This window comes from Corvus cornix, chromosome 2 (genome assembly GCF_000738735.6).
Source record: "Corvus cornix cornix isolate S_Up_H32 chromosome 2, ASM73873v5, whole genome shotgun sequence".
NCBI lineage: Eukaryota > Metazoa > Chordata > Aves > Passeriformes > Corvidae > Corvus > Corvus cornix.
In genome coordinates, this window is record NC_046333.1 from 17,901,423 (window position 1) to 18,161,007 (window position 259,585).

Here is a 259,585-nt window from a genome sequence, read left to right on the forward strand (position 1 = left end):
CAGTCCAGATTTTTATTTCTTAATATGCAGGTGTGCTGTATTAGGCATTGTACTTTTCAATGCCAAATCAAAACCAAAATTCTTTTCAATGAGTAGCAGGGGCAGTGGGGTGTGTGTGTCTGCACATGTGGTATATCACTTGCAGATGCCTTGGAAGAGACCATGCAGGAAGCTGAGCAGGGCACTACATCATTTTGGCACAGTCAATACTAAGCTGGGCAGCTCCCATGAACAGGAGGAATGAGTCTTCACAACAGCTTCTCTCAGAAGCACAGACACCACACTGAGGATGACTTAGATGTGCCTCATTTAAATCAGGATCTTCAGTCCCCATCACTGTCCTGGGATAACCATCTACATGCCCTCTCTTTCATGAACCTGAGCACATCTCATTTGGTTTTCATTCTGCACAGCTGCTGGGCATGATGCCCATTTCTGTGTCATTGCATGGTGGTTACAGCTGTGGAGGAATGAACCTCATCTCAGTTCTTACCTTTGCTTAAGACAGCTTTTCCCCTTGCAGGAGAGCACCTAATTATAAGGATCTTGTTCTAGGTAGGGTACAGTTGCTACATCTTACAGTAGAAGTTTACATGTCTATGCAGTAAACTGTAAGAACATTTCTGGAAGTGGGTACTGGAGACCCAGACTCTTTTTTCCCAAAGGAAAAGCCTAATTGCTACCCCCAAATATTAAGCTGAAGAGGTTGCTCAACTTTTCTGTTTCCGTAGTCTATTAATCCTGCATTCTTTTCTACATGACAGCAGATCTTCAAAAGGGGATGCTTGAGTGCTTAGTGGCCAGAACAGATCCTGCAATGAGGTAGCTGCAGACTGTTTTGTTCATGCTTAGGAAGGCATCAAGCCTGACTCCTTCTGTGTGACTGATCTGCCCAGTGAACTATTACGTAAAAGGAAATATGAGCCCTTCCCCATCTGCTCCTTAAATGAAGGTAGGTGATCAAATCCCTCAGGCATGGCCCAAACCAAATGGTGCGTGCTGGGCGTGTCCTGGGAATATTCACCCAGCTGAGCCTGACAGAAACGTTTAAACGTTTTGTTTTCTGATTCAGTTCTGGAATGAATGTGAGTTGAGCTGCTCTTATCAAGGCTGGAGGAATTCTTCACCAGCCCATGGACACAACCATAGGTCCTGGATTAACATCAAATAAAAAGGTGTGGCATCTCTTGACTTACTTGACAAATAAAGTGCAGCTTTCAAAGCAACAATTTGAGACTGAAGTGTTTATATTCTACCTAGAACTTAATTCTGACATCCACGTGCATTACAATTTTGAAGTGACAGAACTCAAACAGTTCAAAGTTCAAAACTGTGAACGACATAAAACATTTCTGGATCCTACATTTTAGGATCATCAAATTCTGCATTATTCATTGCAGGGTATAGTATTTAGTTTTATTTGTTTAGATTATTATTTTATGTAAAGTGAGCTTATATGTCTAGAAAATTCCCAATTTTTATTTTGAAAAACTGCATTTTGGGGTTTTTTTAATATCAATTTTTATTAGAAACAAAATAAATTGCTTTCTTTTCAAGACCTCCTCAAACACAGTAAGTCATACTTTAACTTTATGGTTCCAATACAAAATAATGAAATTCCAATGTAAGAAAACTATACAAAATGATAGCTAGCAGGAAATTAATTCTTATTTTACTTCAATTTACTGGACTTTCAAAGTTGTGGGTTTCTATACCGAATCATACCTGTCAGTGAGAGCATATGACCTTCCATCAGTCTCCTACCTGCTACATAGCAATGATAAGAAACACATCCTCACCTTTCCCTCAATTCTGCCAGCACATCCTGCATTTTGTTTCCAGAGTTCTTTTTCATTCTGGTGTCTAGAGGACTGCAGAACATAAGGTAAAAATAACAAATGAGCATGGGGCCATATAAGTGAATTTACAACATAAAGATAAAATGTTCCCCTAAGGGCTACCAGGAAATCGTGCTGCATGTCAGAGGAGGAAGGAGAGGGAGTGGTGGGATCATGCTCATGAGCAGTAATGAATACAATGGATACAAATCTCCTCCTCAACCCAAAGCAGTCGAGACAAGTGACTGTGCTTATACAAACATTAAAAAGCTAAAACAACACAGACCCCAATTTTTTAAATCACATTTTTGGTGGGCAGGAAGTAAATGTCTTGTTGTAGGTGCTCTGGTCCTCTGAAATTCAGTTCTCTACAATGTTGCCTGCACTGGCCTAACTGCTGTACAGGACATTTTCTCAGTTTTCCACAGTAAACTCAATTGATAGTGGTGCTCTCTGAAATACTCCAGTACATTCCTGACAGTTTCACCAGGAAGTGTTTACTAGAGTGTTCTAGCCAGTATTTTACCTCTCTTAGAAGCACTGCCACTCTTCAGCAACACCGCGTTACCCAAGGCTGCAAGAAATACAAATTCCCTGTCTAAAACCACTGCCTTCTCGGAGTCCATTTTATCTTCACATCAAAAATAAAGAACTTGAACAGAGATCACAAGCATTAACTTATCAATCATCTGTCTTTCCTGTGCCAGGACAAACAGTATTTACTTTTATCCAGAGTATCCTATCATCTGTAAATATTAACTCTGCCAAGTTCTAAGAAATATAAATGGGATTTTTTTCTACAGAGGCTGAAAGTATACTGTTATTGTAGTTATAATTCTCAGTTCTTGTGTTATTTCACACAAAAATTGTCCAGTTGTTTTTAGGTGACTTGTTATTTCATCAGATGTCACATTTTCCTGCTTTATGGACATGAAATTCCTATAAATGTGCATGGGATTTGAAGGAAAATTAAAAAAAAGAATCTGTGGTATTGGAATTTAAATCTGTTTAATAAGCATTGTAATGTTAGCACACACCAAATATGATTGATTACCAAATTTTAATCTGTAGTTTTGCAGTTTAGTCTTAAAATAGTACAAAAAATTTAACAAAATTTTTAAGCACTGAAGTTAGATACCAAAACCATGTTTTATTAAACCTTTAAGGCAACATACCAGATACGTTTCTTTTTGATAGTTGGATATGAACCCCCTTATGTTTCATAAATACAGCACTGCAAACATATTTAAAATATTTATTTTGGTGAAATTCATCAAGATGATTAAATACGTTTGTATTGATCAGCCTTTGCAGTTCCTTGTTTCATCAAACAGCCTGGTTCAAACATCAGATCTACAACATACTCTTGAGGAGGAAGCAGAAGCCCTTTGGGAGAGTCTTCAACCAATTTAACTTCATTCCAAGCTCTGTTATACTTGCCACGAACTAAACTACAGCCAATGCCCATTCTGTCTGCTATCACCTAAAAAAGAAAGAAAAAGTTGTTAATCACAGTTCATTCATGTAGCTTCTGTGATGTACAGCAAGGCCCAGAGATGCATAAAAACAAAATGAACACCTGAAAGGCCTAGAGCTTTCTTGAAACAGACTTTATAAATGTCTCAGGTGTTACAAACGTCAAATTTTATTGTTGATTTTGCTTAGAAAATGTAGACTTTTAAATGTTATTTCTCACATATCCTGTGCACAACATGCAAAACATTGATTTTAACTCTTTTCAAACACTGATACATTTGTTTATCAGCCAGTCCTTCAGACCTCAAATGAAGTGCAACACCCACAGTACCCAGAAATGTTTTTTTCTATTTGGAAGACTTACTTCTGAATAACATTTTGAAGTCTATTCAAGCAATTAGGTGTAGGCACACTGCACACATATAGCTAGTATGAAATATTAAGCATAAAAATGTAACATTTTTATCAGTCTAAGTTTAGGATTGTTGCTTCACTTGGAAGGACACTCCTTGCTTTTCAGCCCTGGAAATGTGGGAGGCAATGAAATGCGAGGCAAGTGTCTGCTAGATGAAACACCTGCCTTTCCTCTGGGCTGCACTATCACAGACAGACCTATAATGGTTTCCAGCTACCAAACTGCTTTTTCAACATGCATCTGCTGTGAAGGAATGAAATCCAGGAAGATTTTTAACTTGTTACAAATGGACAAGGATATCTATTGCTTAGAGTGCTGTGGCTTTAAGAGAGACGTCCTGTCCCTACAAAAGTTTCTTAGAACAGCGGAGCATAATTAATTCATGCCCTCAGAACGTCATAAAATAAGTTGCAAACTTTCTCTCCCTATGGATACCATAAATTTAGGGTTGTACACTTTCTCCTGTGTACTCTTTCCTAGGTCCTTCCTGCTTAATGTGCTAGGCCCTTGTTTCTCTTTTTCTTTCCATTCAAGAAAGAGAAAAATCCAGCCAAGGAAAAAGGATGGGACAGATAACCAGGCTGCACCATACATCTTCATATGAAGAAAGAAGAAATAAAACTTCCCAGTTTAAGAAACTAGAACACAGAAACTGTTATATACTATCACAGAATACTGGGTAGATACCAAATATAAATTGTCCCAACAAGTTTACATTTGCAGCATGGAAAAAGAAGGAAGCTGCATAATTCAATATTTTACAGTTTACAGAAAATGTAAAATGTTTTGACTCCAAATCAAATCCTTTGGCTTTTTGCCATTTATCAAGTATTCTGCTGATATCACTTAAGACAATTTAATGACAACAAGAATGTTTACAGAAAGAAGCGATGCTGGCTTTCATTCACTGGGAAATCAACTTTGCTGGTGAAAAATTATGAAACTGTATACAAAAGATTTTACATTAATATAAATACTGTATTATACTGATGCAAATATACTTTAGTTTAGAATATCCATTTAACAAAAACATGTTATGTTGCAAAAGAAATTATAATGTACCTTGAAAAGTAAAGCCCTGTGATAGAACGTCCCTCTTTTGATTTTCCCGATAGGTACAATGTTGCACTTCAGCTCAAATTCTATTTCACTTATCTGAAGTTCCCAGCTGAAGTTGTGTAGTTTCTCTATTTCAACAGGGCCACCCATCTTGTCCGCAACAAACCTGTTCCAAATGCATGCCGGGATCAATTACATCTATAATTCCTCTTGTATTTATTGCAAAAATGTAGCACAATGAGAGACTGTAACACTTTTTCTATGTTTGCCTAATTAATTTTTAAAAATTCAGTAACTGGTATTTTAAATATGCTTACTGATAAATACAGATAACCGTAACTCAGGTGATTCATTTGTCACAGACCTAAACCAAGGTGCAAAAGCAGAGAATCTGGAGAGGTGTAGTATAGGCATAAAGTCCTCAGAAAAAGTCATCAATAACAGTTTAATTACTCAGGAAGTAATTACAGAAGCTAGTGTTCATGTTTACAGGCAACAGATTAGGTGAGTTACATATTACAGTCCCCAGACCTATCATTTGTTTGAAATAGTAATAAAGGCATGAGACTATATATGCCAAAAATAAAGCCATAGGTAATGATCCCAGCATAGGAAAGCAGCTGTATTCACTGAAGGTACTTACCTTCTACATGTGTTTTCTTATATTGAAGCCAGTATACTGGGGGTGAGAGGTATTTATCCATTAAAACAAATGGCTCAGAAACAGAAACAGATCAGAACTCACAGTCAGTGCAAGCTCTGCTGAAAGCATGTCTTTTGGGGGACTGTGCACACACAGGACCGAGACCTGGTTTGTAAGCCTCCCCATATACACACACCTTCACCTCCCCTATGCAGGGTCACTGTACGTAAAGATTTTTGTTCCCCTCAGTGTCTCAGCCACAGGCCCAAGGGTTATTGAGGTCTCTCACTCTGGACAAGATGTTGCAAATTAGACATGAAAATCGCAAGCCACTGCTTCAGACAGGGAACTAAAACCTGCATCCCCATCTCTGCAGAAGCAGTGAACATGTTCCTCTGCACAGCACAAGCAAGGCAACCTCTGAGGCCTCACTTTTCAAAACTTACGGCTGAGGAGGCACCGATTGCAATAGCATGACCACAGAGAGCTATCACCAAGCATGTCAGATGTCAGTGTCTTGAAGCTGGGAATTACTGGGTGAAGCTGAGGAAGCGTGGGGCTCGAGGCAGTCCTTTGTGCTGTGTTTGCCCATGGCCAGCCCTCATTAAAGAGAGCAAAGCTGCACGAGCCAACGTGCTCACCACTACACAAAGGTGCGCTGTGTGTTTGTTCCAGAGGAGACATCCAGCACTACTGATGTCCCCTCACCTAGCCTGACCCCCTCCCCAATGAGCACAAGAGGAACTCTGCCCAGGCTGCCAGGCTGCTGAAGGATGGCAGCTGCCTTCTCCCCTGCTCCCTATTCAACACATGCTATTCAGGCAGCTGCCTGAAATGGAACACAAGCAGAAAAATCCCCACAGAAAACATTCTACATAAATTTCCCATGATTGTTTCACTGGGTTGTGTGTCTGCAAGTATTTCACTGGTATGTTAGAAGAGCAGATTTAAAAGAGAATTTTATGGATTCCACCTTGAGGAAGGGAGCATGATTTATACACAGCTAGATAGTTAAGGTTGAATATCTGTCCTGTCAAATTCTGCAATCAATGGAAAATTCATTCCTCATATCACATTAGACCACTTCATTAAAATGAGTTAGTAAAAGTAACAAATTTTGTGAGAGTAAGTGGGATCTGACACCAAACTCTCCAGATTCAGGAGGCAGCCAGGAAACTGCTAAGATATAAAGGTTAAACTATGGAGAAGATGAAAACAGACACACTGCTTGGAGGTGGCAGTGATTGGTGCCCAGGCTGAGAAGTCAGTGTAACTAATGAATCACACATTGATACCAACAGTCTGTACATGCACTATTGCAATTCTGGCACTATTAAATCATCAGGATATTAATTACAAGAGCACTTAAAAGCTATGTTAGAAAACTTGTCTTATGCTTTTGGCTCTATAGAAAACAAAATATAACAGAGTTGCTGTCCCAAGGGGTTCCAAAACTAAGTAGGCAGGAAAGATGGTAGGAGAAAGAACAGACATGATACATGTAACTTTCAACCATCTTGACTATTGGATTTGTGTTCTAAGCATGCTTTTAGGCTTTGCAAAACCTAGGTCTCTGGGGCTCCTTGATGCGTTGCTAATGTGTTCATTGCAAAGAATCAGTACAGATGCATAAACATGAAAAAGAACCTGAAATTGTCTATAACAATATTTTTTAAATGAGAAATTGATACTCTTGTTGCAAGTGATATTTATCTTAAAAAAAATTAAATTAATTGCAACAAAATTAGAAACAAAATACTAAAATCTAAAATTATGTCAACATTCTGGGCCAAAGCTGTTTTGGATTCCACTTAAGCATTGGAAAATAATTATTTTGGAAAAGTTGTCCTTGGATAAGAAAACAGTTATTTTACCAATTCAGCTTATGGAAATACAATTTGGTACTCACTGTGCAAGAGCCACAACCTGTTCCCGGGTAGTAGTTAGTGGTAGAATTGTTTTGGAAGCATCATTAATGTAATCCATTAAAATGAAGTCAGGTGGTGGTAGCCAGTGGGAATGTTCTACATTTATTTCCTCCTGGACTTGAGGTGTAATGTTAATAACTTCTTTTGGTTTTTCCTCTTCTTTTTCCCCCTTCCCTTTTCTTACATTGAAAAAAAATTACACACTTATTTAGAATACTGTAAACTCTAAAGTTCAAATTCAAATACATTAGTTCTCCATCAGGACATTTAGACAAATTGACTGGGGAGAAGTGGAAGGTAGGAAATATCTTTTCTCTTGGTAACAAATATCCAAAATCTACAAAGCTGTAGAGAACGCTTGTGGAACATGCCCTCAGGAGGTGGTTAGGAACAACTGCCACTAACTCCATATTAACAATGTTGTAATTTTATTTTTAGTTAATGGCTCTGATATGCCGTTCCCATACATGGATTATCTAGAGGAGGAGACACTTACTTGCCTACTATATACATATAGGGCATATTTTTAGTTATGGTTTAGTTCTGTATGGATATGAACTAAAAATAATGAACTCCAATGAGTTTTTACTTGATAAAAATCTGGTCTTCAAATAAAAGAAAAAATGGTATCAAAAGCATGGCTGAAATCTTGACAGGATATTCCAAAAGACAGCCTCTGTACTTGCAAGCTCAAGTACTTCAAGCATTATGCAAACTACAGCATGGCTTGTCAGAGAAAGATTTTATAACAAGTCTGTGTTTTTACTGACTTTTTTTCATTGCACATGCTTCATATTTTACTAATGCTCAGGATTTGAAAAAATTACTATGATCCTAAACAGGCATCTTACACCCAGCAGAAGTATAAATGAAATGATTGTTCTGCTTCAATTAAATACTGTGCATTTCACAAGTTATGCAACAACTATAAAATCAGTATCTTACTAGAGGTATTATTAAGGTCTATACAACCAGACAGTTTAGGATCTTTCATTTGTGGGAACACATGAAACTAGTATTTTGTAAGCATTATGTCTTTTTTCAGCATAGATCCTGAACAGTTATACTGTGAAATACAACAAAATTTCTTTCCTCCATTTAACAGTTCTGGCTTATTTTTTAAAAATCTATAGTACTTCTGGTGATCTTGGAAGGAAAAAGAAAAAAAGAAATTAAGGACCACTGGAGTACATGGCTCCAGGACACACTATCATTATTGCATGCTCTTCAAATTATTCTTAAAATTTTTACTGTGAATAGCACTCTTAAGGTGGAAGGCATTGAACAAAGCAAAAGGGCATATACCATTATTAGTAGTTGAATTCAAGCAATTTGTCTTCAGAATACTTTGCAAAATTTTCTTTAACCTATTGAGATTTACCATATTCACAAAAAACCTTTTTCATAGGTGTCACAAAGGACATTATTTTAGAAGGGTAACCAATTAAGATTTAATCTTAAAATTATAGAAAATTCACCACCCTCTTAAATAAACTGTTCTAGTTACTAATTATACTTACACTTGGAAAAAAGCAGACAAACAATTTTCTTTATCTAATTTGACTCTATCTAACTATAGCCAGAGAACTTTATAAAGCTAGATTAAATAGCTATCTACTTACCCATTTAACCATTTATACACTACGGTTAAAAATACAGTTTAAAAAATCCTGGTGCCCAGTTTAGGAGATTTTCAAAAGAACAACTTTTACAAATGCTATAATTCTTGTTTCTTCACCATTTGCTCTTTCCCCACTTCTTCCCTTCTATCCTCCCAGTACTTTGTTTTCTCTATGAGAAGTGCATCATAAAGTTACAGTGCTATAGGAGAATTTGTTCCCTATTCCTATCTATTCAAATAACTCTAGAATCATACTTATTCTCCTCCTTTCCAGTTTTCAGGAACAAAACACCTGAGAGAGACGGGTTTGAACAGTGATTTGTTTGGGTTTTTTGCTGCTGCGTATTTCTCTCAGGTATGATTATGTTCTGTTCCTTGGTGGAATAGGTGATTTAAGGTTGTCTTCCACATTTGTCTCTACCTTACTCCTCAACTCTTCAGTTCATCATATCTGTCTAATTCTTACCTTGTAAGGAACTGTGGAGCTGCTGTCTTACAGCTCAGTGCCGTAAAATAACTGGTAACCACTACAGGAGACTTCTACTGCATTTTTTCCTGCCCTCTTTTTTAAATCCCCATCTTCTTACCAGTGGGAATTGTGACATCAGAAAAAAATCACTCTCATTTCTCAGAGCTGTCTTCCTAGTCATAAGACTACTTGCTGTGAAAGCAGAGGAATATTGCAGAGGAAAGCTCATGGCACTTAACAGTCTCCAAGCTGTTTCTGATTCTTTGCAACTTTAGTACAAGATCCAACAGGTCACCAGAGCATCAGCTGGAGGAAGAAGGCAGCCAATACAGTATTCTACCAAAAAAAGGCAGCCATGACACCTATTTTCTTTCCATTTTGCATAGCTTAAATGCCCTGGTTCTCTTTTGAAAAGGAATAAATGAGCATTGGGAAGTATTTTCTTAAATCCAGTACAGAAACATAGGATGGAATAAATACACATTTATTAGTCTACATTAAATACAATTTTTTAGCCCAGTCAATGTATATCAGATATGAAACTGCCTGATTAAAAATGCTGCTGTCAATGCGAATATATGTCAAACTATCAACTAGGCACTTCCTCTACATCTAATTCAAACATTTCCAGCAGACAATTACAACTGCCCTTTCTCTTGGCTTTCAACTATGGTTTATATAAAGTAGTATCACTTTTTCAAAACAGTGGCTTTAAACAGTATTCAGTAGGACTTTGCAAAATAGTGATGAACAGAAACATATGATCAAAGGAAAAAATATGTAAGAAAATGTCTAAGCATGTTTGAGACTTGGAGTCAGCTACTGACCTTCAAGTAACTCCCATATATCTCACAAATTAATAATAACAATGATATATGAATTATGGATTCAAAATGAATGACAATGGGGTTATAAATCATACAACTTGATCATGACATTCAAAAGCAATTATTTCATAGTTGAAGAAAGGAGTCCTTGTACCCCCACAAGGTTTACTATGGGAAATTGAGGCAGGTATTTATTTTTTCCTAACGGAAATTTTTTGCTTTCTGAAGAGTTATGGTTGCAAACAGAGCAGTCATTTACTCTGTAATTGACATAAATTACATTAATAAGCAACTATCCAAGTGTATCCTCATCACACACTGTAATAAACAAATATATTATCTTGTCAGAACAGGTCTCTCAGCTCCCGAGACTATACAAAATGGCCTGTGACTCTAGAGCATCTTCCGAGGTGAAGGAACCCCCCAGTGGAGCAGAGAAAACATAACTGGGGCTCAGTACCTCCCCTTGCCTCTGCTCCCTTTGACTGAATGGGCACATGCACAGTGGGTCATGGGCAGAAGCACACGGGGCAGCAGGAGGACCTGCAAGGGAGCAGAAGCTGGGACAGGCCTCCTAAGACACTCAAGCTGCCGTACCCACTCTGTCAGTCCTGACACAGGGACCTTCCACAATGCAGTTCATATGATCCATTTCAGGTATTTACTATAAAATTATTTAAACTGGAGTCCAGAAGTGCTTGCAGTCCTAATGACTAGTCAAATGGGAATGCCTTTTAAGTCAATAACTTCTGGATAGACTAGTCTGACAGTCTAGCCTATCTTGGGTTGTGACTTAAGTCAAAACCTGAAATGTTCACAGTCAGTAGTTATTATCTGTCAATAATTTGCATGAATGTTCTAAACAAGTTGATATAATTCAAGCATATTCAAATATTACTCAAAGTATAATACCTTAAGCCTTTTCCTCTAGTGCTGCTTTTGCTGATGTGTCCAGATAACTCCTGCTTTCCCTCTGTTGGAGATACCACTGAACTATTAAGATCAAAAGCACATTTCAGTTTTTTCTTGATTTTCTTACCGCACATTTTGTCTCTCAAGCACAGATACAAACATACACAGAAATATACAAGCAGTGTAAGAAATCAGCCATTATATCTGTCAATAAAACACCTGTACAGACAGCAGGGTATCAGTTCATGAATGAGCTCCAAAATAAAAATTGGAAACAGCACATCAGCTCCTAAAACAGACACACCATTTCTCCTTTTTTTTCAACCCTGCAGCACTTAGCATTCCATTGATGGCAAGGAGGCTCTATTTGGACTGGTTTTGGATTCCCCTGGAATTAGGCATGTACACCTGCCTTCTCCAAAAGGCACTGTTGTGGTCATGATTGTGCTGCTGGTTTACATAAAGGACAGTTGGGAGACCATGGCTCAGTTTTCCTCCACAGGAACAAACTACAGGTTAAGTATTTTATATTAGAAAAGGACTAGAAGCCTGGTCTTGGCAAGAGTAAGGAAGGTTAAGTACCTGAACAGCTGAAGTAGAAAGCCCTGTTCGTTACACCTCATCGTTAGTTATCAGCTACAACAAACCACAAAGAGACTGCTAAGCCCCAAATATCTTGTGGTCAGCTATCTGCAGGTGTGAGGGACAGACTCAAATCCTCTTTCTGTAAAAGAAGGAAATTAATTTTCCACTACAAGAGTAGAGGTTCTGATCTACTTGGTATGAAGAGACAGACTGCAGCACTGCACCTAGTATATCGTATGGATCACAACAACCGCTGCAAGAGCGAATCATTTTTAGGCTAGTTGCCTAAAAATCAGGACATCTTTGAGCACACCCTTCTCAGCTTTTAGTCATCTATGGAACTGCACTGGAAGAGATTTAATCTAGAAATAAGGAGGCATGTAGGCAGTGTAGGAACATTTTAAGGGTCTAGGTTCTAAACTGAGAAAGAACTTCTACTGTAATTTCCCTGTGTCTTGGTTGTCAAATTGTAAAATAACAGCATTTCACTGCTTCCAAAGGCTAATGAAGGAAAGAAAGAGCAAATAAGTGTGAGCTGTTCAAATATAGCATGGGAAGAGAGGACAAATAATCACTAAGGTAGACAAAGGAATATTACTGCAAATAGGAGGTGAAAGAAAGACTACAAAAACATATTTAACATTGTGTTTAGGTCTTTGTACTCCATTCAGAAACTGTCACTATTTTCAGTCAGAATTCTATTTCTACTGTTACAGCAACAGAACATTGAAAACTAGCAAATCTGAAAACCATACCTCGCTTTTTCTCTACTGCTTGTTCCTGAAAGAGATGGTGACACATCTTGTGCCTTCTCTACTACAACACTGAAAAAGAATAAGATATTTTCACACGTTATTTGTAGAGTTAATATTTGCATGTGAAGCTATGAAAATGGAGTTTGGATTTTAAAGGACAGTAAATATATTCCTAGGTGGTATATAAGTGGAAGAAATAATGTAACTACTAATAAACCAGACACTAATTCAGGGATCAAAAACGAAGTATGGAATCACAGAATGACAAAATATGCTGAGTTGGAAGGGACCCATCAAGATCATCATGTCCAACTCCTGGCTCTGCACAGAACCATCCCCAAGAGTCACACCGTGTGCCCGAGAGTATTGCCCAAATCCTTCTTGAACTCTGTCAGGTTTGATGCTGTGACCACTTCCCTGGGGAGCTGTTCCAGTGCTCAACCACCATCTGGGGGAAGAACCTTTTCCTAATATCCAACCTAAACCTACCCTGACACAACCTCAGGCCATTCCCTCAGGTCCTGTCATTGGTCACCACAGAGAAGAGATCAGCGTTTGCCCCTCCTCTTCCTCTCATGAGGAAGTTATAGATTGCCATGAGGTCTCCCCTCAGTCTCCTCTTCTCCAGTCTGAACAGACCAAGTGACCTCAGTCACTCCTCATACAGCTTCCCCTCAAGACCCTTCATCATCCTTGTGGCCCTACTTTAGACACTCTCTAATAGTTTAATATCTTTCTTTTATTGTGGCACCCAGAATTGCCCCCAGCACTTGAGGTGAGGCCGCCCCAGTGCAGAGCGAAGCAGGACAATCCCTCCCTTGCCCAGCTGGTGATGCTGTGCCTGATGCCCCCCAGGACACGCTTGGCCCTCCTGGCTGCCAGGGCACTGCTGCCTCATGTTCAACCTGCCATCAACCAGGACCCCCAGGTCCCTTTCCCTGGCACTGCTCTCCAGCCTCTCATTCCCCAGTCTGCCTGTACATCCAGGGCTGCCCCATTCCAGGTGTAGAATCCAGCAATTTCCCTTGTTGTTTGGTGATTTCCCAGCCCTCTGATTTGTTGAGGTCTCTCTGCAGGGCCTCCCTGCCTTCAAGGGAGTCAACAGCTCCTGCCAATTTTGTATCATCTGTGAACTTGCTTAGTGTCCCTTCCAGTCCTGGGTCCCAGTCATTGATGAAACTGTTGAAGAGCAGAGGGCCAAGGCTGGAGCCCTGTGGAACCCCACTAGTGACAGGCCTCCAGTCTGACGTCACCCCATTCACTGTAACCCTTTGTGCCCAACCCATGAGCCAGTTGCTCACCCCCCACATGATGTGTTTATCCACATGTGAGCTGGACATCTTGTGCAGAAGGACACTGTGAGAGACAGCATGGAAAGCTTTACTGAAATCCAAAAACATCGCATCAAGCGGCTTCCCTTGATCAACCAGTTGGGTTACCTTGTCATAAAAGAAAATCAGTTTCGATAAGCAGAACTTTCCTCTCATAAAGCCGTGCTGGCTGTGACCAGTGACTGTGTTGTCTTTAAGGTGTTTATCAACCTCCCAGAATAATCTTCTTCATAACATTACCAGGTACTGGTGAAGTGAAACTAACAGGCCTGTAGTTTCTGGGGTCCTTCTTCTTGCACTGCTTGAAAATCAGGACATTCACAAATGGACAAAATCAGCTTCTGGTCAGCTGGGACTTCTCTAGATTCCCAAGACTGCTCAAAAATCATCGAGAGAGGTTCTGCGATGACATCATCCAGCTCTTTGACAATTCCTGGATGAATCCCATTAGGCCCTACAGATTTATAGGGATCCACCTGGAGAAGCAGATCCTGCACAATTTCAGGTTTGACTGGGAGTTGATCATTCTCGCAGTCATGGTCCTCCAGCTCAGGGCACCCTTGGTCCTCATCCTTGTTGAAGACAGAGGCAAAGAATGTGTTAAACACCTCTGCCTTGTCTCTGTCCTGGCTTGTGAGGAGATCATCCTCATCCTGTAATGGGACAATGTTGTTTTTACACTGCCTGTTGCCATTAATATATTTGAGAGAACTCTGTTTATTGTCCCCTGCAGTTCTGGCTGGCTTCAACTCCAGCTGAGCTTTGGCCACACGAATTTTCTCCGTACAGTGGCAAGCAGCAGCTCTGTGTTCTTCCCATGTCAACTGATCTTGCTTCCACTGGGCATACACCTTCCTTTTTTGCCTTATTTTTAAGAGGAGATTCCTGTTCAACCAAGACGGCTTTCTGCCTTGTTTCCCTGACTTCTGACATTTGGGAATTGCCTGCTCCTGTGCCCTTAGGAGGTGATGTTTAAAAAGCAACCAACACTAATGGACCCCAGCACTTGCAAAAACATTTTCCATGGGGAAACTCAGTAACTGCCTGAGCAGTCTGAAGTCTGCTCTCCTCAGGTCCAGAGTAGAGGTTTTTGCACTTTTCCTTCTGTTAGCAGAGATTTTAAACTCAATTGCTTCGGGGTCACTGAGGCCAAGACAGCTGCCAATATCCACTTTGCTCACGAGATCCACTCTGTTGACAAGGAGAAGATCAAGGCGGGCATTTTTCCTAGCCTGTTCCATAATGTTGTCATTCAAGTTTTTTAGGAATCTTCTGGCCCGGGTTGTACAGCTGTGTTGTGTTCCCAGTTAATTTCTGGCGAGCTGAAGTCTCCCATAAGGACAAGGTCAGTTGACTTGGAAGAGCCTCTTAGTTCCTCAAAGATTAATTCATCATTGTCCTGGCCAGGAGGTCTATAGACTCCCACGATGGCATCTGCATTATTTGTTTGTTCCTTGATTCTTATCCAGAGGCTCTCAACTGCACCATTGCCAGCTGTGAGCTCCATACATTCTACCCCTTCTGTTACATACAGTGCCACCCCTGCACCTCTCCTGCCGTGCCCGTCCCTCCTGAAGAGCCTGTAAACATCCAACAAGGCACTCCAGGCACAGGACTCATCCCACCAGGTTTCCCTTATGCCTTATGCCAGCAATGTCAAATCTCTGGGACTGGGCCAAAGCCTGGAGTTCCCCTTGTTTGTCCCTCATGCTGGGGGCATTAGTGTGGAAACATTTCAGGTGTGGTACATTGTAGCCAACACCTCCTGAGGCACTTTGGGAGATCCCATTAGTGCCCCTTTCCTCAAGTTTTGACACAGCATCCCATCACTCATCACTGGCCAGCCTGGCTTTGTCCCTTTCTCCCTTCCAGGCTAGTTTAAAGCTCTGCAAACAAGCCCTGATAGCTCCTGTGCTAGAACTCTGTTTTCCTTCTGAGATCAGTGAATATCCAATGATGGACACAAAAGTAACTGGGGAGTTAGACTGCTGCCAAAGTGCAAAAGCAAGAAGCTGTATCAAAGTCAAAGAAAGAAGACCTCATAGTTAAAGACAACTCTAGGGATCGACATAGAGCATGGAAGTCTAATTTGTCATAGATATTCCCAGACATCTTTATGGTGTCATATACAAGCTTAAAAGGGAAGCTAATGATACTGTAAACCAAGTATGTGATGTGTTGACAGAGCAGAAGTTTTTGGACTTGCAAAATATTGGTAGAGCAATCTTTGATCTGTGAGACTGTTTACGGGAAATGGCTCCCAGTTAAACAAGCCCAATACCAACTTCCTGCATTCAAATCTAAGAAGATTTGTTAGGCTGGCTTCAACTTAAACAGAGAAGAAATGGACACAGGTTCTTTATCAAGCCTGAGAGCTTAATGCTTGGCTTTGTTCCACCCCTTGGAATGATGTGCTTAAAATTCCATGCATTTGTCTGTACAAGAGGACCATCAAATCATAGGTTTCATTGTCAAACGTTGACATTTAGCTTAGATGATATAATTATTACAGCAGATGACAAGCTTTTTTATAGCTAATAAAACATTGGGTGTCCCATCATCAGGAATCAAAGAGTGTTAAATGAATGAGTCTTCAAGGCTAAGATAAATAAAGCACCTCAACTGAATAAGCTATTTTCCAAATTCTTCTTTTTTATAAAATACAAATGTTTTGCCTTCTAGGACATAAAAGCACTGTGCTGTGAATAAAACAGATGTCTCTACTTTATATATGTGTGTGGATAGATAGATAGATAGATAGATAGAATGAAGTTTTTACTGGAAACAGTGAAAACCATTAAAAATATGAGCTATTACAACAAATGCTAGTAGATCTAACATGACTCACTTTTCTTGGGGTTTAGCATTAATGAAGATTATTGCCCGACGGTCAGTAAGCCCTTGCTTGCTTAGTTCTTCCAAAGACAAAAATTTCTTTCCATGTTTTATCTACAAGAAAATTAGCATAAAATATAAGGTGTTCTGTTCAGTTAAAGATGCAGAGAAAAAATATATTTAAAAGATACCTAAATAGTAATTTAAAATTCCTAATCGTAAACCAAAGACTGTGTAAGAACTTATAAAGCCATTCAAAATATCTGAAATTATTTTCTTCTTAATTTGCATTTTCTTCATCAATTATTCTTAGAAAAGATTGTTTATAAATATTTTAGCTTGTAGTTTTTGTTTTTAAGCATTCCAAACAGTTCCAGAATAAGGAATGTTCCTGATTCTGAAGGCTTTACAACACAGGATGGAATTTTCAAAAGCAACCAAGTGCTTTAGGAGCAGGTATTTCACTGATTGTTGGTAAGGCCAGTATTTCTACTTCATTTGGGTATTTTGAAAAGTCCTTCTCGGATTTAAACTGAGCATGGCACTAACAAGTGATACTGGAGTCAGTCTTTATATATAAACACTTCTTTTGTGAAAGAAAGAGTCATGACTGAGGTGAAAATATGAACTCTTTGCTTCCTTACGTAAAAATAAACAAACAAAATGTCCATAGGTCATTCAATGTCAAGTTAGCATTAAGTATAGTGCAGGGAAAGAGACCAGAAGAACTAAAGTTTGAGAAAGGATCTGGAAAGGAACTAGGTCTGAAGAGCTTAGATAGGATTGGCAGGATCACAACTAGGGAATAGCATGAAGATGATTTCATCCATGAAGAAAGATAATTGAAAGAGATCTGTAGAACAGCTGTGAAATTTCAGGACAGTAAAACAAAGTATTTTTCTGTAGCCAGATTCTGGCTTTTGCTACAGTACTTTTTCTAAATTAAGAGGAAAATTTTATTCTTTCTAAATAGAGTAATTTTTTCAGAATACCTTACCTGACCACAATCATAGAATCCATTAGTAATAATATTACTTGATGATAAATATCCCATCCGGCTGTACTTTTGGGAAAGATTGTTATCAAGTAGCTTTTCCAGAGCAGCTTCACTAAACTTATTTTTACGCTTTGTTGACAGATTAATTTCTTCTAGGATGTCTAAAGCACTGATAAATAAAATACAAAGGCTAATTAATCATTAAATACTAATTAACTGTTATTATACAGCTCAGAGTTAGTTTCAGCATTACCAAGGCCAAGGTAGATTCACTTCCAAGGGCTGATCCTGTGCCCTCTGGGCCAGCAATGAGCTGGCTAGGATGCACAGAATTCCTTCTCTGTGTGGTGCTCAAAAGCAAAAGCAATTCCTTTAGGTAGTTAAATGCTACCTAAAGAAATGCAGACAGGATGCCACAACCTTTTACCTAGAAGGATGTTATGCACCATAGAGAACTTGGGAAAAAAAAGATGTAAAAGTAATAATGATCAGAGCTGACCATATGATACAGTCCAAGCACCCTCTTTCCCCCCACCTCTGTCTCTCTGTCTTTCTCTCTCTCTTTCCAGCTGCAATGCAATTTGCAGATTCAGTTGTGCATTATGCAATGTGTGAATCCTTCTGGTCTAGGACTGCTACTGTGTTTAGGGGAGCACAGCTGGCAGATATTTGCTTAACATGAACGAGCATGGAAACACAAAGAGTTGTATCAACACCACCAGGATGGCAGGATTTTTGCAGCATGGAGATAGAAACAAATAGTAATGTGGGGACATGGGAGGACAGGAGTTAATTTCTTAAGCTGTTTCTGGTGCTGAAACACACATACTGGTAACATTTGACCTGAAAAACTTAGGAAAAGCTCACTAAGAAGATAAAGGAAACCGAATCAGGAGAACATCATATACTGCAGTTTTGAGACTGTTTAGGAATGAAAAAAAACCACAGGAAAAAAGGATGATATCTTCATGTGTGTGTGTGTGTGCACATATTCAAATTTCTATCTGTGTGTGTGACTATGCACATATGCAGATATTCTTCACGTCCCAAGGGATCAATTTTATATGTACCCTATATATATATACGTATTTCTGTGAACTACACAGGGAGCCTCAGTTGTGGACATCTACAATGTAGACTTCTGGAGGGATGAATTCAGATGAACTCCAGAGAACAAGTTTTTCAGGCGAGGCACATGACAACCTTCTCTTATAGAAGAGAGCAGTGGGAGAAGATAGTGGAAGAGCAGTTCAGGCTGTATGTTTACAGCATATTGCAGATAATCAGCAAGCAACACAGGCAAGAATTTTAAATGGGTAAATGAATAAAGAAAGGCTAGTGTGTACAGCAGGGTCTAAATCAAATGACATTACAGGCACAATGGCACATTGTCCTCATATGGAGGAAAGGTAAGCCAAAACCAGACAAATACAGCTGCACCAAAAATTCCATGAAGAGACAAAAACAAAACAAAAAAAAAAGCCAGGAATCAAACAGAAATGAAAACACTGACACTTCCAACAGAATAGAACAAGTAAGGGAGAAACCCAAAAGATGCACAGGCAAAGTGAGACACAACTATTCAGGGACCAAAACAAAAATAAATGTTTCATATGCTACAAGTCAGAGAGGAAAATGTAGGCCTCTTACTCAATGTGGAAAGAAAACTCATAACAGATGGCACAGAAAAGACTGAAGTGTCTGATGCCTTTTTTGCTTCAGTTTTCATAGAAAGGTTTCAAGCAGATGCCTGGCAGCAATATTAACAAGGAGGTAGAAACAGTAGTCTTGACATGTCTAGAATAAGTTTGAGGAGAAAAGGTTAGCAATCCCTGAGGATACTTACCTCATACACTCTACGAATTTGCAAAAGCAACGTTGGAACTATTTAAAATTGTATTGGAAAATTCTAGGCTAGATGCCTGGTGAGTGGAGAAGGACAAAGATACAATCTAGTTTTGAAAAAACTAAGAACAAGGAAATTACAATAGAGATCATTCAGCCAAATTTCAGTGTCCAAAGAACATTATATCAAATTATTAAACAATCAGTTGGCAAGCAACAAGAGATGAGAAATAGCCATTATGTAAGAATCAATCCTGTAAAGTCAATCTAATCCTTGCTGCAATAGGATAATTGAATTAACATATAGGCAGAAGAAGTAGATGTGTGATATGAGCTGAATTTGAAATATGTTTTGACTTTTGTAAGTCTTTTCACTTATTCCTACTTGGATACTCATGAGCAAGTCAGGGATATATGATCTACATGAAAATAACATGAAGTAGTGCCTGACTAGTTGAAACACTATGCTTAATGTATTATTATCAATAATATGCTGTCAAACTCAAAGGACACATAAATTAGAGTCCTACTTCAGTACCATCACAAAAAGGGATTAAATAAGAACAGTGCCATATGCAAGATACAGAAAATAATTACTGAGCTTTATTTGATGGTGGTATGACCTCACCTGAAGTACCTCATCCAAGCTGGGAGACAGTACTTCAAATGGCATAAAAAATTAGAGAAATTCTGAGATGTGTGATGAAATGATAGAAACAAAACTTGTCTAACTTTTTTATTTTGTCATGAAAAGGAAACAGAGAGGGACATGGAAAATGAGAAAATTTAGTGAGTTAAATGCAAATTGTTATAAAAAGTGGTTATTCAATCTCACTGAAAGCAGGACAACATGATTTGTTTTAAGGGATATTTGAAACTGAGAAAGCCCTTCTAAGTGTAAGGATATTCCAGCACTGGAACAGGTTACCTCAGAAAGTTGTGAAACTCCCTAGGATCAGTATTTACCCAAGCCAAAATATGTCAGTGTACCTTATTCTGTCTTACACTAGGATAGGTGGATAACGTCACCTTTGAGGTCCCCTCTTGATCTGAATTTCTGAGAGTCTCAGAAATCCCCTCATAGATGGATCTAAAGTATCTGTGCAGCCATCAGAGAAGTGCCCAGCAGAGGGAGCAGGGCAATTACATATATTTTAATTTAACAGTAACTTAAAGAGTTGCCCTGTCTGAGGAGTTCTGTGTCGTAATTCTTATAACCTAAACCAGATTCTGTAATTCAGATATTAATATATGGAACTGGGAGTTTCTAAGAAACAGAGCCACTTTCACGTGACACTTCAGCACACCTGCAGTTAACCAGAGCTTGTAAATCAAATCTATCCTATGTGTAATAAGTACAATTTACTGTATATTAAACTTAGTCTGAAACCTTTATTTCAGTTTCAAATGTATGGGGCACTGTAGTCCCTAATATTGATAGATATATGTTATCTTCAGTGTAAAGTCTAATTCAGTCAAAGAAACAATAAATGTTTTATAATTCTAGACAGCTCTCTCTGCAGGCTTATATTTTGTCAGAAGATTCTGTTCCTAAAAATCAATACCATTTCATCTGTAACATCTGTAGTGCAAAAGTAGTTTCAGCTTATCAGAAAGCTTTGTTATTCTGTTATAAATATGTAAAGATTGACTTAAATTAAATTCTCCCATCAAAAATTTTCTTCTGACTTTTGACATTATTTCTACTCACCCTAGGCTGCACAGTTCAAGAGCAGTTAGTTCATCACTTGCACAGATCATAAGAGCCCAAGAGGCATTTCTTCTGACTTCTTCCTTCTTAGAATGCAGCAATTCAATGAGTGGTCCCAGTCCGCCTGCATTTCTTAACTATTAGAAAAGTGAAGACATTGCCACTTATATCTTTCTTCTATCCCAGCAAGAACGGCCTGTGAAATTCACCTCCCAAAACATTCAAGCTTTGTAGACAAGCTATACTGGGCTGAAAAAAAGGTCATTTATGGGGATTTTGTGTTTCTGTGAACTCTGCATAGGCTGGAGCTTCAGAGTGGTACAAGGCAGACATCCCTTCTGGCTCTGCCCTGCTTTTCAGTTATTAGCCTGTGGTGTGGAACCCGAAGAGACTACACAACCCAAGACTGCCACAGAGAGTTTCATGGCTTTTTCTGTGTTCTGGTGCCTCCTAGCAACTAATTTACATCACAATATATTTGAATTTGTATTGTATGTATGACAATCTTATTAACATCCTATTCTCTTGTGTGCTACAATACCTTTCCTATACATGCTGGAGGAAATATTGCTCATTTGGATTTTTGAAGAGAAAGACATTTTAAGGACACTGAAAGAGGTAGATTAATTATCTATGCCCCTTATTCATGTCCTTATTAACAGCCTTGACCCATGGGAAAACCCCAGCTTATGATTTATGAATGCACATAGCATCATTCTTATTTATGAGAAGAAAATACTATGACCAATTCATAAACAGCAAAGAGTTCAACTTGCCGGATGTCACTGATCAAAGGATTAATTATATTTTGAGTTTTGTCTGAAATACATTTACTCCATGCATATCCAATATCTCATTAATCAAGGTCAGACATTGCCATTCAGGCCTTGAAAATGGGCAACAGAACTCTGAGGGAGAGTAAAGAGGACTGAACTTCTCATCTTCAAAGTTCACCTGACAGTTGCAGCTGAAAGAAACCTTGATGTTTAATGCTCCTAAATATACAGATCAAGATATAGCCCTGGTTAAAGCTCATTTGAGCTACTGAAAAGCTGCAAAGCATTAATTTGGTGAAAGCAAACAGTCACAAAAATTCAAGTTAAAGAAAACCCTTTCCAAGATCTCCTGAAAAACTGAGCTAAATTCAGCAGAACAAGTATCTCAAAAATAAGTAACTACCTAGAAAGCTCAGGACTTCTAGGTCAGACACAACAGATTCCTGATTCATGTAACTCCCAACTCAGATCTAGAAACGTTATCAATAACCACAACCTCAAAGAGTAGTTTTACCTCAGTTCGTGCATCAGCATCACAACCAAAGGCAGCCACAGCAAACGCAGCTTTGCTCTGCACTTGGCTGTTGGTTGAGCGCAGTGGCCCTGCTAGGGCACGCATGATACCATGGCTCTGGATACTGACGCGGGATGGCTCTTGCAGGGACAGATTTGTTAGCACTGCAATGGCATTGGCAACGGCTCCATCTCTCTGGGCATTCAAGGTGTTCATTAATGGCTCAATTCCTTCAGCCTCAGCAACAACACTAGCAAAATGAAGGAGGGGAAAAATATTTATCATTTTAGGACCATTTTTTCTTCTTAGTGTGCTTATTTTACCAACTAAACTAGTATTGCAATTCAAGATTTACATATATACATATGTATGTATCTGTACATATATATGTGTGTGTGTGATTTATATATGACTCACAGTGAGAATTCAAGAGGAACAACCTAAGCAGACAAACCAAGACACAAACTTCTGGATTCTTTAACTTACAAGGACATGGATTCTTTCTGAGTGAAATGAACAAGCCAATTAAATCCTGCATCTTTTCAAAGGTGAAGAATGTCTGTATCTTTAGTTCCAGGCAAATGCTTCTGTAGCCTTTTACCACCTTTCCCCATAAACATTCTAGCACGATTTCTAATGAGGATTATAGTGAACAGAAAATCACATTTTTCTTTGTTCTGCCTCTGTAAATGTCTGTGATCAGACACCTGGGTGGTATAAATATAAGCACCAAGTTTCTGTCATTCTTACAGCAAAAGTGTACATGTTCACAAGTGAACATGGTGCAGTTCAGTACAATGCAGGAATTACTGAGCTGGACTTACACAAGCTGAGCTAGAAGGGTAACAGCACACTCATCAGAACAGAGCTTAGGGCTGGCTATGACTATGAGTCCAGATCAACTAGTCTATCAACAGCAGATCCAGTTTACATATTCCCTCTGTTCCCAGATGATTTTACATCCATGGCTGAAGGGTGCTGCCCCTCAGCAGTGCTGGGACAAATGCTGGTGTGGTCAAGTCCTCAGCTAGACTTCAAATAACCTATTTCCAAATAACGTTGGGGAAGATGGCTGGGATTTTTTTTTTCTAAGGATAATTTCATAGATTTAGGTTAGAGAACAGTCAGAGGAAAAAAAACACTGAAGAAGCATTATTAATGAAGTAGGAACTTTGGGAAGGAGACAGCAGAAGGTGCAAGGAGCTGCACTATTAGAGCATATATAATTTTACTTTAAGCTCATCTGTTTGTTAAACAAAAGTTGGTAATATTGTTAGCAATGCACAGATGGCAAGTTGAATTTTCAATGCAACTGCTTTTTATACCCTCTATTAGTACGTTGTCTACATCAAAACCATGAAAAACTCTTCAACAAAAGAGTTTACACTTTTTATAAGTTTTGCTAAATTTCTGTGAACACAGTAAAAAAGAGATCTGTATGTGAACATCTTTTCATGTAACAGTGCCTTACCAAAATCTAGTATTTTGGTAACTTTCACAGTTACAAAATAAACCAAGCTTAGAAGTATCACATATAAAAGAAAACATTATATAACCAACGACTATTGGCACTGATAACAAACAAAAAACCTCATGAGGAATGCTGCCAGTCACACTTTTATGCAAATAGGACAGAAAGTAGAATACATGCCAACCTGTGCCACATAATCCCATTACATGGACAACATGATGTAGGTCTTACTGTGAACTCATCTTAGTGCAACTATGTCCACATTGTCAGAGAGGGGGATACAGATGCTCCTGAGCACACTTGGAATGAATCAGCAGAGCCTAATGGGGTTTGTTACTCTCATCTCTGCCTCAGGTGCAAGGCAGTAGCAGCTCACAAGTAGTGTTGGAGCACGGATCTAACAAAATCTGGCAGGCAGGCAGTAGTTACCTGTTCGGAAAACCAGGGAAAATGCAGCAATCCAGGGACTGAAGGTGAGTGGAATTAGCTTGGGTGCAACATTAAGATACAGGGTCAGTTTGGTGTTGCCTAATTAATCCTCCTGGAGCACCAGTAGCTTTAATGCAAGCACTTCAGTCTCTATTCAGAAGTGAATCTTACATTTTCAGATGTCCCACACTGCAGACATGTCTTCCTTCAAGTAGCTGGATTTCCCTTTGTGTGTCCTCCTTCCCTGTTCCTACTTGACCAGATGACAAAGAGCTGAAAATATTTTATTTGATGGGCGGCTTTCTTTCTCGTGGTTGTTTTGGGTTTTTTACTGAGGTAAGTATGTACTTCTTTGGTTAATACTGTCTTACCTTGCCCATGAAAATTTTATCCAAATTTTCAGCTTCAGGGCTATTGTAGCTCTATCCAGGCTGCTGTATATGAAGAAATTCTGGACATGTTGATTGCACATGTAAGAATGAGCTATACACCACATGTATCACAGGTTTGCTGGAAAACATCACATTCCCAGCATATGTAACAATGCCAGGACGGATCTGCTGGCACAGCTTGGGTGAGATTCGCCATACGCACACACACACACACGGCCATACACAGTAAGGTGTGCTCATGAGCTATCAGATTTACTGCATTATGCAGTGCATACACACACACTTTAACCAGGAAGAAAAAAAAAACCAAAAATAAAACCAAGCAGTTTCTCCTTTACAACAGATATACAGAAATTCCAGGATTTATGGGACAGAGTCACTACTCATAAAATGCATCACTGCATCTGACAGGTGTAGTATATCCAATATTTCTGCAGTAAGTAGAGGACCTACTATTCCTATACTACACCCAAGAATACACATATTCTCCCACAGGAGCTCCTAGTAAACATGTAGTCCCTGACAGAGTGGCTACAGAATGACACATAGCACTGAATGACGTAACCAATCACATTATAAGCAGATTTACTATAATTTCGATAAAACCAGCAAGTACACAAGCACTTAACAAAAGAGCAAGGTGACGGCTCCTTGTGTGTTCAGAGCTGACCTCAGCAAGGTACAGAGCACAGCCAATTTTCTCAAGTGCCACTCAACTTCAAAAAGGTTGAGAACCACTGATTTAGAAGATCATGCATATTTATTTCCATCCTGCATTCTACTTCTGCGCAGACTCATTTTGAATCACAATTTCATGCATATAGTTTAATCAAGTAGTACAAGTGAGCACAAGGCAAAAAGAATTTGTTCAAAGTGACAATGGCAGATAACAAGAGTTGAAGGTAATCAATGCCTTTGATAATAAGTTTTTAAGATGGCATGAACATCTGAGGCCACTGCTGTGTCCTGGTAACAGAGATGCACACAGAAGAAGGAAGAATGGGGAATTCATAGTTCAACTCACTCCTACCCCACAGGCCTCTGGAGAACACAGAAATAGTACTGTCACCCTGGGCCACAGAACCTGACCTCAGAAGGGAGCTGAGAGAATGAACACGTTTAAGTTTAAGGTGCTGAAATACCACACCACTAAGTATGGAGGTCCTTGCTCCCTTCTATCTTGGGCAGAGACATGCAAAGCGTAATCTTTTTGTCATAAGGCAACAAAAGTCAGAGAATGCTTTCACCAGCTCTGTCTCTGACTAATGTAGATTAGCACTAGACTCTCCCTGCCTCCAGAACACTCTCCTTCAGACACATCCTACTGAGACTGTGGAATTTATCAGTGCTTCCACTACAGAACTATATCCTCAAGGAAGAAGTGAGCCTTGGTTTATCTGAAAAAAAAAATACACTTTTTGATCTGGAAAAGGAGTAAATTAAATAAATCCACAAGTTTTTTCCTCCATGTTGTGTATATATTCAAAATACATACTTTCCTAAGGAAGGAGAAAAAAGGTTAGGGAAAAGGAAAGAAGACAATGATGAGAAAAAAAAAAAAGGATGTTGCATTTGCAACATCACCATTCTTTCCTCAAAAGCGGAAGCTGCCTATCTGAACTACAAATACGAAGAAAAAAACACGCAAGACAGATGTAGGAATTGAAGAGCTTAAATTAAAGTTAAAATAATTCACATGTTATGATTTATAAGCACATATTATGATCCTTAGAATGCCTACCCTAACAGGGTTAGGTATTTACCTTAATCAAGGTATACACAGTTCAGGTACCATAAGGACCTTAAGCACGCTCTTTAGTGAAACAGTAAAATTCTGATTACAATTGGATTCAAATGACTGTATTCAAGAAGAACTAAAATATTTTTTTCAACTGTAATTGGGAAGAGAAATATTAAAAGGTCAGATAATAAATATTTAATTAATTTATTTTAAATATACATTGTAACATTAAGACATTTTCTTGAAAATTCTCTAAAAGATAATTCAAGACTCAAAGAATAAATGCTGAGAGACTAAGAAAAACAAACATTTTCTTGACTACTTTTACTGCAAAAATAAATTAAGTTGTCAATAAAATCATAACCAAAAACTTCACAATACAAACTTTTTTTTAACAAACAATTTGGAGAAGTGTATGAATGTCACTGAAGTGAGTATTTTGTTGCTTTAGTTGTCTGGGGTGCAACAGGAAAGCTCAGATATTGGAAGTGTGTTGTAAAAACAATCAGCAATAAAAATTTGATGAAAATTCTGTGGGTTTTTTTTACTTTATTTTTAATAGTATAAGCACTCTGTGACAAGAACCACCTCTTTGTTGGCATCACAGGAGCATAAAAGCTCTGGTCTGTGACCAAGCCTTCTTGCCATGGCAAGAAAAAGAACAGATTATTTACTCAGAGCATCGGGAATTTTCCTCCTGAAGAGAAAGTCTAGCCTAAGGGAGAAAGCAACTAAGAGTGTTCAAAGAGCTGCCAGAAAACACTGAGACTGCCCCTCAAACCCCTAACCTAAACAACCTTCCAGGGAGGGGAGATAGAGGAGAAGAGCAGTGGTACAGCTTGACACCACTGTTTACTCAGGACTGTACTAAATTTACACTAGTGAGATCGACACTTCATAAAAATGGTAAAGTATGTTTGGTTTTGTTTCTTCTTTCATGACTGAACATAAACTGGTTTATATTCAATTTTTTTTTTTCACTTCTATGCTGATTACTCCCCCCCCACTCCTGACTGAAGATTTAACACAATTTCTGCTCAGAAAAAATTCAAATTTTTCCTCCTCACTGGACTTCATTTTTTTCAAATGTTTTTGCAACTGCATGTTTAATTTCTGTGCAAAATTACTGTGATTGTGTGTGAGGTGCTTAGCTAGCCATTTATGCCTGTGCATATCTCATTTTCATACATAATTGCATGTAAATTATGCATAAGAATTATGCATCTAATTACACATATTTTTTAAAATCAACTCTATCTATGTTAAATCGCATGACTTCTTTTTCACACCAGGCATTTGTGATCCAGCTCTCTTATGCAATTTCTGGCTGAAAAAGAATATCATAACCAGAAGTTTGAAAAAGCCTCAAGAAATAGCTTCCTTTTTATTCCTTAAATGTATTAGTATTCTTCATTAGCCTTGTTATGCCATCAGAATAATCACATCCAATAAATGGCTTCTGCACTTACCAAAAATTTCACTTTGTGATTTAATTATTTTCAAAAGCAATTGACTGTTGTAAATAGTCACTCGTATTTTATTCAAAGACTAATATTACTTCCGTTTTCTTCACTATACAAGGGAAATTAATGTCAGTACGTTTATTCTGAGTAAGGGAATCTAGCACAAGAGACTGATCTATAATCTGGGGGCCCTTTGTGCTCCAATAAAAATATTGATGATATCAACAAACCGTATTAATTTTTCATTTCAGGAACTGAGCCCTCTATCCTATTTTCTAATGACAAGTATCTTGTTGAAACTGCAACAAAACCAAAACTCAATAAACCTCACAGTCTGGACGTAATAAAACCTTAAACTGTCTGGGTTAGCAGAGACTGTAATACCTGACTCTCATTTAGCAATTCACAGAGATCTTCTAATGTCTATCATGGAAGTCATCTGACAAAGTTACACAGATCTCAGTTCTAAAATTGTAGTATACCTAAATTAAAATATTACAGGAGTATTGGTAATGAACTATCTGTTCATGATACCTGAGATTTTCAATTATAATACTAACTGCAACCTTTGTAAAGAATTTCTGACATTTCCACTATTACGTGGAAGGCACGAAATTCAACAATAGATACCCTTTTTGCTCCTCAAAGATCCCACGTACCTTCAGCCAGGATAAGCTCATGAAAATGACACAATCCCCCTCTCTCTTTTTTCTGACCCAAGAAGTAGTGCATGCAAAAATCAGTAACTAGGCACAAATATTCAGAGTCTGTAATCCACACTGTTACAAAAGCCAAGTAAGAGGGAACATGCATGTGTTGCCAGAGCAGCCTTCATGGAGGTGTAAGGAAAGGAAAGAAAAAGCCAAATCAGGGTCCTCAAAATTCCTCTGAACACAGAGAGTGAGGAGACCATGGTTCTTCTTCATCTCTGGAAGCACCAGCTGAGGAAGGATAAAAAAGCTGTGCCAAGTCAGTCTCTACACACAGTACTTTGCACTGTGAATTTGAACTTCCACTTCTGGATAACTCTTTTCTGGACAACTGTGAACATATTTTAGAAGGCAGCAGTCTCTTTTGCCTTGCTAAAAGTTCAAGCTCTTACAATGATTTAGAGTGCAGAAATTTATGCTTTTAGCTTTCTCTCTTTAAATTACATCTCTAAGAAAATACACGTAGACCACTATGTTAAGATAAAATTACTAAGGTTGCATGTCAAAATGTTAAGGTTACTTGTGAAAGCTTATTTTTACCAGACGACAGTCCAAGTGGACAACATGCCAGTCAGTGCACAGGTTAAATTCACAGCAGGGCAGAATTAAGTTTGCAAGGTCAGTCATAACCCTGAAATTTCCCTAGAGACAACTTCAAATAAACAACTTCACACTATACTCAAGTAAGTTGAAACAAACATACATACACTTTAATAATTTAATTTAGAAATCTACTACAAAGAAAATGTTCATGCAAAACCACCAATATATTTGTCTGAAATATTTACTCATATGTAAAATAAACCTTGCCACTTTTAATTCAAAAAAAGCATAATTTACCTCTGTGGATATCACTGAATGACATTGCAAGGATACACACTCAAGAGTAATCATGGTACTTGTGCCACCATATAAAAGAAAGTTTTCTCTCCCAGGCTTAGGAGCCTCTATCTGGGAAGAAAAAGTTTTCACCTGATCCCACAGAAATATATAATGGGAAGTTACAGGTGACAACACACATGCTCTGAGTGAAATTCCAGCCTTCCACAGCCAAGATAAACAGTGATCATACTGCAAGGCTTTGAAAGTAGGGGTGTACAAACAGGCCAAAAGATTTTGCTATATCTACAAGGAGCAAAATTTCTATGTAGTTATCATTATCCCAGATCAGAAGTGTTCTGTTTGAAATTATTTCAGACCTACTTAGATTTCCATGCACTTTAGGATGTGGTGACATGAGATCTGTGTTAGATAGAGATAAATGCGCTTATTGGTCTTTGTCTTGAATATAATCTAAAGTTAAAAAACAACAACAAAAAAAAACCAAACCAGGAGAATGCATAACAATTTTTTTATTTTTTTCTTTTTTTTTTCTTTTTTTTGTGAAAGAAGACCTGTACTTGGAAGAAAACACAGTTAGAGTGTCTGAGCCTACAGAAGGAGTTTCCCATGCAGCCACACCTTCCCAATCTAAGTGAAAAATACAACAGCTGGCTGTATGAAAGATTTTTCACTGCCAGCAGGGCACAGACCCATGTCTGTGGGTTGTGTATCAGTCATCTGATGTGATGTTAAGGTCTTAGTGGGAACCCATTTCTGAGTGACATCCCATACAGGATTTAATTCAGGTTTTCTGCCAAGGAAGAAATTTACCATAAAACATTTTGCAGTTTTCAATGGAAGTCAAGATGTAACTTGCAAGGAAAAGCTTATGAGCTTGTAGGTAATGGGCAGTGGCTTTGTAGTCTTTTTTTTTTTTCTTTTTATAAAGTACCTCACATAATACAGATATACAGTAAGAGAAAGGAAAAAGAGGAATCTGTTCATGGCCTGAGATAACTGTAATTTACAGGATGCAGTAGACGTGGATGCTAATGTAAAAAGTAACAGCACAACCCACAAAACTCAAAAAAATCCCTTTACCTTGCAGCGCATTAGCTCAAAAAAATAATTCTGTCACTAGGGGTCAGTATTAAAACACATTACATCTGCACAATACTGCCAGCAGCATTCTATTGTTGATCGCCTCCTTCAGAAAAACAAACTTAGGTCATAAAGAACTATTAAACCATAAAAAGGACACAACCTATAGTGGATTATCACCTATTTATGCTATTAAATGTAGCTCTTGTTCTAGAAATTTGTGTTCCTGTTGTGTTCATAAATTAACACATATATTCATGCAAATGTATTATCTTATGTAATATTGACACTTCAATAGTTATGTGACTTAGGTTCCATCTACAGTCTTGAAAGAGAAAAGCTACTACTAAGTTTTCTATTTTCTAATAGGGAAGATTACTACCTAGTGATATTACTACCTAATGGTAGTAATCACTACTTCCTAATAATAACTATATTTGGAATGTAAGATAAAATGGATGTTCTTCAAATTTATTCCTTGACAGCCATACTCATAAATAATAAAAAGATCTGTTGTGTACTGAAAATCTCAGCTGAAAAAGGTGAGACGATCTCACTACAGGTGAAACAGATTGAGGATGTATTTTGAGTCATTAGATCAGTGCATGAATTTCAGTTTGGAATAACAGATATAATAGATATAATATCCAAAGTCAAGGGAACGACCCACTTTCTCCTCACTGGGCACTGTTCATAACCAACAAGTTCCCAACCTCTCCTCCTATCCCAAACTACCCTCAAATCTTGACAATCTTGATACATTTCAGAAAACATACATTCAGATGCTGCACTAATGCCTGGAACTGCCTATATGGATAAAACCTTTGGGAATTTAAATAGGTTCTCTGATTCCTGTGAAGGATTTAAGAATTAGAAAGCTAAATAACATAAAGCTTGATGACTTTGTAAATTTTGGGATGATACTTTGCTGCCTTGAATCCAGATACAATACAGAAATTTGTCACATGACAGTCACTATAAACCCCAGGAGAAATATTCTGTCATAAGTCTGTCACGTACCACAACTTCCTGCAGCCCTTGGTACAGATAAAGAAAAAACATCCTTTTCCTTCTTCCCCCAGCCCAAATTCTACCTGAATGCTATAAATTTTGCATTTAAAATAAACAATTTAGGGTAAATATTATTGAGGCTGCTAATTAGTTTTCATGTCCAGTACAAAGTTCTAAATTCCAGAGCATATGTTTTTCTTTAGTGGCAAATCCATTAGGTGCTCAGAATTCAGACGCTGCCAGATTTATGAAGGCAGCTATTAGAAATGGCATTTGTGCTACGACAATACTGAAGAAAAGAGCTGGTCAAATTAATATCTGACTAACTGGTATACTTGAGACTTTATTTCTATGTGCTACTTCCAATATTGTATTTATGTTTAACATGATTATCTTATCCTAAATACATGAAAGGCAAAAATAATTGACTATACTTTCAATGAGAAAAAATAGGCAGAGGCTGAGGTAAGCCGTTTGTTCCAGGATTAGATGTGTGGCACAGAATCACTTATTTTCCTGCCCAACAGATGACGCTGCTGTTTCTTTGTTCACTTGTAATTGTTCCATTTGTGCACCACATCCATTACTGAAGTGACTGCACCCACACTGCCCGATGCCTGGACACAGCAAAACCAGAAAGCTTCAGAGATTCTTTAAATGGCATTCTTCTGTCCAAATAACTGTATACAGTTTTCAATAAAGCAACTTACTGCTCTGGATTTAAAAGATGCAATGGAGAAGATGGATGCAAATACCCAGCTGAACATAATTCTCTTTTTTTCCAGAAGCAGACCACAGAAACAAATTCTGACATATATATCAAGGATGACCTCAGAGCAATGCACACTTAACATATAACGTAACATGTTAGAATAAGCACATGGCATTTTAAACTGCAATGCACTTTGCAATTTTATTTTTACTTAGCCTAATTATTAATCAGTTTAAAAAGATTTATCATCAATATTGAGCAGCATTAAAACTCCGTCCTTATGGTAAAATTCTTATAAAAGCATATTCTGGGGGTGTCAGTCTGCAAACTAATGAGGCATTTGACCACTGTATTTTTTTTCTATGTGCTACTGAAGTATGACACAACATCAGCTCTGCAGCAAAAATTTAAATGCTTAAATATTTTAGAAGTTATTTATATTAATTGCTATGTGTTCTGGTAGAGATCCTATTGAAAATCCATTTTTTCCAGTAAACCTGAAAACTCAAACCACTTGTAGGGGACTCATGTCCTCTTCTGCTCTAGATTTTTGGTTAAACTACTATGGGAAGCACAGTAATTCATTAATTTATTTGGTTTTGCCAAATCATGGTTGCTTGAGGACTTGTGTGAAATGACAAGCTGGTCTCTGTCCCGTTCATCATGAACAGGTGCTCTAATTACCAAACCTCCACCATATTTGACACCTTTATTAGCTGTCTCAGCTGAGAAACAAACCATTGATTTGGTAGGGGTACAGAACTAGCTTTTCATTGCTGTGGGGAAGCACCTAAAGGTCAAGGTTAATTTATATTAGTGGGGGGTAGTACTGCCCATTGCCTATGCTGTTCTTGTGCTATTAATCAATGGAAGACTTTATGGGCTACCTATGGCGGGAGTTTTAATTACACACAATTTGTCTTACATCTTATTTTTTTCCATATTATATGGCAGCACTTTTTGATATTCCTAACAAGAGCAACAAATCTCCAGCAAAAATAGCAACATCTTGTACTCACACTTTAGAGCCTCAAATATACACTGTACCAAATAAAAGGGCAAGGTACACATCCTTCAATCAATATAACATAGAAAAATGCTCATTAATTGAAATACAGCAGAATGCATGCATATGAATTCAATAAGGTTAAATATTTGACTGGCCAGTAAAAAGTGAAAGCACTTATGGCAAATAGACTTCCCCATCACTGGACCCATTTTGTTCTTGCCCATAAGGTCCACCTGCGGCTACTACCTTTATGATTTTATATTCTTGGAGGGTTTATAACAAGAATCTAATACATAACTGATAAAAGGGCACTAGTCTCACCAGTTTCATTTAAGAACAGAATGTTGTCAACATAATCAGACAGCAAAGTCACATTATTATAAAACTGTATCAGCATCTTCATTATTTATACACTTATTTTCACTGGGTCTACAGGACATACAAATGAAACATTCTAGAATGAAATATGATTATGGTAACTCAGTCCGGAATGAATTTTCTCCAAATTATTTTTTTTTTCCTATTATGTGAATGCAAAATAAATATGGGCCTGATAGTCAGTCAGTGAGCTGGAACTGTTCCAATTTGTATCAGCTAAGGGTTCAACACTATATATTAATTTTTAGATCCTAGTCACACTCAGACCCTTCTATGACTTATTAATGGTTTTGATTTAGAAATGAAGCTTTGAAGTAATTATATAGTCACATGGAATTCATCCAATATACATATTTAATGTAAATTATTGCTTCCTGATATTCACAGAAGACCTCTGATTAGATTATCTGGTGCTTCCATATTGTACTTGAAGCTGGATTGTGAGGAGACAGAAGTATATGTAAGCCACCTTTACAATTTCCTGACTCTGCCCAGCAAGAAACAAATATGGACTTCATTATAATGCAGAGGAACAGAGACAGCTATTTCCCTGCCTGAGGTCTCAGAGAATTGTTCCAGCAGTTGAGCTAAACAATGTCCTGACTATCTCCTTAGCAAAAGAAATGGAATGAGTTGGCATAAGCTTCTATACCAACTCAAAACTCTCCAGAGATCCCCTTTTCACAATGTGAAACCTCAAAGGGCTGCACTACGAAAACCAGCTGTAGTGGAGCTGAAAGTTTGACCTCTGGACTGCAGCACTGTGCTTGTTTTATGTGTGTGTGACTCCCACTGACACCAACTGAAGAGTCCAGCACATGAGGAGAGCAGAATATCAGACAAAAAAAAATGTACTATGTGAATCTGAGAACAGAGTATTATTCTCTTGTGTCAAATTATGGCTCCATCTGGTAACATTAAGTGAATACTAGTGACTATTAGGGCTGAATCAATAAACTGAAACAAACAGTTTATTTTGTGAGTTATTTTACTTTTTCATGTCAAAGGATGCCTGTGAATTGATTACAACTTCTTTAAGTATGTATATTCCAGGAAACTTTCAAGGATTTTTTTTTTTTGGTTTGTAAGTTTTGTGTGATTGCTCATACACATCACACTGCTCTGTTGCTTTTCCCTAACAGGACTTTTAATAGAGTTGGCATAAAAAACCGCTGCAGCTGACATTAGAATTTAGTTGATACAATTGTTTTCAAACATATAGTGAGCTAACCATTGTTACCTTTGTTAGTAATTTTGGATACTGAAGTTACACTTCTTTTCTTTCAGAGAATGCACTATAAGCATTCCCTATTACTTGGGAAACAATAAAACAAAAGGAAGAGCAAAACAATGCCAACATTCAGAAGATCTATCTCCCTCAAAGAATGCATTTAGATCAGTCAAAAAGGTTGTATGAACCATCAAGTTTTAAAACATTTTGATGATTTTGGATTTAAAAAAATAAACCAACATCAAATGCTTTAGATTAAAAGGCATATTTTGCTCATATGTTCTCTTCAAAACAGATTTATATCTCTGCTTTCATTACATCTGCTTCATACCTTTCCTTGATGAAGCAAACATTAGTAGAGACAGCACAACTCTTGTAACACTGAGGAGAACCAAGCTATTCTAGGTGACTCGTAAGTACCAAAAAGTGCCTTATAGTCAAATTCACACAGACCTGCCTTGTAGGATAAGGACAAGATGAGGCATTCTTTAAAAACAAAAATATTACCACTTCAGATTAGTGTTTTAAATAATAATTTAATTATTGCAGACTCACCTTGCATTTCTAGGACTGGCTGTTGTCAAATTACTTAATGCTGTCACTGCAGCTTCTTTTACCTCTTCATTATTACTGCTTAGCAACTGTACTAGCTGGGGAATCCCTTTGAAAGAAATAATTGTATATATGAGCCTTTAAATAAACCATGGCAGTCTGCAAAATTATAATATTGTCCTTATAAACAGAAAAAACACAAATTCACATTTCATCCTTTCCCACCTTACTTACCCTGGAGTCCAAGGACACTTTTACTGTCTATATTCCCACACATGGCAGAAATAGCTTGGGAAGCAGCAACTTTAACTTCATCATTGTTAGTTTCCAAAAGGTTTAGGAGAAATTTCTCAACCTCTTCCCAATGTAAGATTTTTCGGATTTCAGCTTTAAATGAGAAACAACAATAGCATTAATCTGCATTTGTTTTCCAAATCAGTGAAAGGACATGAATTTGATTTCATTTAGTTGTTGGAAATATTTTGGTAACAGAGGAACCAGCCATCAAGAAATGTGCACAAAGGACCTGAGCCAAATCCATTACAGAACATCCTGAGTCGGAAGGGACCAATAAGGATCATCCAAGTCCAACTCCTGGATTAGGCTTCATCGAGCTCTGAATTAAGGCCAAATAATGACTATTAAACACAGTATAAACATACATAGGCTGACAGAATGCAAAGTTTGTTCTCTGCAAGACTTTAAAACTGCAGAATGCATAAAGGCTTGATGGAAACAGCTTTTCCAATGCAACACATCATGCTTACTCAGGATCGTGCTGAACTTCAGTTTACGCTAATGAAGTTCAGATGCATAACATTTAAGAAGATACCAGTAAATGTACAATTAACTTGGTGAAATACCACTCAATGTATTAAAATAGCCCAAAAAAGGCAAGGAGCATTACAAAGAAAGTTTTAAATTCTGCACAGCTTGTAGTTCTTCATTAATGTCCACTTTGCAGAGAATTTGAATTTTGTAGTTTAGCCTGCTGACACAGAGTTCACTGCTGACCTCCACTGCACTGAGCGGCAGCAGCTGAGGAAGGACAGAGATGCTCCTTCCTCTACACAAGTAACAACACACAGCACCTATGAAGTATCTACAGACAGCTGTATGTAGATACTAACAAACTGATAAACTCCCTCATCCCAAAACTGATGAGATCAGCAACGTAGGTGCTTCTTAGAAACACTCCTGAAAGAAACTTTTTCATGAAGAAAGGCACAGGACAGCATAGAAGCTCCACAACGATGAGAGTCAATAAGCATTTAACCATATGCATAATTTAAACCAGACTAATTACATGTTGGAAGTTATATCTACAGAGTAGAATTTTTGAATGTATTAAAGAATTTCAGGAATTGTGAAGTCAGTGGAACTTCAAAATATTTAGAAATTTTACCAGTGCTTTGCTACTGTTCTGAGGGATCACTCCCTGGTTTGGATTGTTGTCCTCCAAATAAAAAAGTTTTAAAAGGAAAAAAATACATAGTAAGTATTCTTTTAGATAAATCTGTATCTGTAGTGAATAAAAGTAAACAAATACAAGTCCACAAAGTCACTGAGAAGCAAGTTTGATCAAAAATTTAACTGCAGAGCAGAAATGACTCAAAGCACGTAGATGAGAGAGGTGCAGTCACTTTCCCCTCTTCAGCTCAGCTTTAAACTTTTTTAGAATCCTCAGATACACAAATGAAATCACAAAACAAAGATGCAACAAATAAAACAGAGAGGATTTTAAGTGTCAGAAGAACTTTGGCCATAAACTTTATACGTATCAGCCACCTCCCAGAGAAGGCCTTAATTGGGATAAGAGACTTTTTTGACAGGTTATCAAGTATGTTGCCGGCCTGTTCCTCACCAGAGTAGTCCACAATCTCAAATAGTGATCTCTAAAGGTTCTTTATGTCTCAATAATTTTGGTTTTTGTACAGCAAGTTACTTATGTATTTACAGATTTTCTTTAAAATTATTCTTGATTTTAAAGGCAGCTATGATGATGGGTAAGCATTTATTTTAAAGAAAATTTATGCCTATATGAAATAATAATTCATTTGAATGAGTGAAAATAATAATTTAAAATATTTTAAACAGAAAAAGAATTTTATAATAATGTGGAAAAACAGATCTTGAATTTGAACTTATGATAAAGAGTATTCATTTATATTTAGGTAGCTACATCAATGAAAATTATTAATATTTCGATATCCAGGTGAGAATTCTATTAAAGGAATTAACATTTTCTGCCGATCCTCTCTCTGTGCGTATGAGTTGTTTCCTTTGTCCTTTACTACAGACTAGAAAGAATGCACAATTGAAAAGCATCGTTTATACTGAATTACTTCATATGTCAGTGCCAACACCATTTTTACAGTGATTAATTTCTTGACCCCTAAGTAATTTGAATGCATTGATTCAACATGAAGGAGAATCAAGCACACACAACTAAAAGAGTTTGGAGTATCAACTGTTCTGTCCAGTTTTTCATGCATTGACCCCATGGTAGGACAACCTTTATTTTTCAATATATTTTCCTATTTCCCCTTCTTACCCCAAAATCATGATCTGAGTTCTGTCGATTACTATTCAGGTCACTGTCACCACCTTATGGAATTATTTATACCAATTTCAAATGAAAAAAAGTTAACGTTATATAGTATCATGACTTCTCACTGATCTTGAGCTGAGCTAACGCAGATAAACAAGGATCCGTATTGTGAAATGCAAATGTGAATCAGGCTACAGAGCATGTTCAGTGTGCTTCCCTTTGAGCGTGAGATGCATTGAGATACACAGAAAGAACCGGGAGAGCTTCAAACCAGAAGTTTGGCACAGGGAGCATCATCATCCCTTTCTCCATACACACTCCACAGCATTTTGTTGTTGCTGGCATGTCTGGCATTGTCAGGGGAAAATCAGGCCCTCCTTAATCAAAAGTCCAGATAATCCACTCACAGACATTCAATAATTTATAGCATTAGATTATATTTAGCGTTCTGAAATGACTGCATTAATTGGTGGGCAAGGCAGGAATCACAGTATAATTCACCACTATAATTCTGAGCATACAAAACAAAATCATCAATAAATTAATATATTCAATTCAAAATTATGTTACAGAACAAAAAAAATTTCAGGGGCAAAGGCATAATGATTATGTACAGAAATATGATCCATTTTAATGTACTTAAACAGAGCAGCATCCTAAAGATGCTATTTAAAGTTGAATATCAAGTTTATACCATGTAATTTATTCTGATACTGAGAATAAATCTTAAGGGATAAATATATCTTATAACAACAACACCAAGTTACAGGAGTCCCTTTCCAAAGGGTTGAAAGGGACATAAAACAAAACTGCTTGCTATGATCACATCTATCAGGAAAAAAACCAATCCAAAACTAAATTCCATCTGTCAACAATAATAATTTCAAAACCAGATACTGCTGTATACTCAGCTGCCAGGATTAAAAAAACAGCTAGATACATGTTCTGTCATAGCAGAAGTAGGTTTTTCATTCCAATGAAAAGCAGTATTTTTTTTCCCAAGTATACAGGAAATGTTGGTAAATTGCAACCATGATTATCAAACCTGAAGAATGTGGGTATGGCTATTGCAAATTTAATGAAAAAGTCACCACAGAACTAAGACCTGTGTTGTATTATACTGGATTCACATCAAGGCAAGTACTAGTATAGTATACATTAGTGTTGCATTTTGGATAGGCTGTTTAGTATGCTTACAACCAGAATCCAATCAAACAAACAAAACCTGAAAATATTTCTGTTTTCTTTTTGCACTTGGGCTACTTCTTAAAATGGCCTTTTCTTTCCACTCCAAGGCTGACTTTAGACCAGAAGCTCTTTGTATCTGAAAAATTCAGTGCTTTTGGGGGCCACATTGAGCAGCAAGTTTACTGGACTGTGTTTTCCACTGCACCAGGACAAGAAGTTTCCTTTTGTCTAACTGGGTGTCACCAAAATTCTACAGCTTGAAAACAAGTATTTTAAATATTCTTTTGATGTATTTTCCCAGCTTGCTGCATCCATACTAACTGTCATAGGTTGAAGAAGAGAGCAAACCTTTATAATGAAACCTCATTGACTCCATTTGTAAAGAAGCATGACAAGAAGATGCATCTTCACTGACGGTAACATCCCATGATATACGATCATAGGCAGTACTGTAATATATTATGTGTGGTTCTTGCAACCGTGCTTTAAAAATGTGCTCAGACATGTTTCTACTAACAGCTGCTAAAATATTAGGCCACAAAAACTGAAAAAAAAAGTGTGAAAGAGGAAAAGAAGGCTATGCTTATTTGAAAATAAATATGATAAAGGAGTAAGATGCAGTAGAAAGCGGTAGGAGCAAATATAAATCTGCTTAGCATACAACTTACAAGCCTGTCACAGGACTATAAAAATGATACTGACAGTCCTAAGTAGCATAATAAAATAACAACACAGGAAAATACACAAAGAAAATACTGACATAAGAAAGTCCCTTCCTATCTTTGATACCTGAACATTAATGAAAACAATTTTCAGTGACTTGCCAAGCTTCCAACAGATAATGACAAAAGCACAGAAAAAACCCTGGAATACTAGGACACTCTTTCTGTGTATCATCTTCAATCCAAATAATTACAAATATTCAGGATATCAAACTAAGCAAGGTGAGAAAAGAATTGGAAAGATAGCACGGAGAGAGATGAAAGGAGGTCTGAAATATGGCAGCAAGGAGAGATTATTTTATCCATGTATTAAATTAAATGACATATTTTTAAAATACACATAAATTAAAGCCATGATTCAACCACAAGGTGCCAGAAATATGAATGAAATATTTAAATTCTACTGTCATAAAAATCCCTTGACAGAAGTAAAATCTTCTCTAGTCAGAAGTATGGTATTAGTTACATTGCATTTTGTTACACAACACTACTTCACACATGTTGCAACTCAGTAGCCAACGTACAGAAGGAATTTCAAATGTAGTTTGATTAAAAGAGCATCCTTGTGGGCATAAATGATGAGCATGTTCTGCCTAATTCGGAATTCCTTGGTGAATTAAAGAAAAGTATATAAAAAAGAACTATAGGATGAATAATTATGAAAAGATTACAATGAAACTATTTAACTCCCCTGGGAATATTAATCTGCAAGCCATTTGAAAGGTTTCCTTTCATGCCTCTGTTAAAGGAATTTGTATTTGAAATTGCCTGACATTTAGACGAGCAGTTGAATGCAAAAGGAAGTCAGCTTGCCATGAAGCCTTAACAGATAGAAGCGAGAAACAGTGCCAGCAAAGGTGGCTTAAGATGGCAGTCAGCTGGCATCACCAAACAAAAGACAAGGATCATATTTTCAGAACTCTATTTTCCTTTGAGGACAGCATTTTACAAGAATATATTACATTTAAAAATAAATTGAGGCAAAACCTTAACATTTTCATATATATATATATATATATAATCTCCTAGCATCCAATTGCTGCTCTGATCGGCAAGACTCATCACGGTAATTAATTCTTTCCAATGTTTACCTCAGCACAAGTACTACCCTCAACCAGAGAAGATGGCTTCATTCTGGATAAAAATTTACTTCATAAACAATTTCATGTCCATGGATTATTGAAAAGTCACATACCATCAAAAGCTGCCTTGGTAATTGCCTTTGCTGCATTCTTCTGAATACCAGGAACAGTAGAGATTTCTAAAAATGAAAGTAGTTTTTTAATGCCTCCTGTCAGCTGAATCAGTTGCAGAGTATGCACATCTTCGAGGCAATTTCCCAACACAGCAAGAGCTTCGATATGTAGATCACTGAGTTCCTAATTAAAAAAAAAAAACAAAACCAAACAACCTTGAAATCAGGATTAAAATATCTTTGGCATTTAAGTTTGTGGGATAATGGTTGTAACTTTCTTTTGGACAGTTTATTCGTACTGCAAAGTACATACTTACAAATTCATATTTTCATGTAATTTATTTGATGATGCCTTAGGATGCAACACAAAGTATCAAAAATAGTAAAATCCCCCGAAGTTTCTCATTTACATCAAAGTGGGTTAGACAGGTACTCAGAATGGGCCTGTGATCTTAAAGCTTCAAAAACATCACTAATTTCTCTATGCACTATATTTCCCATTGTGACACCTGAACTCAAGAAGTACGAAACTGAGTCTCATAATAACATAAACAATGGTAGAAAATTGTGTTGAAAGCCACTATATAAGGTAAATTCAACTAAAAAATTGAATAATAAACACTTTGGGAAATGTCTTTGCTTCTTTTCTTAGTAAGGTAGATATTCTAGCTTACCCTATTTCTATCATAGTTCACTCCAACTAAGTAACTCTTTCTTCTTATGTCACTCTTCCATAAAATAAGTAATATTTCTCATTAGTCATACAAACATCAGCACCAAGAACAAAAAAACTTTTAAGGCAAGTAAACCGTACATTGTTTTCCAGTATATTCAGAAGGAAATCTAATCCCTTATTTTCTCCCAGTATTATCCTGGTTTCTCTGTCTTTGCTAATTACTTCTAAGGTTTGAAGGGCTAACAACTGAATGACCGGGTATTCAGATTCCAGTAGTCCCAGCAAGGGGGGAATTACATTCAGTTCACGAACTGCAGCACGGTTTTGAAAATCCTGCAGCAAAATATTCCAACAAAGAATGTTAGTGATAGAGAATATAACAGTGCATCAATTCCTCACTTTACAGAAAAACACCAAAAATCTGATTTCAGACATTAAAAATGAGTCAATACTCCAAAGCTTCATTCGGCAGATTGCTTTCTTTTAAGCCAAGAACCAAACTGAACATAATCAAGCCCCACAAACCTTAAATTCTAGGGGTTTTTGCATGACTGAAGTACACACTACAAAATCTAGTCCTGTATAAAGAAGCCTATTCACTCTTGACTTTGCCATGTTTGTCTCAACATAAGAGTTTCTTTGAGAAAGTTTTGTAGATTTAGTTTCACCATTTTTATTTACCTCAGTGGGAGGAAAACAGTTTTTGAACTCTGCTGTGGTTGCCTGGTTATATCTTCTTTTGTTTTAGTAATTATAAAATGACAATTTAAAATTTCAAGTTTAAACAGTGGATGTGCAGCTTAATAAAAAGACAGTAGCTGATTATATTAAAAACCAAAATAAATAAAAAAATTACAATTTGCTTTTAAATAGCTTATTGCACATGTGCAGCATGCAATTATCCTTATCAATATAAGCAAGCACCAGGTGCAGTTATCCAGATATACCCCGCAACAAAGACAGCGAGATAGTAAAAAAAGGAGAAAGAGTAAAATGTGATTCTGAATAGACATGCTCTGATGCCCCAAAAGAGATAGAGTTATAAACTGAATTCATTACTGAATTGATTCACTTAAGCCATGGGAGAGAACTGCCATACAAATGCACCATTCTTTTGCTAAGCAGCATATGGATGACATTAGTACTGAGTGTGAAAGTAGCCAATAACAAATCTATTCCCCCCAGTATGGAAAGTAGCTGTTGACAGCCTTCACCTATCATTAAAAAGATGTTCAAAATTGTGCTATGGACTTGACGGTCAAAACAAGACACAATGCAATTGGTAGTTCTTTAATTTACAGGATTATTCCAACCTTTTAGATAGACAGATTACAACTCTCATTACTAAGATTAGTATTTTTCAACTAAGAAGGCAAATTATTATTTAGTTTTAAAAACCTGAAGCTCATCTTGATTTTACTTTTAGTGCAGTACAGCACAGACAATTGCATTAAGTTCAACAGAATTACAGTAAAACCAGATATATTCATAACTAATTTAACATTCAAGGACTCAGGTGCAAGGACTTAATGTTTCAAATGCATTGATGAACACTGGGGAGTAAAGGAAACAAATCTTTTAAAATTATTAACCCCACACAGAATGTCAGGGGTGCAAATGCTTATCTGCCTCTGTAGTTTAAGACAACAAACAAGAGCAAACTTTACCTGTACCAAAAGGTAGAGACATTCAACTGAATTCTTCTTAACATCAGGATCAGGGCTACCTAGGAGTCTGATAAGTGGCTCTAACCCACCTTGCTCAAATATTTTTACTTTAGTAGTATACTCAACAGCCATATGTGCTAGACAAAGAGTAGCAAACTCATGGACAACTACGTCTTCTGTGGGGGGAAAAAAGAAACATTTTGATCAAGTTTTATTCAGCACAGAGTATGTTCACTAATCCAGTGGTTTAAAACATTATTTGAAGTCAATAAATAATAGCTGTTAACCATACCCAATGTGTCCACAAACATCTTGTTCCATCTTTACAACATAAAACTCTACTCAGTGAGCTACAGAGCTATATAAAAGTATTTACCTATTTAACAGGTAGTAGGAAAAATTGTAAGTTACAGGGAAGATTTTATTAAATTGTCTCATAAAATGACAATCATAAAGTATTTCTGACTGTACTTTTGCGCAAGGAGAAAATAGTGTAAGGTACCTTCTGGCGCTAGCTGTGATATAAGTGAATTTGTGATATCCAGTTCCCTCAGTAACTTCTTGACATCATCTACAATGAAGTAAATACAAATATGAAGTCTTTTGTTTGGCAATGTTGGCTGAGTAAAGAAACAGAATCTGCTCCAAGCAAAATGTACTTATGGTTACTCCCTGAGTGACAAAAAGATCTGACTGGGAAAGACACACAACTAAAGTTAGACCAAGATCATAATGGGACCAGAAAAAACAGCAGAGACTTTCAAGTAGCAGATGACATTCTTTGACATTTGATACATATCAAGTTCCTCTATATTTCAATTTCATTGAAACTTTATTCAAAATACTTGCATCTAGCAGGTTCTGACTAAATATTGCATGATTTTAGTTGCCAAAGAAGTCACACCGCAATTGTCAAAATTATTTGTGGTTAAAATTATCAAAATAAAACTAATCCTTCTGTTACTTAGTTTTCAAGTCACCACTTTGCAATTTTATGCTAACACCAACCCACACAGCAAATGGAAAACATGAATTACACAGGTCCTACTAAAATCACAGTAAAGACTTTCAGATTGCATTTTTATTGTTGTCAATGGCAAACTAGCAAAACCTCAACTCCTGGAGAGAAAAATCAAATAATATTCTTTGGGACAGACTTCATGCGATCCTACAGGGTTGTGTTGTTATTATCAATATATTCAACATGTTGAAATGCAAAAAAGAAAGGTATGAGCTTAATTTACTTTTAAATAAAAAACCAATTAAGCTGTGAATATAAATGGGAGATCTTTGTTCATTCAAATCCATGTTTGTGCAGCAGCATTGACTATATGCTAATGCCAAATTAAAAGTAACCCGAGAGGGCAAGGTCCACTGCAGAATGACAAGCAGGCAGCAGTTGACGAAAAGACTTGAGAGTGGTTGGGATATCCTCATGGAAGACAACTGGGTAAAACATTCGCCAAATTAAGACCTGCTTATTGCATTGATCAGATACAGGTCTATAAAGTACTATAAAAACAACAGCCACTGAAACTCAACCTTACATCACTTACTCTTTATTCTGGGCCATTAATCTAGGATTTTTTCACATGATCAACCTCTTGTTTTGATGATCACACAATGAAAAATAGTAAAAAATTCAGACTCTTACGATTAGAAGCCATGATGCCAAATACCATGACAGCATTTCTGCGTACAATTGGATCTTCGTGTGAGAGGAGTTTATACAGATGTTCCAGTGCTCCAAGACCAAGAAGTGTCAGTTTGTTTTCATCACCTGAAAAGGAATTGGATTAAAAGCGCAAGAAAAATTCCAGCAACCTCACAGTTCTAATGTAACAAGGTAAAACTGCTACCAATCTTTTACTGGACAGTAAACTTTAAAGAACAGAGGCCTGACAGGTCCTTTGGAGATCATCTAATTTACACCCCAAATACATATGTGTCAAATAGTTTCACGATTAGTAGTATCTAAGATTAATTATATTTTTAAAGCAAAGGATGCTACTGTCTATTGAACACTCCACTCATTTGTTGGAGACTGCAGTGGAAGTAGAAAGGAAAGCTTTCTACTTAGCAAAGTATAGGTGAACACCACCAGGTGAACGCATTTTATTTCCTCTTTTCTTGCCTTCCAATTTTATCTTCCTCAAAATAACAGTTCATTAATTCTATGGATCTTTACTATCCCTCAAGGGAAGCAACTACCAGGATTTGTATCATTAATTCCTACATGAGATTTCTACTATCTGAGAATGAAGTGCTTTGTAGCTGAATTGGTGCTGGACACGCAAAGAACAGAGAAGTTTAGTGTGATTACAGCCTTCTGTTCCTGCTCACGCAAAACACACACAAACCCCAAGAAACAAAATCCCAGTCCTACTCTTATTTTCAGTTCCCACAACAGCTTTATAATTCATTTTCTAGTGAACCATGCCTGCCCTTCCAGGCTACAAGTGAGCAATGTGAGAGGAAACTGGAGATCTATGCTCAATCTCAGGACAAGACATTCTTAAAATGGAGGAAGTATTTCTTATTGAGGGATGGGACTTAATTTACTAGCAACAGTCCAAAAAAATAGATTAACTGAAATCAACTCCTGCTCTTGTGCTACCCCACAAAGTTAGTCTATTCTTCTGGAAGATCGCAGGAATATATTAACAATTTAAAGGATTATTCTTTCAGTATAAACATAAAAGACATAAACATCTATCCTCTTGCAGTGTGACGTATTTTACTGTGGACAGGAGGGAAGGAGCCAGCAAGAATTTATGGTTCATAGCTGTCTCCCAACAGTCCACATTCTCTCTTCACATATTCAGAATTTGATCTCATGCCGTCAGCCAAGCTTGCCATATTAAGCAGAACCTGAACATCTTTCAGGACCCAGCGACCCCTAGCCAACCATCAAAGACTTCAGCTCTTCTCTCACAATTTCAGCAGTATTGGTAATTTACATCAGTATAATTATCAGCATATAAATATATAATTTTAAAATAAAACACAAATTAAATTGAAATTAAAATTTAACTCATCAGAGCAAGAACACTACCAGTGTATACCAATTTGAGTGACTAATATCAAATAACATGGAATAAGTAGGAGACAACTTAGGAAATTACGTGCCATAAAAATTTGAGCCTCTGTTACACAGTTGTTTGTCTCCTGAGTACCTTGAAAATGACATTTAGCTATAGACTATATAGGGACCTTTGGAAGATGTGGAATCTTGGAGACTTGTTAGACTCCCAACTCATATACAAATAAGTTTGATAAAGGAGGTTGAGCAATTTCCAATGAATCATCTGCACAGAAATACTGATGCAACAACTTTGTGTAAAAATAACAGAAAAAAACTAAGAAGTCCTTTTCATTGAAAACTGAAGCTCCAAATAACTACACTGGTACAGAAGTTTCCAACTGTAACATACAAAAGAGAATTCTTTCACAACTGCAGATCTGTTGCTCATAAACAGCATATCTATATTATATTTAAAACAAGCTCTGTTAAACAGTGAATATAAAATTCTTCAACAAAATGACAAAAGTTTCCTTCATGCAAACGACAAGACTTCTTTATTACTGCAAGTACAGGTTGGATAGATATTTCAGAAAACCCCCAAAACTTCAACAGACACCTTTGAGAAGAAAGAAAGATTTCAATGCTAAGAAACTAAAGAATTGTGAACTACTATCAAAATCTAAGCAGTGCAAAAGAAAGCTCATTGCAAACAGACTAACCTTTTGATGCAAATTTATATAGAGCATCACATGCTTTGGCCAAAACTTCATTTTCAGGAGAACTAAGCATTAGCACAGCTGTTGCTGGTGTTTTGCTTTCAATCAATAAAGGATCAAACTACAAAAAAGGGGGAAAGAAAAGTTTGATTTATATTGAGTCTTCCTGTGTGCTGCAATAGACTCCCACATTTCACTAAAAATAAAATAAAATCTTGGTTGATATATCTACACTGAATTAGAAATATTAATGAGGTGCTGTTTGCTTGGGAAAATCCAATTTTTTTAAGAACAATTAGAGACATTGTTGAAAAATAAGAAAGAAAACTTGACTTCCAAATAAATATTACAATGATTTCATCGCATACAAAGATTTTAGGAAAACCCTGACGCTTCCCTGCAAATCTAGAAAGTTTTGAAGGTAACACACTATGTAATTGTTACACATGTAAGAGCATTCTGAGGCTTCAGAAAGAGACATGAGAAGTTTCTTTGGAGCAGCTGTACACAGAGCCTGTGAACTCAGGTGGTGTACACAGAAGAGAATTTGGTTACTCTGCGGCAATATCACTTTGTGGTTGCTTAAAAAAATAAAGGAACACTTTCTGTGCCTTTGTCAACTCAGTTCATCAGCTCACCATGATCCTCTACTAGATGAAGTATTTCCAAGATGTAATTCCTGCTCACCCAACTAGAAATGATACAAAGGTTTCATTTCCATTTCTGAGCTCTTCCATGCAGAAAGAAATCTTCCAACAAATCAGACAGTTTTCACCCTCTCAATAGACTCCTTAGGACTAATATCACTTGAGCAAGGGATCTTTTAAAAAAGCCTTTTGTTTCTCAAGAAGACTCAAGGAATTCTGAAAATTCTACTCATTAAAAAGTTTTAAGCTTCCTTGGATTTAAAGCAATTAATTAGTATGAAAAAACTAGTTGTCTTCTATCCTCACACTTCAGGCCTCTACAGTATCTGTGTTACATACAGAAATGACTAGATACTCGAGTCATGCAGTTTCTCAAAAACAATGTATTAATCTTTAAAATATACCAGATTATAAGACATCAATATAAATTAATTAAAATATTATCACAATAAATATACATATATATTTACAAATGTCAATGATTTCTTTTACGTCATTAAAAAAACTTCGAATACCTACATCAAAGGCACATTTTGCTGAACAATCAAGGTATGAAGATACATACAAATCAGTTGTCAAGCAAGGAAATTATGGGGAGCAAACCTTAAAAAACATTATGAGTGTGCTAGAAATAAATGAACACAGAAAAGGGTGTTTTCTTCTCCCTTCTCTGACTTGCTCAAAAATAAGGCAAAATATGATACTAGTACCAAGACCTCTAAATTCATATTTTCGATAGGTTTTTAAATCTAAGTAATTTCAACACCTTCCATGAGACAGATCACACAATTTAGCAGGCAGCAAGCTCATACAAGTTGCATTAAGAGGTGGTCTGCCGAATGTGCTTAACTGGTCTACCTAGCTTCAATCAGGTCCGAAAATCCGAAGACACTGTCCAATTTCATGCTTGCTGTGACAAGCTGGAGGCATGGGCCAAGGCATGGAACAAAGCTCCTTTCTAAAAAAAATATAATCAGCTTACTGTACCATAAGTCATTTTGCCTAATAATGACTCCGCAATGGGAATTAAATCAAATAATACTATAGTGGTGCAAGTTACAAATTAATCTTAACGATGGGCCTAAAATGATGGAATTATTTATTGGAATTTTCTTTTTGGATAGTAAGGAGGCAAAAAATTCAGCTTATCACAGCTCATCCTACCCATGGGAGAATTCAGAGGCGACTGAAAGTCTCTTTATTCTCCTTCATACTTCTCTACTTCTGATCATTTGGGTCTTTGCATGGGACAGAACACAATCCTCCAGGTAAGTGCTATTATTTAAACACAACCATATCTCCTGAGTCTGGTCAAATACTTGGTGATGGGATAAAACTCCAAGTTTTAGAAAAGGCTGTTAGCTCTTCAGAGAAAAATAAACATCAATACTGATCTCAGATGAAGTTCAATAGGGAGTGAAAGATTAAATAAGAGTTTTAAATCTCAGATATTTATACATTAATCTAATACCAAAGTCACGATTGCACTGCCCCATTTTCACTGTTTCCCATGTTTACAATTAATTGTATAAATCACAACTCAATGAAAATTCCTAGGATTTAATGACAAGGTTGGCACATGAACACAGTGAAATTAGTCTAATCTCTACCCATTTGATTAGACGTTAGATTTGCTATTACTCTCCGAAATATTCAATAGGCACTTTCCTATTAAAAGCACTTTTGTGCTGAAAACACAGTAAAAATAGCCACTGAAATCAATGTATGTTTAAGAAGTCAAGACGCCCTAGCAGCTGAGTGATTGAGGAAGAATTTCTTTACTGTGTGGTGACTGTGCATGGGGACAGGTTGCCCAGAGAGGTTGGGGAGTCTCTTTCGTTGGAAATATCCAAGAAAAATCTGGATGCACTCCTGTGCAATGTGCACTAGGATGGTCCTGCTTGAGCAGGAAGGCTGGACCACATGACCACTGTGGTCCCTTCCAACCTTAACCATTCTGTGATTCTGAGATTCGCAGGGAAGTAATGTTGTTCCTCAAAACTATCATAGAACTGGTTATGACTTCTCCTTATCATAATGCCAGTATATGTACTGTTCCACCTTTTTTTTTTTTTTTTACCCAAGCCTTGCATCTAAATCTTCATACATCATTGCAGACTCTTCCTGTAATGGCATATACAGGACATAATGTGCTAGAATAACATACCTGAAGTTACAAACAACCCAATTAAACACAGAATTTAACTAATTTATAAGCAACAACATTTCCAACATTCAGTTTGTATTAAGAAAAAAGCAAGTTAAATGAAAAAGCAAGCTATAAACTCAAATGCTTCTATGTGTCTTTGATCTTGACTTTTGTGTACATTTGACTTCAAAGCCATTAGAAACTGAAGAGTATGTGGGGTTTAGTTTTGGTTTAGTTTTGGTTTTTTGTTTATTGGGTTTCTTTGGTTTTTTTGTTGTTTTTTTGTTGTTGTTGTTTTGTGGGGGGTTTTGTTTGGTTTTTTTTTGCTTCCATCAACTTAATTTAGTTGAAATTGAATGTAATACAAAATATGTTTCCAGTCAGACCAAAGACCCACCTAGCCCAGCATCCTGTCTCTGACAAAGGCCAGGTAACAGGTGTGGGCAAGCAGACTATTAAATTTTACTTATGCTCCCTCTCAGGTACCAGCATTCTGCAACCTAGAGAACTGGAGAGTCTAGTGATTCTTATCTCTGTGTTCGAAAAGTCCAAGAAAAATTTGGTATGTAATTTTTGAAGCCATCTGTATTTTAACACCCTTAATATTCTGAGACATGAGATCAGAGTTAAAGGGTCATAAAATAACTGTGCCTCTTCTATGTTTTAAAAATACCACCTGACAATTTTATTGATCCTCCACAGTTCATTCACTATAAGAAAAAGTGAAATAAATTGCACCCATTTGCCTTCCCTGTATATTCATAATTTTGTAAGTTTCTATGATACTCCTCTTCACAGTGATTCCTTCTGGGAATGAAGAAAACTATTCCCTTTGATCTTTCCTAAAACAGAAGCCACTCTGTCTGTTCTTGTTTCTTTCTTAGCTCATTCTTAGTTCATTCTGTTGTCTTTCTATAGTTCAGCTGTATCTCTTTGAGATGGAAACACCAGAACTGTTAATGGCATTCATGTGCATGTGTAATGCATTTGCTAGTAACATAATGTTTTCTCTTTTATTCCTCGAATTTGAAATTTTGCACTTACTCACTTTTTCCTACTTAGGAACTGGATGCCATTTTCATGAAAATATCCACATTAATTCTGATACACTGGATGACACAGTTGCAGAATAAAACCCCATGACTGACAATTTCTCTCCATTATGAAATCTGAACAATAACTTGTTTTCTCACCTTTGCTTCCTATTTTATAACCAGACATTATTGCTAGGAGAGGAAATTCTTTTTACCTGTTCATGTTTATGTGAGTGAAAAGTCTGGTCTGAAAACTTTTGAAAAAGCTAAGTAACTGTATCAATCAGAACACCATTATCCACTTGCTCACTGACTCCTCCAAATAGATTTCCTCAAATAGATTTCGTAGCTCACACTTTCCTCTACACAAGCACTATGATTTTTCCCCATTGCTGTCATATTTATCCATGGGTTTGGTTTTGTTTTTGTTTTTTTCCAAAACTATTTTTACCAGTTTGCACAGCACAGAAGATAAACCTCCTGTAATTATTGCTGTATTTCCTTTTGAAAATGAAATTTTCTACCTTCCATTCTTCTAGTGTCACATTCTCAGATCTTAGCAATTTTTTCATTTAGCACAAGATCTGGGGAAACAATATTTATTCCTATTTCGGCAATTTTATCACATTTATTTTAGTGATTACCACATTGCTTTGGGTTTTGATACAAAAATAAGTCATTTTCTTTTTCTTTCATGACTGCAATCACCTAACAGTGTCCCTCTAAGAAGCTTCTTGCATCTAGTCAATTTGAAAAAGCTTTACTGCTAGTTTTTGTATCTTTGCTAGTTCTCTTCCAAAATATTTTGATGCAAGGTAACATTGATGACATAGTGCTTTTACTTCTCTTTCGGGAGTGAAAGCATTTTTTTGTTTTCTCATTTGGATGAAAATCCCACCTTTTGAAGGTTGTATTTATCTGCTATTATTCTACTGTTTCATCATGCTGGGTTGTTTTTTTTTCATCCCTTAAATTTGATTTAAGGTCAGTTTTAATCTTGCACCTCTCATAGAATCTTTAGAAGCACTACTGATATCTTTGATATTCTTAACCCCTTTTCCTTTACCTAGAAAAACAGAGTTAGTAGATACCTGGACATGCTAATTATTTCAGTTCTGTGATTGTCTGATCTCCTGTACTAACAATAAAACCGAAGATATTCCACTGAATCACAAACAGTTGATATTAGAAGGCACCTCCAAAGACGATCTGGTCCAACTGCCCTGTTCAGAGCAGGGGGAGCTAGAGCTCAGGCCTAGGGCACAGTCTGATTTTGAGTATCTCCAACAATGGAAACCCCACAAGCTCTCTTGCCATTGTTATGGTAAAAGAGGATTTTTTTGTCATGATTAAATGGAAACCTCCTGCATTTCCATTCGTGCCTACTGCCTGTCATCTTTTCACTGGGCACCACTGAGAAGAGCCTGGCCTGATTTCTTTACTTCTTCCTATCAGCCATTTTTACCCTGACAAGACCCCTCCATGCCTTTTCTCAAGACTGAGAAGTCCCAACTGTCAGTCCCTCCTCCCACGACAAATGCTCCAAGACTTTGTTCCAGTAAGGCCTTGTCCCTCTTGTACCAGACAACTCAGAACACTAGGACACAGCCCTCCAGGTGTGGTCTCACTAACGAACACAGAGCGAAAGACAAGAGTTCTCTCTCTCAAGTTGCAGGCAACACTGCCTAATGCCCAGGGTTTTGTTAGCTTTCTTTGTCCCAAGTTCATATTGCTGGTGCATGTCCACCAGAATCACCAGCTTCTTTCCTGTAAAGCTGCTTTCCAGCTGGTCATCACCCAGTCTGTACCGGATATTCTTCCCCCAGATGCAGGACTTTGCCATTTCCCTTTATTGAACTTAATTAAATTCCCAATTTCCTATTTCTCTAGTTTGTTGAGGTCCCCCTGAATGGCTGCACAACCATCTGGTCTGTCAATCACTCCTCTCAATTTCATGTCTTCTCCAAACTTGCTGGGCATGCACTCTGTCCCATCATTCAGGTCACTGATGAAGAGGTTAAAGAGTATCTGCCCCAGGATCAACCCCTGAAGCACAACACTAGTGCCTGACCTCTGACAGGATCTCATACTGCTGATCACAACCCTCTGAGCCTGTCGGTTCAGCTACTTTTCAGTTCATTTACACTATTTTGTCTGTACTTCCCCAGTTTACCTATGAGGATATTACAAGAGACAGTATTTAAAGCCTCACTAAAGTCAAATTAATATTTAGGCATTAATCAAAATAAGGTGTTTATGTGGAGACAACTTCAGCAGCTGACTGTGCCAATTCACACATTCCACCTTTTAACATCAGTCCTGTGAATGCAGCCATTTTCAAAAATACTCAGGTATCTATAGCTTTAAGTGATAACACTTCAGTATTTTCTCTAGGGATAATCTTAGGCTCCCCTTTCAATGTCCATGACCTAGCTGATGATCAAATAATTGTATTGTCTAGACCAAACCTAATGTAGTTATCATGTGAAAAGTTCCTATCAATCTATGTCAAAGCTGGCATATTTAATCTGCTGGAATTACTGTTTTAGGTCATTCATATAGAGGCTCAAAGCAATGTTTTTCCTGTTGGAGATCAATTCTCAGAACAGAGACTGGTAAAAGACAAATTATGAAAGGCAGTGAAAACAGAGACCTCAGGAATACTTTCTGAAACATACAAGCAGTGGCTAAGCTAAGAGATGTGTTTCCCACCTGTTCCTAGAAATCTATAAAAAATTAGTGGTCATCGGCAGAACCATATATTCTCAGAGTATTCCACATGCACAAAGGCCCTCTTTTATAAGCTCGTCTACATTATCTCAAGGCTTCTTTTCTTGGACTTGACATTTTCATAAACAGATTATCAATCACAAGATAATAGCTAATACATCTTTTATTTTGTCTGCATCTCATTTCCTGCCATCTGAAATACCCAGGCGAAATTTAAAGTTTTCGGATTTGATTTTACACAATAATTATTAACAAAATTCTCATCATGGTAAGATTTTCTTCATTAATAGTTACAATGATCAATTTTCATGTTTAATATGCAACATTCAGGATTTCTTTCTCCTGCTAGGACTGTCAGAATAGATATGCTAGCCTGAAGTACAATAAGGGTAAAAACTAAGCCAAAAGCTGTAGATGCCATCTGGAATTCACTCTTTCCAATTCATTCCTTTTTGATAGTTTTACTGACTTTTTCTGAGTATTCACAGGTTACTGTAGAACCTAGTAGGCGGTACCACACTTTTCTCTAGAAAATCTAATGGTATCTTTTGGATATAAAAATTGTGGTGCTGCATCTGATTTTCTACCTATTTACTGAAAAAGTCAACTTTTATTACTTCAGTTCACATGTATGACTTAAATGTGTCGTCGTGCCTTTCAAACCTTTTCTTAGACTGCAAAGATACTTAGTTCTAATTCTTCAGACCCGTTTTAATTAGACTTATCCACATACACCTTCTTTGTGACTCCTGGGTTTCGAGATTATTTTATACAGATCTAAGTTATGTTGAGGTTTTATGCAATTTTCTTTCATAAGGATTTATTACTGATTGAAGGTTATGAATTACATTGGTAATATTCACCCTTCCACAGAACAGCTGGGTAAACCTGATGTCAACTGCTATGTCTCAAGGACATCATGGCTATTGGATATTACTGTCTTAGTAAAAACTATGCTTATTTAATATTGAAATTGTAATGTAGTTTTTGCTGACTAACTTTTCTGTGATCTTTGAAAAAGCTCTTGCAGTACTACAACTCTTTGGACATAAATCCATTGGTTTTTTTAAAACAGTGTACTGAACTTTGCATTTAGTGGGACTCATTGAGGGAGTGGAACTCCCTCTGTGGGACTTGTTGAGGTCCCCATTTTCATTGATTTGGTTCTTATCTGACACAGAATTTATACTGTACTCTTTTCAATGTTTCTGTATTTCCCCTACTTCTTTCTGAATAAAACAATTAAACTTCAAAAAATAGTTATATTTTGAACAATTACCTTTTTGGGGGATCTCTTTGTACCTTGTTAATTTATAGAAACTCTTGAAAAGTGTGCTACTGTCAGACCCTTAACCTCTACCTTTTGAAAAAAAAGTCACACTATCACCATTATTATATATTTGGCTTCAGCTCTTGTACTTTTCACTGTACTTCCAATGACAACAGAAAAACCTAAACTGCCTCTAAAGACTGTATATATTTGCAAAAGAGCCAGAGCATGTAGTATTATTCAAAATATTTGTCAAATTTAGTATCCAGTAAAAAACTATGCAGATCCATTTAGGCTTTTAACTCTTTCATCCTTAAAGAAAGAGAATGTCTTCACAGTTGAAAGGACAGGCAGATTTCAGGTTGCTCTTCTCCTTTCTCCTTTGATTTTTACAAAGAGAAAGCTAACACTGTTTTTCAAATAAAAAGAAGCCTGGATTGTTTCATACATAACTGTATTCAATGCCTGCCAAAGACAACAATCTCTACAAAGAACTACACATGCCCAGTCACTCTGGTTTGTATGCTGTCCAAGAAAAGCAGAAACAGAGTCATCTTTAAAAGCCATTTTTAGAATAATTAGGGTACACTAGGAAAATAAGGAACTATGTGAAGGATGGTAGAGCTGGGCCTGTAATTGTGTAATGTTTATTTTATAGCACATAGCAGTTTATAAACTTACCACATCCTTGGGTGGAGACTCTGCTTCCTTCTTTACTTTTTTACCCATTCTAAAAACAAACAAACAAAAAAAATAAAAGCAGACAAACAAACTCCCTTCTGTGTTTTAGGAACCAGCTTACCAGTGATTTAGGAAAGCTTGTACGACAGACTTTCTTATTCATTTGACCCACCTAATCAGTCTGAAGATTTCTTTGACATACTAATTTCTATATAGAAAGCAGTCCCTCTTTCTAACATTAGTACACATATAGTAAAATACATCTGCCAACAACATACATAGCTAAAAAGGTCTGAGACATCACAGGCTCAGGCTCTAATGTGGTACAAATATATAGAACATCCCTTTCTGTAAATTAGCTTTATATGCATCTATAAATCATATATGAACTTGAAAGTCCTTTTAGGGTATTTCCCCATGTCTGTCTATACGTTCTATGTCAGCAAACATTCCATACAACTGCAGAATGTACAAATAAGTTCTACCTTGAAAACATGGTTCAAATACAACTCTAATTATTTTTTCCTATTTCACAGGAGACAAAAATCAGGTCCACAGGTTCTGCACAGTATAAATTTCACTGACTTTAAAAAGTTACATTTATTTACACAAAGTTCAGCTTGTCTTTCTTTTTTTTTTTTTTTTTTGTATTAGCACATGTGCATATAACCAAGAAGACCAAGATAGCAGCTTCTGAAGCATATGGATGTAATACCTCATGTGGACCTAATTTCGTGCGGCTTGCAAAACTTCAGCAGAGCCTTCCAGTTAAGGTACCAGCAAAAGTAAAGGGCAACGTGAGCCACTAGCACTAGCTATACATAGAACATAACCCAAGTTATGCCAAACTGAAGTTTAACACCGTGTAAAAGTGAAACGTGCACTGTTAGTATCCCCTGTTAATTCCTCGGTTAGTTCTCAAAGGGAGACCACACATTCACCCTCAGCCAGGGTTTACTGAGAGCCTCCCCCTCGTATAAGAGATTGTTTTCTAGTGCAACATGACTTGTAGCCTGGCTGGTTACAAAAGTCAAGGTTACTGCTTACCGTGTTCAAAAAAAATTTGGAGCTCTTCTTGAATTTTCCAGCTACTGTTCCTCTACCAGCCTCTACAAATGAATTGTAACACATCGGTAATGAAAGCAGTTGATAAGCATATCCTAAAAACAGATCTGAAATTTAAAACTTCACAGGCAGGTCACTAATTACAGTTTGGAGAGGAAGATCCATACAACCAAAGATTTTTCAGCTCCAATCTGCTTTACCCTTGTGCATCTGTACATACACACATTTGAACCACACACATGCGAATTCAGTGTTTCAGAAAGCACAGCTTTGGCCAGAGACAAATTCACTTATATAAGGAAAAGCATAAGGACAAAATACCAACAGTATATTCAACAATTGTGATGGATACACTACCTTCTGATTTATGCAGTCACTGTAGAAAGTAAGAATCATGCATACATACAAGAATCAGATTTAGACAGATATTGAGGAAATCTGGGTCATTTAAACTGCGCTAAATCTTGGTATGGAGATATGGACACTTATTTAGAATCACTCAGATCAGCTCAATTCATTTCAGATATAAATTAAGCTGCAGTCATAAAAGGCAATTTTAATTCTGAGTGAGTTTAATTAAGTTTAAACCAAATAATTTTAAAAGTTAATTGATGTAAAATTATTTATATAATGTTATATAATTAATGTTCTCAGATTCAAATTATGTATCTATTTCAAGACCAAGAATAACTAAGCCTTTTAATGGCAAATATTTCTTCATTCTGTATAAAAGCATCCAACTTCTGAGCATATTTTAAAGAAACTTTTAGGTATTTCTAAGTGTTCAGAAATAGTCGTTCCTTACAAAATTTCATTAAAAAAGCAGTGTAATCTGTAGCAACAAGTAGAGAGAACAGGTCAATTACTTTACTGTGGATTATGCCCCTCAGTCTGTTTCTTTGCTACAATTACTAGTCTAGATTTCAAGGTATTCTGCCATCAAATGTTGGTGTAAGCTTTGTTTCCATAAAGCTCTCTGTATTCAGTGGTCATTCTCTGACTTGAGGGAATGACGGACATGGAATTCTTTGGCTCACTGATAATTAAAAATGTGTTTTCTGCATTGATCTGTAATTATCACTGACAATCAATGTGTACAGGTATTGAAAGGCTACTGACCCATAAAAGAGCTTCTTTATTCAAATCCCTTTCTCTCCAAGATAACTGCATGTTGTCTTTTTCACAGTAGGTTTACAGTATACCTATCTTTGATTCTCAGTTTACCAATCTAAATATTTAGAATTTGGAAAACAATTGTAGTAGGGCTTAAATTTTTATATCTATCAAATGCTGGCTTAATGTCACCTGAAAAACGTATTTTAGAAATGAAAACTATTCACTAGTAATTATGTGTAATTAAATTAATTCCTAGAGAAACTGGCTGCTCATGGCTTGGATGGGTTAACACTTTGCTGGGTACAAAACTGTCAGGAAGCCAGGCCCAGAGGGTGTTGGTGAATGGAGTTACATCCAGCTGGTGCCTGGCCACCAGTGCTGTTCCCCAGGGCTTGGTGCTGGGACCAGTTCTGTTTAATATCTTCATCAGTGATCCAGATGGGGGGATCAAGGGCACCCTCAGTCAGTTTGCAGACACACTGAGCTGGGTGGGAGTGTTCATCTGCTGGAGGGCAGGAAGGCTCTGCACGGGGATCTGGACAGGCTGGATTGATGGAGAGAGGCCAGAGCTCTGAGGTTCAACAAGGCCAAGTGCCTGTGCCTGCCCTTGGGTCACAACAACCCCTGCAGTGCTACAGGCTGGGGACAGAGTGGATGGAAAGATGCAAGCTGGAAAAGGACCTGGGGGTGCTGGTCAACAGCAGCTGAACATGAGCCAGCGAGTGCCCAGGTAGCCGAGAGGCCAATGGCATCCTGGCCTGGATCAGCAACAGTGTGGCCAGCAGGACCAGGGCAGTGATCGTTCCCCTGTACTTGGCACTGGTGAGGCCACACCTCAAATCCTGGGTCCAGTTTTGGGCCCCTCACTATATGAAAGGGGGAGGTGAAGAAATTGAGGTGCTAGAGTGAGTCCAGAGCAGGGCAACAAAGCTGGTGAAGCCTCTGGAGCACGAGTTTGATGAGGAGCAGCTGAGAGGGTTCAGCCTGGAAGAGACTAAGGGGGACCTTACTGCTCTCTGCAACTGCCTGAAAGGAGGATGTACTGAGGTGGGGGTTGGTCTTTTCTTCCACATAACAAGCAATACAGCAAGAGGAAATGGCCTCAAATTGTGCCAGAGGTGGTTTAGATTGGATATTAGGAAATATTTCTTCACCAAAATGGTTGTCAAGCATTGAAACAGTCTGCCCAGGAAAGTGCTTGAGCCACCAGTCCTGGAGGTATTTAAGACATGGTGCTTAGGGACCTGGCTTAGTGGTGGGCTTGGCAGTGTTAGGTTAACAGCTGGACTTGTTGATCTTAAAGGTCTTTTCCAAACTAAACGATTCTATGTTTCTAAATCTTGAAGAGAAAATAATATTCTCATTTAAGTAATATCCTCTACTTCATGTCCTCTACATTCCTAGAATCATAGGAGCATGCCTTTTCTACATATGTTTTTTGAGATTAAAGGCTTGATTGTTTGAAATCATGTAGAGCTAGTGGTAATAAAGTACTTTGACCTAACAGATGTAGCCAATACATAGCCAAGCAATCTATGAAGTTATCATTCTATGCTACTTCCTGTCCTTCACCTGGAATTTATTGCCTCAGTGGTAGACAAACTAGTTTGCTTTACTTTACTCTGACCCAGTTTTAGTGCAGTGGTGCAATCAGGTGTTGTCTCTCAAGCAGCAGGACAGTCATTATGTCTAACTAAATCCTCATTCCAAAACCACAATCCCCAAAGCTCTCCCTCAGCTCTGGCTATTCTTAGTGCCTTAGCTCAGTAGGCACTTTTCTGTTTCACTCTGAACTTCATTAGGACCTCCAGCTTTCCCACAGGACCAAAACCACTCCAGTGTGAGTATCCTAAGTTAAACCCATATCTGGAATCTATGAGTAGTGTCCATTTAACTAAACTAAGCATCAGCACTGAAGTTAATCACTCTGCTTGATAATGGATGGAGATACAGTCAACATATTCAATAGCCCTTAAGGCAGATTCATCCTAAAGGAGGTATCTAAAATGGAATACCACCTTAAAAATAACTACTTTTTCCTTGGACCAAAACCAGAGTCTAGAGTTGTTAGCTCATGTATTTACATTTACATTGACATCTAAGTTTGTGAGCTAAGTTTATTACCCCATTTCTCCACATGAATCCACATGCCAGGATAGGTCTGGCAGACACTATCATAGCAGAGTGAACATTAGCAGAACCGGGCATACAACAAAACACAGCCACCTTGTCTTTTTTGAAATGGCTGCAGGAACAGGAACATCTCCAGTAAAATCTTTAAGACCAGAACATTGTCCCTGTAAGTGGAAAATGATTTTGAGGAAGGTCACAAATGTGGATTTTTTGGTTCAAAGTGGAACTCTCTAACTTCTTGACTATTTTATCAGGAACTGCCATCTCTGCCATGTCAAATAAAATACGGAAAATTTATTTACTTTTTGAAATAGTTGCAGCAGATGCCTGCTTAGAGGAGCAGATTCCAAGTACTAGATCATAAGATAACGATGGCCCTGATCCCTGTACTTATTTATTTTTACTGTCATGCTTTAATGTGAATAGTTTCTTTTCTCAGTGTGAATAGTTTCTTAGATTGCAAATCTGAGATACCCACTTATTTCTAGTCACTGCACTGTTTTTTTTAAAAAAAAACACAAGATGATGGCTAGCAAGTGAGCTTTAACAAAAAAAAGAATCTATAAATCGTACTTTGAAATATGAGGAAAGTCTTCTGATTGTTTTTCTGTTTGAAATACTGAAGTCTTATAAATACTTCCTTTACACTATTAGAGTCCTGTTGAATACTCTTAAAGAACATAGTTATTTTCTGGTTTTATATCAGACAATGCATTTAGAAAACACTACCTGTTCCATCTGCATCTTCTGTTTTCTAAAACTTTAAATAACAGATGCAATAACCTAGGACCCTGCACATACTGCAAGAGCTGAGACAAAGAACAGGAATAAGTCAAAGGCACAGCCAGCTGTGGAACTTACCTCTGAGTCAAGGAATCAAAGGTCTCTTCTGAGAGCAATTACCCCTGTAGAAAACCAGTGCAAAGAGAAGGATTTAGAAATAGCTTCTAACCAGTTGTTTATCACATGATCCACTTTTCAAATTAACAGTGAAATGCTTTAAGGCAGTCTGAATCTGTGTTACTACAACCTAGCCACGATTTTCAGGTTCTTACTGAAAATGATGCACAAGTGAGATTCGTTTTGCCTTACAGGTGAGAATAACATAATGTCAATTTAGCTGAGTAAGTTTAAGTGAAGTCTGGCTGCTCATTTTTGTCTCACAGAAACTATTTTTTTCTTGTGATAACAGTGAAAATTGCCTATAAATCGGTCATTATCATTGATTATTTCAATTGATTTTTGTATGGACATTCTAGTACTGCTGCCTTCCAATGCAATCAAAATATAATCATATCATCAGCAGACAATCTCACTCCTTTCTTGATCCTCCTCATCATTCTCAGATAACTTCATCTTAATTAAGAGGACAATGTGGAATAGTCTTGAAACTCCTTCCCTTCTCCCGAATTCTTCTTTCATCTTTTTTTCTACCCAACTCCTTAAATATGGATCAACAGGATCCCCTTTCCCTGTATTGTAATGACAGGGCAAGCATCAGCACACTGTTAAAAAACTTGGCTTCATATAATAAGAAAGTTAAAAAGAGATAGCAGGTCCAATTTAATATTCAGTTCCTGCAGATATGAATCTATGGGCCACATGAAAATAATACATTATATGAGAGATAATTAAGTCAAGGCCTTTGAATTTGCCCACTGTTTTATCTGTGTCCACGTGTCTATTTGTCAAAAGAATGATGAGGAAGTTCCACCTGAATATGAGGAAGAGCTTTTCCATTCTGCAGGTGACCAAGCACTGGAACAGATTGCCCAGAGAGCTTGTGGAGTCTCCCTCACTGGAAAGATTCAAGAACCATCTGGATGCAATCCTGTGCAATGTGGTCTAGGATGGCCCTCCTTGAGCAGGGAGGTTGGACCAGAGCCACTGTGGCCCCTTCCAACCTGATCCACCCTGTGATTCTGTGCTTCTGTGAATAAGAACAGTCTTCCACATGGCTGAACATTATCCAGCCTCCAGAATGACAACACACAAATGTTTCTGATAAATGCATGAAACTAATCCCAAAAGTCAGATTTCCTCCATCTGTTGCAGGGTTTCTATTTCCCTAAAGTACCAAGGTTTAGATCTCCTAAAGTTTTTATGTTCTTCCTAACAATAGTAGCTATTTTTACTGTCCACATAAATGCCTAATCCTTTTACTCTTCATTCTTAGTCAGACATGCTACAGCACAGGTCCAATTCTCAAGTGTATTGTATAAGGAATTATTCCTTAGATTTAAAAATATGTAAATAGTTTAAATGTGTTATTCAATTCAACACAATAACCCTTCGTTCTTGTATTACAACTTTAGTTAACAGATGCCTTAACTTGATCTTTTTTACCTTCCTTTATAACTCACTGTACATTCTGATTTACCTCCTTTCTAAGCCGTCTTAATTATTTTTTCCATATAGCTTTTCCAGACATGTATGTTTCCTGTCTCAGAGTCCCTCTGTGACTGCTAAATCTTTCTCAGATATGACATACCTAACCAGAAATATCATAATCAATTCTAGAACACTACTGACTTATTTGAGTGACATTGTAACTTTCAGAGTATTTATTTTTACCCAGTTTCCTCAGTGAAGATTTTCATTAAGTTATCCACATATGGTAAACAGTTCATTTTCTCAGTCAATCACAATTAATTTAAATTTACTACTGAAGAGTATATTGTTCCAAGTATTCCTGACAGTATAAATTACATTGCTTTCATCAACAATGAATTTTATTTGTCATGGTGTTACCAGTTCACCCAACTGCAGAAGAGCTCTCAGAAGTTTCTACAAGTCTTCTTTAGTTGTAACAAATTATTTTATCTCACCAGAAAATTTTTATTTCTCTATGTTATTGCTCATTTCCAAATTATAATGAACATATTAAATAACAACAGACCTAGGATCTATCCTTGGAGAATCCAAGCTGTGACAAGCTTAATCGAGGAGATTTTTAGAAATTATGTGTGTGATTCCAAATGTCTGAGAGGCACAGTGAAATCCCTCATCCCATGAGAAAGAAAAATTGACTTAATCTAAACCAAATGAGAGACAGTAGTTACACAACCATTATCTGAGCTATAATAGCAGGACACTTCCATTCAGAAGGCAAAGATGGTCTGACTTAGGAAGAAGTACTAGTAAAAAATTAAAGACACTCCTAATATTTTAGCCAGCTGTGAAAACCTACATGTCTTAAAATGAATGCCTTCTCCTGGCCATTTCACAGGGACATAGGGGGAAAGGGACATTCTGAACGAGTGGACTTGTCCCCCTCCCCATCACAACCATGGCATCATGTTAATCCCACTTATAACACCATCTTAAAAACCTTAGGTTTTTTTCCCACCTCTCACATTAAAAAGTTGTCCCACAAGCCAATTGCTAAGAGCATCAGAGAACTTTTTTTAATTTTTAATTTTCAGTCTACAGTTTACTATATATGTGTCATGTCTGATCATTTGTCAATTACTTTCTTTGCTGGCATGTATGAAAATACTATTTATAGTAACTATTTATACTATACAATATATATTTACTGTATTCTATATATACTATATAGTACGTTATATAAATTCCACATATATTTACATATATAGAATCAGAATACATTTAGAATCATAGAACGGCTTGGTTGGAAGAACCTTTAAAGATTATCTCATTCCAACCCTGCTGCCATGGGCAAGGACACCTTTGACTAGACCAGGTCACTCAAAGCCCTATCCAACCTGGCCTTGAACACTTCCAGTGATGGATCCACAACTTCTCTGGCAACTTATTCAAATGTCTCACCACGCTCTGAGTAACTATCTAACCTAAATCTACCCTCTTAGATTTTAAAGCCATTCCCCTATGTCCTATCACTACATGCCATTGTAAAAAGTTCCTCTCCAGCTCTCCTGTGGGCCTGTTCTAGGTACTAGAAAGTGCTCTAAGGTCTCCACTGAGCCTACTCTCCAGGCTGAAAACCACCAACTCTCTCAACCTGTCTGCATAGGAGAGGTGCTCCAACCCTCTGATCACGCCCTTCCTCTATCTGAAGACAACAAACATATCCCCACTCAGTTTTCATTTTGTTAAAGAATTCTAATTTCCCCCAAAAAATGATTCCTTATTTCCCACATAGACTCATAGAATATGCTGAGTTGGAAGGGACCCATCAGGATCATCGACTCCTGGCCCTGCACAGAACCATCCCCAAGAGTCACACCGTGTGCCCGACAGTGTTGTCCAAATGCTTCATGAACTCTGTCAGGCTTGATGCTGTGACCACTTCCCCCGGGAGCTGTTCCAGTGCCCAACCACCCTCTGGGTGAAGTAACTTTTCCTAATATCCAATCTAAATCTCCCTTGACACACCTTGAGACAATTCCCTTAGGTCCTGTCACTGGTGACCACAGAAAAGAGATCAGTGCCTGACCCTCCACTTCCTCCTGTGAGGAAGCTGTAGACTCCAATGAAGTCTCCTCCTGGTCTCCTTCAGGCTGAACAAGACAAGTGACCTCAGCTGCTCCTCATATGGCTTCCTCTCCAGACCCTTCACCATCCTCATGGTCCTCCTCTGAACACTCTCCAATAGTTTAATATCTTTTCTACATTGTGGCACCCAGAATTGCCCCCAGCACTCGAGGTGAGGCCGCCCCAGTGCAGAGCAGAGCGGGACAATCCCTCCCTTGCCCGGCTGGTGATGCTGTGCCTGATGCACCCCAGGACACAGCTGGCCCTTCTGGCTGCCAGGGCACTGCTGGCTCATGTTCAACCTGACATGGACCAGGACCCCCAGGTCCCTTTCCTAGTCTGCACATACATCCAGGGTTGTCCCATCCCTGACACTTGACCTTGCTAAATTTCACGTCTGGTGATTGCCCAATCCCCTAATTAGTCCCGATCTTTCCACAGGGCCTCTTTTAATTTAAGTAATTACAGAAATATGTATCTAAATTCAACCAGAATGTTTGAAGACTTATCTACATAAAAAGATGTTCAAAAAAGGGGCCTCACAAACTTCCTGAAGACACATGCTGTTGACTGAAGTGTTCAGATTGCTTTAGAAAGAAAAATCATGTCCCAGCAGCACCTTATTCATTGAAAACTTTTTAATAAAAATTGTAAAACATTATAATGATTATATCACACAGTAAAATTTTATGGATTAGTCAGGCTTTTAACAAATAAAAATCCTAAATGGAACCCAAAAAGAATGTTTATCCTCATCTCTATTTTAATTCATAATATTATATATACATATAATTTTAATACATATAATGTTAAAATATATTTTATATATGTAATAGTCTCTGTCTATTGTAAGGATGCAAAACTGCAACCTTAATCAAAGGATTTCTCACACTGCACATACTGAAACCCTACGTTCTTTCCTGCCTCGGTAAAAAAGTTTACCACTGAAAATACGTCGTTTATACATGTACAAGCAAAAGAGCAAGAAGAGACATGGCCATGTGTCACCATCTGGATAACAAAAGTATAGTTGAAGAGTATGAACTGTTTTTCAGAAAATGAAGTTATTTTAAACAGTATAAATAAGTTCTGAAAAATGGCTGTGATGGGACATAATGAAACCAATGAAAGAGTTTCTGCTGTAAGGGGGACTTAACTTTAAAAAAAAAAGACAACAACCACAAAACACATAAACACACACACACACGAATTTTGAGTGAAGAACACCACAACATAAGTAGAACCCCAGGAAATGAGATAAACTCTAAGTTTAGCCCTTACTTTTCCAAGACCTTGTAAGAACACAGGGATATGGAAACTGATTCTATTAATAATTTTCTCTTCAAAGAAATATATTGACTGTTTCCTTTTCTGAATTTTTGCATTAGAAAGATCATCCTCAAAAGTGTTTTTTAAGTCAACCTTTTGAAAACATGGATGACCTCTGCTGAACACCGCATCCCAGATGAAGCCTCTCCTGTCTTGTACAAAATTGTACTCATATTTCTTAGTCGACAAGGGAAATGTCTCAGATGTGTTATTATGTTCATGATTTTTATGGTTGTATCTGCAAGAGTAGCCCTATTGTTTAATTTTAACTGCTCATTTACCAGACTTTATTGTGTTAACAGTAAAAAAAAAAAAAAAAGAAGACATTTGTGGCAGTTTAAGGTAAATATGCAGGTAGCAGGTTTGCAAACATAACTGCAGCAATGGATATATAAGCCCATGTTGGCATCCACTGTGTTAGAGTAATATTAGATAATCAGAAAATGGCAACATGATAAAAATCACAGAAATTAAAGGAAATTTAAAAAGAAAATGTTGCTTCCATCAATAAATGTGAAAGTGATCTTGCCTACTGTCAATGAACAATAGAAAGCAGATGTCTTTACCTTGCATAAGTACCAGACTATCTCATATAGATGATCATTTCAGATAACCAAAGAGATTTTAAAAAAGTTCTGTACAACAGACGATGCTTCTCTACCAGCTGACCCATATTTTGCTTTGAAATTCTCATCTACAAAAGTCCCAAAACCTTTGAAATATTAATAAATGACGTGAGGTTTTCCCCCTAAAAGCCTAATCACCTGTGACTGTTCTTTCAGAGAAAACTTCTGTATGCAATTGGGTTTTTATATTCTTATCTCTGATCTACAGGATTTTAGATTTCATACCTTTCACGTTACTGTCACACAAAAATTCCACGTCTCACCTGAAGTGAACTGGTTTTTTTTCTTTTTCCATATTATCTGTCTAGATTTTTAAATAAAATTATTTTTCCTCTACCATCTAAGTTTCCTTATGGCAGGTCCACTGCAGTTTCTTGGTTCCCAGTTCACATCTAAAAATACTGGTACAGTTATCCTCTATTGAATGTGTCCACCCATACCTTATCCTACCTTTGCTGACACCAGTTCCTAAATCCCCAGTTTCTAGTATAAAATAGTGCCAGGAGCCCTTCAGTGCAGGATATTCTCTGTCTGGGTTTAAATTTTATTTATGTTCCCACTGATACACTTTAGCTGTTATTAAACACCACAATTTTAATATAAATCTTGCAATTGTCACTGCTTTTCTTGAAGGGGTAGATGCCCCTATCATGAAGACAGTAAGTTTTTAGTGGGCTTTTTGGTTGTTGTTAGAGGAAACACCAATGTATGCCTTCTAAAATTATAGAATCTTAGAATAATGGTTGGAAGGTGATCTTGAAGAACATCTAGTTCCAACCCCCCGGGCATGGGCAGGGGACACTTTCAACTAGACCAGGTTGCTCAGAGCCCCATCCAACCTGGCCTTGAACACCTCCAGGGATGAGATACCCACAGCTTCCCTGGACAACCTGTTCCAGTGCCTCCAGCACCCTCACAGTAAAGATTTTTTCCCCAATATCTAGTCTAAACCTACTCTCTCCGAATTTGAACCCATTCCCCCTTGTCCTGTCACTACATGCCCGTGTAAATAGTCTTGCTCCATCCTTTCTGGTACCTGGAATGATACTACCAATTAAAAAAAGAATTTTTTAAAAAATTCTTGGAAAACTTTAACTTACTACGTTGAAGGTCTACAGACACGTGGCCCTCAGTTCACTGACAAGCACTAAGGAGCCAGACCCACCGGCAGCCGGGGCACGGCCCGAGGGCTCGCACCGCTAACGCACCGCCCGCCCGACGGCGCTCCGGCACCGCCGCGACCCGGGAACTGTCCCCGGCGGTTTGTGCCCGCTGCCCCCGGGCCAGCTGCCCTCAGCGCCGCCGCTGCTCCCCGCCCTTGTTCCGCAGCCGGCGGAGCGCAGCGCCCGCGCCCCCACGCCCCCCGCGCCGCCCGGGGGCGATCGCGCAGCGCCGCCCGCGCCGCTGTTTCGCCGTTGCCGGGAGACGGCGGCGGCCGCGCCTGAGGGAGGCCGGGCCTGAGGGAGCCGGGCCCGAGGGAGCCGGGCCCGCCGCCCCCCGCGCCTCCTTCCCTCCCCTCTCCCAGTTGCCCCCGGGCAGCGGCTTCGAGTGTTTAATATGAATTCCCAGAAGTCCTCGGGGAACGGTTTCGCTGTGACACATGCATATAATCCATTTCTTCACAGTTTATCCCGACTCCGAAGTGCTGGTGACACTGCTTGGAGGGAAACTTTTAAGTCTTTAATGCTGATGGGCCCTGAGTAGTAGTGGAAAAAGGAATGAGTTATTTCTGCAGACTAAAGGAAAAGGCTACTTTCTCACCCAAAGACACAATTTCTGAAAATTAACAAACGTGTACAGTCTGTCTAAAAATTAGTAAACTAAAAAAGTTGCTATGTTCATACTTTCCTTTTGTGATTTTTCTCGATCTCGTTTAACTATTTTCAGAGCATTCATGGAAAAAAAAATTAAGTTGAAGCCAACAGTTTTCAGGAGAAATGGATAAAACCTCTCCAGGAGGTAGAGCACGGCGCAGGCAAACCTCTGTCAGAGCCCCGTGGGCAGAACATGAGCACAGAGGCACATCAGGGGCCCGAGGGGCGACCTCCTCTCCTCTCAGCTCTAGGCTGGTGATGGAGGAAGCCGTGCCATGTGGAGAATTGTGCTAGTCTCAGAATAATAATTCATTCCAGTGTTCTCTTCTGCCAGCCAGGGCTATTTTGGAAGGAATCCTAAGCTGAATTCTGAAATCGAATAACATTTTCTACTTCAAATGCAGCATAATTGCTATCAGTGGCTGCAGAAGTAACAGAAAATAGGCAAATATAATCATTTTGGGGCCTCAAAGTCAGGTAGTAATAGGTAAAGAAATTACAGCTGCTATCATCTCTTTCTTGTGATTCCTTTTAATCACAAATATCATTGCTTTCTCCCCAGATTTCTTACAATGTTACACTGCAAGTCTAAATTAGTTCTATTTTTATAAGCCGTATCATTCTGTTGAGATCATGGCAGAAACATGTCCTGGCCTGACACTATGACAAATGTATACTATCATAACAGAAGACCCAGTGGGTCATTTTCAGCCATAGGCAAGCCACATGTGAAGGCATTTCATTCCACTTTTAACATCATAATGCCTATACAAAATTTATGGAGATTTATAGTCATCTTCCTTTGAAAGCAACTGTGTTGACAAGTCAAGAACCGTATATACTGACTGGTACCTCTGGAGACAAAAGAAGTCACACTGAACTTTGTGACTGGCTGAATGACTTTTCATAAAGCTTGGCCAATGGATATCTTGGGTTTACAAGACACTCTGTCTCACCCTACCAGGAAAGGAAGCAAAAAACTTTTGGTAGAGAGAAGTCACCAGCTTCCCAAACTTCTTCATGGATTTTTCTCTAAACAGAGTCAGGCACCACAGTGAGGGGTAGGTGCTTTAAATGAATTTAAAGAGATGAATGTAAATAGTAAAGGCAAAAATTTGGTTTTAACTCTGTGCTGGGTGTGGCTGGGCTGCAGATACTTTTCTTCTTAGCAGCTTGTATGTTGCCGAGTTGTAGATCTGTGACCTAAACAGTGTAGATAATGCTATTGCTAAGCAGTGCTTGCACAATGTCAAGGCCACCTGTGTTTCTCATGCTGTCCTGCCAGGGGATAGGCTGGGGGTGGGCAGGAGTTTGGGAAGAGAACACAGCTGTTAGAGCTGACCCCGACTGACCAAAGGGTTATTTTATGCCGTATCACATCAGGCTCAGCAATAAAGCTGGAGGGTGGTCTTCCCAAGGTAGCTGTTGCCTGGGGACTGGCTGGGCACTTCCTGCTGGTGGAAGGTGCTAAGTGGTTGCCTTTGCAAATCTTTGGGGTTTTTAAAAACTTTAAAAATTTTTTCTTCCTTTATTAATGAGTCTTTATCTTGAACCATTTGTTGCTTTCTCACTTCTCTTTTTCTAATTCTGGCCCGCATCTGTGGGGTGTGGAGATACACTGATCAAGCAGCCCACTGCTGCTTAGTTGCTACTTAGGTTCTACTTATCCCAAACCCAACGATATTCATTACTGGGAAAGCTTGTCTTTTTTTTATCGTCAATAATGATAGTTCTTATTGCTATTTCAGGCATAATTCTGGCCAACTGCTCGTTGGTTAGATATTTTCCTTACTTCATATGAATGATCACATTAAAGATATACGATGATGCAGAATCCATGTAAAAGAAGAGGGACATGGTATTCAGGTGCAGGATCACCCTGTGTTTCAATACACTCACATGGAACAATGGGCTCGGCTCTCCTTGAAGACTAGAGTGTCTCCTACAGAAGGAAATGCACAGGTAGTCTCAAACTCATAGCCAGCACTTTTCACAAATTTTGTGAAGAGTGTGAATCTGTTTTGAGAAACAGGAAGGAAGATGGAGAACAGCAGATGATGAGGAGAAAGTCAAGCCTGCAGAGACAGAATAAAGACTTGGTGGTTTTACTTTCATCTATGTTTGCCATGAGAAGTGGCAATCAAGCACTGTGTGACAAACATATAATTGCAGCATTTTTACATGTGTTTTGGGAAAATTATGCAAATATATCAAGAAAAATATCTTTAAATTTATTTTGTGAAAATATTCTGAAGGTGTCATTAAGTAGAAATGTAGTATCATTAAGTAGGAAGTACTAATAAGGAAGCAAAGGGGGAGAACTAATGAGGAGTACATCTACAAGATGTCATGAAAATTCACAACAAATAGTCACAAATGACAGAATCCACAGAATCACAGAATATTTTGAGTTGGAAGGGGTTCAAAAGGATCGTTGGGCCCAACTCTTGGCCCTGCACACGACAGCCCCAAGAATAACAGCATGGGCCTGAAAGCATTGTCCAAACACTTCTTGAACTCAATATTTTATTGAAATACAATTTATTCTAACACTAAAAAATAAGCAAACCAAAATAATACATATTGTATTAAAGATAGGAGATGTTGGGGTTTTAGGAGTTCTCCTTCTGTTTTCTTTTTCTCTTAAAGAATTTTCCCCATACAGGCTGCCAGGCAGACAAATTACTGGGTGCTTAAGAAAAACAAAAGACCTGGCCACAGAAGGAGGGGTGCATCTGGCTACTTTCTTTCACCTGGGCTTGTGGGCTGTTAGTTCCCGGCGTTTGGACTGAGGGAGAGGCTGGAAGGAATTCATCAGCACTGCAGGCTTCTGCTTTTTCGGCTGCCTTCCTTCTACTGGAGAAACCCCAGGATTCCCAAGCCTGCCTTTCCCTGCCCTGCTGGGAGCTGGACTGTGGCCGCCCTGCCCCTGCCGCTGCTTCAAGCCTTCGCTACTCTGTAGCCCTGCACGCCCTGCCTGCCGAGACCTCCGGGGGTTCCCACTGCTGCTCCAGAGTTCAATACATCTCGTCAGCCACCCGGGATTTGTGCTTGTCCCCGCTGTTCCAGCCTGCTGTTCCCGCCTGCTGTTCCTGAGGGTCCGGCCGGACACTGGGATCAGCTGCCCAGGGGTTTGTGAAGCCTTTGTCCCATCCCTTCCCGGGATCCCAGGGCACCGGTGCCGCGTGCTCGCCGAGCTCGCTCCGGAGCGCCCCCTGCAGCCGTGGGGGAACCATCGCACCTGCCCTGCTCACCGGGAGCCGCCAGCGCCCCTGCCGGCTGCGAGCGGAACTGCACCCGAGGGGAAAGGGCCCGACAGCCGAGAAGGCTGGGACTGGGTTTGTGATTGTTCGCTGTTACTGCCATAGTTATTGCTGTTTGTTTGCCTTGTTATACACATAGAGATATATAATAGTAAAGAACTGTTATTCCTGTTCCTCATATCATTGCCTGAAAGCCCCTTAATTTCAAAATTATAATAATTCAGAGGGAAGGGGGTTGCAATCTTTTTTTCTTCCATTTCAAGGGAGATGCCTGCCTTCCTTGGCAGACACCTGTCTTTCAAACCAAGACAGGAGATTATGAAATTAAAGAACTTTCTAGACACTCAATACCTAATAAAGTGAAAAAGGACTTAATTAACTACAAGAACTTCATTAACTACACATTTTAATGAAATTTCATGACTAAACTTTTGATAAAGCCACTATAGAATTTGTGTGCTGTCCAATGAAGAGACAGGGCAAATCAGTTCGATTAATTTAAAGCTTCTGAAAAAAAAATCAAGTATGGATTAGAAACATATTTGAAAGAATATTGGGGAGCAACATTTTAAAACATTTTAAATATTTAATTTCAAAAGGGATTTAAATTAATAAGCTACTGCCAAATCAAAGTACTTGTTGAATTTAAGTGTTGGAAATTTGCATGTTGAAGTGTTTGAAATTATCTCTCTGTTTTTACTGAAAGTGCCACTGGGGGAGTCATTTCTCATTTCCTAAAACATCAGAAGTAGAATTACTATTTGCTGGATTGCTTGTATGAAATAGTTCTTTTTTTTCCATTAAAAAAAAATTAGTCATAATTTATGCTTTAAGAAATACCTGATGACATAAAGTACAAACAGTCTTGTCATATAACTTGTTTTATATCAGTCTCAAAAGACACTTAAAAGGAACTTTCCTTTTCTGACAAGAAGCAGCTGACTTAAGGAGTGATGAATTTATAACACATCATCTTGGCATTTCAGTTTTCTGTATTACTTCACACATTAAATTACTCAATATCAATGTAAATTGACCTCTTTCTCTAGGGAAAAAAAAAAAGGGAAATCAAAATGGAGAACAAGCCTTTCCTTCTTCTGACTTGCAAGTGAGATTTGTAAGTCTTCATTTTTCATAGGCACCCTGCCTGAACCAAGTGTATGCTGTCGGCATACTGAAAAATGCTCCCCCAATGTAGTAGCATTCTTTTCTATAAAACAAAAAAATTAAGTTCATGAATTAGAACTTTTAGCAAATAGCATAGCACTATCATTTAGAAACTGATGACTTGCAGCCACAGCTTGTACCTAGACCTCAGTGCTGCTCATGGTATGTCACATCAGTGGATGTGTATGTATGTACTTAAGAGCTTCAGAGACTCTCAGAAGAGGACAGGTGGTTCAGCAGTGAAAGCTTTAAGCCAAGATTTGAGACCACAAAACTTTCTGTATAATCCTGAATAAACTGCATAAAATGAAACCAATTTAGTTGTTTAACAGAAATTACCAAATACTTTAGTATTTCTATAGTTGAATTTCTGCCTGTGAAACTGGGAGCTTCTGAAGTTCTCATCGTACACAGTGTTTTGAGATGAAATTCATTAAGGTTCTCAAAAATTGTTGCTGGATCACATAAGCATTACAAAATCAGGAAGGGAATGCTTAAGCGGTACCTGGGAAATCAATAGGTGGCACACTTGTTTCTTAGGGCATATGTATCCCAAGAAAATGAGATCATGTTTTACATCACCGTGACTATCACCTTCTTTGTTTTTAAAAAAGAGTAGGTTAGGAGTGACCACTGTCAGCTAACATAAATGAATATATACAAGTGGGTTTTTATCTAAAGTGGTATTTGAAAACTGTAGATGTTATCAGAGATGTTAAAGAATGACTGCAAGGAATGACTGAAGGAAGGGAAGTAAGTGGAGAAATTTTTGACCTTACATCTAATACAGATCAGATAATTCTGCCTAAATATTTTCACATCTCTTAGCAAATATATTTTAATCCTTGTTTTCCCAAGACATAGGTTCTTTTAAAGGCTAAACTGAATCACTTCTCAGGGATACTGTTAAGTGTCATCCTGGACAGATTGTTCGATATCGGGTGTTCTCAGAGGCCACAATCTCCTGTGCTGATGAAGATTGTACTTAAAAAACCTAAGACTTCTCTTGCCCAAATTTCAATGTACAGCTTCATTCTTCAAAGACTGAATATTCTGTAGTGTCCTCAGGACAAATCATGCTGCATTGTTTCCATTCTTGTAGCAGCACCGATCCTCTGAAGCCTTGCCAAAGGCTGTGTTTCTGCAAGGAATGACAACTCTGTTCTTGCATTTGAAGGCTAGACTCACAAAATATAGAAGACAGTTTAATGAATATTTTTCATTTGATTCAATACTGCAGCATTCAAAATGAGAATCATTCTTTATCAAAGTCTTTGCTCTTTTAATTATAGAGTTGTGATTCTCAGAATTTGAGAGTTTGGTCCCTTTCTTTTTCTTCCTATGTTTCTTTCAGATTCATAGGGGAAATTGAGCAATTTTTTCACTTTTCTTCAGTTCCTCTTCATTGATCTATTCTGTAATTTACATAACTCAAAAAACAGTACGGAGTACACAATTACAGTTGTATTTTCCTGTTTCTCACTGTACAGCTTTTAAAAACTTAAGGCAAAATATCCCTGCAGCTGAGAGAAAAGAAATCGCTATGTAGAGATTTTTTTTAAATTTGGAAAACAGAAAAGAAACAAACATTTTAAAGCTTGAGGTTATGCACATGAGTCAAATGAATCAATTTTCCTGAGAAAGATACCAGTTTGGATGAAAGTCCCATTAGTGTTGTTCGGGGTTTTTTTAACTGGAAATTCCCTTTGTGTCTAGAAAATGGGTTCAGAAATGAGAAATTTTATCTCTTTATTTAAAATATTTTAAGCTGTCAGTCTATATATCACTTTTAATTATTATTCATTGCATTCTTTGCTTTTAACTCTCAGTTGTCCTTTCTGATGTTGTGAGAATATTTCAATAGCTTGTTACTATTGCAAAAAGTCAGATACATGTATTTAAGGATATCTACGTATTTTCAAGCTGCTTTCTTCCCTTTTCCCATCACAGGGGAATTTTTGTAAAATTCAGAGCTTCTATGTGTTCCCACACCCTACAAATGCTTGTTTTGGAGTGTTTTTGCCAGACTCACACCAGACGTGAGAATCCAGCATCTTGCTGGCCAACTCCTTAATGAGCCCATGAAACTTGGAAGGACCCAGCAGTGCTGTCTCTGAAGCCTGGTTGCAGTGCCAGGCCTTACTGTTAGAATAGTGTAATTCACATTTTCAATTAGATGTAGATACAGTTCTAGATCTATCAGCCAAGCCAAGATCTTATATTTTTGCTCCTAAAAATGCTAGACAAAGTAGAAGAGGAGCAGAAAAAGCAAGATAAGCTATGCTTTAGTCTGTGACCTTGAATTGCATGGAAACTTGTTCTTACTTGAAACTTTTGTTTTTGCTTGAAACTCTTGTTTTTACTTGAAGTTATTTTGAATTTCACATATTTCCCAGGCTGATTACTATCCACTTCTTGGTTTGACATTATTTGTGTTGAAAATTACCTTGGCATATTGTCAGCCTACCAAAATGCTACCTATTTCTGGATGTTCGGAAATTGGTCATCAGCCCAGTCATTTTAGGTGTTTGTCAGGGTGTGTTCAGGAGTTTTGGTAGGATTTCTGCACAGAATTGTTTGAGAGCTGTCTTTAGTTTAGGATATTGAATAAGATGCTAACTAACATTTCCTGCAACACAGCCGTCCTTTGTCTTCTGCTTTTCCTGTGTTCATTTAGGTGTCATTGGATCTTGCACTCCCTTTGAGGAGAATTCTAGAAGAATTGCAGTTTTTGTACTTGCCCACTCCTAATTTCTGAGTAGATATGTACTAATGCACCTTTTGCTATGCTTAACTCAGAATAGGAGTAAATGCTGGGTGGTTTTGCAAAATCACTGTTGTCCAGAACAGCAATAATTTGAGGTCAGTTGCCTTACATGGTTCATTTATAGAGCAGAGCAGAAACTTTTCAAGGACCTTGGGAAGTCCAGACTTGAGGATATAGTTTCCAATGCAGAGAGTAATGGCATTGCAAAAGGCTTTAGAGTTTATAACTGTGTTTTGTTACCTTCCTTATCATTAGTGAGATACACAAATGACTGTACATAGATGGAACAAGGTCTGTCTTTGTGGTACCCGAGGATCTTGTTCTTTTCACCATTCAGATTCAGGACCTGTCTTGCAGAATTAAAGCAGGAGCAAGAAGGGGAAGGATGCAAGCTAAAGAGTTCATGAGTTTTAGTTCCTGACGCAAGACACATGAAGCTGAGCACGCTCAAACCAGGGTGCACAGAAGCATCCCCTTTTTTTGAGCTCTTTTTACAAAGATGACTGATTTGAAGATGTGCTGTAATTATGATTATTTATTTTCTAAACTTTTAAATCCGTACACTAGCACTGCTTTTCATTGTTTGCTGGTTTATTGTGGTAGTTAAACCTGAAGAAGTAGGAAAGAAGCTTGCTTTCTTGCAAAGGGAAATCAGATTTTAAAAGCATTTACAAAATGATGGTTTGGTGTCTGCTTGCAGACTTTCTGGTATATTTTATATTTGGCCTTCATAAAATTCTATTGGATGTCTTTTAGTCTACTGATACCAACATGTGTATTTAATAGCTCACATAAAATTAGACAAAGATTAATGTGATCTTTTTTCTTGTTCAGCCCAACTTTTGAGACATTTTTGGTTGCAATAGCAGGTCATGCAGCCCATGCAGTTAAGCAATGAGTTAACTGTTTCCTTCTGACAGTTCCTCAGTTGCTACAGATTAGCAGAGCTGACTTCAGCAGAACCAGATCTATTTCCAGCAGCTCAGGATATGGTCTCTTGAGCTATATTACAATTAAACAAACTTGTTCAATTAGCAACAATTACTTTTGACAGTGAAAGGATAATAGAGGATTTTGCTTACAGGTGTCTCCCTTTGATCTTAGTCCATTGAACCATTTAATGATTCTGTTTGGTTTGGTGCTGCAAGCTATCAACTAGACAAAAAAAAATTAGTTCTATCATTTTCAAAGGCTTTTGCCTTTAAATGTTCATGCCTAAATCTATTTGTGTGTGACTCAAGAGACAGTAGCAGCAAGAAGAGCTGCAGTGAAAAACAGCAAAATGAGAAGAGATGTGAGGTGCGCAGAGGAGGCTGAAATAGATTGCTTGATGACAACAAAGCTCAGAGAAATAAATCAAAGAATGGTTTTGCTTGTTCTGTTGGATTTTCCTATATTTGTGCAGGGGGCAGGGAAAATATGCTTAGGATTACAGCTAATGTGCCTTTCAAACAAAAAAAGTCTTTCTCTGGGGTTTTTATTTTCTGGTTTCAGAACTTGTGAATTCAATGTTGAAGTAATTAGCAATTTACGGGAAAAGATAAATCTCCCCTCAGGTCCCCCTGACTGGACCTAAAGAATCTAGATGCAATATTTCCCCAAATGACAGCTTGATGCCAATCCTTATCTCTAGCTACCTCAGCCTGGTTGCATACTATATTTTAAAAAATGCTGAGAGTAACATAGTTACTGAGGACCAACACAGACATACTGACATTCTTTAGAACAAGTATTTAATGTTTGGCAGACCTATAGATAGCTACAACTTTTTTTCATTTTCAGTAATACTTCATGCCCATGTCTGTTGTCTTGCTTCACTGTCATGAATAGTAAATCTGTGCACAGCAAGTCATAATGAATCATGCTTATTAGCAATTAGTATCTGATAAAATTTCAAGTTTATTAGAAAATTGAAACCACTAGTAAGGATTTATATATTCATATAAATTACATTTAGTATTATTCATAATATTCAGTTCTGTCTTTCTCAGAATAATATGGAAACCCTATCACAATGATTAACTATACATGTTTCTTTATTATTCTGACAGGTTTATCAGAACAGCGTATTTCAGATTTCTGTAAATTATAATAAGATATGACAGGCAGGCTAGATAAGAAAGGATAAACATCTTCAAGAGGGAAAATTGGAATAGTTATATATTATATTTGGTAAGACAGAGATCTCATTGGAAAGAAAGATGAGGAAAAAAATATAACAATTTCAAGGCCATAGACAATTTTAACTACAGATTATTCTTCTTTTTCCACTTGGCAACCATTATATTAGATATGGCATAGGGAGATCAAATATAAATAGAAAACAGGAAGCTCTTTCACATTGCAGGCGACTGTAATGGGTATTGCAAACAAAACCTAGTCATTTTTATTTGTCCCTTTCATTGTGCTAATGAGACTCTCTTGGTTATAAAAGGGTTTCACTTGGCTATTGAGCTTTCTGCCAGTTTAGAAATTGGCTAGTACTATATAGTTGCATTGTATATTTTAACACCTGTTGTTATGGTCATTACTCAGGGATAGTGACAATTGCCCTTTGGTCTTTTGTACATGTTGTTCTTTCCAGCCTCTCTATGGCTTATTGTTTTTTGGGCTCTGAACCTGTCATCTTCCCAGCCTGAATAATTTTCTCACTGTAGGACAGTTAGTGTCTCATCAGTCAAATACTTCACTCTGGAAGTGATTTATTCAAAGCTGTGGGGCTTTACAAAACTATCAAGATCACTTTCCTGAATGACACAAATGATACCATTACTAAATATAATACAGAGGGATTTATTGCACTGTCTGCTTCATAATAAACTGCAAGTTCTGTGCATTGCATTGTATCAGATATCGGTGCTTTCAGTCCTATTTATTTCAGTACCTGTGAGAATGCTGTGTGAGGCCAAGGGACAGAGGGAGCACTGAGTGATGGGCTAACATGCAGCTGGTAAATTGGGCTGCATCCAGAGAGCACCATCCCCTAGCAGGACCTCTGTGAGCAGAAGGCTCCATTAAGATGGCATGGGCTTGCGACAGCTTCATTCCTGCTCCATGATCTCATGCACCAAATCAAAGGATCTGTGTAAGTGCTGAATACATGTGTGTATTGGATCCCCAGCTGCAAGAGAAGGCCAGGCAGGAGCCAACTGTGGGAGCCCTGCAAGCAGTGTGAAATACTTGGCAGGTCTGAGTCTAAATTCAGTTATGTAATGGGTGTGATTGCCACAGACTAGCATCTTGTACATTCACTCACATCTTTTGGGTAAAAAAGAGAGAAGGCTGTAACCACGTTGTGCTTATTATTCCAGAAGCAACATACAGCAAGAAAATTAACACCATCAGATACTTTCAATTTCTCTGCTAAGGAAGAAGAGAATATGGTAATAATATCCCAAAAAAAAAGATAGAGATTGTTATAACAAGTCACCTAAATCCAGAAAAGAATCCTTTACTATAAGTAAAATGAGGGGTTACACTTCATGTCAGAATGCTTTTATGAAACTGGTCATAGCTGTCAAGTTCAATCTGTAATTAATATATTGTGCTGAATAATGATTATGTGGATGCATTTGGGGATATTTTGGTGAATTCAATATGCAAATATTTTGATCAATGTAGACAGTATTATTAAAGATTTTTCCTGTAGTTATATTCACAGAGTTATGCAGTTATTTATGGTCTAGGATCTTGGAGTTGTCTGGTGGACAAGCCTGTCTATAGTTTTGATGAACACTCTCTTCATTTTTTCAAAACAATAAGTTTTTCGTCCTCCTCCTCTATGTTATTTTGAACTTTCCAGTGAAGAGTTTCAAGCAAAAAGATGACCAAAAATATAGGAAGTTAGCAATGCTCCCCTCCTTTGCAAAGAGAATCAAATCTACATCTCAGTTCCAGTCAGTGGGTTTGAGCTCTGTTGACTGTGTATTTTGAGGTCCAGCCACAAATGTTTCTAACTTCCCATTAGGCAGAGAGTTCAGTAAAATCCTAATTTATTAGTTCCATTACTAATCTTCCCTTACTGAAGCTGTTGTTTGTCAGACCACTTTAAGAATGATTTTGTTTTTCTGTGTTGATGTATCTGTCCTGAATTTATTTCTTCTCTTTTTATATGGAATAATATAAACCAAATATCAGTTTTTAGACAGCTGATTGTCAGTCCAAAATGGGCAGAGGCAGTACAAAAGGAGATATAATTATTTGTGGTTTTCATCCTAAGGATATGAAGCATACAGGGTCGTTGTCTAGTAAGTAGTTCCACTTTCTCTAACAACATTGTAGCCAGATAGTTGGAGACAAGTATTCCGTAACTTGCAGCTTGATATCCAGCTTTACTGATAGAATTCTTTAAAATCACGGTCTAAACACACTCCAAAAGAATGGAAAGAGTGTGAGAAACAATCAAAATGTAGATCTTTCCAGGAAAATATAACCCATATTTGTATCACATGTATCTATGGGTTATAACTGATTACCAGGTTTGGCTGTTAGTTGGCAGAGCAGGTGATATGTGCTCAAGGACAAAACTTGTAGGATTATAGGTTGTGCCAATGATGGCAGGGACTAGATTCACCAGCACTGAAAGCACTTTCCATTCCAGTGTGCCAAGAACTGATATACCCAACATTTGAAACTGAATACCTGATGGCGATTTTTTTGTTGTTGTTGTTCCGTTGGATTTCTTACAATTTTTTTTTTTTTAATAATTTCAGTGTATTTTGTAGAATTGTTTCCTTTGTTATTTTATTATTTTACAAGTTACATACAAACTAGGGGCTAGGGCCTCCGATTTAGTTGCCTCTATTTGAAGGTGCTCCATATCTTTTCAGACATCCCAGAGGATCTCAGGAATCCTCAGGTAGCTGCCAAATGTAGTGTATGATTAGTTCTCTCTCTGTAGTGCCAAGACAGAGGCCATGGCAGGTTTGCAAGAAACTAGAACATTTCAAAGAGATCACCAGGTGCCTATGTACAAGTATGTGAATCAAACCTTTGTGATGGACTTTATTTTGCAGAATTGTGTATTTGTATAGAGCACAACATCCTACAGTCTTCCCCAAAAACATAATTATCAAAATGCCTAAAGACCTCTGGACAGAAAACGAACTTAGATTAAGAGCCTTCACAGCATTTTTATTGTTGTTACCTAGACTCTTGTCAAACATGTCCCATATCTGTGAGAACTCCTATACTTTGAAAACTGCTTTAATTATTTATTTTGTTATCTAGACTTATGTAATTATTTAATTGAATTTAATTGCTGACATACCATATTCTGCGTATTCCCTAATGTTCTAATCTGTATCACATCATTTTAAAGAAAGATACTGACAAACACCATGACCCTTCCAGCTATGCATCATCTGGCAGCTTCTTCAAAAAATCACAATAATTGAACTCTGTGCAAAAGAATATGGAAGGCTGGAAGGCATTTGTGCACCAGTTCAGAAGGACTGGTCACGGCCTACGATTTGCCATGCAGATCTGCCAGCACAGGCTGATTCCAGTGGCAGAATCTGACAAATGGACAAGCGAATCTCCTGTGCTGTGGGGGGAGATAAGAAATGCTGTGATGAGACACAAAAATGCAAGAATTGTGTTCAGGGAATATCATAACCACTGTATCTTGTATATACTCAATGGGGGAGGGCAGGAAGGAATATGTATAACAGATGGCCTGAAAGCAACAGTTTTGAATTAATCAGGATGCAGGATTATGAGGATCTGGATGACAGATTTAGTGTATAGATGCAGATGTAGAAGCTAGATATGAGAGGTATTACTGTGGTAGGAGTAGCAACCCATGCACATAGGCTTAGAATTTAGTTGGAAAGGACTATTGGAGGTCACCACATAAAGCCCCTTGCTCAAAGCAGAATCGGCTTTCAAGTTGCAGTGGGTAGGCCTGCCGAAATCTGAGTCTCTTTAAAGATGGATTCCTGCTCTTTCTGGGCAACCTGTTCCTGTCCTTAAGTACTCTCACAGAGGAATTTTTTCTGTATCAACTCAGAATTCCCTTTATTGCAACCTGACTGTCGTCTTTTCCTTGTGCAGCTCTGAGAAGAGTCTGGTTTTATCTTTCTTGTAAACCCAGTTAGGCAGTTCAAAGCAGAAACTGGATTCCCACTTAGTCGTCTCTCCTCCTGAGATACCTCAGCTCCTTCTTGTGTATTGTGTTTCTGGTCCCTTAAACATCCTAATGTCTGTCTGCAGGGCTTGGTCCAGCATGCCCATGTTGTTCTTATTCTGGGGTTGCCAAAACTGGACATGAGTGTCGAATAGAGGGGCCCAACCCCTTCTGTCAGCCAGACAGTCATGCTGCTGCACTGACAGCTAGAGGCAGGAAACAGGGAAGCTGCAGAGAAGTGGTCTTTGTAACTCTAGTTTCTGAGAACCATTAAAAAAAACCAGATCCCATTAGGGCCCTTTTATATCTATCATGATGTTGGATAACTCATTTAAAAAGACAACTGACCATGACAGTCCTAGCATGGGTGAGTTTCCTAAATTGTATAAAGGAAACTGTAACTGCAGTGCTCAAGGATAATATGTGGTGGTTCATCAATTGTTTTTTTGCTAAAAAACCCTGAAGTTAGTGAATTCACCAAGGCATACAATGCAAGGACATTGTGAAATCTGAATAATAAGAGAAAAGTTACACAAACCCAACAAAAAAAGTGAATTTCATATCTAGTGAATAAATAAAAAGCTGTATGTATTTTAAATCCGGTTTGTCTGAAGTCTAGTGTATGAAAATTTAGTAGGTCCATCCATGACTAAAAATAAACAAATATTTTGTTTTTATAAAGTTCTCCATAAAATTGTATAACAGAAATTTATCTGTAAATATTATAACTGAAGATTACTCTTTGTAACTTACAGGATATGTATATAAAATATGTGAGTTGCACAGTATAACCAATGGTGTTTATTTTTATGGGATTCAGGCAAGAATCATATATATTAGGCTTGTTTTCCATTTACAGTGCTATCGTGAAGTTATTGAATGTCTCTTGAAAGACGCTGAGGACCCTCAGTTTCCACTTTTGGACTTCGTCTTTAATTTCAAGATATACTTTAAAGGACTATGTGAGCTCTTAAGATGCTTAGTATATTGAAATAAACGTCCCTTAAAATATTATTCTTTTTCAATACAAAACAGATGGTGCAGATCCCTGATGTAACTTAATCTAAAGCAGCCTTGGTCTTTGTCTGTAGTTCTGTCATAATTTATTTTCTTTTGTACGTTGATTCTATTGCAGACTGAAATGACATGGCAGAAGTCAGCGGTGTGTGGAAACCTTCATTTCCACTTTTTAAATCCTGACCAGTAATAGTTGGTTGAATCTTTCCTGTTCCCTTTTGACAAGGACTGTGGAGGATCTCTCCTGGGCTTTGCATCAGATTAATTTTAGGCTCCGTCATGATTTTCTCCTTAGTTTAGTATTTGCAATCTACAACAGCAGAAGTTGCTGTGCTGCTAGATGACAACCTTCTGATTCTGTGATGTGTACTAGTACCAGCTCTGGAAGTATATGGCTTTGATTTTTTTTTCTGTTGTTTTAGTTCTGATTAATGCTAGCATGAAATCAGAATCAGACCAGCAGAATTATGGTGGATTTGAGTTCACTTATGTATTTATTTCAGTGACTCTACTTTTAATTCTAGGTGATATACAGAGATTAAAAAAAAGCATGCAAAAATTAATCTGATATACAGTGCATTGATAAAATAAAACTGCATTTGCAGGATTTAAATAAACTGTCAGTAAAAGCTGCATGATGGAATTTTAGTCTTAAGTAAGCAGAGCTATGAAAACCAACAGTCATCAACCTATTTCAGGGTTTCTATGATGACCGGTCTCCCACCTCTCCCTACTTGCAACCTTATTGTCAGTAGTGCCATAGAGTTAAAGCAACAGAGAGATGAGCATAAGTGTTCAGGTGTAAAAATTGTGATAAAACTGCATATATTTTTTCACACATCTAAAATACCTGTCCTCTGTTTGGCATGATTTAGCATCAGAGGCTACTGTCTAATGGCAAAGAGCTCTCTGCTACATCCATATTAGCAAGTAATTTGGTGCAATAAAAGGAACAGTTATTGAGTTGAATGGTTCTGAGGCCTGTACGTCTATATTATGTGCAGTCCAGAGGTTTTACTCTGCAGCAGCTTTAAGTTGGACTCCCAAACCCCCACAATCATCAAGACCACACATGTGGTCTGAAACTCTCTGAGGCTGTGTTTAAGTTAGCAGATAGTGTGCTGCAGGAAGAGCAGGCCTGCAGGGGGAAGTAGCTGGTGCTGAGGACCACACTCTGTGTGTTTCAGAGGGTGTATTTCAAATTGGATCTCATCTGATCTTATACACTGAATGTCCACTAGTAGCTGCAGTGCCCTAGATGAAACTGAAGTACATTTTCTAGTTTAGTTTCACCTACAAGGAGTCCAGTTTAGGCTCTCTGAGACCCCTCTGCAGTGCAAATCAAAGAGTGGGGCAGTCAGGAGATCTGCTTCAAACACACTCTTGTGATGGAACTGACTCACTGCAACGAGTCGTGCTCTGGAGCAGCAACCACTGTTACAGGCTCATGTGTCCCCAGCAGGGCTGAAGTGAAACTGGTGGCCATATGGAGCACCACCATCAGGTCAGACATCCCTGAAAAGAAGCCCAGTTAGTGTAAACACTGTTCTGTAGACTGCACCAGTGTGCAGTAATTGCATTGCCTCAAAACACAGCACAAATAGAGATGCAGTTGTAGCCTGGATTTTGTGGCAGAACATTCAGTTCTTCTTGGCATCTAAAATGGAACCGAAACAGACCAAGCCTCTGCACTGGGACTTGGGAGGCAAGAATGGGAAAGATTTCTGGAGATGGGTTTGGAAATTAATCTGTGTGCAGACGTGACAATCCAGTGCCCTGACACAGCCCTAGGCATTTAATGAGACTGTACACCATGAATTTTTCCCTCTGGAGAATAACACTGGTGGAAGAAATTCCTGGGTTTCTGAGCCCCTTCTAGCCTGAAAGAACAGGGGCAGTGCCTCCTGGAAGCGAGGCAGTGCTTCATTCCAGAATTTTGGGTATAGGGTTTTTTTTTCTTGTTTGGTTGCTTGGTTGCTTTTGTTGTTATTGTTACTTTTTGTTTTGGGGTTGTTTCCTTTCTACAACACAGTTGCCATTAGGTACAGATTCAAAAAGTTCTTCAGCTGATGGAGGGTGAAGGTCACAGATGTGTAATGGCCTACAGCTGAAGTCTAAACATGTGGCTTTGAGTTTAAGGACTATTAAGCTGTTATTAAGAAGACAGAAGTCTTTAATTATAAATTCTTTTTCTTAGATAGCCTGAAAAAGTCTTATTATAAACCAAACTCACTCTGGCTTTTTTTTTAAGTATTCGTCTGTCATTCTTTACACATTCTAGTTTGTTCCAACAAAATATAACTGGTCCCAGGAACAATTATAAGTGAATAAGCAGAGTATTCACCTCACAAGCAGAATAAAGACTTTTTAATGTATCTAGACCAAATATTAAAATTTAATGCATTATCCTTTTTAGCTAAGGAATGTCATAGGTAAATTAGAATGTGCTCATGTTCTAGGCCTTGTATGAGACATCAGGACAATCCAGTAAAAACTATTTATAATTATAGCAAGCAATAGGCAGAGACAACTGTTGTAGGGTCAGTAATGATTAGTAAGTCATTCTGATTATATCTAATTGCATTTTCTTGATTTCCAGATAGTTTTTTGAAGTTTAATCTTAAGAAAATCATTCATCAGATCATATTCCCAGTGATTCCACTGAAACCAATCCAGACAAACATACTTTTATCTAACTTTGAAAATGTCTGAAGGCTATTTCCACACTAAATTAGCAGTCATTAAGAAACGTTTTAAAAATACATTGATTTTTGATCCATGCAGCTATTCAGGAACTCTTTATTTTACAAACTTGCACAGCAAAACCTGAGAATGGTTTTCAAAAATGGTGTAGCTCAAACAAGATTTTTTTAATAGTTAATGCTATCTCTTGAAGTATTTTGTTTTGTTTGATATGAATCTGCACAACTGCCCTAATGTTTGCTATGTAATAATTCTGTTTTCTTCTTTAGTAGCATAGACATGACCCATTAAACTAAAGTCATTAGGCCTCCTTCACTCTATTAGAAGTGGAGCAAATAATTTGTGAACAAGTATTAATTTGAGACGAGAGTATGCATAGAAGTCCTAAAGCCAGAAGCTAAAGTTCTTCAAAACCATAATCATATAGACACCTGATTTGCTTACATACTGTGCTTTATAAAATGTTTTTAATAGAGATCCTGGTGTATTTCCTGTGTAAATTAATGGCAACCTATCTGTTGATTTATGGAATTTCAGGATCAGAGCTAAGTACTAAGGTAATTATAACAAAAACATGTAGGCTTACAGGAAAACAAAGAAAATTCTAATCTGTTGATTGATACATTGTGGCAAGTGTTTAACCAGCTTGCTTATTAATGGCTGTCAGCTAATAAACACCACTTTAATTAGTTTAATCAAGTACCTTATTCAGAGTAGTGATAGCTGAAATTGTAAAGTGCTGTGCAAGCTGAATATGACAGAGCTCTCCTGGACACCCAGAGTGTGAGTGAAGTCAGGCCAAGCAAATCTCTGAAGTATAAGGTATATTGTTATTTATTTATTTACTTGTTACCCCTCTTGATCCTCTCAGAGAATTGACCCTGGCACAGCTTACTTGCAAACTTGTCCATTAACTTCTTAATAGAAAAAATGTCCTACATCTGTATAGACACTGTCTTTTTGGAGAGGCAGATGTGCTTCATGTACCAGAGTGCTAAGGAATGATCAGCTTTTGTACTTGGAAGCGGCTTTTGTACGATAGAAATGGTGCTTACGTGCATACTCAGCAGTGTGCAGTATGTAGGTAGGGCAGATATTTGCAGGGGGGCTACAGGAGAGATGGAAGTGCATGTGCTGCACATGCTGGCCCAATGGTGCAAGGAAGCAAGGAAGGAGGGATAATCTGCACTTAAAACAATGTGACAGAGACAAAAGAGAACAACATTTGGGATCACTAGAGTAGGATGAATTTCAGAAGCTTTTCTCTTTGATGAAATGTTGCTTTAATTGTTTCTCTTTGAAATGTGTCTCATTTCTGATGGCTGTTTGTGTGGAGTGGTAGCAATGTTCAGCACTTAATGCATTGGATGGAGAGATCTGGGATTTATCTCTCTATGATTCCCTGTGTGACCTCCAGCTAATCGTTTCCTCTCCCTGTCTCAGTTTCCTTATCTGTAAAGTGGAGTTAATAATCCTTTCTATCACCCAGTGCGTAGTGAAGTTGGACAATTCAATTAATAATTGTAAAACTAATTTAGCTGCTGGGGCAGAAAGTGATAAAAAACTGTAAGGAATTATTCATAAATGTGGTAAGCTATCACTGTCCAAATCTGAGGAGCAAATGTTCTGCTTCATATTTTTCCTAAATTCTGCTAACTTATTTGCATCACCATTTGTCTTTCTCTTTACTTAACATATTTGTATTAATGTAAGAAAAATCTTTTCATATGGAGTATTATATTAGCTAACTAATATTAAACAAGATTAAAGATATGGGCCATATTCTCCCTCAGTAGAATACCAGTGATTTTAAGTTTGAAGTTGAGACCCACTGAGTTATTGGGTGAATTTGGCTTAGTCTTTGGTGTGGTTTTATTTATGTTTTTCAGCCAAATAAAATATTATCAGACTGTGGACTACAGTGTTTCACACTGGCACTAATTTAGTATATTTTGATTTTCAATTGTAATAACCATACATCCTGAAGACTGTCAGAGATATTCATATAGTTTAAAGCTTTCTGTTTACTAGCTAGCTGTACAGGCTTCCATCGAAGTAGACAAAAGTCCATTGTGTCCTTAGATGGTTGTTTCTCTACATGCAATTGTGTGTATAGGAGGAAGGCTAAAAGCAAGTACAGTATTCTGTTAGCTGTCTGGCTTTGATATGCAGGTTGCAATAAAGAGTAATAAGGGGTATACTGGTGGAAATCCTGTTGAAATCATAAGGTTTTACAAAAAGATTAAGATATTGCAGGGATGTGAGGGCTGAGAACATAGAATCATAGAATCACAGAATCATAGAATGTGCTGAGGTGGAAGAGACCCATTAGGATCACCGAGTCCAACTCCCGGCCCTGCACAGGGCACTCCAAGAATCACACCACGTGCCTGACAGCATTGTCCAAAGACTTCTTGAACTGTGTCAGGCTTGGTGGTGTGACCACTTCCCTAGTGCTCGACCACCCTCTGGGTGAAAAACTTTTCCTGATATTCAACCTAAACCTGTCCTGACTCAGCTTCAGGCCATTCCCTCGGGTCCTGTCACTGGTCACAAGAGTGAAGAGATCAGTGTCTGCCGTTCCTCTTCTCCTTGAGAGGATGTTGGACCAAAATGAGGTCTCCTCTCAGTCTCCTCCAGGCTGAACAGACCAAGTGACCTCAGTCACTCCTCATAAGGTTTCCCCTACAGACCCTTCACCATGGCCCTTCTTTAGACACTCTCTAATAGCTTTATATTGTGGTGCCCAAAACTGCACATGCTAGAAAAAGCTCTTCAAAATGCTGGGAGAACAGATTGCAAAATTTGTGATGAAAACCATTATTGAAACTCCCCCCCTCCGCCCCAACCAAAAAATGTATCAGTTAATATCTGTGATACTTTTCCCAAATATGCTGCTTCATGACATCAGCATAAACACTAGCATTCCCTGTCTGTGTCTGGTCTACATTGGCAGTACATGAAGTGTCTCCTGATGGAGATAAGGCTTGCTGGATCTACTCTTCCTTGGTTTCAAGGCTGATTTCATATTAGCTCCAGGCTCAGCAGATGATACTTTGTAGGACTACAGAGTTTGGTCTACCCTCTCATGCATGAAACATCAACTGAAGTGGCCAGGATATGAAACTGCTATGACCAGATCTATGACTCGAGTGCGCCTCCCATGTTACAAGCTGAGGGATGAGCTTGGGGCAAGATCATGAAGTCCCCAGTGAACAAGACTTGCGTCATTCTTGAGCTTTGAGTGACTAGGGCAGAAAGAGCAGAGATCATGGGGATGGCAGGGAAAGTCAAGCTGTTTCATACATCCAACACTTACAGTGTTAAGAGCAGGAAGTAGGGTAATATGCGTTCCTAGTAGGGTGGTACAATGTTGGTTTTGTCTGTAGCAAATGGGTAAACAATGTTTCAAATACCTAATTCATTGTGCTATGGGTGTTGAGCCCTGTAGGCCTGCAGATGACTGTGAGGCAGGGCAGAGAGCAGCATAGTTGTCACAGTCAGCTGATACTTTCTGTTACAGATTTTTTTCCCCCCTGTTACTTGTACCTCTGCACATCCCCAGTAATTTGGGCTAAAAAGGTCCATCTTACACAGAAAAATAATATTCAGACAGTCAATTTTCCCTTCTTGTAAGATTTTTAATTCTTATAAAATCACAGATTGCTCATGCTCAGTAGAGAAATTTGCATTTGGAAAATAAAAAATGTGCAAATTCCACTTTCCTTAGGGTACTCACGTGTCTGACGGCTCCCAGGATTGCCAAGACTTCACAAGAATATCTTTGCAACGTGAGAACTCAGGGACAAAGCTGAACTTTCTTTATGATGAGCTGTACTTTGGAAGAGGTGAAGCTGAACTTGAAGCTGATCCTGTCCTATGTGAAATCCATTGACACACAATAAATAACAAAAACACACATAATTCTGGGTTAAGAAGTACTGAGAGCTGAGAGTATTCTACTAGGGAACTTGTAGAGTGACTGCAAGCTTGCCCTGTGCTTGTACAGTTTCCCAGGCATGTATCCCATCAGTGGACAAAGATAATGAGCCAGAAAAGCACAGTAGAATAGGAAAGTATGAACCAAAAAAAACCCAACAGAACAACCAAGAGACGAGTGGGAGACTGGCAGTCTAAACCATTACAAATATGGTGCAAATATACCTGCAAATGTTTTTTCTTTAATTAAATAAATATTTCATGGCAAAATAGTATCTTCAGAAAATCCCCACTCAGTCCTATAAATAACATTCCAAGTCAGGAGGACTTCTGAACATATTTTCTCTACTCAAGGACTTCTTTCTCTCCGGTTATATCTGTTGGTTGAGGCAGCTACTGCACCTTTGAGACAGACTTAGATACAAGAAGAATGAGGGTGGCTACATAAAAGCAGCTGCATTCCAGTATAATCATGCAAATTGGGTTGGGTTTATGCCCTAAAAGTTCTGTACCAATATAGACTATTCCATACAATGCCTATATGACCCATAATACCAACTAAACTATAAGTTTTCCAAAATGCTGTGAGGTTTGGGGGATTTTCACCCTTGAAAAAAACACTCTATATAACACTCTAGTTACCCATCTAGAGAGGCGTGTGATCACCCACTGAAGTATAAAAATAAAGTGCACATTTTCAAAGTCATAAAATGGAAGCATTTGGAACAGAAGTAATTAAAAGGACAGCCAGTACACTTCCTGTGAGGAAATTAATTTCTCTTGGTTGTATCATTGACCTGTCCTCACTGTTCCCTGTAATAGGAACCAAAAGCCAGATGCCTAATAGTGTTACTCTTGCTAGGTTGCCTCATCAGAAACAAATCTTTCCCCACGTATTGTTTGGTTTGGTTTGGTTTTTTTAAGCAGGCTGGTCTTTCTTCACAGCCAGAACTGACAGTTCCCAGTGGCTCTTTTATAGCTGATATACAGGTGGAGCTCTGGGAGAGCTTCACCTCTAACTTTGGATGGCAAGAGCAAGAGGTGTCTGCCAGACCAAGTCATCCTAACCTCCTTTCCTAATTCACTGAGAGGAAATAGAAACTTTCCAAGCATGGTCCAACTGTCCTGCTATAGCGATCATTGGATCTTTAGTGCTTAGAAAGGAGTCCAGATGACTAGCTCAGATGAAATCTTCTGAGTTGAAAAGAACACCCTCTTTTAAAATTAAAATCTCCCTGTCCTTTGCTATTCTGTAGTTTTTAGTATCAATGTGCTTCTAAGCATAAAAGCAAAGCTTTTAGAGAGCTACAACCTCTCAAACTGAAAAGGAAAGGAGAGGGGAAGGGAGGGGAGAGGAAATGGGAAGGGGAAGGAAAATGGGGAGGGGAGGGGAAATATGGAGGGGGGAAGGGAAGGGAAGGGAAGGGAAGGGAAGGGAAGGGAAGGGAAGGGAAGGGAAGGGAAGGGAAGGGAAGGGAAGGGAAGGGAAGGGAAGGAAGGGAAGGGAAGGGAAGGGAAGGGAAGGGAAGGGAAGGGAAGGGAAGGGAAGGGAAGGGAAGGGAAGGGAAGGGAAGGGAAGGGAAGGGAAGGGAAGGGAAGGGAAGGGAAGGGAAGGGAAGGGAAGGGAAGGGAAGGGGAGATAGCAAGTTTCTTTGACATTAAAAGCAACTGCATTTCTTTAGAAAATTATAATAGTAAGGAATATATTTAGCTTCCAACACTTCCAAATGAAAAAAGAAAATAGATACATCTGAATAAACATATTTAAGAGAATAGATGTAATCTCTTGCAATGTTGATATTAGCTATGCTATAACAAGAGAAAGGAGTGACAGCAACTCATTATGGTGACATACCTTAATTTTCCAGATCCAGACATTCTTAAAATAATACTTGCAGAGTAAGTACTAGATGAACTCAGAAAATATATATGAAATTATACATTTCATTATATGAAATATAAAGTATTATATGCTTCCCTGAACATTTATTTTCTATATCCAAAAAAAGGTAATAATGCAGGATGGAAACTCTGAAATTGCTTCAAAAATTCATTAAATGAGTGCCTAAATAATTGCTTTGACAACTAAAGAAAAAAGTTAAACTTACTTTTTTGGTATTTCTCTTTGGTACAGTTACCTTTTCCATTTCAACCAATGTCTTGAAAGTGGCAATTCACGGCAATAATCTAGTATCAAGAAAGCACAATTTAATCTGGGAGCAGAAAAACTACTGAGCTTTATTATAAGCTATTAAAAAAATGTCAGTGATATGAAGAATAAGATATTCTGTTTTGTAAGAAACTAATGGTGAGCCCAGGTGAACAAATTTAACAACGATTTGGGATGAATTTTCCTTTACATTTTTTGCTTTTGTGATACTCATTATCCAACCAAGATTTAGAGAGACCACAAAAATATTTAGAATCATCAAAATTTCATCGCAATTTTTAAAATAAATGTAAGTTGAAGATGTGCTTCAGATGCTTGCGTTTTATCTCAGCTATCATCGCTTGATTATTCAGGTTCATTAGTTAGTCAAATTACAGAAATGTCATTGAAGTCACCTTGTAAATGTCAAGCTGAATGTCAGCTGACAGCTGAAATGGTGACATTACTGAAATGCTTCATATGAGGGTACTTTTTGTCACAATAAAAATGTTTTCTGTCCACTGAGACAGCTGTGACTCAATGGTACCTAATTTTACATTTCTGTACAGAAATACAGAAAGGATGGTTTCTGCTTTCGAAGGCTGCAGGGGAAACAATTTCATGAATCTCAGTATGAAAATCTATTGTAGAACCTCTTCAACATCTCAAGTTGCACACTTCAAAATAATTAATTCGTGTGTTATTTAATATTACGTTGGTGACTTTCAATGAAATTAAATCAATAAGTTTATGTTCCAACCTCAATGTTTCTTTTTATATATCAGTACAACCCCTAATTTGGGGATGAGGGGGTTAATTCCACCCTATTTATCTAATTGTCTACCCATGCTGAAACAAGCAGAGCAGCAGCACTGCACTTGACTGTAAAGTGGTGGAGTTCTTGATTCTGCTGGCACACTGGAAGGCTTTTGGGCCATTGTGCAAATTACAGTATAATGCAATACCCTAGAAGAAATAATTATACCCAGCCTCTGTGAGCCAGGAATCACCCACAAAAAATTTGAGCCTTTTAATTTGGTTACATATAATGTATGAAATGCAGTTCTTCCAAAGCTAGTGGAAGCAGGGGGAGCATTATGATTATGACTCTCTTAATACATTTTTCCATTTAAAAACTCAGATCAGACCTGAACAGAACAAAAGGACGAAGTACGATTTGAATGGTAGAGACTGTGTGCAGGATAATGTGAAGGGAAAACCACAGTTAGCATGTGAGTAACTGCTCAGTGCCTCTGCATGTCCTGAGTATCTGCTCCGTAAGCTGCCCTTTCAATAGCAGTTTATACATTACGAGTATGACAGGGAATACTGAATCATTCTCTGGTTTTTTTCCAAATCTTTAGAAAGGGTAAGAAATAAGGTTACTCTCTGTGTAGTGGGGGAAGGAGGTCTTTGTGGTTCTTTTTACTATCTCTTTAAAATAAAATGTGAAAAAGCTACTTTGCTTTGTTATGGCTAAGTCAGATTCTGATTAGTTATATACCAATATGGTTCTCATGTCTCTTGAGTATCTTTTTTTTGACAAGTTTGTAGCCAGCACTGTAGCAGGTTCCTATATTGCAAAAGATGAAGGATATATTCTCATTAATTAAGTGGTATTGAGTTGCACCTTATTTAGCCATTAGCGTTCTTTGAATTTAAAAGCAATATTTGGAGAATGAGGTGTCCCAATTTGTCCGTTTGCAAGGGAAGAATGCATCCAAGCCTCTGAAAGTGCAAAAAAGCAGCAGTGTTTCAAAGAGTACAAATGGGACACAGAGGCAGTGTGCCACACTGGCCTCTGAAACCAAAACTGCACTATCATCATGGTGTGCATGATGTGTGTGAGATGCCAGTAATCTCAAAAGGCTGAAACTTCCACACAATAACAACATTTTAATTACACGTGATTCTCAAAATTAGTGAAATTACAGTGAAATATGTCTAAATTTCTATTCCTAAGACAAAAGAGTGGAAGAAACAGAACTTTGCACATCACAGGAAGGGCGCTCTCAAGCAAATTTCAGGTTATTCCATTTCACTTTCACAGATGTTGAGCAATTAATCCACACCTTTAATTACAGTATAATCAAAGAGATACAGAGAGAGAGAAATACAGTGTCTGTAGAGAAACAGAAGGGTCTCAAAAAAAAAATTGTTGACTCTCTCTGCATATCCAGTGGCAAACAGAAAACCTCCACATTGAATATACGTTTACTGGAAGGGAACATACTCCTAAAGATGGTGTTTTAGAGGTGTAGTGCTGATGAGATGGCTCCTGGCTATTGTGGCCAAAACTTGCCTCGGAGCATGCCTAAGGCTGTGATTCACTGATAAATTAACCCTGCCTGCCTCCTTGCCTCTCTCTTATGCGGGTGTTGGTGCTCCTCTGATCCACAGTTAACCAGTTCAGGGACTTAAACATAGTGCTGGTTTTGTGAACTGGATCTCCTCAGTTTGAACCATGCAGCAGTGGTAGCACAGGGGAGGGAAGGGGGACAAGTGTGGGAGGGGTGAAGGGTGAAGAGTTGCTAAATTGTGATGGAACTGCAGCATAAGTGAAAGTTAAGCCAAAAGATTATTTAGTGACATATTTTATACTTGTTAAGGTTAGAAGGGACCTCTGGAGGTCATCTGGTCTAACCCGTCTGCTCAAGCAGGGACACCAACAGAGAGTTGCCCAGGAACATGTCCAGAAGGCTTCTGAATATTTCCAAGAGGGAAATTCTTCTGTAATTATGCCATGAATAATTTTTTTTTTTATTCCGTATTAAGTTTTCTAGGAGTAAAGTGGATTCATGTGAAGCTGACAGATAGATGGTATGTTACTCCCCTGAAAGGAATGAGTACATAGCCAAGTGGTTTTATGAAAAATGTTTTGAATATTTGCAGGAATTTTCAGATTTGGGACTCACAGAAGTTGAGATTCTCCTCACATGGAAATGTTCCAAGAATTGAGTAGTCCAACTTTAGCTTAGGAAAACTGTTACCAAGGATCTGGATTTTAATCCAGACAACAGTGCTTTGGAATCCCAAATCAAGTCCTACTCTAGCATCAGCAATTTTCCCTGGAGGTACAATTAGGCCTGCTGCTGGTCTGGCAGAAATCAAGCCTAAGGGGCTGAGCTTGCAACATGACATCCCTCCTAGGAGTAGGGTCAGTGTTGGTGTTGGCATCCCCAGATAGCAATGAAGTGAGCATCCTGTATGGAAAAAGGGAGAGCATCGGAGAGGTTTTTTTTAATGGTCTTTAAAGGCTGTGTGTCATCCAGAGGCATGCAAAACAGATTCCAGCCTGAAAGGGGAAAACTTGATAGCTTTTAACAAAGCAGACCAAGCCATAGGTTATAGACTGTTTAAGACAATTGTATTGAACAGTTGTCCATCGTACCTGAAATGCATTAGCTGAAATTCAGAGATCTCAGGAAATTAAGATTTGAATCATGTAAATAATCTCCTAAACAAGATAACTTTTTAGAAAATGACTAAAAGGGTTGAGGATTAAAACGCGTTAGTTACTTTGGATCAGCTCTCTAAGGGTTTTGACATTGGTGTGAAGAAAGAAGCTTGAACTTAAGTATTGAAAAGTCAACAGTGAAGGCTTTTTTGTACATGAACAATAAAGTCCTTCACTGGGTAAAGAGGACTGGGGTAGAGCAGTGACTGTAGCCAGCCCATCCTGCATGCCAGGATGAGGGGCTCCCGGCAAGCATAAAGCACTGCCTCTTGGCAGGAGGCAAACAGGAGCGAGCAAGCACAGGGTACCAGATTAGCCATATTGTCACAGACTGGCAAAGACTTGGTGCCCCGTTTGCCAGAAGATACTGATTCATGTTCCTGACTGCTATTTACTTGTATGGCCAATTTATTCTAACCTCTCAATGTCTGTTTTCCCCATCTGCTGAGTATCAGTTAATTAAAAAATCAACTGTAATTTATTCCATGCTTTAGAAAGCTAATATGATACATAAATACTAAATAATACTAGTAACTTCCTTTGGGATACTTTATAAACTTTTCCTAAGGTAGCAGCAGGTCCCATATGTCCTGTCAGCTAAAACTTCAGGTTTCTCTCAGCAGAAAAATGCTCAGCAGGGAAAATGTCCGCTCTGGAAATTTCCAGTGTTGGGAATTTCTCCCCATCAGGAAGATAACAATGCCCAAACTGGTTGTTTCTAGCCTTAGAGATGGGAGGTGCATGGTTTCATTTAATTTCAGACATGAAGGCTGCCTGCTACCTCTTTTTTCACTGCAGCAGCTTCCCATGCTGTAGTCACCTGCTATGCACTGAGACCCTGCTGTATCCAACTTCATACTGGCCCCAGGGCTTTCTTCCTTTTGGACTAGGGCCTTTCCTTTAAGCCATAAATTTTCATTGCCAAGGCAAAAATGGTTTTGCCAAGGCCAGTGTAAGTAAATCCCAAGGCACCCAATGGATCTCATGCTTCTTTGGGTAAAATTCTCCGCAATCAAAGTGATGTTCCTGAGTAAAAATCAAAAGAACCAGTCCTCAGATGCTGTTATTCACATTTTCTTCACTTTAGGTACCAGCTTGCAGTAGTTTTACCATAGGATAGCTATTTTTCAGGTAGTTCTTTTTATCGGAATGTTTTTCGAGTGCACTTCTGCTCAAGTGATAAATATGTAATCCATGACACTTCCTTACTCCTCAGATGCTTGCTTTGTGTATATTTGGTGAGATGACTATTTACTGAAGTGGTTAAAATATTGTTATAGTGCTTCACTACCTCCTACAACACAGAGGTCATCTTTCTGAAAGGACTTTGGGTGTGACCAGAACTCTTTACTGATGTCCAGCCCAGTCAGTTCACCAGGTGAAGTCAATGAGGGCACTATTTATGCTGCTGAACTTTTAGTGTCAGAGATAAGTGGGGAAAAAGAGAAATCTTCAAATTGGAGGCTGACTTTTGAGATTGATCATTACTTTTAAGCTTGAAAAATTTCACCTGGACATAAAAAATACGCCTGCCTATTTATGGACAGTTTTCAGGAATGAGATTTTAAATCTTAAAATTTTCTATTCATGTGAAAATCAGTTATGAAATTCTCCAGGACAGTGGTGGAGCCTTTAGAAACTGAAGCTTTTAACTGTTTCAGCCATCAACTTTAATCCCTTGTGCTCATGTTATTTACATGGCTGTAAATTTTCACATATATGCTACATTCATCTTACATTTGTATCTATCCACTTTGTTAGACTGTTGCCTAAAATTGTTACAGCATCGTTTTTGAAACATTTGGGAATAATCTCAGGGCTGCAGTACAGAGAAGTTACTTTCTCCTGTAAGTTTCATAGGAGAATATTTTTATCTTTCAGTGTTTAGTATTGCTATATTCATAATTACTACTTAGGTATTACTGCTATTATTACCTACCAAGTGGAGTGGTATTTGGAAGACTGTTAGGAATTTAGTATGTAATCTCCTTGTGTACCAGCTGGGATACTCTAAAGCTAGACAGGGAGTACTGTCAGGGAACGGTGCCTGTGATACTCCTAAAACGTAGTGAAGAGCTGACCCGTGTAGCTCTCCATGCATGGGACAGAGGAGGTCACATTTTCCACTCCAGCCAGTTAGGGTTAACCACAGCACAACCACTCCTGTACCATATATTGTGCTCCTTGTCATGCAATTACTATTTTCTTCATAGAAACCAAATTAAGATACAAAAGACTACATATCTTTTTAAATAGTTCCTCATCCAAAAGATATTCTGACTTGGCTTTTTTCCTACTTTTCCTTAGAGACTGTTGGAAGCAATAATATTTCAGGTTTATTAGAATGCTTAGAGAAATACATCTTTCTCCTTGAGAGATTTGTTTCAAGCTAATACTACTTTCTGCAAGTGAACATAATGAAGGACAGAGCCAAGAGGAACCTGGTAACTGACAGAAAACATCCCAGTAATGGATAAGAAAGCAAATTAGTAAAATGCTGACATGATAAGTTATACAAATTGTTTCTCTTCTCTGAGCAAAAGGGGAAACACAACTTGCTATCTGACAGAGTAGGTCACTTTGATGACATACTTCATGACACCTGCTGTCCCAGCAGAAGCTATTTAATTTCATTTATAAGGTAATTCTTATTTCAAAAGAACAGTCTCATTCATGGTTTCTCTGCTACTTTTTCTTTTAATATCTAATGCCTAAACCTCCAAAGTAATTTTCTCATCACAAAGAGCATGCAGAAGAGGAAAGAAAACACCCACAGCTTCCTCCCTCCCTCTTCATTATATTATGTACTTGTCTCTCCTCCGTTTCCCTTTTTGTGAGCTCTTCATTCCAGTAGTCTTTCTGACTCATGTATTTGTGTGTGCCTTTGTGCAAGCACTAAATTACAAGAAATAATATTTTTTTGTAATTTTTAATGGTGTCTTAACACTATCCTTTGGTACTCAGATAATAATCTTGAAAAATAGATTCTGCCTGACAATTAGTGAAAAGAGCTGACCTGCTTGCCATGTATAAGAATAGCTAAAGCCTCTCCTTTGCAATGTTCAGCAGCCAAAATAATACAGAAAAAGACACAAAAATATCAGATTACATAGTTATATTTACTGGTGTTTACTCTGCTTTGGAAATAGAAGAGATTCCACAACCTGCCCCACATTTTCTTTCTTCCCCTTTCTTTCCCAGCAGGATCTGAACAGAAACCATGTGGTCTGCAAACAGTGAGTAGAATGGAAACAGTTTCTTGCCCCATCACAAATATTTAAGCATGTCTGATTCTTATTTTTTTGGAAAATTTTCTGTGAGTAAATATTGGTTCTATAAGTGTCTGCAACAATAAGTGTAGTGTTGGTCCAGTGTCACCAATACCTTTATTCTGTACTCAGCACAGCCTTTAGGTCTTGGAGCCTTTTCCTTCCATGGGTAGCTTAAAACATTTCTTAAACTTGAGCTCAAACCAAACTATAGCTATTCAAGGAACTGAAAAACACACTGGAACATGTGAATATTTCATTTGTAGACAGCCTCTGTTTATCTTTGCTTCAAAGCAAAAACAAAGCCTCTTGGCTTCCTTGTTGTCTTCTTCAACACAGGATGGGAACTCTGCCTTAATTTCTGCAGGACTATGCAGTACCTAACGTCAAAGAGCTGTCATTTACATCAGTATGAAAACTCCTGCAGCACTGCACTTAACTCTGCAGTTTGCAAGCTTCTCAGCTACCCTTTCTGCTTGCCTTGCAGAGGAAATGTGGCTGCAGCTTCATCTCCAAGTGCAGAAACAGCGACAGCATAAGAAAGCTGAGGGCCAAAGTAGCTGTGGTTTGTGGTATTTCTTCTTCTGCTTCCATTTTCTGCTCTCTAGTCCTACCCACCTCACACACGTAAACCCATTTACTTTAGACAGCGAGCTTTGGGAGTACATCACTTGTTCACCTGTGATTTCAGTCCTTCCCCCCTCAACACCCCCCACCCCCACAATGAATCAATCACCAAGTCTACTTTAATCACAGATAAGATGCTCTCCTGGTACTAATCATTGTAGTGTCTTTGATTTTAAAGGAGCTATGTTTTTTTTTTCTTTTGTGAGAAAAGGAAGTAGCTGGGCTTAAAATATGTTCTGTGCTTAGAAAAGACATTCTTTTTTGCTTATAGTAACTCACATAGATAATTCTCTACCCTGACTTCCTCTGTGTTATGTCAATTGTCATCCCACTCTGCTGAATTTTGCTCTCATGCAAAATAAGTACAAACTGGATTCTTGACCATCAAAAGAAAAAAAGTAAGGAAAGTAGTTAAAAACAACACAGAATACACTAATAACCTATTTTAAGCTATTATAAATCACATGCTTATATTGTGTCAGTTTAAAATAAAACATGACTCATATTATTTGGCCATAATTTTACAATTTTTACAACTTGCCCCCAGTGAAAAATGGGGCAAGTCTACTTTCATTTACTTGTCAAAACAACATCTGCAACGTAAATGGTGGTGGTCCTTGCCCTGGCCATATCTAGCTTTCCAAGTCCTCTACTACATATTGGTAATGATGTAACATAATCAATTTAGAGCAAACAAACTGATCCAGCTCCTATGTACAGCTCTTTTCCTCATGGGACCACTGGCTTTCTCCAAAGCTGAATTTCTGGAAATCATCAGGCTTCCCTAGTAAAACTGACAGAACCTAAAACCTGTTAGCTCTGATAACAAACCTGGGAGATGTGCTGCTAAAAACTGCTATGCAGTTTTCTACGATGCTGTGAAATGATCAAAGCTTTGTCTGCACACAGGTCACAGTGCTTGAACAACACTGATAATCCCTGCTAATTAATCCCATTCCAGGGCTCTGGTTACTGACACCAAGCCACACATGCAGACTGAGCACTATCTTATCATCCCCATGATCACAAAGAAGTGCCACCTCCACTGCTAAAGCTTACCAAGGAAGAAACCTTGGGCAAAGAGGCACCTCCTCAGCTCTAGATTAGCTGTAATTATTCTGTTTAGTGTACTTTTTAAAGCCAGAACAGGCAAAGCACTACAATATCTGAGGGTAGAAGATGTCATACATGTAAAAAGGTGCTCTTACAGTGTAGAACAGGAAATAGCCTACCTTTGCTAGTAAAATGGTTTAGTGTAAACAGCTGCAGTTACCTCTGCACCTGGATAACTCTTTACATTAAAACGCTACTCATCTAATGACAAAACATTAGCAAAGAAGAAATGTGTAGATCAGGCCTCATACACGTGTGCTTTCAAACACGTGCAAGAGCAAAGAGTTTTAGTAAACTGAACAAAACCATTACCATGGCCTCACATAAAGCAGTGGTGGCCTTGTGGCTTGCAGTTGCTTAGACCTTTCAAAGGTGAGTCCAAGTACAGCCTTGCAGCATATTACCATGCTCTCAAACACTTTTCTCTTTATTCAGGTCTACAGCATTTTGTGCAGTTTCTTGGAGATGTCACTAGATTCTCTTTTGGTCTTGTGCCTAAGCAGCTCTTACACCGATCTTCCTTCTGGTCTCATGAGAAATCAGTTTATTCTTCTCTGAAATTTGAGCTTTATGTAGTAATTACAAAGTAGTTAGACTGACAAGTATATAATTTGTTTTCTCTCCTTTTGTATTCTGGTATTTACCAAGCTGATTGTTTGCATTTATTTTATAAAAAAGTAGTATTTTAAATATCTATTGGCATCAGGAAAGTTTTTTAGTAATGAAAAGTGATTTAAGGAAATTACTATGTCTGGTTTTCATTTTCTTACAGAATATTTATTGGAAAATATGTATTTTTCATGTAAATAAAAAGAGTTTGAGACAAGATTGCTAGTTAGGGTAAAATTTTCTCTAGCAGAACCACATCGCAATTTACTGAAATGAAAATATTGCAAGTTTTTTACATTAGAATAAAACATTCCCATAAAAGAGAGACCTGATCGATTTTAACCTTCTAATAGCATATTGGGATCCATTGTAGGTTTTTTTAATTGACTGAAATAATAATATTTTACAAAGAAGCCAGAAAGAAAAAAGGCAAATACACATCCATCTTTGAGATGGACGAGGAGAATTTGAGGCCATGCAGGCCACTCAGCTGAGCTGCACTCCTTGGGAATCTCCTACAAGCATTTCCAAACACAGGAAAGATAAGAAGGTGATTGAGAACAGCCAGCACAGAATTATCAAGGGTAAATTATACCTGAACAACCTGATTGCCTTCTGTGATGAGATGACTCGCTCTGGGATGAAGGGAGGAGCAGTGAATGTTGTGTACTTTGATTCTACCAAGGCCTTTGATATGGCCTCCCATTATCTTCTTAGAGCCAAATTAGTGGGGTATGAATTCAGTAAGTGGATGACAGCAGGGGTAGAAAATCAGCTGGACCACCATGCTGGAAGAGTAGCAATCAACAATATGAAGCAGAACTGGTGACTGGTTGTACAAGTGGCCTCCGTCAGGGATTCATAGTGGGGATAACACTGTTTTATATCTTTATTCATGACCTGGGTGGTGGGATGGAGTGTGCTCTCAGCAAGTTTGTAGGCAATAAGACATTGGAGGGAGCAACTGTAGTTCAAAGAATCTGGACAGACTGGAGAATGATATGACAGAAACTCATGAAGTTCAAGGGCAAATGGGATCTGGGATCTTGCATCTGGGACAGATTATATAGGTTGTATTAACAACAGTGTAGCCACTTGTCTGGAAAGCATTTATTGCCCTCTGTTCAGTACTTCTGAGGCTGTATCTGAAGTGTCTGTTTGGGGGTACTCAGGATGAGAAAGGCATTGACATACTGGAGCAGGTGCAGTGGAGAGCCACCAGGACAGCTATAGAGCTGCATGACGTGCTTGTGAGAGCAGACTGAGTCATCTGGGTGTGTTAAGCTGTGAGAAATGAAGGCAAAGAGAAGGTCCTACTGCTGGTTCCAAACACCTAATGGGAGAAGAGCACAGAGAAGACAGAGCCAGGCTCTTCGCAGAGAGCCCGGTGACAGGACAAGCAACAGCAGCCAAAAGTTGAACCAATTAGATTCTTATTAGACATACTGAAAAATGTTTCCCCTGTGCAGGTGGCCAAATAGTGGAAAGGTTGCAGGATTTCCTTCTTTGGAGATTTCAGAACTGGAATGGATCAAACTGATGGGTGGTGAAATGATGACCATGGGATTTCTTTAAATGTAGGTAGGGCAGATGTTAACTTGTTATTGTGTTTAGATACTGTACGGATACAAGTGACGCCTGATTTTCACAAGGTCTACTAGAGCTTCAGCATTCAGTTACTGTTGTCAGAACTCAGGGTCTTGGTATCTGAGGTTTTGAAAGGAGGCATTCAAAATAAAAGGATGTTTCTGTAAACTGAGCTTTGAAAACTCTGTATCTTACTTTTCCATGACTTTCAGGAGAATCTCCAGGGCTAACCTAATTGTTATCAGCGTAGCGTTTCAAGGTCTCCAGCGGAAGAATGCTAGAAAGTCCTAAAGCAACACTGAAAGAATGCACAAGCATAACCTTTTCTCAAAACAAAACCTGCAGTTCCAGGGACAACTGTCTAAATTAAAACACGTGGGAACAACTGTAGTTCTGCAACAACTCTTCAGCTATTGTAATTGCTGTGATTAACCACAGTAAGCACAAAACGCTAAAATGGCTTATGCTAAGGAGCCTGTAATTCTGGGCTATGAATTGAAAATACTTCTGAAATTTTAACAATTATAAAAATAACAGCTAGAGGAAAATAGAGCCTGCAGTGTTTGAGGGTTTTTTACTAAACAAGATAAACTCTCCACCAAGCATTTTTCTTAAACGATGTGCAACTAAAGAATTAAATACTAAATCTTATTTCTCAATCTATTATTCAATTGTGTGTCCTTTTATGTTTTAAGAGTTATTAAAAGCAGACAGAGGAAGCTTAAAATCTTTTCAACAAGATAAAGATATTTTGGGAAAAAAATAAAGCTTTTATACAGGCAAGAGAGCAATGAATAGATTATTCAAAATGACATTTATTACCTGATGTTGAGCAAAATACCTTTTAAGCTGAAGAGTAAACAAGAAAATTTATATACAGAATGTCCTTATTAAGCTTATATTTAATACCTTTTGTAAAATATCATTATTTTAATAGTGAAATCTAGTAAGTTCAAGGAATTTGCTGGAGAAAAAAAAAGGTTTCAATATTGTATATACTGCCCTCTAACCCCCCAGCTGGAGTAACAATGTACAGGAACAATTCTGCAATTTCCTAGCTGATAACACATGATAAAACAGGAGTTGGATCAACAGAGAGACACTAGAAAATCCCAGTTGCTCTAGAAAGCTGCACACAAACAACTCCCAAGGTTGAACTGTAGGGTCTGTGAACCTAAAAAGGGTTAAAAGCCTTTTCTACAGAAAAAGGAAGAGGTTAGCCCTTAAAGACCATATAAGCTGCAAAACCTGGCAGTTGTGGCTTGTTAAACTGCTGGGAGGTGGAACTGGCAGCTGTGCTGCCAAAGTGGGGAAGTCATAAAAGGGAAGCAGAGGGCCCCAGAGGGAGCAGGACAGTTGGGTTTGCATTTCTCTGCCTCGGAGAATTGACTTTGAACTAAAATGGACACTGCTACTGCTGGATGCCGGTCATAGGACGCTCTTAGTCGGCTTGTTTATGGAGAGCCAAACAAGGTGAAAATCAGCTGTCCCGGCTTCCACTGTTTTTAGGATTATGACTACAGGAGCTGCACCTGGCTGTACTAATTTCCCAAGCCCAGACTAAAGTGGGATGCTATTTTTTCTCACTTAAAAAAACCAACCAAACAAAAAAAAAAGCAAGCATTACTTATGTTAAATGTCTGATCTCAAATTGGAGCTGATAATCTCTTTGCAGGGCTTCGGTTTAGTACTGTGCTTCGTGTTGAGAAAAAAAAATAAACTGGTAGTGCTTAAAATGAAATATCAGAATTCTTTTAGCATAAGAAATTATTACGTTTATCTTTGCAAATTAATTTTAACAATTTTGAATTTGTATTTTAAATTTTGTTCCATAGACCATTTGGAGTCTTCTGTAATAATGTGAAATTCTGTGACTCCTGTAGCTCTTGATGGCCCATCTAAAAAGTGCAGGCAATGCTTTCTGCCTGTAAACATATGTATCCATGTAATCATTTCCCCATACAGATTGATTTATTCTTCTGAATATGGAGCAATTAAGGAGTCTGCATTTTAAATAGTTGGTAGATACTGGTTTTCTATTTCTCCTTTTCTGTTTTACAAATGAAGCAAAGTACATGTCTTAAAAATATTTGGTCTGGTCTTTTCATATTTCCAAAAAAATTGTAATGGTTAATAATTTGACATCCTTGTAGGTTTTGTGCTCTTGTAGAATACTAACCCACTTCAGACATTATTTATTTTCATTATGTCTTTAAGATGCGTTCTTTTTAAAAAGTGACAGCATTTTAGAACTACAGGGTAGATTTAAAGTAACCCAGCTTGGCTTGAAGTGACATGTGCCCAGACCAATTTATGGAGTAATGGAACAATTTATGAGTCTGCCTTAGCTGAAATTAGTTTCTATGGCATTTGGCCCAGGGAAACTCTGTGAGCCTTCTGTTCTTTGCAGCTGCAGAAAATAATTGTGAAGGGAAATATTACCTTCCAGTAGCTAGGCAAAGCCCCTCAAACTATGTGATATCCCCGTCCTTCAAACTGGAGACCTCAACTCATCAGCAGAAATCTGCTGGGTGACCAGTGAGAGAAAAAGTAATTCATATAATTTTTCATACTGAAATAAAGTAACAAATGAGTTTTATGTTTAAACAATAATGCTAAACAAAACTCTGTGGCAAGCATCAAAAAGAGCACAGGTTTTAGAAGCAAGCTTGCTAAATCATGGCTAATCCCAGGCCTTTCTTAAAATCGAAGGTGAGAACTCACACTCTTGTTTTAATTTATTCTAACCATTGATGAAGTCAGTCAAGGGCAGACATTCATTAGCACTGTCTTGCTAGATTGTTTACAATCCTTCTCTCTCCCTTGTCCACCAGCTTCCAGTTGGGAGTATCTTGCACCAAAAAATGGGACAAAGCAGAAATTTTAGTACTAATGGCAGAAAAAATGGAGCAGAATGGACAATGCAAAATAAATAGTTTACCCCAAGCCGACTTCGTTACATTTTACAAGCCTAGAGGCTCTTCCTTTTGGTCTCCATCAATGCTTCGACATACACTCTGTTCTATTAAGGATAGTAAACTACTTCATGAGAGGCAGAGTACGTTCTCTGCTTGCAGAAAGATCTGCTTAGTGATCTTGTGGTATCACACCTCTTTAATAAGGTTTCCAAGCACTGAGTTGTCCCTGGTTGTGCTCTCTTATATTCAGTCCTTGTGGAGTGCAAAAACTTTACATTCAGTTATCAAAAAACTGGACATTCCAAGTCTCAAATGCCTGTATATATTGAGGGGTGGATTTTTTAGAGTAGGAAGTGCCAGTCAGGATTTGAAATGCACAGTAACCCAGAGAATTAATCTCCTCCTCTATTTTCCTAAGTGCTTTACGCGGGACCAAGATCCTGTCTAGATTTCTAAGAGGCAGCTAAGGACTCACTGAAACTTCAAAACAGGTTGTACTTTCACATCTTGGTCTTTCATTTCACTGTCAGTGCCTGGACCATCATCACAACATCTAGAGTTAGTTTGCTCACCAGTTATCAGTGAAGTGAAACAAGCAGTGTTGCCTGCAATGCAGCATGAATGCAGTTGTGGAGATATGTGACCCAAGAGATAGAATTATAGAGTCATTTAGGTTGAAAAAGACCTCTAAGAACTAGTCCAGCTATTAACCCAGCACTGCTAAGTCCATCACTAAAACATGTTCATAATGGAGATGTCTCTCTGTGGGCATTACAGGCAAAAAAGCGCCAGGTTTAGTCTTAGCTCTGAAGTGTTTTAATACTGTCCCAGAAGGTCTTTCATCTCCCATTTCTGTATAGGCACCATGAATGCTAACTGCAACATATATTCACTGTGTCATGCTATAAAAAAACTGTTAATGGACTGAAATACAACTTCCATGTCATGACAGGCTGTATGAATGAAACTTCCCCCACACCTGCACAAAAATATCCCTAAGGCATAAAGGAACAAAGAAAAGACCTGGATTGTGTACTCTCTCTCTGTAGAGAGCCTATCTCCAAGGCTTAGCTTCCAGTAAGGATTAGGGTACAGTTAGAATTAGGGTTGAGAGAAGGACAGCCTGCTGCTGCAGTTGGAATAGGTTTACAAAGCAGCTTCAGAGAAAAACAGCGCAGAGAGAATTTGGAAGGGAAAGAGTTTTGGTGTGGGCATTGGTGGGGTGTCCTGGTCTAAGGCTCACCCTGCGGTCATAGGGCTGAGAAAAAGAGAAAGCCAAGGCAAGGGCTAGACAGTTGGAAGGGGCTTAGAGGAGGGTTCTCAAAGTGAAGGGTGGGCTGCAAAGAGAAATTGGCTTCAAGAACTTCCTTCTCTGGGCAGTGGCTGAGGGTCATGTCTGAAGCTCAGCCTCTGAGATTAAAGTCAGGGTTAGGCTTGAGAGAGGGAGCTCGTGGGATTTCACAGTGGGACTGTGAAAGAATGGATAACTGGAAATGTTAGCAGCAAGGAGATTCCCAGAAGTTTTCTGTTTGACCTAGCCCAAGGTGAATTGTAGCGGAAGGCTCAGCCTTTGGCTGGGTTTATTGATATGGCTGAGATGGGTTTACCTTGGTTGGATGCCCATCAAGTTACACAATCACTCCCATCCTCAACTGGACAGGGGGAGCCTCCTTCCCAGGTTCAACTTTGCTCCCAATTTTATCCACCTTTTCCCCCCACTGGGGGCATGGGGATCTGCGGCCAGTTCATCACACACTGTCTTTGCTGCTCTTTTTTCCTTCTTCCTCCCCTGCTCCAGTGTGATGCCTGAAAGATAGGCTGGAAATAAATCCCCACAGACTGATGTCTATAGAGCAGGTATTTGTTTATTGCAGTGCTGGTGGTGAGGGGGATTTTTCCTCCTAACTTACCCGCCTTTGTCAAGTGCTGTGGTATATTTATACAGTAAATTTTGCTTAATGTTGCTCTGTCATTACAGCATCATCACATATGCGCTGGAACTAATTTACATAGCATGATCTCATGGTTATTAGATAATTCTTTGCACTGCGCATGCACTTCCCCAATTTTGGGTCTTTGGGGGTCTTTGATGAAGGATTCTAAAGTCTTCGCACTTGAACTTTTCAACTTTGTCTTCGGGGCATGTGCAGTTACAATGCTCTTCGGTCCATCTGGTCTTAACCAGCCTAAATTCTTTGTTTTGTGGCTAATTGGCTTTGGCTTGTCAATTTCTCATTAGTACTACACTTACCTATCTCTAAAAGTATACACCTGGTAAGTTTTTTTGGTTTTGTTTTTATTTTTTTTCTCTTTTTCTCTATTCTGCACATAAGCAACTAGTTAACTATATGCTAGCCATTATATTGTATAAAAAGTTATTAATATTAGATTATATGGGTATCAAAAGTTATGATTCAGGTTATATAAGCATCAGGTTATAAGTATAGAAGTTATGATTCAGGCTACATAAGTAAAAGCTACGATTCAGGCTATATAAGTATAGAAGGCTTTGCTTCAGGTTATATTGATACTCTTCAGGTTTTATTGATAAAAAAGTCATGATTTAGGTTATATTGATATTAAGGTTACATAGATATCTTGTAACTCAAGCTATATAAGCACTTTGTTACTTTGACCGAAGTTATATAGGTATCAAGTGTGAGGTCCCTCCTACAAGAGATAGTTCTCCGTGAACTTCTGCAACATGAGTCCTTCCTGCAGGCTATAGTTCTTCATGAACTGCTTTAGCATGGGCCATTTCTGCAGGATGCACATCCTTCAGGAGCAGACTGCTCCAGCTTGGGTTGACATCTTCTCACAGAAGCCACCCCTATAGCCCCCCACACTACCAAAACCTTGCCATGCAAAGAAAGAGAGCCTAGAGCTGTACTGAGAGTTGTCTTAGAAAGGAGGTGGGCTGCAAAGAGAAGTTAGCTGGGAGACTGCTTTGTCTTGGGAATTAAAAGGGGGGGTGGGAGGAGGGGCATGACAGCATTTGATTATGTTTACATCAGGATTAGAGTTAAGGCTGGGAGAAAGAGAGAGCCTAACAATCCAGCAGGAGGGGAGTTAGAGAGGGGCTTTTAAGGGGAAGTCTAAGTTCAAGGAGAGCTTGGCAGGGCTGCCTGGTCTGAGGCTCAGCCTACTCTTGTGGCTGGAGTTACAGCTGGGGTTATTTCTGAAAACACAAGAGAGTGTAGTGCTGCAGTTAGAACAGGCCTAGGACACCTGGGGTGCAGGAAGAACTTTGTTGCAAGAACTTTTTGTTGTGACTGGTGCTCAGCAGTCCTGGTCTGAAGCCCACCGTACAGCTTGTGTGAGGGTTAGGGCTGGTGCTGGGAGCCAAAGAGAGCCTAGAGCTCCAGGTGAAGGGAGGCTTGGTGAGAGCAGCTGATAGGGAAAAGCTTGGGCCACAGGGATAGCTTGCCTGCAAAAACTTGTAGGTAGAAGCAATGGCTGAGGGGCCTGGTCCAAGGCTCAACCTAACTTCTAGGTGTAGGGTGAGGTTTGAGGTTATGTTTGACAGAATGAAAGAGAGAACAGCTGCAGCCGGCTCAGGGCTAGAAAGTGACAGTCCCAGGAAAGTGTAGGCTACCAGAAGAACTTGGCAGCAAGAACTTCCTGGTGTGGGCACTGGCACCACATCCGAAGCCCAGCATATGGTTTGTTTGAGGCTTAAGGTTAGAGCTGAGAGACACGGAGGACCTGGAGCTGCAGCTGGAATGGAGCTAGAAAGGAGCTCTTAAAAAAAAAAGGTGTGGGTTAGAGAAAATGGGGCAGGGACAATATCTTACTGAGGGTACTGGCTGGGGGTCCTGGTCTAAAGATCTGTGTTAATGTTAAGGTGGGCATTTGGACAGAGAGAGCCTAGAGCTGCAGATGGAGGGGGCTTAAAAGGGAATACGTCAAAAGAAGGGGTAGACTGTGAGAAGAATGTGGCTGTGACAATGTTTTGGTGTGGGCAATGGCTGGGGACCCTGCATTGTGACTCAGCATAAAATTACGTTTGCCCTCAGGGTTAGTGGTAGAACCGGGGAAGAGGGAGCCCTGGAGCTCCAGCTGAAGGTGAGTTAAATGGGGTTTGAAAGGGAAGTCTAGGCTGCAAGAAGTGGACTAGAAAAATTTTTACTTTGGGCACTGGCTGGAGTGCCTCAGCCTCTGTTCTATTTTAAGAGATAGGATTACAATTGAGGGAAAGAGACATCCCAAGAGGAGTGTAGGCTGCAAGTGCAAGCAAGTTTTGTCTCTTCAAGTGACCCCTGTTTCCAGCTGCATCTATGTCATGGATTCAGTGGAAAACCTGTGCCCACAGTGGTTCCTACAGGAAAGGAAAGCACAGGCAACCATCTTTGTTTATGGTACTTAAAACTGAAGAGGACAAATCTTTGCCTCAGACTTTGTCATGTAGATAGCCTAGACCCTGGAATTTTTAAAATTCTGCTGTAATTGTTATGGGAAACATCTTTTGTTCTTCTGATAAAACAACCTTCTTTAGTGAGAACTCATATTTGCAGGGAAGAGCTCTTTGGAATCTAGGCCAAGATGACAAGAAAGTCTTCTGGAAAAAAGAGCAACTTCTTTCCTCAGCCTTCCCTATAAAAAACCTACTAAAATGTTTGCTATTTATTATTTATAAACCAAAATGCTTCACTATTTACTCTGCAAAGATGATGAAAGACATATGTGGCAGATGTTAGTCATGTTGATGTGTGCAGCATTGCACGATGCTCAGCTGTCATGTTCTAAGCATAATGTAAAGGATAAAGTGGGTACTGAACTCTTCCGAAAGTCTGACTTCAAATCTATATTTAGGCATCTAAGTGACCTGCTTTTATTCAAAGGTGCTGACTACTCAGCTGCTTCCATTGACTGCAGCAGAATATAACGGATTTTTTTGTTGTCGAATCTATTTTCGAGAAAAAAATTACAGTTTAGTATCTTTGTAACTCCAAAGTAATTCTGCTAAAAAAAAAAAAAAAAGACAGAAAATTAAATACATCTCTCTTTTGTCCTACTCTCTGTAAGATGAAGGGACGATATAATAAATCCCAGTAACTGTTTCTATGCAGGAGGGAGATTAAACATTACTGGTTTAGATTCCAGCATGATAGATAACTTTGCCATTGAGATCACAATGACAAAAGAAAAATAGAGACGTGCAACACATTTTTAAATTTATGTAAGCCTGTGTTGGGGTCCCAGACTCATGTATTGACCTTAGTTGCCCTGAACAGCCACACCTGCGAACACCTTCTGCCCAGGACCTCCACTTAAGCTCAGGTAGGGCACAGTTTAGGTCTTTGCCTGAGCTATGTTGCAGGAATACCTTTCTCCAGCTCTGTATTCTGGCTATACCTTGGACCTCTCTTGTAGGTGGCTTGCCTGCACCTCTGTTTCTGGCCCTGGATAGACCCTGTGCCTACATTGTGCCTTCCTGGAGGGACCTGGTTCATCACCTCAGCTTCTCTGGGACTGCTGATAAGACGTGTGCTGTTGCCAGCACCCTGCTCACTGAGTGTGGGCCCTTTGGGACCATGCCTTGTCACTGAGGGCACTGGTAGCACTGGGATGACCCTCACTGCGGGTTTGTCCACCTCATGGAGCAGCCCTGCTCTTGTTTCTGCCTAAGGATCTGGTTACCTTGCTGAAGTATCAACTGATGAACAAAGCAAGATCTACAGCAGAGAGGTCAGTTGATATTATTCAGAAGCGGATGGATGACTTATTGTAAAGGCACAGGAGATATATGCTCTGTGTAAGCCGTGGGTACTGACCCTGAACAGTGATGGCAGGGGTGTCATGGGGGTTCCTCATTATACAGCGGAGCAAAGTGTATGTGGTGTTTGGTATTTCTGAGCTGAGCAGATATGCCTTTGCAGGATGTCGCCTGTCACTGCCCACATCCTCTGTGGCCGTGGAGGCTGTTAAGAAAGATTCTGCTGTGGGTATAACGGGACAGTGAGGTCACAGGGGTGCAATACTCCTGCATAGGACCAAGCTTTCTGTATTAACTGCACGCCGGCTGTGAGGAACCGCTCTGCTCGGGGAGCCGAGCTGGGGCGGGAGCAGCTGGTAAAGCCCTGCAGAGATCCCACTCATTCCTACAGGTCCCTTTACAGAGAGGGAACTGGAAACCGGAGTAACTATCACACAAACCGCATGAAGTTACGGTGTGAGGGACTAGCTAGCTAAAGACTAGGGCGACGACAGGCCTGGTTTCCCAGAGAACTGGAGATGGGTGTGAGGAGCGGACGGCAGCGGACGAGAACCACCTTCTCCCCCGGGCAGCACTGAGCCGCAACCCATCTCCGCAGGCCGCTCTCCCTGAAGGGAGGGAGGCGCGGGCGGCCCCACTCCCTCACCGCCCGCGGCCGCGCAGGCGCCGCGCGCGGGGAACATGCGCAGTGGGGCGGCAGAGCCGACGCTCCGCGGCTCCCGCGGGGGCGGGGCGGGCGCGCTGTGCGTGGCGGGCGGGCGGCGGCCGCTCCCCGCGGGGGGGGCGGGGCGGGGCCGCCGCGCCGAGCGGGGCCATTTCAGCCGCCAGGCCGGGATGCGTTCGGCGTCCCGTGGCTGCCGGCCCGCTGACCGCCTGCCCGCGGGGCTGCGGCGCTGATCGCCGACCGCCCCTGTCCTTCGGTCCTGCCCGCCCGCCGCTCTGCCCCACACCAGCCCCTTCCACCTCTGCCGCCGGCAGCGCCATGGCGGCCCCCAGCAGCATCGTGCCCGTCATGGCGAGTAAAACCAAGACCAAGAAAAAGCACTTCGTGGCGCAAAAAGTGAAGTTGTTCCGGGCTAGCGACCCGCTGCTCAGCGTCCTCATGTGGGGGGTCAACCACTCGGTAAGCGCCGCGGTTCGACGCACACAAGACCGCCCGCCTCGCTGGGGCATCGCACCCGGGGGCTCTAGGGGCACGGGCGGCACCGCGGCAGGCACGTGCCGCCAGGAGCCCCCCGCCGGCTGCCGCCTCTCGCCACGGCGGGGCCGGAGCGCCTTACCGAGTGCGGCGGGGAGCGGCTGCAGTGCCCTGCCCGGCGCGGGTGATGCGCGGGGCCGTGCCGAGTGCCTGCGGTAGCCCGTGTCCGCCCTTTCGCCCCGCGGTTCCGCTCGGTGGCAGCGAGCGGGAGGGGACGGTGCTGTGAGCGGAGCCCGAGCAGCTCCGCTCCTGCCGCCGGCCGCGCGCGGGCGGCGCATGGATGTGCTGTAGTTGGGAAAAATCCCGGTTATCAATGGGAACTGGCCAAGTTCGTCCAGTGTCCGTGCAGTTTGTTTCGGCAAGTGTCCGCTGCTCTGGTGTGCGCGGGGGAGGGGAGGAGGAAGGGCTTGGTGTGGTAAGGCGGCAGAACTGCACCATTTGCGAAGTGCTCCATCACCCTGCGGGGACGGGCGGCCCGGGCTCCGGGAGAACCCCCGGCCGGGCGCTGGTCTGCGTTAAAATTAGGAGCCTGGTAAAGATGTCACATGGTTTGAGCATTATGAGGCTCAGGTCGCAGCTTTGCATCTTTAAATAGCCACCGTGGCAGGTTAAAAGTGTAGAGCCCAAAGATCGCCAAAAATCGGGTATCAGGGCAGTTGAGCAAAAAACGTATTCCCTTCTGCTGGCGGAGCGAAGCCTGTACGCCTGTGTCGGGTTTGCACGGGTTACATCTGCTGCTGTGTAACGAGCCTGTAAGAAAGTCAATGTGCAATTTGAGATTAGACTACAAATTTTGTAACAGCCACATGAAACCGGCAGAGCAGCCTGTAGTATTAACTCGCTGCTCCTTTTGTTTCCTACACATCCATATCTCATGAGGTTTTTTCCCTCTGTGGATGTTTCAGTGGTTTTTGCCCAAAGCCTGGAGTCTGTACATCAAGACTGAGCTCTGTTAGAGCTGTGTTGAACAGGACAGTACCTGAAGTGAGGATCATGGGGAATTGCTTGGGCTGTACATACAAGACAGAGGAGAAACTCCAGTGAAGTTGAATAGTCTGCTTAAGGTACTTCTGTGAGCCGTAGGAAATGGTAACAAAGGATTTCAAGTTTTCTGTAGGTCAGTTGTGAGCAGTGACATCCTATGTCATGAACTGATAAGACAGTAGTTGTTTATCTACAAAGCAGGAATATCTTTAATTGTCGATATTATATATATAATATAATGTATTTATAATATATAAAAATGATATTCTGTTTGCCTGAATTGGGCATAAATACACAAATTTCTTTTGCTTCTTCTTTAGTGGCTAGTGTTATTCATAGAAAAATTCCCAAACAGGCCTCTTTAATGAAAGCAAGCAAGCTGGTAATTGCAGGGTGAGTGACTTGTACTGAATGGCAGCATGTGCTAGCTGTTCACTGTCTCCCTGAGGACAGAGGAAGATCACTGATGAAAACAGAGATCTTCCTGTTGCAACAGCTCATTGCTATGTGAGTTCACACTGGAAATACCATTACTTCTAGAGGAAAGACCTCTTCAGTACAAATAATAACCAAGTAAATAGTGACAAACACAACACTGTATGCGATCACCATCCTGCAAACCATCTGCTGTAGTGTGCATAGCTGTTCCCACTAGAAAATGTAATAAAGTGTGTTGGTTCATGCGCAGAAGATTTAAAATTGTGAACTGAAATCCTTTCATTGGAGAGGCTTGAAAAACAATGCCAGCAACGCAACAGGCTCGGAGAAAAGAGGCTTCGTTTTCACATGAAGAAGATGGTTGTAGGTGTGAATATCTGTTGTGTTCTGCAGATAGCATTCCATTTCCTTACCCCATGCAAAATGTGGTGATGAGTAATGCTTGGAGGCCCTGTGGAAGCGAAATCCCTCTGAATGAGAGAGCATGGAAAAAAAAGTTAATTTGATACATTCAAATTAAACATCTTTTCTTGGCCAAAAGGCAGCATTGAAGTGTTGCAGGCTCCTCTGTTAGATGCCTTTCCTGTCATTTTGTACTACTTCATGTGGCACTGTCCAGCAAATGAAAATAAGTGTGCAGCATGGTTTAACTCTGTTATCACAAATAAGAGTTTCTCATGGGAGAAATACAAACAGTGTGTGGATTAATTAGGAACAGGAATTAAGGATCCTTCGGTTTCTCAGCAGAATAAACAGAAATCTATAAGCAAAGGCTAGACTAGGAACTGAGCATAGACCATAGTTCATGATGATACTAATTAAACTTAGAACATAGTAATAATCTGAAAAATTGTATTTAAGACTACCTGCAGTGCCTATCTATTAATGAGACAATAGAAGTCTCTGAGTCTTACGGTCTTGGGGCATACGTATATATCGAAACAGTGACGTGAGATGCAGTTCCTACATTTCTGACACTGCTGCATGTTTTGGAAAGAAACACTTAGTGAATATATGAAGGAAAAAGATTATTTTTCTGTGGGTTTATTAACTTTTTAATCTCAGGACTATATTTGGTTGTTGAGTTTTGGAGGATTTTCAGAGTTTGAAATTGAATGTGTGAAGAAGTTACGGAAAAATATAAAAACTGTTCTCTTAACTCTCCTGTCCTAGGAGACAACATGAGTCTAAAGGGAAAACTTGAACATTGGTGCCACAAAGCTGAGGGCTGACAGCAGAGGTGTGAATACTTAATGAGGGAAAAAATTTACAGAGGCATGTCTGTTACCCAAGGTCCTTATCAATTACTTTCCCCCCCCCCCCCCCCCCCCGCCCCATTCAGGAAACTGTAAGCAACTCTCAGTTGCTGTTTACATAGAAGTAGAGAGATACCTAATGCAAAATCCTGCTTGGTAATGCAGTCAAATTCAGTAATATCTTCAAAGGGCATGTGAGAGGAAAACATGTGAAATTACCCAAATATCTTACAAAGCAAGAAAAAATGTGTTCGCATTCAGAGCCATAAATTCACTTCTCAGTGTTCTGACATATGCTGTGGAATGAAGCTTGCTGCTAACTGAAAGGGAAAGCAACTGTGTCCCATTTTGTAGATCTGATTATAATACTGATGACTTGTAGCAGCAAAGACTAATTGTCAGTGCTTGGATCTCGCAGGCATCTGCATCATTAACAGTTGATTTTATCTCAGTCTTTTACCCTGTGTCAAAGATAATCTGGCTGTGCTACTGAAATAAATATTTAAACTCAGTGGTTAGTATGACTTAAAGCTATATTTTCAACAACCTAATGTAATTGTATTTCATTTACAACTGATGTGGTAAATAACATCCCTCTCTTACCTTTGTATTGTCACTGCTGCTGGATTTCCAATAACTGTAGGAAGGAGGAGAGGGAAGGAAGGTGGCTGGATGTAACTTGTTGCCTAGTGCTTTTGGAAGTAATTCTTCCATCCTTATTTCCTGTGCCTAAAAATGAAAGCCACAGATTCTGTGTTTTCTGCATCCTGTGATAATCATCCCAGGCACAATGATGGTGCGTGTGCAATTAGAATTGGTTGCCTGCTTCTGTTAGGAGCTTGTTAGGAAAGCTGGGAATTTGTAGGTTTAGGCCCTTCAAAACATCACCCTGAAAGATGGCAGAAAACTAATACAAATGGGATTTTTTGTAACTGATTTTGAGATAAAGAACAGACTGCTGGAGAGCTTGCCTACTGTGTCAACCATTAACTTAAATGTATTTAGTAGAAGAGCATGAATGCCTAATGAAGTTATTGAGCATACTGTACAAGTTAAAAAAAAAAAAAAAAGTCAACCAAAAACAAACAGCCCCCCCCACCCCAGCCCCTGGAATCTGTAATCGCCATCTGTTTCTTGGAAGATTACAAGAGGATCCAAAAATTTAACAGTGCCTGACTTCTCACTAGCACTTGCTGCCTAATAAGCAAGCAGAGCAACAAGAATACATGGATAAAATTACTTCCCCCCAGCATTTTGAGGAGTACATCAGAAAGAGTGTACTTTCTGTGTCTAGAGAATTCAACACGTAATAAACTCCATGACCTTCTTCAACTGCTCACATGAGGCGCTGTGAGCTTGATGCTACTGTTGCACTCTCACTTGTAATCTTGCTTGATCTTTTTAACAGAAGTGGAGAACACCAGGACAGAATAACGAAAAGAGAGGTGCGGGACTCCTATCTATCAGTGTACCTCCTGGATTCCTTCATCTTTAGAGTTAGAAACTGGGTGGGGAAGGGGGGAGGGGGAGGAGAGGAGCATGACAAGTAAATGCATCTTTCCTCCCATCTCATGCAGTAAGGTATGTTTGATCACATTAAGAATGCTTCTGTATCTGCAGAAAGCTACAAAGTGTCTGTTCTAGTCAGTTTTCAGTTTGGGGTTTTTTTTTTTTTGCTAGTCTGCTGATCTTTTCTGTTACAAACTTTTATCTAGACAAATACACAAGTAGTTCACTTATTAATGGCTGTCCTTATGTTTTAACATGTCAATGGAGAGCTTGTTAGGTAAAGTGGAACCTCTTGGTTGTGGCATAGATGACTTCGTAGTCCTGACTTACCTAGCATCTCTCCTAAGAACTTTCTAGCCTGAAACATTGTAAATGTAGGAAAATTATACTGAAAAAATGTTATCGAATTGTTCCACAGAAAGATGAAACCTAAATAATTGAAAACTACGTTATGCCCTTTGGAATAAAAACTACATGTTTATGATTAGTTTTCATTAAACAAAGGGTGAGATCAGTTGATGAAAACAAGCCCACAGCACTTAGTACTGATGGTATGCCTTCATAAGTTAGAGGAGTTGGTAACTTCTGTGTCCATATTTTTAATACAGTCTTAAATGATGGTGTGACTGGTGGCACCCTGAGGATATGGGACCATAATGTTGACTCATGGCTCTGGCTGTCAGCACAACAGGTTGGTTGGAAACTGTCTTGGGGTGGAGAGGCCTGCTTGTCACTTGACAGCTGTGTTCTTACTATTTGTATTTAATGCAGGACATCGCTGCTGCAGCTGTGTTATAAGTGGCTTTTCAAAACTAAGGCTAAGTAAAACTAAAGGTACTAATCAGGATTTTAAACAGTGAGCTTGGAAAATAAGAACATCTTATGAATTGTTTAATGTTGGACTGTGGGAGAAGGCTCTTTCTAAGAAGCCAGAAGAAACAATGTATTAAAAAGCATTGATTACATTAGAGCAGATAATAAAGCAATTAAAACTATTTTAAAAGTCAGTTGGGCACTCAGCCCAGATGTTTGCATATAGAAGGAAGCAGAACAGGAAGAGCAATTTATTGAAAACTTGGTTCTTTCTTGGGTGTCAAGCTCTGTGTACTGCAGAAATTAATTTGATACTGCTTTTGCAACTTAGTGGATGGACTAGTAAAAATTAAAAATTGTAAATATTATGGTTAGGTTAAGGGTTGTAAACATGCCTCCATGAAATACAAATGGGAGTGATATTTCATGTCCTTCTGTAAACTATTGAAAGGGACACATACAATAGCTTCTTTTAGGGATGAGAGTGGAGGAGCTATGAAAGAGCTCTGACAGCAGTTTCAAAATTGCTTTCTGTAGTTTCTCCCAATCTACAAGATAAGGTGCTGCAAAGGCTAGGGTCATTTTTTTTCCCTGTGGGTTTTTGAAACTGAATTTCATTAACCCCAGCAGAGAGGGCTGGACAATGTTCTGTGAAGCAAATAGGCAGCGTGAATTTGTTTTGCTGGTTCAATTTAGTTGTCTTATTTGAGTATCCTGCACCAGATGCCTTAAGAGTCTCTAGGGTATTATTTTTGAATTCCTTGCTCATTAAAGCAGACACTTGCATTATGCCCATTGGCCAGGGACCGGTAGATGTTTATTTTCCTTCTGTAGTTTCATGGTGGCAAACTTTATTTACAATAACTGACTCACCCCATTTCTCAGTTCCTGCTCTACAGTCCTGTTTTCTGTTCTTCCTTGAAAACATCTTGTGCCTTAGGGATCCATACACTAGCTGTACATTGTGCAACCTCATGACAACTTTCGAGTAAGGTGAAACTAGTCATTATTTACAGCTCTCCAGTGTAATCTTGCCAAAACTAAGCACTTGGGAGTTGTAGTCATTTTGGCTTAGGGACATCTTGACTTATTGAGAGGTTAGTCATCTTGGTTGTTAACTATGAGGTTTTAAAGGTTTGAAAGTAGTACGTATTCATATTCCAGTATGAACTCATTATTTTATGTTTACTTCCAAGGCATATTTCTGTGTGTTTCCATTTCTTTTACGTGGTAGTTACTATACAAATGTCTAACACAAGTTCTGGTTTCTCTTCTTCATTTTTACTGTTGGTAAACCATGTGTTTGCACTTAGCAAAATAGTTGAAGCAGTCCAAGAAATTGCTGCCTTGCTATGGATGGTAATGGCAAACCTTGTTAGTTTTCATAGTCTGCATCCTGGTACGTGGTGAAATGGGTTAGCTTTGAATTGTTGAGATGGTGACTTCTTGCATGCGGTTTGCTACGTGATCATCTGTCTTATGATCTTCCTGTAAAGTCTGGGTTGTTCTATAATAAGTTAATTGGTTTTGTGTTGAGAGATTGCTTAATAAGGGTGTTGTGAAAATTGTTTGAAGTAGCTGAATGCTGTAGTGATGGATCTCAAACTGAAAAGAAAACATTAGCTTTATCTTCAAAGGATGGGGTTGAATAGTTTGCAGTAGAAGTACCTAATGACCATACATCTTCTAGAGTACTTGATTTTCCTCAGGCTTGGTGAACAGCTACCTTGTGTGCTGAGGCAAGGTAATTAGTCTAGTCCAACTCTTTTGTGTGCATTGTAAGCTCCCAAGGCAATCCTAATATTCACAGCTGTGAATATATGCATGATCCTTTTAGATTGTAAGACAAAACTGAAAAAATCACATTCCCATATGTGCCGTTATTGAAAGCCTGTGGAGCTCCTTGGTGAGACTGAGACTTGCAGAACCACCTTTCAGCTGCTTGAGCTAACTGTCTTTAGTCTTTTACTTTTCCTCATCTCACTCCTTATGTCTTAGTCATATGCTGTCACACAACTCTGCTATACCTGTGTTTGCATTTTATCAATCAAGTCTCTGCCATTCCAGTCTTCCTGGTTAACAAGTTCAGCCATATCTGTTTTCCTTATCAGTTATTACTCAGCTCCAAAGTAATAATTCAATAAAAGTAATGGATTTTGAGGAGTTTTTTAGATGGACCATAATTAATCGAAGTTCATGGCCCAGCTATGCAAACAGCTGTGCCAGCAGAAAGAATGTGGAGTTGATGCAAAAACAAAAGAGATGGAGGAAAATAACTTCTTTGTAAGGAAGTGCCAGTTTAAGCTAGCGTAGGATTAGACAAACTACAGCCTCCATAGTACTGAAGCCTATTAAAGCTGGGGCTCCTGGTTTCCATTCTCTGGTAGTGCTCTGATCCTGTGGCAAGTTCATTTGGGGAGATATGCTAACAGAAAAACGAGTGCTGAAAAGTGAATGGGGTAGGGGTTGTATACCACAAAAGGCCATATTCATAAGTGTCAGTCCCAGCTTAAAAGAGGAACTGCAAACACTGCAGGGAGCATAAAGGGAAGAGTCTGATGTACGTGTACTTTAAGGTGATTTTTTAATAGTAGCTTAGGACAGTTGGAGGGACTTGTATAGCTCTAGTGTGGGCTCTGACTGATCTCCTATCTATAGCTCAGTTTCATGTGTAGTGACCTCAAGTTAAACTGTTGTCCACAGTAAAAAAAAACACACTTGAGTAGAGAACTCACTGTGGATTCTGCACTTTCAATGAGGAGACCTTTCTCAACTAGTTTAGCCTCTTGAAATAGTTGTGTATTTTGAAAAAGACAGAAGTGTCTATATTGTACCCATCGGTTTCTGGTCATCTCTACATCTTGGTTTTTAGAACCATCTGACTTCATAACTTGCATGTCCAGAGACTAGATGTCTTCAGAAAAGTAGTAATGGTTTCGTAGGGGCTGGAGTTTTTGAGGTTTCTTTTAGAGCTAAATGCTAACATCTGGCAGAACTTCTGAACAATATCAATTCTTGAAAATCCTACCTTAAATAGTCTCTTGCAGGCTATCAAGTATGTGGCTGTAGCAGTCACTGACTTTTTGGGGTTTTTTTTTTGGAGGGGGGGAGAGAGGAAAATACCCAACTTGGTTAGCCTAAGACGAGTTAAAAGAAAGCGGCTTATTAATAGTTTTACTATACTGAACTGAAATTGAGAAATATCTGATTAGCTTGTGGTGCCAAGCCTCAATAATCATGTTGCCCACTGTTTTGTAGACCTTTGCTAGATCATGTGGGTACCAAAAGTGTTTTTGGTACAGCAGGCTATGATGTCAGTGCTGCTGGCTGTGCTTTTTATTTATTCGGTATGCTTCTTTTCTCTCTCAGAAATATAAGTTTTCTGTAGTTAGTGTTTATTGGTGTTATGGTGTGGTGTGGCGCCCTTTTGGGTTGGGTTCTGCGTGATTATAACAAAACTTTCTAGAGGAGCTAAGAGAGAAATACTTGTTAAAGTTTGTGGTTGCTGGGCCCTTTACAATGTGCAAATCTCATGTATTACGGTTTCCTGGAGCTGAGCAAAAGTCAGAAGATTGACATAATGAAAGCAAGGTTGCTAATCTCTGAGCTTCCCACTTTGGTCTTTCTGACTTTTTGTATTTTGAGCTGAATATAGGGCTAGTTTTGGGAGACCAAGTTGCAAAATACCAAAAATTGAGAAAACAGTTGAGTTGAGGAATGGGATATCTATTTTTACTTCTGGAAGAGGAAAGACGTATCAGCACATGCTGTCTCAGCTGGCTATTCAAAAGAGCTGGTTGTCTCTCTGGGAAGGACAGCAGTCTCAGACAAGCTGACTTTACTGGAAAGTCCGTACCAAACCGTCTCAGTCACTGCAAACTTGCAGGTAGAGGACTCAGAAATGACTCACTCAGACTGAAATGCAGTGTCAGATGCTCAACACCAACTTCCTGTGCAGTGCCTTGGGGTTGATGCAAATTAGGGTCTCCCTGCTGCTCTCAGTGTGTGTTCCCCCCTGCCCTCAGCAGCGGAGGAGAATTGAAAAGAAGTTTTCTTGTTTAATAATTCTTTTCGGTCTTAAGCAGAATTGTCAGATTAGTGTGCTTCCAGTCTGACTCATGATTCACTTTGCAGTGTGTGGTATGTTAACCAGCCTTATCCTGTGATTACACAGTGGACAGGACCAAACAAGAAAAGGTTTCTGGATATTTGTCAGGCTCAGAGAAGACAGGTGGTAAAAGTCATTTACAGAAACAAAACCTTAATGCTTGTTAACAAACCCACATACCTACTTGCAGGCAAAAAGCACTGCAGCCACTGATTCTGGAACCTCTTGCCCATTCTGTTCCTGATACAGCAGCTTTACCAGCTGTTATTTTGGGCTTCAGCTGATTCAACAATGCTGCTTTCTCTTTCTACCTACAGCTGCAGGCAGTTGTGGCTGGTTATTTCATTTGAGTGAGCAATGTCCTTCAGGCTATGTTGGCTCAGGGATGTTAATAGGGTTCAGATGTCTCTGAGCTCACAGAATCCCAAACCCCTTGTCCCTCCTCTGCTTGTTCTGTTGCAGTACATCAAAGCAAAACGGTATAGAAATATTGAGTATCTTGAGTATTGCTAGTGCACTATGCCATTTTCTTGGTGTGACTGTGGTGGATTTCTCTTCCTTCTCCACAATCTCTCCCACCTTTTGAGGTTATTTTCCCCATGTTACAACAGTTACCTGGGGTTGGTATTGGTGCTTTTAGTCCACTTTACAAGCTAATTACTCTTCAGATGGGTTTTTTTTGTACTTGATGAATCTTTCAGAGAAGTGTATTGCAACTTTCTCCTTGGAAGATGTCATTCAATAGGATATTTTTAATATTCCTGTCTTGTTTAGGAAATCTCCCAGACTTTCATATTTAAGTCAAGTTTTTCATTTTCCTGTGAATGACTTGCTGAGGTTCCTGGCTGAATGTGACTGACTTCACAATTAAAGGTTAAGCACCTAAGAAGTTACTGGAAGAGCCTGAAAGTAGTGGTTGCTCCTGCATAATATGCTGGTCACGTGAAAGCTGAAGATTCATTGGGTTCTGATGGGTGATGACTCCTTTACAATGGGCTGCTTCTTGCTAACTACTCTGGAGCAATGTGTCTGAGGTCTTCTTTACCCCATTATAAATGCCCTTCAAAACGTAGAGACTCCTTCCTGAAAAGCCACGTTTCTGTTTTACAGTAGAATGTACGTAATGATAGGTAGTTTGGAGGGTGTCTTTGTATTGCTGAAGTTGCTAAGCCATCCTTATAGTATTTGATGTGTAAAAATGCTTGTTTTATCCATGTGCCTTAAGACTTACTAGGGTCATGAAAACATTCTTCTTGTTTGATTTTGTCACAAGATAGCATACTGTTCTTGTGGCAGTGCAATGCTGAAAAGTTCAGAAATGAAAAACAGATGAGGGATGTAGAGATATGTCTAGCTGGCAGACAGTAATTCAGTCACTGAAGTTGCTGTTGCTATGTGCATATGATTATCTCAATAGCAAGGCTAAAATTCACTTTAAAACTGCATTCATTGCTTAAGAGATCCTGTGGGTTTTTTTATTTACGAGGTGACATTGATATATTTTAATGTACTACTTTATGTAGTTGAGTTGGCAAAGATGTCAGCTGAAACCTGGACACAAGGGCATAGACATCCTTGTATTCAGATCGTGGAAAGTAACACCTGAAGTAACCTACTTGCTTTTGTTTGTGTTGCCATGGGACCCCTTTTGAATTGAAGACATCATCCAGGAGATCCGTGTCACATATAAGCAGGTAACTGAGATTTCAGGATTGCTTGTTCTTCAGTCAGACTTGTATTCTGACCAATAGTGGCCTTTTGATAAGCAAAACTGAAAGGAATCTGGATCATCTGCATCTCGCTGGTAGTCTTGAAATATATATAGCCTATTCCTCAAAAAAATAAAAGTAATAAAAAAGTGGGGGAGTTTGAAATGAGTTAATTTGGGACACACTAATTTCTGACATGGAAAGCACTGTATTTAAAAAATAAACCTAGGCCCTTCATTAAAGGAAGAACACAGATTTGGTTGTGTGGAGTTCTCAACATGAAGTTGTATAGCTACTCATAAAGACAAGCAGTTTTACTGCAAACGTTTCCCTGATTTTCTTCACCTGCTATTGCAAACAAACTCAAATAGTGGTGCAAGCTGGTGTGGATCATTTGGATGATGAAGTTTAATACTATTGCTTCAAGTAGGTGGAAGAAGCACCCGAGAGCCAAGATAGTAAAGCATGGTCCTTGAGCTACATTTTCTCTGCAACTTACCATTGCTTCCCTAGCTGGCAAGTCTGAGCTCAGAATTAGTTTGTCAGATTCATGCTTGCTGCTTTTCCCCTTGATTTGAATGTAAGTTTTTCACAGAAGTTGCTGTATAACCTCCCATGCTAGGCAGCTCTGCTGAGGGATGCAAGTACACAGCTTTCTGGGTACTATGGAGTGTATCTGGAGCTTGGCTCCATGCTCTTGATGCATCCTGATTTTCTGTACTGTGCAATATGGACTGATGGTAATTGTTTGGGAAGTAGTGTTTTTCTCTCTCCTCAAGTCATTGATATGTCAAATACTTGAAATATTATTCTGTGAGCTGTAACCATATAGGGTACTTAGTTTATGGAAATTATGTCTCAGTTGTTGAAGTTTCAGTCCAGGAATGCTAAAGTTTGTTACTGCATAGTTGTTGATGTAGTTATGCCATACATCAATCTCTCTACAATTTGTGCTAGACTTCTTAACCGCTCTTTGAAAAACATGCAGTTTTTCTAAGTTTTATTTAAGTTTTCAGATATATCTAGCGTCTCAGAGCTTGAGGTGGGGTGGACAAAAGGGGCGAGACAAACCAGCAGTGAAAATGCTCAGCTTTTGGACTCCTTGAACATAAAATAAACAGTGTGCAGTGAGTCACAGCACTGTCACTTCATAACTGAGGAGAGCTTGCAAGTTTTAAATTTTTTTTAAATGAACTATCCAAAGGATTGGTATTGTTGAATTTTACTGTATCTTCCAGGACAGATAAGCTGATTTCCTGCCTAATTAACTTACTGCTTTCTGAAGTGTTTTCTAAAGCCTTGAGATCCTGTGCATTTACATGTATTTGCATAAGTAATGCACAAGGGAAAGTGCTCAGGAGTATCTGACTGGGGCTTCTGGTGGAGCTGGCAGCGCTCACTGTTGCACAAGGTACCTGTTTCACAGCTCCCCCAGTGAGCAGACAGCTTTGCAGCCACCTTGGAGGGGCATGGTAAATGGAACAGTGATAGAAGTGCAGTCAAACAAATCCAGCCTGCAGCTCTGCTTTTGGGCCAGTCAAGCTGGCACAGGTCATGGATGCTGAAATCTGCTCTTAAAGCATCCAGGGTGACTGATTAGAGAGAGGTGCCCATGCTGTGGATGTCTGAAGTTTTGGAATGATAACTGCCACCAAAAATTTGAATGAAATAAAAAATAGCTCAAGATTACTCCAAATCTGAGTTAAGCTAACCATCAATGAAAACTCCACAACATTGTTAGTCATCTTCAGTTATCCAGGCCATGACTGCAAAATTGTTGCACGACTATTGTAAATATAAAATATAACCTATGTGAGTATAAACATCTTCTACCTAAGTGACACTTTCCTTGTCACTTAGCTCCAGCAGTATGAAACCAAAGACATTTAATCTTGTTAATTTTCCATGGTGGTTTACTAATGAACTATTTAAATTATTTATTGGTTTCCCCCCCTTCCAAGGTGTACTTAAGGTCAGGAAGTATGAAATAACTTAACCTGACACCAGTAATACGGCACTGTAATGCCTTCACTCCTAAAGATTTCCAAGGATCTAAAGCTGGCATTGCACCTTCACACTCCACAGGTGGAAGGGGAAGGGTGTTTTGCAGACTAGAGGGGAATTTTCTTTGGGGGATTACGTGGTTTTCGGTTGTGTTTTTCTGATTTCTGGCCAAGTTGTTAAATATAAAAGCATGGCTTCATTGTGAGTGTGGGCCTCCCTAAAACCTGTCCTTTCCACAGGTGAGCCCAGCTGCCAGCAGTGTGTGTGTGTCTCTGGTCAGCCAGGTCGGCTGCTTGCCTGCTGAAAACTAACCCAGTGTGAAGGCAGGCAGGGAGGAGCAGAAGGGACAAGAATGGGATGCCAGCACTGCTGGGAACAGTGGGCAAGAGAGAGTGCTGGGAGTTGAGCTGTTTGATGCCTTGCTGCAGAGGTAAGGCTAAGCCTTGGGCTCTGCCAGCCGTGAAACAGATCCTTTTTGGTATGCTGTTGGTTTCTCTTCCCTGCATGGAGGGTAGTGATTTTGAAACTTGGAAGGTTGTAATGGTGATCCTCAAGAGGAGGAGCAATAGATGAAAAAGTGAAATCTCTCTCAGCTGCTACTTGAAGTTTCTGCTTCTGTAGGTTTTACCAACAGCATTGTCCTAATAAGCGCCTCTATTCTTGAGCTTGTTGTCCTCTAACAAGAGATACCAAGTCTCTTAACACTTAATCAATATTGTACTTTCTATGTCAAGAAAAGAAGCAGTAAAATAGGACAACTCTGATTTTGGCAGTTTAAATATCCGTCTTTTAGGGGAAATGTTTTTAGATGTATATGCAGCAAATTCTAGGCAACTAAAATGTAAGGGAAATGAAGGTATAGTCTCTGGCATGGGATTTTGTAAAAATCCCTTTGGAATACAGATAGTCCATATCCATGGTAGCTTTTGGTATCTTGGAAATGCTTCTGTTTCTCCCAGTGGGAGACATTGACACCAGTTTTAGTCTATAGCTGAACCTAAAAATGTATGTGTTGGACTTAGTCCATCATAGTATTCTGTCTGTAATGTTGTGAGTTTTGTAGTAAGTGATAAGGAAGCCTGAGAAAACTGTTCCCCTGCCTCGTCATCAAGAAATGGGAGAATTATTCTACTTCTTTTGATTAGTCCTCTGATGAGACTCCTTTGTGACATTATATGAGACTATGAAGAGTCTTCTTTACAGAAATTATATCCTTTTCTCCATGCCTAGAGTCTCTTCCCTTCTATTTTTGAATGTACATCACTTATGCCTCCATCGCTGTGTCCCCTTCCAGTCTAGGGTTGTGTCTCTAGTAAATCTTTTCCCCTGAGGGACAATTTATTACTTACTCTGAATAACAGTTTTCCAGATAGGTAGTGCTATATTAGCTTGCTTGCATCTGTATGTCTTTAGGGACTCTGACTATATGCTCCTAGTAGGAGTCTTGGAAGGGATAGCTTGTGGTTCGTTTTGAGATGTTGCTTCACTTTTACCTCCTTTTAGCAGCAGTTGTTGGTCTTGATTCTATTCTTTCCTTTTTTTTCCCCCCCACTGTTCTAAGTATTGTGCCTTTGGCCAAACTGTTTTCTAGAATGGAGAAAATACTTTTAGGAAATTAAGTACTTAGTTTCTGGTGGGATCTGACAAGTACTGCAGTCAGTGCAAAAGGGACAGGCAGAGCTGCCTGGCAGGATGCAGGAACAATGAGTCTGTCCCATTGTGATAGGAGCAAACTCTTGGCTTTGGTGTCTTGCATCCCTTCAGTCTCATCCTTTCCAGTTTTAACTTCACTCGTGTTGGGTACACTTATAAGACTCTCACAGCAGTGCTACTCTACAAGTATCTTGGGCAAGCAGGTATAGTATTTACATGGGGAAAAAAGAGAACTGTAATTGAAATTACATATGTTTGTGCAGCCAATGTGCACTACTGTGTGTTTTACATGTAATAGTTAACTGGCTTACTAAAAACGACCTTCAGCATTTACTATTGGTCCAACACGCTGTTTTAATTTGCCTTTGTTCAGAGACTGAGGTCTCCTCTCTCTGCCGCTTCAATAAGAGACATGCTTCAGATTCAAGTGGTTTCTCTCCTGAGTGACCTATTTGTATTTTCTCATGTGGTCTTTCTATTAGGCTGTGTCCCAGCAGTATGAATTGCAGCAGAGCAGCAGTGCTACCTGTGGCTTAAGGTACAGGGATAAATAACTCTGATCAAGCCCTTTGCAGCTGTGTCTGTGGCTTTAATAAAAGGAGGCTGAGTTGCTATTGCTTAGTTTATGCTGGCTCTAGTATTTGTCTGATGATCCAGTAAATCAATTCAGCTTGCTAAAAGACCAGAGACTAATCTGGCAAAAAGTCTGTGTTTTGGGCTTTTATTTTGTTCTTATTTTTGCTGGATTCATGGGCTGAATCAACTTGTTTTCTGATCGAAGGGGTTGTTCACAGAAAGGGGAAAAGGAGGCAGGACTATTCCCACTTGCCAAGTGGCAAATCATGTAATTGATCTTAGCTGGGAAGCAGAAGGCTGGAAAAACCACAGCCTGAGCTGGTCTTGATGCTGGCTACTGTCTGGGTAGGTCACCAGCTGAGCTCAACAAAAGGCATGTTGAATGCCAGGGGGTGGGAGGCTAGATCTGGCTGACAAGCTGGGTTACTCTGCCATAGCTACATTGGAGAAGGCAATGAGCAAAGTTAGCACTGTAGTGCTGCATCGTATTGTACAGTAGTTTTCTGAGTTTGAAAGAGTTATTCTGACAATGAGTATTTTCCCTTTCTTATGCTGTTAGGCTTCTGTACATCAAACCTGGTACCTGGTGGTACTTAGATACTTGGACTGATGTGCTTTCAAGAGCAGCTTCCAGTCTGTGTGAGTTGTAATGCACACACTTTGTGCAAATATTCTAGCTCTTCCTTTAATGATGGTAGATCTTGATGTGGGCTTGAGGAATTCAGAGCTGAGTTGACTCCATGTATGACATGTGCATCAAATACTTCCAAAGTATTCTGGACCTGCAGCTGAGCCAGTATTGTGCTTTGTGGGGTGTTTTCTGCTTCCCTTTCTACCACTGTTTCTGCAAGAGTTTAGTCATCACTACCTACCTTGATTTTTATCTATTTTTCATAACCTGGATGTTCTGATATCTTACCTGAGTAAAATACTCGTATCATATGAAGGTCTCCAGAGAGAATTATGACTGCATGGCAGATGTTCTTGGGAGATATTATACACATCAGATTTCTTGGTATGTGGCAAACTAACTTCTCATTTTGATATTAAAGACTTTCAGGTAGTGTGGTTAGTTTTAACACTTCCTCCTCTTTTCAGGATTCTCTCTACAACACTGTTGTAAGAGCTATGTATTAGTGCATGCCATGACTAATGAGCAGTAGACTTGAATGAAGCTTTTGGGACAAGAATTTTGATGCTTGTCTCTAACATACTAGTAGATAGCTCTGCTAAATGCTTGAAAGGTTTCATTTTTGTCTCAATAGATTAAATTTCATACTTGAATTAAAATCTTAGATGCTGCTTATGATTTGTTGATGTTAGGTGTCACTAGTGCCTTTCCTACAGTTTATTTGTAAAATGTACCAGAGTTGCAATTTAGGTGGCATTAAGTATGTCTGACTGTGTACATCTGTAGCATGCAAGTGTACTGGTGGTGAGGTAGACAGCTACTTTTTATATGTGCCACAAAAGAAAATTGTAAATACAGTACCAAGAGTGGAGAATGGCATATTCTAGTAAATCCTTGTAATTTCAGGGGACTTAAAACACAATCCGTGGTCTTGGCAGATGGCCAAGGACCCAGGCTGCTTCTGGAACTCTTCCAGCTGTTAATGGCGTGTGGGTTCTGATTAAATTTACTGTGGCCACCGAGTCTTGGTCTGCTTGTCTCTTAATGCACGCTTTTCTAACAATTAATATTTAATTTTAAAATCTGTTTTAATACTCAAAAGTGGCTTTACAATATCCTCATGACATAGATCTCTCCTTTATGTTAAGCACAATAAAGATTGAAACACCAGCACGTGAAAGGCCCTACCATAAAAACTAGCTGTTGTAAAAGCCTTGAAATATTTGTGCTGGCAGCCTTGCAGCCTCCTAAGAAACACTACTGCATTAGTTATGTGAAATCTGTTCTACAGTTGACATAATTAACTGGTTACAAAAAATAAAATCTAATATAGTAGAACTGTGGCATGGTCAATGGGGCCTTTGACAAGACTTCAGGGTGGTAGTTTGGACATGAGCCTGCTGGACTGACTGCTTTTACATTTTAGTATAGCAGAAAATGTTGCAAAGAAATGGAATGGTGGGACAATCCCTTATATTTCCAGATATGTCAGTGAAAGGAAGATCATGTTAAAGTAAGGTGGTTTTAGGATGAGGTTATTCTTTTAATTTGGAAGAAATGGGCAGTTTGTTAAACTTCAGACCCCACAGAATAAATACGTAAGAATTGCTAGGCTCAAGTTCAGTTCTGCAAGAGCACGCCTGTTAAAAGGCTATAAATGCTTTTTACATCAATAACACAAGTAGTTTGAGACAAGGGGAGGAGTAGATTACTGTAACATTTGTGTGAGCACTGGTATGATCCTACAGAGTAGGTGGCGATATATTGGATTAGTTCAGCTCTCTACATAGAAGTATGTTAGAATTTTTTGGTTTTTTTACATTATGAGTTTTTCAGGTCAAGGAGTCAATCTAATTGAAGTCAGCAGTAAAAGGTGAGGTAATACTTTTCATGAAAAATATCTTAAACAATTAATGCAAGAACATAATTGTATAAGAGTCTACAAAATGAATGGCTATGCCTCAGTAAAATTCTTTTAAAGAATTGTTGATGAGAAATCTTCAAGTAAGGCTGTATCTGTAAGAGAAATAGAAGTCACCCATCTGAATTGTTTGAGGAACTTTTTAGGTTCTTGAGTAAGTGATTTTTGTTCCTAATTATTAATATATCATACTACTGGGATGTAACTGCAGTGATGTCATATAGATTGATTTTAGTATCTTTGAAATGCCTTTTCATACCTTCAGTTTTGTTAAATTCTGTAATATTTGAAATGTTTTAGTGTGCCATTACATGTGATATATTATAGAGGTCTATGAATTTTAAATAATTACTTTCTGGTTATGAAAAATAAAATCTGATTTATTGCTGCATTTCTTTCTCCAGTCTTTTGTTACTTACACTGGTTAGCTTACAAATTGTTGGAAGTGAACAGACTAAGGTTGTTTGTGTAGCAAAAGTTCCTGCTAAAATTCCCAGAGTTTGGTGAGAGTCCAGCAATACTTACTATGTTTCATCTTTAAGCAAGACTCCTTTTTCTTCACTATACTTTTTTTCATGCTGAATAGATGGACCAAGACTCTGTAGTGAAGGGAGGCTATTATGTGCAGGGTTGATTCTTACAAAAATGGGAATGTTTATTGTGCAGAGGAGCTAAAAAAAATTCAATTCTTTTGAGGCTAAGGCTAAATCTAAGGGAGGTGAAACTAGGGAGCTATGTTCTGTCACTCAGTGAAAAAATGTAGTTAAGTGACTTGTTAGTTGCTATGATGTGGTGAGCATTAGATACACCTATTTCAGTGTGTTTTAAAGTAAGTGTTCTACTCTGAAGGAATATTGAATATTTGGAAGTGAAATGTGTCTGCCAGTTGGATGTGAAATATGCCAAGTACTAAAATCTTGTTTTAAACACTGAGGTTTTGGAGGCAGACAGAAGAAATAATAATACTGAACTTCCATCTTGTCTTATGGGTGGATCAAGGTCCTGCCTTCATAATCTTGAACTACAAGGTAAACTGTTTTGAAATGCATTAGCCTCATTCTAAACACCATTATTCTGGAAACTGATGAGAACCCATTCTATAGCTAATGTAAATTTAATGTTGTGGTGTAAATTGCAGCTATTCATATCTCTTTTGTATAAGAAGTGATGCACAGTCTGCAGTCTGTGGGTGGGAAAATGAACAAAATTAAATCTGAATGATGCTGTTCAGTCTTTGTAGTTTAGTTCTTACAGCCTTTTAACTGTTGTTGTTCAGCACAAGTTTTGTTTCATAATTTGAATGTAATGTTATCAGTACATAAGAATTATTTATGTGGAAACTTGATTTATTCCAGTGCTGCTATCTTGCAATGAGAGAATAATCTGCTGAACAACTAAAGTTCAGCTACCACTCTGTGTTTTAAGCAAAACAAAAAACAATCTGGCAGACATTTAGGAGAGCCATAAATCTAATTTTATCAAATCCATGCCTCTGTCTTTTGGTTAGGTTTTTTTGGTTTGTTTTTTTTTTTTTTTGTATTGTCCTCCCTGCCCCTGTTTGGTTTTGGTTTTTTAAGGGTGTTGAAGTCTAACTTGAGTCAATGGAAGTGTCTGCTTGTGTAACATGTACACCACATGTGGTGTGGCCCAGCTGTGGTTATTGCACACTTATTGCTGCACCTCATGGCTTAAAGAAATGGTAGGTGATAACAGACTAATTTGCATTCTTTAAAGGAAGATTTAAGTCATTCCAGTCTTTTGTGCATCATCACATACGTGTATCAAGGTGCATCTCATTCAAAGAGATGGTATAAAAAATAGGAAAAAAGAACTTCTTAAAAAGAACGTAACCGACAGCTCTTAAAACCTAAATCTCTCAAAGTGACCTGGAGCATAATGAAGGAGGTGGAGATATGACATGGAGATCGATTGTGAAACAGAGCGCCAGTGTGTGCTATCTAGCAGAATTACAGGAGAGCAGAAGAAGCCTGGCTAGCATGGAGACAGCTGCCTTCAAAACGAACAAACAAAAGAGCAGAAGGAATGTTCAAATGTGTTAAAATTATGAGTCTAGTAATCTTAATGTAGAAACGCAGTGAAAAGTTTGTGGTTAACAAAAGGCATCAATGATGCTTTCTTCTTACAGATCAGAAGAGTTCCACTGCCTGTAGGAATTGCTGTTGATGAAGATGTAAACATATGATGAGGATGGAAGCATATATAGTAGATACAGCTTTTTCAGGGAAGTTAAATAACTTGTGTCTTTGTTCAGTGGGGAGGAAACTGGAGATTTCAATTTCTGAACTTTTCTTTGTGAGGGATTCCTCAACTGGTGGCTCTAATGTGATAGAGGCAGGAGAAGAGTTTGTGGATGTAGCTGATAACATTATGAGCAGCAAAGTACAAGGATAGGGTGGTATTAACTCTTGTTCTAAATACTCAAAGTTGAAATAGCAGAATGCTGATGATGTGTAAATTCTTGTATAAATCTATGTTGCCAGTGCTATAGAGAATGGCAGGTGTGGTGCCAAAATTTGCAGAAGGGAGACTATAGCACTTGTAAGGCTCTGATGCTAATGTCTGACATAGTCCAGTTAGTAGTGTTGTTTATGCAGCTATCCACTACTGTCCTTATAGTCTCTGCCTTCTCTCTTACAGTTAGTGTGACTTTTTTAAGGAAACCTGTCTTCCAGCTTTATGGAGGCTGATGGAGGGTCAATAACCATGTGGATAATTGTGATTTAGGTGGCTCTAATTTCTAAGTGAATTTTGAGAGGGTCCCTCACTAGCTAATAAGCCATAGCATAAGAAGAGAAGGTCTTTGTGCTGATAAATAATTCCTTAATTTGTAAAGAAAATAAGGTGGAAGTAAATGTTTGGCTGTATCAGTAAAGAAAGTCACTTCTAGGCAGAACAAATTGCTGTGGGAATCTAAGACTTTGCTAAATTACCTGGAAAAGCCCTGGTGACCAGTGGAGAGGAAAGCTTGCTGCTGATACTAAATTAATTGGGATAGTAAGGGTCTGAAAGCTGAAAAGAACCACAGAAGAAGTCATATGACTGAATTTCTAGTACTGTCATTTGTCAGGAGAACAGGTAGCTGCATTGAGGAGAACAGCTCGAGCTTTACATATAATGATGGGTGCTAAACGGGCCATAACCATGCAGGAGCAAGGTCTTAGTACTGTTATAATTTAGTAGGTGTCAAACAAGCAATTGTCAGTTACCAGAAGAGGAATACAGGGTAAACTAGAAAAGCTTGCTGTGTTACTGTGTAAATCCAGTTCGTATCAGCATTATGAATACTTTGTATGGTCCCCTTCCTGCTAAAAGGTATAGTAGAGCTTAAAGCTCAGTTGAGGGCATGAAGGATGATGAAAAATACGGAACAGCTTTGGTGTAGATAACTTGGCTAAGCATCAAAAGTTGTCAGCATGGAAAATAGATCTGAATAGAAGGAGATCTGAAGTCTCTAAAGTCATGAGTTAAACTGAGGACTGGGCAGGAAGTGATTTCTGCCTTTTTCCATGAAAGATGTAGAAGTCAGGTTCAAAACCACCAAGTGGTTCTTCGTGCAGCTGATTTGAGACTTCAGAAGATAAAAGCTAACAATCTTTATTTAATCTTAGGGCACAAATCATTGTGATGTACTATAGACTTGATGTCTACATTGCAAGAGAAGAATTGAATTTTAAACTATCAAGGTGATAATGTCCACTTTGTCAATGACAAGCTATTGTTGCTACTCCAGTTCAAAAATAATGCATATTTTCTATGTTCATTCTTAAACATATTACAGCACAGTAGAAACTGAATTGAATTCTAATGATTTTACTGTAGTGAATTTGAAACCAATCCAAAAATAATGCTACCTTTGTTTTTAATGTTTCTTTTGCTTACCGTAAAGCTGTTCCTAGCTAATTAGTTGAAGCTTGGTTATGTGTTTCATATTTGTTATTAAAATCTGAAGGAAAATACTACTGTTTGAGAAGTGTTGTGATTTGTAGTTGCTTGTATGAGTTTTTGTGGGAACGCTACTCTGACCAAGCTTAATGTTCTCTTCCTCAGTTTAAGCTGTAAGACTTCAGTCAGTTTTGTTAGACACTGTAGAAAAAGCTCATCACTATGGGGAAGGTAGCTGATAAGACCTGTGTTTAGTCTTTGCTTCACTATCTAATCTTGGTGCTTTCTGTTGCACATCTAAATAATTGAAGAGATGACCCTTCTAAAGGGACAGATGGAGGGAAAGCTCTGCTGAAGAGTTTATTATAAGAAGTAAATCTTGCCCTTGTCCTCAACACACCATGTCAGCTAAAATTAAAGATTGCTTTCTTTATTCAAATCATGTAGCTGGCAGCTTGGTTAATTAGTTTTTTTAAACACAGGATTTTTACAGTTGATGAGTTTCAAAACTTCACCTCAATGCTGCACCATCCAGGAGTGGCAGTGCTTGCTTCCAGGACCACTGGCTTCCTTTAGCATGTATGTATTTGTGATGTGTTAGTTTTACTTCATACCGTTTTTTGAAAACATAACTAAAATCTGGTCTTGCATGGAGTGATACCATTATTTACTTTGTGTTGAGATACAAGACTGAGCTGTAATTTTAATTTTTCATACAACTTTTAGGAGATGAATAAAGTACAAAATTATGAGAAGTGACCTTTTATCAAAGTCTGAGGTTGCCACTTGTTCTCTTTGAGTCTTAATGAAAAAATGTAATGATGAAGTGAAAAAAGGAACTACAATGAGTGGTCAGAGGTGAAAACTATGCAATCTCTTTACAGTGTCTAACAAAAACAGTAAAATTGCTTTGATACTTTTACTTTGGCTTTAACAGGATCTGAGCAGTTACTGAAATGACTTTATGACATAAAACATGAAAGCATTAAAGGAAATCAATTAAGGACTACTTACCTGCTTCTCTACATGATGTGTAGTTAAAGGCTTTCTGTTCAGTGTACTCTCGTTAATGTGAAAGGGTTTTTTTTATTATTCAGATGAATATTTTAATAAAAAGAAGCTTTTGTATGACAACATGAAATTTAAATGCCTTGCATTCATTATGTTCTGGTGGACTTGTAGTTTCTGGATAGTTTGTGATCAAATTCGCTTGCCCACTTATAAAGCAGATCTTACGTGCTCTGTAAGACTATAATTTAAATTGCTTAGACTGAGCTTACAGGAAAAGATTACTTGAAAAATTAGTAATTGATATTGCTGAAAGTTAGACATACTTTGATATAAAACCTCTTAAATCTCGTTGATATGACCATATGCAGTCTCAGCTATAAATAAACTTCTGTGTATTCTCAGCAGCCTGTCAGTCTAATTGCTGTGCCTGAGAGAGGATAAAAATGTACTTAAGTTTATCTCTGTGATAGCTTCTCCCTTTCTTCTGTGTTTCTCACTTCTTATTTTATTTGGAATTCAAACAGTTGAATCTGCAAGCTCCTCAGCATCAAGCTTCATGGATGTGGACAGCATTGGTTCTGTTCCTTGATGAAGCGGCATCCCAATGTATTATTGAAATGTGCAAAACTGTTCCATGTAGTGGTCCTGAAAAAACACCCTCTGCATTGTTAGACTTGTAATCTGTAGTTTGATTTGAGGGTATTTAGAGTATGTTTTAGAGTCATTTGAGGATAATTAGAGTGTTTTAGGGTCATGAGTCTCATCCCTTTGTCTTGCCCCTTAATGCATACTCTAAGGCAGTTTATGGTTGTACAACGCCTTTGCCTTGTACAGGTCTGATGTGTTATGCTGTTAGTTAGCTGATAATGTTTATGCTCTTTGATGTAAATTTCTTTAAGGCTTCAGAGTATATAAAATAACTTTGGCTACAGTTCTGACTCCTGTGATTTACTCATATGCTGATGCATCTTGTTAGGTCCAGTAACATTAAGTCTTTATAATAATTTCCACACATACAAGGTTTTTTATTCTCTATTATGCAAGCATGTGGACTAGACATTTTAACTTTGCTCTTATATGGATACAGATGCCAGCAATGATCCTAGAAACTGGAACTCTCTGATAATACTTTTTATATAAATTTGCAGGAGTTACTAACTTCAAACTAATGTTGTTGCACCATAAAATTCAATAGTAATGGATTTGTGTAGGTAACCAGAGCAAGTAAGGATTTTGTTTATAGTATATGAAGCTATTGGGTTTTTCTTTAGATCTTTGGAATACTGGATGCAATTTTTTTTTCTTGGGGGGAAAAAAGAGACTTTATCTTACTTTTGGAAGACAGTAATCCTTTTAACCTCTTGCAACTATACCATTTTAGATATGTATCAAGAGATGAATTCACAAAACAGATGGTAGGAGTAGTGCTCATGGCAAAACAACAGTGGAATAAACTGCAGCAAGCAATGGTTTTTGATTTGTCCAGGATTTGCCATGGTTGTGTTTTGGCAGAAGTTGTGTATTCACTTGATTGCCAGCTCTGCTGGGTCTTCTTCCTAGCAACAGTTGCCATCAGCTTTAAAGTGTAGCACTAGTGTCTGAGCTTTTAATATTAAAGAAATGTTCTTGAGCATGTAAATAAATTCGTTTTTGAGTAGGAGAATGAAGAACGTGGTAAGAGCATAAATATGGCTTATTTTCTCTAATGAATATATACTCTCATTTGACATGCAGTGACCATTATTGGAGATAAATACAGTAGGAACTGAAAGGACAGAAAAATAGTAATTTCTCTGAGAAGGTATACCATGGCTTCCCAGTGGAATGAGCCATGGTTTGACTGAAGCACAGTAGAAAAGCATTGTTATAAAATCAGATATCTAAGGCTTTATCTAGTTTCCAGTTAAATCAATAAGACTAACTGATCTTAATGGAGTTCTGATTCTCACTCTGTCCATTTGCTGATAGCTTTGGGAACACAAGGGACTTGATTTTCTTCTCAACTCAATGTAAACAAATTATTTCTGGCACTCCCTTCTCTTCCCAGATCTGACTCTGCTGCCAAAGGGACTATCAGCAGCTTTGTCTGGACCCAGAATTTGGACTGCAAAAGCAAAGTGTGACTTGGATGTGTGGTTGCTTTATTTAAAGCAGAGATGTGAAGGTACATTCCTGCTGTACATCCCCTGTGGCTCCCACCTGCCTTGGGAAGGTGGCCTCTCGACGTCAGGCCTAGTGCTCACCACCTCTCCCCACCTAGGCACAAGAATTTGTCCTAGTACTTCAGGAGGTGAAATGTATTGTTGAAGAATAAAAATAACAAAAAAGAGCTTTTGTCTAGGGTTTTAAAAATAGCTTGACAGGGAGTTGCCAATGAAGGCATCATCTAATGCCTCTGCACCAGTAAGTTACTCAGGCAAGCAGTTATCTCTTACACAGTAGGTTAAAACCCCATTTTAAATTGGGTTTTTTGTGTTTAATTGGTACAATAGGCAACACCATTACTTTTTCTAAAGCTAAAAGTGTTAGTGCCAGTAGTGCTATAGTACTTGAAATTTTAGGGTGTTGTATGCTTTTTTTCAGATTTTTAAAGATCAGAATGCTAAACTGGAATAAAAGCTCATTTACAGCAAGTACCTTGATTCAAACTTTAGACTGTTAAAATTAGCTTTGTCTGGCAGAGGTCTACTTGTAGGTGTTAAGAGGGTTTTTTTATTTAAGCTTATTTAGCTTGGTAACTTAAAATTACAAGAGTCTTCCTTTCTTGCTCCATGTGTGAATAAAACCAAGGTATGAGAGTGAAATATGCTACCTCCAAAGTCTTGAAAGAAAATGAATAAAATTAACCAGGTTGGGTAGTGAGGCACAGATAACTTGAAAAAAGCAGCTTTGCTAAAGTCATTGGTCAAGATTGTTTAAGCAGTTATCATTAGCTGGTTTCCGTTTTAAAGTTATTTTTCAGTAAGCTATACAAATTCTGAATTAAAAAGCTACTTTATGATAAACAATTGTCAATTGCTGTTTTCTAATATTCTAAAAAGCCGAGGAAGTCTTTATATCTCTGTTATACAAATTTACGTGTGTACTTGCATATACCCTATTATTCAGCAAAACATAAAAAATATAATTAGTATAGTGGAAAGTATATGTAGTCACTGATCAATTAAAATAATAGTTAAAGCTCAAGCATTAAGATTAATAAGTATTATATAAATCAGAGGGTTTTTGATGTAGGTGATGCATCCCTTCATGTTATACCCATTCTGTTTTATGCAACAGTAGTCTTCTGTTCTGAAACTGGCTCTTCCTTTGACCTCTTATTATTTTATTACTGAACAAGATTCAGGGCTACAAATGGTTAGTTGTGACATCCCAAACATGTTTTTCAGCTTGAAATAGTGCTAATATACTATTGGGGATTTACGTGCAGAGGCAAAAAGAGAAAGAACAAGATATGATGTGTTTTCTGTCTCCTTTTTGTAGCAAAACTAGACCACAGAAAAGCCTGAAGATATCTTAGAGACTTAATCCTTTAAGCATATGTAGGCATGAACTCTGTGATCATTTGAAAAAATTGTGGAATTGAAGTTTTGTAGAAGAAATGTCAAGATTGATCCAAATGCAATATGAATAGAAGTGTGCATAGTAAGGGTCTTAGAAAACTGCAGAAAAAAGGGTTAAAAATACGGCCTGTGTTGATAACCAAGGTCACCATTCCTAGCTGTAAAATGTGAGGAATGTGCTGTTTATGTCAAGACCAAAAGGCTAAAAAGAAGGCCCTGAGGATGCTGCATCCCAGCACCAGGAGAATAGTCATGAAGGAGCAGTACACGCTGTGTGTTCCCTGTCCCTCTTAACTGGGGAGGAAAACCTGATAATGGAGAGACAACCTGACCTAAAGCTCATGAGACTGAAGTTAATGATTTTGAGACAAAGGACCACCCAGTATTAATCAGTGACTCCTAAAGAATGCCAAAAAAAAGAGCCTAAAATTCATTTTTTTATCACCAGTTGAGGACCCCAAAAATTTCAGGAGGACAAAACTAATTGTTTTCCCTCTGTCAAAACTTGTGGTGGAAACAACATCTTCATACTTTGGGTTATGTGGGAGTGAGAGCGAGTGAAATCTGAAAGTGTGAAGGTGTAAAATCAACTTGCTTTTTTTCCCTTTTATTTTATCCATCCTGTAGTCTTGTACTGGGCTGCATGGTGCTAATTCCCCTACAATAGCTTTCTGGAAGATAAATATTTAACTTGCTGCTATTTTATTTTACTATTTTTGACTGCTGAAGTTGTTAGGGAAATTTATGTTTGTTAAAAAATGTGTTAAGAGATACCTGGACTTGGAAAAGCAGTACAGTATCAGGTGTCTTTACTTACAATCCAGCTTTCTGTGGGCAGGGAGGTAGGTAGATATACAGAAGGATAGCTAAGAACTCTGTGGTCTTTATTATACAGAAAACAGAAATTATCTTACATTTGGGGTTCCTTGTCATGCTGATAGTACTTACCATTAGGAAGTAGCACCTCTTCTGCCATCCTTATCGAGGAATGGACTATCCTAGTGCTCCTGGTGAATCTTCAACGTTTGTCTTGACAGCACTTATGACAAAAACTGAGGGATAAGAGTGAGGTTAAGAGCACCTAAGTTATCACCTGAGTATGTTGGTTCTAAAAGAACCGGAGTTCAATTTGTCCGGAGAACAATTTGCAGTAAAACATTGGAGGGCTCTGAGTTCTTGATGTGGTGTCCTTCTGCCCTCGTAGCTACAGCATTACATGAGGCTGCTGAAAGCAGTGAGGAGTGCCAAGGGGCATAATAGAGATATGCCAGAGGTACTGGTATATGAAGCTACCACATTAAACTGTGAACTAAAGTGGATACAGGAACTTGCAAAACCTCCAAAAAAAAAAAAAAAAAGCTCTGATTTGCAGGGGAGAAGAGGTGGTTCTTGATGGACCAGTGAGCAAACACTATCTGTGGGTCTGCATTTGCAAGACACTATATAGCCAAATATAGGGACAGGGAGAAGAAAAAGCTGCTCTTCCTTATAGGAAATAACCTTTTTTTCTTGCTGAAAGCAAGGACTTAACAGTATTTAATACTTCCATGGAACAGAAAGGATTCATATTACTACGTAAGTGTGTAAAGATGGTTTATGAGCATAGTTAATTATTCATGGTTGATGAACATAGTTAATTCTTACTTGCTTATCACCACCATGACTGAGAAATGAGAAGAAAAAAGTAATCCAAAATTCTCTAACAAAACTGTCAGCCATTGTTCTCTACAACCCTGTGCAACTTTTACTTTTCATTTCCTTGTGTTAATAATGCATTTTTATTTAAAAGTCTGAAAGACCACAGGGCTGGTTTATCAGCCTGCGTCAGGGTCAAACTGCTCCCTCAGGTGAAGAATTCCCACTCTTGCAGTGGTTACTCAGTTACAGGTGCTTGGTCTGCAGGTAAAGCAGAACTTGTGCTTGTGCTGCAGGACCACTGCAGCTCAGGTCCTTGTGCTGCTGCTCAAGGCAGAGTTTAGCCACTTAATCTCAGGGAAAGATCTGGTACAAACTGGTTAATGTGGGGGGCTCTAGTATCTTCATTTGTCACCAGCTGTACATTTTAATCCACATGCATTAGAATCTAAAAAGGTGTTTCTGAATAGAAATCTTACATCTTGACACTAGCAACATAGTCTCTTACTTCCAAGTTTTGCTGCAAAATTGTTGTCCGTGCAGGGCAGTTCTTATCATGGCACCTGACTCCAAACTGACAAGATTGGATTGTGGGGATGGGGATATTTCCCGTCAGTAGAAAAAATCAGACTTGTACCATGGTTCTACTTAGGATTATAATCACTTTACACTGGAATTTGCCATTTTGGAATGGAGGATTACAGTTCTCTAGGTTGCCATTTTGGAATGGAGGATTACAGTTCTCTATGGTTGCCCTTAAAACATTTCAATCTAATTTTGTTACTGACTGTTCATAATGCATGCCTTTGAGCTATTAAAAGGAATTTGATCTTCACATTTTTCTTACAATTTCAATTAAAATAATACTGCCAGACTTTTAAATGCATCATAAATAGCAGCTGTAACAACTTCATCATGCCTCTCTTTTTAAATGCTTTTTGCAAATGATGAATGTTTAGAAAAACATCCTTTTGGGACAGGAAAATTAGAAGAAATACAGCTTACAGACCAGCACTTAAATATTTTTACACATAAATTAGTCTAGATCCTACAGTTGCTGCTATAGTGACTGAGAAAAGAGCAGAAACTGGCCAAGCCTGTGTTTATGCAGCCTCAGAGCACTGTGTGTGACAGTTAATGACACCATGTTCCTCCTGAGATGGGAATGGCTAGTACAGATCCTCTGACAATGAAAAAACATCCTTGTGTAGGGAGGCAATTGATGATTTCATGAAAGAAATCAAACTGACAATAATTTCCATTGAAATCTCATTTTAAACCCTAAATATTGAGGCCCAGAGGAAACAATAGTGAGCCAGCTGTAGCATAACCTTTACTCAATGGGTTACTTGGGTTCTAGAATATAGTGCTTTGTTCACAAGTTTCTGTGGAAACTTAAACACAGGAAATATTAAATTCAGAGTTAAATAGCTTGTAGAGACTTGAAGTCTAATGGAAATGGAATGGAATATCAGTTACTACTTGCTCAGAGAATGAATGCTGTCTTCAGGATAATGTTTCTGAAGTAAATAGCAAATAGCAGGGGCTCTTGCAGGAGCAATTGATGCAGCTGTGACAACGTGCATGGGATTTCAGTGGAAGATTCCAGATCTGTGCAACAGGGGATCTCGCTCCCTCCTTACTCCTTCAAACACCTCCAGAAAGAAAAGAACGAGCTGTTACCAGCAGAGAAACTTGCTGCCGAGACTTTCCTTAGTCAAATAGTCTTTACTCATATGATGTACCCTAGTGAGCAGGTCAGTTTGCAATCTTGGTAATGGGTTGCATTTATGCTCTCTATCCTAAATATCTGTTATAATTTTAAAAAGAAATAAAAGGAATGCTAATTGTTCTGATACCTGGTTGTGGCTACTTCTGAATTAGATGAATGATAAGGTGGTTTTAGTTGTTTTTTAAGCATCTTGGAGATAGAGATTGCTTAGCAAGCGCCTAAGAAAAACTTGCTGCCTAGCTCTCTTGGTGCTAGAAACAGCACTCAATTTCTACTTTTACTGTTTCCTTAGGGTTTAAAAACATTAGTTAACCAAGTGGTATGTCTTAGTAATGAGGTTATTTGTGCAACTTTCTCCTTACTTTGGAAGTTTTATCAGTGAAGCATTTAATAGTTTTTCTTTTTGCGTGAAGTCGGGGGGGGGGGGGGAAAATCAGTATGTTAATCTGTTTTTCTGAAGTTTTTCTACTGGAAAATAATGCATGTTGAAAAAGAGGGTAGTAAATGACAAAGGACATTGTTCCCATTACCAGCAGTAGATGTTTTAGGAGTGAATTTGCTTTCTGGAGAAGAACCTTGCTCAGTAGTAAGGTAGTTTGTGTTTTAGGAGGAGGTGTTCATTGTTTGAGAGGTGAATACTTATACCTTCCTGACACTTTAAGATACAGCTGAGATAACATGGTGTTTATCATTCCCTGCAGTTAGACCTCAGGAGTTTCAAGCCTCTTGCTTTCTTGTTGCTACTGCTACTCTTCCATACACTTGTATCACAGTCTGTAAATGTTGGTTTCATTATATGATACAAATAACCAGTAAAGAGGTTTCTGTAGTTATCTAGGTGCAGAATGTAAGTGGATATTCTAAGGTGGAATAAGGAGTATGTGAATGCTGCTGTAAGCTGCTGCTGAGCTGTAAACTTTCAAAGAAAAATAGGCAAGGCTCCTGTAATGTTCTGCATTTTTCCATGGAAGTGTTTGGAATATGTGATGGCTTGATCAAGCACCAGAACAAGCAAAATAGACCTCTGTTTTTAGGGGCTGAAGAATATATCAAAAATAACAAATTCAGTAGTATCAATGAAAAAATCCGGTACAAGCACCATCATCTTCCTAAGAAATATCAAGTCATTCCTGTTGTGGTATCTTTCTCTTGTAAATTACATGCTTCCTTGTCACAGCAGCATCTATAGCTGATCTGACAACAAGTGGTTAGCAATTAAATGGATCCTTTGATTTCTATCGTACTGTCAGCTGATGATAGTTGGCTTGAAACAACAGAGATTCTTGTGGTATTGTGTGATCTCTACAGCTCAGGATTGTGCAGAAGGGAAGAAAAATGCTCCTTTTCATTCTGGCATCGCACAGAAGCTGATCAGAGCAGCATAGTCTGCTTCTTTTAGCCCACACTCATCTCTGATGCTTTTAAAAAAAGTCACTGCTTCTTTCTAAGGTAATTTCTGGATATTGTCATTGTCCTTGTCATGATTCACTTTCTTCTTGTACCAAGACAAGCTGTAAGAGAGTGGCAAGTCAGGTGGCAGTGGTCCTGACTGTTCCAAAACAATTCCAGCAGCTTGCAGTGCTCAGTGGTGTGGGAGTTAATCTCCCAAAACTGCCCTTATCCACAGCCTTAGAGGAGCTGCACAAGCTGCTGCATTTTCCTTGTCATCACTACTGTAGGAGGAATGGGAATCTTGTCTGTAGTCAGCTTAGTGGTTTGGAAAATGGTGCTTTCTCCTCTAAAATAAAAACAGATCGGTCAGACCAATAGCCCATAACTAGAACGGCAGCTCCTGCCCTGAGGTGTTGTGCTCACTGGGAACTCAACCAAAGAGGTGGGACTGGGGGGAGCTTTGAAAAGCCTGGGATACCAAACTGCAGTGGTGATGGGGCTTCAGGAAGGAATAAAGGAATTTCCTCCCTGTGGAAGAAATGATTCATGTAATGAACAGTCAGCTTCTTACATTTGATGTGTCTAGTTTCTTTACCAAAGAGAAAGTGTGTGAGGGTGTTATAGAAGCTCTCTTTATTATATTTAACAGTTATTTGGTAAGATGGGACAAAAAACAGGTCTGCAGTATTTTGTTATATTGCCTGATCAAAATTTCATAAGCTGCACTTCAAAATGAATGTATTAGAATCTATAAGATACAGGTTTTCTACATCTTTGGTTTCCTGTTTATCAGGCACTGTTTTGAAAGTGTGCGCTGAGTAAAATATAGCCAAACTGCAGACGTGCACTACGTCTTCTCTAATCCTAACTTCTGCAAGGACAGAGGAAGAGTATTTTGTGGTGTGACTTTACTATTCCTATTGTAGATATATAATTTGTAGATATATAGATTTGTTACTTTGAAATCTTTGGTGTAAATACCAAAGCCTGGCATTTGTTCCTTTTTAAGGAAAAATCCTTAAACCTTTAATTCAGTCAGAGTACATGTTTTGCTGCAGCACCCTGTAGTTGTCAAAAAGCACAGTAGGGACGTGTAAAAGTCAGGAGTTGGCAGTGTGTGCCAGTATGCTCCAGCAGACTTGCACAAATGAGGTTGTTATCTTCTCTAGCAATTCTGGGAAAAAAATGCTGGTCTTGAATTCATGCTAGCTTTTTCATCGATCTTCAGGAAATGTAATGTGACTTGTATACATGAGAAACTCCTACTGAAAAGTCAAAACAAGCCTGAATTAGGTGAGAATAGAAGGACTTTTTAGAGTAGTCCACTCTAAGGTTCTTACGTCTGTCTGCAGTGATAAATATTTATCATGAGAGCAAAATTGTTGCATAATTTCGAGTTCTTGAGTTGGAGGGAGCGTTACTGGTTTTTTAATGCGCTAAAATAAGGAAATAACAATAGTTGAAGGCAGACTCAACCCTTCTGTTTCTGTCCTAATTCTTTTTGCTTTGAGGTTTAACCATCAATGTGAGATAGCATCTAACTCCAAGACTTCTCCTTGCTTGACTAGGGATTCCTAATGCTGTTACAGACACTGACAGTGGCGTTACTTACTTGGACTAATCTGTTGCTACTGCAGGAGCAACACACAGTTCTGTGCTTCCTAGAAGTGTGAGCTTTATAGCTTCTGGGATGGGTTTTGTGGCCTGGGTGAGGCTCTTAAGTGGGCCAGGTTTCACTGTTGTGCAAGTGGGGCCTATTTAAATATATACCTGTGTGAGTTCCTATTGCCTCTGTGTAGACCTAAGTCAATTTTCGGGTCTGATAAGGTTGAAATCACTTACATGTATATTCTCAGCTTTGCAGCTCGCTTCTTTAAGTGCTGCTGGAGGAAACTTGAAAAACTTGCCTTGTGTTTCCATGTCTTGAAGACCTGCTTTGGACTGATCTATTGGATCTGAGTCTATTGGATCTGTGGGGCTTTCAATACATTTTATATTTTCAAGCTGGGGCACTGTATTTTTAAACTAATTTTAAAACTTGCAGAAAGATGAGTGCTATAATTAAATACATAATTTCTCATGAGAATCCCTGATTTCATTGTATTTTTCAGGGAAATAGTGGTAGCTTACTACTGGGGAGTGCAGTTTCACACTGTTTGGTGTTAAAGCTGTCTTTAAACAGGCAGTGAGATGTAACTGTTTAACAAAATGTGATTTTCCTAATACAAATTTATTATGGCTGTATTTAGGTTTATTATGGGACTTAATACATGAGTTAATATCAACCAATAAATGTGATGGCTCATAAGGATTTTTGTTGTCCAAGGAAGCAGAAATTATCTAAAGAGGTGAAGTAAAAAATTGGATGAACTGTAGACTCCATGTAGAGCACTGTTTAAGCAGTCTGTAGAGTGGATTTGCTACAAACATTGGTTTTTATTGAGGGCTTGTATGGTTTTTTTGTGGTTTTTTTTTTTTACCATTGAGGAAAAGCACCTCTGCATTTCTTGGCTAACTGAAGATCCTCTAGAATAATCAGATGCTGGAACCTACTGCTAGCTTAGCAATACCAGATAATATGAGAAGAATTAGTTCTATTAATTCAGTCTTTGAAAGCTTTGAAAGCTCAGCAAACTCCTGGAGCTTCAAAATATATGCTATGTCATTTGCTTATTTATATCTGTGGTCCAGCAGTTGAGACTGTCACGGTCATGTCCCATTGGTCTCCTGGAAAAGTCCCCTTCAGTCTGAGGCAAGACACCAGTAGCTTAGATCCAGTTTATAACTTGACACAAATTAATGGAAAGCCTTGGTATGGACAGAAGGACTGTCATGGGGTCATGCTGTGCCTTGCTCAGGGTGAAATAATGTACAACAGTGTAATATTGTGCTTAATTCACTCCTTGCCATCGTGCCCTGTATCACCCCATCCCACTCTCTCACACTGGCTGTGGCACTGATGTGATGCATCGATGAGCCATTTCAGCCTGTTAACCACTGAAAGGAGGAGGAATCACAGTAGCTGTTCCTGTGACTCAACAAAGGGAGAGACACAAGGATGGGATGCACTAGATTGTCAGGCTCTTTGTAGTTCCCCACCAAAAAAAACTGCTTTGACATTAGGATTTGTATGAAAAGTGTTTTTTAGGAAAAAAGGAAATACCATTTTGAGGCTCTTTGCCATTTCTTGTTACTGAGGCTTTATAATTTTTGTTGTTCAGGTTATAGAAAAGCAGTTAAATTTAATTCAGAAAGCAGCTGACTTAGCTCTTTCTTGCAATAACAAGATTTGGGGCAGAAAGGATTGGAACAAGAATAACACTGTTGAATTTGCAGTGCTTAACTTACAATGCAGAATTGCTGTTTTACCCATATTATTGTTCAGTCTTTTGTTTCCCTTCCAAATCACTGTGTATGAAAGGCCAGGTAACCTTCTGTTGATTTGTTTATTTTAGAAACATGCAAAACTAAAAAGGTAGTTGGGCAGATGATGTGCCCAGAACAACTTGTAATTCCAAAAATAGCTGGTTTAGGTTGAACGTCATGCTGATAACCTTGGGAGTTGCCAGGGTCTTTTTTTTGTTTATTCCTTCCTACCTCTGAGCTTCTCGCGCCTTCATTTAGTTTCTTTCTACAGAGCTCTTGACATTTCTTCCTCTTAACCTGTGGGTTATTTCCTTTAAGTTACTGTAGTTCCAATTCTGCAACCTAGCCCTCATTCTCTTGGATACAGGGAAGACAAACACTGAGTGTCTTTTTTTTTTTCAGTGGTTTTATGAGGCAGCTCCACAGATATCATTGTAGGTATTTTTGATCCACAGCCTTTGAGAAAGAAAGTCAAGCAGCAGCTTATAACATGATGACTGTGCATAATGTCTGGTGTCAGGAGACACCAGTCTGCTACTACTACATATTAGCTGAGACACTCATGGTTGTAGTTATGTCAAAGTCAGAAACACTAAGGGTCTCTTCAGCACTGCTTATCTGTCTGAACTCCTAAGACTCCAGTCAGAGGTACTTCAAATGTCTTGTCTTTAAAGTATCTGTCCTACCTTGGAGGTTCCACACAGTATTAGGTTGTCTTGAAACTGAATATTGACATCAGCATTCATTCTATTGTGCAAACAATGGTGGCTTTTTTTCCCTTCTAGATAAAAGAATTGTTCTTTCTGTTTTAAAGGCTCTGGCTTGTTTTATCATTAATTCAATGTCTTGGTGTGGCATTTCAGAGAGAGAGGAAGGCTACCCACAAAAAACCTGCTGTGAAACTAGTTTAATCTGTTCTGCTTTCTTTGGTTACTGGTGATTCAGCAGAAAACCAAGAGATTATTTTGGAAGAGATCCTGACATGCATCTATAAAAGACGCCATTGAGATGAGTCCCCATTCCTGACTGCTGTGAAGTTTGCAAGGAATCTTTCTTGTGACTGTAAACTTCTACGCACTTTTCATAATAACTGTTTGCCCGACTTGATTATGTCTGCAGCCACAGATTTGTCACACCTGGTCTAAGGCTTCTTGTAGGGCACAATTTGAGAGGGAGGGGGGGAGAAGGAAATGAAGATACTTGGATTTAAGTGCTGCTTTGCCCAAAGGCAGAGATCTTCACTGGAGCTGTAACACTGGGAGGTGAATGACTACTGTGAACAGAGCGTCCTCCTGATTTGTTCTGGTCCTCTCAAAAAGCAAATCCATTCTGTAATCAATTAATTATTTGCATTGCATGTAGAAACTGTATTTATGACTTTCACTGTTGTTGCATTCTTCCTTTCCTGATTAGGCAGATTACCACTTCTGGAGGTTGAGCGTGTTGTGGTTTTTCCAGAAAAAGAAAAAAGTGGATATTTTTAGCACAAGCCTGCTTTCCAGGGTGCTGTTCATTACCATGCTGCTAAATGGCTCCTCACCAATGTGGCAGCAGGTTTTTGCCTCTGTGCTCTTAGGATAAAGGCATGTTGCTTTTTGTAAGAGTTGATCTAAGGCCTGTCAGCGCTTTCCAAAAGTATAGTTAAGCACCTCCAGTTCATTAACCATTTCTCAATGCTGCGGCTGCAACTAAATATTTTAATTTGGGCAGTGACTGATGATAAGAGCATAGTTTATCCTTGAATGGCAGCACTCTTGCTTTTTAGTAACTTAGATTTCCTAACTAAAAATCTCACAAAATCAAAGTTGATGTGGTTATAGGTTAAATAGTGCACCCAGGATTTTATATTTAAGGTGTTTAGGAGTCTTTCTACAGTGACAGTAGGGGCAAACTAGTGCATGAAATAGAAAGATTTCACATGGAAATTACATATGCTAATAATTATATACTGATAAAATTAGACTCATTCCACGTGAGGTGGAAAGTCTGGCATGGTTAAGACTTCAAAAAAGAGTAAATAGTTTTTGGTGGTATAAATGTATTTGCTAGTTGCTCTTTCTAGTCTAGGATTATTTTAGCTAATGACTGCTTTTCTTTTTTTCCTTTTCCCTACTTGTACTTTTATTAAAAAACAGTTAATAATCTGTGGCTAATTGTAAAATACAACTCTAAAAACATTAGAAAAATACTCAGGAAACATAATATATTTATTTAAAAAGAGAACAGATCTCAAACTAGTTACAGTATAAATGACTGATAATTCAGACTTGGAGCCAGGAAAATATTTTTTGTCAATAACACTGCATATTTCATGTTGAAATGTGTTGACAAGACACATGCTTATTTATAAAAGTCTCATCAAATTAAGTTTAAGAAACCAAAACTAAAGCTTTGTATTTTTTTCTCTTCTTTCCTTTTCTGCCCCCTCCTCAGCCTGCGGTGAGCATTACTGTTAGTTCAAAGCACTTGCAGAGGTATAGTTCTTGCAGAAGGAGTAGCTGCTTACAGGCCTTCTGCTTGTCGTGTGTCTGGTTTGGGTTTTTTCTCCTAACACCTTTGCATGTCCCCTTTGCTGTTTGCTTGTGTGCATTTATACTCTCTGCGAGGTAAAATGTATTTTGCATGAGAGTCAACAATCTTTGTCCTTGGTCTCCAAAAATTGTTCATACTGCATAATAATTCCCGGTAAGTAGGTGCTTTGCAAATATTTGAATAGCAGAGCAGCAAAGGAATGATAAATGAAATCCTCCGTGCCTCTACAGCAGCAGATGTCTAGAGCTGAACTGGTCACCCTCAACTCCACGGGAAATTAAAACACCCCTTTCTCTGCACTAAGGACAGTAGATCTTATGGCCTGTTTCAAACACTTGGCCATGACAAGATCATTCTGGACCCAGTTTATTGTTGACTAGGTCACTGCCGTGGTAAGTTGGTAAGTACAGCTGAGTCTTGTGCTTCATCTCATGTTATTTCCATTGTCAGTTGAGTTCTGCTTAATTAATAGTTGCAAAAACCTCTTCTAACTTAAATGATTGCATTGAATCTTAAGGCAGCTTGCAGTTAAATGCTTCAATCAATGTAATTTCTTGTCTTCTTGGGAAGACTAAGGTTTGTTGAAGGAGGATAGAGGAAGGAAAGTGAAGCGAGTGAGAAAGTATGTAGGTGTTTGCTGTATTTCCTGTACATCAGGAGTTGTTAAAGGCTGATTTTGGTTGGATCAGATGAAGAAGAGAGAAGGTTAAGAGGGTGTTAACAACTTAGTATGAATATTTGAGGTTGTTCTTGGTCACTGTATAGCTGGGAGCTGGGAGCAGGCTCTGGCAGGTTGGATCTTGGATTTGATTTACACTCATGAATGGGAAGTGTTTCATAACAATTGAAACAGCAACCAATCTGACAGGTAAGTAGATGCTAGTGAAGTGTCTCAGGGGTTGTTTTGGGAGTGCGGTGTTTGGGTATTTTTCTAGTAAAAGCACACAAGTAAGCTGCTTTGGAAGTGCCTCCACCTCAGCTAGTGAAGGCCAGATTTGCTTTTGGTTTTACTGCTTGCCCGGAGGCATTAATGTAAGCAGGGCACTTAAGCATACTGTTAAAAAGCACTTTGTGGCCAAATTCAGCCTGTTATTCAAACACATTAGTAGCACAAAGAAAGCAGGCAATCTGTAATTCTTATTAAGGTAAAAAGCAAGTTGCATAAATTTCTTTGTTGAAACAATTTAGTTAATGTTTTGAATATTATTTTCCTCTTTTTTGCACCAAATGCTTTCCATATGCTTTTAAAGTGTTAACAATGAAGTGGATGCTTTAAGGATAAATTATACTTGTATTTTCCCCTAAGTTCTATAAAACAACAAATTTGCAGTAATTTGTGAGCTCAGGAACATCTTTCCTTTAAGCACCCTCTTCTCAAAGAATCTACTGTAAAAAAATATTAAAATGACTAATTGTATAAAGATGGGATAGATCCTATTAAAGAGCCACATAAGCATTTCAATAATTTTACTACAAATGCATTTCTTATCTCTGAGTGGGACCTTAAGTCCTCTGGATGTTTTGCTTCCTCCAGAGCACTTGTTAAAATAGAGCTGAAATGTCTGGTGTGTGAGATGGTGTCAGGAGCTGAAAGAGAGGTTATTGCAGTTATACTGGTTTAAAAAATTGTTCTTGTTTTTTCAAAAACAAAAACAAAAAAACCTTATAGCTGGTGACAGTTTTTTGTGAGTTAGCAGTTCTGAAAGGGAAATTGGACAATAGTTGTTTTCATATCACTCTCTCCAGCATTTGCTCTATCAGGAGATTCTTTAAATAGCAAAATTCATGCTTTCTCAAGTTAAAGTTGTTCCTGTTTTATGTCACTGACCTTTTATTACTTTCTTAGGCTGTAAGAGCTGTATATTTTACAGAAAAAACATGGCTTGTACAGTACCAATAGTCAATAGTAAATTATTTAATGCTAACTTATGTCTGTAGTGGATTTTTATTTTGACTGTAATGTAGAGACATCTCAACAACAATTGATGCTACCTCAGTTTGAAAGGTCTGACTTAAGCCTTGTCTGCAAAAGTTTATTTTTCCTGTTCAAACCTCAGTTAGAAATGTTGTCTGTCTAGTTCTTGGAAGAACAGACTTTCCAAAATTGAACACGAGTCAGTGGGAGCTGTTTCTGTTGCGCTCTCCTGAAAACCAGGTGAGAAGTACTCTAAAGTGGGCACCCAAAAATCTGTGTAAGGTTGGGTGCACCAGCCATCCTTTCAATGGGAATTGGTTTCTGACAAGCATAGTTGATAGACAAGAGCTGTTTTCTATTTTCAATTTTTTTTGTGAAACTGCACTCATTCCAAAACAGCTTGTACTGATGTTTCCAGCTCACATGAGGTGAAGTAAGCTACACTGGCAGAGGTGCAATTTTTTGCTGGCATAAATTAGGCCTGCTTTGTGGTTTACTGATGACATTGTCAAGTGCAGAGCTAGCTCTAACTGCATTACAATCTGAATAAAACAAATTTCCAGATGGTAAACCAAAGTGAAATATGAGAATACAGTATTCTGTATATATGTTTCATGTGTACTAACACTTCAAAAGAAGTAACTCAAATGCCTTCCTGGTTGGTACTAGTCCTTAATTCCACCCAACTGTTGAGGAAATTGGGTTGCTTCCCTTGTGGGATTCATCTGAGCTAGTTGTATTCTCTTTGACATCTTTTATTTCATTAAGAAGACACTGAGAAATAAAACCTCTGCTTCTTCAGAGAGAGATGAATTACCTTGATTCTTTGTGAATGCCTATACATTGGTTCCTCTAGAGCCCATTTGCACTATAGGTAATGTTCAGGAGCCCTTGTGTTGGAGGAAACGGAGGACCTTTCCTCTTAAGTAGTGGGCAGACATGAACAAGATACTTGTGCTTGCTTTTATATCTCAGTCCTGCGTCTGGTAAGCACAATCACTGCTGTGGTTGGAGAGATCGCAGTACGACAGCGTCTGTTTATCCATCATTCAGTATTTTAAGAGATTAGTACAAGGCTATTCTTAGCACTGGCAGATAGATGGTATGTTATTTTAGAATGTGTATTTATTTAATGTTTTCTTTAATGGTATGTGTTAGTATTTGAGGTCACTTGAACTAGCCATGGCTGTATGAGTCATTTTTATCCCTTTGGATTTAGACATTGTGGTCCAAAACAGTTTTTTTTACCCTTTATTTTTTCTTTTTTTTTTTTTTCTATTTTCCAGTGGTGTTTTTTCCCCCCCACCGGGATTATGACCCTATAAGAACGACATATTCCTCATGTTGTGCCAAGTGCAGCTCTGAAAATTGGCTTTAGTTGATCTGTCTTGCCTTCTGGGCTTATCTACTACTAGACAGTAGAGGTGGGAGGGAGACAATACAGGGAGCCTGAAGACAAGAAGATGTCCTTACAGTGCTGGCAGCCTTCCTGTGTTTGAAGGCTGCAAAGATGTCTTCAGTCTAAGGGACACAGAGATGAGAATTGGAAAGATAATCTTCCTAGCCAAAAGTTCAGCAGAGCTTTTGGTTTCACTGCTGTTTGAATTCAAGTTTTAAAGTTTGTGAAACAAAGTTTGTTGGCTGATAAAGAGTTTATTGGCATAACTGCTTCTGTAAGCCTAGGCAGAGATGGTGTGCTTCACTATTTGTCGCTTCAAACTTTAAAAAGAAAAAACTTTAAAAAGAAAAACTTAACACTAGGTTTGTAGAACTTCAGAATCATTGGAGTAAATGATTTTTTTTCCCTAATATCTGGCTGTCCAAGAAAGGATACATTTGTCTTGCATTTGATAAATATGCAAAATTTTTTTACAAGTCATCTTTTATATTCAGACAGTAAATTTACCTGGGAAAGATATGTAAATATTGAAAACTTGTCATACAGAATTGAATTAAAGAAGGACAATATTTAAAAACAAAAAGAAACCTAATGTTTTTCTTTTGAATGATGTATACTTTTTCAGTCTTGTTGATGCTTAGGCATAGCAGTTCTTAGCCAAGAATTGAGGATTATTCTATTTTCTTGATGACTGCTTAGCAATTGTACATATCCTTGCTGTGAACAGATGAAATTCTGTTTACTTGGGCATCAGAGAAATCTCATCCATTAAGGTTCCAAAAGGTAGCACGAGACAAAAAAACATGTCAAACCAGGCTCTTCTTGAGTGGCTCTGAGCAGACTGTAGTGAATTCTAAAGCAGAAGTTTAAATGAAGCTTAAATTGATAAGCAACTGTTTGATATTGATATGTAATTGATTTTAATTCTGTTTTGTATTTGTGTTTAATGAAGTTAGCACTATCTTTCTAAGTAGGAAAGTCCACTGTGTGCCAGTTTCCTCTGAAGATTCTTGACAGTGGGCTGGCAGGCAAAAGTTTTGTTTTTTAAGAGAGATCCTTTTTTAAATCCCCTTTGTCAAGCTCCATCTGATAAATTGCAAAGCAATGCACTAAACCAGCATTCTTTTTCCTAAGTTAAATAAAGCAACCTTAAATATCCTGGATACACAAACTGGAAAATAAGTTAATCAAACCAAGTTTTATACTTGACATCATAATATTTTTTTTAAACAAAGGAAGTATTATCTGAAGACTATAATCAGTTCAACTCACAAACATGCTTTAAGATTTCAAAACTAGATCTCTTCTTCTGTAACACTTTTTAATTAGGGGGCCAGAAAAGGAAACCAAGTCTTTTTTTGCTATTTTGACTCCCAGTTGGTTTCTCAACTCTGAATGACCTCTCTGTTCAACTTTGTTAGCAGAAAGCAAGAAAATATTCTGTTTGCACCTGAAAAACAAGTTAGTTACCTAAAGCTGGTTTTGCAGTTCAGCAAACTTGGGGTTTCCTAAGTACTTAAATGTTGGCAGCAAAATCAAATGTCAAAATAGATTGGTGTGCAGGAGGTTTAGTCATGAGTTCTGGTTACTGTTATCTTTCATTTTGTCATATGTTTTACAAGGTATTGAAGTAACTTTTTTGGATGAATTTTTATTCACTTTGTAATGATCACATCTCAGACTGCAGGCAGCACTCCCAACTTGAGGGGCTTTAGCTCATAGTCCAAACACTTTAAGCTGAGGAATTGCAAAAGGAAGGATTTTCTCTGCTGCCTCTGCTTCCCTACCACCTTGCAGTTAGCAGGTTTGGCAAGTCATCCAAATGAACAAAAATCCTTTTTTTGGCAGGTTTAGTTTGGGTTTTTGCTCTGCTTTGTCACACAACTGACCACACACCTGTGTAGGTCAGAAGGGGAAAACTTTTGGTGCAAAAGCAGGCAAAAATGGGGCAGATCTAAAGTGTAACTTTTATGGGGATAGTGGCAACACTGTCTTGTTTGAAGCATGGGCCTTTGTATGTTTTTCTGAGAACATCTGTGGCTCGCTGAGCCTGTTTTCTTCTCAAAAGCTTTCTTGTAACACATGTGTCTCTTCCAGATTTCCTGGAAATTGCCCCGGTATTAACTGCATATTTTTAGTCAAATTTGTAGAAAATCATAAATGCTTTCATAAATAATGGGGAGGGATCAAATACAAGAAATAAAAGCCTGAGCTTAAAAGCTTGAAGTAGATACTTTCAATCCATCCTGGGTTTTGTATGTTTCTTGATGGATTAAAAGCAACAAGCACAGTCCTTAACTTGCTGCGTGTGAGCTTCCCTCTGACTCCTTATGGCTTAGAGGGCTACACCTCACACCTGACCCTACAGCCCCTTTGCTTTTCTGCTGCTGTAGAAATTAATAGTAGAAATCAGTGGCTGTGTTGTCATTAGTGCAGGTTACTGTTACATCTCATTTTATGATGTATTTTACAAAGGTATGGCTGCTTGTGGTCTCAGTCTTCTTGAGAAAAATGCCAGTGTCTTTTACTGTGAGTTTCTCTTTCAAAAAAAAAAAATTAAATATGCTTTTCAGATCTTTATATCTAAATGAAAACTAAGGGCAGTATTTCCTTCTTAACACAGTTTTTCAGAAAATATTTCTCAGACTGAAAGTGGAAAAATGAGTGTGTGTGCACAGAGGAACGTGGAGGGCATGAGGGTGCACATTCCAGATTGCCTGTGCTGGTGTGGTGATGCAAAGCAGCTGTGAGTTGAATTAACTGGCCCTTGTGCTGTGCAGGCAGCCTGCTCCTGCCTCTGGTCCCAAAAATACTGCTTGGTTTGATACCATGTGGCTTCAGCTCTTCAAAAATATAATGTTGTGCTCACTGTGGGTGCATTATTCAGAACTCTTAATTTTGGTTTTTTTGTTTTTTTTTTTTAAATTTTCATTGGAGAATTTCCTGTGTTCAGATTAGCATTAATGGTTGAAAATGTGTGTTGGTAGCTCAGGGCTTTTTTTATTAAATTATTTATGTGTGTATGTAAGATATACATGTATGTATATGAAATTCTTGCTTAAGGGATAAATTAAATCATTAAATGTTTTGAATTTGGATTTTCACGTATGGAAATAATCAGAAAGCTAGACTTTTTCTCATACTGTTCATTAGCAATACATAACCTGAGTCAAGTGTCAGTGATAGAGAGTTTCTGTGGGGTGGTTCTGCTCTCTGAGTCTTGGAAATGTGTTTCCTGAGTTCAGGAGAGGAAATGAGTGGCAGCTGATCAAATACTGTCACCAACCATCTCATCATGGGAAATGCTTTTTGACTGGATTTGGAGCAGTGTTACCATGGCTAGCATCATAGAAACTGCTGCAGAAAACCTCATGTCATTACAGTTTGGTTTTGTCTTTACAGTTGAAGTGATGTTTTGTTGTCGCCGTGCTTACTAAATGACAAAGTTAGGCAATTTCTGTTTGATCTCCTTTCAGAGGTACTGTGGCACTGGTGCATGTTCAGATTAACAGCACTAAAACCACTGGGGTTGCTCTTTATTTATGGGCTATAAAAAGTATAAATAGAAAGCAGATTTATGTCATCTTGCCTATTGAACATGTCCTATTGTCCCCCTAAGCTTATGAAATCCTCTGATCACAAAATTCTGACCTGTAAACTGAGGAAAAAGGTTGTGCAATTATATTATGTTGCTTTTAACAAATTACATTTTATTTCATACCAAGGGATAAAGAAGATATTTACCTTGAGTTGTATAATTATCTCAACTCCCAATTTAGTTGGACTAGGAGGGTAACAGGGAGCCAATGAGCCCCTGGTGGGTCTGCTCCACCGTCCCCTTACACCCCTCCTCCTATGCAGGGCTGGGAAGACTTTCTGGGGTTTTGAAATAACGTGCAGTAATTTAAATACTTGGCCTTCAGGAAAATGAATATTGCAGTTGTTATATCTGGGCAGTTAATATCTCATAAGTAATGATAATAAATTAATGAAATTTTGTGTATCGAATTACTGCCAAAATAAATTGAGATTCTGTGAGGAAAAAGGATATCCAGAGCAGAAGCAAAACCCAGCTCATTATAACCCCACCAGGATACTGGTCTTTCCCAAACACTGAAAAGGTGGGATGTTGACTCATTGCTTCAGTAGCCAGGAGCTGCAGAGTATATATCTGAATGAATGTGTATTTTAATGTCTGTGGGAAGGGGAGATTAATGTGTGTTTAGAAACTGTACATAGGAGAAGTCAGTGACCACGAGGTGGACAGGAAAGTGCTGAAACAACCTCTAAACAATCCCAGATACCTGTTCTGAGCTTGCTACTCAGCTTGAGCTCTTTTTGGTTTCCTTGGGACTTAAGGCCTTTCATGTCTCCTCCCGATGTCATAGTGTCTTGACTAGCAAGAGCTTCTGCTTTTGCTCTGACAGCATTTTCGTAAACAAAGCCCGTACAGTGGCTTCATGCAGCAATAACTGTCTGGATGGCACTCTGTTACGAATGAGTGTTTGAGATTGCTTTAAAAATCATCGGCAAGGGTATCAGCAAAAGCCAGATTTAATATTAAGCGACAGCATGACAAAGTTCATTGGCAAGATTCACTCTACCACTTACAGGACAGTTAAGGCACAACAAGGGAAAACAAGCAACAACAAAACCAAACAAAATCCAGGCAATCAAAACAGAAATGAACTGACAACTATCTAGGGGGGTGTGTGTTTAGATGCTTGTGATAAAAGAGCAGTGAGGGCAAGGATGGCCTAAAATATCCCTTAACAGCACTCAAGCTTAACGGTACTTTAACTTATACCTTAAACCTAATAATTTAACAAAGGAACAACACTTAATTTATACCTAACTTAAACTTAATTTATAACTTAACCATGACAATTTAACAGAGGAATAACACTTAATAGCATTTAACCTAACTGTAACTTTGAAGTTATACATAGCAACTTAGCAACAGATCAATACTTAGCAGTATTTAAGTAAGGTTAAGTTGTAAGTCAGGCTTGCTTACAGGCCTAACTCACTTCAATATCCAAGGTAGTTAAACATCTAAGAAAGCAGCATTTCTCTCGGATTTGCTGTAGCATATGCGTATGTGCATGCACACAGATATAGAGAGTCAGTGCAAATAAGGTACCTGTGAAAAATTCCCCTCAGAGGTCAGTGAAATACTTGCTTCGAATGCCCTGCATCTCCTGATGGGTGAAGGGTTGAGCCTCAAGGAATGGGGCTGTAAGTCCAGGACTCATTGTTTGGCAATCCTCCCAGTTTGGCGAACATGAGAGTTCACTGGCTCTGAGAGGCCCCGCGCAGAGGGAGATCACTGGTTGCAGCCCAGAAGAGCTCAAAGGACTCTGCTTATAGGGCTGCAAGCGAGTGGCCTTTAGCCATAACAATGTTTCATCCTGGGCACTTTGGGTCGGCACTTTCTTTGAAAGTGTGAAAACAGGAACATTTTGCCATTCACGTAAGAAAAAAATTTCCAAGGCTATTCCTAAGGAAAACAGGAGCTCATCAGCAGTTCCTGGGAGCAGACTGTTTCTGATAAGCTTGGGAAGAGCTGAACCCAGGTGCTGTTTTCAAGGCTGAGGCCTAAGGAGCATTTCTCAGATCGCTGTGTGGCCTGGAAAGGGGGTGGAGGAGAATGCACCACCACACATCCTGATAAAACCTGGAAAGCTGAAAACCCTCACAGGTGACTACAGACCTGTTAGCCCAACCTCAGAAATTACACTACTTTGAAGTAAACGATTTTATGGTAAATCTGAGAGGAATACAGTGCAACCGAGGTGCATCACAGAGGTGCATGGAGGGATTTCTCTAAAGCGAGGAAATGCAAGTCTTACCCATTTGGACACCTAGGAAAGTATTTTACATAGTGCTTACATGTGAAGTTATTACTTTTCCTGAAGAATGTAGGTTGAGGCTGGAAAAAAAAGGCTCGTTTAGCTGCAGGCTAAGACATGCTGGCAGAGCAAGTTCTGTCCCTTGTGCTCTCCAGTTACTATGTTGGTCCATGTTACCGAGAGCAACTGCTGCACCACTTTACAGAGTGCAGAAATATGGGTAGTGTGACCTTCATGTACTTCCAGTGTCACTCTTGGTCAGTTAATTAACTTTTAAAATTAGATTTCTATCATGCAAATAGTATTGCTGCTGTTTGCAGAAAATTTGCCTCACAGCTCCAGCCTTCCCCTAATGGATAGTCAGAAATGGCCAGAAGGAATCATGTTTTAATGTCATCTTTTCACAAGTCAACAGTTTTCTAAATAATAACATATTTGTGAGGTTGGAAATATGACAGCACATTAAAGCTCCTTCACAATTGGTCTTCCTCCTCCTTTAATACTCTTGCTACTACTAATAATAGTAATAATGTGAAATGCATTACCTTCCTTATAGCAGCGTAAAAATAGGCAAAAAATTGCCTTTTCTACATTTGTTATAACTTGTGAAAAATAATGAGGCCCATCTGATGCCTTAAATTGTTGGTTTATGGCATTTGTTCTGCATACTTCCCAGTTTGTTTTTCTTAGGCAGGATGCTCTTAAAGCCTTGCTTTTTATTAAGCAGCCAAGTATTGTATGCAAAATGGTTCCTTGGGTTTCTTTTCCCATTATACGTTGCCTTTCTTTGTTGAAGAGAATTTTTTTTTTATTTTCATTTTTGAGTTACAGCATTCGGGTAAGGCTACAGCATCTCCATGTTTGTTCAACTGCTTCCTGGAATTTTGTTTAATTTCATGGACTCATTTTTCCTATTCAGAAATATTATACTTGAAAAATATAGTCTTAAAAGCTGTTATGAAATGAGCATTATTTAATAGACTCCTTTAGGTTTGTTTTCTGGTTGGTTGGCGAGTTTGGTTTTTCTCCACAACTGAGTAACATGATTCATGGAATATAAGTGTAATTTTATTTCATTTTGTTCTTCCTTGTTGAATTCTTCTAGAATCCCCAATAAATAGGCAATTTAAAAACTTAGCAGCACATCTGTCTGTGAGTTGTATATTTTACTTTGTATATAGAATTGAACTTATCTTCTTTAAACCTTTCCCTATGTCATAATAAACACTTGGTACCTCCTACCATCTTCTTTTTAGTCATTCTCTTGTGAAGCTTTTAGGACAAAGCTAAGCGAACTAAAAGTTTATCTGTTGCCAGATAAGCATTTTGTTTTTTAATTAGAAAAATAGAGACCAGATGGCTATCAGACCTTGTGACAAGTGTGTGTATTTTAAATCAGTATTCCAAACAGTAATTGAGGATGCCTATTGCTGTGAAAGATTGTGAAAGTGCATCAACTTCCCAGCATAAATATAAGTTTCAAGAGAATGACTTGATATTTTTGCTCAAAAAATAAAATGTTCTTTTATCAGTTTTGTGGCAAGCCCACTAGCTAATAGCTTGCAAATTATTGTCTGAGCTGTGTCCCTTACCATCTTGTCATCTTAACAATTGCATTTGCAAACAAGGATGAGCTCAAGTGTAAAGCATGCCTCACAACTCATCCAAATATGAAGAGCCTACAGTGCTTTACAATTTTCTTTTGGCTTGAGATTGGATTTTATTTTTGTGTGCTATTTGCTACTAGAAGTGTTTAGCTTGTCAAAAATCTCCACTACAAATAAGTCATATTTCTATTATTCTATTTCCCATTTCATTAATGGGCATAATATATTTGTACATATTATGACATTTGACCTATCTTTTAGGAGAATGAGGGATTATCATGGCAGACATTATATCTGAGCTGCTTAATTTATTTTTGGCCTTTGATTATTTGGCACATTATGAGGTGTTAATTTTTGCACTCATTGAAATGTGTAAGGAGATTCATGGTAACTTTAACCAAATCTGTAGAAATATGACTTTACGCTTGTCTGACAGTATACAGCAGCTGTTCTGGATATTCTAGACTGTGCAAATGTCCAAGAGACTTGAAAGACTTAAAAGCTTGCTTCAAAACAGTTGTGACAGGAATGTGATTTCAGTGCTTTTGTTATAGGTTCTTTAAACCCTGCCACTCCAAACTCTCTGAACAGGAGTGATAACAAAGCTATAAAACTCTTTGTCTGGATTTTTGGATCCTGATCCTCTAAATTTAAAAACAAACATGAATGCTCTTTGAAAACCATTTTTTTTGCCCTGTTTTAGGACTGTATTTGGTATGTCACAATATCCTGTTCAGGGCTTTGTTGAGTATGTCGCAATATCCTGTTTTCCATATGGATGCGTGTACTACAGACCTTCCCTGCCTAAACAGATCCTTTTGCTGTGAAAAACAGCAGCTAAGAAGTCTCATGAAAATATCTGGGGTCTGCTGTGAAATTTTTTGTTTGCTTGTTTTAATTCAAATGGAGATCATAAGATTTCAGAAAGGTCTTGCTGTTCTTTTTGATAAAAAGTAAAAGCTGTAATTGAGGGGTTAATTTCTCAGTATTGCTAAATACGATACGTATTTAATACTTTTGCAGAGTATTTCAGATATTCTGTGGTTAGTGCTTTAGGAAAAGTATATCTTAAGGCAGTTTGGGATACTTTTGGTTCAGTTGGGCCTACTTTTCTAGTATTAAATCATTGAATTTCATTGAAAGCCAAAAATCTAATTGCAGGCATCACCTGAACTGTAAAAACACAAAGCTGCTCTGGTAATTTGTTCTGTAAAACATTTGTTCTGTAAGACATGTAAAACTTAGATTCTTTTATGTAGCTGCCTTTTACCTGGCAACAAGGTGGTTCAAGTTGTTTTTTTTGAATTTTTTTTTCTTTGTGAACCTTAAATTGAAATTATTCTAAAGACTCAGAGAAGGTTAAATGCTTTACCCTCTGTTTTTCTTAGTCATATAATTGCATTAATTTCAGAACTTGACTCTGAATAGGTAACTGGAAATTCCTTATACAGAAGTTTTTTTTATGCCTTCTAAAGTCTAGCACATTGTGAAATTAAAAAAAAAAATGAAAAAGCCAGTATAGTTTTTACCTTGCAGGGTAGCGGGGGGAGGTGGGGGAAAGAGATGAAGTTTTGTGTGATTGAAACGATGAAAACCTCATTTAAAACAAATTAAGGAGTATTTTGCTGAACTGATTTATTTCTCTACAGCAGAACTTAGCTTAACCTTTTATTTCTCTTGCAAGAATGGGTTTGAGTGTAATTTAAACTGTCAAATGACATTTATCAAATGATGGTTTTGCCCTGTAACAGGCAAATGTCTTCCACAAAATTGATTAGCTGCTGACCTCATCCACCCTTTTCAGACCCTTCAAGGCAGATTTCAAAGAGTTGTAAAATAATCACTTCGCTTGCAGTTTATACTTCAGCACAAGGCGTTTACTGTCCTGGTAGCAATACCTCAGTGTGTTCCACATCTGGGAAGGAGAGGATGTAAATGCCTGCCGATAGCGCTGCCTGTCACCACTCGGCCTGTTGTGCTTAACCTAAACCTCTACTCCTTACAAAATAGGAACAGCTTTGGAAATGGCTTTTTACAATAGAATGAGTAAGTTTAAGAAACTTTATCTTCTAGGTGATTGTGCTCTAGTGATCAGGAAAATACTCTTGTTTGGTAAGATCTGCAGGGTGTTCAGTATCAAGGTGGTGCTGGAAGAATGAGAAATAATTATCTCCTAAATGTAAAATTTTATACCCCAAAGATTTTTCCTCCCTTGTGTTCTTATTCTGCAGCCTTGTTTTGTAAGACCAATTCATTAGAAGCCCAATAGACTTGCTTTCATAAGCATTAACCTACCAGTAAATGAATTAACTGTGCCATTGAGGAAGTCTGTGGCCTGTTCAAAATGGTGAGTTTGTGTCTGAACCAAAAATATTGTTTCATATTTTTTCTCTTCAGATTTCTGTGCAAGTTTCTTTGCCAAAGAAGCTGTGATGCAGAAAGTAGAACCATGAACATAAAAATCTCAGAACTGCTGCTGGTGTTAAAAGTTCAGTTCTATTTTTAGACCCCAATAATTTCTTTCTTCCGAAGAAGTCTCTACCACTCCCACTTCTTCCAAAATCAGTGTTTAAAAATACACAAATTTGTGACAAATGAACTTGACTTTCTCTTAGAGTAACAAAGTTGTAGCTTGTTTGTCTCAGCTGATGAGACTGGTGTGAATTAGCTTTCAGTACAGAAATAGAGCTGGGAGATAAACAGCTGAAAAGAAAGTAGCACTTCCACAACTTCTGCCACATCCAGCATCAGGAGCAGCAGGGATTTTCCTGTGTGTGAAACTGCCAAGAGCTGTAACTGCGATTGAGACGTTTTATCAGGCTGTTCGGTGTGAAAACGCCTCATCCCTCCATAGTTTCAGCGAGTCTGGCGGGCTGATATGTCAAATTAAAAGCAAACAGTATCTATGCTGTATACTAAAGCTGCAACATTAAATGTGAAAAACTCCATAGAGGATGGAGGCTTTAAATAATAAGAGGGTTTCAAAAGAAACCGCTAGGCATTGCTAAGTAATCTCAGTGTGATTTGTGGTCAGTGGGGGATTAAATTTTGGATGTTGTGCATGGCTTCTTTGGGTTTTTTATGGGGTTGTTTTTCGTTGGTTGGTTGGTCAGTTGGTTGATTTGGGTTTTTTAATGAGTAATACCAGCTGTAATGTGTTACATAGGTTTCTTGCTATAGGATCATAGCAATAGGCATCAGCTTGTATCTGTTGGAGAACAGGATTATTGTTCTGACTCCTCTAGCTAAACATGTAATATATGCTGTTAATTGCCTTTATTATATGCTGTTTAAATATCTCATTGTCTGCTTTGCATACAAGCAATTTATTGCTGCTTATGTTCTGACAGAATGAAAACTAATGTTTAATTATGCATTGCCTTAGTAATGTGGTGTTTAAGGTGAATGTATCTGAATTAAATAAGGGCCATTAATAATGCCTAACTATTTATGATATATTCATTGCTTGATTTCAAATCATATAAATTAGAGAAGCTTATTTGAAATGTCACCAATATAAGATGGCTTTGTGGGAACACCTCTCTGTGTGCTAATTTCAGAATCATTACCAGCTGAGTCTTACTATTTATTCAATGTCCAGTAGGCTTTTATTATTCCCTTATTTGCAGTTTAATTACACCCTCTGTTTTCCTGACAGTGTGAATTCAATCCTAAACCTGCAGGAGCAAAATGAGTTGCAATCAGTTGGTTTTTGCCTGAAAGCTTCTTTTTGCTTTGGCTGCCTCCCATGACTGAGCGACCACTCTGAGCCACAGGTTTTTTTGTATGTGTGTTTAAAGGGGCAATGGCAGTCTAAGGCTTTTAAAATTCTTCTGTCTTAAAGCTTGTAAGTTGTTGGGAGATGTTTCCAACTCACATAACCACCTGTGTTTATACTAATATCACAGAAGATACTGAATTAATTACTTAAAGGAAGATTTCTGGGTCGCTTATTAATATTGTGAGTGCATGAGTTTACAAATGTTATTAATGCACGAAGTGTTTATACATAATATGCATGGTTACTGTGCAACTAAAATTTTAGTCATTCATATTTAAAACAGTACATTCTCTAAGGCTATTATATGGGATTTAAATTCCTCAAAGATACAGCAAGCATTGTCCATTTCAAAAAGGACAAACTGCAGCAAAATTTTGCATTGGCGACAATAATTCAAGGCAGTTAAAGGATGCAGGTTGCAGGACTAAAAGAATTTTCCTTTTCAGTATGATGCATGTGCATTTATTATAGAGATGCTGTACATGTGGGTTCTCAGAAGTAATTGTAGTTAAATGAATGTTTGTCCAGTGAGCTCTTTTTGCTTCATTTATGCTTTGCAATTATCTCTTGTGGGGAAATTGTTTCTTGCTTATGATTTTATTACATTCAAAAGCACTCCTTAGAGGAAAATGGGTATTTCTTATTTCTTAGGTAATTATTACAGCTATTGTTACACAGTTTCTGTTGTAATTGGAGTACTGAACTTTCATCCTTGCACACACATCTCATTTGCTATTGCTAAGGGAAATAGTGAATATGCTATATATAGTAAGTAAAACTGTATTTAATGGGTAACATAATACTTGTCAAAGGTATCACATGCATTTTAACACATTTTCTGTTGTGCTTAACTTTCAAACTCAGGAAAAAGAAGCAAAATACTCATTTGAGATAAGTTGGCAGACTCCAAATGTTTTCTTTGCATTTCATATTGTGTCTTTCAGATGTGACTGTTTCTTCACACAGTGATGGCAAAGTAGAGAATTGATCCCTCTGACCTTTCCCCTTTTCTTTTAGCTTTTCAAGAGCCTGGGGGGGGGGGGGTGTCATGGATATTGTTTCTTCTGTCTTCCCCCCCCACAACATGGTTCCAGTTTCCACCAAGATCTAATGACACGGGTATTCCGTTCTGTCTTGTGCGCATTTTCCAGTCTGGCCTCATCAAATTTATCCAAAAATGTGCTATTGCACAAAGAACCAGACCTTATACTTGAAAGGTATAAATTAATTTTAAAAGGTTTAAATTAATTAATGGCCTGTACTGCTGGGATATGCCATTACTCAGCTGGTGTGCTATACCAAAGGTCATCTCTGCTGTGTGTTCATCACCTGCTTTTTTTATTTTCCTATTCTGCTAGAAAGGAATTCCCAAAAATATTAGAGAAATTACTTCTACTTACCTCAGAGTTGGATGAATCTTAAAAAAGCACCCCGAAAAATTCACTCCTCCTGTAAAAAAAACCCGAACTGTCAAACCTTCTGTTAGTGTGCATTTTTCTGCTTGACTGGGGAGTGGGGAAGAGTATACATTCACATCTTGTAGGGAACTTCATAGGAGAAGTATTTGGGGATTTTTTCCTAAAATCAAAGAATCCCCGAAGTGTGCACATACCAAGGCTTTTTCATTCCACTGTGTAGATGATGCTTATAAGGCCTACAGGCACAAGTAAAACTGTGCCATCATACAGCACAAATTTAAATATCCACAGCATGAAAGCTAATATATAGATGTATGCAGAGAAACTTTGTATCAGCAAATTAAGAAAGCGAGTACACATAAAAATTTGATCAATGCAGTTTTGTTAATCTAAAATGTAAATTTGCAAGTGAACTTTCTGTTGTTGTAGATAGTTGAAGATATTTGAATTCAGCATTTTTTGACAGTATTCAGCAGAAGGTGTTCTTGGGATCCCTTTGATCTGGATTGTGTATGCATGTAGGTTTCTGCTACTCTTCGTTCAAGTGTGAAATTTGTTGTGTGATCTGACAATCTGAAAGAGATGGTAATTCTGTAAAACAAATTCAGAATTTCATATCTCTGTAATGTATCTACATGTCCCTAGTTTTATTGGTACAGCAGCTAGACTGGTTCTGCAGACTTGTGGCTTCAGGGTGAGATTGATGTGCGGCGGTATCAACTTCAGTAAAGAGCATGTATGTTGGATGTAGTGATTTTTCAATCAGTGTTTTGTTATTTTGTTATATTTAATGATGTGTCATCATGATTTGTTAGGCTTGTACAGCTGTGTTTTCAAAAATTTATTGGAGTTTCCTCTTTCTCTCCCTTTGGAGTGGGGAAAGAGTGTTCTCCCTACAACTCCAAGGAGTGGAGCACTTTGAGCTAATCCCAGACATCTTTCTCTTTCCTTTCTCTGCTCTGGTTATAGCTCCCATGCTTCTGTCTAGAACTTTTCAGGGCTTTCAAAAGAAGTGTTCTGTAAAATTCAACAGATCTTAGCAGTTTTCATGTAGGTTGCAAGGATCTGAATGATAAAAATTGAGACATGGCAGGGAACAGTACTGGGGCTTTAAAGTATTGAAAGGTAAGGAGACCACCTGACCTGCCTGCCTGTATTGGTTTCTTTCTTCTGCTTAAGAGTTAGAAGACTCTTCACTCTTCCCTTATTTTGTTTAACTTCAGTTCTGCTAAAGGTCGTACTTGCAGGGAGTGCATTTTTTTCTCCTCCAGTATTTTTAACCTATAGCTGCTTCAGTGATGGTTTCTCCAAAAGCTTTTCTTAAGCAGGGTAGAATTTATCAGCAATTAACATCTTCCTAGTTGAAAAATAGTGGATAAGCAGTGCTAGGGAGCAGAGGAGCACACCTCTGTCGCTACATCCAGCCCCAGTGTGCATTTCCATTAACAGAGAGTGGGGCTTCCCTCTAAACCATGTAGAAAACTGCTGAGAAAAAATGTGCTCTGTCTGAGCAAAAGGATTTGACTGGGTAAATTGAGATGCATGACCAGGGTGTAGAGTGCCATAAAAACATGGATAAAATGTGTGTCATGGGTATTTTGTGACTGTTGTTGTAATGAGTATCTCATTCCTGGTTTGGAAGGACCATTGCAAGCTTAAGAATTCTCTGTCTTATATTTATCATGTTTTAGTTAAACTAAGTAAAGTAAGGGTAGATTAATACATGCAATACTGAAAACGTGCCAACAAACTAGGTCATGGTAAAGTTGTCTACATTTTATAATAGCAGTGTGGTCAGAAGTAAATTAGAAATGTAAGTGGAAAAATCCTAATCTGGAGAATACTGACCATGTTCATTTCAAAGCTAGAAAGAGGAGGTGGTCCACATAAATGTAAGAAGATAAGGAAAACCTTAGGACTTGCATGCATATCTATTTCTAAACAAAAATGTACCTATTTAAATGGTTTGGCCAACTTGAACAATCAAAGAAATGCCTGAATACTGTGACTTATGAAAACTCGTCTGAGTTTTGCAGTAGTGTAAGCAACAAACCTCTGCTTATTGAGCTGAAAGTATGTGCATTCATGTGGATGTGAAATTTCACTTTGTTTTCTATAAACAGTTCAAGATGCAGGTGTGTAAGATTACTTCATAAGTTGCAGGGGTAAACAGTCATTGGAAATAAAGAAGGTGAATCATCTTTGGAAAGCACAGCTTGACTGACAAAACAAGAACAATGTGTTGGTATAGGAGACCATTTTGCTGACATTGTCGTTGACCTTCCATAAAAAATACACTCCAGGTGTGCTTTCAAGCACTTTTTTTATTTCTGAAACAAGTATAAATATGGAATGCTGTTTCTTTTCTTCCAAAGTGTCACTCTTGAGATTAGTATTTGATCTGGAAAGAATAAAACTGCTTTTGCATTCTTTCATTACTTGCATTCACTCCTGGAACATATACACAAGAAATAGTAGACTTTCAGAATTAAGACACATATATGTAGCATCTTCGCAGAGACGTCAGCAACTAAATATATTCTGTTTTCTCTAGATCAATGAACTGAGCCATGTTCAAATCCCTGTTATGTTGATGCCAGATGATTTCAAAGCCTACTCAAAGATAAAGGTGGACAATCACCTTTTCAACAAGTAAGTACAAGTAACAATTTTGTGTAGAAGTAGATAGTGGCAGTGATATTTTTATGAAGTACTATGAACTCTGTTATTTTTCAGTGCATGGGACTGAGGTTTTGATGATTAAGTTAATCCTGCGATAAACATAACCATCTGTGCTGTTCTAAAAAGCAACAGCAAAGGCTGCTGGGTAGAATTTTTCCTCCATATGGTTTATTATTGCCTTATGAGTATCTTAGATATTGAAGGTGATCCTTTCTTGGTGTGATTATTTATGGCTGATATAAGCATTTATTTGTGAATTTTTAAAAACATAAATTCATGTGCACGTGCCCTTTATTAAGGGTAGTATTTGAATAAGAATGAGAATCTAAAGGATATATCAAATGTGAATAATGTTCAGCTTTTTATTTTCCATCATACAAAATCATACCAATTATATAGAAGCTTCGAAAGTATTAAGGTCATTTAATGTAATATCTATTGTCTCTTAAAAATAAAATGCCCCATGAGCAGTATGTACAGACGTATAAAACTATTAGTATTGGTTTGTGTATAACCTGAATTTTTTTCAAGAATATATGTGGAAAAGAAAAATTCTGCTACTTTGTGTCTTCTGCTCTGTGACAAAGGTCAAAATAACTTTTCTCTTGTACAAGTCTAAAATGAACACTAGGATATTAAAACTAGTTCTGTATTGAACAAGTCAAATTTTCTTGAGGTTTTGGCACTGTTATTACTTTTTGGTGTCACAGATGGTATAGTAATTCTTGTATAATCCAATCTAATATTCCACCTTTGAAGTAAGTTTAGGGCAGTGGGAAAGCATTCTCTTCTGCTTTTGAGTCCATGTTTCAGAATTGTCAAAATACGATTTGTGTTCATTTCATCATTGTTGTAGTTCCTTAGCTACAACATAATGATGTTATAGCAAGCTAATAAACATTCATTAAATATTGTGAAGAAAAACAAAATAACCCAATCTCACTGAAAAAAGGAAAGCATTAGAAGAGATTATAAGAGGATTGTTACCCTCAGCTTTCTATGAACAGCGTTGAGACAAAATTCTCTAGAGTTACTTATTATATATGCACAATAATGAAATTGAATTGGTTTTATCTTCTTTCAGAGAAAACATGCCAAGTCATTTCAAATTTAAGGAATATTGTCCAATGGTTTTCCGCAATCTAAGAGAAAGATTTGGAATTGATGATCAAGACTTTCAGGTAAGTTCTCTTTGAAAAAGACTAAACTGGTGCAATAAATGTTTCTGTTTTACCTCTTGGCCTGCCCAAGCTGTCGTCTGGTTCCTTCTGCCATATTTAGTTCTCTGTGTTTCCCATTAGAGTACCTCCATATAAGCCACATTATTGAAGTTGCAGAGTAATACCTCTTGCAATAAGGAGGAAAAATAATGTCTGGACACACTGACAAGAGATTCTATATTCAGCTGAATCACTTACTTCAGTTGCTTCAGTGGTCTGTCTGTATGAGATGTGGTTTCTGAAATGACCACAGATTTTTTTTTTTCTTTTTTTTCGCTTTTTTTCCCCCCCTCATGCTCTTTTTGGTTAGAAGAGTGACCTGTGGCCTGCCAGCTTCATCCTGCTTCATCGTGTCTTATTTTCCCGTTGTTAAGAGGATCTGGAAACAATTGCTTGTGTAAAGCAGATACTGCAAACCAAGAAATTGCTCTAGATTTGGCAGGGTTGTTCCATGCAGTCAGAGTTTCTTTCTGCCTTTGCAAAAGAAAGTCCTTGAACTCTGCTTCAGCCTCATTTGCCAGTTCTCACTGACAGTTCCCTTTTCCATTAACAGTTCCTAATGCACAGCGTTTCAGTCCCAGAGATAATTTCTTCTGCAGTCACACTGCAAGGTGTCCTGTCCTAAAGAATACTTGCTGTGTAACACAGTACTACTTCTTCTCCTTTTTACCAATTTTCGCCTTTTCAGTATCAAACAACGTGTTAGAAATGTGTAGGTGGGTTAAAATGTGCAGGGACATAGATAGAGATTAGGTTATGGACCTCACCATACAGCCACTGTAACCTTGCTAAGACATTTTGCCAGTCGGGGAGAAGAGGATTGTTAGTTTATTTTGGTGGAGCTGTCATGATTGTATTCTACAATTTTTTATTATCCTGTTTATGAAGAACTGTTTAAAAGGAAATGCACCAAGACTGAGGCCAGCAGTTTAAACAGGTATATCAAATTACATCCCTGGTTCAGTTCTGCTCATGGACCAAGCAGGATCCTATTGTTTGAGAAGTTACTTGATCCCTTTATATGAAGATTACGTTTTTCTTGACAAAGGAAAAGGATGAGTGTCAAAGAAAGAAGACATGTGATTGCTCTTAAAATTGTGATGTCAACTTATGCTTGCTATCTTTAGAACATGGGCTTTTGACATTACTAGACAATGGAAGTTACAGTTCAGTAAATATGTTGGAAGACTTAAGATGCTATAGTGAGTTAAAACTGGCAAACTTGGCATAATCAAAAATGCTGCATTCCACAGCACTGTGAAATGTTTCCATCTGCACTGTTGTTCTGCAACAGAAATTCCTGTTGTAACTGTTACAGTGCTGTTTGGATTTATTAATGATAACAATGATACAACCGCATTAAAGAACTGTCACTGGATAAACGGTCCATATTTTCAGATTAAAACCAAAAATACTTCTTTGTAGCTATGTGTTGTGGGTTTTTGGTAATGTAACCAATCAACAATCCAAAATAAGAACAAGTAACTACATCCTGGTTTTTGATACAACAAAATTATGTATTAGAAAAAAACATTTATGTCACTTAGTATTTAAAGTGTATTTAGTGAAAAACAGAAGATAGTGAATATTAGTTTTAACCTAAGGGAAGACAATGTTTGCCTTTACTATTGTTTTTCTCCTCAGCCCAAGCAATTTATCACTCTGTATTTTGTTTCTCCTGGACTAATCTGATTAAAAAGAAAATAAATTAAGTGCTCAAAGTATTAATGTATTTTTAACTCAGTTTCAAAATTAAATTATTTTTACAGAACTAAACATAAAGAAAATTTGTGTCACCCCATGTGCAAGATAGGGATTATCCCTATTAAAAGTAGGAGTTGCTTTCATTTTAATGTTACAGTGTCTGTGATTTAAAAAGGGAATCTAATTTTGACAAAAGGAGTTTCAGTATATGTACTTATTTTCAGATAATCTTTATCTTCAAGGAAGTTATCCCAATTATTATTGGTTAAAATGATTGTCTTATACTCAGAATCAAACCTGAAATTGAAAAGTTCTTTGCAGTGTAGAAGTGAAGGCAAGCTTATGGAAGAAATATTAAGTTACTTTCTCTGGATAGTTTTTCTTATATAATGGTTTTCAGGAATGGAGTCCTAGTCAATTGTGAACAATGTCATTCCTATTATTGAGCCAGAAAGGATTGGTTAAGATAAATAAACTCAATTACCTTGTTCATTAGTCAGACACATCAGTCACAGTCTCAAAGAACATTCTTTTTAAATGCCTTTGTTTTCAGAGTGTTCTGCTGATATCCTTGATGAGTTGTTCCAGAGGGCAAATAGTCTTTCCTTATGAGTAAACACTAAAAAAACCCAAAAACCTACCTCATGAAAAAAATTGGTAGAGTATGCTCTAAGTAGTCAGCTATACTAATTTGAATTCTTTACATTGTGTTTCTCATTCTGTAGTAGTTTTGTGGACTGCTTAACCCATAGACTTAGTTCGCATGTGGAATAATTAAAATATGGGACTTGACTTACAGAGACCTCCTTTTCTCTCTGAAGAGAGATTTGAATCTCCAAAGTACATGTTTTTCCTGCAAGTCGTCTTGACTTTACAGTCAAAGGAATTCCTTAAATTGTATATGGTTCATGCCTTACAGGAAGCCATTTCTAGCAATGGCAATTAGAGTTCTTGGGATGAACTCCCTTCCTTCACATGACACAAACCAGCTCCCTTTTTTGAGATGTTTTTGATAATCTGTCCTGCATCTCTCTATCTTTCATAGCTAGTTGGGCATCTCCAAGAGATATTTAGTACTGAACTGGGATTGAAGTTTCATGGAGATACATACATGGCTGCTAATACTGAGTGTGGACTTCCTTGTGATTCATGCTTTATTATGGACAGCAGTGTAGAAAATATAGCATGAAGTTAATGAAACTTTGAGTCTTATTCAAAGATTGCCTGTAGAAACTTGTTATGATAAACTAAGTCTTTAATCTATGTTACGGAATTTTATTCTTATATAAAAAAAACTTCTAAAACTGTTACAGCATCAAATTAAAAACTGGTCTGGCTGTTTTTTCTTAAAAAGGGGAACACAAGTGATGATTAGTCAGTATGAATTAAAATTGCATTTAAATGATGGAAGAACTTTGAAACCATCTTACCCATTTACAAAGACTATAAATTATCAAAGGAAAAGAGACTATTGTTTTGCTTTGTACTGTTGGATGTTACAAGAAAAGTATATATGGATCTCTGATTGAAGATACCTTTTTTAAGTGTCAAAATAATTCCAAGAGCCAGAGCATTAAGTAATGACCAATTTTGCCTTGGTAGGGTAAATTATGTATTTTTGTTAGTGTTTTCTTGTTTAATTGAAAAAATCCTTCTAAAATTCACAGGACAATACTTGAGAGCATTAACTATTTCTAGTAGAAAAGAAAAAAATTTATTAGAAAACACATACTGTAAAGTCCCTCACTACAGCACTAAATTAATTTTAATTTCTGCATTCCCCCTCAGCTTTAGACATTGTAAAAGTTATTCTACAAAAGATTTCTCCCCCCCTACCCCCTCCAATTAATGGGATAGCTGTTTTTATTTAGGGTTTCTTTTCAACTCAGTTGACATAATTTTTTTAGCTTAGAAAATCCATGAGTAGAGTTCTATTAGAAGAATTAGAGGATTAGCTTCTGTAAACTGCAAAATTATAAGAGATTAGCAGACAGGCAGCTCACCTAACACCCCCCCAACAATCTGTAGAAAAATAGGATCTACTACTGTTACAAATGCTTCCACTGCTGTTGCTCTGGGAAGGGAAACTTTTTTACTATGTTCCAACACATCTGTTCTTGCTTAAAGTTATTGCTGAATCCTACATCTGGATTCTGCTAGGCAAAAGAGGAAGACTGGGTTCTTGCCCAATAAAGCACAATTGCTCATACCAGAGGGCACCAATGTCCCAGGGTACCTAATGAGCCTTCTACTGGGGATGAGGGAGAGCACAACTGACTTCCCTTGAAGTTTTAGTACTCAGTGTAATAGGAGACAGGCTCAGACCTGACTTTTCATGTCTGCAGGAGCAGTTTGTAGAGATTCTCTGTACAGTACAAAGAATTCATAAAGAACTTTTAGCAGATGGGTCTGTAAGTTTTTTAATTTACTTATGCTTGATATTTCTCTAAGCATTTTTCCATATAAAATATTGAAATCTAAAATAATAATGACAATTCCTGCTTTTAAGCAATTTCCCTAAAAACAAACCATATGAACTCAGTATCTTTCACTTCTTCTGATAAAGCTGTTAAGGAGACTTTTCAAAATCTCCCAGAGCTCTCTATGCAGAAGGATTTGTAGTCCGGACTCATAACAAGGCATCAGGAAAACAATGCGAATTCTAGGCTTGTTTTTAAGATGTCAGCCTTCAATATAATTTTCTTTTGAGGTATCTAAGCTTCAGATCATCAAAATTCTTACCAATCTCTAAATATTTTTGGCTCATTTTACATGACTTACCCAGTCCTAAAACCATCATCTTAAGAACTTAAAAACTACTTTGCAATCCAAGATGATTCTTCAGACGAACAAATATTAATCAGAGCTCTCAGCTGGTGCTTCTGCACTGAAATTCATGCTTTTATTTCTTGGCCCTTGCTTTGGGAAAGAACAAGCCACCTCTAGCATCAAACTACAGACAGCAAGGTCAGCAACAACTATGTTAGGAGCTGGAGCTTATTCCTAAGACAATCTCTTCAGTTAATTCAATAAAGTGCATTAAAAATCATTGGAGCAACAACTGTCTTGTAAAGAAAATACCAGTGCTAGTAATTTTATTTTAAGCATGGTAAGTCTGTCAGTGCATGAAAAGTTCTTGGGCTTATCTGTTAGATGAGATTCCTGTAGCAGAGTATACAGTTTGTGGATCCCAAATGGACATTGACACCAACTGCTGCCATCTTGCTTGACATGGGTATAGACAGTGGTGGTAGTAAATTGTTGAACCAGCCGTAGTAACAAAAACTGTGCTGTTTGTAGTCTTTCCAGCACATAAAAAATGACCTTTGCAATCTAAATCCAATGTTCTAATACTTGGTGCCATGTCAGCCCAAATAATAATTTAGAGGTGGTGGAACTTAACCTTAGTACATATGACAACAGAAATTCTAACTTGTGGTTTCTCTCAGTTTTCCCTAGAAAACATTTAATTTGCCTTGCTTTCAGCTGTTCCTTGCCTAAACTGAGTGTCATTCACAACCAGGCATTCAAACTAGAAAATAGTAATTTAGCATGTGCTGGCAACATCAAAAGAACAAACTGATAGGTGCTCCCCAAGTTCTTACAGACACAGCTATTGAAAGGAAGGCATCAAGCCAAGCTTTGCAGGGGTGAAGGGAAAAGACTCCCAGAAAAGGAGCCCTAACTCTTCCCAAAGCAAGTGTATGCCTTAAGCTGACAGCTCCAAATCCATATCTATGGTCTCAATAGGATAACTTGATTTAGGAAAGACCCTCATGTTTTATTCATTAACTCTCATTCAAAAATGTTAAGGAACCCATAACCTTTCTCTTGGAAGGATAGCTCAATGCAAAAAAGAAAAAGTTCATGTTTTTCCTTTCTCTGTCAAAGTTTTTCACATCTTTCACCATAGCAATCACTCCCTGAATACAGTTTTCTTATAAAAAAAAGGTTCACAGGTGTTTGGGTGTGTACATCCACATCTTGGCAAGATCATAGGAGAAGCTCCATATTTCTGCTGCGTGCACCACAAGACCAGTGGTATCCTGTTCTCATCTTTTGGCGCTCCCATGATATTCACCATATGCCTTTTGAGAGCCATGCTTATGAGCTGACAGAAAGTCATAATGCAAAATTGTCCATACTTCTGGCAAAGGCAGGGGGAGGTTACACCTGAATGTGCTTGTAGCATGTTACTGGTAGGTCAGGTATGCTTTGATCCATGCCAGACTCCTTATACACCTTCCAGTGTCAGAGATCAGTGTTCCCTGGTCATGCTTCCACAACAGTGTTTCCAGATAGGAACCTGCTTAATGGAGAGAATGCACAGTGCCAGAATACAAAATAGACCCAAAGGTCTTCCCTACCTGTCCCTGTATGACAAGCCAGACATCTCTGGGTTTGGTGCTTCTGTTGTTACGTTGAAACACCAGTGCTTTGCCTTTCTTCCCTCTACAAGTCACTGACAAAACACTGCCCTGAAAATCATCTCAGAAGTGGGCCGCTTGTTTCAATTTACAGCAAATAACCTTGGAGCATCTATGTCAGTTGTATGACACTGTCTCTCTGATGTCCTTTGTAATCAGTAATCCAGATCTAATTTCCATATCCATGATTCCTGAGGTCTTGTAAAAAAGATTAAAAAAGGCTGGGGGGAGCTCCAGGCTTGTCTTGTTGAGAAGCTGTGCCTGGGCCAGAGAGCACCACTGTAACTGCTGCGGCAGAAGAACAGCCAGACCGTGTGTACATCATCCTCCAACAGTGATGAGCCACTGCCAGGCTTTTCCACTGACCTATGATTTCAGTCATCACAGAGCATCATCTGTGCACTTGTTTTTGCCTATTTGTTCATGCAAAGCTTGCCCAGAGGCACTCTTAAATAGTCTGGGATGTGATCTGATTTGTCTTTAGGGTGCGTTGAGCTTGTGAAGCTCATTTTAGTTTTCCACAGCTTTTGGATGAGATCACAGCTCCAGAAACTGTTGTTTGCCTTTGTCCAGACATCATGAAATGGGGAAGATTTAAATCAATGAAAAGCTGTTAAGCCAGTCAGTTTGAAAGATTACTGTTGTTCTAAAGTTCTCTATGCTTTACCACCAGAATTTTCCTATTGCCCTTTTTCTTAGGAAAAGCTCTGACTCAATGACAATTTTTATTAGGCTTCCTTTTAAAATTAGTTACACAGAGTATTTGTATTAGATCCAACACATAGTTCACATGTTCAAAGTTTCTAAAATACAATCTTGTCTGCTAAAGTAGCAGTTAGAAAACAATGACATTTACATTAGGCGTGCGAGAGATTAGAATGAGCTAATTAAATTGACCTTTAAATCTCTCTACCCTCTTGGAGACTGGGGCTAATCCTTGGCCTCCCACTGTGGAGATAAAAATTCGTGCTGTGAACATTTTAAGCAAAGTGGGCAGACGAAGAAGAGCCTCACCAGCAGTTTGAAGAGGGGGGCAATACTTTGCCAGTTACAAATATAGCTTGCAGTTATGGTGTGAGTAGGGGGACAAGTTCTTCCTGTAGTTCAGGGGCTTTGCTCCACGTGTCTTCTTCACAAAAATAGTTTCAATTGGAAAAAATAGCTCCAAACAGCTTAACTTATTACTCTTAGAAACAATCAAAGCCTCTCTGGAAATTAGCTTAGTTTTTTTGATATCTGCTATTGGTATAACTAACATCATGAGTAATGTCATTACTGTTATTTAATTACAGTAAGTTGCTATTTGTATTGACCAATGTGCAACATAACAATGGACTTCCAAATGATAAAGGATTAGGTAGTGTTTTAGCTGGTTTCTAAGGACTCTTGAGGATGGTTCTTACGAAGTATTTGCTTTGATGTTTTGTGTCTTAGATTTTTAAAATTCTAATTATTGCAGAGCTTTGTAATAAAAAAACCCAAAAATTATATATATAATGGATGATTAAATTGCAACAGTCAAAATTTAATTGTCAACGAGCAATTGACATTTCATGTAGTGAAACCTTGAGAGGATGCAAAATCCATTCAAATGTCAAAGTGGAATAAAGACAAAGATTTTGTACAAAATCCACTTTGATCACCGGGCATTCTGAGCCTGTCCAAATGAGATCCTTTTTAATACAGTGAGATGAATACTTATATGGATAAAAAAGGAGTACAGAACTACAGAGATGAGGGCTGTGTTCAGGGAGGTGGTAGCTCTGAGAAGGAACAAGAGGTCAAAGAGGACAAAAGAATTTAACACTGGTGGGACCTTCAGACTAGAAAGAGTAACTGCACCCTAGGGTAGATAAATTATAAGGCATAAAAATAAGATCAGAAAGAGTACTAACTTCTTTTTGACATCTGTTTGTTTTATACCTGAAGCTAATAAGCATAGTTTTGATGCTAGCAGTCTTTTAAAAAGGAAGGTGGAATTTGGATGTAGAAAAAATAATGAAAAAGTGTGAAAGGAATTTAAGGACAGAGAATGCCATGTGCTTGGGAGTGAAAGAGTCTGACCTGCTGCACTTGAAAAGATTAGAGTTAAGAAGGAAGTAGTATGTGAGTACCTTTGCAGAAAAAGAATACTAGGTACTTCAAGAAAAAAAATAAATATGAATCACCAGAAATGGAACTAATTAAAATTCAAAATTAGACTCACCTTTTCAGCAACACAAATGGCTGAATACTAGAAAATCTACAGTGGTGAATCTAGGTCTTCTGAAAGTGGAAAAAATCAGAACTGCTTTTCTGGAACATGCCTAATCCAAAAGTAGAGATTGGAGTTCAGTTTAGGAACTGCTGGGTGAAATGAAATAACTTCCAATGGGTAGCAGTTGTGTTGGATTCTAGTTTATGAAATTTTGTTAAAATCTCCAGAAGAAGCTCCTGTAAATATCAAAGAATTGTGGATCAGGTCCTAAAAGCCCCTGTGGAAAAACCTTTTTTTCTTTCCTAACACATATTGTAGGAAATAAAACTCTGTGCAAATTGCTAAGTTTGGGAAAGAGGAGATAGAGTGGGTCTATAGTGAAATTAAACAACCTTTCAGGTAATTTGCTAAAGAATATGCTGTTATTGGGTGAAATTATGACATGTAATTTAGGTGTGCTGATTAACTTTTTTTTTTTAATCAAGAACTCTCTGGGAAATTAAGTACTAGTAAATGGTGTAGCTTTTAGTAATTTATATTTAAAGCTTTTTTTTTAACTTCTATTATTCTATCAGAAATTAATTCTGTGGCATGGGACAAATTCTTTGTGATTTGCAGCCTCTCAGCACTGAAGGTCAAATTAATATTTCTAGTTGCCTGCTAGTCAGTGCAGTATGGGTGATATTTTTTATATTCATTTATGTAAGGGCACTTAAGCTTCCAGCCAGTGACTTGTCAGAGGTCAATTATTTGGGAAAGAGGGGGATGTATGGAGAAATTTATCTAGTAGAGGTATCTGTGAGCTTGGCATGTTAAATGTGTCTTCAGTTGTATAAGTAATTACACAAGTAATTTAGCGTAGTCTTTAAGTGACCTCATGAAAGTATTCACACTTTAAAAGTACAAAACCTTTTCTTTCTCCTGAGACCAAAAAACCAGCAGGCACAAGATTAAAACTTCACAAAATGAGAAGTGAATCGGGAATTGGCAGAACACGCACACTCGGAGCAGGAGACTTGCAGTGAGTTGCTAAGTGAAGCTGTTAAGTGGAACAGGGTATGCGTGGCTGACAGATGTTTTAATTGTGCCAGAGAACCAAGGCACACTGTGGAAGAGTTGGGGAAGGCTGGGAAAATCTGAAGAGGACAGGGCAGTCTGACCCTTGTTTCTTTGAATTTTGAGGTCGCTAATGCTATTGTATAAGCAGCTGATTTTTATTAACTTAATGGGGTTAGTGCCTCCAACATTGTACAGCTAGACACATGCTCTGCTGGCTCCTGGCATGGCAGGGAAGTGCTGTGTCGTAGCAGAAAGTAATGATACAAAGGTTGTTAGATCATCAAACCTGTGTCTCTTGGAGGGTAAGAGTTGGGCATTTTTTGTCTCCATCTGAAGAATATCCTCTCTCTTCTCACTTTGTGGCTCATAGATATGTCTGTACTAAGTGAGGAGTGGCTCTTTTCCCATCTGTTCATATTCCACTTAGTCTTCCCCTAATTAAGAAGCAGAGCCAGAGGGAATTCAATCTGGTATTTGCCATGGTCTCTCTCTCCATGTCTCTCCTTTCCCCCTCCCTCAACCCCGTTTATATTTTCCTTTTGGAAAAGGGAGATGCTTAAGTTTCATTATTTATTTCCTCCTAGTCCACTAGAGATGCTGCACTTAAGAAGGAGATACTGCTGCCAGGGATCCCAGTGGGTCTCTCTTAACTGAGTTTACTGCTGGACACAAGGAAGCAGAGGAAAAGCCCTACAGTAGTCTCTTTAGTTCAATTAGCTTTGCTTCCAACGAATTTGTGCACAGATGTCTACAGTGCAACTTATCTTTCTTACTTTTTTTACAAATCATCACTGAAATTTATCTGTGTTCTGGCAAAAGCTGTCTGGATCCCAGGAATGTTCTACCATGTATCATCTCAAAAAATGCATTCAACAGTAAGAGAAAAGTCTATACATTGTGTCCAATAGCTGTCTGAACAACAGGATAGTACAATTCAAATAAATGGGTATCTTTAGTCTGTCTAATGAGCACTACTGCATAACTTTCTTATTATTGTCTGCATTAAGATAAACTTCATTGACATAAAAACTTGCACAAGATAACCCCAGAATAAGTTAAACTTTTTTACTTATCTGAATATATCTAAAGCCTAACTTAAAAGTGAAATTTGATACCACATGTGGTGTTTCTGATATTTCTTCCTGGTTATAGGTTTTCTAATGGCTGCGCTTCAAAGCGGCTTGAGTGTGGGACCTTCTTGGCTGTTTTGTGTCTTAATTTACAAAAGAAACATTTTCTAATGAAGAATCTCTTCAATTCCAATATATGTATTATTAACTTGTTAGTATTTGGCTCCATGAGATGCCTGAACAGTCTGAGTCCAACAGTAAGTTAGCTTCACCTACATCAAAAGGGAAGAATCACAGTGGATTTAAAGAGCCATATAATTTCCTCTTTGAAGCCCCTAAAATCTCCTAGTTTGATCCTTTCAGTGAAGCTGTTTCCTGATCTTACTTGTTAATGATGATTTACCAGTGCAAGCCAATTCTTGTCATCTCTCTACTTAAAGATTCATTGTTGTCATCACCAGGCAACAGTAGATGTATTTTATTGAAGACTGATTTCTATCTATGAACAAATGTAACTAGTATAGTTGAGAGACAGGGTATTTTGCAAAGTACCTGGAAGCTTTACTTCAGAAGGAATTTGAACTTTTCTCTGCTCACAGAAGTGAGAATTAACCATTACAAATAAAATAATCTACATACAAAACTTAGCTGTGTATTTATCAATACAAAGTGGCAATTACCAGTAATTGCACAATATTATATAATTAGATTTATCTTTCTGCTTTTTAAACTGTGCTTATTTAACAAACTTGAGCACGTATCAAAACAAAACACAGAAAACAGTAATATTAAATGTCTTCAATGTTCCACATGCTTTTAAAGCTCGAAGTAACTACATTCTGTATCTGAAAAGTGCATTGTACTGAGAGACTTATCGCAAGAGTGGGGAGTTAGTAAAAATGAAGTATCAAAGAGGTTATTTAATTAGATTTAATTATTTAATTGTTTTTATTTAAACATGTTTAATGTTTAAACATCTGATCTTAATTTATTACTAGAGTCAAAGTATTGTAGAGAGGGCACTTGGGTTATCTGTGCATGTATGGAAAGATGCTGCTTAGCATAAAGTTGGTTGGTTTATTCTGACAAATTAATATGCATGGTAAAATGATAGCTGTGTGCATTCTTAATTAATCTTGATATAGATAACTCATAATACAGTAGCCATCTACTAAAAAATAAATGTATCACTATTTGTAACCCATTAAAACATTAAGAAAAAGTAAAGTGCAGCTACATCATTATCCAGATATATATTATATTCTCTTGTTAGTGACATTTTTGGTATGATAGTTGTATTTGCAAATTGACTTTCATTATAGTTAGCAATCAGGCAGAATAAATTTTCATTAGGGGAAAAAAGCTACTGCTGGAAAAACAGGCATCTGTAAAAAGTCAGTGTCTTTTCAAGGTTTTCTCAAGATGATTTAAAATACGGCTTTATTAATTTCTTCTGGTGGAGAAATATTTCCTAATACTTAATCTAAACCTCCCTTGGTGCAATTTAAGGACATTTCCTCTTGTCCTATTGCTTTTTACCTGGGAAAAGAGACTGAGTCCCACCTGGTTGCAGCCTTCTTTCAGGCAGTTGTAGAAAGCGATATGGTCACCCCTGAGCCTCATTTTCTCCAAGCTAAACCCCCCCAGCTCCCTCAGCTGTTCCTCATCAGACTTGTGCTCCAGACCTTTCACCAGCTCCATTGCCCTTCTTTGGACTCTTTCCAGCACCTCAGTGCTCTTCCTGAATTGAGGGGCCCAGAACTGGACCCAGGATTTGAGGTGTGGCCTCACCAGTGCCAAGTACAGGGGAATGATCACTGCCCTGGTCCTGCTGGCCACACTGTTGCTGATCCAGGCCAGGATGACACTGGCCTCTTGGCCACCTGGGCACTCGCTGGCTCATGTTCAGCTGCTGTTGACCAGCACCCCCAGGTCCTTTTCCAGCTTGCATCTTTCCATCCACTCTGTCCCCAGCCTGTAGCACTGCAGGGGTTGCTGTGACCCAAGGGCAGGCACAGGCACTTGGCCTTGTTGAACCTCAGAGCTCTGGCCTCTCCCCATCAATCCAGCCTGTCCAGATCCCTGTGCAGAGCCTTCCTGCCCTCCAGCACATGAACACTCCCACCCAGCTCAGTGTGTCTGCAAACTGACTGAGGGTGCCCTTGATCCCCCCATCTGGATCACTGATGAAGATATTAAACAGAACTGGTCCCAGCACCGAGCCCTGGGGAACAGCACTGGTGACCAAGCACCAGCTGGATGTAACTCCATTCACCAACACCCTCTGGGCCTGGCTTCCTGACAGTTTTATACCCATCCAGCCAAGCCTTGAGCTGGAGATGCTGTGGGAATTGATGTCAGAGGGTTTCCTGAAGTCCAGGTAGGCACATCCACAGCCTTTCACTCATCCGCTAAGAAGGTCACCCTGTCTCAGAAGATCAGGTCAGTCAAGCAGGACCTACCTTTCACAAACCTCTGCTGACTGGGCCTCTTCCCCTGGTTGTCCTGCACGTGCCATGTGATGCCACTCAAGAGGATCTGCTCCATGACCTTCCCTGGCACCGAGGTCAGACTGACAGGCCTGTAGTTCCCTGGATCTTCTTGCAGATAGGCATCATGTTTTCTAATGTCCAGTCAACTGGCATCTCTTTCATACCCAGTACAGCCCAGGCCTGTATTTCACTTAAATATGAAAATGTTTTCATGAAGCATATTAAAATACACCTTAAGAGTATTTGAAACTTTGAGTTCAGGTCCTTCACATTTGCTGCCTTCTCCTCCTTCAGATGTTCAGTGGCAGACTAGCCAATACCCTCTTTTGTAGCTTTTTATAGCTAAATAACGTAAATCTCTTGCCAGGTTAATTGCTTTCAAGGTTTATGTTATTTGGATTAGAGTTTGAAGACTAAAGTTCTGTGGGAAAAATACATTCAGAAGACTGTGGTTGCTGCTTTATTGCAATAGTTAACCTCAGAATAACATACCCTTTTATGCTGAGAACGATAACAAGTAATTACTTAGTAGCCTTTCTTATTACTAACTGAATTATAGCCTAATAATTTAGCAGTAGTTTAATTCACTACATACACTAATGGTTACGCATGCATTCACTGTTTTAAAAATTAAAAATAATTATTATATTACATTGTATTTCCAATTTGTGATGAAGGCAACTGAATTTATCCTCTTTTTTTCGCTTTTAACTTCTATTATCAGCTCTTCATCTTGAACTATTAAATATAGGCCTGGAAAAGAAACCAAGTTCTGACTGTAGAGCATAAAGAAAGGGTTTCTACCACTAACTCCACAATTCAATTTGAAAATTAATGGAGTACTGGTATCAAGTGTAGCATTAAGAAAATTTAATTGGTTTATGATACTTGTTCCCTTGAATAGACTTCAGTACATAAAAACTTTTCAGTGGTGAAGTGGCGGGAAATTAATTTCAACAGAAAACATCTGAAAACAGGCAAAGAAAACTGCTGTAATACTTAAATTCTCTACTGTCTTCAATATCATGTGAGGTGATGGTGTATCAGGACTTACATCTGTTAAAATGTTTTGCTGTCCAAAAGCCAGTGCAGAGAAGGAACTGCAGTGTCTGCAGTGGTGTCCTTAAAGCTCTGTTCTGATTAGTCTAGGAAAATTGTTGATTTATAAACCTTAGGGAAGCACCCCCATCCTTTCTTTCACTAGTGAATAGAGAGAATAATGGAGAAAGATGTCAGTTTTTATCATAGATGTTAGTAATTATTCTAGTTCATTGTACAAGCCTAGAAATACACAGGAAGAAGTGCAAAAGATTTGTTTCTCCTACATGTCATAATTAAGGTTTTCATTCTAATAAGCCCTTGTAGAGCTGTGTGCTTTTAGGTGATTTACTGTTATTCCTGCTACTCCTGAGTATTTCTGCTGAACTCGGTAACCTTGTGGGAAAATGGTTTTATTTCATGTTAAATTGATTTCAGAAAGCACCCCGCAGTTGGGATAAATTTAGCAATGCTTGAAGGCCTGTTGAAATCAATGGATCTCCAAAATACAGAGACATAATTGTATGTGTTCGAGTGTCTTCTTAAACTGGGGGCTATAGTTGCCCAAACTTCTTGGTTGAGGTTATTACTTTATAATAATTACTGACCTTCTGTCGCAGGGGTTGAATTTGCATGTCCAGCTCCTGCTGAAGTCCATAGAGTGTGTGAACAGGTTTAACAATGGTTAAAACTTCCAAATAAAATATAGGTCTTACAAAAATAAAATTGTGTTGGCTTGGTACCTGAGTGTGGTAAATGAAATGTATTGGTAATTACTCTCTCAAAGCATCATTATTCTTCTAGTGTAAATCTGTTTTGTGACTTAGTTCATGGTGCCTTACCACACCACACAAACATTAATTCTGTAACTTTTGGAGCTGAACTTTTGCTGTTTAGGAATCTGCAATGTTTGTATTTATATATAAATTTTATTTAAATTATCTTTAAAAATAAGATGGCTTTTCACCTAGCAAGGAGAACATTATGCTGTGTGAATGTGGAAAGAGGGGAGGTGTATTTCAGTTTAGCAAGAGCTGTTTGTGCAGCATGGTACACTGAGGGACGATAGGAGGAGCTGGGGTTTTCTGCTGTGAGTAGGGATATACCAGATGGTTACTGCAAGTTTGTTTTATAAACATAGAAGTGTTCCAGTAGTCTATAATTAACTTGTTTAACCTTTTCAGAGTATGTCCATATTTATGGAAATACACGAGGGGTCCAAGAACATGGTTGTTTTCTCATGTGTGTTGCTGCTTATTTTTATTTTTAAGTGCAATTCAAGTAGATAACAATTGGCGTAAGTTCTTACTGGTAAAGAAAGATGTTTCCAGGCGAAAACAAGTTGTTATACTTAGCCTGATTTTTTTGTTTGTTTTTATAAAGATAAAGAAATGTTACCTGAATACTACTTATTCTCTGAAAAAAGCAGAGGGCTTCTCCTGCTTCTCTTCAAGCGCCAGTAATTTTAAACTTCACTCTAAAAATAGTTCCTAATCTCTGGCAGTTTTTCTTCTAAATGCTATACAGTCATTAATTAATTTTCCCCTCTTGAGACAGTATGGAGGTAGGTCTATTTTACAAAAGGAGGTATTGTACAATACTATTTGCTTAACTCTATATATGAAATCATTGGAATAGCTCTGGTGCTAGAACTCAGAAATGTAACTGTGGTCTTGGTTATGTAACAGATCTTGGTTATGTACACTGTTTCAAGAGCAAATCCTCCTAGTTTTAAAGTGAAACTGTAATTATGGATGAATCCTCTATTTATAATTATTGTGGTGTAACGCAGTGTTCCTTCTGGATTTTTAATTAGTGTATGTTGTATTCCCAAAAGCTGGTAATGCATACGTATCAAAGTCCAGTAAATTCTCATTAAATGTTGAGAATGAGTTTTGAACCACTGATGAGCAATACCTTCCTCCTCAAATATGCTTTTCTTGTCAGAATATTTTTGAAGTGTTTTCTCAAGATAATGTAGTCTGTGAATACATGCTTTGTGGAATTCAGCTTGGTGCTTATGTATTGAAAAATATTTTTAATTAAATGTAAATTGTTTATATTTGCTCTAATTAAAAGTTACATACTTTTGTCTGACATGATGCTTTTTTTGCTTTAAATCAATTGACAGAATTCATTGACAAGAAGTGCACCCCTTGCCAATGATTCCCAAGCACGCAGTGGTGCCCGCTTTCATACATCTTACGACAAAAGATATATCATCAAAACTATAACAAGTGAAGATGTAGCAGAAATGCACAACATACTGAAGAAGTACCATCAGGTAATATATGAACTCTACCAAGGTGTGGGATGTCGTCTTAAATATTATAATGCCAATCTCTTTTAGTCTTAAAAGTTTTAAATTAATAATTATGGAAAAAGAATCACTTCAGACTTTTTCCTGTTTGCATCAGCAATTTATTGTATGTCTGTAATTCACAAGGATGGACTTTTCTAAATATCTGCACTAGCGTTTCATAAAAAGATATGTCTACATGATAAAGATAACTTGGAGGCTGTGAGGTCCTTTGCCTTACTAAGAAGGTGGTCTTTCTTTTGGCTAGTGGACTCCCAGGCCTGAAGGTACTTTATTCTGGGCTTGCTTGGAGATATCTGTGTACATGTGTATAAATGCTGCAGGTGACCTCTTCTTTCTAATATGATCAGTGAATGTTGTGTGTTTCACAACAGATTTCAAAGGAATAAAGTTGTATTATATAAGAAATTAAAATTGGATATGATTAATGTAAAATTCCTACTATTAAAAAAATTGGTTTTGATAATGTGAATTTTCATGCACAACAGTAAAGTTAAAAATGAACAGTGGAGATCCCTCAAATCAGCCTTGATAGCTGCCATACTGTGCTGGTGTATAGTTTGTCTGGTTGGCACAGAGGAGAGCAAAACCTGGGAATTACAGAAAGCCTTAATAAAATCAGTGCTAGTTTTCTTAGTCCTACATGTTTGAATAAGTTCTAAAGCTGGAGAAGTCAGAAAAGCCTCTAAAAAATCACCTAAAATATGCTGCATAATAGGAAGGGGGTTTAGTCCCTCTTTCCATCTTCCTTCTCCTTTCTGTGAGTTGGAATTCCAGGTAAAGACTTAAGGACTTTTGGGGTTGGGCTTTTTTATTGTTGTTTAGGTGGTTTATTTTTTGTTCTGCAATGTTCTTGTTTGTAGTAGGTTCTTTTTAATACATTACTTTTGTAAAACCATTTTTAACTTCTGAAGCGGGAGGCCGAAGCATTCTTTCAGGGTGCTTGGAACTGAAGGTATTCTATCACCCATCTTTATAAATCTTCAAGTGAGATCTCTGAAGGCCTTCCAAGTCCAGAGTACCTTGGGAAGCCTTCAAGGAAGTTAGATGTGAACTCTTCTCTCTTCCTGTGGTGTTCTTCTGTTTAAATAACATGTAGGACCATCATACGTTTTTTCTAATGTGAAGAAATATTACTCTCAGAAATATTCTTAAGACATCTTCTAATGACAGTTTTACCAAAGAAATTTTTAAACCATTATCTAATAGTATTTTGGGTTTTTTTTTTAAAGTGAGTTTTCAAACTTATCATTTTAGTTTTGAGCTGAAAGGGTTTGATCTGTGAAGCTGTACAGCAGAATCAAAGTTTTAGTCTGTTTCATGTTTGGCATTAGAAGCTGCTATTAATGATACAGATTTTGAGACTCAATCCAGCTGAAAAGTCGTTTTGCTTTTCAAAACAGTAATCTTTCAAGACTATCAATGAAGACAGTGCTAACATGAATTAACTTAATAATTTGGAATCTTTTGTCATTAATGCTTTCCAACATCAGAGTTCATATTAGGCTAGGTTACAAGGAAAAATGATCTGAAATTTACCTCTACCAGGCACCTAATTTCACTTTATACTGGAAAATCTTTCATGTAAAAAAGCTCTCATTGGTGCCTCCAAGAGATTCATAAAGACACAACTTGTATTTCTTCGTGTCTCGGAACTTGAAAGCACTGTACAAAACTGTAAGTACAGAAGCACTCAAGTACAAAGACAGTTCAATAGCTGGACTTTTTATTGAAATAAATTCATTTCAGTATATTCAGCAATGTACTGAACAAGACCTACATTAAATCCACGAGCTGTAATGACAGCTAACACAGTGTCCTCTGTGTTGCTGCTGGAAATTGAATGCTTGGGATCACTAGATACAGCAGTTTGTCCTCCCATTTCTCTAGATGTTTTTCAGGCATGTGAAGCTTATCTTCACTTGCTTTTCAAAGTCTAGAAAACCCCCATTATCCTGGTGGGAAGGTATTAATAATTCCCTTGACCAAGTTGTCCCACACAGACTGGCCTTAGCCTACCTTTCTGCTAGCAAACAATGCAATGTCAGACACCATCCACTGGCACTTGAGCTCATTAATGGTCCCTACTGTGTTTTTGATTTGGGCCAGTTCACTATCTCCCAAATAATTCTGGGCAAGAACAAAGGCATTAATTAAGGTGAGTTAATATTTCTACTTAGGAGTTTGAATATAAGCATCCTTTTTTTAGAGGGGAGCTTTATAATTTAGATGTGAGTTATTCCATTCCAGCTGGAACTGATGCCTGAAGACAAGCCAAGACCCTGTCTATTTCACTGGTGTGGATGTAACTCTGTGGTTCTGTAGGATGGCACAGTTGCAGTAGTACAAGACTTTTCAGATGCTGCACTGGTACTCGTGTAGAAATCTTTGTTAATAGAACAAGTTCTCGTGAGTTCAGTTTCATTTTGGCATCCTGTTTTCCACCAATAGAGGAAGTGTCAAGTTCCTTCTATTGATTTTCATACCTTACTGTCCAATATCTTTCTTGATTGTTAATAATAGCACACTAGAGTACCAAATATGGGATTTTTAGGGAAAAGTCTGATAGCTAGCTTTTCTCCAATTTCAGTTCACTGATTGCCAGCAGCACTCACCACATATGTGAAAATTCCTGGCCGAGCTAAGTGTGTTTCACAGCCCTAGTGTGATTGGGAATGGTTTGGAACTTCTGGAAGCATGCCTCTGCAGCATACCCTGTGCCAGTCTGCTTTGAGAGCAGAGCTGTATTTGAAAGGTTTGGCCTTCTGAGAAAGGGAGTGTGCAGACCCAATTATGTAGTACAAGGATCATCCTGGAAAAAACAGCCTTTTTCAGGTGCATGAAGTCTAGAGAGGTGATCCATGTGAATTTTAGGCTTTTTCTCCCTTGTTCCCCCAAAGGAACTGAAGTTAGATCATCTGTCCATTAAGAACAGTGGCTTGTAAACTTTCATTATCTTGCACCCTCTTTCACCTGCCCAAGAAGGCAGTAATTATCTTCTATTACTTCTGACATAAATATGAGTGAAATTCATGCCATTTATGACAGATGATCTTTCAGGTTTTGTTTTTTCCCCTCTGCAAATTCATTCCAGGTTTCTTCCCCAGGCTGAAACTGTGTAAGTTTCATTTAAACCATCATATTTACTCACCTGTTTCCTTATTAAGGCTAATAGGACCAGGCTGATAGAATCATTCTAGACCTTGAAAGAACCTTTGTCCTTGCTTAGGGACCAAACAAGCCTTATCAAATATTTTCCAAGACAGCTTGAACTGCTTAACAATAAACACCAAAGGAGACATCTATCTTGAAACTAAGGATGCTGGAGAGGGGACCATCACAAGGCGGAAGTGTAGACTGGATGTGTCCTTCATTCACCAAAACAGTTTTCATCCTGGCATTTGCAAAAAAAGCTGTTGTTTTCCTTGCACCTTTTTGAACTACAGAGCTACCAATGAAGCATCTGGGTGTTTGTGTGATTGGCAGAGAAATGTAGCACAGCAGCTTTTCCAAAATCTAATTCCAAGTACTAGTTATTTTTTTTGTCAAGTCACCAGAGGGTTAGATAAAGACATGTAGACTGCCACTGGCAAGTAGAAATAAAGGTTATTTTATCAGTAACTGGAGATCATGGAGAGGTACAGTTCACAAGCCCACCCAGTTCTTTTAGTCCTTCCCCTCTCCATCTGTGTGAAGGTGTAATAATAACCTGTCAGCTCTTTGGAGCTCGGAGGAACCGAGGTTGTAGTTATACAGTCTGTGTATGTAGGAGATTAGAAAAGGAGTGGGAATAGTTCATGGCCTGTAGACACTTGTAAGTTTAAAAATCCCAAGTCTAGATTGGTATTTTTAAATCATCAAAGACGATCTGATCAAAGATAATTTCCAAGCCTAGGGCTACATGGTAGAAATGTGTAAATAACTGAAAGTGAACTGGGCTTGAAGAAGTGTCAGGAGAAGTTATAGAAATAGCACATATGTATACATAGTGATTGCAACTTAAAATTGTTGAATTGTAAATAATAATCTTGACAATTGTAAATTATACTTGCTATCCAAAATGATGAGTTGCATTAGTTCATTTCCCTGTTTATGATGCCTTTTTTTAGTGGCAGTCAGGCCCATGACCTCAGACAGATGATGAACACTTCAGTCTAAACACTGACTCTTTCTGTCAACTCATCAGATGAGTCTGACACTTTTAGTATTGAGTAGAAACACTAAAGATAATTATTTTCTTTCCCAAAGTTAAAAGGGAAAAAAAGCAAAACAAACCACTAAGCAAACAGGAGGAATAATGCCTTTCTCCATGTTTAAAGCAGCAAAGCATCCTGTGGTTTATGACTAGACTATAAAGTCCATCATGCATGGATCAGCCTTCTATCTACATTTGTAAGACAAAATGTCCTAGAGTTAGGTTTTGAAGTGTTATGGTAAATACAAATACATATGTGACATGCTAGGTTCTTAAGTGAATCTCCATGCTAGTCAGGTTCTAACTACAGTAATATTTTTTGATACATAGTTTGAAATACTCCTTTTAGTCACATTTTAATGATAATTTGCAATCAGTTTGGGCTGCTTGTGTTATTGGTATATTGTCAGTTATTAGTAGAACTCTTCTCATCACTCTTAGGTGTTACTCAGCTGAATGTCATTTACTTATCAAAGGCAGTAGAAGCATTGATATGCTCAAATGGGTCAGATTTTCAAGTATTAGGAAAACTATTGCTGTATGGGCTCACAGATTTAGTTGGGCCATTTAAAATAGTGTGTATTAATCAAGCATGTTTATATTAAATAGTACTTGAGAGCAAAATCAAATATTCATTGGAAATACCTCCAAATCTAGTGCAATTTTGTTTTTAACCTAGGATCCTGACCCCAAGAGCATGGACCAGAAAAATGGAGTTAAACCTACTGCTCCCCTTGACATTGTTAAGGGCGAGTTCAGCGAAGTCATCTGTGATAAGTGTATTGTCAGGATTTCACCCTGTTTAAGGAATGGGTAATAGCCTGCTTCCTCCTAAAGGAAAACTTTCTATTTCATCATATATTCAAGTTATGTTTATCTGTTTCTTTTGCATATATTGTCAGGTGCAAAAAATTTATAAATTTATATAAAATATGTATTGTATATGTTACTGTATTCGTAGGTATTTTCTAAAGTACAAATATTATTTTCAAAGGCAGAAATCAGTAACAGTTGAGTAAAATTCTGAAGGTAGATTTTATAGTATCTGAAATGTCAGAATCAAGACATCCTGCCCTTTCCAGTGACATAAACTTGTTTTAAATCTTAAATTGGTGTAAATTGGTCTAAAAGAGGAGTACTGTGCTCTTTGAGAACAGATGATGGGCAGGATAGAAATTTTTAAAAATAAATGAAAGCAGTTTTAGTGTCTTGGATAAACCAACACCTTTTAAACCCTTTATTTCTTTTTCATTAAAATTACTTCAAAAGGGATGACTTATTCCTCAGCGCTGACACCCAAGTAACTTTAGTAAAGAAAAGAGATGCCTTCTCAAAGCAGATGAACAAGAGGGAATTGTTAGCGTACAAACCTTCAGCATAAAGCTCCTCATGAGTGCAGGTAGCCTTTAGGTTTTCTATAGGCAGCTGTTCCTGTTGGTGGCACAGTTCTCTTCCCTGCGCAGGTAATTGTATGCAGAACTGACACCTATTGCACTGCCTGTCTCCCTGGCAACAGCAGAAATAGTGAATAGTGGTAAAGGAGAGGGACTGCCCATTTACTAGAGGCAGCAAACAGTGGAGTGATGGGGAAGTGAATGGAAGGAAAGAATAGAATGAGCAAAAAAGGGGAAATGGCAGCATACAAAACAAAACAAAAGCAGAAAAATATGACCTTAGCTGCTGGAGGGGAAAAAAATATGAAAGAAACAGGAAAGCAAATGAAAGGGGGGAAAATGTAGGCAATCAGGTGAAAATAGAGGAAATTGTACCAAGAACAGAGTTCAGGGCTGCACAGGAAACAAGGAACAGCAGAAGATTGTTGTGTGGAACATAGGAGAAAAAATCATAAATAGATAAATATTGAAACAGAAAAACATAGTAGACTAAAAACAATTTTGTCAAAGAATTGGTGACAACATAGGCTGGAGAATATCCCAGAAAAGAAAGTGGGGACTAGGTGCCTAGGAATTTGCACTGGCATGGGCTGCTCAAGCTGGTAGGTTGCTGAAGCAGAACTACATTTAAGTTTGTATCATCCTCCCTCCACATCAATGCTTGCACAGGTTCAGTGGCTTCCTCCGAATCCCCATCCCTGCTTTTGCTTCATGAATTGCATCCATATGCATCACAAAAAAGGGAAAAGGTTAAAAGGCAAAGCAAGGCACTATAATGTAAGGTTATTTAAACACAAACATGAATGAAGAAGGATATATGCCATGTAATGGTGACCCTGACTCTGTATGTCCTGAAATAGTAAGAGATGAAGATTTTTGGGAAGTTTGCAAAGAAATGCAGTTGAAAAAAGCCTTTCAGCAGTTCTTGTAAGAATCAAGAGGCAGCACAACACACGTCCTCTGCCCTGTGCTAAGATAACTGACTTGTAAAGCATCTTTGATCTGAAAAGACAGGAGAAGCAGAAAAAGTAGAGATGAGAATGTATGTGTTCTCATCCAAGCAGTCTCCATTTCACTTGCATCCATGAGGCCCACTCTTCCCATAGAAGACATGACCCCGAAAATGAGAAACTCATTAGAGTGGTTGTCAGATGGAATTGCAGAGGGGTGATATGCAAAGAGACCACACAGACTGGAACTGTAACCAAAAAACACATTGAAAGTCTTCCCTGAAAGATGCAACATTTCATAGGTAAATAACTACGCAAAATGGCAGAATGGACTTGGCTGCACTGGCTCTGTTGAGGCCTGGGTTTCACCAGCAGATGTTTTCTATGTATTTATTGGGTTTTGTATATATAAGCTATTGCTGCTGTGCACAGCACTTTTCAGAAGAGATTAGTTCACACAGTGACTCAATTGCATCAATAACAAGTATAATGTTCCTGGTAACAGATCTGCACCCTGGATAGTCACCTGTGGTGGTAACATTGAGATTACACTGCACTTCGAAGTAAAAACAACTGGCCATGTCTGAAACAATGTGAAGTGTAAGGCTGTGAATCACAGAGCTTGTATATAAAAACCTGTATATTTATTGAATATTTCTTCAAATTAAATTACTTTCTTACATGGCTTACTTGAAGAAAACAGCTTTATACGCCTTGAAAATCTGTAACTTTCTGGTGTGTGATGTAGTTTGGCTAATTAATCCTTGCAATACCTATCACATAAGTACCCAATGCATAATATTCAGTTATTAGGGTACAGGAAAATGGCAATAAGTGGAATATTTATAACTCTTAACAAATTCTCAATCCTTTTGGAGGGGAGTGATTCCACATACCAATGTTTGTGCACAAAATATATTGGTGAAGGATATTTCTGATTGCAGACAAGAGGATATAAAAGAAAAAGTTGAGTGCAAAAATTACTATCAGTGTCTAGGCCTGCACAATGTCCAAAATGGTTTTAAATCTTTATGTAACTTGCTATTCAGTTTCTTTAATGGAAGTATCTAGGTGCATGTATAGCATGTAAAAGCATTTGATAATTCAAGCACAATTGCCTTAATCATGATACAGAAAATTGTGAAAATAATATATAAAGGGGTAACAGAGAATGAGCATGTTGTATATTTCTGAATTAATGTTTGCAAAATAGGGCTGTGAGAAATAGGAATGTTGACTTTTCACACAGAACAAAGATAGATATAATTCAGATTTAACCTTCACTGATGTCAAATCATTCCACAGATGATCTCCTAGTGGAGGAGGAGAAATGGTAGAAACAGAAATTTTACTGTTTTTCCAAAAAGAGCCAAAAGTAGTATAACTTCTTTGCCAATAAATGGTATGCATTATGTTATCTTTTTATGTACCTTACTAGCATTGCCATACGGAAAGAAGAAGCTAATGAGATAGGAAAAGTTTCATTCTTACTAAGGAATCTTGAAACTGTATTTATACAAAAATTAATGAGAAAATAGGGTCATAAAGAATTTCTTCCTAATTTTCAACTTGAAGCATGGGGTTCAAGAGAGCTCAGAAATTTCCATATTTGAAACCTGTGCTGCACAGCTGATAAAACATGTCAATATGCTGATGTTACTTTACTATGTTAATGATAATATTGTCCTCATGCTGTGCACAAACATGAAAATTGTCTGAATTAATAAAAAAAATTATGGGGTGTTTATTACAACACTCATTTAAAAAAAGATGGATTTTGTTACTACATATAAAGACTTGTAAATGTATTAGCTGAGTATTACAGTTTTATTTAGCAAGTCTGCTTAGTACAATTGTTTAAATGTTCTTTTCAGAAAAAATTAAAGGAGTGAAGGTCTTTTTCTTTCACTGAAATTTAGCGGTCCTGTTAAGCATGTACTGGCTTATTTTCTAGGCTCACTTTTTTTCCAGCTGTGAGTGGGAAACTTCAGGAAATCATTCCTAAAAAGCACCTTGAGGTGACTAAATTGCCACTTCTTTATATCAAGATGGACAAATTGAAAATCTGCCAACCACAGTCACCAGTGCAAGTCCTGCTGGACTCCCACCCAAACAGATGACACGTTTTGCCTCCTCTGTGATGCAGATATGGGGGATTGATAGTTTCAAAGGTAGGAAGTTCTAGACCAACCTTGTAGATGCTGAAAGCAAGTGGCATTCCTTCCTCTTTCCTTTGTCCCCCCATCAGGATAAGAAATACTGTCATAGGAAGCACTGAAATAATTTTAGAGGCTTTTCTTTAAATTGCAATGGCACAAGTGTCCCCAGTCAGCAGCAAATAGGAAACAACTGTGCAGTACCTGGCCTGCTTTGAGAGGGTCTCTTAGAAGTCTGCAAGAACACGGCCATGTCCCTTTTTATCAAGAGGAGTGGTACTAGCAGAGCTTTTCATGTCTTGTGTTGCATTCTGGTAACACTGCCCTTTCAGAAGGTTTTGTTTGCACACAATGAAAATGAAACAACAGTGCTAGCAAATGGCAAACCCTAACTTAAAAATAGTACTGAGGCAACTCTCATTAGTGGCCTTTTTGTCCTCATTGCATAATACAGAACAGTCTGGGAGGGGGTTATGTACTGCTAACCAAATAATTTATTTTCTGATATTACAGTGGGTGTGTTGCTCATGTTCTGTTAATGGCATTGCCGTTTTACAGATGGGTACACTCAGGACCAGAAAGGTTAAAATCTGAGCGTTAGCAGCAGCTAGGGTTGAAGGGGTGGTTTAAGTGTCAATACTTGGCAGTCACAGCTGAGAGGAAGGGCAGGGGGTTACTAGTCTGGTACTCAAGATGCCTAGCTGGCATTCCTTCACATGGCACAAACTCTCTGTATGATTTCAGATAAAGGTTCTGCATCTCAGATCCTCATATGGAAAATTGGAACAATAGTATTTATTTTAATTCAAATTCTGTAGTTAAAAGCCATAAGATTAGGAATGGCTGGGTCCATTAAAGAGTTGAGTAGCTATGAATTCTATGACACTAAACTCTTGTTAGAAGCTAGATTCATTTTCATCATTCTTGTAGAACATAATCATCTTCAAGTAGAAGTCAGTAAATATTTTTGTAGAAACAACCCTTCCTACTTTTTATAAAGCTTTATAAAAGTATTTACATTTAGGATATATGCCAAGTACTTGATGTTTATAAAGAAGATCAATGTATTTTTGCTAGTGTGGATTAGTACTTTAATGATTGGATCTTTAACAGAAACGATGGTCAAAATAAGCTGTGTATCCTGTAATGTATTATAATTGTTTTATGATGTTGTTAACAGCCCTATGACTGAAAATCTTCCAATTTGAGAACTCCAACTTAAAACTTCCTTATCTTTCAAATACAGAAATCTTCTCAGGTGCTAACTGATCAATCTTTGCCCACCGCTTACGACTGACATTGCTTTTGTGGCCTTTTACTGCCAAGCTTTTGTTTGCATTTTGGGGCATTACAATCATACTCCCTTCCTAAGATTCTGATTTGTATTCACTGAGTCTCTACAGCGCCTTAAGATATTTTGCCTATTCAGAGGCAGTTTGAGCTTAAATGTGCTTTGCTGTGAAGTGGCACAACTACGTCATGACTTTGTTCTCTGCTTCAGGGCTTGAACCTCCAGTACAGCTCCAGTGCAGCTCCAGTGCAGACAGAAAGGAGAGTTACAGCCCAAAATGTGCCAGCAAGATTCAACAGGGCTCATGTGTCAATCAAAATTAGGTTCAATTCACAGTCAACAATTTCTGTGTTGTTCATTCCTTTGTTTCTTGGTGGACAGGATTGTTTCAGGACTCTTAAGTCTTTCTATTTTTATTTTGCCAATTAAAAAGTCTGTCTGTGATATGTGCAGATTCCCATTTAAAGTTAGTGAGAAAAATTCCTTAGAATTAGCAGAGGAACCCAAAATTGCAAAATCTCCAGGATTCCGAGAGCTTTGTTACATACAGTATTTGTTACCAAATACTACCTGCCTTTGTTAAACAATTCAAATGGCTTCTTCAGTTAACTTGTTCTAAATGCTTCTAAAATGCTTCTGTGTTTCTAATAACTGGGTCACTTTGGCACAAAAGAAACAGCAGCTTCAGTATTCAATGAAAATTTAAAAGCTGACTGTTGGCTAGATTTCATGTTTCCTATTTGGGCCTTGAATTTTTACATTTTCTCCAAGTTCCTCTATTTGAGACTTGGTACTAACAGAAAGGAAAACTGGCGAGTCCTTTTCTGGTTTGCATCATTGTGGCTTAACTTTTCCTTGGTTCCACAAAATACATAAGTGAATGTGGTTGAGTAGGATTAATATAGTATGGGCATTTTTATTCTGGGAATTAAAATTCATCCGTCAATAGTTCTCATCATCAATGAATGTCCTCTTTTTCTGCTTCCTCCAGTGGTCTTTCTAATAGAACAATTACTTGTAAGGCAAGTGATTAGAAAAAAAAAAAGCAGGTTGCAGGTGGCAAATTTTTTCAAGGTTAATAGCCCATTTGTAATGGAATATAGTGACCTTAAGGAAATATAAGGATTTGTAAATAAAAAAATACAGGGAATTTGCACTTCATTGCTCAGCTCTATTGACCCTGAAATGCAACTACCGCATAGGAACTAGCAGAAAGCTGGTGATAATAAATAATACCCCATGCTGGTGACAACGCCATAAATGTTCATCATAATAAACAAATAATGAGAATGGAGAAACATACAATTTAAATATGGTCTGGGACAACACAGTACAAATTACAGCAGTGTGATATTAAAAAAAAAATGTTTGGGTTTTGACATAAGTACCAAATATTCTATCTGCTTAGGTTTGCTTTTTGTGTTAACATAAGAGTTAAAAGGTCTGTCAAATGGAGTCTCCTCTTTCTGTGAGATTGTCTGTGGAAGTCAAGAGTTATAAGTTAAGTAGTTCAAGATTTTCATTTTTAAAAACTGGCCTAAAAGCAGAATAACTTCCTGATGAAGGGGTTTGGTTTTGCATAATTTTTTTGAAGGTTTGTCACCACACAGATGCTCAGCAAATAAATGTGTTGTTTCTTGGTATTTTATGTCTAAAATCTAAACATAGATTTATATAATATATGTCAATCCTCATTTCTGTGTTTTCTTTTCATTCTGCAGTTTATTGTGGAGTGTCATGGGAATACACTTCTTCCCCAGTTTTTGGGCATGTACCGGCTTACTGTTGATGGAGTTGAAGTATATATGGTTGTTACAAGAAATGTGTTCAGCCATCGTTTATCTGTTTATAGAAAATATGATTTAAAGGTGAGAAGTAACTGCTGATTAAATAACTGACAAAGTAGCTGAAAATCTTTACTATAAATGTTAGATTATGCTGATGCTTGAATATTGCTCAGAATTTTAATTAATTTAAAATTGTGTTATGCAAGAGCCAGCATAACTGATTTAATTCTACACCTAGGTTTATCAAAACTAAAGGATGGTTTCATAGACATTATACAAATTTATTTGTTTTGTGCATTTTTAAGGACAGCAGTTTAGCCCAATAGGTTTGCTAAATGTTGCTAGTGGTTAAAGGTAAAACCTTCACACTAGTACAATGATAATTCTGCTTCTTATAGGTTTTTATCAACATTATGGAAAGCCACAGTTGATTCTACAGAGGGCTTTTATAAAACAACTAAATAGCATCATTTAAGCCAATAAATGCTACTAACAAAGTACATCGCTATTGCAAAAGCTTAATAATTTATGTTATTTTTTAAAAATAATTCAAGTGAAAAGGAGAAGAGTCTTTAAAAAACCAAAACATCTGCTTTTATCATAAGATCTGTTTTAGTTTTGTTTCAGAAGCTTTATCTGCTCATTGTAATTTTGACAATAGTTAATATACAGTGCTTACAACAAATACCCAAAATGTAGTCTTAGTCTTTCTACCTAAGGGATTGTATTTTAATTTCCTTGGTAAAGTATCCCCTTAGAAACTTACTTCTTTCTAATACATTTCATTTCTATGTGCTGAACCACTAAGTGCATCTGCAAGCTTGGTTTAAGATGTTCATTTATCATTCTATATTAAGAGATTTATAATGATATGTAGTGCACCATCCTTTTCTACTGTCAAGTCTCCTTAGCAATTGCTTGGATAGTTGACTGAACTTGATTTATAAGAACTGATTTCCAGATTGTCAACAATTTACTTTCTGATATTTAGTATTATTGGCAGCAGTTGTTACCAGAGAAAGTTATTTCTTTTAATTTGAGAGAACTGTGATTTAGATCATCACAACGCCCAGATGCATTAAAAAGGGCATGAAAGCACAACAGAAAGAAACGGTAATTATATACAGTATGTTCTTAACATTGGTGTCAACAGCTCTTGCTGTTATTTACCTCTGTGAATGCTTCTGTACTCTATTCAGTTTGTCCAGCTGGACAGCATTGCTTTAACTTCTCATGCAATTCTAATTTAACATCAATATCATATTCCTCAAGACAAACTCCTTCACTGAACAGATTTATAATGACACTGCATATATTATAAATTACTTTTTCTTGATATTCTTTGCTATGGCATCTGCAGTTGTAGATTCAGAGTCCTTTTTTGTACAGGAATATTTTTGACACCAGCTTAGAACTTGCTTTGTAGCGCAAGTCTCTACCTCTGTAGATATGAGAAAAAAAGACCACAGATCAGCATAGGATTTCAAAGGTATTTTCTTGGCCATGGATGCATTTTGTTATGATGATTTCAATGTCATTTTGTTGCCAAGTGTCAAATTTTACATCCTCCTTAATTTTTACTATTGTGACTCTTTTTTTCCTTTTCCTTCAGTTTGGTTTTCAGTTGATCTTTTTTCTGGCCTAATAGTCTGTTGGAGCACAGAAGACAATATAAAAAGTGTCTCCTGAGTAAACTAAAACGTTAGGCTTTTACCAGGCTTTATTATCAGTGGAGAATAATTCAATGAACTCCCTGCTTGCTGGGCCATACATAATAACCAAGAGATACTGTCCCATACATCTTTTCTCTTCATCTCTTCTGAGTTTTCTAAGTTTCTTTCTGTAAACAGAGTAAAACATGCTATAAAAGGATGTGGTTGGGTATCCTCACATTCTTTAAACTAGTAGGACTCCACTCCAGCACTTCTTTACACAATGCACACCTAAAAAACAGTAGAGCTAATTTAGCCATCTTTCAGTGTCCAGTTACCATATTTGTAGTTACTATTTCTTGCAGTGCTATTATGTGATAAACAAATGCTGGGTATTTAAAGATGTGGTCCTGCTCCAAGAAATTTGTAAGGAAACATATACAGTCCTTTTTTTGTCAGCTCCAGGTTATTCAGAAAGCACCATATTGCCTACTAATTTTAATCTATAAAATAAATATTTAAAAAATCCAAAATGTCTTTGGCAAGCACTGTAAGTCTTGTGAATCCACAGTTGGTCTCTTCTTTTTACTCCATGTTGCTGTGAGATGCATTGTTCTTGTTTGTACTTTATGATCTTTTAAATACTTTTTGTGTTTATATTGTGTGACATCCTTTTCAAATGTGTATTACAAATGTCCGAACAGTTACACAGATTAGGCTATTCCATATCCATGCACCTAAATTGGCACAAAAAGATGAGAAGTCTGCCAAGCAAACTGAACTTCCAGCATGATACATTCAAAATGAGGATGAGAGATGAGGAAAAGCTCCAGGAATTAGGAGGACAATAGATGTAGAGCATTTGAGGATTTAATCCATCTTTCTTCTCTCATGATGCATCTTCTTCACATGATTGCAGCAGTTCAGCAGTCCTGGTCATTCTACCTACTGTATCACCTTTCTTTAAAACATTTCTCAAGTTCAAAAGGATACAGTTCATCCACTTTTTGACCTGTTATCATAACATTTTCAAATTAGTTTCTGACATATGCACATTTTTAGATCCATTTTTTCTGTTTCAGGGCTCTACTGTGGCTCGAGAAGCCAGTGACAAAGAAAAGGTATGGTGCATTTCTGTTTCTTTTTCAATTAATTAACCTGATAGCTAGCCTCAGAACAAACATAACCAGTGCTGTTCTGTCCCTTTCCTTTTTTTCTGCCATATTCTTCCCTCTTGAGTTCTACCTTATCCCTCCTTTATCTTTCCTCTATTTCCTGCAGACCTTTGAATATTGGTTTGCAAAGGTGTTGAAATTTCAGAGGTAAGTGAGCCAATCCTCTACCTCCTCCTTTTCCTTTTCTCTTCTCTTAGTTTCTTCAGGGCCTGCCCTGTGCTAGGAAAACATCAGAACTTTGTTCCCTTCTCTCCTGCTTCATCTTCTTTCTCTTCCTCTGTTAATATTGAGATTTATGAATACTCTATGTCAGTTAATGGAATTATGTGATGGGACACCACTTCTAAACTGAATGTGAGGATGAACCACACCTTGTATTATGAGAACCTTTGGGTATGTAAAGTTCATACAAATGAGCAAATGACTGACAGATTCGGATGTACATGTAGCTATAATGAGAGACAGTCTCCCCCAAATTCTGGGCTGAAAAGTTCTTTGCTCTAACTTTGCTCTAAAAGGAAATAGGTTGCTTTGTTTTTCTTCACCTCCAACTTCAGTTTATTTGGGAAATTTAATGTTCTCAAAATCAGGTTTTCTTTGTGGTTTTAGCAAAATAGCCAGATGGCATTTTAGGAGAGGTTTCTCTGGAGATTCTGCAGATAATTGGAAGTGGAACATAGTCTCCATCATCTAAGACTTCTTAGAGCTCAAATTTGGGTAAGGTCTAACAATCCATGGCCCTTGTTTTCTTAATTTGTCCAAGCACATTCCTCCTGAATTAGCATGAGATCATTCAACAGCTTCTAAGAGACTTCATTTTATGTTGTCCCCAAATTCCATTCAGATAATTTGGTTTTTTCCTAAGCAGTAGTTGTACCATACCTGCCTCTCTGAGTCTTCTACAGATCACACAACTGCACTAAGAAGTAAGGGACATGCAGTAGCTGTCAGTTCTTGCTGCACGAAAAACTCTGTGCCAAGTTTTTCCACCTTTCCTAAGGCATGATGGAACACTTAAAATTCTTCTTCGAGCAGTAGGCAATACCACACCCCACATGCCATCTGCAGCTACAATTGTCAGCATTAGCTCTCTTTTGCTGTACCAGGCCCTCAAGATCATGTCTTGAATGGTCTCCATTCTTTCCTTGTCATCTGTTTTTGTTCTTGTTTAGTGGTGCAACGGTAGTGTTTTTAAAGGGGAGGGATTAACCCTTCAGTGTCTTGCAAACAATACCTAATGTCATTGAAAACCTCTGCTGTACTATTAAAATAATCTGACAGAAACGAGGAGGATATTATTTGGATGGGACTGCTTCAGGTTGCAGCATTAATGCTTGGAATAGTAACATAAAATTTAATGATATTATGTATAGTCAGCTATACAGGAGCTGATACTATACAGATGTTTACTGAAGTAGTTTTGAGCAGTCTTAGGAATATGCCTCATAATAAATAGATTATTAATAGTGCACATATACTGTAGTTAATACATTGCGTGAGAACCTCAAAGAAACAGTGCCTTAATTTTGCTCCTGTGTAAGTTCATGGCAAAATTACTGTTGAATTAGCTTATAGCTAAGTTGAAATGAAATTACGTAGTTTTATATAACTGCATACAACAATTATTCTCTAAATTTTATGTGAAACCATAACTTATCAACTTCACATCTAGAACCTTCCCTTTGATTTTGAGTACTTCTCTGAAAAATATACATAAAAACCTCACCCCCCTAATTCTTATTTTGCTATTTTAATAGTTTGATTTCTTGGGGATGGAACTGCACAATGCTTATTGATGTTGGAAGCAGACAGTCTGAGGCTTTCAGAACAGCTTTCTGTCCCTCATCATTCCCCTCAAAACCCCAGTGCAATGCAGCAGGGAAGTGACAAGCCTGCATTCAGAACAAAGATTTCTAAGAGAGGGAATTATTGGGTAGGCTTCTATGTTCATAGAGGGAACAACATTTTACACATTGAGACTCTTAGGGATTCAAGCAAGGGAAAATTAGTATTTTCCTTATTACGTGGGTTTTGTTTAAGTTTTGGAGTCTGCTGTTTGATTTGAAAGGGCCAGAATACATTTTGCCTGTGGATTGCAGATGTTCAGAACATTTGTCATCACTATGATCTGACTCTCCTGCAGTAGGCATGACAACAGATTTACTCACTTAAACTACTCAAATGTTTCTAACACACAGTTTTTAGGCTTAAATAAAAAGGGTGTTGTATATTTATATGAACAGACAACAAAAGTTTGGTTCTGAAACTGAGCAGTGCTAAAGAGCTGCTGTCATGAGATGTATCTCTGCACATGTGCCACTGATTTCAGGACCTTGAGAACTCTCGACCTGAATATGTAAATGGTCCATTATTCCTGAGTGGCAAGTGGAGCCCTGTAGCATGTTTTTTTACTTCCATTTTCTCTTAAGTAGATGTCAGTATTTCAAACCTTTTGATGTTATCTATGAGAATCTCAAATCAATCTTAAGATTTGAAAACAACTGGAAAAATCTGACTTGAAAAGGGGGTGGGGGGAAGGCATTTTAGCAAATTCTCTGAAGAGATTTTGGTATCTCCTCTCATAGAAGAAATTGTCCTGAGCGATTAAACAAAACCAGACAGTCTGAAAACCTTGGCTAGTGTAGTAAATTATTAGCTAATTTTTAGCTAGATGCAAGCTAAATCATCAATTTATTATCTTGAAATTACATTAATATTAATAGAATTTCAATTAATGATGGTAAAGGTATGGTTATTCACATCAGAGAGTAATAAAAGAAAGGAAGCTTTTGGTGCTAAATGTATGGCTAAAATGTCTGGCAATGGCTAGTTTTTAAATGGGCTTTTAAGTAATTAATATTGAGTTTCAAATGACAACATTCAAGTAATCAAATGGTTTTCAGAATATCAAGAATAATATGTTTACTTCTCTTAAAACTTCAGAAGTCAGAAAACAGAAGATCTAGTCTTTCAGTCACATTCTAATGCAGACTGTAAATCTTAGATAAATTACTTTGTAAAGGCAAATTTGGTGAAATTTATGTTCTCAAGTCTTCTTCCTATCAAACTAAAAGTTTTATTTAATTAATAAACAAGAGACAAATATGCAAAAATATTTAATGGATAAGAAAATGGAGAAAAAAATATGATTCTACTTTCGTTTGGTAGTGTAAAATAGGTGTTAGTATTCAAACATTTTTTAAGATCAGCTTTTAGGATGAAAAGTCTGATTGAGAATGGTCCTTTTCCATGCTGTTTGCAGTTTATACCTCCTGTTTGACTGTCTTCAGCTGTTTAATATCCTAACATATTGATGAGTAGCTCTGAAAACTGTCATTTCAATATTTCATGATAATCAGTGCAGAAACAAGCACCATTCCTTCAAATTTCACCTTAACACACAATTCCTTTTATTTGTGTTACAAATGATACTTTCAATAATGAAGTCATTACTTGCTTGGCAGCATGTATCATAACATGCACTTACAGATGCCTTGGATTTTGAAAGAACAGTATGTTTCAACAGTTGTCAAATTCTAACAGCTGCTACTTTTTATTTTTCAGGCTTTACTACTTTTTTAAAATTTTTATTATAGTGGGCATTTTCTATTCATTCTTTGGACAATTTTGCCCTCTTAAGTGAAACGAGGATAATGCAGAACTCCCCTGGTGGTCTGGCTGCTCACAATTATGCTGTACTTGCAGCAGAATATCAAATTAGCAGTAACAGCTGAGTCTACTTGTACTGATAGAATCTAAGCTGTTGCTTGTGAGTGAGCAGCTTAGAAAGAAATTTGAAGAAGAAAAATAAAACCTAACTGAACTGATACCCACCACATTTCATCTTACTCAAGCAATTTCAGAGATTATTACATGTTTTTAAACTATCTAAAACTGGGTGCATTGCCACCTCTTTAGCATGTGTTGTTTCATAAATCACCATAAATGCAGAAAAACTGTAGTAAATACAATTGAACAAAGGATTTTCTATTTGAGTTTCTTTTTGGAATAAGATTGCCATAGTGGACAGCTATGTTATATCTTAATTAAATTGTGTGCAGAATACTTAGCTGTGATAATTAGATTGGAAGTTGTCACTAGACATTAGCTTTGTGTTTTACTTTATATATTACAACATATAGTGATTAACTGATTTCTGAGGGGAAAATATAACCCAAGGAAGAAGGGCTTTAGTAGCAGAGCATAGCAACAGGATCACTCAGTCTTGACTCAGTTTTTTTTTACTTTTGGTGTTACTACATAATACTTAATTCAAGGTAGATCATTCCAAAATCTGAGCTATATTTTCCTGCTGGTTTAGAATTGCTAATTTCAGAACAGCATTTTTTTACTTATCTTATTAGTGTTTTCAGTCAGCTTCATGTGCTGATCTCACACAACAGACTTGTGAAGTGTCTTAGATTTATCTGTGAAATAAATCTCGAGGTTGCAATGTACAGAGATTATAACTTTCAAAACATCACACTGCAAAGACAGGAATAGACATTCAGGGTCTTGGTTTCAGCATTTAGCCTTCTCATGACACCCAGCCCCATTACAGTTTTTCAAAACAAATCACTAGTTTGCATCTGTTTGGTTTTGGGGGGTGAGGGGTGTTTTGTTTCATTTTTGTTTAGAAGTCTGTTTTCCATGTGTTAAAAGATTTTTTAAAATAACTGGAATTCTGTGTTGCATTTTATATGTTGCAAGTTCATTTTGCAGCAGGAAGACATTAATGCTAGGGGTAATTCTGGATGCATTTCCTTGAGCATTGAAAAAGACAGTTTCTATTTTGGTGCAGGCTTGAATACCTAGCTAATTCTACAGCATCCTGACAATTTTTTTTCTCCTACAAAAATACTTGTTGTACTGGTTAAAGTCATTCCAGTGTTTCCCCTCAAGCCCTATTTTGGGGTTACAGCTCTATTTCCATTGCCTTTTATACTGTGATGTCAAGTGGAGCTGCAGACCCTTGTTTGTATAGAAACCACTGTCTAGGGCAAGGCAATTTGTACAACAAATTGAACCCAGCTCATAGAACTACTGGAGGCAAGAAGCTACATAATTCAGCCTTTCAAAGGAAGTTATTCTTCCATCTTGTGTATCTAATGATTCCAGACTTTTGATTCAATTCAAAATCACCCGTTCCAAATTATTGCAAACTATATTTAGCATTATAGCCTTATTTTTTTCCAAATACTGCCTTCCATATATGCTGATGAGCCCAGTATTTTAAAAAATTAAAGTGTATGTGGGCCATTTGCTGTTAAAGAAGTCCAGAGTGTGGACCTTCACTTTTGGCAGATGCTTTACATAGTTTTCAAAAGTTATAAATTGTAAGCCAAATTTTTCCATGGTTAGCTGTGCAAATAATGTGACTTGTGACTAGTTCCAAAGAAAAAATAAGGCTGCTGTGCAATGTTTCTCCTAAAACCTAAACTTTGCCTTTGTTAGATGAGAAATTGCTTCTGGGTTGTTAGGACAATTAGTCTTTTTCCTTTTTCAATCAAACACTTACTTGGAAACCTACCTGACCTACAGCTATTTTAGCAAGCTGCTTCCAAAATGTGTCAGCATTAATGTTAGCTAAGACCATTATTTTTAATGTCACGATGCACACAAAATCCTTTTAGGGAAACAAAATTGATAATAATAATTTCAACTCATTAGGATAGGATGCTGAACTGAGACGTGCTAAGAAATATGCAAAAACTATTTCCATGTTCATCTAGAAGTAAAGCTTCAGCTGGTTCCCACATTCCAAGATTTTTTTTAACTCAAAACAGTATCAGCTCTTAACCTATACTTTTATTTTGAATAAGGCTTTACACATTCTGTCATCTTAGTTACTAAGAAATCTTTATTGATTTTCAGTCTCTCAAAGGCAGTGAAATCTTCCTGCCGTTAAAATTCTCTGTGACCATGGTAAAATTTGGAATGCAAACCTGAAGTGTGCCAATAACATGCTTTTTTTAATAAATAAATATTTAATATTTATAAAATCTGTTATGCCTTTCTTGTATCTTTAAGTAGGGGATTAAAAACAGTGGAGGTGGTTCAGAAAGAAAAGCTATTATTAATTTAGTGGAAGTAGTTAGATGCTCATCTCCTGTGCAGCTCTTAAAATATTTAGTTCTTTAATGACAGTAATATGTTCATTATAATGAATTACATTCTAGGAGAATCTTTTTCCAACAAGGATTTTGCTTCATTGGAAATATTTGAGACATCATAAAAAATTAACCGTATCAATTATTTCATTAAAGCAAAGTCTCAAATTTTTTTCATTCAGATAATGTTTTAAACTTCCACAATGTGATTCTATTTGTGTTTATTTCAGTGTGTAAGAAAATGAACATAGTAGGATTTTTAATAATAAAAGTAATAATAGTAGGATTTTTAATTAATAAATGTATTATTAATTTTGCATAACTACAAGAGCGCCTCCTAGTTGAGTATTTCTTAGGTTTCGATTCTTAAATTCACAAATCAATTTTAAGACAAATTTCAGTTCAAGTACTACTAGAATCACTACTACTGCTGGCTGTCATTAGTAATATATGGGACTACAACAGAATCCTAGGACTATTCAGCTTTAAAGGAATAGGGAGAATAATATTGCCTAGCACACCAAAAAAAAAAAAAAAAAGTTTTGTCTAATAACACCTGGAAAGAGGGAAGAGAACAGGCTGGGAGGCATCATGCAAATAATGTGGTGAGGGCAACCACACACTGGCACAGAGCTTTTTAGCTTCAGTTTCTTAGATGAGACTCATTGTTTTTACTTCATCTTTTTTCTTCACATGCTTCAGAACTGGCTTTTAGCTTATGTGGTTCTACACTTGCCAAGTCTTTGCAACTCTGGATATTTGGGTGAATAAAAATTACCTCAGATAAATATCTTCAGAGGTATTACCATGGACTGGGGGAACCTGCATACAAAGGCAGTGGAGAGTCTGGCTTTTTGGGAGTGCTGACTCACTGCCCTGACCGTCCTTGGGAGTACCCCTTGGGTCTTGTGATGGCAGGCAAGAACTGCAGCACGGTCAGCTTTGCGAGCTCACTTTTATTAAAAATAGATCAGAGACAAGGTTAAAGTGAAGTATGGCACCTGCACAACTGGCTTACCATCCCTAGCATCTTCCAAAAAAGACACTGCTTGTAATTTAAGTTTATTTTTACTACTGTAGGGCTGTTCTCAGTGGCGAGGCAGCTTCCCCTCACACCCCCCGCCTGTGACTGGTGCTGTGCTCTGCGGGAAGCCTGCGGCAGAGCCTAGAGGCAAAAAAATGTCTCAGCACCTTAACCACAGGCACATCCTTCCTCTGTGCTCACCCCCCAGCTTTAAACGACACTAGTAGGGTTCTTTTCCTGTGTTAATGGGTTTGTTTCACTTTAACCTTTGCCTAATTTAATCAGTAACTTGGATATACTCGGTGGAAAAATAAGCTGGGGGGGGGGGGGGGTTAGTGATTTTGGGCTAAAAATGAAGGAAGCTTGGTTTCCTGCATTCTTTTTGTTATTGCTTCATCTTAAATTATTTCATCCAAATCTCCTCTCCATTCTCAAGCATCCCACGCACTGGATTCCATCCTCCGGTGTTGGCAACATCCCGGGATCCACAGTCCTGCCTCTGCAGAATTATCCCTGTCCGTGGGACAGTATGCTAGTTTGAGTATGATAATCTCTACAGCTGTTAGCCTGGAATGCATATCTGATGTTACCCCTGCTTGTTTGTGTCCTAAACCTCTTACTGAGTAGGCCAGAAAGAAAATCAATGCATGATGTGCAGTCATATTGTGGTAAACAATTCATTGTGAGCTTCTAAAAGTGTCCAGCGTTGTTTTTGAGTAAAGCAGGAGAGAACTGCTGAACTACTCCTCCATGGAGGTGGAGTCTGGGATGAATGAATGGTTATAGCTCCATCTCAGCTGCTTGGGTGTTTGTTTTCCTTTTGTCTCAAATATAAATAGAGGATCTCTATTAGAGGGTATTTTAATGTATCAGAATGTTCTAGATGGAAGACAATAATAATTCAGAGCAGCCAGACTAGGACCTTATTTTTTTCCAAACTTCTTAGGTATTAGGATGCCATTGATTTAATAAATGATTCATAACTATTACAATGTTACTAATTTCTTAAGTGGTTTTGAACAGTTATTGGAAAAAAAGGATCACTTTTCAAAACAAGAGTAGCATTGTGGGATCTCAAGCAATTCACAAATTCCAGGTCCAAAGAATGAATTCAGACAGGGAACTGAGTATTTTGGCCACCTCAGTGCACAAAGCCCAACAGCAAAAAGAACGTTTGGCCACTGTGAAGATCTATAAGGGCCTTTCAGAGTCTGCTGTGGTGCTCGCATTTTAATACTGTACTTTCCAATATATATTGGAGCAGAGGAAAGAACCTCTCAGATTCTTTTCCTTACTATGTCATAAGAAGAAAATAAACTTTATGAAAAATACCATCTCTAGTAAGATTATAAGCAATGTCTGACTAGTTGAACTTCTGGAGGACATTTCCGTAAACTGATGTTAGCTGCCTTTAATTCCTAGCAGAAGGACTTTCAGATTAAGGGGAAATTACTTATTCGGGATACTCGCTAGTTCATGGCCACTGACAGTTCATAGGAATTGCAGCACTGGTTGTTCCTTAACGTTTTCTTTGTAAAGAAAACCTGTTCTTCCATACTATTGATTGAAGCTGGGGTGGGGAGAAAGGCTGTTCATTGCTCTTAATGGGCCAATTTTTTAAAAGCTCTGATTGCAGGAGTTACTATTGCCACTAGTTTGCTCGACCAAATGCCCTGAAGGAGCTGCTCTTTTGTTTGTTGGTTCACTGTGGTTTTTTGAGTAAACTTCCAGTCACTACCCTTTAAAAACTGAGCCCATCGGAGCTGTGTTAGTACTGAATCCAGTGGTTACTCTGACTTTCCTTAGTGCTGTTGCAAATCACTTCATGGGGGAATTGAAGATGATCAAGTTGCTCCAACATCAAGAATATTTAATTACATATTGAAGAGGCAGTGGTCTTCTCTGGCATTTGCTACTTTTAAGCAGAATTTCATAATTCATATTCATTTGATGCTTTTCAATAATTATTTGGTATTAATCACTTGTAAACATTCACAGTAGTTGTGCAAAATGCAATCCAATCTATAAGATCTGATGTAGGCTCTTTATGAGGTATAGATTGTGTTTTGACTTCATTTATTGCCAGTCACTTTGACAAATGACATCTTGGAAGAAACTTGTTGCAAATCAGTGTTCAATGCAAATCCAGTACTGAGTTGGAGATTTTGTCGTAGCTGCATTTGCTGCCCAGTAAATAGATATCTTCTAGGCTGTTTCCAGGAGGGATAAACTAAGGAAAGAGCTCCGTGGGTGCAGTTATGGAGAGCTTCATGCCGTGAAGGAGAGGCAGCTTGGGGGTGCCCTCTCAGGTACCAGGGATCTCTGGAGGCCCTGCTGCCAGCTGGGGCTGCGCCGGGGCAGCGGCTTCACCACACTCCTCTTTGCAATCCTGCTCTTACAGGAATTTTTATTTGTTTCAGGCCAAAGATCTGCCGACGTTCAAAGACAATGATTTTATTAATGATGGCCAAAAGATTCATATTGATGAGAGTAACAAAAAGATGTTCCTTGAGAAACTCAAAAAGGATGTTGAGGTAAGAATGTGCCTGTTCAGTTGCATGTGATTAAAATGTGTGGCAAATTACAGATATCCCAGGAAATCATACCTGTGATTCATTAATGAAAATTCTTGTTTATAAGACTGTAAGCACTGACTGTTTTAAATGAAACACAATTTAAACTTTCAGGAGTTGATCACTGCTTTGCTGATGTGATAAATGGCTTGCTGCCATAGCTGGTTGCCATACATTGTTCCTGCCTTGATGATGTGATGTTAAAATGATGGCACTGCTTAGTACTTAAATGCTTTACAAGCCTAGTGCTTCCAAATGCCCCTGAGAGAGAGGTGAGTATTGTGGGTTGTATTTTACAGGTGGAGGTCCACCAGGGCTAAGGCCAAATACAGACTGTAGTCCATAAGAGAGGAGGGGCTTCTTCCCCACTTACAGCTGTGCATGTCCTTTTTGTTTCATATTAGTAATCCAGTTTTAAATCATTCTTAGTATCACAACAGTAGAGTGCTTCAGTAATCTGAATACAGCAATTGGATTCTCATTATCTAAATGTAGTCTTTCATATAAATTTGTAATTTGCTGAATATTGTAAATACTTGAAAGAAAAGTGTTAATGTATGAGTTTAATGTATTATTTTTACTGATTTTATTCAGCTAATAAAATAAATATCAGACTAACTTGTTCACACAACTTGCCTTTAGTTTGCATAACCGAAAATATTTTTCCTAAACAGAGTATTTTGCAGCTTTATACTCAAAGCCTAAAATCTGTTCTCAAGTAAAAAGGCAGAGACTTGGAAGAGACTTGGTAGGAAAATGTGTCTGTGACTTAGTAAGACTTTCAGCTATTTATATCAAAAGAGCTCTGTGAATTGACTTTTCGAATTCTTCAGATCTGTGTCTCATTAGTTGCACAAAACAAAATACTGTTACTTTAGAATTTACCCAGTAATTTGCTTCTGAGGAAATTTAATTTCCCATCATAGTTACAATGGGAAATTTATGGTGGTGAGGATGATGAAAACGTAAATATTTTGTGAAATATCAGTGTGTGTTTATTTTATATTTAAAATACTGTGCTCTACTGATATCACAGCTCTAGAGATAAGTTTATTTGGGTTAAAATTTTGTGCTCTTTTAACATGTACTGCTGTTGCTGACTACTGCTTTTACAGTAAGTATGTTGCAGATGATATCTTAAGTGTGTGGAAGGAATGTGGAAGATACTTTCTTACCCCAAAAAGTGGATAGTGTATGATCTGTATCATTTACCAGACTGGGAATATAATGGTAGATTCCAGATTATGTCTTGAGAGGCTGTTTTTATGGGTTTGAAGTTTACACAGAGAATTGTTTAATATCCATGTAAACCACTGGTGTGAAGTGATCTGGCTCCTGATTTTGACAATGGCAAGCTGTTCTTTAACCTTGCTTTTCTTCTGCTGGTTCTTTGGCCCTTATTAGATAACCGATAGACACACTTTGTAACCAATGTATAAATGCTCACATTTCACTACAATGAAAAGAAATGCAGCAACACTTAGTATATGATTATCCTATCAGACAGTATTTATAGTTAAACGTATTATGGAGTACCATTCTGAGTTATAAGGCTTTATATCTGTTTTTGTTTTTCAGTAAGTTTTGTTTCTATATTTCTCTCCTAATCAAGTCATATGTCCCCTTTCTGTGTGAAAACACAAATTATTACTGCTGTTTTGGTGTCCCCTTGTCTATTTTCCCACCTCCTTACTCCATTGCAGGTGTCCATGGACTACATATTTTTTCCATCTAAAATCAGATTTTTTTTTTCCTTGTGCTGATCTCCCTAAGTCTTTTTGTTAGCAGCAGCACACTTTTTTCCAAGAGCCATTCTCTTCTAATCTGTAGCTCGCCATTTTTTCCCAAGAGCCCACTCTCTTTCATGCTGTTCTGTATTATTATTGGTAGGTTTTTTTCCCCTGTATTTAGCAAGTAGTGAATAATATGCCTGGAGTTCTTTCACCCCATCACCTTTGGCTAGTCTCATCTGTTTGTCTTGTATATTGTTGTGCATCACCTCTTCAAATTTAGATCCCTTCTAGTCTTGTGAAGAGTCTATTGTTGTATTATATTGAAATCATTAAAAAACAGTTTCTTCTTCTTAAAACCTCTTCTCAATCTCACAATATTTCTTCTAGCACTTGAATTTACAGCTATCTCCAGCTCACCTCTTTTCTCAAAATCAGATTTTGACAAACTGGAGTTTCTCATTACCTAGTATTTTATACTCACCTTTTTCATCACCATCACTATCTCTGTGCCGAAGTCTAGCTTAAATGCCTTCTTCCCTGGTCTGCTGTAACTTCCTTTTTATAACCATTTAGAGTTTATAAAAACTGAAGCAATTTTTATTTTCAGCCACTTTCTCTGCATACCATAAGCATGGACTTCACAAGTCTGAAATCACAGTACTGCTTTTAAGCTGCAGCACAGCTCTCTCCTGCCTATCCCTCACCCCCTTGAGCTGTTTATCCCATCTTTCTGCTTTTATGCCTTCCTTATTTCCATCCTCCTCTTTCTGCCTCATTCTGTTCTCCTCAACTAAAATAATTTTGTACTCAAGTGTATTAATCTTTTAATTTTCTAAAATCTCCGATCCTTATTCTTTATTCAAAACCACCCTTTCATTCACATACATGTTTTGCTTAAGTGATGTAAATCATGAGCCTGTCACTGTGAAGAGAATACAACATCATCTCATGTCTTCAGGGTGTAAAACTTCTCAGCTTTCCGCTGCAAGAATAATTGAACACTTTTTCATTATTCTTTAATAAGACTTGTAAGGGATTGAGAGGATACGTTCAGCACCAGATCATAGCACACTGTGCACCTGATAGCACAGAAGCTGGTCTGGGCACTGAGCAGTGGCAGAGCAGTCCCCAGCTCAAGTGCTGTGTGTGATCTTGGGCACCACAACATAACAAAGATATAAAGCTGTCCAGAGGAGGGCTGAGAGGATGGTGCAGGGCCTTGAGGGGAAGCCATATGAGGAGTGGTCACGGCACCAAGCCTGACAGAGTTCAAGAAGCATTTGGACAATATTCTTAAGCACATGGTGTGACTCTTGGGGATGTTTCTGTGCAGCAGGGCCAAGAGTTGGACTCGATGATCCTTGGGGGTCGCTTCCAACTCATGGTATTTTGTGACTCTGTAATTTAACTGAAACACAAGACAGGAGTAACAGTCATTGGTTTGCAAGCACACTGCTCTTCACTACACGCAATTTTTTTTTCCTGAGGATTTTGGAGGAGTGGGCTACAGTATAAGTTTAAAGTCATTTGTGTGCTGTTACTACGTTTTAATAAAATCAAGTATCTCTTTGCCAGCTTTATCACTTAATCTTCCCTTTTGCTCTCTGTCAGAAGTGCCTTAGAAGTTTTCCTCAACTGGTGACACCTTTGTGTAACTTCTGTTTGTAAGTGGAGGTTATGCTTTTCAGCAATATTGATAGATTGCTTATTATCACTTTCTAGTTCCTTGCTCAGTTAAAACTCATGGACTACAGCTTGCTGGTTGGAATTCATGATGTTGAAAGAGCTGAACAGGAAGAAATAGAGTGTGAAGAGAATGATGGAGAAGAGGAAGGTGAAAGTGATGGGACCCACCCCATTGGAACCCCTCCAGACAGTCCAGGAAATACACTGAACAGCTCACTGCCTTTGGCTCCAGGGGAATTTGATCCAGCTATTGATGTTTATGGAATAAAATCCCATGAAAGTAAGCAGTGAAAGAAATATTTTTATGTTAAGGTGGTTTGATTCTTGCATCAGAATCCTAAAGCCCTCACACCCATATAAAGGCAAATGTAAACTGGAAAATAGAAGTTTACTCTGTGGAAAAGGAAACTTGCTCTTTGGTGCAGCAGAAAGGAGAAGATTTCTGTAATGCTTAGCTGTTCAGGTTCACCAGTTTTCAGCAGTTAATTCATGGGGTTTTAATCCCTTTCAGGAAGTCTAGTATCTATAATTGGTCTTTTCTGGCAGATAACACTGTTAAACACAGTCTAAAATGAATGAGAAAAGAAGCATTCCAGATTATATTTCACTTTTTTGGTTGCTTTTTGAAAATTTGTGCACTCATACCCAATTTCTATGCTCCAGCTAAGAACGTCATAATAAGAAGTGTGTAAGAAGCCTGAAACTGAGTTTGATATTAGTGTGTAAAACTAAGTATAACTAGTTACCTGTGGCTGTTTAAGACAGGAGAGTTACGTGGTTTTTTTCCATAAGCACTGACACAGATATATACATGGTTTTATTCATAAAGAAAATATGATCTTTTTGTTGACACAGAAGCATTACCTTTCATATAACACTTCATAATTTTTCCACAAAGAAAGATGTAATCCACATTACTTTAACTGAGCAATAATTCCTATTTCTGTATGCTATTTTTTTCTTTTACACTCATTTAGGGGGTTTTGCATTATATATGAGTGCAGTTAAACTCTCAGTTAAGGAGAGCTTGAGCCTGTGGTTTTTACCAATCTTCATTATGAGTGACATTGACCTGTCTTAGCTGCTGATTGTGTCTCGCCAAGTCTCCTTTGTTAGGAGGAGGACTTGTTGTTTTCAGAAGTCATTCTTACTGCCCTGTGTTTGCCTTTGCAGATGCACCCAGGAAGGAAGTGTACTTTATGGCCATTATTGACATTCTTACTCATTATGATGCAAAAAAGAAAGCTGCCCATGCTGCAAAGACAGTAAAGCATGGGGTAAGTATCTGGGTTGGTTTCTTCCTCTTACTCTATTTATATTCATGCAATTTTGCTTACGGGACAGTTCAGTAAATCTAGGGAAAGGGGAAGTAGATCAGAATTCTTTTCAAGTTTAATGTGCAATAAAAATGTACAGAGTAACTGCTACACATGACATGCTGAGAGTGGAACTCCTTTTTCAGCTGTATGCACAGCTTTCTCACCCACAAAGAGCTCTAGTGAGATGCTTTTTAAGATTTTGTCCTAAATTTGTGACATGCACCTTATTCTTGCAAACAGAGCTGTTCACTGCTCTATGAAAGCTGTCATGAATCTAATTTCAGGTGCAGGTCCTAATGATGGTTTCGTTATTTGGTACAGCCTGCTGAAAGTTAGTTCTTCAACATATAATGTGGCTCACTCTAGAGGACTTCTTCAGAAAAAAAAAGTACAATTTGCAAAATTAGACATAAAAATAAAATGTACATATTAAATATTCAGAGACTGTTCAGTGAAGGCTTCTGTTTGACTGCCATTATTTAATTTTGACTGAAATTGCTGCTTAGCAGCAGACAGCAAAGAACCATGGTGAAACAGCCCAGTCTTCCAGATTTATGATTTATATCTACCATTATCACTCCTGTGGTGATTTAAGGTTCAAATTTCATAAACTTTTTAAAGAGAGCATATTCATTCAAGAGGCTAAAATCCCTCCTGTGTCTAAGTATCTAAAGAGTCAGGGCATTGTGGGAAGTTTTACGCAAAGGGCTCAGGGCTTTTTAATTACAGTAGAGAATGATGTGACCTGCAAAGGCCTGTAGGAGGTATTTTTTTGTCTCTCTAAAGCAATGCTTTCATTACTCTCTCTGCTCTCTGGGCAGCTGAAAGTTGATGCAGACCATATGCAGCCATTATCTGGCAATTATTATTGAACTTTGAAAGTAGCAGACTTTAAAAACTCACACTTCTGGCTTAAATAATGGATAGAAATACATTGTGAGCAACAGCTATGATTATTGAAACTGATTGCGATTAGAACTTATTACAGAACATTACTTTCAGATATCCATTTTGTTTATTTCACTGTCTCATCCTGAGCCACATGACACTGAAATTCATTCATGAATTGCATGCATGCAACTTTCCTCTTTTGTAAAACAGGAAAAATATAAATAAAAATGTGGGTAAGGCTCTGAAAAACTCGAGTAAAAATATGAATGAAATAATGACTTCATTGAGATAACAATTGTATGGTTTATTCAGTGAGTCCAGATTTAAATGCATAAACGTTGAAAAAGTGTTAGTGTTACCATGTATTTCAAACCAGGCTATTTAGCATTCAGATAACAGTACATGTTACACAAGTGTTGACATGCCAGATCTAAGTATGGCAATTCAGTCTTCTCTGTATGAAGGCACTGCTGCTCAAGAGACCAGAATCTGCTGGTGAATCAGTGGGTAGCATGGCTAATTGTACTGTAAAAATTCATATAGAGGACTGAAGTACAATAAAAGTAAAGAGAAGTATGGAAAGTAGAAAGAGCATATTTCAGAAATGGAAGATAGCTGTTGCAGTGGTGAGTACTGGCTATCAGTGTCCTCCTGTGAAGCCTAAAAAGGCACCAGTAAGATTCTGCTTGAGGGCCATTACAATCTGTGTTTCCAGTCTTTGCTTCTGAAACTGCATATGAAATTTATTGAGTAACATCCTCAGTGATAAAAGCATGAAATAAAACACTGCTTCTTCCTTCTTTCTTCTCTCCTCCCAATTCTCTGTATAGGCTGGTGCAGAAATTTCAACTGTTAATCCTGAACAGTATTCAAAGCGCTTCTTGGACTTTATTGCCAACATCTTGACGTAACCTATCATGTTACATAGGACAGACACGAGACCTGGGGACAGCAGCAGTGGCTACAAGTGTAGGGAAAAAATGGAACTCAGAGAAGTGCTCATCTTACAGAAAGAAACCCCTTTGTTTACATCTGCTGGCAAAGATGACTGAAGTGGGGTGGAGTACTCGCTTTAACAGCTGCCTGATATTCCCAGCATAGTTCTAGCTATTTCTGACTCTTTTGTGTGTGCAAAAAAAAATTTTAAATAATTTAAATAAATAGAACAGCTTACTCAGAGTGCACTGTGACAGTAATACTCTGATGCTACCAGCTGAAGTGGAATAAATGAGTAAAGAGGCGTGGGGTGGGGGTGGGGAAGAGTAAATGCATGTTAAATCTACAATATTGATATCAAATTGTAAACTGTGGATCAGTTTATTTTTTGAAAAAAGATACATGACAGTATTCTTCATGATGATGATGACGATAATAATGAAGACCTTACTGCGAATGTTACACTTACACCCTGCACACTGGCACTCCTTAAAAAAAGTATCTGGTGCCAGAGGCTTTTCCCATTTGGTTTAGCAGTTGGGTTTTTTCCTTTTCTTTCCCCCCTCTCCCGTTTTTGTCTTCTTTTTCAGCACATTGCGTCAGGAAGTTCAGCCTCTCAGACGTCTGAGAGCTGGCATCTCTTACCTTACAAAGAGCTAACGTAATTCATGCTATGTGTACATTTTTGCTATGGTAAACTTATATTAAGGGAAAACTTTGCTTATTTCACTTTGTTACCTGAAGTTTTCATTTGTTTTATATTCTTGCAATATAGGAGCTAATAAGGTTGCAAGTGTAAAAAAAGCTTATCTGAAGAAGCGCATAGTTTTGGGCAATAGTAGCTCCATCTGCTACCCATCCTGAAAGATGTGCACACTGATAGAAATTCCATTCCCTTGTAATTTACTGGGAATTTGAAGTTTAAATGCTTATGTTGTACTGTTAAAACAGCGGTATTTTATTATAGATTATCCCTTGAAAAATGAACCCTGAATTTTACTGTTTACATTATTAGGAAAGCAGGGATATTTCTGAATTTCAGAGCCGTGTACAATATATGACTTTTGAGTTTACATGTAAAGTTATTTTGCAGTACAAATGAAGTAATGTTTGTCATCTTCCAAGAGGTAATGTGCAGTAGTGTACTAAAGTGAATGTCTCGCTCACCTCCATCATAGACTCTTTCACGATAAAATGCGAAAGGATATTTCAGAGGGATTTTTCCCAAGGTTGTCTTTCAGCATCAAAATGACCTGTCCTACCATTTACTCAATTTTGATTGTATAGTACATTGCCTGAAACTGTGCTGATCATGTTTAACTTGTTTAAAATTTTTAAACATTGTATTCCTTCTCCTCTTGTATTTTCCCTGAAAGACTCCATGCTTGAAAGAGACAAATTTACATATGCTTAAAAGTTTATCTACTTATACACTGTGCTAAAGCTGTGCCTTTAAAATTTCTTTATTGAAATTGTTAGATTTTGTAGGCAACGTAAGAGAAGTCAAACCTCCCTCTCATCATTTCTAACTGGGATCAGGAGTGCCAGCATGCCTTCTCCATAACTAATGTCAGTGCTGCTCAGCTGCAACTGTGCATAACCTGTGTTGTGGTTCACTTCAGACGAGCCCATACAACAGCAACCCCTTAATTACACTCTCTTCAGCGGCCAAAGGCAATACTATTCCTGTTGCTGTGTACTAATTTTTTTTCCTTTCCCTGACCTTTCCCACAGGATTTTTTGTTATGTTTGACTTAGTGATGTCTGCAGCACTGTAATGTATGTGTATACTTTTGTATTGTATGTATTTAAATAAGTTGGTACTGCGGCTTGATTTTTTTTTTTTTTGTCCTCTCCCTAAACACCCTGGTTGTCTACGTTCTCACCCAAGTTTCGTTTTCTGAAGCTTCTGAAGGTATGAGGCCACAGGGAGACCTTGGAATAAAAATAAGGTACTTGGAGTACATATTTAATTGCGGCCAATGAGTGTACATTTTTAAACCATTTAGACATTTACAGCAAAGCATTCCTTTTGTCTGTGTAGCATTTTTGTCACTCATTCTTGTTGATAAACTGTTTATTTGGACGGGGCAAGGAAGACTCATTATTGTGTATGCTAGTGCTTAGATTACACTCCAAACATGAGCAAGGCTTTATAAAATAAAGCACTTTGATGACTCACTAGGTAAATCCTTTGTTCTTGTGTTTCACCTATGGTTTTGATTGCTTACAGGTGAATTTTGGATGTTAAATGCCTGTATAACAAAGGAAAAAAAGTAAGACAAAACATAAACTTGAAGGTTTTCACTAGATTTTAACATGCTTCTTCCATGCTTATGTTAAGGGGCTTGAAACATTTAGTCTCTGGGGTTTTGGGCTGAGACTGCCTCTGAGAATGAATACTGAGGTTTGTAATTGGCAAATCTGTGGACTAAATCCTAGTAATAACAACAAAACAGGAAGATCATCCACAACAGTTAATTAATAGAAGGATTGGCAGAACTGTGCTATCTGTGATCTTATGCTAAAACAATTGTTTTAATAGTATTTGGGAGTAAGTCCAAACTTTCATGGGAAGGCGGCAGGGATTTTTGGTCTAGAATTTCAGACTTTGATTGTCAGGGCTTTCAGTGTGTGAGACAGTCTCTGCTGCACATCGTGGGCAAATGGCAGAAAAGTGTCTTTTTGTCTTTATTCTGTCTTAACTTTTAATTCTTTTAATACATTTGTCACTTTCTGGTCTTTTCAATTTATTGCACAGATGTAGCAAAAAAATATTTTCAGCAGTATTACCCGTAAAATACGTGACTGAATTAATGATAGATATACCCCAAAGACGAGGTGGCTGAGGAGCTATTCTATTAAAAGTAGGTGAAATGATAGAGAGTGGAGAGATTCAGCTTCTTAATTACTCACTTAATGATGTCTGTAGTAATCCAGGGTTGCACTTCACACAGCTGCTCCAGCTGTTGAGGGTTTAGTGTGAGCATGGTGCTCAAGGAATGCTGCTCAGGTTACGTGGACCATTAGCCACGGGGGGCAGCAAGCAGCTGCAGGACCCTGTCTTTAGCAGAAGTGTGTATATAGCAGTGTGTAAGGAAAGGTTATCTTTCCTGAAGGCAGTGATGATATTCCACGTAGGAGATCCAGCTGGCTTGTTAATGCAAGACTGCAACAGCAACAAAAGAAAAATGAAAAATTCTTGGAAACAATAATTTTCTATGTCAACTATATAACCTAAACATATAATCTGAATTTCCAGCTCCTTCCCTTGTGCACACTTCTTTTCCAAAGTAATACTAGTTGGCAAGTCCCTGCATGAAGTGGGACGATTGCATTCTGATGGTCTCAAAGCCTACCTTTATCCAGTGTCTGCTCTCTCTATGTGCTGTCCTTTTGGTTTCTCTCAAACTCATATATTTAATGGGTGGAAAAAATACCAAAATAGAGAGCAGTAAACTTAGAGGAGAAATCTGTTTCACCTCTGTCTGTCCTGATGTCTCTATGGCAGGAATTGTTTCTGGCAATCAGCATATCCCTTACAATGCCAAGTGACAAAGGCCATTTGTGTGAGATGAAATCATTAACAATTGCTTTATTAAAACTGTTAAAAAACAGGTCTGGAGAGGACTTGAAAAGGTAGTTGTAGTGTGTCCCAGAGCAGTTCAGCTGTAAATAAACATTGGTGAAAATCAGGTTAATCTTTTGCAGGGAGGGTAGTTCCATGACTTCCCTGTGCTATCTCTTCCCATGCCTCACTAGCTCTATCATTATGAAGATTTTTTTCTAAAATCTTACCTGACTACATTACTATGCTTTAAGCTCATTAATATTTGTTCTGTCTACAGTGGACCCTAAGAACAGTTTATTCTCTTCCAGTTTCTCTTAATGTGATCCTGCCTCTATGTACTGAACAATGTAAATATTAGCTTTTGCACATATTAAATTGAATATTCCCTCTCTTATTTAACAAAATTATCAAAATGCTTTGAGCAAGGCAGAATGGCCTATTCCATTTTCTGTAATGCCTAATTTAAAAAAAAAAAAAGGTAAAATGGTGCTTCTTGAATTTCTGTTTTGAGAATTTCTTAGCCATTCGTTTACCATCTAATAAAAAATAATTATCATAATTGCTGTTTGCACGAAATGCAGTTTCAAAATGAGCACAGCTAATGCTTGGCTGTGGTTGTTGCTATAACTGCAACTATACTGCTTTTCTTTTTTCCCAAAGTAAATAATATCATGATCTTAGCTTTTCTCATCATATTCCCTTTTCACAGCTTCTTGTCTCATCTCCATTAGTGATAATCAAATAAAATAATTATTTGGCCATAGGTATTAAGATACAAAAAATACTTGTTGCAAGGCGGCATAAATTCATTCTTACCCAGTGCTCTTAATATTTGTAGGCATTTTAGTTATTGCCCAATATGCTTTGAGCTTATAAAAAGCTTCTACTTTGTTCCAACTTGATCTGATTCATTCGTAGTGACTCGTTTTATTTAGCAATGTATGTCCTGTTGGAATAAATGGTGTTTGTGTAAGAACCTTCTGTTTTGAAGACGTTTAGCACTTCCACACAAGCCTGGAAGGTAATTTAACTCATTGCATTTCTGGTATTTCACCTTGCCCAAGGCCAAAGCACTCTGCTTTCTTTTCCGTTTATGTATTTTTAAGTGGATGCATAAAGCTATTTTGTTATGAGGATATCTCAGTTGCTATAATGTCTAGAGTGCATGTGTCGTACCAGGGCAGAGAGAAGGGCTGGCTCCAGTTGCTGGGCTGACAACAATTCTAGTTTGTCTTCCACCACCTGAGGATAACGGGGTCATGTTTGATTCTGGTTAGGAGAAAGTCCTGTGTTCCTGAGATGTGCCTGTTTATCCCAGCACCTTGGATTTGAGTGATGCATAAGAATCCTTTCTGCCAAGTAGGTCTGATTGATTAGTGCCTACTTTAACCAGGCTAAACTGAACTTTACACTCTGGGTCAGGGCCCTATCTTCCTTCACACTGTGGAATTGCATAACAAAACTAAATATTTTATGCCTTGAAGGGCTTTACTCTTTTCTCTTAGTTCCGAAGTAAGTCTTAGATAGAAATTTATTGGTACATCAGCTGCACCAAAGACTTTGTATTTAAGGTGTTAAAATATCAAGTCGTACTGTGCAATGATGATCATCTCTTCATAGGGTAGAATGGAGAGAATCTGCCTTTAGTTAAGCAGTGACATGCATGCTGGGCTGCTTAGTACTGCTCTGCTGCTTCAGTCAGCAAAGATCTGTGTGGAAGGAATTACAGTATTTGATCTGATAACACTGTGAAGTGCTCTGGAGCAGAAGTTTGCAAGTTGTGTTTCACATGCCACAAGCTGCCGCATCACTGTGCTGGGCTGCTCTTTCACCCCAGGATGCAGGAGAGTGGGATGGCACTGAGTCAGTTGGAAGGGAGAAAGCTGAGTGCATTTGTGACCTTGAAACTGGACCCAGCAGTACAATGGTGCTTTTGGAGGTCCTGGTCTGGAGGGAGAAAAACGTGCTTTCTGTACAATACAGTCACTGGTCACAGCCAGCATGGCTTCATGAGGGGAAAGTCCTGCTAATCAGATGTGATTTCCTTTTGTGACAAGGTAACCCACCTAGCTGATCAAGGGGAGCCAGTTGATGTGATCTTTTTTTGGATTTCAGTAAAGCTTTCCATGCTGTCTCTCACAGTGTCCTTCTGCACAAGATGTCCAGCTCACATGTGGATAAACACATCATGTGGGGAGTGAGCAACTGGCTCATGGGTTGGGCACAAAGGGTTACAGTGAATGGGGTGACGTCAGACTGGAGTGGAGGCCTGTCATTAGTGGGGTTCCACAGATTGTGGTAACAAGGATTTTGGGTAAGAGGAGAGCACAAACCAAAAAACCTTTTCTAAAGCAGCAAGGAAGAGACAGTACTGAGGCCAGTAAATAAATAAAGCTGAGAATGAGAAACAAAACACAAAGAAGCTACAGAGAACATACTCCCTGGGTTTGGCATCATCTGCATCTGCTCTGGGGTCAGGGAGGACAATCCCATATGGGAGCAGAGAAAAATCTCAGACCATAAAGATTATAATGCAAAAGGAAAGGCATAAAATATTATGTTGACAACACCATAAAAGCATTTTACAATAGTTCCCTTCTCACCTGAAATAATGGGAGAAGTGCTATGATGTAGGATTGGAAGTAGAGCAGTGGAACAAATCAGAGAGAACTGATCAGCCTAGAAAGTAGACAATAGCAACCCTAAAAAACAAACAAAAAAACCCACCCAAAACAAAAAAAAAAAAAACCAACCCCACAGCATATTTGAAAGCAAGGCAGTAAAAGCTTCAAGGAGATAACCCTGTAAAACATAATTAAACTGCTGGGCTTGTATCATATGATAGTATGCTAATACAGAAAAGACTGAGCAGGAAGATGGCCACGTGAAACATTTCCATCATCAAAATAAGCTTTTTCTGTGACCCAAACCAGTCTGTGGAAACACTTTGTTTGGATGGGATATTCTTCTGACAGAAACATTTCCTCAAGCACTGTGTAGCCTGTATCTCCCACCGTTCTAACTCAGCCTCTTCATCAGACACAGTCCCCACAAGCACACCTTGTGGCTCCATTCAGAGTGCTGAGTTGTCTGGCCTAACACGATTGTTTTCATGGGCACATTTGGGCAAGGGAGAGCTGATAAAAGGAACAGGCTCTTCAGATGAGAAGATGGGTGTGAAAACACTCTCATTCTGTTAAGGTCCACTATGGAGCAGCTCTTCCTTCTCAAGTATTGGGGGTTTGCTTTGAACCCTCAGTTCAGCCTTTAAGTTATCAAGCAGGGCTCTAACTTGCCCTCTTGGGGAAGGTGCATCAAGTGTCTCTCATCAATTCATTACATGATGCTGCAGTGGAAGAGCAGGTCACAACTCATATCCTAGAAGTCACTCAGTCTGATAATATCCATTGCAGTTGAAGGCTCATGTTTTAAATGTATGGTTATTCTGAAGAATTGGAATACAAATGTTTTAAATACAAAATGCTTTCCCAAAATGGGGTTCTGTACTTAAAACCATCCAGAGATGAGCTGCTGTTGATGCCTTTTCCTGGTCTTAAAATCAAGAGTCAAATAGAAGGGGAAATGGGATTTTACCTTGGTATTTATTTTAAGGATCCTTAGGTACACCACATCCAGGTGGAATGCACCCCAATGCACACCCCAAAAGATTGGGTATAACATTATAGGTCTTACTAATTAGCATATCTATCAAAGATTCCCCAATGAGAGGCTCAAGTGAGCCCCCCTCCCCAAGGAACCTTCCCCTGGATGGTTCTATCTTGGTTCACAGAATGTGTGCTGGAGAGGACCTTGGGGTCTGGGGCACACTGATCCCTAACTACGAAGCTTCTAAAATGTTTAGTCTCTTAGCTTGGCAAATAAGTCCAAGAATGTAGGCAAAAAGCACTAAGAATACAGAAGTTGTAGAAAAGGTGTAACAGGGATACAAAAGAAAAGGCAAAAAATCTTCATGGCATCACTGTCATATATTTTCTTGTGCTGGTGAACAGGGCTCATTATCCAGACCCTCTCCAAAGGCACAGTGCCCTACATTACCACTGAGCAGCTGTGCATTTACTGCCAAGATTATTACTGAAACAGCATTTGTTGGATTCTTGACAAACATGGCTTCACAGAAGAGGAGAAAGAAGTTACAGAACTGTTGTTACTAGTCAAATTCCTTTACATATTAACACTAAAAAATAAGCTTTTTCAAACAGGTGAGAAACAAAGCAGGTTGCACCCTGGTAAGGAGGAGTATAGATCTCTAATTTTGTGCAAGAGGGTGGGAAACATACACAGATACCCAGAAAGTGATGGCTGAAGATGATCTGCAAACAGCCAAGCATTATGCTGTTAAATGCTTTATAGATCAAAATTATCAGCTTAAATTAATCTGTGCTTTATAGGCAGACAGTGTAAAGAATGCAGCTGGGACATAATAGGATCAGAGTAACCAAAGTCAGGGAGTAAATGAGTTACACAAGCTGTGAGTAGAACAGAAACCCTGCTGAAACCCTGCTCAGAGAGAATTGTGCTTGCTGGACCTTGTGGGCACCCGGGCAGGCGTAGCTTTTGCAGCCAGAGCCCACATAAATACAGAGGCTGTGTCTGGGAGAAAGGAGCGGTTGGAAAAACTGTTGTTATGTTTCCAAACGTACATTCTCTCATTACATGGAGCAACTAAAGAAGAGAGTTTTCATAAGAGAGCTAGCGGACTTGCCAGCTCCTAGAAATCTAATTTCACAACCAAGCATAACCAGAGGGCTACATTTCACAGTTTCTCCTGAAAATAAAAGGTGGAAAAGTTTAGATAGTTCAGAGAAACCAGGCAAGGATCACATACAAACATATTTCCAGATATTCTCAGGATTTTTTGACCAATGTTTGGGTTTAGGTCTTTCATATCATACAGATATTTCCATGAAGTCTCAGCTAGGAAATTAGTTTTAGATGTTAACAGCCAAACTGTTTCTAATTGTAATTGTTGCTTTTTTGCTAAACGAAGTAATTTTAAACAGACCTCCTGTGTAGCTTAATGTGGTTTTCAAGCAAGCTGCTCACAATAACTGCTTTAGCCCCTTCTTGTTTATTCCACAAATCAAAATGTTACCTTCCAAACTAATTCACAGCCTGGAGTGCACTGGTCTGGTTTTTAATCTGAGTAATAGAAAATGGTCTCATCAACTTCCTTTGCACTGCCCCCTGTGCAGTCACAATCAGGTCTGGCTTTAGCTATGACTTCCCTATAGCAAAGATTTACCGTGGTAAAAAGCAAGTTGTACTATTTCTGAAGTTCCCTCTGTCAAGCACATGTTATTCCTTCAAACCATTATTCACTTTGGAACACATTCAACACATCAAAAGAAATCCAGAGGCATTTGAAATATTTTCTAACTTACAAATAACTTGAGTTGGAAATTATAACTTGATCCAAAGCCCAGAAAAGTCTGCATCTAAATTCAATAGTTATTGAACCAGGTTCTTCAAGCATAACCTTTTCATCATCCATGACTCACACAAATTAGTCCCTGTGAAACTAAAAGGTGTTGCTGTTTTAACAGTGCCAGCATAAACTCGTATTTCCAATCTTTGTTACCATGGATCTAGATACATCTTGGTAAAAGTACTTATGTTGTTAGCCCACGTCCCAGTATTTCCTTAGGATGCTTATTGAAGTTATTCTGCTTTGTACCAGCGTAAGAAGTATGACTGTTCTTGTACTAAAAGCTTTACAGCATAACTGCAGCTTTAAAAGGAGAGTCAAACTTCTCACCAAAAGGTTTACTGACTATAACTATATTGAGTATAATTAGTTATCAAGACAGATGTTTGAGCAGACCTTCTCCTGAACAGAATCTTCAGTCCCATTTGCCTAATGCTCCTGTAGTACTTAACAGCCAGCTCAAACATCCTTTCAACTGTTAAATAAATTCCCACAGACCAGATGAGAGCAGAACAAATCCAGCTCCAGCACACACACAGAGTATGTGCTAGTTTTCCTACAGTGTAATTAGTACCGTGCAGCTTCTCAATGCAACAGGAGAACTCTCTATCCTAACCAAGGGAAGGGAAAGCAAGCTCACTCTGTCTGTGTTAGACCTTCTCAATTCCAAAAGATGCTTAAATACATAATTTAAAACACAAGCATGACCATTTCAACTCTAAGTTGACTGAAATGGTGTAGTAAGATGATGCTCTTCAGCTTTAGTTGCTCTGAAACCTTGCATGGGAAGTAAGACATAACAGAAGCTTGGTTTACAGCCAGACACAAAAGCTTTAATGCAGTGTTTCTTTCACAAATGTCTAATATGAAGCAATTTTTCTCAAAACCTTTTCAATATTACTCATTTTTGACCGAGAAAGAAATACCACAAAATCAACTCAAAATAATTTTATTGGAAAAAAAAGCTGGGAGAGCAATTTTAGTCCTAACAATGTACGTGTCAGTTTGCACCACTGAAGAACCTATTCCTTTGATAAGTATCTTACCTGTAATGTGGACCTATGTCAAGGGACTCCTCCTCCAAGTTCCAATACAGCAAGATATAGAAGAACCTGCCCAGATGTTCTGCTGACTTTCCTGCTGTCTTGCTCTGGTGAAGATGGAAAGAGTACCAGCAGACTAATAATTACAGTTGCATTTATGAAAATAAGTTGGAACAAGAATCTCAATAATTGTAAGCATAAAACTCTTTCACTCACCAAGTTTCATCATGCAAATGAACAAAGTATGTGGGAGGTGAGCAGAAGAGAAATGAAGGGTGACAGCTGTTAATGTTCTTGGATGTCACACACCAGTGGATGTTGTTAAAGAGCAGAATGGTGTCAATTCCCATTTTTGCAGCTATGGCACACCTCTTTATTCATGCAACACATGATACACAATTATCCTCCAGAGGTCACAGAAGTCAGCTATCCCTTTCATCTCATTCACATCAATTAGAAAAATATGCCAAGGTTCATTGAGATTGATTTTTTTTTACTTTTTATGGCAGTTAAAGGACTGATCCTTGACTCCAGAAGTTCACAGCCTACTATCATGTCCTCAGGGCAAGGGTGGGGGCTGCAAACGGGGAAATATGCAGCTGTTGTGGTAACAAAATGAAAAAAGTAGATACCTTTGGTGGATGTGCCTGGGAAATGTTACTAAAGATGCCCTGGAAGTCACTCGAGACAGAAACAGTAAGGACAAAGAAAAGGGGTGTTCATGGCCTGACTTGATTTTAAGGCAGCAATTTCAACACCCACAATCAGCTGCTTGTAGGGCAGAAGTACCAATTGTGCTGGTTCTGGGACAGCTACCAGCTATTGTGCCTGAAAAATCCATCTGCAGCAACAGTATTAGCTGTGAGTGCATATTTCCCAACGTGGTGACATTCCTTCTGCCCTCTGGCTTTTGTTCAGGCTTCAACCTTGTGACCAGTGCAAATCTATCTGCACCAGTGCAACGCACAGGAGCAGCTGGAAGCCATTGCTCAGCAGGAAAACTGTGACATATTTGCCATGACAGAAGTGGTGGGATGGCTCACACAACTGGAGAGCTGCAATGGAGGGGTACAAACTCTTCAGGATGGATATGGAAGGAAGGAGAGAAAGTGGGGAAGCCCTGTATATTAGGGGCAGTTTTGACTGGAGCTTAATGATGGTACCACTGGCATTGTCTTTATGATTAAGAACCTGGCAGGTATCATGATGGGGTCTGTTACAGACCTGCCAACCAGGCTGAAGAGGCAGATGAAAAATTCTATAAACAACTGGGACAAGTCCTGCAGGTGCTAGTCATGGTTCTCCTGAGGTACTTCAACTTAAAATGTGGGAGTTGGTCTCTATTCCCAAGTAATACGTGATAGGACAAGAGGAAATGGCCTGAAGTTGCACCAGGGGCAGTTTATATATTGGCTAATAGGAAGAAAATCTTCACCAACAGGGTTATCAAGCATTGGAACAGGCTGCCCAGGGCATTGATGGAGTCCTGTTACATCCCACCACAGAAGGTGAGGGTAACCCAGGTTCTTGTTAATAGATCCCTTTGGGCAGATTAGAGTGAAACGACCCTGAGTGATCTGTGTCTGTGAACATACCTACATAGGATTTGTTGTAGAACAGTTTGGTTGCAAAGGTGTGTAGCCATTTTGGTTATTATTTTCTATAGTAATATAACAACATAAAAGCATTGCCACATGAAAGTGCAACAACATCATCCAAGGACATGCGCAAGGGAAAAGAGAGAGGGGACAAGAGCGTGAAGCACAGAATAAAGGAAGAGAGACAGGAACAGAGTGAAGATCTCATCACCCACAGGCCCCACAACAAGATTTGGCTGCTTGTAGTCCTGGTCACAGAGCAGATCCATCGGGTGGAGGAGGAAGTCCTGAAGAAGTGGTGGGGAAAAATCTCTGGAACACACCATCTGCTGAGATTATATCCACTCAGGTTCAGGTGGGAATGGCCAGGTACCTCCTCCAGCGGGGAGCTTGATGCAATAGTGTTGATGATGGGATGCTTGGAGCCCTTGACACCTTCTAAGACAGCACAGCTGCCCATTGCATCAGCGGCTGGCCGTGGAGTCTGTTACGGCCCATCAGCAGAGATGAGTACCCCAGGCCACAGCCAGTGTCCCAGTATTTCCCCAGGGGCAGGAAGGGGCAGCCCCACAACCCAGTGGTTTGTGCAAGGGAGGACAATTTAGCATGAGGAGAGGCACAATCTGTCTCCACAGGATCCATCTCCTATCTTGCTCAAAGCCCTCATTCTTTCACCCTCTGTTTCACCAGATCAGAGGTGTAGCTATTATATGCCCAAAAGCTCACCTCCATCTCAACAAAGCACCCTTACACACTCCACAAATAGGGGAATGTTTTGAGCCATTATCACTTAACAGTTCAGTCTTTTACAACTCCCCATCCCTGGAGGTATTTAAAGACATGTAGATGTGGCACTTATGGACATGGTTTAGCGGTGGACTTAGCAGTGCTGGGTTAATGGTTGGACTCAATGATCTAAAAGGTCTTTTCCAACCTAAACAATTCTATGATTCGATGATTTTCTTCATTGTTTTTAGGAGTCCATCCTCAGATCCCCTCCTGTCCTTTGCTGGGCAGTTTTTCCTTGCTTCTTCTCCAAGATGGTTTTTATGCAATATGTGTATTTCTACATATACAGCGACATTCTGGATATAGATAAGCAGTTGGAGGACTGCATGGGATCCAAGTATTTCTTTGGCATGTAAGTTGTAGTGTAATGTTCAAAACCATAAATACACATGCAGAAAAGTGAACAACTTTGGATGTGTAAAGTTAACAATTTCTTTTCAAGCTTCCTTTTTGTATTACTAGGCTTGACTGTAAAACAGAGCTGAGTTAGACCCTCCTGTGCCGTTTTAGGTTATCACCTCATCAAGAGAGAAATCCTCTTAAAATTAAAAATAGCCTCCAAGTTCAAGACTAGAAAGCAAAATTATTTCCAATGAGATTAAAAAAAAAGAAAAAAAAAATCCATTCTTCAGCTGATTCATTGAAACAGGCAGAGCACACTTCGCTTTCTTGGATGCACACCTGTACCTGTTTCCCCAAAATACTTTGTCTCCAGAAGCTCCACATTCTCCACTCCATCACTGCCTCATACACAGCTTATGGGAAGACAGTGCAAAGCCATAATGAAAAAAACCCACTTTTTAAATTTTTTTCTGGCATTACACAACCCTCTTAAAGGAACAACAAACCTAAGACAAGGCTGAAGTCTCCCTGATTGTCAGAAGGCACTGACCAGCTCTGCAGCAATCTGCACTAGACTGCCTTAGCCCAGATTTTCCCAAACAAGGCCCCTTTTCCAGCTACTTGTCATTTGGAAATGAAAAGCATTTCCTGAAGTTTTTGTCCAGATCAACTGTGATAGGGCCAAGGGTGATGGCTTTAATCTAAAGAGGGAACATTTAGATTAGGAATAAAAAATAAATTTTTTACAGTGAGGGAGGTGAACGTGTTGTCCAGAGAAGTTGAGGGTCCCCCATCCCTGGAAATGGTTGAAGCCAGGCCAGAGGGGACTCTGAGCAGCCTGGTCCTCGTAAAAGGTGACCCTGCCCAAGACATCAGGGTTGAACTGGCTGGTCTTCAAAGGTCCCTCCCAAGCCAACCCCACCTGTGATTCTGACTGCACATTTACACACCATGGGTCAGACACTGCCTGGAAGCTTCAGATGTGCCATTAACAGGCTGCACAATTTAACATTAACAATGCACAGCTGATTCACACACCCACAGTAAGCCCAAAATACTTCCAAGTGCTAAATTTATTGCACATTTACAGTGGATCCAACACTTTCCAGAAGCTTCAGGCTCACTGCACAGGCTAAGCACAACAAAAGTGTAGCAGTTTTGTGTGGAGAGCCCCATGGGCATGGCATGGCACGGCAGCCTTCGCTCCGTGGTTGAGTGAACACGGCGCAGCCGCTGCGTTGCTGGTGGTGCCGGGCCTGTGAGACCAAGGACACCAATCCCTGTTCCACAGTGTAATATGAAGCAAATCCAGGAAATATATGTAATATGAAGCAAATCCACTCCTCCCTCCACTCCTCTAGGTGCAGTACAGGAAGGTGCACTGACTGAAATCACCACTTGCAGCTGCAGTTTCAATCGAAGCAACAAAGAATCATAGAATCTGCTGAGTTGGAAGGGATCCACCAGGATCATCGAGTTCAACTCCTGGCCCTGCACAGAACCATCCCCAAGAGTCACACCGTGTGACTGAGAATATTGTCCAAATGTTTCTTTGAACTCTGTCAGGCTTGGTGCTGTGACCACTTCCCTGGGGAGCTGTTCCAGTGCCCAACCACCCTCCAGTGGAAGAACCTTTCCCTGATATCCAGCCTAAACCCCCCCTGACACACTTCATGTCATTAATCCTTGAATTAAAGTCCACTGACCTTCATCATGCTTCTGCTGGTATTCTGGCTGCCTTCCCAGGGGAAAGATTCTTGCTGGCTGGCATAAAACCATTAACATTATGTACAGTTGTTTAATGAACATTATGTACAGTTGTTTAATTATAGGTGTTACTTCCACTTGTTTATCAAAAATTAGATTCTACAATTATAAAAAAATTATCGAAGGACTTCTATATTCATATAATTGTCCTGTAAATATAATGTATATTATTGTAACTAATGGCAATGGGACATCAACAAACAATTGAAGTTTTGCTGACATTTGTTATTATCCACTTTTGCAATTACACAAAATCCATTTTTGAAGGCGTACTCTTACGACTGTCACGATAAATGCAGCATGTTAGCGAAGCAGCTTACAATTTCAGTTTAAAAGAAATATAATAATTAAAGCAAGAACTTTCTTTGCACAACAGAGGCTAAAATTCCTAACATCTGGAAAATGAAAAATCTCTCAATCATTAGGCTACAAAGTCTCATCAATTACTAAATCTATCTAGATATTCAATACTGTGCTGCATTTCTAAAGCTTCAGTGTAGTAGTTTATGAAACATGCTCTTCCCCCTCTTCGTATATAAAACAGTTTATTTCAGGTAGTATATGGACTGATGATATCTCAATTATTTTCAAAAAGTTATGTTTCAACATATCACTTGCAATAGTAAGTAGATTTTGAAGCTGTCTGGCAATACTTTTCTTAAAGCCTTGGTTTTGTGAAAATTGATCAAAACTGGTTTAAAAGCTGAACTATGACCCAAGATTGCACTGCTTGTCCTGAAGAAAATAATTTGCAATCTATGTCATCTAAAGGAATGGCTTTCAGACTATCATGGTGTTTCCTTTTTTTTCTCAGAATATCTATTATTGGGGAAAATAGAATACAGAGGCAAAAATATTTTCGTTGACTCCCACAAGTCTTTTATTAGACTCAAGAGGCAAAGAAAACATGTAACACCTGGAAGTCTGATGGTAAGAGGAAACAGGAATTATTTTTATCTATTTTCCCTCTACACCTCCACTACATTTCTTCAGCCCCTCATTAAGTCATATGTCATCTTGGGAAGATACTTTTTTTTCCTCCAAACTTCCTCTGACAATGCATTAATTCTCCAGCTCATTTCTGCAGCATGGTGTTTTTCTTTCACGTTTAACCTTCTTAACCTTTTTGCCCAAAGTAATATGTTCACACACACACCCCCCCTTTGGTTTTTAGTTCATCATTAAAATGGTATTCTGTGCTTCAAACAGGTTAATCTCAAGTGTGCACCACAGACATTACCTCATCTGTGCAGCATATGCAGCTCAGTACATGCAGTCTCCTTTATGTGACAATCTCTTCAAGATTGCAAATTATCGTTTCCCTATCAGAAACATGAAAGCATTTTTCACAATATGAAGAGAATGATGGAGCATAAAGGCACCATCAAAACTTGCATTATCTTTAAAAGACAATGAATGTGGGGTAAAAACAACCTACAAGTTCCTGTTCACTTAAAATCAACAATGGTGTCATTTGGTTTTAAAAAGAAATTAAGATTTTTTTTTATGTATGAAGTTTATTTTTAACTCTGTAAAAGGTTCAAGGCTGCAAACTTTTCTGTGTCCTAGCTATAGAGACTTCATTACACCAGAAGAGATAACAACAATTTAAAAAATTAGGCAACTTACACACACAGCAGTTGTGCAGTTGTGCAAACTTAAATACTAGAACAGTCAAACCTGCATTGAAGAAATATTTTTAGTGCTTTTTGTGCATTTTGGCACAGATTATTTATGACCCAGGATAGCCAGAAAATGATTTCCATAAGCAGCTTGCTTTTCTTCTTTCTTTTCATCATTTTTCCTCTAAATGCTGAAGCTCACCATAACCCATATGTACACTCCTTTACAAGTTCTGCTGGTGGTATTTTCATTACTGTATGTAATTTGTGGCTAGCTAAATTGCACATATTTAGCTTTGATAGTTTTAAGCATTTATGGTTCAATCCTATTCATGTTGATAATATTCCACTGGATTTCCAAAAAGAACAGAACAAGTGCCTCAAAAACAAGTATTGTGTAGCCTGCCTAGAGCTGAATCTATTATACTTTCCTATATGTTATATTATTTAAAGGAAGCTACGTAAAGGGTACATTTTCCCTGATAGACTTGCAACACTCATACATGATTTAGTTATCTAGAAAACAGACACACACTAAATAAAAATATTTCCAAAGCCATATATATAACACTACAAAATCTTCTGATCTAACCAAAGAGTTTGTGTTTAGAGTCCCCATCTCCACCAACACCACAGTCGCATCTGGGCCATTATGTTTAATAGCCCTCAGTGGACCCACCCGGCTCTGAACCCTTTAATACCTTTGGCCCCCACAAGTGTTGTATGTATTCTCATACTTTTCTCTCACTGCAGTCCTAGGAGCCTGAATTAGCTGCACTGGCAGAAACATCCAGGAGGCTTGAATATCATGTTTAGAGGATTAAAATGGTCAATACCCCAGAGCAGAACAAAATATTCCCCCAACAAAAAATAAAATGGAAGGAAGAAATATCTCAAAAAAAAAAGAAAGAAAACATGAATTTTTGTCTTTAGAATTTTCTTTTTGGTAAGTTTAAATATAAATTGGAAAAAAAGTCTGCAGAAAAAAAACCTGCATTTCCTCATCTCACTGATTCTACTTTTTCCTTCACACTGTTCCAGGCAAACTCCAAAGACAACAAAGAACTGACCCTAAGGTTGATCTCCATCCAATGTCTTGTATGATGCTTTTAAGTCTGACTAGATTTAGATAGCATATAATATACAGCACCAAAGCTCAAGGAAAGAAAGAAATTTCTACATTAAACACAGATAACAGCTATATTACTTATTAGGAGACATAAACTACATCCCTAATAGTAAAAGATAAATCACTCAGTATTTCCAGGGCTATGCATTGACAAAGTCAACAGAACGGTACAAAATATAAAAATATTTATTTAAATAATAAAATTAACTGAGTAAAGAGACTGGCTTTGTATATGCCTTAGAATTCACTAAATCTCACATTTCATTGAGGACAAAGAGAGGTTGAGGGAGAGCAAGTACAGGGCTGTGGGGATGTTAAGGAAACACCTCTCCCAACAAATACCAGGGAATTATGATAACATTGCACCACTACATTTCCAACATAAAACTGTTCCTGAACTCTCTATTCCTCAGCCTGAGAGAAGATGAATAACACAAGAATTTTCTGTCAAGCCTGTTCAGATGCACAGATACCATCTGCACAAACTCAGCAAACAGACACAAGCACAACAGAAACATGCAAGCAATTGTAACCAAGACACAAATTCTGCACAGTATAAAATATTTATCATCGCCACAGGTGGTGTAACAGTTTGTTGTGCAGATGCTCACATGCCTGTCTATTAAACCTATGAAAGAAGTGGGCTTGCTAGCTTTACCTGGACTCAGGGCAGTGACTGAAACACAAAACCCTTAGGTAGAGTCCCCAGAATCTCTTCTCTTTGGGTGATTGTCCTTTGCCAAAGTTTTCCTAAAACAGACAACTGTTTGTGGACACCAGTGTTACTAGAAGGTTGATAAGATCTGAAAGGGATCTAAAACTTGTGGCTGTGACTATTGCAACTGGAGTTGGTATCAAAGTAATTCCTCTGTCTGTGCTTTATCCAGAGCCTCAAACTCGCACAGTGCACAGTCCCATACCCAGAACAAAGTCAGGTATGCTGGGGAATACTTCGGAGCACCTACTTAAAAGCAGAAAGGAGAGATCTGATTGCAAAGACCCCAGAGTACTAAATCAACCAACAACCAGAGCTCCAGCCCAGACTCAAGTCTCCAGATGCTCTTCCTCTTTTCATTTCCTCTCTGAATTACTCTCTAACATCTGTGTTTCCTTTTAAATACCATGCTACAATCCAAACCATTTGTAAAATATGTCAGTTTATACCAGAGTAGAGTGCTACTAGATAAATACAGGGGTTATGTGGAAGTATACACAGAAGATATGGCAAAGCAAATGTCCAGAATGAAGCATCTCCTGTCCACAGTCGCTCCAGGCAGGGTCTCCTAGCCCTCACACACATGCTCATCTCTGGTCGTTGTTTGCCTCAATTGTTGCAGTTTCTTATTTTCCCACCTTCAGTGGTAAGGCAGCCCAGGGAGCAACACACTGCTGAGGAAACAACATTTCTAAAAGCAATTCAGTTACGTCAGTTTTTTCTAATCGAGTCTCCTCACCTTCAAATTCATTCTCAGAGGGAATGAGTTTTCAATTGCTTGTTTACATAGTGCTGAGCCCTTGGAAGGCAGAACTGACTGGAAAGACAACGACCAGGAGCTGTCTCGACTACGTAACAGTTTTAAAACCCAGGCGGAGACACAGAAAGTCATGGAGGAACGGCACAAAAGCCTGCTGTTCCTGCCTATAGCAATATCTGCTCGTACTCCCACCTCATTAATTGCTAGTTTTCCTGATTATAGAAACAGCTTTTTCTGCTGCTGAAATGTATGGCGCTGTGCCATTTGCATATGCAAACTGACAAACGAACAATGAACCAGTTGCACAGTTCCTTAGAGAGCAACAATGTAGAGGATTTACGACATGTATAAGGCAACAGGCAGGGAGGGAGTATGGGGAGACGGACACACAAAACAGCTCGTGATGTTCTTTATATTGTTCTTCTGATAAATAATCTTTCAGGCAGTCTATTGAAATAAAATATTTAACACTTTAGTGGATTTCTGACACTGGATTTGGGAAAACAATAGAACTAAAGATCTGGGCAACTTTGATTTGCCTCCAGATGCTTATCTGTTTATTAGATTTTAATACATGATCTCTGATTACATGATTGCACACTGTTCAGCCACAAGGTCTTTATGTTATTCCATGCAGAGAAGACGGTGTTAATTTAACAAACACAAGACCAGAATTCTGTTTTCTTCCTGTTATTCAAGGTATAATTCAAGACTTTATTTGTACATGCTATTGAAACTGTACTATCCTAAAGGAATTACTCATTTCCCTATGGACATTCATCACTGCATCAAATGTATAATTTCTCTAATTTTGTGTTATTTTTCTCCTACATTAGATGTGAGACATGGTTATTACTCCCATTTTATAGACCATGAACTGGAGACAGGTTAGGGGAAAAAAAGATAAATAATGATTTTGTGATGCCTGTGACCTATTTTCAAAGCACTGGACATTATATAGAACTTCATAGATTCAAAGCACAGCTCTCATCATACCAACTCCACCTCTGAGTATCTTGCATTACCACAGGTCTTATTTCACAAACATGAAAACAGTGATTGCCTAGAGAAGATTTGGCTTAAATAATAATATCATCAGGAAAATGTAGAGCCCTGCAGCAGTGGCAAGGATAGGCCCCTGTTTCCCAGACCATCATTTGGCTGCTTTAATCATTAAACAATGGCTATTCCACCTCTACGGCAAATGAAGAAATTTTACTGAAGGCAAAACCCCCCAAAAGCAGCAATTGTATTAGATGGATGGATGCTGAACCACAGGGCTCACCACCCCTGGGGCTGGCATCCTTAAGTTCACCACAAACACATCTGCCACCTGAGGTGAGAAAGCAGCTGGCAGCAGGAATATGTTGTTACATCTGCATGGACCAGCACTGGAAGGGAACATAAGGCACAACTCACCAGAAAACTTCTCAGCTATTTTGTGGTTGAAAAAGATTTAGGAACCATAGATCCCATCCCTGCTTTAAAAATCAACACAGACTTCCAGCCTTTCTCTTTGGGATTGACCCCTTTCTGCCCCATCCTCCACTCTGCATTTCAGGCCCACCCACAGCCCTTGTACCTACACCAAGCTTCTCACCTCTCTGCCTGGACAGCCTGGTTCCCTTAAAAGTACAGCAAATGCCAAATTGTGCCTCCTTGTTTTAAAACATGGAAAAATTACTCAGAAGGTATGGACCATTTTGCCTGACATCAGTGGACAGCTGAGTAGAAAGCAGAAGGAGGCTGTGCTGGTACAGCTGGATCTCCCCTAGGTGTCTGACTTGGAACCACACAATAGGTGATACTTTATATAAAGATAATAAGGCACATAGAGATTAAAAACTATCTTAATGAAGAATATAAAAATGTAAGATGACATTTAATTAGAAAATATCTGAATGGGCTTCTCCTGGGAGTAGTTCTCAGCCTTTTCATCTATTCATCAATGGTCTACTCAATGTCATAAGAGCTTGGTCAGTAAGAGCTTGTGCATGGCACTAAAACCAAGGTCTGCAGAAAGTAGTGACGGGAACATGTTGTTCTTATGAGCTCTGATAAATGGACACAGGACATTTACCAGAGCTCATAAGGCTCTGATAAATGCCCTACAGGATATTTCAGAAAAGTCTAATGGAAATCAGAAATGCAGGGGATGCTGGAAGAACAGAAGACTATGTTGAAAACCAGTTTTTCAGAGGGAAGTTGAAAAGGCCATCCAGAACACCAGCCTGTGGCATAAGGTGCAAATGGAAATATTGAGTGAAAGGAATTGATTTTGCTACAGTACAATTAATTCCCAAGACCACTACTATGTGCAATTCTGATGCCCACTTTTCTAAATCTCTCAGCTTCCTTATAGAAAGCTGTACAAAAGTGATAAAAATTTGGAAAACAAGTCATAAAAGTGTGAGCCAAGGAACAACTAACTGCATGCCTAGGTTGGGCTGGATAGCTGTTCTCCTTCCTGACCCTGGAATAAGTTTTCCACCCAACTCTTTCATGGACACTGGCCAGACCTGTAAGTTTTGTAGCCTCTCATGAAGCCAGCTATTATTTTCTTCAAGTATCGCATTTAAGCTTTCTGCTATTAAGTACAGGAGTCACAAAGGAAGGATTTCCCCATGGACACAGATGTATTAATTTGGCTTCTGATCTTAGGAAAAATACGGATGTCCTTTTAAACTTTGTTTCCTAAGGAAACCGAGATGCAAAGGCACCATGTGTCTCTGTATGTGTATGATCCAGTTCTCATGCAGATTCTCTGGCCAGCTTTAACCAAATGTAACAGGGAGGTACAGACTGCTTTGAGCTATGAAGTTCCTATACATCTTCAGAGGAACAGGAGTTCAGGTAGAAGAGGGGGTCTAAGCACCCTGCACAAGGAAAAGTGGAAGTACAATCCCCCAAGGTAACAGGCACTAATACACCATGTGAATATTTACTCACAGTAAAGTTCCATTAGGAACCCAGGATCAATCACAAAACACAAATCTGTAGGAAGTGCTGGAAGGGGTGAAGGCAGATGGGCAGAATTATTTGTTCTGGTTCCCCTCAGAAATAGCAGAGCTTAGCCCCAGATGCAGAAAGGTGCTGACAGGCCAGAAGTCAAGGGAGGGGAAGAAAGCTGTCCCTCTAAGATGTGCCTGGCACAACTGCTCCAGGACAAACAGGGCAGAGCAGGCCAGGTCAGGGCAAGGTGGTGCTGCCATGGCAGAGGGAAGAAATCGTGGGGAAGGTTCATCTTCCCTGCAGCTGAGCCGTGCCTCACCTGCAGGAATCCCCCACCCATATCTTCTCTAATCAGTTCCCTTTCATCACAGGAACCTGCTGAGCTGGAAAACGGATTATAAGTAACTCCATGTATGAAAAGTACTCAGCAGATTCTTCTCCATTGGACCCCTTTCCTAATTCCATCTATGAAAGCAGTTGGCAGGTTCTTCTCTGCTTGACTCCTTTACTAGCTAAAAATGCAGTCACCTAAATATAGGTGAAACCTCTACCAACTTAAATGAATCCTTCTAGTGTTAAATATATGCAGAACTACTAGATACATTTTTTTTTTACTAGGAGGATATATGGTCCAACTCACTGTACTGTTATGAACAGGGTATTTTGGATAACATTTCATAAACTTCCTTAATTAACTAGCTTTGTAGTAAAGTATCTGAATAAATTCTAATGCTCTATTTGGCTGGTAATCTGCAAATAACACTGGTATCAGATAAAAACAAAACAAGGAAATAACTAAAATTAATAATTACTAATAATTCTATAATTATTACTAAATAATATTAATGCTTTTGTTGAAATTCTATGAATTACTACAAAAAATTCTAATAAACTATTAACAGCACTTCCTAGAAGCTCTGGAAACACTATTTCCCCAATAATTTTCTCTTTTCCTCTGTTTTCCTAAAGATTAAGTTTACATAAGAGTAAGCAATCCTTATATTTTTAAAATTTGTTAGTATTTTTCTCTTGTTTAACTGTCATTTTCATGGACATAATTTGAAAAAAAAACAGCTTGTACTTTTTGTTCTGATCCCTTGAGACAAATATTAGAGGGAGAAAATTTACAAAATCTAACACTATCCCAAGGGTATAGAAAGAGCAAGTGCTCAAGCGGTATCAAATTCCTTATGTACCCAGCTATATTTCACAGAGATGCCACACCAGAGAAACAAATGTTTCTAGAGCTGATTTGTCAGTTCTAAGACCACAAAACAGTCACTTCACATATACATATTTAATATGAGAGGATGTTTTTATAGAAATAAAATAAATGTTTCTGCTTAGACAGCTCTAGCATTTTCAGCTGGTAAAGAGTTCTGTATCTACAGGCAAAACCTTTTGGGTTTTAATTGTGGGAACACAATTACTAAATCCATGAACTTTAGCAGTACTATAATCTGACGGTATTTCTGAAATAGACCTATGTCACAGCAATATATTCCTTTAAATATCTTAGGTGGAAAAATCCTCCAGGGCAATAAGTAGGACAAACATGTTTACGATTATTCAGCACTGTAGATTGCTGAACTGGTGATGTCAGCTATACAAGGCATTTCTGCAGAGGAAAAAAAAGCCACAAGATACATTCGAATGGCCCTATCTATGTCCCCACACTAAAAGAAAATGCCTCATCCTGCTGACCCAGAACAGGTGAGAGGGATCTGTGCCCTCACAGCTGCGTGCAAGAAAAATACACCAAAAGCAATAGTGAATGTATTTGGCTTCCAAACAAATATATTTCAAAGATAAAACAATTTCTGTATTAGCAGAAAGCATGCTGTTAACAAGAATTCTTTTATATTCAGTGCTTTTTAACATTTCTGGAAAGGTGAGGCAAACCTATTCCCTTCAATTTTCAGTGCTGGGTGTTGAGCACATCCTCCTGAACGGCGTCCCTTTTGCTGCAGGCAGGAGCGAGCGCTGTGTTACGGGATGACACGGGCTGTGTCCCCGACGTGACACGGGGCATCTCGACAGGCCTCGCTGCCACTGTGCAGCCGTGCCAAGGAGCTGCCTCGGGTCCGCAGCGGCTTCGGCGCTGCTCTGGCTTCGCATCACACCACGGCAGCTGTACAGGGCTGGGTAATCAGAGCCGGGGCTTGGTTTTCTGCCACTCACTGCCCCACTCTGCTCGTCGCTAGGGTAGGCAAGTTAACAGCATCTAATTATCCCGGCCCTCTAGTAATGACACTGTGCCCCCTGCAGTTTCCATGGGATACGGTCCCTCTCTTGCCTTCCTCTCCTGAGCTGCGGGGCACAAGGCTTGCTTCCCAAAATTGCTTTTTTGGGGGGCACAAAGAAAATCTGGGTTGAGACTAAGTTAGAACAGCTAGCAAGGGCTGGATCCTGGCAAGGAGCGCACTGTGAGAGCTTGGGCAAAGAGGAGCTCTGCATCTCATTAACCGCTTTTCTTTGCTGCGAAGGTACTCAGCGGAAATTCTTCATCAGCACAGAAATACATTCTCCGGAAAAACGTCCTCTTTCTTCTGGAAACGTTCTCTTTCTTCTCACATCCTCCTCCATTACCAAGCAGGCCAGAGACATCTGAGTGCCATTTCCATGCTGTCAGACCGACTTCAGGCACCGCAGAGCCACCACCACTCCTCCAGGATCCCTCCTGCTGTGGCGCCTGCCCATCGGGGTGGGATGCTGCCCCCGGGACAAACCTCAGGCTGAGCTTTAATGCTGAGGGCATTATAACTGCATGGTGGCCTTTCCAACCAAGCCTGCTAATTAATAACTGCAAATTCACAGGTGATATGTTACTGGCCCCACGAGTACCATCCAAAATAATTTTCTTGCACACAGTTCAGCACAAGTTCACAGAAATCGGTATTATTAGTATTGCAAACAATGTTATTAACACTGTTGCAAATAATACACAGTACAAATAAAATACACAGCAGATGTTAACTCTGCAGAATTACTGAGAACTAACAACAACACAGGCGTCACTGACTATCCCGGTTTCTAAAGGACTATGATTTAATCGAAAACTTCCCTTCTAAACAAACTATGGTTTCTGTTACATAAATAAAACACTTCTCTGGCTCAAGCCTAGGCAGCATTTTGACCCATTTACACCGTCTTGGTTTCCTGCTCATAGGTGGTAATTCTAACATCTGTGTTTGTTTCTAAAATTGGAACTTAAAACACAACCCAGTTTACCTCAAACAGGGGCAGTATCTGCAGGCTCAAGGAAAGAGCTTTCTGTAACACTTAGGATTCACCAAATCTGCACTGACCTTGGCTGAATTTAGGGAGGCAAAGGAATGCAAATTTTTTTGCCCTATGGGAAATACTAGCACTCATGAATCAGGGAGAAATTCCCATTGACTTCAACAGGGCCAGAACAGGGTCACCTCTGTCACTGTAAACCACTCCAGCAAGTAAAATTTTGGGAGGAGGCAAGTAACAGGCCACAGACTGAAAAATACCACAACATAACATTATTTTGCTATTTACAGAGCAGCTAATATGTCTGGTAACTTTCAAAAGACCTTTTTGTTTTTAAGAAATTTAGCTGCTCACGACAACAAGAAAGAATGAAATGAGAAGTATCCATTTCTTCACTCCCATGTGGTTGCCTTAAGATGGAAGCTGCTGTAGCTGTGTTCCAGTGGGGGCTTTCCAGGCACTCACTTTGCCACCACTTTCTCTGTGGGGCCTTCTCTGGCCTTCCCACCTTGCCAGCTCATTTTTTTAGAAATACTAATGTATTTGCACTACATCACTGAGAGGCAAGGTGGCATTATTCTCTTAGTTGTATATGCAAGACATAAAATGAAAGGAAAAAATTAAAGCTGAAACATCAGATCTCTCAAATTATTTTCTTTAGGGAGCAGTAAGGGCTGGCTGCTCCCTTGGGGCCAGCAGGGCAGGGGCAGGGACCAACGGCCACAGGCTGGGCTGGCACGGGGTCTGGGCCATGGGCAGGGTCAGGGAGGCCCCAGGTGAGGCACAGTGAGACATGTCAGTGCCTTGAGTTTTGGATCTTCAAACTGGAAACCCTCAGAGCTGAGTCTTGTGATATTTTCATGTTTTGTAGTACTTCGTGGATTCACAGCATAGCTCTCAACGGCTTAAGCAGAAGCTTTTTCCAAATCAGATCCCCTTCAGTTCAGGTCTCAGCTGCTCCTTAAGGGCCAGAACTAAGCCCAGGACAGAAAAACCATCTCAGAAAAGTTTGTGGCAGGGGCCAGCTCAGGTGACAGATGAGCTGTCTCATCAGAGGCAAAGCTGCTGCCTGTGGGGCTTCCCCTCAGGAAAAGCACTGCCTGCTCCTGTTCCCCGCCCAACACTGCAGCCCCTGCCAGGGCAGGACAAAGATTGAAACTCAGTCTGGACTCACTTGCAGGGCAGGTGGCATCTTCTGCATTAAATGAGAGAGTCTTGCAGCAAAGATAAGGTAAAATTTCAAAATCTAAATGGACCAAAAGCCCTTTATAGTAAGGCCATAGTAACTCACAGGGAAAAGCTTCATCCTGTCATTTCCTACTTTTGAATGCTCCATTCGATGCACTGTTTCTTTTGATGTGAATTCTCTTGTGTGAATTTCTTACTCAGAAAAAACCCTTCCACTGAGAACACTACACATCATGAAAAGTAAACTTTTCACTGATTATAATTCCATCTATCCTGCACTCCATCACATGGCTTGGAAAATCAGAAGCTGCAGATGAGTCCTGAGTGACTTGTGCTAATGAAGGCACATTTTAGGAATGTGCCTAGGAAAGGGAGGTGCACAATTTCCCAGTAGAATTCCGAGTTATTAGAACTGGGGGGGAAATAAAATATAGCCATAACAATCCTTCAGTCTTCATTGCTCATGGCCACACAAATAGCTCTGGAAGTCCAGCACAGCAGGCAGCACAAGGACAGGAATGAATAAACTGGAGATAAGGGGGGAAGAGCTCCTTACACAGCCTTGCCACCAAACATGAGATCACAACCAGAGCCAGCAGCATCTCCTGTCTGGTTAACAACACTTTGTACTCACATGGCTCTTGCACCTAGTGCTGTGGTACATCATTTCCTGAGACCTAATTTAAAAACTTGTGGGTTTAAGCAGTTTTCTGAAAGCTTGATGCCGTGTTTCCATACAAATTATTAGTTTTCAGCCTTTCAGCTTGGAAGGCAGGATATAAGACTCGCAAACACTAGCACTAGCAGATCACATGCAAGTGGACAACTCCAGCATCTGACATAAAGGTTCCTTATGTATTTTGTATGAGAATTACTGCATGAAGTGCATAAATCTCATAAGGGAGAGAGACCTAGGCTCCCTTCATCCTGGCAGAAGGTCCTCAGCATGGAATTTGGGCTCCCTTCTTATTGTCTGTCTTGCTGGCCCCACAAACCTGGTATTCCTTTCGGCACAGCACCCCAGCTTCACACAGAATGATGCATGTCCTTGGTCAGGAATAGAGTCCCCAGTTACCACCGCACTGGGGAGAAAGACAAAGCTTATCTCCTGAGGCTGAAGAAGGCCCTAGAACCCAGGTGCCTTGGGAAGGGCTGCAGGCCGCAGGAGTAGCGCTCTGCCCACTGCTCAGAGGGCTGGTTGAGTGAGGAAAGAGGCGTGGCTGGAACACTATCTGCAGCCCCGGCGCTGCGCTGTGCCCTCCGGTAGCCTTGCTTCTGGCTCAGCGACAGGGGGCCAGGCCACTCAAGGGGTCTGTGTTGGAGACCGACTCGTTCTCTCACTCCCAAAAGACGATGGGAACACACACGAGTCTGGGCAGCACCTGCAGACGGCAGCACCCACACCGGCGCTGGAAGGTGGCTCAACACCCAACTGAGGAACCGGCGCTCGCCCAGCCCGTCCTGCCTGGCTCCAAGAGCCCATCCCAGGCCCCTCCGACCCCCGAACAAAGGGCCGGGGCGAGCAGCGGGAGCGGGTCGGTTCTCCGAGAGGGGATTTCCCGGCGGCCGCGGGGGACGCGACGCCGGTTCCGAAATGGGGCGGCAGCTGTGGGTGCCGGTGCGGAGCATCGCCCCCGCATCGCCCCCGGTGCCGGACGGCGCTGCCGCGGCCGGCAGACCCCGCGGGACTCCGCGAGGGCTGCTCCGCTCCGCCCGGACTCCCTGCCTCGAGCCGAGCCGGTCCCCGGGAGCGGGGGCGAGGGGCGGCTTCTCCCGGCGGTGGGGTTTCCCGAGCAGCGGCACAGCATATGGTTTACATGTTGCACTACTGCATACAAGGACTAACATTCAGCCCAGGGATTTACTTGACATAAAAAAAGCCCTAATTACAATAATTTAGAGGTGCCTGAATGACAGCAGGCTCAATTTTTGGTTGAATTTGCAATTAAGGGGAGATAATTATGCCTCGCACTAGAGCAGAGTATTAATATTTATGGTAGGAGCCAGAGGCTCCTGTGGCTGGGAGGATGCGGAGGAGCAAAGGTTGAAGCCCCGCGGTACCGGCGAAGGGAAAGTTCGGAGCCCCATAAACTAGGGAGACGGCGGCTGCCTCCATCGTGCCGATGGAATCCAGACCCCGCCAGAGCAGGCAAAGATTTATACACATCCTTTTATATATATTTATGTCGCCTGAGATACGGATACTTCCTCTATAAACCTTGTACCATTCAGCAGGCACCTCCTTTACCTACTTCGGTTTTACTCCCGACTATCGATCCCGGGGGCTTTCCATGCCTCATTAACAGATTCGTGACTAAATGAGTAGAATTAATTTTTAAAACCCTTTAATTTACTTTATTAATTACACACATGCGCCCTTGCCTACCCTATGTGTCCGGCTCACTCGGCACTCCTTGTGTCGGGGAACCGGTCACGACAGGGTGAGAGGGGATTAAATGGGGAAAGAGGTGTCTGAAACCTCCCCAATATGCCTCTTGTGTCCCAGCGCCAGGCATTGGCCGCCCCCCCGCCCCCGCCGCCGGCTCGCCGGGGACCGGGCATCGCCCGCCAGCGCCTTTTAAAGACAATTTACCATTCATTTAGCGGCGCCTTCGCCGGTGGCCGGGCTCAGCACAACAAAGGCGAGAGCCCCGGCGCGGGGGCGGGGGCGCTTCTCCGGCAATTTCGGCCTCCTGATTTCGGGGAGAGAAAAAGAAGAAGGCTGTTAAAATTAGCGGGAGCGCCCTGGAGCCCCCCTCGCCCTTGCCGCAAGCCGGCGGCTCCGGGAGGGCGGCGGGTGCCGGGCGCGGAGCGGTGCCGCGGCGGCGGAGCGGCGGACCCGGGGCGGCCGGCGCCGGTCCCATGGCAACCGGGCGGCCGAGCCCGCAGCGGGCGGGAGGGCTCCGCGCAGCCCCCGCACCGCAGCCTGCGGACGGGCGCGGGCCGCGCACGGAACCGCCCCGGCGGGGCGGGCGGGAGTGCGGTGAAGCCGCGCAGGAGCGCTCCTGGTGCGGGGGTGGTCCCGCGTCCCGAGCCGGGGCTCTGAGCTCTGCGGGCCGCGTCCGCTGCCGCCGGCACCGCGGCGTGAGCGGCACGGGGGGGCACACGGGCCGCCTCCCGGCGCGAACGTCTCATGCGGGTGCGTGAATGACTCAAGAGCAAATGGGCCCCTGTATTTGTGTGTGTCACATTCCTGTTGCCGCCGGGAAAGGCTCATGTTATCTTTCTTCGGGACAACCCCCACCAATTAAAGTCGAATATTGGGAGTCAGCAGCCATAATTTGTTTGGTTTTCCGTCTCTGAGGACTGCCACTTGCTCGCAGTATAGCCTTCAAACAGACTACATTCCCAGCCCCCAGTTCTCATGCCAGTAAATTAAACCATCTTTATTAATGTTTATTCTTTTAAAAATTCTTTTAAAATCCTGGCAGATTTTATCACTATGTTGAAATTCTATCTGTTTTATTTTCATGAACTAGAAATAAGAAACTGTAGAGAGAAGTACAGCTCTGAATAGTTACATCATTTACAATGAAAGTCAGAGGTGTATTATACCAGTCACCATTGGCTTTATAGAGCTTGTATCCCTTTGTATGCCTCGTCATTTACTGACTAAGCTGCTGTTTTCAACGAAAGGGAAAAAAAAGAAATAAAACCGTGGATCAGGTTTTTTGGGGTTGAGAGATGAGTATATATACTTTTTACACGCACAACACCATGCAAATACATTGTGTTGCTAGTAGAGCTGGCTGTGCCATTCAAAGACTTTATGCCAATAGGATGATTTATTAATGGAGTTTGCATGACATTTCCCTGCACTGCCTGCAGAAAGGCATCACAGCATCATTGTAAACTCATCAGCACTGCATGGGGAAAACAAGGGGATGCTGAAACTACAGCTGGATGGAAGAGAGGACTGTAACTGGAGAGACTTAAAGCATCTCCCTGTGAGGACAAATCCTGCCCCCAGTTTTCCACATTTTGAGCACTCCAGTCCAAAGGACTAACAAGAAACCTTTGCAGCTTTTAAGCCTGAGACTCTGTGGGATTTAAGTGATTCAGTGACTTTGTACCTGTCTTTCTACACAGAATTTAGGATGAATTTTATCCATGGCTAATCCCATTGACTTCAAAGGGAATGCCTGCATAAGTGAAGTGGTTGATGTTTATTTGAGATCTTAAATATGTTTTAAAAAATGAAACAGCTTTTCCATTTAGTTTCTGAAGTTACTTCGGCTTTGATTCTCTTTCTCTGAAAGTTCAGTTTTTAATTTCTCTGTAATTGAGTATTTCTCATCAAGTCCTCAATTTTTCTGCAAGCGGAAAGACTTGATATTGTTCAGAATCCAGTAAAAAGTGAACTATGGTATAATCTAATCCGGACTCCATCAGAGAGACCCATGGACAAAACATATGTTGTTTGTTTTGGCTTTTAAAAGCACGAGTTAAATGCAGAGAAAACAGCATGGTGAGGTTTTAATCAGTGCAATAATGTTTTAAATCATGGAAAGAGAAGATGTGTAAATCTGTTCTTGTCTGGTTTTCCTTTTCACTTTTAATTTCAAGAAAATCCCTAATTGTAACTTCATCTTCTACTTACCCAAATGCTCCTTGAGACAATTTCTTTTACAGTAATTCAGATTCCCATTTCTGGTAGCTGGATTAAGTCAAGTCTTTGATGTCTTTTCTCTTCTGATAAGTTCAACGTTTCCTGTTTTCACAAGGTCATCACATGTTAGTTGACTTGTTTATTATTGGTTTCATTGCAGTGCCATTCTCATCACCCCCAGTCAGCACCTTTTTCCAAAATAGCTATGAATTTCAAAAAGTTAAACATGTCATCTTTTTGAAACCGAATAGAAACCGCATCAGTGAGCAAGAGGGCTGTCCACTGAGTAAAATAGTCTCCAGGCTTGCCCATAGGTAAATGGATGTAACATCCTGGAAACACTGAAGATTCCTAAGTGCAAGAGACAAAAAGCTGGTGCCATTACCTTAAAATATAAGTAAAATGCACAAATCTACAGGTTAAAAAACCAAAAAAACCAAACCACTTTCCCTCCAGAGAGGAGCATCTTTCACCATCTATGGATTACCATTTTTTTAAGGCAAGTGGGCAAAAAGATAAATCAAGCTGCAGAGTTTATCTGACGAATGCTGTCTTCATATGAGGACCTGTTTGGTCTTTATCTTTTAAGCAGTGAGTGACTTCAATTGCAGTTAATATAAAGATTTATTAACTTGAGAAATAAATATTGACCAAGGTGAAGCCAAGGTCAATGTTTACCTAGAAGACTAATAAATCTTTGCATTAACTTAATATGGAAGCTGATGGGTCATATTTTGCTCTCAAATCAGTATCTACCCTAAATTAGACCTACTAAGATACCTTTGTATTTGCACAAAATGTGTTTAGTTTACAAACCGTTGTAAAATACATTCTGTGTGGATCTATCAGAAATAGGAGAATTAGACTTTTTTTTTTACAGGATAACTGACTATTTCTTCACATTTGAAAATCTGACAAATACATAACTGTAGACAGCTAGAATAATTTTCTGCTTGAGGGTGAACAATGATTTAAGTGAATATAGGTTCGGGCAAGGGTTTTGTTTTATTTTACACTCTGGTAAATATTATAAATTATCATGGAGATAAGAGGATACTGAATTGATATTACCAACTTCAAGAAAGCACAAGCTTTTTTTCTTCTCATTTATATCAATACTAGTGTTGGCCCCTTCTTTAGGACATGACAGGTGCCTGTTCTAGGTAAAACAACTAAAATATTCATCAAATCTGCTGGCCTGCCTTTCTACAGAGCCTCTTGAAATAATTTCAGTGTTACAGAGGTTGAGTGCTTTTGTCTTTATGGCATTTAATTTCTAAGCCACACAGCTGTGCTGTTTTGTTGACCCTCACAGATGTAGCATTTTAGCTTATTTCATAGGGATTACTGGGCCTTTAACTTGTAAGGAAATCACCACTCCTTTGGACCTACCACAAATATTCTACTATAGCTGTCTCTACGTGCCTTAGAAGAATATCACCTTTGTAAACCTCTCAGGATGCTTCATGAGTTTTGACAGAATTAGTATAAGTGCTTTTCTCCTTTGTTATCTCTTTAATAGATTTTTTTTTTCTGGGTTCTCTGTCTCAGTTGTCTGGTTAAAATGCCGCTTTCTCTGTTCTCAGGAACAAAGAAATGGCTCCTGTTTAATTTAATCAAATTCTCTGGTCCCTTTCTGATAGAAAGAATAGTGGCCAATTTACCTCTAGCACTATTAAGTCCCCAACAGTTTTCCTGTGTTTGATTTCTGTATGTGCTTTCAGTACAGCCTTTTTTTCCCCTACCCATTTTCCTTTGTTTCCCTCTCTTTAGGAAGACTGACACAAAAGAATATCTTACCCATAACATATTCTTTTAGCAAAATCTAGTATTATTTCATTAATTTATTTCTTGACATTTATTTGCAATTAAATTAATTCTACCTACTGCACACATGAGGTTTTAGCAAATGAAAGCATTACTTCTCCAAGTACCAAATCTTTCTATCTTTGCTTTGCTTAGCCTTTGTGCAGCAGAAATCCTGTTGGCTGTAATGGAAAAGCAAAGTATTACTGACTTTAACAGTCCTGCTTGTGTGAGAAATGAGTCTTGAGTTTTGTCTGTTAGTAAATGCATTCTGGATCATATTTCACAATCAGACTTTCATACGCTCACTGCTAACATTAGATTTCTAGGCTCAATTTTTTAGTTACGCTTCCCATTCATCACACAGAATAACTGATCCTATAAAATGAATCTGTGTTGGATGAAACAATAAAACGAGCATCCAGTCTCTGCTGCTCACTTTTCTCATGCAAGTGGACCCCTTGAAATCAATAGAATCATTCAGGGGAGTCAGACAAGCAAGAGCTAACTCAAAACAGGTACTCCGTGCTGCCCAGAAACAAACTGCTTCTGTCCTCTCTGCCTCTATGAAATAAAGGTGCCTCAGGTTGTACCAAAATTATGAAAGGAAAGTAATTTTTAAAAGAATTGTAGGGGGGAGCCTATTTAAACTCTGATGGCTAGCTTTTGCATGCAAAAAGTACAGTTTGGGAGATGACCAAAAATGCTATGGTCAGGAAATGTTAAATGACTACATTTTTTAAGGAATTGTACAACTGTAAGTAATGCACAGTTAAAGCTTTTCTCACTTGTTTGGAACAGCAAATGCAACCTCTAAATTGGTCTTTTCTTAAATAGTGAGTGTTAAGGCAGAAGGCTGAGAATGCCTTAGAACGTTACTACAAAACAGTTCTGCTGTTTAATTGATTTGTTTTCAGTTTGTTTGCATTCCTTTTTTATCCAGTGTTTTCAAATGCACTTCAGAGGGATAAAATATTGTCCAGTTTTGGTGACACTGTCACTGATACAGTAATTTTTCACTTAAAGTGAGAAAATCTTCACAGAAAGGGAATCTGGAATTTACTATGGCACATGGTGGAAATACAGATTTCCAGGGCTGTGTTTCATGAAAAGAAACATTCCTCAAGGCTCAGTCAAAATACCTCAGATGCTTCTCAAAAACCCATGAAGAAGCTGTACACTAAGATTTACTTGCTTATATATTTAAAAATAACAAATATATTCAGATCTCTCAACATGCATTTGTGGTCGAGATTCAAACAGGAGAAGAGCTTAATTTTGTTTATATAATTGATGGAATACAAATTATATTTGTGAGATTGGTGGAATACAAGTCATACGACACACCAGCTTTCTGTAGCAATGAAAATCTAGTCAGACTGATGGTGTTTTATCTCTTAAGACCTGAATCTGCAGTTATTTTTAGGTATTTTTTTAAGCACAGATTGCTCCCCTAAGTAAAGCTATATACATGTTCATGCTGCTCTAGTTTTACTGTATTAATCATGATCTAAACATTTACAAATTGCCTTCTAATTTCTACTATATCATGATAATTAGAATCTTTACAAATACTACTCTGAAGTCAAAAGCCTGGCTAAAACATCAATTAAAACCTTAAGTTATGTTACTGCCAATAAGTGGTCATTAAGGGCATGTGAGGGCAGCCAGCATTGTTGTAGAATCACATTGTTAGGGGTTGGTCTCTAAAGCAGATGTTTCTCATTTTTATTTCTTTTTTTAAATGACTTATGAAATCTTAAGACAACTGAAAAGATAGTGAAGATTTTTTTTTTCTATCAACAATTCATTATGAATGCAGAGATAATATTTTAAACACTAAACTTTAGTATTGATGAGAAACAAATAGTCCCTGATCTGTGGAGAGAGAAACATTGCAATAATACTGGTGGTTTAGGAGAATGCTCACTACATTTTAATGGAGAGAAGAGGAATTAGTAGCTTTCTCTAGTGTGACAATTTTCCAGCAACATGAGAAAGGAATTTCTTCAAATACAATAAACGAGCAGAACACAATTTCTTCATGCACTGCAATTGTTCCTACTTATTGGGAGGATATGACTCATTTTCAATGCATGCTATGAAAAGGTAGATTTTTAAATCTGTTCAGTAGGATTTTTTTCATTTAGTATATCACACATAGTCAAAATGAAAGTACTGATCAGCTTTCTGATGATCTTGTGTTTTCCTGCATGACCTGTGAAGTGTACTGTTTGCCCAAAAGGAAGTATTACTGCTAAGATATAGTCCCAGACCACCACTTCCAAATGAAAATAGTTAATTAAACAAATCTCAGAGTAGGTGAAAACTGTTAATTTCACTCACCTCCTTATTCCTGTATCACATTGCCATCCTAATTAATTTAATCTTCACTGAAAATTAAGTATAAACTCTTGTTTAGAAAGTAATAATCACAGCATGTAACAGGCTGAAATACCGTTCTTAGTCAACACCAGCTGTTTGGCTTGAGGTAGTTTGTGGTGTTGAAAAAGCATTTAAATTATACAGCAGCAGTGGACTTTTAATGGAATATCTGTTTCCACTAAGCAGAAACCTCTCTGTTGAATCTAAACATGAAACAGAGCAAAAGATTCACTCTCACATTTTTAATTTTTTTTTTGGTCAAATTTCAGCATGAAGTAGATGAAAGTATAGGGGATAAAGCCCACTAATGTAAGGAAAAACAATGTCCTTCCTGCACATGCAATAAACGGGATTCTGAACACAATTACTTTGTAAGGTAAACCACATAATAAACAGAAGTTAGTGGCAGGCTAATGCCCAACAAAGAAACAGGGCAATTTAACATGCCTTGTGGTATCTTCAGTGTACAGCAGAGAATATTTCCTTTCTCCAGCTATTTTCATCTCAACTCAAAAAGTGCAGAGTTAATGGAATGGAAAATTCAGGCAACCCCATGCTCCTGATTTATGCATGAGAAACACTTCCTCTTACATTTCTATGATCAACCATTCTCTTTGTATTACAATTAAGTTATTTGCAGTTTGTTTGCTTTTCATGAGCATGGATGTTACCTGTCACAAGTTAGACAGGACACAAGTACTTTTGAGATACTCCAGAGTTCTGCTGACATAGGCATGTAGGTCATGGTGGCTAATCCCCTAATATAAATGCAGTTTTACTAGCCTAATTTTGCTTTTTTTGGTCACAGTACCTAATCCCCTAACATAGAGTCAATTTTACTAGCCTAATTTTGGGCGTTTTTAACCTCTAAATTCTGTGGAAAGCAATCCTGTGGTTGTATGGTGGGCATTCACAGCTGTAGGACTGTACTGGTACATCACACCACTCTCCCTACCTTGGTAGCATCTTCCTAGCATAGCCATGACAAAAATATCCACCCTAGCACTGCCAGTGTAAGTGCAAGCAGCTCGGGTGTAAGGCAGGCGTTGTGTGGAGCTATCTGTACATGCAAACCCTGACCCGCAGCGTTATTTGCAGCCTTCCAACAGATATCTACATTTGACCCCTCATTGTCAACAGAAATGTCTGACTACCAGAACCTGGTTGTCATCTCCTTTCATTATCACAGGATTTTCTTGGGCCTTTTTTCTGTTCTTCATATTCACAATGCTAAGCTTCCATATTAATTAAATGTCAACATTCACTAGTCTGAGACAATGTTATCCAATAAATACCTGCCTGAAGCCAACTACAGGAAGGGTGGAACTCACACGATTTTTAATACAAATTATTTGTTCACAATGTTTGATCAAATTAATCAGTAGCAGAGTAAATGGGAGCTGTAACCATGTCTGAAAAGGATGTCAAAAGAAGTATTAATGCTGCTGTTGTAGCTCATCTCTCCACTTTGCCTCCAACAGCCCTCGTTTTGGGGATCTTCTTACTCTCAGCTGGAGCTGTGTTGTTGTCTGTATGCACAACAGAATAAAGACAGTAGGAAGCCTCACACAAACAGAGTCTTATCTAGATCCCATGGGGATCTTTTTCCAGGTGTCTCGTTTTCAGTTCACGTCGTTTTTTACTAATAAAAGGGGAAGGGGGGGGGAGGGGGCAAGAATCTTGATGGGAAACCTAACAATGCATGGCCCTTTTCTCTCACTTGGTTTGACAATTTTAGCCACTGGCTGTAAGTGATGAAGCTCCCACGGGCAGATGTTATTATCTTGATTCCCCAGGTGAGGAAGCTGAACCAGGGGAGGGGAGGGGCTGCCTGGTCGCCCCAGCCCCGCGGAGAGGCTGCAGGGGAGCCCCGCGCTCGGGCTGCCCTTAATCTGCAGAGATAAGCAGCGCTTTTGGGCAGGTCAGAAATAGCATGTGGCAACACAGACCTGCCGGGAGCCCCAGGCCCGCTCTCCGCAGCACCTTCCTCCAGGCAGCGGGTTGGATTCTGCCCCATGCCGGATCACTCTCCCGCAGCTGGGAATTAATGGCTTCCGCACAGGAGGAATGATACTTTCCTCATCAGTGCTGCAGATGGAGCTCCAAGCAACAGCCAAGGCAGGGGACTTCCACCTCCTCCTAACCGGAGGCAGATCGAAGCGGATGCCCTACACGCAGAGGGCTCGGCAGCGATTTCCCTAGGCTCTGTGCCATCCAGCGGCACTGCCAGCTCCTGGCAATCTCAGCAGCCATCCAGGTGGTGAGAGGAATGGTGAGCCCAGGGCGTGCTGCGGGGCTGGAGGTCTTACTTGCTTGCCAGGCTCTTTGGGATTTCCCGCCCTCCACATGCTAGATACCTTCCTTTGGATGGGGTTTGCTGGGATTCCTGGGAGAAGCAGCCTCAGCCAGCGCCTGCTGCCCTTGCACCCCCAAAGCACGAGGTGAGCGGTGGGACCCTGCAGCCCTGAGCCTCCGCTGCATCCCAGCTGGGAGAAACTCATTTAATTGTTTGTTGATGCCTTTTCTTCAGGGGTGTCAGCGAAGGACGAGGCAGCTCCGAGGCAGAGCCGCGTATATAAGCTCAGTGCTGTCCGTGGGTCTGGTTGATACCTCCCTTGTCCCCGTTCACCATCCCCACCCTGCCTTACTGCTGCCGTGCTCTCAGCTATAGCAGAGCTGAAAGCAAGGGGTGGCAGCATCTCATCCACGCTGCTTCAAAAACCCTCGAAAAGGACCTGGGATTTCAAAACAAAATGCTGCCACTGCCAGCACCGCAGCATTCTCATTACAATTCCACAATATCTATATCATCTATCTAAAACCTGGCAATTTTAATGACAAAGTACTGTGATGCCACCAAATATTTTTAGAACTAATAAAACCTCCGCAGAATATTTCCCTGACATGTATTAAGATCCAGTTTCTGCATTCATTAGTAATATCAAATAGAATGTGGTGGATGGTTATTTGGAAAAAAATTCATTCAATGTAAATTGATTTTGTATTATCAGGAATAATGTGGAGAGAGGCTTTTCCAGCTTCTTGAAGCTTCAGCCATTCCACTGCCTGCTGCAGTTTATGCCCTAATCTTGTGAGATTTACATAGCATTTTAATTTTCAGTCTTGCCTGCATTTGCCAGCTGAGGGATTCTTATTATACTTTAAATTAATTCCAAATTCACATCACAACAATGGTAAAAAAACTGACTACTGGCAAAGCAAGAGGCCAAATATGACTCAATTAAAATAATATGTATCACTATTAATCACCTCTGCCTGTTCGCCTACATTCCCGTGGTGGTACCTCCCTCTGCAGCAGCAGCATCTGTGAGTAAAGCCAGCTCTCATCCCTCTGCTCCTCCCTCCTCCCGCCGCCTTCCTGAGGGATGACGAGGAGCCCGGGAGAGTGGGAAGGTGCCCAAGGGGCAGTGCTGGGAGAAGCCCGGGCTGAAGAGGAGCCAGGCCAGTGCTGAGCCCTGTGCCGCCATGCGCTGGGCTGCCCCCCCTGCCTCCCCTGCTGCCCTGTCAGGATGTCAGGAAGCGTCCGGTCCTGTCGGTCGCCAAACCGAGCGCTCCGTGTGTCCGGCCGCCCGCCGTGGCAGCGAGCAGCCTTGTGCCAGCGGCCGTGTTGTCCTCGGATTTGTGCAGAGCTCAGATGGTTGCCAAAGCTTAACGCTTCAAATTGTTATTAACAGTTAATGCACATAAAAATAAGGCAGGACTGATGACAAAGAACAAAAGCAGAGCAGTAATAATCACACTCGGCAAAACAAACCCCCCTGGCTAAGCAAGCCAAAGAGGGCAGGGCTCCCGCACAATTTGCCACCAGCCAGCCATCAGGTTAATCTGAGACCAGGCAGGGGCTGGCAGTGACAAAGGGGACTTTGGAGGCTGAGGCTGGAGGGCTGGCCCTGGCTGCCACCTCCTCAGTCCCTGCCATGGTCCATGGTGCAGCAAGTGCACTGAGGTGCAGAAACAGGGCGAGCTCTGGGGTAAGGGTCCCACAGGGCCTCGCCCCGGGGTTGCTGCTGGCAGCTGGGAAACAGGGTGATGAGCTGGGGGCTGTTCCTTTGGAAGCAGCCGACAGACTGACAAGCCTCAAATCTGCTCAGTGCAAAGCCCCACGTGGCCCTGACGGTCATGGAGGCCAGGTTTAACACAGACCACTTGGATGTGTCTCTCCCCTTTTCTGTGCTTTATGCAATCACTGGCAATTTCTCCGGATGGGAACATATGACTGCTGGCTCTGACCAACAGAGCCCTGTGCCCACACAGGCGGTGGGAGCCCTGCTGCATGGGAAAGCCCAAGCACAGCAATGGAGAGCAGGGCTGCTGTCTCTGTGTGACAGAAAAAACAGAGCCCCACACATTGCAGGCTTGCCCAAACGTGATTTTGAAAGTCATTACACGAGGCTGGTATTGCAATGCCTGTCCACGAAATTATGGAGTTTTAGAAGAACAATCTTATTGCTCTCCTGCATCTGTCTAACCAACAGCAGGTTCTGTTGCCCCCAAAATCATTTAAATGCGACCCAGGAAGCTTCTCTTGGAAAGAGCTTTGGCAAGGTCTCAACCTTTGATAGAAATGGCCAGAACTGTGTGTGCAGGAAGTGATGCTGTCTTGTTCTCCCCTCTCTTTTTCCAGATAAGTCCTCTATGTGTCAGCATTAGACAGAGCCTATAGCACGGAGACAGCAGTCACCAGAAACCACAGACAGCTTGGTTCAAAGGAGAGCAAGGAAAACCACGCACTAGTTTACAGTAAGCATACGTGTTTGATCTGGCTGTGCTAGCTGCTCACAAAGCGCCCAGCCCAGTGCGTATGGGCTCCATTTCATTTGAATAAAAACACTTTGGGTAGCCATGGAGGAAACAACTTGCAAGAGGCACTTGCTAGTTTCACATGAGTAATCACTCATCTGAAACTGGTAACAAAAAAATGGCCCTGTAGCCAAGCACATCAAACTTCAGCTTGACTAATTTGTGACTGGTTATCTCTTTGTGAACAGTATGTTGAATCTAATCTGGGGGAAAGTGGGTAATTAATGAATCAGTCAATGACACCAGCTCAGTTAGGGACAAAGCTCAGTATCTCTTCTAGCTTGGGACTGTCATTTGTTGCAAATGATCAAACACCTAAAGAAAGAACATATTTGCTGAAAAATGTACTGAGCCAGGCAGATCCAGAAGCATTTGCAACACAGCTGGGCTTGGCTGCTTCCCTGGGTTACTGCTATACCACAGCTTTCCTCTACTGAAACAGCAACACAAGATGACGCATCAGGCAGGTTAGTAGTAAAAGAAATTATTTTTCTCTCGATTCTCGTTGCTGAAACTGCTGGGAGAGGCATTTCCGATTTCCTTCTGCAGTAGCAGCTCTGGCCATCATGTAGTTTATCTGACCTTTGGCTATGCCACACCATGAAATCAGACACCACTAGGAGGGGGGCCAGAACAAAGCCTGGGGAGATTAATAAGAGCATTATTTGCAATGTGGCACAGGGCCATGAGTCACCGTGCAGCCAGGCTGCTGCACCTTCTGGCTACAGGAACAGCCCAAGATCTGCATCAAGCTTTCTGCTTACAAAAAAAAAACCCAAACCCAAAAAAACCAAACCAAACAAAACAAAAAAAAAACCCCACACCAACAAAAACCCCACAAAAAACTAAAATAAAAAAAACCCCACCAACTTTCCTTCAGTTCTTTTACACAAAAATCTGGTCAAAAGAATGAATGGGAAAAGAAGAAGAAAAAAACCCTCAACTAGTGTGGGAGCAAAATATAAAACAAAGTTAATGTGTGACTTTCATTCAAACAGTCTATTCTTTGCATGATTGTTTGGGGCTTTGGGGGATTAACCAAAAAAGAAAAAAATTCTGCTTGTTCAGCCTGATGTTAATGTTGGTGCAGTACTTTCATTAGCACAAAGATTTGCTCACATGCCCCTCTAATACCTTCCACCTTCACAGCTGCAGTATTCTAGGGTGCAAATGCAGTTCTCTCTGGCAAACAGAACTTCATCTGATGTCATCACGTGCAGGTAGCTTGACTTGGAGAACACTAAATTCTGTGCAGGTCAGGTTCAAAGCACTTGAGGATAAAGAAATATATGTAATTATTATTATTACAGTTCTATACCAAGCCCAGATAATAAGAAAAGGAATTAGATGTCTTATCCTCGACTGCGTTTGACTGTATGGTTAGAGATCAGTGACATCTTGATTAGGAAACAAGAATGATATGAATCAAGAGATTCAAAATTAATCAAGAAGATGTGACTCACAGTGAATCAAACATGAACAATATGAATTGTGCTCCATGTTAAGGAGTTCCCTGATTGTACCAAGCTCCAGCAGGAAAGCTGAGACCAGAGGGAACCTCTGGGTGAGGAGCAGAGGGGACAGACCTCCTGGAAATGGGGCAGCTTCTCACAGCATGTCCAACCAGGAGGAGGCTGCGAACAGGACTTCCTACAGAAAACTGGCAGGAGTGTCCTTCTATTCAGCCCTGATTCTTATGGAGCATTTCAAACATCCAGGCATCTGCTGGAAGGGTAATACAACGATGACCAGTCAATCCAGGAGCTCCTTATATTGCACAAGTGATAATTCCATCATGTGAGTACTGGAGGGGACAGCTGAGGATTACACTGACCTTGACTTCCAGTGCTGAATGTGGTCATAGTATCAGCCTAGATTTATTTTCTGTCACCATTATTAAATTCCAGATCCAGAACAAGGCTGGGAAGGTAAGATACAGAATTACTCCGGATTTCAGAAGAAGAAACTTCAGTTTACTGAGTTGCTAAATAAAATCCCTTGAGATGCAACCATAGCATGGAAATGTGCCCAGAAGTTCTGAATGATTTTTAAAGACAACTTACTGAGTAGCTCAGCAAAAAATTATCCTGTTGTGCAGGAAGATGGAATTTCAGCAGAATACTTAATTGGCTACAGAAGCATTTTCTTAACGAAACCAGAGGCAAAACGGGAACATACAAGAGATGGACATGAGGGTCAGTACCCATTTCCTGAAAAAACTGGCCAGTGGGATTGTAACACTGCTGTCTGTGACAGCTGTCTAGACTGGGGAAGTCCCCAGTGTCTGAAAAAGTCTAACACCTCATCTATCTTTAGAAAGGCGAGAAAGAAACTATCTGCTGATCACCATCATCTCGGTCACTAGAAGATCAGGGAGTGTGCCCCCTCTTGGGGTCCACTTCTAAGGCCATAGAGGCCAAAAAGGTATTTGGGAACAAGTAATATGGACTTACTGATGGCAAATCAAATTTGACTGACCAGGCTGCTTTCTAAGATGAAATTACTGAATGTGTGAAGATGAAAGTGCTGGCTGTAATGTACCCTGTAAGGTTTTGACACCATCCCACATAATGTCATTTGGAAGCTTAGAGGATGTAGGCTAGAAAAACAGGTTGAAAGAGGGACTGAAAACTCTCTGGTCATGCCTGACAGGTCACCAGCAAGCAGAGGTGCACCCAAGGGGTCAGTACCAAAATCCACACTGTTCAGTATCTTCATCAGATACCTTGATGGTGACACAGTTAGATTTGTTGATGACTTAAGTTGTCTGCACTGACAAACGGCAAAGCTTCAATGAAGAGGCTCCTTTATATACTTGAGATCTGGGCCAACAGACACCTCATGATGTTCAACAAGGAAACATGATCTGTTCCACGCTGGGAAGCACCTCGCTGAGGAACCATCCAGGTTGAAAGGAGTTGGGGATTACAGAGGGCATAAGGCCAAATGTGTCAATTTGGAAAGGGTCCAGTAAAGTGCTGCTGAGGTCATCAGAGGCCTGGAGCAACATCAGAGGGGCTGAGGGAGCTGAGCCTGTTTAATCTGATCAAGGGAAGGCTAAGGGCTGCTGGAACAGGGTGGCTATATAGAAAAGAGTCAAACTTGTCTTCTTAGTGCTAAAGGCTGTAGGAGTGGACATATGCTGAGGTCTGGACAGGACATGTTCACTGGGAGGGCAGGGTAACCCTGAAACAGATTGCCCAGAGGGGCTGTGGAACTTCTTCTCCGAAGGTGTTTCAAGATTTAGCTGTAGTGTTGCTGACCTCATCCACTGTTGGTCACAGTCCCATTTCAAGCAGGATGTTGACCTAGATGAACTCCTTGATTCTAGAAGTAATTAAACAAAATGATAAAGGTATGAAATGATAGACAATATGATTCTAAATAAGATTAAGTGGATTCATTTCCAACTTGCAAGAAGGTAACACCATTTCATATTTTTCACAAAATATGTGATACAGTGATTCCTGAGTAACATTTTTAAAAACTCCAAAATCAGGGCAGCAGTATGCAACAAGGAGGAAAGACTGTAACCCAAAGAGTCAACTTGATCATTTGCAGGGGCACACTGGAACCATAAGCTTTCCAGTGCAGCCAAAAGCAAGCTCAGACACATAGAATGATGAAAGACTCACAGCAGAAGAGAGCCCATGCTGAGGAGCAGAGGTGAGGGAAAGGACTTGAATATAGGCCAATTATGCTGCAGTAAATTATGTCACCTCTGACACTGACCTTCATGGGCTGTTCTGCTGGCCACCTCCTGAGTGGGAAACAAACGAACAGGAGTGAGTCCTAGAGGGTACAAAACATCTTACAGTACGAGTTGGAAACATTTCAGGATGGTATCTTCCCAAAGGTGAACACAGTGGAGATTGCTGCACTGGTCTGAAGAGACAATCCCACATTTCTCAACAACATGGGGGCAAAACTGAGTTTTGCTTCTTCTTAGTTGGAAAGAAAAGAGCTTTTATGGGCACTTTGATGTGTTTTCCTCCATCTCCTACACAAAGGCAGAGCTCTACAAGCCCACGTCCAG

General features: G+C 38.8%; 2 protein-coding genes across 8 annotated transcripts; one reads left to right on the forward strand and one right to left on the reverse strand.

The window, feature by feature from the left end:
- Positions 1–2,829: 2,829 nt before the first annotated feature.
- On the reverse strand, positions 2,830–67,854 carry ARMC3 (armadillo repeat containing 3). 7 transcript variants are annotated; one of them, XM_019285332.3, is made up of 21 exons: positions 67,638–67,854; positions 60,986–61,029; positions 56,858–56,919; positions 55,811–55,859; positions 47,303–47,420; positions 45,213–45,338; positions 44,061–44,129; positions 43,559–43,734; positions 42,030–42,224; positions 41,216–41,399; positions 35,794–35,946; positions 35,563–35,668; positions 22,538–22,787; positions 21,248–21,384; positions 17,692–17,860; positions 16,708–16,808; positions 12,529–12,597; positions 11,189–11,269; positions 7,341–7,538; positions 4,792–4,954; positions 2,830–3,321 (listed from the first exon to the last, which is right to left on the reverse strand). In XM_019285332.3, exons 4-21 carry the CDS (start codon positions 55,856–55,858, stop codon positions 3,121–3,123), a joined length of 2,544 nt encoding a protein of 847 aa, XP_019140877.1. In that variant the 5' UTR covers position 55,859; positions 56,858–56,919; positions 60,986–61,029; positions 67,638–67,854; the 3' UTR covers positions 2,830–3,120. The 7 variants fall into 7 exon arrangements, with proteins under 7 accessions (XP_019140877.1, XP_010397570.1, XP_019140878.1 ...); XM_010399268.4 differs by lacking the exon at positions 56,858–56,919; XM_019285333.3 differs by lacking the exons at positions 55,811–55,859; positions 56,858–56,919.
- Positions 67,855–111,570: 43,716 nt separating this feature from the next.
- PIP4K2A (phosphatidylinositol-5-phosphate 4-kinase type 2 alpha) lies at positions 111,571–217,956 on the forward strand. Its single transcript, XM_039549164.1, has 10 exons — positions 111,571–111,902; positions 167,240–167,337; positions 168,452–168,548; positions 184,706–184,858; positions 196,602–196,748; positions 199,402–199,440; positions 209,049–209,162; positions 212,657–212,900; positions 213,794–213,897; positions 215,661–217,956. The coding sequence occupies exons 1-10, from the start codon at positions 111,762–111,764 to the stop codon at positions 215,739–215,741; spliced, it is 1,218 nt and encodes a 405-aa protein (XP_039405098.1). The 5' UTR covers positions 111,571–111,761; the 3' UTR covers positions 215,742–217,956.
- Positions 217,957–259,585: the final 41,629 nt, after the last annotated feature.

Excerpts from the sequence above, each read along its gene's own strand:
- PIP4K2A (XM_039549164.1), top strand. The coding sequence starts at position 111,762 with ATGGCGGCCCCCAGCAGCATCGTGCCCGTCATGGCGAGTAAAACCAAG. Across the intron at positions 168,549-184,705 it reads TTGATGATCAAGACTTTCAG|AATTCATTGACAAGAAGTGC; the intron begins GTAAGTTCTCTT and ends ATCAATTGACAG. Across the intron at positions 184,859-196,601 it reads TACTGAAGAAGTACCATCAG|TTTATTGTGGAGTGTCATGG; the intron begins GTAATATATGAA and ends TTCATTCTGCAG.
- ARMC3 (XM_010399268.4), bottom strand. The coding sequence starts at position 55,858 with ATGGGTAAAAAAGTAAAGAAGGAAGCAGAGTCTCCACCCAAGGATGTG. Across the intron at positions 21,385-22,537 it reads ATGCTGATGCACGAACTGAG|TTAAGAAATGCAGGCGGACT; the intron begins GTAAAACTACTC and ends CTTTTCTAATAG. Across the intron at positions 16,809-17,691 it reads GATTCTATGATTGTGGTCAG|ATAAAACATGGAAAGAAATT; the intron begins GTAAGGTATTCT and ends ATTTTCTTGTAG.